Source organism: Hypanus sabinus, chromosome 9, assembly GCF_030144855.1.
Source record: "Hypanus sabinus isolate sHypSab1 chromosome 9, sHypSab1.hap1, whole genome shotgun sequence".
NCBI classification, from domain to species: domain Eukaryota; kingdom Metazoa; phylum Chordata; class Chondrichthyes; order Myliobatiformes; family Dasyatidae; genus Hypanus; species Hypanus sabinus.
The window spans coordinates 165839472-166127829 of NC_082714.1; the positions used below are offsets into that span (position 1 = coordinate 165839472).

Sequence of the window (288358 nt, forward strand, 5' to 3'; positions counted from 1 at the left end):
CCTACATCTGAGATAGCCCCTGTGGTAAGAGCAGAAAGGGTTGGGCGCAGTGTTATTCACCAAGGAAAAGGTCAGTTCCTTCAAGCCACTTTTAGTTCCTTCATCGTGAATCCTTTGGGCAAGGCATAATTTCGGCTGGGATCAGCAGTAACATCACGTCATTGAGGAATTCGTTACTTAGGAAAGTCTCTCCTAATTGATTGTATAAATCACTTGGACTTTTGCATTTATTACTCTAAGAACTGTGTTTGCATTTATCGCTTTAAGAACCGTTCGAGTTGCTGTATAGCAGTTAACGTCCAGTTAAGTTAGTCGCTCGTTTACTTTTCATTTTTATGAGCAGCGTTTAAATAAATGTTTGTTTATAAAAAACCTGTCTCAATTCTAAATTCATTGTTGCCTTATCGTAACACTACAAAACCATCAATACTGTCATTCAGATTGTCAACATATATTAATGTTCATGTCTTCTGCAAAGGCTTCACGTTTGTCCCAGCAAGCGTTGCCAAAATGGACGAGTCCTCCTGCTATGGCTGGAGCAAGGCTTTACAAGGTTGTGTGACCTCCTTGTTCACTTCCACGTTCTGGTAACCTGTGCTTCAGATTACACAGTCCATGATCTTTTGTGCTTCCTCAACCGAACCGAGCAGCAGGCCTTGGCCGACGGTTCTGAAGAAAGCCACGCAGAGCTGCTGACTGGTGGAGGTGTGGCGAGCCCTCCTGGTAAGGTGCGGACGCGTCCCACACTGAACAAGAGTCAGTGAGAGGGCGGGTGTGGTCACAGGCAGAACCCAATCAGATTGCTGGATAGAGGAGTTTTGGAGGGATAAGGGTCAAATGTAGGCTAATTGACATTTGAGTTGGCATGGATGGTTGGACAAACAGCCCGCTTCCATCCCCAATGGCTCCAATCAGTGGCTGGTGTTGTGATGAAATTCTTTCAGAAAAACATCCGTGCTTCAACAAAATTATTCTAGTGTTTCTACTGTGCAGAACGTTGGTGTTAGTGAGAGATCAATGTGAATGTCCAGTGGAAAAGCAGTGACCTTTACACGTCCCTGGAGTATAAAATTACCTCTTTATTTACTTATGGGAGAAAGAAATGCGAGACATGAAGCATTTGAATGTGAGGTCTGACAGTCGGTGTTAAATCAAATGGAGAAATGCCAGCATGATGTCAGAGAGCTCACCAACTCATTAAAAACATGGCTTACAGATGAATTTACTTCCTTAAATAGGCTAGGTAGCATCAATCAAAAAATAAAATTAAATAATTGGGCACTGGCAGGAATTGAATATTAAAAGCTATGGAAGATGGTTAAAAAATACCCTGGTCAACAAAACAAACACATTTGGCATTTTATACACAAACGCACCCTCCTCTCTAAACAGTTACCCAAAATCAGATACAAAAAAAATACTCTCTTCTCTATAAAGTAAATCACAGAATAAGTTTCCAACACATAAAGCTTCTGGAATTTTCAACACTTCTAAAACATTTAGTAAAGCTACAAAAAACAAAATCCTAAATCTCTTCACGGACTGCTTCACATTTAAAAGTTTAATGTCTTTGCCAGTTGAACATCATTATTCAAGTGGTCAGTATGGAAAAAGGCCTCGATCATATCTGTTGGTCACAGTTGCAGTGTAGACCATGTACTCAGCTGTCCGGTGCTGTCCAGCAGGGCAGGGGGAGGGGGACCGTTACATTGTAAGTGCACAGTCTCTGGAATTAACCATAAGACCAGCTCAGCACAGTAGCAGTTGAGATCTAACCGTGGGACAAAGAAAATGTTTCCACTGTCGGACAGAATTAGATTGTCACCCAGTTATTTTAATTTTTATACTTTTGATTTGCAAATGGATGGGATTGGAATCCTTCAGAAAGATGAGAGAACCCCAGGCCTGTGAGGGCTTCTTGACTTCTCAATGCCCTCAGTGTTACCAGAAGTGACGGTTATCCCTCGGTGAAGTCCACGTAACGGTGCTTGCAGTGAGCTCAGGTGAGGTAGAGAGTCTTGTCCCTCGGTAACATGCTAAATGAATAGAAAACAGAGTTCCTTTAGTGATCTGGAGCAGTCTGAGCTCACACCCACTTTGCAATCGTAGTGCAGGTGTTCAACGATCAGCAACTTCCTGGAATACTATTCCAGCTTTAACCAAACTACTAACAAACCTTCTGACTGTGCCACAGTATCAGAGAAGGCAAGAGTTTGCAGACTGCTCCCAATGGGCTTTCATTATTTACACCATAACACCATAAGATTTAGGAACAGAATTAGGCCATTTCACCCATCGAGTCTGCTTCGCTATTTCATTATGGCTGATCCAATTTTCCTCTCAGCCCCAATCTCCTACCTTCTCCCCAAATCCCTTCATGCTCTGACCAATCAAGAATCTATCAACCTCTGCCTTAAGCATACATAAAGGCCTGGTCTCCTCAGCTGCCTGTGGCAAATAATTCTACAGATTCACCACTCACTGGCTAAAGAAATTCCTTCTCATGTCCATTGTAAAAGGACACTCCTCTATTCTGAGGCAGTATCCTCTGGTCTTAGACTCTTCCACCATAGGAAACATTTTCTCCACACCCACTCGATCAAGACCTTTCACCATTCGATGGGTTTCAATGAGGTCACCCCTTGTTCTTCTGAATTCCAGTGAGTACAGGCCCTTCATATGAAACACCATTCAATCCTGGAATCACTTTCACGAACCTCCTTCAAACCCTCTCCAGTTTCAGCACATCCTTTCTGATGTAGAGGCCCAAAACCACTCACAAAACTGCAAGTCAGGCCTCACCAGTGCTTTAGAAAATCTTAACATTATCTCCCTGCTTTTGTATTCCAGTCCTCTGGAAATGCTAACATCGCATCTTCCTTCCTCACCACAGACTCAACCTGCAAATTAACCTTTGGGGAATCCTGCACAAGGACTCCCAAGTCCCTTTGCACCTCAGTTTCTTGTATTTTCTTTCCATTTAGAAATGGTCAACCCTTTCATTTATTCCACCAAACTGCATGATCATACACCTCCTGACGTGTATCCCATCTGCCACTTCTTTTCCTAGTCTCCTAACCAAAGTCCTTCTATAGCCTGTCTGTTTCTCAAATCTACCTGCCCCTCCACCTACCTTCACATCATCTGCAAACTTTGCAACAAAGCCATCAATTCTATCATCCAAATCATTGAGATATAACGTAAAAAGAATTGATCCCAACATTGACCCCTGTGGAACACCACTAGTCACCAGCAGCCAACCAGAAAAGACTCCCTTTATTCCCACACTTTGTCTCCTGCCAATCAGCCACTGCTTTATCCATGCTAGAACCTTTCCTGTAATACCATAGGCTCCTAGCTTATTAAGCAGCTTCACATGTACTACCTTTCCAAGGACTTTCTGAAAATCCAATTATACAATATTACTGAATCCCTTTGTCTATCATGCTTGTTATTTCTTCAGAGAATTCTAACAGATCTGTGGGGCAAGATTTTCCCTTGAGGAAACTGTGCTGACTGTGGCCTATTTTATCATGTGCTTCCAAGTACCCTGAGACCTCATCCTTAACAATTGACTTTAACATCTTCCCAACCACTGAGATCAGACTAACTGGCCAATAGTTTCCTTTCTTCTGCCTCTCTCCCTTCTTAAAGAGTGGGGTGACATTTGCAATTTTCCAGTCTTCTGAAACCATTCCAGAATCTAGTGATTCTTGAAAGATTATTTCTAATGCCTCCACAATCTCTTCAGAACCCTGGTGTGTACACCATCTGGTCCAGGTGACGTATCTACCTGCAGACCTTCAGTTTCCCAAGAACATTTTCCCTAATAATGGTAACTTCACACACTTCATGACCCCCGACACCTGGAACTTCCACCATACTGCTGGTGTCTTCCACAGTGATAATGATGCAAAGTACTTGCCCAGTTCGTCCATCATTTCTATTCTGCATCAGAGTCATAGAACACTACAGCACAGAAACAGGCCCTTTGGCCCATGTAGTCCATGCTAAACTGTTATTCTGTCTAGTCTCATTAACCCACACCCAGACCATAGACCCCATACCCCTCCCATCCATGTACCTATCCAAACTTCTCCCTGGTCCCTTCGACCCACACCCGGCCCATAGACCCAATACCCCTCCCATTCATGTACATCCAAACTTCTCCCTGGTCCCATCGACCCACACCCGGACCATAGACCCAATACCCCTCCCATTCATGTACATCCAAACTTCTCCCTGGTCCCTTCGACCCACACCCGGACCATAGACCCCATACCCCTCCCATTCATGTACATCCAAACTTCTCCCTGGTCCCTTCGACCCACACCCGGACCATAGACTCCATACCCCTCCCATCCATGTACCTATCCAAACTTCTCCCTGGTCCCATCGACCCACACCCGGACCATAGACCCCATACCCCTCCCATCCACGTACCCATCCAGACTTCTCCCTCGTCCCACCGACCCACACCCAGACCATAGACCCCATACCCCTCCCATCCATCTACATCCAAACTTCTCCCTGGTCCCACCGACCCACACCCAGACCATAGACCCCATACCCCTCCCAACCATGTACCTATCCAGACTTCTCCCTGGTCCCATCAACCCACATCCGGCCCATAGACCCCATACCCCTCCCATCCATGTACATCCAAACTTCTCCCTGGTCCCATCGACCCACACCCGGACCATAGACCCCCTACCCCTCCCATCCATGTACCTATCCAAACTTCTCCCTGGTCCCATCGACCCACACCCGGACCATAGACCCCATACCCCTCCCATCCATGTACATCCAAACTTCTCCCTCGTCCCATTGACCCACACCCAGACCATAGACCCCATACCCCTCCCATCCATGTACATCCAAACTTCTCCCTGGTCCCATCGACCCACACCCGGACCATAGACCCCATACCCCCCCCATCCATGTACATCCAAACTTCTCCCTGGTCCCATCGACCCACACCCGGACCATAGACCCAATACCCCTCCCATCCATGTACATCCAAACTTCTCCCTCGTCCCATCGACCCACACCCGGACAATAGACCCCATACCCCTCCCATCCATGTACCCATCCAAACTTCTCCCTGGTCCCATTGACCCACACCCAGACCATAGACCCCATACCCCTCCCATCCATGTACATCCAAACTTCTCCCTGGTCCCATCGACCCACACCCGGACCATAGACCCCATACCCCTCCCATCCATGTATCTATCCAAACTTCTCCCTCGTCCCACCGACCCACACCCGGACCATAGACCCCATACCCCTCCCATCCATGTACCTATCCAAACTTCTCCCTCGTCCCACCGACCCACACCTGGACCATAGACCCCATATCCCTTCCATCCATGTACCTATCCAAACTTCTCCCTGGTCCCATCAACCCACACCCGGACCATAGACCCCATACCCCTCCCATTCATGTACCTATCCAAACTTCTCCCTGGTCCCATTGACCCACACCCAGACCATAGACCCCATACCCCTCCCATCCATGTACATCCAAACTTCTCCCTGGTCCCATCGACCCACACCCGGACCATAGACCCCATACCCCTCCCATCCATGTACCTATCCAAACTTCTCCCTGGTCCCATCGACCCACACCCGGACCATAGACCCCATACCCCTCCCATCCATGTACCTATCCAAACTTCTCCCTGGTCCCATCGACCCACACCCAGTCCATAGACCCCATACCCCTCCCATCCATGTACATCCAAACTTCTCCCTGGTCCCATCGACCCACACCCGGACCATAGACTCCATACCCCTCCCATCCATGTACCTATCCAAACTTCTCCCTGATCCCATCGACCCACACCCAGTCCATAGACCCCATACCCCTCCCATCCATGTACCTATCCAAACATCTCCCTGGTCCCATCGACCCACACCCGGACCATAGACCCCAAACCCCTCCCATCCATGTACCTATCCAAACTTCTCCCTGGTCCCATCGACCCACACCCGGACATAGACCCCATACCCCTCCCATCCATGTTCCTATCCAGACTTCTCCCTGGTCCCATCGACCCACACCCGGACATAGACCCCATACCCCTCCCATCCATGTACATCCAAACTTCTCCCTGGTCCCATCAACCCACACCCGGACCATAGGCCCCATACCCATCCCATCCATGTACATCCAAACTTCTCCCTGGTCCCATGGTTGTAGTCTCACTCGGCCTAAGTGGGAAAGCCTGCTTGCATTTACTCTGTCCATACCCTCGTGCTGTTGTGTACCTGCAGAGCATTCGGACTGGCTGAATCACAGCCTGGTATGGACTCTCCAATGTGCAGGATTGCAAGAGGCTGCAGAGGGTTGTCGACTCATTCAGATTCATCACAGGCACAACCCTCTTCACCATCTTTAAAAAGTGGTGCCTCACGAAGGAGCCTCTCCACCCAGGACCTGCCCTCTTCTCATTTCTACCATCAGGGAGGAGGTACAGGAGCCTGAAGGCCCCTCTTCTCATTTCTACCGTCAGGGAGGAGGTACAGGAGTCTGAAGGCCCCTCTTCTCATTTCTACCGTCAGGGAGGAGGTACAGGAGCCTGAAGGCCCCTCTTCTCATTTCTACCGTCAGGGAGGAGGTACAGGAGCCTGAAGGCCCCTCTTCTCATTTCTACCGTCAGGGAGGAGGTACAGGAGTCTGAAGACACACACTCAGTGATTTAGGAACAAGCTTCAAATTTCTGAATGGATCACGAATCCATGAACACTACCTTATTCCTCCTTTTTTACATTTATTTTGTCATTTATAGTAATTTTCATTTTTGCACTGTAAGCTGCCACAAAGCCACAAATTTCACATCATGTATGTCAGGGGTGATAGTGGTTACCTGCAGTGACTGATGACACACTCACTGTTACAGTACTCGCTGTCCCAGTCACTGCACTGCACCGCAGTGTTCGAGACTCCGGAACCAGGAGATGCCGCACCGACTGTGCTCTGAAATTCCGATGGCAGGTGACCATATCCCTGTGGGAAAAGGCATGCTTTGAGAGATTTTGTAGATCCACAGCATAATCCAGGACCCCAACTGAGTCTTTGGGAGTGTGGGAGGACCAGTTTCATCCCTCACACCTTTGGGGATGAGTACCATATAACAATCATGTGACTGGAGATCTTTGTGGAAAACCCACTGAATGAGTTCAGACATACGCTCATTGGCCACTTCATTAGGCATTCCCATATGTATGTCAGTGGTCTGCTGCGGAGTGTGGTATGTTCTGTGATGTTATACCGAGTGGCTGTTTGAGTCACTGTCGTCTTCCTGTCAGCTTGAACTAGTCTGGCCATTCTCCTCTCTCAATCACATGGTGAGTTCACCCGCAGAGCTGCCACTCACTGGACGTTTTTGTTTGTTTTTCATTCTCTGTAAACTCTAGAGACCGTTGTGTGTGAAAATCCCAGGAGATCAGCAGTTTCTGAGATTCTCAAACCACCCGGTCTGGCACCAACAATCATTCCACAGTCAAAGGCACTTAAGTCACATTTCTTCCCCATTCTGATGTTTGGTCTGAACAACAGATCCTCTTGACCATGTCTGCGTGCTTTTAAGCATTAAGTTGTTGGCACCTGATTGGCTGAGTAGATATTTGCATAAACGAGCAGGTGTACAGGTGTACCTGATAAAGTGGTGTGTGTGTGTGTTTCCCTTCCTTGGTCATTGCCCTTCCCTCTGCTACCCTCTTGCTCCGAATGAAACTATAAAATACCCTGGTATTCTCCTTAATCCTACTTGTAAGGTTATTTTGTAGCCCTTTTCAGCCCTTCTAGTTTCTTAAATTTTCTGCTGCTGCCCTCATATTCTTCAAGTGCCTTGTCTGATTTCATTGTGCTAAACCTTTACATATTTCCTTTCTCTTTTTGACGAGAGTTACAACATCTCTCAATATTCAAGGTTCTTGAACCTTGCCAGCCTCATCTTTGCACCTCACAGAAACATGTTAAACTCTAACCAGCTAAAGGCCTCCCACATGTCAGATGTGGATTACCCCCAATTACAGCCCATTACCTTCTTAGCACTTTTAATGAAGACTAGGGTTATTCATATTTATCTTAAAACTTGTGGTCACTACACTCAAAACAACCCCCCAGCCTCCCCACTGACACTTTGAACATTTGGCCAGGCTCACTCCCCGATGTGCCTCATTCCTTGTTAAATTATCTATCGGTCTCTGTTCTTTACATCTCCGATGGTTTTCAGGAGAGGTCCCCTGGACCCTACCATCCAGAAGATTAGTGTGTCCATCTCCCTCACCCCTCAGCTCTATGTGGATGGTCTTTTAGTCCAATTCATCTGTACAACAGGACACAGATCATCACCACCACCTGGGTGCCAGCTGGGCTCCCTGCTCTGGGAGTCTCATGTACCCAGTGTTCTGTAACTCCGACCCTGTGGATATTCTGTCCAGAAACTCCTTGCCCCATGGACCCTCCATCCCGTTGACCTGCCCTGTTGACCCTCTATCCCATGGATCCTCTGTTCTGTGGACCCTCTGTTCCGTGGACCCTCTGTCCCATAGACCCTCTGTTCCGTGGACCCTCTGTCCCATAGACACTGTTCTGTGGACCCTCTGTTCTGTGGACCCTCTGTCCCATAGACCCTCTGTTCTGTGGACCCTCTGTCCCATAGACCCTCTGTTCCGTGGACCCTCTGTTCCGTGGACCCTCTGTCCCATAGACCCTCTGTTCCATGGACCCCCAGTCCCATTGTTCCGTGGACCCTCTGTCCCATAGACCCTCTGTTCCATGGACCCCCTGTCCCATAGACCCTCTGTTCTGTGGACCCTCTGTTCTGTGGACCCTCTGTTCTGTGGACCCTCTGTCCCATAGACCCTCTGTTCCGTGGACCCTCTGTTCCGTGGACCCTCTGTCCCATAGACCCTGTTCCGTGGACCCTCTGTTCTGTGGACCCTCTGTCCCATAGACCCTCTGTTCCGTGGACCCTCTGTCCCATAGACCCTCTGTTCCGTGGACCCCCTGTCCCATTGTTCCGTGGACCCTCTGACCCATAGACACTCTGTTCCGTGGACCCCCTGTCCCATAGACCATAGACCCTCTGTTCCGTGGACCCTCTGTTCTGTGGACCCTCTGTTCTGTGGACTCTCTGTCCCATAGACCCTCTGTTCTGTGGACCCTCTGTCCCATAGACCCTCTGTTCCGTGGACCCTCTGTCCCATAGACCCTCTGTTCTGTGGACCCTCTTGTCCCATAGACCCTCTGTTCCGTGGACCCTCTGTCCCATAGACCCTGTCCCATAGACCCTCTGTTCCGTGGACCCTCTGTTCCATGGACCCTCTGTCCCATAGACCCTCTGTTCCGTGGACCCTCTGTCCCATAGGCCCTCTGTTCTGTGGACCCTCTGTCCCATAGGCCCTCTGTTCTGTGGACCCTCTGTCCCATAGACCCTCTGTTCCGTGGACCCTCTGTCCCATAGACCCTCTGTTCTGTGGACCCTCTGTCCCATAGGCCCTCTGTTCTGTGGACCCTCTGTCCCATAGACCCTCTGTTCCGAGGACCCTCTGTCCCATAGACCCTCTGTTCCGTGGACCCTCTGTTCCGTGGACCCTCTGTCCCATAGACCCTCTGTTCCGTGGACCCTCTGTCCCATAGACCCTCTGTTCCGTGGACCCTCTGTCCCATAGACCCTCTGTTCCGTGGACCCTCTGTTCCGTGGACCCTCTGTCCCATAGACCCTCTGTCCCATAGACCCTCTGTTCCGTGGACCCTCTGTTCCGTGGACCCTCTGTCCCATAGACCCTCTGTCCCATAGACCCTCTGTTCCGTGGACCCTCTGTTCCGTGGACCCTCTGTCCCATAGACCCTCTGTTCCGTGGACCCTCTGCCCTGTTGACCTCCTGTCCCATGGAATCGCTGTCCTGGAACTCCCTGCCATGTGATTCCCTGCCCCATGGACCCTCTGTTCCGTGGACCCTCTGTCCCATAGACCCTCTGTTCTGTGGACCCTCTGTTCTGTGGACCCTCTGTCCCGTTGACCCTCTGTTCTGTGGACCCTCTGTCCCATAGACCCTCTGTTCTGTGGATCCTCTGTCCCATAGGCCCTCTGTTCTGTGGACCCTCTGTCCCATAGACCCTCTGTTCCGTGGACCCTCTGTTCTGTGGACCCTCTGTCCCATAGGCCCTCTGTTCTGTGGACCCTCTGTCCCATAGACCCTCTGTTCCGTGGACCCTCTGTCCCATAGACCCTCTGTCCCATAGACCCTCTGTCCCATAGACCCTCTGTTCCGTGGACCCTCTGCCCTGTTGACCTCCTGTCCCGTGGAATCGCTGTCCTGGAACTCCCTGCCATGTGATTCACTGCCCCATGGACCCTCTGTTCCGTGGACCCTCTGTCCCATAGACCCTCTGTTCCGTGGACCCTCTGTTCTGTGGACCCTCTGTCCCATAGACCCTCTGTCCCGTTGACCCTCTGTTCTGTGGACCCTCTGTCCCATAGACCCTCTGTTCCGTGGACCCTCTGTCCCATAGACCCTCTGTCCCATAGACCCTCTGTTCCGTGGACCCTCTGTTCCGTGGACCCTCTGTCCCATAGACCCTCTGTCCCGTGGACCCTCTGTTCTGTGGACCCTCTGTTCTGTGGACCCTCTGTCCCATAGACCCTCTGTCCCGTTGACCCTCTGTTCCGTGGACCCTCTGTCCCATAGACCCTCTGTTCCGTGGACCCTCTGTCCCGTGGACCCTCTGTCCCTCTTAGGTCTGGTGGAAGGTGTGGGGGGACCACTCACCTGCTGTCCTGGAGGGGAGTGCAGCTGGGACTGGACCTGCAGTGGCACCTGGTGAGTGATGACGGCTTGGCTGGGCCCCTGGGCCAGGAGGGGCTGACCGAGCTGCTGCTGTTGGTGGAGGGGAAGTTGCTGGTGGAGTGGGGGGCTGATCTGCAGGGAGGGCGGTGGGGACCCACTCAGGGGCATCTGAGGCATCACCGACTTGGAGGTGAGGGTGCGCGAGAGCCGTTGGTGCGCAGGGCCAGAGTACGTCTGCATTTCGGACGCAGAGAGGAAGGAGCCGGGACCCCCATAGCCCGTGGAGGTTTGTGGATTCAGACTGTACAGTGGCTGCTTGGCGGTCAGCAGGTGTGTCTGCTGGGGCGGATGTCCCCCTTTGGGCTCCACCGGGTCGCTGTAGCTCTGTGAAACAGACAGACAAAAGGCCATCAAGCTGCTGCACCCTGCTCCTCATTACCCTCACCTCCTGCCCCCCTCTCTCCACTCACCAAGTCTTCAACCAACATGTCAACTGTAAGACCACGAGACATAGGAGCAGAATTAGGCCATTCAGCCCATCGAGTCTGCTCCGCCATTCCATCATGGCTGATTTACTATTCCTCGTTCTCCTGCCTTTTCCTCATAATCTTTGATGCCCTGGCTAATCAAGAACCTGTCAATGTCTGCTTTAAATATACCCAATGACTTCACCTCCACAGCCGTCTGTGGCAATGAATTCCACAGATCACCACCCAATGCCTAAAGAAATTCCTCCTCATCTCTGTTCTAATTGGACGTCCCTCTATTCTGAAACTGCGTCCTCTGGTCCAAGACTCCCCCACCACCATGGAAAACATTCTCTCCACATCCACTCTATTGAGGCCTTTCAATATTCGACAGACATCAATCAGATCCCCACACTCCCCCCTCCATTTTTCTAAACTCAGGCCCACATTAACCCTTTCATTCCCAGAATCATTCTTGTGAACCTCCTCTGGACCCTCTCTAAGCCAGCACATCCTTTCTTGGACAAGGGGCCCACCCCCTCCCACCAGCAGAGACACTGCCTGACAGGCTGAGTTGCTCCAGCTGGTTATGTGTTGCAGGGTCTGTAGTCCCTGGTGTCTCTGTTGGCCCAGTAAGTCCGTGCTTACCCTTGGCCTCCCATTTCTTGTTGGCTCTCCCCGCCACCCCTCCCTGTGCTTGCAACCTTTCAGCCATCTCTTCTGGTCTGCTTTCCTTTGCGAACATTTTCCCTGCTGCTCTCTCCTCCTCTTCTCTGTATTTCAAACAGGCTCTGTCTACAACTTTTCCCATCGTGATGAAAGGTCATAGCTGAGCAGCTAACTGTTCCCCCTCCACAGATGCTGACTAACCTGATGAATGTTTCCAACATCTTGTTTTATTTCAGGATTCAAGCAGCTGCATTATTTTACTGCCTCTTTCCCACTTGGAAGTTTTCCTTAAATTCACCAAGATCACATGTAGCCACAGCACATGGGAGTAAATCTGGTTGTCAAAGGACAGAACTCTTTGCTAAACCATTCATCAGATTTGGCAGCAAACCTGGTGCTGACCTCCCTGTAAGTAGAGTTAACAATTTAGGCTCTACCCTGTCACAAAGTGACAGTCCCACATGGATTACAGATCACTCTTTACCTTGGACACTAAACTGGCTCTGTAAGCTGCCAGGGCTTTCAAGTATTCCTTCTTGGCTGCCTCAGTCTTCTTCTTGTAGGCCTGTGAAAGCAACGGGAAGTTCTGTCAGCACCACCTTTCACTGGGACCTGCCTTGAGCCAGGTGTGGAGAGATGCAGAGCTTCAAAACTTATTGACCAATTTTATGACCACGTCAGGCAGGTTCTGATCACTGCAGCCCAGTGTCCTCAGCGTCACACGGTGGAGGATTAGGCAGAAAAAGGGAAAGTTGGCGATGTTTGAAAATTATTTCATTTTATTTTAATCTAATACTTAATTAAGCAAAAATATATATTAGTTAATTATACTTATATTTAAAAAGTAATTTCTATATTTATTTTTCTTCATGCAGAGATGGAGACTTCCAGTGGCTGTAATGGAGTAGGTTGCACTAGCTACGTGCTCCGAAATTATTCGCTTACTTTGCTGTTTAAACCTATCTCGGTGAGAGCACCAGGAGTAGAAAGCTGTCAAAAAAAGAGACTACTTTAGAGACTTTGACTGAAATGATTCAACAAATGTCAGAGACTCGAAAAATTGGACAAACTGGATGACTTGGAGTCCAAGTTTGACTTGTTACAGAATTCCTTCGACCTGGTTAAATCCGAACTGAAAACGCTTAATCGGAAACTTGGAAGCATACAGCAGACTGTGAATGACCACGAAATTCGTATTAAGCTACACGAAGAATCTCTGCCGGTGTTGCAGAAGGATATCGAAGGTTTCAAGAGAATTTCTAAGGAACAACTTAAAAAATACGACGCGTTACTGAAGAAACTTACAGATCTGGAGACCGGGAACTGAAGGTGCAATATCAGAATTCTTGGGCTTCCTGAAAAACTGGAGGGTAACCAACCTATCGATTTTTGTGCTCAAATGCCAAAAGATCCCTGATATATTAAAGGAATTACCAAAATTTGAGCGTGTTCACCGAGTTACCCCGCCTAATTGGGATACTGCCAAATCTCGCTCTATTATCATTCGCTTCTATGACTATCAGATTAAAGACCAGATCCTTCGTGAATCAAGGAAGAAACGTATATTACAATTTTGTGATCAACACTTTCAGATCGTTCAAGATTACCCACCGGAAGTTCTAAGAGCTAGACAGGCTTTTAAAGAGGTCATGTCTGATCGTTTTAAGCTTGGCTGTCGCCTTTCTCTCAGAGATCCGTGTAAACTCAAGGTTACTACTTCTGATAATAAGGTCTCTTGGTTTACGAAGCCTGAAGAAGCTAAGAAACTTTTACAAAGTCTCCATTCTTAAATTCAACTTTGAGTTGTTTTGTGTTAAATGTTTTATATTTCAGGTGTTCAATCAAGTAATCGGCATTTTGTTGAGAACAAGGTTTCTTGGTTTTACAAAGTTTTAATCACTTGTTTGACTAAGTAACTGGCGCCTTGTTATCTCTCAAACTATGCAAAATATGCAGACAGACTGCATCCATTTTCTCTTTTGCTGTTTTTCGCAGCTCTATTTAAATAATACGTTATATTCTCTCAGTGTTATGTAGGAAGCTATCTAAACCGCTTCCCTTTTTAATGATCTTCTATTTGTTTCTTTACTCTTTTTTTGCACCCGCGTGTATATGTTGTTTTACTTATTGATTTTCCATATTTGATTTTCCTTATCGGTCTTTCCTTTTTTACAGAGACTAATACTTATATTTTCCCATGGTTTTTTTAATCGTAATTAGCAAACTTATATACTTCGATTTTTTTTGTATATATATATATTTACAATCGTTTATACAGCACAGCTATACATATATATTTTCTGGAGCCATTGGAGTTTTGGGTTGGGAACATTAGAATTAGTCTCCAGCCTCCCTTGGCTGATTTCTCTCTTTGGGGGGAGGGAGGGGGGGGAAATGGGTTCTTCCAGAAAGCTGATTGGATGTTTTTACTGTTTTACTTATTCACTATCTACACGTCTGTGATTACCTTTTATACATTACTAAAGGATACTTGATGGATTCTTTTATTAATATACTCAGTTTTAATGTGAAAGGTCTAAATAACCCTGTTAAACGAAATAAGATTTTCTCTTATATCCGGAAACTTAAAACTCATATAATCTTTCTCCAAGAAACCTATAATCATAAAGATGATATTTCATGTTCTTTCAAAGGTTGGAAGGGTATACTTTTCATTCACCCTCTCAATCTAGATCAAGAGGCATCTCTATCCTGTTTGATCAGAATTTATCCTTTATTCAACATAATGTAATTTCTGATACAAATGGGCACTTTGTTATTGTTTCGGGTAGTCTTGGGAATAAACTAATCGTATTTGCGAATGCATACGGTCCAAGTACAGATGACTCCTTGTTCTTTGAACATCTTTTCTCTTTTCTGCCTGATTTGAATCAGTATTCCTTAGTGATGGGTGGAGACTTTAATTTTTGGCTTGACCCTATATTAGACCGCTCTTCACGTAAAACCCCTGTCACTAATAAATCAGTCTTACTTTTTAAATCTTTTTTATCTCAATGTGGTATTCTTGACCTGTGGTGTTTTTTACACCCCCAAGAAAAGGAATATTCATATTTCTCTCAGGTTCATCATATGTACTCTCGGATTGATTTTTTTTATAGATAGAAACTTGCTTCCACTGGTACGATCCTGTGATTATAAGGAGATTGCTTTGTCTGATCATGCACCTGTGCTTCTGGCTTTAAGATTACCTGTTTACTCTGTACCAAATAGAAGTTGGCATTTTAACTTATCATTGTTATCCGATAAAAATTTTCTAAAGTTTTTGGAGAACCATATTACTTTTTTCTTTAAAGAAAATTTTAAAGGAGATACTGCTGGTAATATAGTCTGGGATACTTTTAAAGCATATATTCGTGGAGAAATTATCTCTTACTCTACCTATATAAAGAAAAAAGCTGACAAAGAAAGGTCTGACCTAGCAGCAATATTAAAAGATCTTGATCGAAAGTATGCCCTATCTCTAGATCCAAGTATATTTAATAAGCGTATTGAAATCCAATCCAAGTATAATCTTCTGCTGACTTACCCAATTCAACAGCTGTTGAGAGATAAAACTCAATTTTACATTCACGGGGTTAGAACTGGTAGTTTATTAGCCTATCGCTTAAAATCTTTTACAGTTAATCGTCAAATCACAGAAATTTTTAAAGATAATGGAACTAAGACATCCGACCATTCTGAAATTAACAATGTATTTGAAGACTTTTACCTTAAGTTGTATCAGTCTGACTCTTCTTCAGATGATACCTATATGAATGCTTTTTTCAGTAATATCAACATTCCTACATTGTCTGCTGATAGCCTAACAGAGTTAGATCAGCCTATTTCCAATGAAGAAGTGGCTGAGGCTATACGTGCTTTACATTCTGTTAAGACCCCAGGACCTGATGGCTTTCCTGGGGAGTTTTATAAAACTTTCACTACGTTACTTACACTTTATTTATCCTCTGTTTTATCAGAGTCCTTTAATTCAGGTAAATTCCCTCAATCTTTTTATGAAGCTTTTATTTCTCTTATTCTTAAAAAAAATAAAAATCCAGCTGAATGTTCTTCATACAGACCGATTCCTTTATTAAATGTTGATGCAAAAATTTTAGCCAAAATCTTAGCTTGAAGACTTGAAAATATTCTACCATCTATTATATCACATGACCAGACAGGATTTATTAAAAATCGTTACTCACATTTTAATATACATTGGTTATTGAATGTGATATATTCACCATCCAAAAAATATCAGAGTGTATATTATCCTTAGATGCAGAAAAAGCCCTTGATAGGATTGAGTGGAATTATCTTTTTAAGACCTTAGAAAAGTTTAATTTTGGGCATAATTTTATTCGTTGGGTTAAATTAATCTACTTGTCTCCTACCGCTCAGGTTATTACTAACTCCCAAATTTCTAAGCCCTTTAAATTACAGCGGGGAACTAGACAAAGATGTCCTCTTAGTCCTTTACTTTTTGCTTTAGCTATAGAACCCTTAGCAATAACACTTTGAGAAGCTAAGGACATTTCTGGTATACTAAGGGAAGGTATGTCTCATAAAATTTCTTTATACGCTGATGATATTTTACTTTTTATCTCTAACACTGAAACTTCTTTACCTTTGGTTCTTCCTTTAATCTCCCAGTTTAGTTCTTTTTCAGGATATAAGCTGAACTTACATAAAAGTGAGCTATTTCCTTTAAATGACCTAACGTCATCAAATGCCAAATTTTCGTTCAAAGTTGTTTCAAGTCAATTTACATATTTAGGTGTAACAATTATTAAAAACTTCAAGAATTTATTCAAAGAAAACTTAAACCCTTATTGAATTATGTGAAAAAGACACTTTCAAAATGGTCCCCTCTTTCTTTATCCCTAATTGGCTGAATTAATTCGATTAAAATGAAGATTCTTCCTAAATTTTTATATCTTTTTCAGGCCTTACCTATTTTTATTCCTAAGATGTACTTTGATTCTTTAGATTCAATTTTAATCTCTTATATTTGGAATAATAAACAAGCTTGTTTAAGTAAAGTTTACTTACAAAAAAATAAAGAGATGGGTGGACTAGCCCTACCCAATTTCAGGTTTTACTATTGGGCTGCCAATATAAGGAATATTACTTTCTGGTCCTATTATATTTATCGTAAAGATTGCCCATCATGGGTCTCCTTAGAAGTTAATTCTGTAAAAAATTCCTCTATTGTCTCTCTTCTTGGATCATACTCTTCTTTTTCAGCAAATAAAACAACAGATAACATAATTGTTAAGCAAACTTTAGGGATCTGGTCTCAATTTAGAAAATTTTTTGGTTTAGCGAATTTTTCATTATCATCTCTCATTCTCCTTAATTTTTTTTAATTCCTTCCATGACTGACAAAGTCTTTAAGGATCGGGATGAATTAGGTATCAAGTGTTTTTGGGACCTGTTTATCTCAGGATCTCTTGCTTCATTTGACCAGTTGGCAAATAAATTTGCACTCCCAAAATCACATTTTTTTCAGATACCTTCAAATTAGAGATTTTCTAGTTTCCAACCAGCTACTTTTCCTATAGGTCCTGATAAAAATTTACTGGACGATCTTTTAAATTTAAAACCTTTTGTTAATGGTTCTATTACCGGTATCTATAACTTGTTGATTGATTCTAGACAAGACTTTTTAGATAAAATAAAAAAAGCTTGGGAGGATGACCTAAATTGTCAGATTTCTGATGATAGATGGAATAAAATTCTTAAACTGGTTAATAAATCATCTTTCTGTGCTTGTCATTCTCTTTTACAATTTAAAGTGGTTCATAGAGCTTACATTTCTAAACAGAAGCTGTCCAGTTTTTATCCGAATGTTTCTCCACTTTGTAATAAATGTAACTCTGCTGATGCCTCTTTAATTCATATGTTTTGGTTTTGCCCTAAAATTGAAAAGTTTTGGCGGGAAGTATTCCATACCTTCTCACAACGTTTTAGGGTCCAATTTGACCCAAATCTCCTTACTGCCTTGTTTGGTATTATTGCAGATGAAGATATAACTTTAAATACTTCTAACCTACAGGTTTTAGTTTTTACCTCTCTTTTAGCAAGAGAGCAATCTTGTTTAAATGGAAGGAGTCTACCTCTCCTACACATCTTCAATGGCTACGTGATATTATGTCTTATTTAAATTTAGAAAAGATCTGCTGCTCAGTCTTAAATTCGAAACAATCTTTTTATGATATTTGGGGACCTTTCCTAAATTACTTTTCCAAGTTATAAAGTTTAACAGTGCACAGACTTTTATGTATATTTTTATCTTCTCTTCTTAAGCGAATATGTTTTCTTTTCTAATTATCCATTGTCATCCGTCAGCTTTTTTCTTTGGTAGTTGGTAGGGGGTTGACCTTTTTTTTATAATTTTTTTTAATGAGGTATGACCTATCTTTAAATTTTTGATTACCTTTATGTGATATGCTATAACATTTTGATCAATTTTATCACAATATATGAATGTACACAAGTTATGTTGAGATGTATCTATGTGTTGCACTCTGTAAATCTCTTTTTTTTCTTCTGAATAAAAATATTGTAAAAGGAAAGAAAAAGAGAGATACAGTACAGTAAGAGGCCCTTCTGGCCTAACAAGCCCATGTCACACAATTACACTCAAGTGTCCAATTAACTGTCTAACCAGTACATCTCCAGACTGTGGGAGGAAACCAGAGCACCCAGAGGAAAGCCATGCATTCACGGGGTGGACATACAAACTCCTTACAGAGGACATGAGAATCGAACTCCCAACCCTACATCCTGAGCTGTAATGGCATCGGGCGACCTGCTACACTTGCTTCCAGTTTGGGATCTCCTCGAGGTGCTGCCACAGCTGGAGTGTGGATCCTTTAGTCAGTAGGTCCTGGGCTCCACATGTGGAGCAGGTTACAGCGGTGGGAGGCGTGGGCTGTGAATGCCGATTCTAACTAATTATTTTTGCCGTGGTATTAACTTAACAATACTAAGGTTTCTCATTGTGCAGATCTCTCTGCTTAATGCTGGGAAACTCCTTGAAGATTTTGCTCCTGTGTTACAGTACTGTACAATATTGTGCTGACCTTTTAACCTAGTCTAAGAACAATCTAACCCTTCCCTCCTACATCACCCTTTATTTTTCTATCATCCATGTGCCTCTCTAAGAGAGTCTTAAGTGTCCCTAATGTATCTGCCTCTACCACCAACCCCAGCAGGACATTCCATGCACCCACCACTGTGTAAAGAACTTAATGCCCCCGTGTATTAGTCATTTCCACCCTGGGAAAGGTCTCTGGCAGTCCATTTGATCCATGCCTCTTAGCATCTTGTACCCCTCTATCAAGTCACCTGTCATCCTGTTAGCCCTTTCTGTGCTGCCTGTCCTTGCTCGGATGCTCCTCGTGCCAGGTGAAGGGTATAACTGAGGCCCCCCATACAATCCTCGTGCCAGGTGAAGGGTATAACTGAGGCCGCCCACCTCCTCCCCGCCCTCCCGTGACCAGTCAGGACTGAGGATGTGCCAACCAATCACAGTGATGAGTTCTCTCCCTGCAAACGGTAGGGCCACTGTTCCCTCTAAGCTGTGGGGCCGAAATGCCCCGTGCACTTAGCCCTGAAATGCCCTGTGCACTTAGCCCTGAAATGCCCTGTGCACTTAGCCCTGAAATGCCCCTTGCACTTAGCCCTGAAATGCCCCGTGCACTTAGCCCTGAAATGCCCCGTGCACTTAGCCCTGAAATGCCCTGTGCACTTAGCCCTGAAATGCCCCGTGCACTTAGCCCTGAAATGCCCTGTGCACTTAGCCCTGAAATGCCCCGTGCACTTAGCCCTGAAATGCCCTGTGCACACAGCCCCGAAATGCCCCGTGCATATAGCCCCGAAATGCCCTGTGCACACAGCCCCGAAATGCCCCGTTCACACAGCCCCGAAATGCCCCGTGCACACAGCCCCGACATGCCCCGTTCACATAGCCCTGAAATGCTCAGTGTACACAGCCCCGAAATGCCCCGTGCATATAGCCCCGAAATGCCCCGTGCACACAGCCCCGAAATGCCCCGTTCACATAGCCCTGAAATGCTCAGTGCACACAGCCCCGAAATGCCCCGTGCACACAGCCCCGAAATGCCCCGTGCACACAGCCCCGAAATGCCCCGTGCATATAGCCCCGAAATGCCCCATTCACATAGCCCCGAAATGCCCCGTTCACATAGCCCTGAAATGCCCCGTGCACTTAGCCCTGAAATGCCCCATGCACTTAGCCCTGAAATGCCCTGTGCACACAGCCCCGAAATGCCCCGTGCATATAGCCCCGAAATGCCCCGTTCACATAGCCCCGAAATGCCCCGTTCACATAGCCCCAAAATGCCCCGTGCACATAGCCATTGTCGCTGCACAGATGGTTTACAGACAGATGAGAAAAAGTTTATGAAATGTAAACGGTTTTCTTTGTTGTACCCTATTTCATTGTACCAGTCAATTAATAAATAAAATCAAAAGTATGTGAGTTTCCACTTTCAATCTAAATATTCATCGTCTGCATATTGCAAAAAAAAATTCAAAGTTCCGTAAAAACACAAAATGCTGGCAGAACTCAGCAGGCCAGACAGCCTCTATGGGAGGAGGTAGTGACAACGTTTCGGGCCGAAACCCTTCATCAGGAGTGGTGTAACGTCGTCACTACCTCCTCCCATAGATGCTGTCTGGCCTGCTGAGTTCTGCCAGCATTTTGTGTTTTTATTTATTTCTAGCATCTGCAGATTCACTCGTGTTGCCTTTGAATTCAAAGTTCCGTGCAGTTTTTGGGCCATGTGAAGCTGTCCTGCTCAGATCACTGGTTAGTCTGCGCGGCTGTAAAATAAATTATAAGGAACATTGGGTGGAGCTGGGAGATCTGGGAACAGGAGTGCAATTGGCTAGAAGAATTCCCACAATGGAAAAACTTATTTCACCCTTCGAAAGACAGACATTGAATGGAAGTGACGGAACAATATGTTACTAGACTGGGAGAATCAAAGGTCACCGTTTGTATGCTAACAGTTGCACAGATTGTAGGAATGCTTTGCTGGGGCGCCATGAGTTCAATGGCTGAAGCTTGGAGGTCAAAGCCCAAAGGAAGAGGCCCAAAGGAGTCTCACAGTTTCAGGTTAGCGGTGTTGGAGGTCCATGTATGCCAAGAAGTGGAGGCCCCGAAGCTCAAACCCACAATTGGCAAGTCCTGGGATGGTCCAAAGTTGGAGGCCAATGTCTGAGAGTCTGGGCCAAGGACTGGAGGCCTGGAGACAGTCTGTCCTGGAGTTGGAAGCTTGTCTGTGTGTGTGGGAGGGGCTTTCCTGCTGCTGTTGCTCATTGTGTTCTGTACTCAGCAGGTCAGGCAGCATCTGTGGAGAGGAATAACCAGTTGATGTTTCAGGTCGAACCCTTCATCAGGACCGTGAAGGAGGGGGGAAGAAGCCAGTATATGGGGGTGGGGGCAGCCCAAGCTAGAAGGTGACATGTGAAACCAGGTGAGGGGGAAGTAGGTGAGTGGGGGAGAAGAGTTGAAATAAGAAGCTGGGAGATGATATGTGGAAGAGTTAAAGGGCTGGAGAGGAAGGAATCTGATAGGAGAGGAGAGTGGACCATGGGAGAAAGGGAAGGAACAGGGCTACCAGACAGAAGTGGTGGACATATGAGGAAAAGAGAAGGGGTAAGAGAGGTACCAGAATGGGGAATGGAAAAGGAGAGAAGGAGGACAGGGAGAAATTGATCAGAAATATATGAATCTGAGTTTGAGTGTATGCAGCTAGACACTAACGGTGAAGAAGGGCCTGGTGCAACAGGCACCATGTCATGTCTGTGGCTAACAGACCCCATGCTTCAGGGTGCATAAACTGGACAAGTTCTAACTACAGAAGCATCCTGAATAACTAATAAGATTTAAAATGACAGAACATTTCAATAAATTATCGTGCTTGACAGTTACTAATTGGAATGAAATTATGTAGATGATCAAAGCTGCCATATCACAAAGATTACTTAAGCATATGCAGGGGTTGAATTATTGATCTGATAAAGTCCCCCCCTTAATTACCTACTAATTAATATTTAATGAAAAGCTTGTGTTCTATGAAACATTAATTAAAGAGACAACTGCTTCCAGCAGTACTGAAAGTTGGACACATGTAGCTTTGCTGAGAGTTGGTGGGATTTACCCAGGGCAGACTCATGATTCTCTGACCAGTCAGATGTGGGTACGGGGTCTGTTCACTCAGCAGTATCGAGACTCTCTGACCAGTCGGATGTGGGTACGGGGTCTGTTCACTGAGCAGTATCGAGACTCTGTGACCAGTCGGATGTGGGTACGGGGTCTGTTCACTGAGCAGTGTCGAGACTCTCTGACCAGTCGGATGTGGGTACGGGGTCTGTTCACTCAGCAGTATCGAGACTCTCTGACCAGTCGGATGTGGGTACGGGGTCTGTTCACTGAGCAGTATCGAGACTCTCTGACCAGTCGGATGTGGGTACGGGGTCTGATCACTGAGCAGTATCGAGACTCTCTGACCAGTCGGATGTGGGTACGGGGTCTGTTCACTGAGCAGTATCGAGACTCTCTGACCAGTCGGATGTGGGTACGGGGTCTGTACACTGAGCAGTATCGAGACTCTCTGACCAGTCGGATGTGGGTACGGGGTCTGTTCACTGAGCAGTATCGAGACTCTCTGACCAGTCGGATGTGGGTACGGGGTCTGTTCACTGAGCAGTATCGAGACATTCTGGCAATTGAGGAAGTGCAGCGTAGATTCACTAGGTTGATTCCTGGGATGGCAGGGCTGTCTTACGCAGAGAGATTGGAGAGATTAGGCTGTACACACTGGAATTGAGGAGACTGAGAGGGGATCTGATTGAAACGTTTAAGATAATTAAAGGATTTGATAGGATTGAGGCAGGAAATATGTTCCAGATGTTGGGAGAGTCCAGTACCAGAGGGCATGGATTGAGAATAAGAGGTCAGTTATTTAAAACAGAGTTGAGGAAAAACTTCTTCTCCCAGAGAGTTGTGGAGGTGTGGAATGCATTGCCTCGGAAGATGGTGGAGGCCAATTCTCTGGATGCTTTCAAGAAGGAGCTAGATAGATATCTGATGGATAGGGGAATCAAGGGATATTGGGACAAGGCAGGGACTGGGTATTAATAGTGAATGATCAGCCATGATCTCAGAATGGCGGTGCAGACTCGAGGGGCCGAATGGTCTACTTCTGCACCTATTGTCTATTGTCTATTGAGACTCTCTGACCAGTCGGAGTGGGTACGGGGTCTGTTCACTGAGCAGTATCGAGACTCTCTGACCAGTCGGATGTTGGTATGGGGTCTGTTCACTGAGCAGTATCGAGACTCTCTGACCAGTCGGATGTGGGTACGGGGTCTGTTCACTGAGCAGTATCGTGATTCTCTGACCAGTCGGATGTGGGTACGGGGTCTGTTCACTGAGCAGTATCAAGACTCTCTGACCAGTCGGATGTGGGTACGGGGTCTGTTCATTGAGCAGTATCGAGACTCTCTGACCAGTCGGATGTGGGTACGGGGTCTGTTCACTGAGCAGTATCAAGACTCTCTGATCAGTCAGATGTGGGTACGGGGTCTGTTCATTGAGCAGTATCGAGACTCTCTGACCAGTTGGATGTGGGTACGGGGTCTGTTCACTGAGCAGTATCGAGACTCTCTGACCAGTCGGATGTGGGTACGGGTCTGTTCATTGAGCAGTATCGAGACTCTGTGACCAGTCGGATGTGGGTACGGGGTCTGTTCACTGAGCAGTATCGAGACTCTCTGACCAGTCGGACGTGGGTACGGGGTCTGTTCACTCAGCAGTATCGAGACTCTCTGACCAGTCGGATGTGGGTACGGGGTCTGTTCACTCAGCAGTATCGAGACTCTCTGACCAGTCGGATGTGGGTACGGGGTCTGTTCACTGAGCAGTATCGAGACTCTCTGACCAGTCGGATGTTGGTATGGGGTCTGTTCACTGAGCAGTACTGTGATTCTCTGACCAGTCGGATGTGGGTACGGGGTCTGTTCACTGAGCAGTATCGAGACTCTCTGACCAGTCGGATGTGGGTACGGGGTCTGTTCACTGAGCAGTATCGAGACTCTCTGACCAGTCGGATGTGGGTACGGGGTCTGTTCACTGAGCAGTATCGTGATTCTCTGACCAGTCGGATGTGGGTACGGGGTCTGTTCACTGAGCAGTATCGAGACTCTCTGACCAGTCGGATGTGGGTACGGGGTCTGTTCACTCAGCAGTATCGAGACTCTCTGACCAGTCGGATGTGGGTACGGGTCTGTTCATTGAGCAGTATCGAGACTCTCTGACCAGTCGGATGTGGGTACGGGGTCTGTTCACTGAGCAGTATCGAGACTCTCTGACCAGTCGGATGTGGGTACGGGGTCTGTTCACTGAGCAGTATCGAGACTCTCTGACCAGTCGGATGTGGGTACGGGGTCTGTTCACTGAGCAGTATCGAGACTCTGTGACCAGTCGGATGTGGGTACGGGGTCTGTTCACTGAGCAGTATCGAGACTCTCTGACCAGTCGGATGTGGGTACGGGGTCTGTTCACTCAGCAGTATCGAGACTCTGTGACCAGTCGGATGTGGGTACGGGGTCTGTTCACTGAGCAGTATCGAGACTCTCTGACCAGTCGGATGTGGGTACGGGGTCTGTTCACTCAGCAGTATCGAGACTCTCTGACCAGTCGGATGTGGGTACGGGTCTGTTCATTGAGCAGTATCGAGACTCTCTGACCAGTCGGATGTGGGTACGGGGTCTGTTCACTGAGCAGTATCGAGACTCTCTGACCAGTCGGATGTGGGTACGGGGTCTGTTCACTGAGCAGTACCTAGACTCTGTGACCTGATAATAAATGTCAGGGCCCATTCCACAGGGGCCGAGCTGCTGGTGGGGTGGTGTTGTGTGTGTGTGGTGTTCAGACCTCCAGCTCATTTTATTCACTGAGCTGCCTCTCCCCACTCTCCCGCCACCACCCACCAGCAGTAGAAAGGAGTCTGGTCCATGTTAAGGTGTCTGACCCCATCCAGGGGTAACAAATGCATGAGGAATAAACCACGTAGAGTTGACAGGTGAGGTGAAAGAAAACCAGACAGCATCTGTGAGGAGGTGTCTCACATCATCAACCTCGAATCAGAACTGGACAGTGAGAGAACAACAGGTTTTCAGTTGCAGAGAAGGGAGGGGTGGGCAAGAGAACAAGAGAATTAACTCCGTTTGTCCAAGCAACACAGTCTCTCAAACCATAGAACCATAGAACACTATAGCACAGTACAGGCCCTTCAGCCCTCCATGTTGTGCTGACCCATATAATCCTTAAAAAAAGTACTAAACTCACACTACCCCATAACTCTCTATTTTCCTTTCATCCATGTGCATGTCCAAGAGGCTCTTAAATACCCCTAATGTTTTAACCTCCACCACCATCCCTGGCAAGTCATTCCAGGCACTCACAACCCTCTGTGTAAAAAGCTTACCCCTGATGTCTCCCCTAAACTTCCCTCCCTTAATTTTGTACATATGGCCTCTGGTGTTTGCTATTGGTGCCCTGGGAAACAGGTACTGACTGTCCACCCTATCTCTGCCTCTCATGATCTTGTAGACCTCTATCAAGACCCCTCTCATTCTTCTACGCTCCAAAGAGAAAAGTCCCAGCTCTACTAACCTTGCTTCATATGACTTGTTCTTCAAACCAGGTAACATCCTGGTCACAGAGAAAATCAGAAAAATACTTCCCAAGGGGACCCTGTTCGGTGGCCTCTGGCAAACCAAGAATTTGTAGATTACAGCGTCTGCTCCGGTTTTCAAGGTCCACCGTTTTGGAAAAAAGTTTACTATTCTTCTCCTCGAGGCTGGAACTGAGGGCCTCGAGGTATTCGACACGGCGTTTTAGATCTTCAGAAGTCGAGTCGATGCGAGATAAATGTTCAGCATGATTGTCCGCTCTAGCGTTGATCCGATCCAATTTGGCTTCCAGCTGGTTGAATGAAGTTCTAAATTCCTTTAAAATATCCTTCTCGATGACGTTCCAGGACAGCGAGGATCTCAGTCGGCAGAGCCATAGCTTCCTTTTTCCAGGATTCAGAACTTTTGGTAGACATTATAAGATAGATGTGTTCACAGGCAAGTAAAAGAGACCTAATAAAATTCCTAACTAAGGCTGAAGAATGGAGACATATGGTGCAAAGATAGGGAGAATGACGGAACAAAGGTTCAGAGCAGCTAAGCAATCGCCATCTTACTGGAAGTCTGGCAACATCCTGGTAAATCTCCTCTGCACCCTCTCCATAGCTTCCACATCCTTCCCATAATGAGGTGACCAGAATTGAACACAATACTCTAAGTGCGGTCTCACCAGAGATTTGTAGAGTTGCAACATGATCTCTACTCTTGAACTCAATCCCCCTGTTAATGAAGCCTTCTTAACTACCCTATCAACCTGTGCAGTGACCTTGAGGGACGTATGGATTTGAACCCCAAGTTCCCTTTGTTCATCCACACTCTTAAGTAACTGACCATTAATCCTGTACTCAGTCCTCTGGTTTGTCCTTCCAAAATGCATCACCTCACACTTGTCCAGATTGAACTCCATCCGCCATTTTTCTGCCCAACTCTGCAGCCTGTCTATATCCTCTTGTAACCTTCGACAACCTGCAGCTCCATCCACCACTCCTCCAATCTTCGTGTCATCCGCAAACTTACTCACCCATCCTTCTGCCTCTACATCCAGGTCATTTATAAAAATCACAAATAGCAGGGGTCCCAGGACAGATCCCTGTGGCACTCTGCTAGTCACCGACCTCCAGGCAGAATACTTTCCTTCCACAAGTACCCTCTGCTTTCTTCCTGTAAGCCAATTTTTTATCCAAGCAGCCAAGATTCCACTTATCCCATGCCTCATGACTTTCTGGATGAGTCTCTCACGAGGGACCTTGTCAAATGCTTTGCTAAAGTCCACGTAGACCACATCCACTGCCCTACCCTCATTAATTTCTTTTGTTACCTCTTCAAAAAACTCAATCAGGCTCGTGAGGCATGATCTTCCCTTCATAAAGCCACGTTGACTATCCATGAGTAGACTGTACTTCTCCAAATGCTCGTAGATCCTATCCTTAAGAATCCTTTCCAGCAGTTTGCATACCACTGACGTAAGACTCACCGGTCTATAGTTCCCAGGTTTCTCCCTATTACCTTTTTTAAACAAGGGAACTACATTTGCCATTCTCCAGTCCTCCGGCACCTCCCCTGCAGCCAAAGTGGATTCAAAGATCATAGCTAATGTTCCAGCGATCTCTTCTCTCAATTCTCTCAACAACTTGGGGTGTATCATATCCGGCCCTGAGGATTTATCAATCTTGATGTTTTTAAGAAGATCCAGCACTTCTTCTTCCCTAATCTCCACATAGTCCAGCACACAGGCCTGCTCTATTTCGACCTTACCCTGATCAAGATCCTTTTCACTTGTGAATACAAAGGAGGATAAATTCCAGCTAATCTCAGTCAGTTTGTCCAGGGAGTGTGAAGAAGGACAGTTAAAGAGAAGACCAAACAGCATGTGGGAAGTGTGAGAGGTGGAGGTGAAGCACAACATGGCATTATGAGAGAGTGCTGTCATACTTAGCAAATCAGTTTGCATCCATGGGGAGAGAAAAGTTGTTATAGGAGGATAATGTTACATCAGAAAAGGGCCAGTTCTCACACACACAGGCTTCAGTATTCAGCCCAGAGTGTTCTGGCGGTAATGAGGTACAGTTCCTCTGACCTCACGTTTGAACAGAGTAAGATAAATAACTTGATTCACTTATGAGTTTGCCAAAACATTAAAGAAATATTTAAAGATCTTGCTTTACATTTTTGCTTAAAGATGAGCTTGTTTGTCACATGTGTCCTTTGTGTCAAATCAAATCAGCGGGGATGTGCTGGGGTTAAAAGTTTCAGTAAATAAAAACACAGCATTTGTGGTCTGGTTATACCACAATTCCTAATCACCTAGTGGATAGAATCAGATTTCAATACCCTTCCATTCCACACCTGCTGGACACTGAGTGAAAATTTCCTCTTGGCTCCCCTTTCAATGTCTGGTGACAAATTGCACTAATACTCCAGAATGGCCACCGAATCAATTGACTCCATTAAGCCTTGTTAAACTTGTTTTCAGTAGGAGTGAATTTATTTTTAGTAGCTGGTGTCACCCGGAGGATGTTTCAGCATTGTCGCGCAGACTGGAAAGTGTTAAATTAGACAAGAGATGCCCTTGAAGCACAGAAAGGGCAGTGAAATTGCTCATCTCGTGTTCCTGAGCATTGGATCACTAGGCAACAAGTGCAAATAAAAACTGGGAAATGAGGAGGTCGATGAATCCTCTGAGCAGCAAGGAACAAATTAAGCAACGTGACAACTGTGACTGTCGTCTCATCGTGGCAACCACTCAGCCCTGACCAGCCGCCCGCCTGGGCAGCTCCTCTGACAGCTGTGAGGGGCAAGCACACTGAATGTCTGACAGAGGCTGTGCTGTAAGGGAGGTCACATCCAAACTGCATTCATTCTCTGAAGCAGGCCCATTCCAAACACAGCCTCCACCAATCAGTGAACTTGTTTACATCGAAGGATTCTAACATCTGAGATTCGACCAACAGACTCACATCAGGTAGAAACCTAAAACAAAATTTCTTCATGGCCAACTCCCTCATGTGAATATTCAGCCATGTTCACTTGCTGGGCTGGGCTGGGTAAGGGTTTCCTTCACCAGGCTAAGGGTCTAATGAATACCCTGTCCCAACCGAAGTCTTGTCACAATGACAGCAAGTTGTTTACTCTGTACCTGTGCTGTGCAGTATATGCATTTTGAATATATCTTATTAACTTATTTGTAGTAATACTTTGTTTTATGTACTGCGTGTGATATATGTATTGTGGGTGCATGGTGATCTGGAGGAATGCTGTTTCATTTGGTCGTTGTTAAGACCATAAGACCATGGAGTGTGTGGGCGTGATTGTGAGTGTGTGTTAGTGTATGTGTGTGTGTCTATGTAAGTGTGTATGAGTGTGTGTGACTGAGTGTGCACCTCTGTGTGCGTGAGTACATGAGTATGAGTGTGTGTGTGAGTATGTGAGTGTGAGTACGTGAGTGTGTGCGTGAGTACGTGAGTGTGAGTACTTGAGTGTGTGCGTTAAAGTGTGTGTGTGTGAGTACTTAAGTGTGAGTGTGTGTGAGTACATAAGTCTGTGTGAGTACGTGAGTGTGTGTGAGTACATAAGTGTGTGTGCGAGTATGTGAGTGTGTGTGAGTACGTGAGTGTGAGTATGTACGTGTGTGTGTGTGAGTACATAAGTGTGTGTGCGAGTATGTGTGTGTGTGAGTGAGTGAGTACATGAGTGTCTGTGTGAGTATGTACGTGTGTGTGTGAGTGTGTGAGTACATGAGTGTGAGTGTGAGTATGTGTGTGTGTGTGTGTGTGAGTGAGTACATGAGTGTCTGTGTGAGTATGTGTGTGTGTGTGTGAGTGAGTGAGTACATGAGTGTCTGTGTGAGTATGTGTGTGTGTGTGTGAGTGAGTGAGTACATGAGTGTCTGTGTGAGTATGTGTGTGTGTGTGAGTGAGTGAGTACATGAGTGTGAGTGTGAGTATGTAAGTGTGTGTGTGTGAGCGTGTGAATGTGGAATCCTGGCAGCTGACACGAGGAAGGAAGCCCTGTTTGCCACCCACCTGCTTCTGCTCTTCCCCGAGCCCGTCCCACATTGAGGCCACGATCTTGGAGACATCGCCGAAGGTGGCGCTGGGGTTCTGTCCTTTGATGGCAGCTTGTGTGTCTCGGAAGAATAGGGCGTAGGCAGAGACTGGCTTTTGGGGCTCGTTCGGATCTTTCTTCTTTTTCTTCTTCTGCGCCTTGATCTTCTTGCCATTATCCACCGATGGCCGCTTCTCTCCACTGAACTGTAAGGTAAGGCGGTAATAACTCGCTCTGCTTCTGATGCTGGTGAGGTTCCTGCAGTACACCACCCTCTTGTGTACCCAATTCTCTGAGCTCTCCTGCTGATATGGGGGGGGCAACGATTTACTTCAGGATGTGTCCCACCTTACTGCTCCAAGTGACCTACACCCACAGCTGGTTGTGATAATATTCCCTCCCCCCTTCAACTACATCTTCCAGCACTAGACTTCCTCATTTCCCTCCACTGATCACACTTAAGACCACTTTTATTTAAGGAAAGATGAGCTGGCATTGGAGAGGGTCACCAAACGATTCTGGGAACGAAGGGTTAATGGGCAAAGAGTGTCTGATGACTCTGGACCTTTACTTGCTGGAGTTTAGAAGAACGTGGGAGGATATGATTGTAACATCAAATATTGAAAGGTATACGCAGAGTGGACATGGAGAGGATGTCTCCTGTAGTGGGGGAGTCTAGGATTAGAAGGCACGGCCTCAGAATAGAGGGATGTCCATTTAGACAGAGATGAGGAGGAATTTCTTTACCCAGTGAGTGGTGGATCTGTGGAATTCATTGCCATAGACAACAGTGGAGGCAGTCATTGGGTATATTTGAAGTGAGGGCTACTAGGTTATGGGAGAAAGCAGGAGGAAGGGTAATAAATCAGCCAAAGTGGAGTGGCAGGAGTAGACTCAATGTGTTAAATGACCCAGATAAGAGCAGAATTAGGTCACTTAGGCTGTCAAGTCTGCTTTGCCATTCCATCATGGAACCTATCAACTTCCACTTTAAAAATACCCCATCACTTGTGGCCATGAGTTCCACAGACCCATTGCCCTCTCTGTACATCTGACCAAACAGAGAACATGCTCTGCAACCACAGTGAGCCTGAATTTTGGGAATGGATAATTCTCATCCCCATCACATTCAGGCCTGTCCCTTTGGCTGGTGAAAATCAGTGCGGCACAGGCTGTGCCAGCACGTTGCCCTTGGGCAGGCTACTGCTTTTAACCCAGAGAACCGCTGAGGGGATCATTGTAGCCTCTCTTCCACCCATCAGGAGCACTGCATACACAGTACCCTTAGCATTGTCAATGATACACCCACCTACCCAGCAATCTCACTGACCCCCTACCATCAGCAGGAGGTACCTCAGCGTTAGGACGAGGACTGTTAGGATGGGAAACAGCTTCTTCCCTCAGGCTGTACGTCTACAAACTACCCAGGTCTCAAAATGCATCCATACACGAACATGCATTAGTTTCAAAGTAAATATGCAGAAAGATAGGTCTGGTCTGCGGGTTGAGATTCCACGCAATTTTGATGGTATCAGTAATGATCTGGCAAATGTGGATTGGGACAGGCTGTTTTCTGGCAAAGGTGTAATTGGTAAGTGGGAGGCCTTCAAAAATGAACTGTTGAGAATAGAAAGCCTGTCAGAATAAAAGGTAAAGATAACAAGTGTAGGGAACCTTGGTTCTCAAGAGATATTGAGGTCTTAGTTAAGAGAAAAAAGGACGTTCATAGCAGGTACAAATAAGGTGCTTATGGAGTATAAGAAATGCACAACAACACTTAGAAAGAAATCAGGGGGGCTAAAAAGAAGCACGAGATTGCCCTAGAATACAAAGTGAAGGAGAATCCCAAGGGATTCTACAGGTATATTAAGAGAAAAGGACTGCAAGGGTCAAAATTGGTCCTCTGGAAAATGAGAATCATAATCCAGATGTGGACCCAAAAGAGATCTTAAATACCTTTTTTTTGCTTCAGGAGACAGAGTCTATAAAAGTGAGGTATAGTAGTGTCAACTTCATGGATCCTACAGATTACAGAGGAGGAGGTGTTTGCTGTCCTGAGGCAAATCAGGGCGGATAAAACACCAGGGTCTGAGAGGGTGTACACTCGGACTATACGAGAGGCAAGTGCAGAAGATGCCAGGGCCCTAGCAGAGATGTTTAAAACATACGTAGGGACAGGAGAGATACCAGAGGATTGGAGGATAGCCAATGTAGTTCCACTGTTTCTGTAAACGCAAACCAGGAAATTATAGGCTGACAAGTTGTGGGGAAGTCGGTGAAAGGTGTGGGAAGTCAGTGGAAGGTGTGGGAAGTCAGTGGAAGGTGTGGGGAAGTCAGTGGAAGGGGTAGGGAAGTCAGTGGAAAGGGTAGGGAAGTCAGTGGAAGGAGTGGGAAGTCAGTGGCAGGTGTGGGGAAGTCAGTGGAAGGTGAGGGGAAATCAGTGGAAGGTGTGGGGAAGTCAGAGGAAGGTGAGGGGAAGTCAGTGGAAGGTGAGGGGAAATCAGTGGAAGGTGTGGGGAAGTCAGTGGAAGGTGAGGGGATGTCAGTGGAAGGTGTGGGGAAGTCAGTGGAAGGTTTGGGGAAGTCAGTGGAAAGTGTGGGAAGTCAGTGGAAGGTGTGGGAAGTCAGTGGAAGGTGTGGGGAAGTCAGTGGAAGGAGTGGGAAGTCAGTGGAAGGTGTGGGGAAGTTAGTGGAAGGTGTGGGGAAGTCAGTGGAAGGTTTGGGGAAGTCAGTGGAAAGTGTGGGGAAGTTAGTGGAAGGTGTGGGGAAGTCAGTGGACGGTGTAGGGAAGTCAGTGGACGGTGTGGGGATGTCAGTGGAAGGTATGGGAAGTCAATGGAAAGTGTAGGGAAGTCAGTGGACGGTGCGGGGAAGACAGTGGAAGGTGTGGGGAAGTCAGTGGAAAGTGTGGGGAAGTCAGTGGAAGGTGTGGGAAGTCAGTGGAAGTTGTGGAGAAGTCAGTGGAAAGTGTGGGGAAGTCAGTGGAAGTTGTGGAGAAGTCAGTGGAAAGTGTGGGGAAGTCAGTGGAAGGTGTGGGAAGGCAGTGGACGGTGTGGGGAAGTCAGTGGATGGTGTGGGGAAATCAGTGGAAGTTGTGGGAAGTCAGTGGACGGTGTGGGGAAGTCAGTTGACGGTGTGGGGAAGTCAGTGGACGGTGTGTGGAAGTCAGTGGAAGGTGTGGGAAGTCAGTGGACGGTGTGGGGAAGTCAGTGGAAGGTGTGGGGAAGTCAGTGGAAGGAGTGGGAAGTCAGTGGAAGGAGTGGGGAAGTCAGTGGAAGGTGTGGGGAAGTCAGTGGAAGGAGTGGGAAGTCAGTGGAAGGTGTGGGGAAGTCAGTGGAAGGTGTGGGGAAGTCAGTGGAAGGTGTGGGGAAGTCAGTGGAAGTTGTGGGAAGTCAGTGGAAGGTGTGGGGAAGTCAGTGGAAGGTGTGGGGAAGTCAGTGGAAGGTGTGGGGAAGTCAGTGGAAGGAGTGGGAAGTCAGTGGAAGGAGTGGGAAGTCAGTGGAAGGTGTGGGGAAGTCAGTGGAAGGTGTGGGGAAGTCAGTGGAAGTTGTGCGAAGTCAGTGGAAGGTGTGGGGAAGTTAGTGGAAGGTGTGGGACGTCAGTGGACGGTGTGGGAAAGTCAGTGGAAGGTGTGGGGAAGTCAGTGGAAGGTGTGGGGAAGTCAGTGGACGGTGTGGGGAAGTCAGTGGAAGGTGTGGGGAAGTCAGTGGAAGTTGTGGGGAAGTCAGTAGACTGTGTGGGGAAGTCAGTGGACGGTGTGGGGATGTCAGTGGAAGGTGTGGGAAGTCAGTGGAAGTTGTGGAAAGTCAGTGGAATGGGTAGGGAAGTCAGTGGAAGTTGAGGGAAGTCAGTGGAAGGAGTGGGAAGTCAGTGGAAGGTGTGGGGAAGTCAGTGGAAGGGGTAGGGAAGTCAGTGGAAGGGGTAGGGAAGTCAGTGGAAGGTGTGGAAAGTCAGTGGACGGTGTGGGAAGTCAGTGGACGGTGTGGGGAAGTCAGTGGACGGTGTGGGGAAGTCAGTGGAAGGTGTGGGAAGTCCGTGGAAGGTGTGGGGAAGTCAGTGGAAGGTGTGGGAAGTCAGTGGAAGGTGTGGGGAAGTCAGTGGAAGGGGTAGGGAAGTCAGTGGAAGGGGTAGGGAAGTCAGTGGAAGGTGTGGGGAAGTCAGTGGAAGGTGTGGGACGTCAGTGGACGGTGTGGGGAAGTCAGTGGAAGGTGTGGGGAAGTCAGTGGAAGGAGTGGGGAAGTCAGTGGAAGGTGTGGGAAGTCAGTGGAAGGTGTGGGAAGTCAGTGGAAGGTGTGGGGAAGTAAGTGGAAGGTGTGGAAAGTCAGTGGAAACTGTGGGGAAGTCAGTGGAAAGTGTGGGGAAGTCAGTGGAAGGTGTGGGGAAGTCATTGGAAGGTGTGGGGAAGTCAGTGTAAGGTGTGGGGAAGTCAGTGGAAGGAGTCGGGAAGTAAGTGGAAGGTATGGGAAGTTAGTGGAAGTTGTGGGGAAGTCAGTGGAAGGTGTGGGGAAGTCAGTGGAAGGTATGGGAAGTCAGTGGAAGTTGTGGGGAAGTCAGTGGAAAGTGTGGGGAAGTCAGTGGAAAGTGTGGGGAAGTCAGTGGAAGGTGTGGGAAGTCAGTGGAAGGTGTGGGGAAGTCAGTGGAAGGTGTGGGGAAGTCAGTGGAAGGTGTGGGGAAGTCAGTGTAAGTTGTGGGGAAGTCAGTGGAAGGTGTGGGGAAGTCAGTGGAAGGTGCGGAAAGTCAGTGGAAGGTGTGGGAAGTCAGTGGAAGTTGTGGGGAAGTCAGTGGAAGGTGTGGGAAGTCAGTGGAAAGTGTGGGAAGTCAGTGGATGTTGTGGGGATGTCAGTGGAAGGTGTGGGGAAGTCAGCGGAAGGTGTGGGGAAGTCAGTGGAAGGTGTGGGAAGTCAGTGGAAGGAGTGGGAAGTCAGTGGAAGGAGTGGGAAGTCAGTGGAAGGTGTGGGGAAGTCAGTGGAAGGTGTGGAGAAGTCAGTGGAAGGTTTGGGGAAGTCAGTGGAAGGTGTGGGAAGTCAGTGGAAGGAGTGGGGAAGTCAGTGGAAGGTGTGGGAAGTCAGTGGAAGGTGTGGGAAGTCAGTGGAAGGTGTGGGGAAGTAAGTGGAAGGTGTGGAAAGTCAGTGGAAAGTGTGGGGAAGTCAGTGGAAGGAGTGGGAAGTCAGTGGAAGGTGTGGGGAAGTCAGTGGAAGTTGTGGGGAAGTCAGTAGACTGTGTGGGGAAGTCAGTGGACGGTGTGGGGATGTCAGTGGAAGGTGTGGGAAGTCAGTGGAAGTTGTGGAAAGTCAGTGGAATGGGTAGGGAAGTCAGTGGAAGTTGAGGGAAGTCAGTGGAAGGAGTGGGAAGTCAGTGGAAGGTGTGGGGAAGTCAGTGGAAGGGGTAGGGAAGTCAGTGGAAGGGGTAGGGAAGTCAGTGGAAGGTGTGGAAAGTCAGTGGACGGTGTGGGAAGTCAGTGGACGGTGTGGGGAAGTCAGTGGACGGTGTGGGGAAGTCAGTGGAAGGTGTGGGAAGTCCGTGGAAGGTGTGGGGAAGTCAGTGGAAGGTGTGGGAAGTCAGTGGAAGGTGTGGGGAAGTCAGTGGAAGGGGTAGGGAAGTCAGTGGAAGGGGTAGGGAAGTCAGTGGAAGGTGTGGGGAAGTCAGTGGAAGGTGTGGGACGTCAGTGGACGGTGTGGGGAAGTCAGTGGAAGGTGTGGGGAAGTCAGTGGAAGGAGTGGGGAAGTCAGTGGAAGGTGTGGGAAGTCAGTGGAAGGTGTGGGAAGTCAGTGGAAGGTGTGGGGAAGTAAGTGGAAGGTGTGGAAAGTCAGTGGAAACTGTGGGGAAGTCAGTGGAAAGTGTGGGGAAGTCAGTGGAAGGTGTGGGGAAGTCATTGGAAGGTGTGGGGAAGTCAGTGTAAGGTGTGGGGAAGTCAGTGGAAGGAGTCGGGAAGTAAGTGGAAGGTATGGGAAGTTAGTGGAAGTTGTGGGGAAGTCAGTGGAAGGTGTGGGGAAGTCAGTGGAAGGTATGGGAAGTCAGTGGAAGTTGTGGGGAAGTCAGTGGAAAGTGTGGGGAAGTCAGTGGAAAGTGTGGGGAAGTCAGTGGAAGGTGTGGGGAAGTCAGTGGAAGGTGTGGGGAAGTCAGTGGAAGGTGTGGGGAAGTCAGTGGAAGGTGTGGGGAAGTCAGTGTAAGTTGTGGGGAAGTCAGTGGAAGGTGTGGGGAAGTCAGTGGAAGGTGCGGAAAGTCAGTGGAAGGTGTGGGAAGTCAGTGGAAGTTGTGGGGAAGTCAGTGGAAGGTGTGGGAAGTCAGTGGAAAGTGTGGGAAGTCAGTGGATGTTGTGGGGATGTCAGTGGAAGGTGCGGGAAGTCAGTGGAAGGTGCGGGAAGTCAGTGGAAGTTGTGGGGAAGTCAGCGGAAGGTGTGGGGAAGTCAGCGGAAGGTGTGGGGAAGTCAGTGGAAGGTGTGGGAAGTCAGTGGAAGGAGTGGGAAGTCAGTGGAAGGAGTGGGAAGTCAGTGGAAGGTGTGGGGAAGTCAGTGGAAGGTGTGGAGAAGTCAGTGGAAGGTTTGGGGAAGTCAGTGGAAGGTGTGGGAAGTCAGTGGAAGGAGTGGGGAAGTCAGTGGAAGGTGTGGGAAGTCAGTGGAAGGTGTGGGAAGTCAGTGGAAGGTGTGGGGAAGTAAGTGGAAGGTGTGGAAAGTCAGTGGAAAGTGTGGGGAAGTCAGTGGAAGGAGTGGGAAGTCAGTGGAAGGTGTGGGGAAGTCAGTGGAAGGTGTGGGGAAGTCAGTGGAAGGTTTGGGGAAGTCAGTGGAAGGTGTGGGAAGTCAGTGGAAGTTGTGGGAAGTCAGTGGAAGGTGTGGGGAAGTCACTGGAAGTTGTGGGATGTCAGTGGAAGGTGTGGGGAAGTCAGTGGAAGGTGTGGGGAAGTCAGTGGAAGGTGTGGGGAAGTCAGTGGAAGGAGTGGGAAGTCAGTGAAAGGAGTGGGAAGTCAGTGGAAGTTCTGGAGAAGTCAGTGGAAAGTGTGGGGAAGTCAGTGGACGGTGTGGGAAGTCAGTGGAAGTTGTGGAGAAGTCAGTGGAAAGTGTGGGGAAGTCAGTGGAAGGTGTGGGAAGTCAGTGGACGGTGTGGGGAAGTCAGTGGAAGGTGTGGGGAAATCAGTGGAAGTTGTGGGAAGTCAGTGGAAGGTGTGGGGAAGTCAGTGGAAGGTGTGGGGAAGTCAGTGGAAGGTGTGGGGAAGTCAGTGGAAGGAGTGGGAAGTCAGTGGAAGGAGTGGGAAGTCAGTGAAAGGTGTGGGGAAGTCAGTGGAAGGTGTGGGGAAGTCAGTGGAAGGTTTCGGGAAGTCAGTGGAAGGTGTGGGAAGTCAGTGGAAGGTGTGGGAAGTCAGAGGAAGGTGTGGGGAAGTAAGTGGAAGGTGTGGGGAAGTCAGTGGAAGGTGTGGGGAAGTTAGTGAGTGTGGGGAAGTCAGTGGAAGGTGTGGGGAAGTCAGTGGAAGGTTTGGGGAAGTCAGTGGAAGGTGTGGGGAAGTCAGTGGAAGGTGTGGGGAAGTAAGTGGAAGGTGTGGGGAAGTCAGTGGAAGGTGTGGGAAGTCAGTGGAAGGAGTGGGGATGTCAATGGAAGGAGTGGGGATGTCAATGGAAGGAGTGGGAAGTCAGTGGATGGTGTGGGGAAATCAGTGGAAGTTGTGGGGAAGTCAGTGGACGGTGTGGGACGTCAGTGGACGGTGTGGGGAAGTCAGTGGAAGGTGTGGGGAAGTCAGTGGAAGGAGTGGGGAAGTCAGTGGAAGGTGTGGGAAGTCAGTGGAAGGTGTGGGAAGTCAGTGGAAGGTGTGGGGAAGTAAGTGGAAGGTGTGGAAAGTCAGTGGAAACTGTGGGGAAGTCAGTGGAAAGTGTGGGGAAGTCAGTGGAAGGTGTGGGGAAGTCATTGGAAGGTGTGGGGAAGTCAGTGTAAGGTGTGGGGAAGTCAGTGGAAAGTGTGGGGAAGTCAGTGGAAGGTGTGGGGAAGTCAGTGGAAGGTGTGGGGAAGTCAGTGGAAGGTGTGGGGAAGTCAGTGTAAGTTGTGGGGAAGTCAGTGGAAGGTGTGGGGAAGTCAGTGGAAGGTGCGGAAAGTCAGTGGAAGGTGTGGGAAGTCAGTGGAAGTTGTGGGGAAGTCAGTGGAAGGTGTGGGAAGTCAGTGGAAAGTGTGGGAAGTCAGTGGATGTTGTGGGGATGTCAGTGGAAGGTGCGGGAAGTCAGTGGAAGGTGCGGGAAGTCAGTGGAAGTTGTGGGGAAGTCAGCGGAAGGTGTGGGGAAGTCAGCGGAAGGTTTGGGGAAGTCAGCGGAAGGTGTGGGGAAGTCAGTGGAAGGTGTGGGAAGTCAGTGGACGGTGTGGGAAGTCAGTGGAAGGAGTGGGAAGTCAGTGGAAGGTGTGGGGAAGTCAGTGGAAGGTGTGGAGAAGTCAGTGGAAGGTTTGGGGAAGTCAGTGGAAGGTGTGGGAAGTCAGTGGAAGGAGTGGGGAAGTCAGTGGAAGGTGTGGGAAGTCAGTGGAAGGTGTGGGAAGTCAGTGGAAGGTGTGGGGAAGTAAGTGGAAGGTGTGGAAAGTCAGTGGAAAGTGTGGGGAAGTCAGTGGAAGGAGTGGGAAGTCAGTGGAAGGTGTGGGGAAGTCAGTGGAAGGTGTGGGGAAGTCAGTGGAAGGTTTGGGGAAGTCAGTGGAAGGTGTGGGAAGTCAGTGGAAGTTGTGGGAAGTCAGTGGAAGGTGTGGGGAAGTCACTGGAAGTTGTGGGATGTCAGTGGAAGGTGTGGGGAAGTCAGTGGAAGGTGTGGGGAAGTCAGTGGAAGGTGTGGGGAAGTCAGTGGAAGGAGTGGGAAGTCAGTGAAAGGAGTGGGAAGTCAGTGGAAGTTCTGGAGAAGTCAGTGGAAAGTGTGGGGAAGTCAGTGGACGGTGTGGGAAGTCAGTGGAAGTTGTGGAGAAGTCAGTGGAAAGTGTGGGGAAGTCAGTGGAAGGTGTGGGAAGTCAGTGGACGGTGTGGGGAAGTCAGTGGAAGGTGTGGGGAAATCAGTGGAAGTTGTGGGAAGTCAGTGGAAGGTGTGGGGAAGTCAGTGGAAGGTGTGGGGAAGTCAGTGGAAGGTGTGGGGAAGTCAGTGGAAGGAGTGGGAAGTCAGTGGAAGGAGTGGGAAGTCAGTGAAAGGTGTGGGGAAGTCAGTGGAAGGTGTGGGGAAGTCAGTGGAAGGTTTCGGGAAGTCAGTGGAAGGTGTGGGAAGTCAGTGGAAGGTGTGGGAAGTCAGAGGAAGGTGTGGGGAAGTAAGTGGAAGGTGTGGGGAAGTCAGTGGAAGGTGTGGGGAAGTTAGTGGGTGTGGGGAAGTCAGTGGAAGGTGTGGGGAAGTCAGTGGAAGGTTTGGGGAAGTCAGTGGAAGGTGTGGGGAAGTCAGTGGAAGGTGTGGGGAAGTAAGTGGAAGGTGTGGGGAAGTCAGTGGAAGGTGTGGGAAGTCAGTGGAAGGAGTGGGGATGTCAATGGAAGGAGTGGGGATGTCAATGGAAGGAGTGGGAAGTCAGTGGATGGTGTGCGGAAATCAGTGGAAGTTGTGGGGAAGTCAGTGGACGGTGTGGGGAAGTCAGTGGACGGTGTGGGGAAGTCAGTGGACGGTGTGGGGAAGTCAGTGGAAGGCTTGGGGAAGTCAGTGGAAGGTGTGGGAAGTCAGTGGAAGTTGTGGGAAGTCAGTGGAAGGTGCGGGGATGTCAGTGGAAGGAGTGGGAAGTCAGTGGAAGGTGTGGGGAAGTTAGTGGAATGTGTGGGGAAGTCAGTGGAAGGTGTGGGGAAGTCAGTGGACGGTGTGGGGAAGTCAGTGGAAGTTGTGGGGAAGTCAGTGGACGGTGTGGGGAAGTCAGTGGACGGTGTGGGGAAGTCAGTGGAAGGAGTGGGAAGTCAGTGGAAGCTGTGGGGAAGTAAGTGGAAGGTGTGGGGAAGTCAGTGGAAGGTGTGGGAAGTCAGTGGAAGGTGTGGGGAAGTAAGTGGAAGGTGTGGGGAAGTAAGTGGAAGGTGTGGGGAAATCAGTGGAAGGAGTGGGGATGTCAATGGAAGGAGTGGGGATGTCAATGGAAGGAGTGGGAAGTCAGTGGATGGTGTGGGGAAATCAGTGGAAGTTGTGGGGAAGTCAGTGGACGGTGTGGGGAAGTCAGTGGACGGTGTGGGGAAGTCAGTGGACGGTGTGGGGAAGTCAGTGGAAGGTTTGGGGAAGTCAGTGGAAGGTGTGGGAAGTCAGTGGAAGTTGTGGGGAAGTCAGTGGAAGGTGTGGGGAAGTCAGTGGAAGGAGTGGGAAGTCAGTGGAAGGTGTGGGGAAGTTAGTGGAAGGTGTGGGGAAGTCAGTGGAAGGTGTGGGGATGTCAGTGGACGGTGTGGGGAAGTCAGTGGAAGTTGTGGGGAAATCAGTGGACGGTGTGGGGAAGTCAGTGGACGGTGTGGGGAAGTAAGTGGAAGGAGTGGGAAGTCAGTGGAAGGTGTGGGGAAGTCAGTGGAAGGTGTGGGAAGTCAGTGGAAGGTGTGGGGAAGTCAGTGGAAGGTGTGGGGAAGTCAGTGGACGGTGTGGGGAAGTCAGTGGAAGTTGTGGGGAAGTCAGTGGACGGTGTGGGGATGTCAGTGGAAGGTGTGGGGAAGTCAGTGGACGATGTGGGGAAGTCAGTGGAAGGAGTGGGAAGTCAGTGGACGGTGTGGGGAAGTCAGTGAACGGTGTGGGGACGTCAGTGGACGGTGTGGGGAAGTCAGTGGACGGTATGGGGAAGTCAGTGGAAGGGGTAGGGAAGTCAGTGGAAGGGGTAGGGAAGTCAGTGGAAGGGGTGGGTGTCAGTGGAAGGTGCGGGAAGTCAGTGGAAAGTATGGGAAGTCAGTGGAAGTTGTGGGGAAGTCAGTGGAAGGTGTGGGGAAGTCAGTGGACGGTGTGGGGAAGTCAGTGGAAGGTGTGGGGAAGTCAGTGGAAGGAGTGGGAAGTCAGTGAACGGTGTGGGGTAGTCAGTGGAAGGTGTGGGGAAGTCAGTGGAAGGTGTGGGGAAGTCAGTGGAACGTGAGGGGAAGTCAGTGGAAGGTGTGGGAAGTCAGTGGAAATTGTGGGGATGTCAGTGGAAGGTGTGGGAAGTCAGTGGAAGGAGTGGGGAAGTCAGTGGAAGGTGCGGGAAGTCAGTGGAAGGTGTGGGGAAGTCAGTGGAAGTTGTGGGGAAGTCAGTGGAAGGTGTGGGGAAATCTGTGGAAATTGTGGGGAAGTCAGCGGAAGGTGTGGGGAAGTCAGTGGCAGGTGTGGGGAAGTTAGTGGAAGTTGTGGGGAAATCTGTGGAAGGTGTGGGAAGTCAGTGGAAGTTGTGGGAAAGTCAGTGGAAGGAGTGGGAAGACAGTGGAAGGTGTGGGGAAGTCAGTGTAAGGTGTGGGGAAGTCAGTGGAAGCTGTGGAATGTCAGTGGAAGGAGTGGGAAGTCAGTGGAAGGAGTGGGACGTCAGTGGAAGGTGTGGGAAGTCAGTGGAAGGTGTGGGGAAGTCAGTGGACGGTGTGGGAAGTCAGTGGACGGTGTGGGGAAGTCATTGGAAGGTTCGGGAAGTCAGTGGAAGGTGAGGGGAAGTCAGTGGAAGGTGTGGGGAAGTCATTGGAAGGTGCGGGAAGTCAGTGGAAGTTGTGGGGAAGTCAGTGGAAGGAGTGGGAAGTCAGTGGATGTTGTGGGGAAGTCAATGGAAGGTGTGGGAAGTCTGTGGTCAGTGTGGGAAGTCTGTGGAAGTTGTGGGAAGTCAGTGGAAGGTGAGGGGAAGTCAGTGGAAGAGGTGGGGAAGTCAGTGGAAGGTGTGGGGAAGTCAGTGGAAGGAGTGGGAAGTCAGTGGAAGGAGTGGGAAGTCAGTGGAAGGTGTGGGGAAGTCAGTGGAAGGTGTGGGGAAGTCAGTGGAAGTTGTGCGAAGTCAGTGGAAGGTGTGGGGAAGTTAGTGGAAGGTGTGGGGAAGTCAGTGGACGGTGTGGGGGAGTCAGTGGAAGGTGTGGGGAAGTTAGTGGAAGGTGTGGGGAAGTCAGTGGAAGGAGTGGGAAGTCAGTGGAAGGAGTGGGAAGTCAGTGGAAGGTGTGGGGAAGTCAGTGGAAGGTGTGGGGAAGTCAGCGGAAGTTGTGGGAAGTCAGTGGAATGTGTGGGGAAGTCAGCGGAAGGTGTGGGGAAGTCAGTGGACGGTGTTGGGAAGTCAGTGGAAGGTGTGGGGAAGTCAGTGGAAGTTGTGGGGAAGTCAGTAGACTGTGTGGGGAAGTCAGTGGATGGTGTGGGGATGTCAGTGGAAGGTGTGGGAAGTCAGTGGAAGTTGTGGAAAGTCAGTGGAATGGGTAGGGAAGTCAGTGGAAGTTGAGGGAAGTCAGTGGAAGGAGTGGGAAGTCAGTGGAAGGTGTGGGGAAGTCAGTGGAAGGGGTAGGGAAGTCAGTGGAAGGGGTAGGGAAGTCAGTGGAAGGTGTGGAAAGTCAGTGGACGGTGTGGGAAGTCAGTGGACGGTGTGGGGAAGTCAGTGGACGGTGTGGGGAAGTCAGTGGAAGGTGTGGGAAGTCCGTGGAAGGTGTGGGGAAGTCAGTGGAAGTTGTGGGAAGTCAGTGGAAGGTGTGGGGAAGTCAGTGGAAGGGGTAGGGAAGTCAGTGGAAGGGGTAGGGAAGTCAGTGGAAGGTGTGGGGAAGTCAGTGGAAGGTGTGGGACGTCAGTGGAAGGTGTGGGAAGTCAGTGGAAGGTGTGGGGAAGTCAGTGGACGGTGTGGGAAGTCAGTGGACGGTGTGGGGAAGTCATTGGAAGGTTCGGGAAGTCAGTGGAAGGTGAGGGGAAGTCAGTGGAAGGTGTGGGGAAGTCATTGGAAGGTGCGGGAAGTCAGTGGAAGTTGTGGGGAAGTCAGTGGAAGGAGTGGGAAGTCAGTGGATGTTGTGGGGAAGTCAATGGAAGGTGTGGGAAGTCTGTGGTCAGTGTGGGAAGTCTGTGGAAGTTGTGGGAAGTCAGTGGAAGGTGAGGGGAAGTCAGTGGAAGAGGTGGGGAAGTCAGTGGAAGGTGTGGGGAAGTCAGTGGAAGGTGTGGGGAAGTCAGTGGAAGGAGTGGGAAGTCAGTGGAAGGAGTGGGAAGTCAGTGAAAGGTGTGGGGAAGTCAGTGGAAGGTGTGGGGAAGTCAGTGGAAGGTTTCGGGAAGTCAGTGGAAGGTGTGGGAAGTCAGTGGAAGGTGTGGGAAGTCAGAGGAAGGTGTGGGGAAGTAAGTGGAAGGTGTGGGGAAGTCAGTGGAAGGTGTGGGGAAGTTAGTGGGTGTGGGGAAGTCAGTGGAAGGTGTGGGGAAGTCAGTGGAAGGTTTGGGGAAGTCAGTGGAAGGTGTGGGGAAGTCAGTGGAAGGTGTGGGGAAGTAAGTGGAAGGTGTGGGGAAGTCAGTGGAAGGTGTGGGAAGTCAGTGGAAGGAGTGGGGATGTCAATGGAAGGAGTGGGGATGTCAATGGAAGGAGTGGGAAGTCAGTGGATGGTGTGGGGAAATCAGTGGAAGTTGTGGGGAAGTCAGTGGACGGTGTGGGGAAGTCAGTGGACGGTGTGGGGAAGTCAGTGGACGGTGTGGGGAAGTCAGTGGAAGGCTTGGGGAAGTCAGTGGAAGGTGTGGGAAGTCAGTGGAAGTTGTGGGAAGTCAGTGGAAGGTGCGGGGATGTCAGTGGAAGGAGTGGGAAGTCAGTGGAAGGTGTGGGGAAGTTAGTGGAATGTGTGGGGAAGTCAGTGGAAGGTATGGGGAAGTCAGTGGACGGTGTGGGGAAGTCAGTGGAAGTTGTGGGGAAGTCAGTGGACGGTGTGGGGAAGTCAGTGGACGGTGTGGGGAAGTCAGTGGAAGGAGTGGGAAGTCAGTGGAAGCTGTGGGGAAGTAAGTGGAAGGTGTGGGGAAGTCAGTGGAAGGTGTGGGAAGTCAGTGGAAGGTGTGGGGAAGTAAGTGGAAGGTGTGGGGAAGTAAGTGGAAGGTGTGGGGAAATCAGTGGAAGGAGTGGGGATGTCAATGGAAGGAGTGGGGATGTCAATGGAAGGAGTGGGAAGTCAGTGGATGGTGTGGGGAAATCAGTGGAAGTTGTGGGGAAGTCAGTGGACGGTGTGGGGAAGTCAGTGGACGGTGTGGGGAAGTCAGTGGACGGTGTGGGGAAGTCAGTGGAAGGTTTGGGGAAGTCAGTGGAAGGTGTGGGAAGTCAGTGGAAGTTGTGGGGAAGTCAGTGGAAGGTGTGGGGAAGTCAGTGGAAGGAGTGGGAAGTCAGTGGAAGGTGTGGGGAAGTTAGTGGAAGGTGTGGGGAAGTCAGTGGAAGGTGTGGGGATGTCAGTGGACGGTGTGGGGAAGTCAGTGGAAGTTGTGGGGAAATCAGTGGACGGTGTGGGGAAGTCAGTGGACGGTGTGGGGAAGTAAGTGGAAGGAGTGGGAAGTCAGTGGAAGGTGTGGGGAAGTCAGTGGAAGGTGTGGGAAGTCAGTGGAAGGTGTGGGGAAGTCAGTGGAAGGTGTGGGGAAGTCAGTGGACGGTGTGGGGAAGTCAGTGGAAGTTGTGGGGAAGTCAGTGGACGGTGTGGGGATGTCAGTGGAAGGTGTGGGGAAGTCAGTGGACGGTGTGGGGAAGTCAGTGGAAGGAGTGGGAAGTCAGTGGACGGTGTGGGGAAGTCAGTGAACGGTGTGGGGACGTCAGTGGACGGTGTGGGGAAGTCAGTGGACGGTATGGGGAAGTCAGTGGAAGGGGTAGGGAAGTCAGTGGAAGGGGTAGGGAAGTCAGTGGAAGGGGTGGGTGTCAGTGGAAGGTGCGGGAAGTCAGTGGAAAGTATGGGAAGTCAGTGGAAGTTGTGGGGAAGTCAGTGGAAGGTGTGGGGAAGTCAGTGGACGGTGTGGGGAAGTCAGTGGAAGGTGTGGGGAAGTCAGTGGAAGGAGTGGGAAGTCAGTGAACGGTGTGGGGTAGTCAGTGGAAGGTGTGGGGAAGTCAGTGGAAGGTGTGGGGAAGTCAGTGGAACGTGAGGGGAAGTCAGTGGAAGGTGTGGGAAGTCAGTGGAAATTGTGGGGATGTCAGTGGAAGGTGTGGGAAGTCAGTGGAAGGAGTGGGGAAGTCAGTGGAAGGTGCGGGAAGTCAGTGGAAGGTGTGGGGAAGTCAGTGGAAGTTGTGGGGAAGTCAGTGGAAGGTGTGGGGAAATCTGTGGAAGTTGTGGGGAAGTCAGCGGAAGGTGTGGGGAAGTCAGTGGCAGGTGTGGGGAAGTTAGTGGAAGTTGTGGGGAAATCTGTGGAAGGTGTGGGAAGTCAGTGGAAGTTGTGGGAAAGTCAGTGGAAGGAGTGGGAAGACAGTGGAAGGTGTGGGGAAGTCAGTGTAAGGTGTGGGGAAGTCAGTGGAAGCTGTGGAATGTCAGTGGAAGGAGTGGGAAGTCAGTGGAAGGAGTGGGACGTCAGTGGAAGGTGTGGGAAGTCAGTGGAAGGTGTGGGGAAGTCAGTGGACGGTGTGGGAAGTCAGTGGACGGTGTGGGGAAGTCATTGGAAGGTTCGGGAAGTCAGTGGAAGGTGAGGGGAAGTCAGTGGAAGGTGTGGGGAAGTCATTGGAAGGTGCGGGAAGTCAGTGGAAGTTGTGGGGAAGTCAGTGGAAGGAGTGGGAAGTCAGTGGATGTTGTGGGGAAGTCAATGGAAGGTGTGGGAAGTCTGTGGTCAGTGTGGGAAGTCTGTGGAAGTTGTGGGAAGTCAGTGGAAGGTGAGGGGAAGTCAGTGGAAGAGGTGGGGAAGTCAGTGGAAGGTGTGGGGAAGTCAGTGGAAGGAGTGGGAAGTCAGTGGAAGGAGTGGGAAGTCAGTGGAAGGTGTGGGGAAGTCAGTGGAAGGTGTGGGGAAGTCAGTGGAAGTTGTGCGAAGTCAGTGGAAGGTGTGGGGAAGTTAGTGGAAGGTGTGGGGAAGTCAGTGGACGGTGTGGGGGAGTCAGTGGAAGGTGTGGGGAAGTTAGTGGAAGGTGTGGGGAAGTCAGTGGAAGGAGTGGGAAGTCAGTGGAAGGAGTGGGAAGTCAGTGGAAGGTGTGGGGAAGTCAGTGGAAGGTGTGGGGAAGTCAGCGGAAGTTGTGGGAAGTCAGTGGAATGTGTGGGGAAGTCAGCGGAAGGTGTGGGGAAGTCAGTGGACGGTGTTGGGAAGTCAGTGGAAGGTGTGGGGAAGTCAGTGGAAGTTGTGGGGAAGTCAGTAGACTGTGTGGGGAAGTCAGTGGACGGTGTGGGGATGTCAGTGGAAGGTGTGGGAAGTCAGTGGAAGTTGTGGAAAGTCAGTGGAATGGGTAGGGAAGTCAGTGGAAGTTGAGGGAAGTCAGTGGAAGGAGTGGGAAGTCAGTGGAAGGTGTGGGGAAGTCAGTGGAAGGGGTAGGGAAGTCAGTGGAAGGGGTAGGGAAGTCAGTGGAAGGTGTGGAAAGTCAGTGGACGGTGTGGGAAGTCAGTGGACGGTGTGGGGAAGTCAGTGGACGGTGTGGGGAAGTCAGTGGAAGGTGTGGGAAGTCCGTGGAAGGTGTGGGGAAGTCAGTGGAAGTTGTGGGAAGTCAGTGGAAGGTGTGGGGAAGTCAGTGGAAGGGGTAGGGAAGTCAGTGGAAGGGGTAGGGAAGTCAGTGGAAGGTGTGGGGAAGTCAGTGGAAGGTGTGGGACGTCAGTGGAAGGTGTGGGAAGTCAGTGGAAGGTGTGGGGAAGTCAGTGGACGGTGTGGGAAGTCAGTGGACGGTGTGGGGAAGTCATTGGAAGGTTCGGGAAGTCAGTGGAAGGTGAGGGGAAGTCAGTGGAAGGTGTGGGGAAGTCATTGGAAGGTGCGGGAAGTCAGTGGAAGTTGTGGGGAAGTCAGTGGAAGGAGTGGGAAGTCAGTGGATGTTGTGGGGAAGTCAATGGAAGGTGTGGGAAGTCTGTGGTCAGTGTGGGAAGTCTGTGGAAGTTGTGGGAAGTCAGTGGAAGGTGAGGGGAAGTCAGTGGAAGAGGTGGGGAAGTCAGTGGAAGGTGTGGGGAAGTCAGTGGAAGGAGTGGGAAGTCAGTGGAAGGAGTGGGAAGTCAGTGGAAGGTGTGGGGAAGTCAGTGGAAGGTGTGGGGAAGTCAGTGGAAGTTGTGCGAAGTCAGTGGAAGGTGTGGGGAAGTTAGTGGAAGGTGTGGGGAAGTCAGTGGACGGTGTGGGGGAGTCAGTGGAAGGTGTGGGGAAGTTAGTGGAAGGTGTGGGGAAGTCAGTGGAAGGAGTGGGAAGTCAGTGGAAGGAGTGGGAAGTCAGTGGAAGGTGTGGGGAAGTCAGTGGAAGGTGTGGGGAAGTCAGCGGAAGTTGTGGGAAGTCAGTGGAAGGTGTGGGGAAGTCAGCGGAAGGTGTGGGGAAGTCAGTGGACGGTGTTGGGAAGTCAGTGGAAGGTGTGGGGAAGTCAGTGGAAGTTGTGGGGAAGTCAGTAGACTGTGTGGGGAAGTCAGTGGACGGTGTGGGGATGTCAGTGGAAGGTGTGGGAAGTCAGTGGAAGTTGTGGAAAGTCAGTGGAATGGGTAGGGAAGTCAGTGGAAGTTGAGGGAAGTCAGTGGAAGGAGTGGGAAGTCAGTGGAAGGTGTGGGGAAGTCAGTGGAAGGGGTAGGGAAGTCAGTGGAAGGGGTAGGGAAGTCAGTGGAAGGTGTGGAAAGTCAGTGGACGGTGTGGGAAGTCAGTGGACGGTGTGGGGAAGTCAGTGGACGGTGTGGGGAAGTCAGTGGAAGGTGTGGGAAGTCCGTGGAAGGTGTGGGGAAGTCAGTGGAAGTTGTGGGAAGTCAGTGGAAGGTGTGGGGAAGTCAGTGGAAGGGGTAGGGAAGTCAGTGGAAGGGGTAGGGAAGTCAGTGGAAGGTGTGGGGAAGTCAGTGGAAGGTGTGGGACGTCAGTAGACGGTGTGGGGAAGTCAGTGGAAGGTGTGGGGAAGTCAGTGGAAGGAGTGGGGAAGTCAGTGGAAGGTGTGGGAAGTCAGTGGAAGGTGTGGGAAGTCAGTGGAAGGTGTGGGGAAGTAAGTGGAAGGTGTGGAAAGTCTGTGGAAAGTTGTGGGGAATTCAGTGGAAGGTGTGGGAAGTCAGTGGACGGTGTGTGGAAGTCAGTGGAAGGTGTGGGACGTCAGTGGAAGGTGTGGGGAAGTCAGTGGAAGGTGTGGGGAAGTCAGTGGAAGTTGTGGGGAAGTCAGTGGAAAGTGTGGGGAAGTCAGTGGAAGGTGTGGGGAAGTCAGTGGAAGGTGTGGGGAAGTCAGTGGAAAGTATGGGAAGTCAGTGGAAGTTGTGGGGAAGTCAGTGGAAGGTGTGGGGAAGTCAGTAGAAGGTGCAGAAAGTCAGTGGAAGGTGTAGGAAGTCAGTGGAAGTTGTGGGGAAGTCAGTGGAAGGTGTGGGAAGTCAGTGGATGTTGTGGGAAGTCAGTGGATGTTGTGGGGAAGTCAGTGGAAGGTGTGGGAAGTCAGTGGAATGAGTGGGGAAGTCAGTGGAAAGTGTGGGAAGTCAGTGGATGTTGTGGGGAAGTCAGTGGATGTTGTGGGGAAGTCAGTGGAAGGTGTGGGAAGTCAGTGGAAGGTGTGGGAAGTCTGTGGATGTTGTGGGGAAATCAGTGGAAGGTGCGGGAAGTCAGTGGAAGGTGCGGGAAGTCAGGGGAAGTTGTGGGGAAGACAGCGGAAGGTGTGGGGAAGTCAGCGGAAGGTTTGGGGAAGTCAGTGGAAGGTGCGGGAAGTCAGTGGAAGTTGTGGGGAAGTCAGTGGACGTTGTGGGGAAGTCAGTGGAAGTTGTGGGGAAGTCAGTGGAAGGTGTGCGAAGTCAGTGGAAGGTGTGGGGAAGTCAGTGGAAGGGGTGGGGAAGTCAGTGGACGGTGTGGGGAAGTCAGTGGAAGGAGTGGGAAGTCAGTGGACGGTGTGGGGAAGTCAGTGGACGGTGTGGGGAAGTCAGTGGAAGGAGTTGCAAGTCAGTGGACGGTGTGGGGAAGTTAGTGGACGGTGTGGGGAAGTCAGTGGAACGTGAGGGGAAGTCAGTGGAAGGTGTGGGGAAGTCAGTGGAAGGTGCGGAAAGTCAGTGGAAGGTGTGGGAAGTCAGTGGAAGGTGTGGGGAAGTCAGTGGAAGGTGTGGGAAGTCAGTGGAAGGTGTGGGGAAGTCAGTGGAAGGTGTGGGGAAGTCAGTGGAACGTGAGGGGCAGTCAGTGGAAGGTGTGGGGAAGTCAGTGGAAGGTGTGGGAAGTCAGTGGAAGTTGTGGGGAAATCAGTGGAAGGTGTGGGAAGTCAGTAGAAGGTGTGGGGAAGTCAGTGGACGGTGCGGGGAAGTCAGTGGAAGTTGTGGGGAAGTCAGTGGAAGGTGCGGGAAGTCAGTGGAAGTTGTGGGGAAGTCTGTGGAAGAAGTGGGGAAGTCAGTGGAAGGAGTGGGAAGTCAGTGGAAGGTGTGGGGAAGTCAGTGGAAGTTGTGGGAAGTCAGTGGAAGTTGTGGGAAGTCAGTGGAAGGTGTGGGGAAGTCAGTGGAACGTGAGGGGAAGTCAGTGGAAGGTGTGGGGAAGTCAGTGGAAGGTGCGGAAAGTCAGTGGAAGGTGTGGGAAGTCAGTGGAAGTTGTGGGGAAGTCAGTGGAACGTGAGGGGAAGTCAGTGGAAGGTGTGGGGAAGTCAGTGGAAGGTGTGGGAAGTCAGTGGAAGGTGTGGGGAAGTCAGTGGAAGTTGTGGGGAAGTCAGTGGAAGGTGCGGGAAGTCAGTGGAAGTTGTGGGGAAGTCAGTGGAAGGTGCGGGGAAGTCAGTGGAAGGTTTGGGGATGTCAGTGGAAGGTTTGGGGATGTCAGTGGAAAGTGTGGGGAAGTCAGTGGAAGTTGTGGGGAAGTCAGTGGAAGGTGTGGGGAAGTCAGTGGAAGGTGTGGGGATGTCAGTGGAAGGTGTGGGAAGTCAGTGGAAGGTGCGGGAAGTCAGTGGAAGGTGCGGGAAGTCAGTGGAAGGTGTGGGGAAGTCAGTGGAAGTTGTGGGGAAGTCAGTGGAAGGTGTGGGGAAATCTGTGGAAGGTGTGGGGAAGTCAGTGGAAGTTGTGGGGAAGTCAGCGGAAGGTGTGGGGAAGTCAGTGGCAGTTGTGGGGAGGTTAGTGGAAGTTGTGGGGGAAATCTGTGGAAGGTGTGGGAAGTCAGTGGAAGTTGTGGGGAAATCTGTGGAAGGTGTGGGAAGTCAGTGGACGGTGTGTGGAAGTCAGTGGAAGGTGTGGGACGTCAGTGGATGGTGTGGGGGAAGTCAGTGGAAGGTGCGGAAAGTCAGTGGAAGGTGTGGGAAGTCAGTGGAAGGTGTGGGGAAGTCAGTGGAAGGTGTGGGAAGTCAGTGGAAGGTGTGGGGAAGTCAGTGGAAGGTGTGGGGAAGTCAGTGGAACGTGAGGGGCAGTCAGTGGAAGGTGTGGGGAAGTCAGTGGAAGGTGTGGGAAGTCAGTGGAAGTTGTGGGGAAATCAGTGGAAGGTGTGGGAAGTCAGTAGAAGGTGTGGGGAAGTCAGTGGACGGTGCGGGGAAGTCAGTGGAAGTTGTGGGGAAGTCAGTGGAAGGTGCGGGAAGTCAGTGGAAGTTGTGGGGAAGTCTGTGGAAGAAGTGGGGAAGTCAGTGGAAGGAGTGGGAAGTCAGTGGAAGGTGTGGGGAAGTCAGTGGAAGTTGTGGGAAGTCAGTGGAAGTTGTGGGAAGTCAGTGGAAGGTGTGGGGAAGTCAGTGGAACGTGAGGGGAAGTCAGTGGAAGATGTGGGGAAGTCAGTGGAAGGTGCGGAAAGTCAGTGGAAGGTGTGGGAAGTCAGTGGAAGTTGTGGGGAAGTCAGTGGATGGTGTGGGAAGTCAGTAGAAGGTGTGGGGAAGTCAGTGGAAGTTGTGGGGAAGTCAGTGGAAGGTGCGGGAAGTCAGTGGAAGTTGTGGGGAAGTCAGTGGAAGTTGTGGGGAAGTCAGTGGAAGGTGCGGGGAAGTCAGTGGAAGGTTTGGGGATGTCAGTGGAAGGTTTGGGGATGTCAGTGGAAAGTGTGGGGAAGTCAGTGGAAGTTGTGGGGAAGTCAGTGGAAGGTGTGGGAAGTCAGTGGAAGGTGTGCGAAGTCAGTGGACGGTGTGGGGAGGTCAGTGGAATGGGTGGGGGAGTCAGTGGAAGGTGCGGAAAGTCAGTGGAAGTTGTGGGGAAGTCAGTGGACGGAGTGGGAAGTCAGTGGACGGTGTGGGGAAGTCAGTGGACGGTGTCGGGAAGTCAGTGGAAGGAGTGGGAAGTCAGTGAACGGTGTGGGGTAGTCAGTGGAAGGTGTGGGGAAGTCAGTGGAAGGTGTGGGGAAGTCAGTGGAACGTGAGGGGAAGTCAGTGGAAGGTGTGGGAAGTCAGTGGAAGGTGCGGGAAGTCAGTGGAAGTTGTGGGGAAGTCAGTGGAAGGAGTGGGAAGTCAGTGGAAGGTGTGGGGAAGTCAGTGGAAGTTGTGGGAAGTCAGTGGAAGGTGTGGGGAAGTCAGTGGAACGTGAGGGGAAGTCAGTGGAAGGTGTGGGGAAGTCAGTGGAACGTGTGGGAAGTCAGTGGAATTTGTGGGGAAATCTGTGGAAGGTGTGGGAAGTCTGTGGAAGGTGTGGGGAAGTCAGTGGAAGGTGCGGGAAGTCAGTGGAAAGTGTGGGGAAGTCAGTGGACGGTGTGGGGGAGTCAGTGGAATGTGCGGGAAGTCGGTGTGGGGAAATCTGTGGAAGGTGCGGGAAGTCAGTGGAAGTTGTGGGGAAGTCAGTGGAATGAGTGGGAAGTCAGTGGAAGGTGCGGGAAATCAGTGGAAGGTGTGGGGAAGTCAGTGGAAGGTGTGGGGATGTCAGTGGAAGGTGTGGGAAGTCAGTGGAAGGTGCGGGAAGTCAGTGGAAGGTGCGGGAAGTCAGTGGAAGGTGTGGGGAAGTCAGTGGAAGTTGTGGGGAAGTCAGTGGAAGGTGTGGGGAAATCTGTGGAAGGTGTGGGGAAGTCAGTGGAAGTTGTGGGGAAGTCAGCGGAAGGTGTGGGGAAGTCAGTGGCAGTTGTGGGGAAGTTAGTGGAAGTTGTGGGGAAATCTGTGGAAGGTGTGGGAAGTCAGTGGAAGTTGTGGGGAAATCTGTGGAAGGTGTGGGAAGTCAGTGGACGGTGTGTGGAAGTCAGTGGAAGGTGTGGGACGTCAGTGGATGGTGTGGGGAAGTCAGTGGAAGTTGTGGGGAAGTCAGTGGAAAGTGTGGGGAAGTCAGTGGAAGGTGTGGGGAAGTCAGTGGAAGGTGTGGGGAAGTCAGTGGAAAGCATGGGAAGTCAGTGGAAGTTGTGGGGAAGTCAGTGGAAGGTGTGGGGAAGTCAGTAGAAGGTGCAGAAAGTCAGTGGAAGGTGTAGGAAGTCAGTGGAAGGTGTGGGAAGTCAGTGGAAGGTGTGGGAAGTCAGTGGATGTTGTGGGAAGTCAGTGGAAGGTGTGGGAAGTCAGTGGAATGTGTGGGGAAGTCAGTGGAAAGTGTGGGAAGTCAGTGGATGTTGTGGGGAAGTCAGTGGATGTTGTGGGGAAGTCAGTGGAAGGTGTGGGAAGTCAGTGGAAGGTGTGGGAAGTCTGTGGATGTTGTGGGGAAATCAGTGGAAGGTGCGGGAAGTCAGTGGAAGGTGCGGGAAGTCAGGGGAAGTTGTGGGGAAGACAGCGGAAGGTGTGGGGAAGTCAGCGGAAGGTTTGGGGAAGTCAGTGGAAGGTGCGGGAAGTCAGTGGAAGTTGTGGGGAAGTCAGTGGACGTTGTGGGGAAGTCAGTGGAAGTTGTGGGGAAGTCAGTGGAAGGTGTGCGAAGTCAGTGGAAGGTGTGGGGAAGTCAGTGGAAGGGGTGGGGAAGTCAGTGGACGGTGTGGGGAAGTCAGTGGAATGTGCGGAAAGTCAGTGGAAGTTGTGGGGAAGTCAGTGGAAGGAGTGGGAAGTCAGTGGACGGTGTGGGGAAGTCAGTGGACGGTGTGGGGAAGTCAGTGGAAGGAGTTGCAAGTCAGTGGACGGTGTGGGGAAGTTAGTGGACGGTGTGGGGAAGTCAGTGGAACGTGAGGGGAAGTCAGTGGAAGGTGTGGGGAAGTCAGTGGAAGGTGCGGAAAGTCAGTGGAAGGTGTGGGAAGTCAGTGGAAGGTGTGGGGAAGTCAGTGGAAGGTGTGGGAAGTCAGTGGAAGGTGTGGGGAAGTCAGTGGAAGGTGTGGGGAAGTCAGTGGAACGTGAGGGGCAGTTAGTGGAAGGTGTGGGGAAGTCAGTGGACGGTGTCGGGAAGTCAGTGGAAGGAGTGGGAAGTCAGTGAACGGTGTGGGGTAGTCAGTGGAAGGTGTGGGGAAGTCAGTGGACGGTGTGGGGAAGTCAGTGGAACGTGAGGGGAAGTCAGTGGAAGGTGTGGGAAGTCAGTGGAAGGTGCGGGAAGTCAGTGGAAGTTGTGGGGAAGTCAGTGGAAGGAGTGGGAAGTCAGTGGAAGGTGTGGGGAAGTCAGTGGAAGTTGTGGGAAGTCAGTGGAAGGTGTGGGGAAGTCAGTGGAACGTGAGGGGAAGTCAGTGGAAGGTGTGGGGAAGTCAGTGGAACGTGTGGGAAGTCAGTGGAATTTGTGGGGAAATCTGTGGAAGGTGTGGGAAGTCAGTGGAAGGTGTGGGGAAGTCAGTGGAAGGTGCGGGAAGTCAGTGGAAAGTGTGGGGAAGTCAGTGGACGGTGTGGGGGAGTCAGTGGAATGTGCGGGAAGTCGGTGTGGGGAAATCTGTGGAAGGTGCGGGAAGTCAGTGGAAGTTGTGGGGAAGTCAGTGGAAGGAGTGGGAAGTCAGTGGAAGGTGCGGGAAATCAGTGGAAGGTGTGGGGAAGTCAGTGGAAGGTGTGGGGATGTCAGTGGAAGGTGTGGGAAGTCAGTGGAAGGTGCGGGAAGTCAGTGGAAGGTGCGGGAAGTCAGTGGAAGGTGTGGGGAAGTAAGTGGAAGTTGTGGGGAAGTCAGTGGAAGGTGTGGGGAAATCTGTGGAAGGTGTGGGGAAGTCAGTGGAAGTTGTGGGGAAGTCAGCGGAAGGTGTGGGGAAGTCAGTGGCAGTTGTGGGGAAGTTAGTGGAAGATGTGGGGAAATCTGTGGAAGGTGTGGGAAGTCAGTGGAAGTTGTGGGGAAATCTGTGGAAGGTGTGGGAAGTCAGTGGACGGTGTGTGGAAGTCAGTGGAAGGTGTGGGACGTCAGTGGATGGTGTGGGGAAGTCAGTGGAAGGTGCGGAAAGTCAGTGGAAGGTGTGGGAAGTCAGTGGAAGGTGTGGGGAAGTCAGTGGAAGGTGTGGGAAGTCAGTGGAAGGTGTGGGGAAGTCAGTGGAAGGTGTGGGAAGTCAGTGGAAGGTGTGGGGAAGTCAGTGGAAGGTGTGGGGAAGTCAGTGGAACGTGAGGGGCAGTCAGTGGAAGGTGTGGGGAAGTCAGTGGAAGGTGTGGGAAGTCAGTGGAAGTTGTGGGGAAATCAGTGGAAGGTGTGGGAAGTCAGTAGAAGCTGTGGGGAAGTCAGTGGACGGTGCGGGGAAGTCAGTGGAAGTTGTGGGGAAGTCAGTGGAAGGTGCGGGAAGTCAGTGGAAGTTGTGGGGAAGTCTGTGGAAGAAGTGGGGAAGTCAGTGGAAGGAGTGGGAAGTCAGTGGAAGGTGTGGGGAAGTCAGTGGAAGTTGTGGGAAGTCAGTGGAAGTTGTGGGAAGTCAGTGGAAGGTGTGGGGAAGTCAGTGGAACGTGAGGGGAAGTCAGTGGAAGATGTGGGGAAGTCAGTGGAAGGTGCGGAAAGTCAGTGGAAGGTGTGGGAAGTCAGTGGAAGTTGTGGGGAAGTCAGTGGAACGTGAGGGGAAGTCAGTGGAAGGTGTGGGGAAGTCAGTGGAAGGTGTGGGAAGTCAGTAGAAGGTGTGGGGAAGTCAGTGGAAGTTGTGGGGAAGTCAGTGGAAGGTGCGGGAAGTCAGTGGAAGTTGTGGGGAAGTCAGTGGAAGGTGCGGGGAAGTCAGTGGAAGGTTTGGGGATGTCAGTGGAAGGTTTGGGGATGTCAGTGGAAAGTGTGGGGAAGTCAGTGGAAGTTGTGGGGAAGTCAGTGGAAGGTGTGGGAAGTCAGTGGAAGGTGTGCGAAGTCAGTGGACGGTGTGGGGAGGTCAGTGGAATGGGTGGGGGAGTCAGTGGAAGGTGCGGAAAGTCAGTGGAAGTTGTGGGGAAGTCAGTGGACGGAGTGGGAAGTCAGTGGACGGTGTGGGGAAGTCAGTGGACGGTGTCGGGAAGTCAGTGGAAGGAGTGGGAAGTCAGTGAACGGTGTGGGGTAGTCAGTGGAAGGTGTGGGGAAGTCAGTGGAAGGTGTGGGGAAGTCAGTGGAACGTGAGGGGAAGTCAGTGGAAGGTGTGGGAAGTCAGTGGAAGGTGCGGGAAGTCAGTGGAAGTTGTGGGGAAGTCAGTGGAAGGAGTGGGAAGTCAGTGGAAGGTGTGGGGAAGTCAGTGGAAGTTGTGGGAAGTCAGTGGAAGGTGTGGGGAAGTCAGTGGAACGTGAGGGGAAGTCAGTGGAAGGTGTGGGGAAGTCAGTGGAACGTGTGGGAAGTCAGTGGAATTTGTGGGGAAATCTGTGGAAGGTGCGGGAAGTCAGTGGAAGTTGTGGGGAAGTCAGTGGAAGGAGTGGGAAGTCAGTGGAAGGTGCGGGAAATCAGTGGAAGGTGTGGGGAAGTCAGTGGAAGGTGCGGGGATGTCAGTGGAAGGTGTGGGAAGTCAGTGGAAGGTGCGGGAAGTCAGTGGAAGGTGCGGGAAGTCAGTGGAAGGTGTGGGGAAGTAAGTGGAAGTTGTGGGGAAGTCAGTGGAAGGTGTGGGGAAATCTGTGGAAGGTGTGGGGAAGTCAGTGGAAGTTGTGGGGAAGTCAGCGGAAGGTGTGGGGAAGTCAGTGGCAGTTGTGGGGAAGTTAGTGGAAGATGTGGGGAAATCTGTGGAAGGTGTGGGAAGTCAGTGGAAGTTGTGGGGAAATCTGTGGAAGGTGTGGGAAGTCAGTGGACGGTGTGTGGAAGTCAGTGGAAGGTGTGGGACGTCAGTGGATGGTGTGGGGAAGTCAGTGGAAGGTGCGGAAAGTCAGTGGAAGGTGTGGGAAGTCAGTGGAAGGTGTGGGGAAGTCAGTGGAAGGTGTGGGAAGTCAGTGGAAGGTGTGGGGAAGTCAGTGGAAGGTGTGGGGAAGTCAGTGGAACGTGAGGGGCAGTCAGTGGAAGGTGTGGGGAAGTCAGTGGAAGGTGTGGGAAGTCAGTGGAAGTTGTGGGGAAATCAGTGGAAGGTGTGGGAAGTCAGTAGAAGCTGTGGGGAAGTCAGTGGACGGTGCGGGGAAGTCAGTGGAAGTTGTGGGGAAGTCAGTGGAAGGTGCGGGAAGTCAGTGGAAGTTGTGGGGAAGTCTGTGGAAGAAGTGGGGAAGTCAGTGGAAGGAGTGGGAAGTCAGTGGAAGGTGTGGGGAAGTCAGTGGAAGTTGTGGGAAGTCAGTGGAAGTTGTGGGAAGTCAGTGGAAGGTGTGGGGAAGTCAGTGGAACGTGAGGGGAAGTCAGTGGAAGATGTGGGGAAGTCAGTGGAAGGTGCGGAAAGTCAGTGGAAGGTGTGGGAAGTCAGTGGAAGTTGTGGGGAAGTCAGTGGAACGTGAGGGGAAGTCAGTGGAAGGTGTGGGGAAGTCAGTGGAAGGTGTGGGAAGTCAGTAGAAGGTGTGGGGAAGTCAGTGGAAGTTGTGGGGAAGTCAGTGGAAGGTGCGGGAAGTCAGTGGAAGTTGTGGGGAAGTCAGTGGAAGGTGCGGGGAAGTCAGTGGAAGGTTTGGGGATGTCAGTGGAAGGTTTGGGGATGTCAGTGGAAAGTGTGGGGAAGTCAGTGGAAGTTGTGGGGAAGTCAGTGGAAGGTGTGGGAAGTCAGTGGAAGGTGTGCGAAGTCAGTGGACGGTGTGGGGAGGTCAGTGGAATGGGTGGGGGAGTCAGTGGAAAGTGCGGAAAGTCAGTGGAAGTTGTGGGGAAGTCAGTGGACGGAGTGGGAAGTCAGTGGACGGTGTGGGGAAGTCAGTGGACGGTGTCGGGAAGTCAGTGGAAGGAGTGGGAAGTCAGTGAACGGTGTGGGGTAGTCAGTGGAAGGTGTGGGGAAGTCAGTGGAAGGTGTGGGGAAGTCAGTGGAACGTGAGGGGAAGTCAGTGGAAGGTGTGGGAAGTCAGTGGAAGGTGCGGGAAGTCAGTGGAAGTTGTGGGGAAGTCAGTGGAAGGTGCGGGAAATCAGTGGAAGGTGTGGGGAAGTCAGTGGAAGGTGCGGGGATGTCAGTGGAAGGTGTGGGAAGTCAGTGGAAGGTGCGGGAAGTCAGTGGAAGGTGCGGGAAGTCAGTGGAAGGTGTGGGGAAGTAAGTGGAAGTTGTGGGGAAGTCAGTGGAAGGTGTGGGGAAATCTGTGGAAGGTGTGGGGAAGTCAGTGGAAGTTGTGGGGAAGTCAGCGGAAGGTGTGGGGAAGTCAGTGGCAGTTGTGGGGAAGTTAGTGGAAGATGTGGGGAAATCTGTGGAAGGTGTGGGAAGTCAGTGGAAGTTGTGGGGAAATCTGTGGAAGGTGTGGGAAGTCAGTGGACGGTGTGTGGAAGTCAGTGGAAGGTGTGGGACGTCAGTGGATGGTGTGGGGAAGTCAGTGGAAGGTGCGGAAAGTCAGTGGAAGGTGTGGGAAGTCAGTGGAAGGTGTGGGGAAGTCAGTGGAAGGTGTGGGAAGTCAGTGGAAGGTGTGGGGAAGTCAGTGGAAGGTGTGGGGAAGTCAGTGGAACGTGAGGGGCAGTCAGTGGAAGGTGTGGGGAAGTCAGTGGAAGGTGTGGGAAGTCAGTGGAAGTTGTGGGGAAATCAGTGGAAGGTGTGGGAAGTCAGTAGAAGCTGTGGGGAAGTCAGTGGACGGTGCGGGGAAGTCAGTGGAAGTTGTGGGGAAGTCAGTGGAAGGTGCGGGAAGTCAGTGGAAGTTGTGGGGAAGTCTGTGGAAGAAGTGGGGAAGTCAGTGGAAGGAGTGGGAAGTCAGTGGAAGGTGTGGGGAAGTCAGTGGAAGTTGTGGGAAGTCAGTGGAAGTTGTGGGAAGTCAGTGGAAGGTGTGGGGAAGTCAGTGGAACGTGAGGGGAAGTCAGTGGAAGATGTGGGGAAGTCAGTGGAAGGTGCGGAAAGTCAGTGGAAGGTGTGGGAAGTCAGTGGAAGTTGTGGGGAAGTCAGTGGAACGTGAGGGGAAGTCAGTGGAAGGTGTGGGGAAGTCAGTGGAAGGTGTGGGAAGTCAGTAGAAGGTGTGGGGAAGTCAGTGGAAGTTGTGGGGAAGTCAGTGGAAGGTGCGGGAAGTCAGTGGAAGTTGTGGGGAAGTCAGTGGAAGGTGCGGGGAAGTCAGTGGAAGGTTTGGGGATGTCAGTGGAAGGTTTGGGGATGTCAGTGGAAAGTGTGGGGAAGTCAGTGGAAGTTGTGGGGAAGTCAGTGGAAGGTGTGGGAAGTCAGTGGAAGGTGTGCGAAGTCAGTGGACGGTGTGGGGAGGTCAGTGGAATGGGTGGGGGAGTCAGTGGAAAGTGCGGAAAGTCAGTGGAAGTTGTGGGGAAGTCAGTGGACGGAGTGGGAAGTCAGTGGACGGTGTGGGGAAGTCAGTGGACGGTGTCGGGAAGTCAGTGGAAGGAGTGGGAAGTCAGTGAACGGTGTGGGGTAGTCAGTGGAAGGTGTGGGGAAGTCAGTGGAAGGTGTGGGGAAGTCAGTGGAACGTGAGGGGAAGTCAGTGGAAGGTGTGGGAAGTCAGTGGAAGGTGCGGGAAGTCAGTGGAAGTTGTGGGGAAGTCAGTGGAAGGAGTGGGAAGTCAGTGGAAGGTGTGGGGAAGTCAGTGGAAGTTGTGGGAAGTCAGTGGAAGGTGTGGGGAAGTCAGTGGAACGTGAGGGGAAGTCAGTGGAAGGTGTGGGGAAGTCAGTGGAACGTGTGGGAAGTCAGTGGAATTTGTGGGGAAATCTGTGGAAGGTGTGGGAAGTCTGTGGAAGGTGTGGGGAAGTCAGTGGAAGGTGCGGGAAGTCAGTGGAAAGTGTGGGGAAGTCAGTGGACGGTGTGGGGGAGTCAGTGGAATGTGCGGGAAGTCGGTGTGGGGAAATCTGTGGAAGGTGCCGGAAGTCAGTGGAAGTTGTGGGGAAGTCAGTGGAAGGTGTGGGGAAGTCAGTGGAAGGTGTGGGGATGTCAGTGGAAGGTGTGGGAAGTCAGTGGAAGGTGCGGGAAGTCAGTGGAAGGTGCGGGAAGTCAGTGGAAGGTGTGGGGAAGTCAGTGGAAGTTGTGGGGAAGTCAGTGGAAGGTGTGGGGAAATCTGTGGAAGGTGTGGGGAAGTCAGTGGAAGTTGTGGGGAAGTCAGCGGAAGGTGTGGGGAAGTCAGTGGCAGTTGTGGGGAAGTTAGTGGAAGTTGTGGGGAAATCTGTGGAAGGTGTGGGAAGTCAGTGGAAGTTGTGGGGAAATCTGTGGAAGGTGTGGGAAGTCAGTGGACGGTGTGTGGAAGTCAGTGGAAGGTGTGGGACGTCAGTGGATGGTGTGGGGAAGTCAGTGGAAGTTGTGGGGAAGTCAGTGGAAAGTGTGGGGAAGTCAGTGGAAGGTGTGGGGAAGTCAGTGGAAGGTGTGGGGAAGTCAGTGGAAAGTATGGGAAGTCAGTGGAAGTTGTGGGGAAGTCAGTGGAAGGTGTGGGGAAGTCAGTAGAAGGTGCAGAAAGTCAGTGGAAGGTGTAGGAAGTCAGTGGAAGTTGTGGGGAAGTCAGTGGAAGGTGTGGGAAGTCAGTGGATGTTGTGGGAAGTCAGTGGAAGGTGTGGGAAGTCAGTGGAATGTGTGGGGAAGTCAGTGGAAAGTGTGGGAAGTCAGTGGATGTTGTGGGGAAGTCAGTGGATGTTGTGGGGAAGTCAGTGGTAGGTGTGGGAAGTCAGTGGAAGGTGTGGGAAGTCTGTGGATGTTGTGGGGAAATCAGTGGAAGGTGCGGGAAGTCAGTGGAAGGTGCGGGAAGTCAGGGGAAGTTGTGGGGAAGACAGCGGAAGGTGTGGGGAAGTCAGCGGAAGGTTTGGGGAAGTCAGTGGAAGGTGCGGGAAGTCAGTGGAAGTTGTGGGGAAGTCAGTGGACGTTGTGGGGAAGTCAGTGGAAGTTGTGGGGAAGTCAGTGGAAGGTGTGCGAAGTCAGTGGAAGGTGTGGGGAAGTCAGTGGAAGGGGTGGGGAAGTCAGTGGACGGTGTGGGGAAGTCAGTGGAATGTGCGGAAAGTCAGTGGAAGTTGTGGGGAAGTCAGTGGAAGGAGTGGGAAGTCAGTGGACGGTGTGGGGAAGTCAGTGGACGGTGTGGGGAAGTCAGTGGAAGGAGTTGCAAGTCAGTGGACAGTGTGGGGAAGTTAGTGGACGGTGTGGGGAAGTCAGTGGAACGTGAGGGGAAGTCAGTGGAAGGTGTGGGGAAGTCAGTGGAAGGTGCGGAAAGTCAGTGGAAGGTGTGGGAAGTCAGTGGAAGGTGTGGGGAAGTCAGTGGAAGGTGTGGGAAGTCAGTGGAAGGTGTGGGGAAGTCAGTGGAAGGTGTGGGGAAGTCAGTGGAACGTGAGGGGCAGTCAGTGGAAGGTGTGGGGAAGTCAGTGGAAGGTGTGGGAAGTCAGTGGAAGTTGTGGGGAAATCAGTGGAAGGTGTGGGAAGTCAGTAGAAGGTGTGGGGAAGTCAGTGGACGGTGCGGGGAAGTCAGTGGAAGTTGTGGGGAAGTCAGTGGAAGGTGCGGGAAGTCAGTGGAAGTTGTGGGGAAATCTGTGGAAGGTGTGGGAAGTCAGTGGAAGTTGTGGGGAAATCTGTGGAAGGTGTGGGAAGTCAGTGGACGGTGTGTGGAAGTCAGTGGAAGGTGTGGGACGTCAGTGGATGGTGTGGGGAAGTCAGTGGAAGTTGTGGGGAAGTCAGTGGAAAGTGTGGGGAAGTCAGTGGAAGGTGTGGGGAAGTCAGTGGAAGGTGTGGGGAAGTCAGTGGAAAGTATGGGAAGTCAGTGGAAGTTGTGGGGAAGTCAGTGGAAGGTGTGGGGAAGTCAGTAGAAGGTGCAGAAAGTCAGTGGAAGGTGTAGGAAGTCAGTGGAAGTTGTGGGGAAGTCAGTGGAAGGTGTGGGAAGTCAGTGGATGTTGTGGGAAGTCAGTGGAAGGTGTGGGAAGTCAGTGGAATGTGTGGGGAAGTCAGTGGAAAGTGTGGGAAGTCAGTGGATGTTGTGGGGAAGTCAGTGGATGTTGTGGGGAAGTCAGTGGAAGGTGTGGGAAGTCAGTGGAAGGTGTGGGAAGTCTGTGGATGTTGTGGGGAAATCAGTGGAAGGTGCGGGAAGTCAGTGGAAGGTGCGGGAAGTCAGGGGAAGTTGTGGGGAAGACAGCGGAAGGTGTGGGGAAGTCAGCGGAAGGTTTGGGGAAGTCAGTGGAAGGTGCGGGAAGTCAGTGGAAGTTGTGGGGAAGTCAGTGGACGTTGTGGGGAAGTCAGTGGAAGTTGTGGGGAAGTCAGTGGAAGGTGTGCGAAGTCAGTGGAAGGTGTGGGGAAGTCAGTGGAAGGGGTGGGGAAGTCAGTGGACGGTGTGGGGAAGTCAGTGGAATGTGCGGAAAGTCAGTGGAAGTTGTGGGGAAGTCAGTGGAAGGAGTGGGAAGTCAGTGGACGGTGTGGGGAAGTCAGTGGACGGTGTGGGGAAGTCAGTGGAAGGAGTTGCAAGTCAGTGGACGGTGTGGGGAAGTTAGTGGACGGTGTGGGGAAGTCAGTGGAACGTGAGGGGAAGTCAGTGGAAGGTGTGGGGAAGTCAGTGGAAGGTGCGGAAAGTCAGTGGAAGGTGTGGGAAGTCAGTGGAAGGTGTGGGGAAGTCAGTGGAAGGTGTGGGAAGTCAGTGGAAGGTGTGGGGAAGTCAGTGGAAGGTGTGGGGAAGTCAGTGGAACGTGAGGGGCAGTCAGTGGAAGGTGTGGGGAAGTCAGTGGAAGTTGTGGGGAAATCAGTGGAAGGTGTGGGAAGTCAGTGGAACGTGAGGGGAAGTCAGTGGAAGGTGTGGGGAAGTCAGTGGAAGGTGCGGAAAGTCAGTGGAAGGTGTGGGAAGTCAGTGGAAGTTGTGGGGAAGTCAGTGGAACGTGAGGGGAAGTCAGTGGAAGGTGTGGGGAAGTCAGTGGAAGGTGTGGGAAGTCAGTAGAAGGTGTGGGGAAGTCAGTGGAAGTTGTGGGGAAGTCAGTGGAAGGTGCGGGAAGTCAGTGGAAGTTGTGGGGAAGTCAGTGGAAGGTGCGGGGAAGTCAGTGGAAGGTTTGGGGATGTCAGTGGAAGGTTTGGGGATGTCAGTGGAAAGTGTGGGGAAGTCAGTGGAAGTTGTGGGGAAGTCAGTGGAAGGTGTGGGAAGTCAGTGGAAGGTGTGCGAAGTCAGTGGACGGTGTGGGGAGGTCAGTGGAATGGGTGGGGGAGTCAGTGGAAGGTGCGGAAAGTCAGTGGAAGTTGTGGGGAAGTCAGTGGACGGAGTGGGAAGTCAGTGGACGGTGTGGGGAAGTCAGTGGACGGTGTCGGGAAGTCAGTGGAAGGAGTGGGAAGTCAGTGAACGGTGTGGGGTAGTCAGTGGAAGGTGTGGGGAAGTCAGTGGAAGGTGTGGGGAAGTCAGTGGAACGTGAGGGGAAGTCAGTGGAAGGTGTGGGAAGTCAGTGGAAGGTGCGGGAAGTCAGTGGAAGTTGTGGGGAAGTCAGTGGAAGGAGTGGGAAGTCAGTGGAAGGTGTGGGGAAGTCAGTGGAAGTTGTGGGAAGTCAGTGGAAGGTGTGGGGAAGTCAGTGGAACGTGAGGGGAAGTCAGTGGAAGGTGTGGGGAAGTCAGTGGAACGTGTGGGAAGTCAGTGGAATTTGTGGGGAAATCTGTGGAAGGTGTGGGAAGTCAGTGGAAGGTGTGGGGAAGTCAGTGGAAGGTGCGGGAAGTCAGTGGAAAGTGTGGGGAAGTCAGTGGACGGTGTGGGGGAGTCAGTGGAATGTGCGGGAAGTCGGTGTGGGGAAATCTGTGGAAGGTGCGGGAAGTCAGTGGAAGTTGTGGGGAAGTCAGTGGAAGGAGTGGGAAGTCAGTGGAAGGTGCGGGAAATCAGTGGAAGGTGTGGGGAAGTCAGTGGAAGGTGTGGGGATGTCAGTGGAAGGTGTGGGAAGTCAGTGGAAGGTGCGGGAAGTCAGTGGAAGGTGCGGGAAGTCAGTGGAAGGTGTGGGGAAGTCAGTGGAAGTTGTGGGGAAGTCAGTGGAAGGTGTGGGGAAATCTGTGGAAGTTGTGGGGAAGTCAGCGGAAGGTGTGGGGAAGTCAGTGGCAGGTGTGGGGAAGTTAGTGGAAGTTGTGGGGAAATCTGTGGAAGGTGTGGGAAGTCAGTGGAAGTTGTGGGGAAATCTGTGGAAGGTGTGGGAAGTCAGTGGACGGTGTGTGGAAGTCAGTGGAAGGTGTGGGACGTCAGTGGATGGTGTGGGGAAGTCAGTGGAAGTTGTGGGGAAGTCAGTGGAAAGTGTGGGGAAGTCAGTGGAAGGTGTGGGGAAGTCAGTGGAAGGTGTGGGGAAGTCAGTGGAAAGTATGGGAAGTCAGTGGAAGTTGTGGGGAAGTCAGTGGAAGGTGTGGGGAAGTCAGTAGAAGGTGCAGAAAGTCAGTGGAAGGTGTAGGAAGTCAGTGGAAGTTGTGGGGAAGTCAGTGGAAGGTGTGGGAAGTCAGTGGATGTTGTGGGAAGTCAGTGGATGTTGTGGGGAAGTCAGTGGAAGGTGTGGGAAGTCAGTGGAATGTGTGGGGAAGTCAGTGGAAAGTGTGGGAAGTCAGTGGATGTTGTGGGGAAGTCAGTGGATGTTGTGGGGAAGTCAGTGGAAGGTGTGGGAAGTCAGTGGAAGGTGTGGGAAGTCTGTGGATGTTGTGGGGAAATCAGTGGAAGGTGCGGGAAGTCAGTGGAATGTGCGGGAAGTCAGGGGAAGTTGTGGGGAAGACAGCGGAAGGTGTGGGGAAGTCAGCGGAAGGTTTGGGGAAGTCAGTGGAAGGTGCGGGAAGTCAGTGGAAGTTGTGGGGAAGTCAGTGGACGTTGTGGGGAAGTCAGTGGAAGTTGTGGGGAAGTCAGTGGAAGGTGTGCGAAGTCAGTGGAAGGTGTGGGGAAGTCAGTGGAAGGGGTGGGGAAGTCAGTGGACGGTGTGGGGAAGTCAGTGGAATGTGCGGAAAGTCAGTGGAAGTTGTGGGGAAGTCAGTGGAAGGAGTGGGAAGTCAGTGGACGGTGTGGGGAAGTCAGTGGACGGTGTGGGGAAGTCAGTGGAACGTGAGGGGAAGTCAGTGGAAGGTGTGGGGAAGTCAGTGGAAGGTGCGGAAAGTCAGTGGAAGGTGTGGGAAGTCAGTGGAAGGTGTGGGGAAGTCAGTGGAAGGTGTGGGAAGTCAGTGGAAGGTGTGGGGAAGTCAGTGGAAGGTGTGGGGAAGTCAGTGGAACGTGAGGGGCAGTCAGTGGAAGGTGTGGGGAAGTCAGTGGAAGGTGTGGGAAGTCAGTGGAAGTTGTGGGGAAATCAGTGGAAGGTGTGGGAAGTCAGTAGAAGGTGTGGGGAAGTCAGTGGACGGTGCGGGGAAGTCAGTGGAAGTTGTGGGGAAGTCAGTGGAAGGTGCTGGAAGTCAGTGGAAGTTGTGGGGAAGTCTGTGGAAGGAGTGGGGAAGTCAGTGGAAGGAGTGGGAAGTCAGTGGAAGGTGTGGGGAAGTCAGTGGAAGTTGTGGGAAGTCAGTGGAAGTTGTGGGAAGTCAGTGGAAGGTGTGGGGAAGTCAGTGGAACGTGAGGGGAAGTCAGTGGAAGGTGTGGGGAAGTCAGTGGATGGTGCGGAAAGTCAGTGGAAGGTGTGGGAAGTCAGTGGAAGTTGTGGGGAAGTCAGTGGAACGTGAGGGGAAGTCAGTGGAAGGTGTGGGGAAGTCAGTGGAAGGTGTGGGAAGTCAGTAGAAGGTGTGGGGAAGTCAGTGGAAGTTGTGGGGAAGTCAGTGGAAGGTGCGGGAAGTCAGTGGAAGTTGTGGGGAAGTCAGTGGAAGGTGCGGGGAAGTCAGTGGAAGGTTTGGGGATGTCAGTGGAAGGTTTGGGGATGTCAGTGGAAAGTGTGGGGAAGTCAGTGGAAGTTGTGGGGAAGTCAGTGGAAGGTGTGGGAAGTCAGTGGAAGGTGTGCGAAGTCAGTGGACGGTGTGGGGAAGTCAGTGGAAGGGGTGGGGGAGTCAGTGGAAGGTGCGGAAAGTCAGTGGAAGTTGTGGGGAAGTCAGTGGATGGAGTGGGAAGTCAGTGGACGGTGTGGGGAAGTCAGTGGACGGTGTCGGGAAGTCAGTGGAAGGAGTGGGAAGTCAGTGAACGGTGTGGGGTAGTCAGTGGAAGGTGTGGGGAAGTCAGTGGAAGGTGTGGGGAAGTCAGTGGAACGTGAGGGGAAGTCAGTGGAAGGTGTGGGAAGTCAGTGGAAGGTGCGGGAAGTCAGTGGAAGTTGTGGGGAAGTCAGTGGAAGGAGTGGGAAGTCAGTGGAAGGTGTGGGGAAGTCAGTGGAAGTTGTGGGAAGTCAGTGGAAGGTGTGGGGAAGTCAGTGGAACGTGAGGGGAAGTCAGTGGAAGGTGTGGGGAAGTCAGTGGAACGTGTGGGAAGTCAGTGGAATTTGTGGGGAAATCTGTGGAAGGTGTGGGAAGTCAGTGGAAGGTGTGGGGAAGTCAGTGGAAGGTGTGGGGGAGTCAGTGGAATGTGCGGGAAGTCGGTGTGGGGAAATCTGTGGAAGGTGCGGGAAGTCAGTGGAAGTTGTGGGGAAGTCAGTGGAAGGAGTGGGAAGTCAGTGGAAGGTGCGGGAAATCAGTGGAAGGTGTGGGGAAGTCAGTGGAAGGTGTGGGGATGTCAGTGGAAGGTGTGGGAAGTCAGTGGAAGGTGCGGGAAGTCAGTGGAAGGTGCGGGAAGTCAGTGGAAGGTGTGGGGAAGTCAGTGGAAGTTGTGGGGACGTCAGTGGAAGGTGTGGGGAAATCTGTGGAAGGTGTGGGGAAGTCAGTGGAAGTTGTGGGGAAGTCAGCGGAAGGTGTGGGGAAGTCAGTGGCAGGTGTGGGGAAGTTAGTGGAAGTTGTGGGGAAATCTGTGGAAGGTGTGGGAAGTCAGTGGAAGTTGTGGGGAAATCTGTGGAAGGTGTGGGAAGTCAGTGGACGGTGTGGGGAAGTCAGTGGAAGGTGTGGGGAAGTCAGTGGAAGTTGTGGGAAGTCAGTGGAAGGTGTGGGGAAGTCAGTGGAACGTGAGGGGAAGTCAGTGGAAGGTGTGGGGAAGTCAGTGGAAGGTGTGGGAAGTCAGTGGAAGTTGTGGGGAAATCTGTGGAAGGTGTGGGAAGTCAGTGGAAGGTGTGGGAAGTCAGTGGAAGTTGTGGGGAAGTCAGTGGAATTTGTGGGGAAGTCAGTGGGTGTTGTGGGGAAGTCAGTGGAAGGAGTGGGAAGTCAGTGGAAGGTGCGGGAAGTCAGTGGAAGGTGTGGGGAAGTCAGTGGAAGGTGCGGGAAGTCAGTGGAAAGTGTGGGGAAGTCAGTGGACGGTGTGGGGGAGTCAGTGGAATGTGCGGTAAGTCGGTGTGGGGAAATCTGTGGAAGGTGCGGGAAGTCAGTGGAAGTTGTGGGGAAGTCAGTGGAAGGAGTGGGAAGTCAGTGGAAGGTGCGGGAAGTCAGTGGAAGGTGTGGGGAAGTCAGTGGAAGGTGTGGGGATGTCAGTGGAAGGTGTGGGAAGTCAGTGGAAGGTGCGGGAAGTCAGTGGAAGGTGTGGGGAAGTCAGTGGAAGTTGTGGGGAAGTCAGTGGAAGGTGTGGGGAAATCTGTGGAAGGTGTGCGGAAGTCAGTGGAAGTTGTGGGGAAGTCAGCGGAAGGTGTGCGGAAGTCAGTGGCAGGTGTGGGGAAGTTAGTGGAAGTTGTGGGGAAATCTGTGGAAGGTGTGGGAAGTCAGTGGAAGTTGTGGGGAAATCTGTGGAAGGTGTGGGAAGTCAGTGGAAGGTGTGGGGAAGTCAGTGGAAGTTGTGGGGAAATCTGTGGAAGGTGTGGGGAAGTCAGTGGAAGTTGTGGGGAAGTCTGGAAGGTGTGGGGAAGTCAGTGGACGGTGTGGGAAGTCAGTGGAAGGTGCGGGAAGTCAGTGGAAGGTGCGGGAAGTCAGTGGAAGGTGCGGGAAGTCAGTGGAAGGTGCGGGAAGTCAGTGGAAGTTGTGGGAAAGTCAGTGGATGGTGTGGGGAAGTCAGTGGACGTTGTGGGAAGTCAGTGGAAGGTGTGGGGAAGTCAGCGGAAGGTGCGGGAAGTCAGTGGAAGGTGTGTGGAAGTCAGTGGATGGTGTGGGGAAGTCAGTGGAAGGTGTAGGGAAGTCAGTGGACGGTGTGGGGGAGTCAGTGGAAGGTGCGGGAAGTCAGTGGAAGTTGTGGGGATGTCAGTGGAATGTGTGGGGAAGTCAGTGGAAGGAGTGGGAAGTCAGTGGAAGGAGTGGGGAAGTCAGTGGAAAGTGTGGGGATGTCAGTGGAAGGTGTGGGGAAGTCAGTGGAAGGTGTGGGGAAGTCAGTGGAAGGTGTGGGAAGTCAGTGTAAGGTGTGGGGAAGTCAGTGGACGGTGTGGGGAAGTCAGTGGAAGCTGTGGAATGTCAGTGGAAGGTGTGGGAAGTCAGTGGATGGTGTGGGGAAGTCAGTGGAAGGTGTGGGGAAGTCAGTGGACGGTGTGGGGAAGTCAGTGGAAGCTGTGGAATGTCAGTGGAAGGTGTGGGAAGTCAGTGGAAGCTGTGGAATGTCAGTGGAAGTTGTGGGAAAGTCAGTGGAAGGAGTGGGAAGACAGTGGAAGGTGTGGGGAAGTCAGTGTAAGGTGTGGGGAAGTCAGTGGACGGTGTGGGGAAGTCAGTGGAAGCTGTGGAATGTCAGTGGAAGGAGTGGGAAGTCAGTGGAAGGAGTGGGAAGTCAGTGGAAGGTGTGGGAAGTCAGTGGAAGGTGTGGGGAAGTCAGTGGACGGTGTGGGAAGTCAGTGGACGGTGTGGGGATGTCATTGGAAGGTGCGGGAAGTCAGTGGAAGGTGAGGGGAAGTCAGTGGAAGGTGTGGGGAAGTCATTGGAAGGTGCGGGAAGTCAGTGGAAGGTGAGGGGATGTCAGTGTAAGGGGTGGGGAAGTCAGTGGAAGTTGAGGGAAGTCAGTGGAAGGTGTGGGGAAGTCATTGGAAGGTGCGGGAAGTCAGTGGAAGTTGTGGGGAAGTCAGTGGAAGGAGTGGGAAGTCAGTGGATGTTGTGGGGAAGTCAATGGAAGGTGTGGGAAGTCTGTGGTCAGTGTGGGAAGTCAGTGGAAGTTGTGGGAAGTCAGTGGAAGGTGAGGGGAAGTCAGTGGAAGAGGTGGGGAAGTCAGTGGTCGGTGTGGGGAAGTCAGTGGAAGTTGTGGGGAAGTCAGTGGAAGGGGTGGGGAAGTCAGTGGACAGTGTGGGGAAGTCAGTGGAAGTTGAGGGAAGTCAGTGGAAGGGGTGGGGAAGTCAGTGGACAGTGTGGGGAAGTCAGTGGAAGTTGAGGGAAGTCAGTGGAAGGTGTGGGGAAGTCAGTGGAAGTTGAGGGAAGTCAGTGGAAGGTGTGGGGAAGTCAGTGGAAGGTGTGGGGAAGTCAGTGGACGGTGTGGGGAAGTCAGTGGAAGGTGTGGGAAGTCAGTGGAAGTTGTGGGGAAGTCAGTGGAAGGAGTGGGAAGTCAGTGGAAGGTGCGGGAAGTCAGTGGAAGTTGAGTGAAGTCAGTGGCAGGTGCGGGAAGTCAGTGGAAGGTGTGGGGAAGTCAGTGGACGGTGTGGGGAAGTCAGTGGAAGGTGTGGGGAAGTCAGTGGACGATGTGGGATGTCAGTGGAAGGTGAAGGAAGTCAGTGGAAGGTGTGGGAAGTCAGTGGAAGTTGTGGGGAAGTCAGTGGAAGGAGTGGGAAGTCAGTGGAAGTTGAGTGAAGTCAGTGGAAGGTGCGGGAAGTCAGTGGAAGTTGAGGGAAGTCAGTGGCAGGTGTGGGGTAGTCAGTGGAAGGTGTTCTAAAGGACCAGGTATATATGAGATGAGATTTGATAGAGAAATACAAAATTATAAAGTTCCACATGGAAGGTTAGTTAAGAAGGTTCAGTTGTTAGGTATTAATGATGGAGTAATAAAATGGATTCAACAGTGGCTGGATGGGAGATGCCAGAGAGTAGTGGTGGGTAACTGTTTATCGGGATGGAGGCCGGTGACTAGCGGGGTGCCTCAGGGATCTGTTTTGGGCCCAATGTTGTTTGTAATATACATAAATGATCTGGATGATGGGGTGGTAAATTGGATTAGTAAGTATGCCGATGATACTAAGGTAGGAAGTGTTGTGGATAATGAGGTGGGTTTTCAAAGCTTCCAGGGAGATTTATGCCGGTTAGAAGAATGGGCTGAACGTTGGCAGATAGAGTTTAATGCTGAGAAGTGTGAGGTTCTACATTTTGGCAGGAATAATCCAAATAGAACATACAGAGTAAATGGTAGGGCATTGAGGAATGCAGAGGAACAGAGAGATCTAGGAATAACAGTGCATAGTTCCCTGAAGGTGGAGTCTCATGTAGGTAGGGTGGTGAAGAAGGCTTTTGGAACGCTGGCCTTTATAAATCAGAGCATTGAGTACAGAAGTTGGGATGTAATGTTAAAATTGTACAAGGCATTGGGAAGGCCAAATTTGGAATATTGTGTACAGTTCTGGTCACTGAATTATAGGAAAGATATCAATAAGTTAGAGAGAGGGCAGTGACGATTTACTAGGATGTTACCTGGGTTTCAGCACTTAAGTTACAGAGAAAGGTTGAACAAGTTAGGTCTCTATTCATTGGAGCGTAGAAGGTTGAGGGGGGATTTGATCGAGGTATTTAAAATTTTGAGAGGGATAGATAGTGTTGACGTGAATAGGCTGTTTCCATTGGGAGCAGGGGAGATTCAAACGAGAGGACATGATTTGAGAGTTAGGGGGCAAAAGTTTAAGGGAAACACGAGGGGGTATTTCTTTACTCAGAGAGTGATAGCTGTGTGGAATGAGCTTCCTGTAGAAGTAGTAGAGACCAGTTCAGTTGTGTCATTTAAGGTAAAATTGGATAGGTATATGGACAGGAAAGGAGTGGAGGGTTATGGGCTGAGTGCCGGTAGGTGGGAATAGGTGAGATTAAGAGTTCGGCACGGACTAGGAGGGCCGAGATGGCCTGTTTCCGTGCTGTGATTGTTATATGGTTATATAAAGGGTATAGATAAGGTAAATGCAAGCAAGCTTTTTCTACCAAGGCTGGGTGGGACTACAACCAGAAGTCATGGGTTAAGGGTGAAAGGTGAGAAGTTTAAGGGGAACATGAGGGAAATCTTCATTCGGAGGGTGGTGAGAGTGTGGAATGAGCTGCCAGCATGTGGTGCATGCAAGCTTGATCTCAACGTTTAAGAGAAGTTTGGATAAGTACATGGTAGTAGTGGTATGAAAGGGAATGGTCCTGGTGGGGATTGACGGGAGTAGGCAGTTTAAATGTTTCAGCATGGACTATAGGGGCCAAAGGTCCTGTTTCTGTGCTGTACTTCTTTATGACTCTAAGTGTCAGTACTGCTATACTGTTTACTTTTCAACTTGTATTTTAACTGCACCTTATTATTTATTAATTTATTTATGGTAGTGTTACCTTACTTTTGTGTGTGTTTTAAGTGCATTTGGCCAGAGGAACATTGTTTCATTTGGTGGCATACACGTGTACGGTTGAATGACAATAAGCTGAGCTTGAGGCTGTCTCACTAAGTTCACTTCACGAGTCCAGTGACAACACTCGTGAAGGAACAGGGAGAACAATGACCATACCCAGAATAAATGAATAACATACCAAGGTCCCCCAGTAAGTGCCAGAACAAGAGTTGGGAGAGACAGCCGCCGACTTTGCTCTAAAGACCCAGCAAGGAACTCTGCAAGGGTTTACTCAGTCAAACAGGAGGGCCGTGACTTGAGGTGGAGAGACCAGGTCTCAGCATAAATTGGAATGGTTAGGGATATAATCCGGAATTATTTAAAAGGTTTTTATTTGATATGTGTCTGCCAGGACCAGGATTGCTCTGCCTGTTTACCATTGACAGGACACGGGAGTGAGACACTATGTGCCAGACGGTTATCGACATCAACGGAAGGCAGGAGTTAGTTGTACCTTGGCAAGGACTTCAGCTTCCTCTTCATGCGCTGAGCTGGAGGGCGAGGGAGTGGCCGACTTACTTCCGGGGGGTGAGGGTGAGCCATGTGTGTGGACACTGCGACCCATGTTCAGGCCAACGTGAGCACTGAATTGTGAATGGCTGATGGCAGGCATGTGACTGGGCGGCAGAATTCCTGACCGACTGACCATGGGGCGTTGGGCTTCAGAATCGTACGGAGGAGCTTCGGGGTGACCCACTCCATGCATCTGCTGAAGAAAGATGGGGTTTAAACACCTTATTAGTAGCCGGAGCCAGGATCTCTGTAACGAGTTGTGCAGTGGTGGCTGTCGCAGTGTTGGATGAGGATATACAATGATTATGTTTCTAGTAGTTTAGCTTTCCTATGCTTGCCTATAATCTTTATATAATCACCTATATATCGCCCATTTTGTTCAGTGAATTTTCTAGGAATTATAGAATAGCTGATTCTGAAAGCTTCTCAGTTTTCTGTCAGTGTCACTCCACTAGGATCTGTCACTGCGATATTGATATCGCTATGAGACGACCACAACTTTTTCTTTGTTTGTTCTTTATTAACACTTTATAAAATGGGTGCAACCACCAGGTTTTCTACCTGTCCCATTCTTGACTTCCAAAGAACTTCAGCATCAATACGAGGCTGAGTGATAAACTGAAGTTTCCTGAATGAGAAACCTTGCCTGACAAATCGTTGGAAATCTTTGAGGACAAACCTGCAGGAGAGACAAAGGAGGGTCACTGGATGCTGTTTACTTGGATTTTCAGAAGGCCTTTGACAAGGTACTGCACATAAACTGCCTAACAAGAGCCCATGGTATTACAGGAAAGATACTAGCATGGATAGAAGATTGGCTGACTGGCAGGAGGCAAAGAGTGGGGATAAAGGGGGACTTTTCTGGTTGGCAGCTGGTGGCTAGTGATGTTCTGCAGGGGTTGGTGTTGGTACCAACATGTTATACATCGATGATTTGGATGATGGTACTGTATTACCTGTGTGGCCTGGTATGCAGATGATACAAATACAGTGATGTTGAGGAGACAGGGAGTCTGTAGAACAACATAGACAGATCGGGAGAATAGACAAAGAAATAGCAGATGGAATATAGTGTAGGGAGGTGTACGGTCATGCACTTTGGTAAAAGGAATAAAGGTGTATTTTCTAAGTGGGGAGACAGCTCATAAATCAGAGCTGCAAAGTTTGGATTTGGGAGCCCTTAGGCAGACTTAAAGGTTAACTTGCAGGTTGAGTCGGTGGTGAGGAAGGCAAATGCAATGTTAGCATTCATTTTGAGAGGACTAGAATATAACAGCAGGGATGTGACGGCACTGGTCACACTGCACTTGGAGTATTGTGAGCAGAGAGAAAAACATGAGCTGGCTCTGGAGAGAGTCCAGAGGAGGTTCAGGAAAATGATTCTGCGAATGAAATGGTTAATATATGAGGAGCATTTAATGGCTCTGGGCCTGCACTTGCTGGAGTTTAGAAGGGGGCCCCCCCCTTCCCCCTCCCGGGAAGGTGATCTCATTGAAACCTCTCGAACATGGAAAACCCTAGATTGAGTGGACATGGTGAGGATGTTTCCTACAGGGGGGAGTCTAGGATCAGAGGGCACAACCTTGGTATAGAAGGACGTCCATTTAGCACGGAGGTGAGAAGGAATTTCCTTAGCCAGAGGGTGAGGAATCTGTGGAATTCATTGTCACAGGCAGCTTTGGAGGTCAAGTCACTGAGCATAGTTAACGTGGAGGTTGGTAGGTTCTTGATTAATAAAGGCTGCAAAGGTTACAGAAAAAAAACAGAAGAATGATAGAATGGCAGAACAGACTTGATGGGCTGAATGGCCTAATTCTATTTCTTAAGGTCTTAATTCCAGTCACCATTTTGGAAATGTTGTGACTGTAAATTGTGCCCTTTCACATTCTCCTTCAGCCTGGGCCCTGGATTCCCCCGAGGTGATCACAGCATCACACAGGAATCTACAAGCCATCTGATCAAAGCTTCGAACAATAAATATTAGTCCACATCAGTCACCAGTCTGATTCCTGTGTCACTCTGAATCCTGCTTTTGGAGCTTATGAGTCTGGTGGGAAATGAAACACAAGAGAGTCTGCAGATACTGGAAATCCAGAGCAATACATCAAAACACAGAAAACCTACAGCACAATACAGGCCCTTCGGCCCACAAGGTTGTGCCGAACACGTCCCTACCTTAGAAATTACTAGGCTTACCTACAGCCCTCTATTTTACCAAGCTCCATGTACCTGTCTAAAAGTCTCTTGAAAGACCCTATCGTATCCACCTCCACCACTGTTGCCGGCAGCCCATTCCACACACTCACCACTCTCTGAGTAGAAAACTTAACCCCACCAGCTTCCAGGTCCAATGTATAATTCTCCGTAACTTCCGCCATCTCCAACGGGATCCCACTACCAAGCACATCTTTCCCTCCCCTCTTTCTGCTTTCCGCAGGGATCGCTCCCTACATGACTCCCTTGTCCACTCGTCCTCCCCATCCCTTCCCACTGATCTCCCTCCTGGCATTTATCCTTGTAAACGGAACAAGTGCTACACCTGCCCTTACACTTCCTCCCTCACCACCATTCAGGGCCCCAGACAGTCCTTCCAGGTGAGGCGACACTTCACCTGTGAGTCGGCTGGTGTGGTATACTGCGTCCGGTGCTCCCGGTGTGGCCTTTTATATATTGGTGAGACCCGACGCAGACTGGTAGATCGTTTCGCTGAACACCTACGCTCTGTCCGCCAGAGAAAGCAGGATCTCCCAGTGGCCACACATTTTAATTCCACGTCCCATTCCCATTCTGATATGTCTATCCATGGCCTCCTCTACTGTCAAGGTGAATCCAAACTCAGGTTGGAGGAACAACACCTTATATACCGTCTGGGTAGCTTCCAACCTGATGGCATGAACATTGCCTTCTCTAACTTCCGTTAATGTCCCTCCTCCCCTTCTTACCTCATCCCTGACATATTTAGTTGTTTGTTTTTTTTTCTCTCTCTCTGCCCATCACTCTGCCTGTTCTCCATCTCCCACTGGTGCTTTCTTCCTCCCGAGGCCTCCCGTCCCATGATCCTTTCCTTTCTCCAGCTCTGTATCACTTTCGCCAATCACCTTTCCAGCTCTTAGCTTCATCCCACCCCCTCCAGTCTTCTCCTATCATTTTGCATTTCCCCCTCCCCCCACTACTTTCAAATCTCTTACTATCTTTCCTTTCAGTTAGTCCTGACGAAGGGTCTCGGCCCAAAACTTCAACAGTGCTTCTCCTTATAGATGCTGCCTGGCCTGCTGTGTTCCACCAGCATTTTGTGTGTGTTGTTGTTTGAATTTCCAGCATCTGCAGCTTTCTTCGTGTTTGCCCTGACATCTGCTCTGTACTTACTCCCCAGCACCTTAAACCTGTGTCCTCTTGTGGCAGCCATTTCAGCCCTGGGGAAAAGCCTCTGACATCCACACGATCAATCCCTCTCATCATCTTCTACACCTCTATCAGGTCACCTCTCATCCTCCGTCGCTCCAAGGAGAAAAGGCTGAGTTCACTCAACCTATTCTCAAAAGACATGCTCCCCAATCCAGACAACATCCTTATAAATCTCCTCTGCACCCTTTCTATGGCTTCTACATCCTTGCTGCAGTGAGGTGACCAGAACTGAGCACAGTACTCCAAGTGGGGTCTGACCAAGGTCCTATATAGCTGCAACATTACCTCTTGGTTCCTAAACTCAATTCTACGATTGATGAAGGCCAATACACCACACACCTTCTTAACCACAGAGTCAACCTGCGCAGCTGCTTTGAGCATCCTATGGACTCGGATCCCAAGATCCCTCTGATCCTCCACACTGCCAAGAGTCTTACCATTAATACTATATTCTGCCATCATATTTGACACACAAAAGGCTGCAGGAACTCTGCAGGTCAGGCAACATCTATGGAGGGAAATAAACAGCTGACCCTTGGCCCCTCCATAGATGCTGCCTGACTTGCTGAGCTCCCCCAGCGTTCTGCGCATGGGACTGGTGTGGCTACAGCTGACAGAAAGCCACTCAGAAGGGCTTAATGGGGATGGTGGCTTTGCAGGTGAGCCCACCTCTAGCTCTCCGCAGCCGCACTGGTACAGCCTTCTTCATCCACTCCTAACTCTGGGGAGTGGGTGGAAGAGACCAGCTCAGAGTTGGCTCTGCTGTGCGGGATCAGGCACAAAGTACCTCAGTAAATCAGTGGGCTTAATATAACCTTGTGGTCACTTTTACTGAAACCTGCCCACACAGGGATATATGACAATGGACACTGTTTTGTACTAATTCTCATTTGCCAGCCAGCTGCATCATTCCTCTCCCCTGTGCCCCCCTCCTCTCCACCAGTCCAGGTCCTACAATTTGTCCACTGTTCAGGTAACTAACTCAATCCCACCTTACCCCTGCAGACCCAGCCTAAGGAACAACTATCAGCACACTCCACTACCCAGCACAATGATGCCTCACATTCCAGTCTGCTGAAACGTTCCGTTATTTGATCTTCTGTTCCATCGAGTAAGAAATGGCAGGATTAGCATACACCAGCCCATGAGAAGGGTGGTCAGGCTGTGGCAGTTAGCTGGTGCACACACTCCACACCTGGTTTTAGAACATTACAGCACAGTACAGGCCTTTTGGCTCATGATGATGTGCCAACATTTTGACCTACTCTAAGATCTATCTGACCCTACCTTCCTACATAGCCCTGTATTTTTCTATCATCCACACATCTCTCTGAAAGACTCTTATATATGTCCTTAATGTATCTACCTCTATCACCAGCCCTGGCAGTGTGTTACAAACACCCACTACTATCTGTGTAAAGAACATCCTCCATACACTTTCCTCCAATCATCTTAAAATTCTGCCCCCTCACATTAGCCATTTTCAGCCTGGGAAGAAGTGTCTGACTGTCCTCATGATCTATGTCTCTTATCATCTTGTACACCTCCATCAACTCATCTCCTCCTCCCTCCTAGTCCTAGTTCGCTCAGACGATCCTCATAAGACATGCTCTCTAACCAGGCACTATTCTGGTAACTCTCCTCATGCACCTGCTTTAAAAGCCTTCACATGCTTGGAACTGGTGGAGGGAGGGAGTGAGGAGGGGGAGGAGAGAGAGGGAGGGAGAGAGGGGGTAGGAGAGAGAGAGGGAGGGAGGGAGGGGGGAGGAGAGAGAGAGAGAGAGAGAGAGAGAGAGAGAGAGAGATGGAATCCCAGAGGACCACAGCAATCCACTGACCCAATGATGTGCTCAAAATCGAGGTATTATTGTTTCAGGCATACATGTGCAGGATCTAAATACACAAACTGAGTGGCTGACTAAAGCTTTTGGATGAAGTCTAGCTACAGAGAGTGGTGGGTGCATGGAACACCCTGCCAGGGATGATAGGAGAGGCAGATATATCAGGGGGGAAACTGAAAAAGACTCTTAGATAGGCACAGTGGAGAGTACACTCTTAGATAGGCTATGTTAGATTGATCTTGGAGTACATTAAAGAGTCAGAACAATATTGTGGGCTGAAGGGTCTGCACTGTTCTATGTTCTACAGAAGATCGGGGTTCCCAGTGGCCGAAGGTGATGGGTTCATCCCCAGAAAGGGCACTGGTTAAGTAAATCGGATACCCTCTCCCCACTGCCACCCCCGATCCTCTCATTCTACCTTACTGCCTGGCAGGGAGTCAGAGATCACTTAGCTGCTGCCTCTGGCTGTGTGTGGCATAACAATGGGACACACACAATATCCTCCTTTCAAAACAGCCTGAGAAGATGCACATCAGCCTAAGCGCAGTACTGGCCAGCAGCCATCAGATGGCAATGTTGGCACACAGACTCGACCGTCACCCATCACCAAAGAGACCAGGGTTGGAATCCATCATCTGGTCAATGTCAGTCTCAGGAGGTAACGTCAAAATAGCAAGAGTTTCCATTTGATTTTTACCTTGTCAGCAATCACCAGGCACAGATCTGTAGACTGTGCGGCACACGTAAGGAATAGAGCAGGTCAGGCTGCATCAACGGTATAAACAGTTGGCATTTTGGGCTTCAGGGTCTGTAGCCTGTGTCATAAACAGGTACAGATGATTGGGGAACATTTAGAAGGTTGAGAGATTATAATCATGAAGGACAAAACTGGCTGGGTCACTTTCTCCATTGAAGGAAGGAATGATCTTTACAATTGAAGTGGTAAACGTAGGGAAGGTGATGCTACGTTTTGGAATCTGTCTTGGACATGTTTCACCCACAGAGCCAAGGAAGGAAACACATATGTACTGTTTGTGCACATTAGTCCAGAGTAATGTTGTTTTGTTTGGCGGCATACATGTGCATGATTAAATGACAACAGACTTGAACGCGAGTTTCTTCTTACAGATAATCTTTTATAAATTCCTGCTGCAGATCCAGGGAGGGACCATAACACACAGTGATCAACTTGCTGATGGACTCCAATGATTAGATTTGCATCACACACTGAGGACAAATATAATTACAAACAGTGTTTGGGAGGCTGGCAGGTATCAGGCCCAGGAGAGGTTCTGCTGAATCTTCACTTTGCCTCCCTCCACGGATGCTGCTTGGCTTGCTGAATGTTTCTGACTTTATTTCAGAATTCCAGCATCCAGAGACCAGTATCCCTGGATTCTGAGTTTCTCCTGGAAAGGCTAGGGTGCTGAAAGTGGAGTTCTCCAACTTTTCACTTTGACATTGTGGCTGAGCCTTCAGCACTGAGTCCTGGAACTTCTAGTCGAACGCTTTCCCTTCTCTGCTCTTCCACAGTGACCCTGACATACCTTTAGTTTTCTAACAGCACCTACATCATTAAATGTGGTGAACTATGTGCCTGTCTGGACACGCCCCCTGCTGACTGCTCCTGTGGCTCCTCCCACAGGCCCCTGTATAAAGGCGATCTGAGGCCTGACACTCGGCCTCAGTCTCCAGGTCATAGTTTGATGGACACTCACTCCTGGTTCCTTCTTCCAGTCAATAAAAGCCGATATCTCGCCTTACGTCTCAGTGTGAGTTATTGATGGTGCATCATTAAAATTCCTCTATTTAAAGATAAAAACTTTTAAGATAAGCTTTAAAGAAAGCACAGCAGGGCCTCTACTTCCTTAGGAGTTTGTGAAAATTTGGCATGGCATCTAAAACTTTTAACAAACTTCTATAGATGTGTAGTGGAGGGGACATTGACTGGCCGTATCACAACCTGGAATGGAAACACCAATGCCCTTGAACAGAAAATCTGACAAAAAGTGGTGTGTATGGCCCAGTCCATCATGGGTAAAGCCCTCCCCACCTTTGAGCACATCTGCATGGAGCGCTGTCTATCAACGATCCCCACCATCAAGGCCATGCTCTCTTCTCACTGCTGCCATCAGGAAGAGGGTAGAGGAGCCTCAGGACACACCACCAGGTTCAGGAACAGTTATTAGCCCTCAACCATCAGGAAGAGGGTAGAGGAGCCTCAGGACTCACACCACCAGGTTCAGGAACAGTTATTAGCCCTCAACCATCAGGAAGAGGGTAGAGGAACCTCAGGACTCACACCACCAGGTTCAGGAATGGTTATTAGCCCTCAGCCATCAGGAAGAGGGTAGAGGAGCCTCAGGACTCACACCACCAGGTTCAGGAACGGTTATTAGCCCTCAACCATCAGGCTCTTGAACCAGAATTCACTCATCTTCATGCCCCATCATTGGACTGTTCCCGAGACCCATGGACTCATTTTACAGACTCTTCATCTCATGTTCTCGATATGTATTGTTTATTCATTCATCCATTTATTTATTTATTCATTTACTCATTATTCCTTTTTCACTTTTGTTATTGCATAGTTAGTTGCCTTTTGAACACTGGCTGTTGGTATGGTTTATCATTGATTCTATTATGGTTATTAGATTTATTCTGCATGCCCAAAATAAACTGAATCTCAGGGTTTTATATGATGACATATATGCAATTTGATAATAAATTTACTTTGAACTTTAATTACATCGAAACATTCAGTGAAATATACCGTTCGTATCATCGACCGGTATAATCTGAGGTGCACTGGGGGCAGCCCACAAGTGATTGGGGTTAACATGTTCACAACTTACTAACCCCTACCCACACATCTCTGGAATGTGGGAGGATTAAGGAGAACCCCAAAGCATTCTACAAGTATGTGAAGAGCAAGAGAATAGGACCAATCAAAGCTATTTAATACTCTTTGGAAAAAAAACCTTCCTTACCTCTGTTCTAAAAGATCACTCCCCAATTTTGAGGCTGCACCCTCCAGTTCTGGATACCCCCATCACAGGAAACATCCTCTCTACATCCACCCTATTTGGTCCTTTCAACATTCGGTAGGTTTCAATGAGATCCCCCCGCATTCTTCTGAATCCCACAGAGTTCAGGCCCAAAGCTGCCCATCATTCCTCATATGTTAAACCCTTCATTTCCGGAATCATCCTCGTGAACCTCCTTTGGACTCTCTCCAATGACAACACATCCTTTCTGAGATGTGGGGCCCAAAACTGTTGACAGTACTCCAAGTGCAGCCTGACTAGTGTCTTATAAAGGCTCAGCATCATCTCCTTGCTTTTATATTCTATTCCCTTTGAAATAAATGCCAACATTGCATTTGCCTTCTTTACCACAGACTCAACCTGTAAATTAACCTTCTGGGAGCCTTGCACAAGGACTCCTAAGTCCCTCTGCACCTCCAATGTTTGAACCTTCTCCCCAATTAGATAATAGTCCGCACTATTGTTCCTTTTACCAAAATGCATTATCATATGTATACTTCCCAACTCTATTCCATCTACCACTTTTTTTGCCCACTCTTCCAATTTGTCTAAGTCCTGCTGCAATCATGTTGCTTCCTCAGCATTACCTTTTCGTCTATCTTTGTACCATCTGTAAAGTATGCCACAAAGCTATAAATTCCATTATCTAAATCACTGACAAACAATGTGAAAAGTAGCCAACCCAATACTGACCCCGAGGAACACCACCAGCCACTGGCATCCAACCAGAAAAAGCCCCTTTTATTCCCACGTCTTTATCCACGCCAGTATCTTTCCTGTAACGCCATAGGAATTTATCTTGTTAAGCAGCCTCATGTGTGGCACCTTATCAAATGCCTTCTGAAAATCCAAGTAAATGACATCCACTGCCTCTCCTTTGTCTAACCTGCTGGTTACTTCCTCGAAGAACTCCAACAGGTTTGTCAGGCAAGATTTCCCTTACAGAAACAATGCTGACTTTGACATAGTTTTCAGATACCTCAAAACCTCATTCTTAATAATAGGCTCCAATTCTTTCTCAGCCTGTGAGGTTAGGCTAACTAACTAACAATTCCCTTTCTTTTACCCTCCTGTGTGGAGTGACACTTGCAATCATCCAGTGCTAACTACATCACTGTCCGAGGGAGACAGAGCGCTTCAAGCCCCACTCTCTCACCACCGGCCGAGGAGGTACACATGGCCTGGAAAGCTGCCGAGGATATTTAGTCCAGGACTAATTCCTTCCTCCCACGGACTGGTATTACGATTACCTGCTCCCTCACCACAACTCACATGGTTTTTTGAAGAAGAGTGGGGGACCAGATGAAATTTCCCTGCCACAAGAAGCCTTTTAATGAAGTTCCAAATGCCAACAGGATGAGGTAATTGACAACAGGGCATGGTGGACAACTATAGGACAAGATAATTGACAACATGGTACTGTGGAGACCAATCGTACGAGGTCATTGACAACAGGGCACTATGGGCACCAACAGGACTAGGGCATTGACAAAAGGGCATTGTGAGAACTAACAGAAGAAAGTAATTGACAGCAGGGAATTGTGAACACCAATAGGACAAGGGCATTGACAACAGGGCACTATGGGCACCAACAGGACTAGGGCATTGACAAAAGGGCATTGTGAGAACTAACAGAAGAAAGTAATTGACAGCAGGGAATTGTGAACACCAATAGGACAAGGGCATTGACAACAGGGCACTATGGGCACCAAAAGAACGAGGTCACTGTCAGCAAGGCACTGCGGAGACCAATAAGATGAGTTAATTGACAACAGGGCACTGTGGAGACCAACAGGACACTTAGGACATCAATAGAATGAACTAATTGACAACAGGGCACTATGGGCATCAGTAGAACAAGGTCATTGTCAGCAGTGGAGACCAATAGGATAGGGTAATTGATAGCAGGTAATTGCTTTGTTTCCTTTACCTCTGTGGTTGTTTAGTAAAACTGTTGAAGTATTTTTGTCAAGTGTCAATTTTTGGGATGTATGGTTTATACATCTCTGGGGCTGTATCATCGTAACAAGTGGCACTGTACAACACTCTACTGCTCTACAAACCTCTAACCCAGGACTGCAGCTCTTATTTGAAAGAGTTGAAGATTATCTTTGTCTTCCACATGTACATTGAAACACCAAAACATACAATGAAATACGTCATTTGCATCAATTACCAACACGATCCGAGGATGTGCTAGGGATGCTGACACACTCCTGGCTCCAGTATAGTAAGCCCACAACTCACAAGCCTAACCCATACCGTAGCTTTCAAAATGTGGGAGGAAACTGGAGCACCTGGAGGAAACCCATGCAGTGACAGGGAGGATGTACAAGCTCCTCACAGTGGTGGCAACTGAACCCCAATCATGTCTGTTGTAAAACAAACACTATGCCACTGTGCAGCTCATGTCTATTTGATCTAGGATCCAAAGGTTTGAATAGAATTGTTCTAACCCTAATCTTTTATCCAAAATTAACAGTCCAACACAAAGACCTTCAAAGGGAAGGTTGACCTGTCAAAGGGTAAACACTGACCATTGGTAGCTGGTTTGAGAGCAGATGACCATCCTGGCTCAGCATGTTGGACACCATGATCGCAGGGAGGTCCATGCCTTGGTAGGGGTATTGAGGAAGGAGACCGTTGGCTGGAGTAGCATGGCACAGTGAGTGGTAGCCTCCATATGGATCCATCAGGTGAAGAAAGGAAGGGTCTCCGAGATTTGGAGGAGTAATTGGAGGAATCTCATAGTCTTCATCACCCAGACCCTGGCTGGAGAAGTTCTAAAAGGAGGAAGTGAAAAGAATATTTACCAAAACAAAGACACCAGGGATCATTTTGTGTGTTGCAATTCCCTCATGGTTACAGAATTTCCATTTCAAAATTCCATCTTACCACCATTTTAAAGTTCAAGTTCAGTGTATTGTCATTCAGTTGTATACATGAGTACCTCCAAATGAAACGATGTTCCTCCACAGCAAGGTGCACAGCACAGTACATATAACTCACACACAAAACACATAAAGTAAAATTACCACTAGGAAATTAACAACTAATAAGGTGCATGTTCAACATAAGTTAAAAAGTAAACAGTTTAATGCTACTGGTGCTTCATGCAGTGAGACCTGGGTGGTGGCAGGGAGTTCAGTAGTCTTACGGCCTTGTGGGGATGAAGCAGTTTCCAATCCCAACAGTCCTTGTCCTAATGCCATGGTACCGCTGTAGGGGGTCAAATATATTGTTGGACAGATGGGAGGGATCATTGACTATGCTAGAGGCCATGCATATGCAAAGTTCTGGATAAATACCATTCGTGGATGGAAGAAAAGATCCCAATGCTCCTCTCAGAATACTTCACACACCTTTGTAGGGACTTGCAGTCATTAAGAAAGCCACACAAAATGCTTCCTTGTGGGAAAGGAGTGATTTCAGTCCAACCTCCCCCAACCGCTCGGGATTGAGAAGTTCGTCAGCAACACAGTCATTGGATGGAGAAGGGCTGCTCATCCTTTCTCCAGCATTCAACAGTCTGATCTGGTTATGAGAGCCATGGAGAGAAACAGGCCCTTTGGCCCACTTACACCATGCTAACCATCAAACACCCAATACACATCCTAGGCTAAGCCCAATGTCTTTATAATCCCCACTTTCTCATTATCTCCCTTCAGACTCTACCACTCTCCTACGCCCTGGGGACAATTTACACAGGCCAATTTGGGACATGGGAGGAAACCAGAGCAGCAGGGGAATTTATCCAGGCAGAGGGAGAGCAGCACCGGAGGTTGGGACTGACCTAGGTCTCTGGCACCATGAGACAGTGACTTTGCTAAGCTGCCTCCCTGAGGATTTGACAAGTCCGAGTGTGGAATTTTCCACAAGTCCTGTGGTGGAATTTTCCTGTCTGATATGGGTCATCAGTAATGTCAGGAGAGTGAAGATTGAGTGGTGAGGCTTGATTGCTGCCTTACATATGAGATTAAATATCAGTTGTTGAATCCTGATGTCTTTGTGATCCAGGGGTTCGTCAGAAGCCAGAAATGAGGCATAAAACTTGCTAGCAATTTTATTCATTGGAACATTAGAAAGTTTTTGAAAAGAACAGGCCATTCGGCCCAGCAAAGCTTGCCAAATTCCTATTCACATAGTGTGTTGAAATAACTATCGAGTTTAGATTTGAAAGTCTCTAAGGTACTGCTGTCAACTACACAACTGGGTTGTTTGTTTCATGTGTACACGACTCGCTGTGTAAAGAAATGCTTCCTGATGTTATTCTGAAATCTCCCCTTAACCAGTCCCCACCTATGGCCCCATGTCCTTGTTGATGGTTTCATTTAGAAATAGTAGCTGGCATCCACTTCACTTACACCCTTAACGATTTTGAAAACTTCTATCATGTCTCCTCTTATTTTATGTCTACTTTGGCTAAAAAGATTTAATTCTTTTAATCGTTCTTCATTGGTCATACCCTGCAGACCTGGAATGAGTTTCATCACCCTTCTCTGAATGCTTTCCCGTGCCTTCACATCCCTCACAAAATATGGAGACCAAAATTGTACTCAGTACTCAAGGAGTGGCCTCACAAGAGCATTGCTGTATACAGCTTGTGGAGAATATCTCCAGACTTGAACTCCACTGAGTGCATTATATAACCCAACATTCTATTAGTCTTCCTAATCACTTCTGTGCATCGTCTAGATGTTGATAGTGATGAGTCTACCTTCTCACACAGTGCACTTTCTAACTCAACAGCCCCCATTGTAAATTTATGTCTAATAATTCACTCCACTCTTTAAGAAAGGAAGAAGGCAACAGAAAGGAAATTACAGATCAGTTAGCCTGAGCTCAGTGGTCGAGAAGATGTTGGAGTCAATTGTTAAGGATGAAGTAATGGAGTACTTGGAGACACAGGACAAGATAGGACAAAGTCTATCTTTGGACAAAGTTTAAGGGAAAATTTTGCCTGATGAACTTGTTGGAATTCTTTCAGGACATTACACATATGATAGATAAAGGAGATGCAGTAGATGTTGTATATCTGGACTTTCAGAAGTCCCTTAACAAGGTGGTACACATGAGGCAACACACTGTATGAGACTCCTTGTCAGTACATGCCTGATTCTCAACTCCCTGATATTTGAGTCCCCTACTATCACTACTTCCTTTTTATGGGGTTTAGCTTTAGAATTAGAGAGGCTCCTCTGTCTTGCCTACCACCTCAGAGGTTTCATGGCCTTCGTCGAGCATCGCTAGATGTTCAAAATGGTTGGACACTTCCAGCTCTGGGTTGATGTCGCCAGACAGTGTGCACCTCTTTGGCTGTGCTTCCTTCCTATGGTCACCCACCCTTCTCTTTCCTTCTGGTCTGGAGTCTCAACCTGTGGCTCTCTTGGGGCGGACACTATCTCATTAAAGGACATCTGGAGCTCATCTGCAAATTCTCCACCATATCACAGGTCAGCTTCCTCCTCCTCAAGCTAAGCCACTTTGTTCTGAGATGTTGGGTTAGCTGACATTCCTTGCATATGAACTCCTCAGGGCAGCAATGCTCCATGAATCTGAACATATATGGCAGTGCCACACGAAGAAAGAACGAACAGAGTAAGACAAGGGAAAAAACTAGTTGTGGTCGTCCCATGTTCAAACTAGAGATAACAGCATTGCAGTGATGACAATTAATCTGTAAAATAGACAGAATCAGATGGTGACACCTGCTACTGAAAACTGAGAAGTTTCTAGGAATATTGAAGTAATTGTAGGTAATTACTAGAACATTAACTGAACAATGACATGTATGTACAGTAGGTGATTATTTAAAATTAAAAGCAAGCATAGGCAAGGGAAACTACATGAAAAATAACCATTTTTACGCCAATCCAACACTGTTGAAGCTGAGAGACAGTGAATGGAGTTGTGTTTATAGACACGGTGAAGAAATTCCACTTCTAGTCACTGAAAATATTCCAATAAACCTCTCCAGTCCACTGAGATTATGTAGACACCTCAACTGTAAGACTCAGCTCATTTCCATTAATCAATCACAGGAAAAAATACACAATGCAATCAATTCTTTATTACTTGTAAAATTAATCATTCATTTTGTGGAAGAGCAAAGTACCTTTGAAATGTTGAGAGAGAGAGGAAGGGATTATCTGCAAAGGTGTTTCCACACACAAGCAATTATGAATGCAAACACCAAGTTTTTTGTCAGAGAAGAGTCTGAGAGCAAGGGTAAAGATAATCCGCAGCATTACAGGGCCTTGGTGGGACCACATCGGATCATGAAAATGTAGGTCTGTTGGGATAGCTCTATAAAGAAAGATTAGACACATTGGGTCTACCTTCTTGAAAGTTAAAACAAATGCAAAAACATTAAAAAAAAACATCATTCTTAGGAGATTTCTTAGGGTAGATGCTGGGGTGATGTTTCCTTCGTATGGGGTGTGCAGAACAGAGGATCACAATCTCAAAATAAGAGGTAGGTCAGTCTTCAGAACACAAGAGAAGGAACAGGCCACTCAGCCCCTCAATCCTGCCTCACCATTAAATGTAACCATGGCTGACCTACGCTGGCCTCAACTCTTTCTTTCTGTGCTAGTTCCTCAGGTCTCTCAATTCCTCCTTCTGTCAAACATTTACCTACTTCCACTTTAAATCCTTCCAATGTTCCAGCATTCCTCTCCCTGCCAGAGCTGAGAATTCCAGAGGTTCATCACTCTCTGTGAGAGGGAGTTTCCACACACAGTCTCTGATCTTGTCACCTTCTCCCCTTCTTCAAGACTTTCCCAACGGTGGAAAATCTCATAATCTACCCTGCCAAACCTGCTTAGGAATGTATATGGTTGAATAAGGTCTCTCCTCATTCTTGAAATCTGCAAGGAATACAGATCCAAACTGTATAGACTCTCTTAATAGGACAGACCCTCTCACCCCAGGAACTAGCCTGGTGAATTTGCTTTGTACATTCTCCAATGTTACTACATCTTTCGTTAGTGAGAGATTCAGAATTGTGCACTGTATTCCAGGCGAGGTCTCACCAATACCCCGCACAACTGCAACAAAACCTCCTTACTTTTAAACCCCAATCCCTTTGCAATAAGGGCTAGTTTGCCTTCTTAATTGTATGTCGGACCTTCCGGCTAACTTGTGATTTATACACTAGAATATCCAGATCTCTTTATACTGCATTCATTTAGATAATAATCAGCTTTGTGATTCCTTATGCCAAAGTGCATGACCTCATATTTCCCCACAGTACATTCCATTGTTCAGTCACTCTTTCCCTCTCTACCTTGTTGTCCAATCTCAGTATCCACCTATTTCCATACCATTGTCAAGCTTGCTAACCTTGTAAACTGTCCATTGACGTGAACGGTGACAAATGTGAGCCAAGAATCGAACCCTGGAGCACACGATTACCAACCACCTTCCAGTATGAAAAGGACGTCTGAGACTGCAGGAAGTTTTCACAGAGTTCTGAAGAATTGTGGCCCATCACAGAAATCAGCCCCTCCACCCCCACCTCCACTGACACCTTCTACACTTCCTGCTGCCTTGGGAAAGCAGCCAATATAGTCAAGGATTCCTCTCACCACCCCCCTCCATCCCATCAGGCAGAGAACACATACCAGCAGACTCAAGGGTAGCTTCCATCCTGCTGTTACCTCACTCTTGAACAGAGCTTTTATGCACTAAAAGATGCACGCTTTCACTCCTGATCTCTCAGTCTTGCACCTGCACCACGCTCTCTCTGTAACTATATTCTGTACTGTTTACTTTCACGGTCTATTACTGTATGTGTGAAATGGCCAGTCTAGAAGGCACACAATACAAAAGCTTCGCACTGTATCTTGGTATGTGTGACAATAATAAACCAATACAAACTCCAACTCTCTTTCCCATGAGACAGCCAGTTCCCAGTCCATGATAACACACTTTGTCTTTAGCTTATGCACCAGCCTCCTATCTGGCATCTTATCAAATGCATTGTAGAAACCTACAGGTCCCACCATCAACTCTCTGTCACATCTTCAAAGAATTTGAGCAAGTACGATGCGGAGGAGATTTACCAGTATACTGCCAGACAAGAGGGCATGTTGAGTGAGCTCTTTGGAGTGAATTGATGGAGGTGTACAAAATTAGAGTAGACAGTTCGAGACTTTTTCCCAGAATGGAAATTGCTAATATGAGGAGGAATAATTTTAAGGTGATTGGAGGTAAGTAGAGGGAGGATGTCAGAGACAAGAGAAAACTGGAATGCTGGAAACCTGAGCAACGCACACAAGATGCTGGAGGAACTCAGCAGGCCAGGCAGCATCGATGGGAAAAAGTGCAGTCAACGTATCAGGCTGAGACCCTTCAGCAGGACTGGGGAGAAAAAGACGAGGAGTAGATTTAAATAATTCACAGGCACTCCTCTGGACTGTCACTAATGCCAACACATCATTTCGTAATTAAGGGGCCAAAGCTGCTCAGTTTACTTCACGTGTGGTCTGACCAATGCCTTACAGAGCCTCAGCATCACATCTTTGCTCTCATATTCCAGTCTACTTGAAATGATTGCATTTGCCTTCCTCACCACTGACTCAACCTGCAAGTTAACCTTTAGGGAATTGAATTAGATGTTGGCTTAATAGGAGAAGTCAGAGAGTGGTAGTAGGTGGTGGCCTCTCTGACTGGAGACATGTGACTGGTGGAGTGTTGCAGAGATTGGTGCTGGCTCTGTTGTTGTTTGTCATCTATATCAATGATCTAGTTGATAACGTAGCTAACTGAAACAGCAAATTTGTGGATGACACCAAGATTGGGGGTGTAGTGGACAGACTAACAAACATATAACCATATAACAATCACAGCACGGAAACAGGCCATCTTGGCCCTCCTAGTCCGTGCCGAACTCTTAATCTCACCTAGTCCCACCTACCCGCACTCAGCCCATAACCCTCCACTCCTTTCCTGCCCATATACCTATCCAATGTTACCTTAAATGACACAACTGAACTGGCCTCTACTACTTCTACAGGAAGCTCATTCCACACAGCTATCACTTTCTGAGTAAAGAAATACCCCCTCATGTTTCCCTTAAACTTCTGCCCCCTAACTCTCAAATCATGTCCTCTTGTTTGAATCTCCCCTACTCTCAATGGAATCAGCCTATTCATGTCAACTCTATCTATCCCTCTCAGAATTTTAAATACCTCAATCAAATCCCCCCTCAACCTTCTACGCTCCAATGAATAGAGACCTAACTTGTTCAACCTTTCTTTGTAACTTAAGTGCTGAGACCCAGGTAACAACCTAGCAAATCGTCTCTGCACTCTCTCTAATTTATTGATATCTTTCCTATAATTCGGTGACCAGAACTGCACACAATATTCTAAATTTGGCCTTACCAATGCCTTGCACAATTTTAACATTACATCCCAACTTCTGTACTCAATGCTTTGATTTATAAAGGCCAGCATTCCAAAAGCCTTCTTCACCACCCTATCTATATAAGACTCCACCTTTAGGGAACTATGCACTGTTATTCCTAGATCTCTCTGTTCCTCTGCATTCCTCAATGCCCTACCATTTACCCTGTATGTTCTATTTGGATTATTCCTGCCAAAATGTAGAACCTCACACTTCTCAGCATTAAACTCCATCTGCCAACGTTCAGCCCATTCTTCTAACCGGCATAAATCTCCCTGCAAGCTTTGAAAACCCACCTCATTATCCACAACACCTCCTACCTTAGTATCATCGGCATACTTACTAATCCAATTTACCACCCCATCATCCAGATCATTTATGTATATTACAAACAACATTGGGCCCAAAACAGATCCCTGTGGCACCCCGCTAGTCACTGGCCTCCATCCCGATAAACAATTATCCACCACTACTCTCTGGCATCTCCCATCTAGCCACTGTTGAATCCATTTTATTACTCCAGCATTAATACCTAACAATGGAACCTTCTTAACTAACCTTCCATGTGGAACTTGGTCAAAGGCTTTGCTGAAGTCCATATAGACTACATCCACTGCCTTACCCTCGTCAACATTCCTCGTAACTTCTTCAAAAAATTCAAAAAATTTTTGAATTTGCAGTGGGATTTGGACCAGCTGGAAAAATGGGCTGAAAAATGGCAGATGGAGTTTAACGCAGACAAGTGTGAGGTGTCGCACTAGGACCAACCACGGTAGATCTCACAGACTGAACAGTGGGGCACCGTGGAATGTGGTGGAACAGATGGATCGAGGAATACAGATCCATAATTCATTGGAAGTGGTGTCACAAGTAGATACAGTTGTAAGGAAAGCTTTTGGCATATTGGTTTTCATAAATCCAAGTACTGAGTATTGGAGATGGGATGTTATGTTGAAATTAAACGGTGAGGCTAATTCTTGTGCCGGTTTGGTCACCTACCCACAGGGAGGATGTAAATAAGACTGAAAAGGTGCAGAGAAAGTTTACAAGGATGTTGCCAGGACTTGAGGAGCTGAGCTAAAGGGGAAGGTTTGAATAGGCTAGGGCTTTATTCCCCGGAGCGTAGGAGACTGAGGGGAGATTTGATAGAGGTGTGCATAATTATGAGGAGTATAGGTAGGGTAAACGCAAGCAGGCTTCTTCCACCAAGGTTGGGTGAGACTACTATCAGAGGCCATGGGTTAAAATAGAAACATAGAAAACCTACAGCACAATACAGGCCCTTCGGCCCACAAAGTTGTGCCGAACATGTCCCTACCTTAGAAATTACTAGGCTTACCAACAGCCCTCTATTTTTCTAAGCTCCATGTACCTATCTAAAAGCCTCTTAAAAGACCCTATTGTATCTGCCCCCACCACCGTTGCCAGCAGCCCATTCCACACACTCACAACTCTCTGAGTAGAAAACTTACCCCTGACATCTCCTCTGTACCTACTCCCCAGCACCTTAAACCTGTGTCCTCTTTTGGCAACCATTTCAGTCCTGGGAGAAAGCCTCTGACTATCCACACGATCAATACCTCTCATCATCTTATACACCTCTGTCAGGTCACCTCTCATCCTCCATCGCTCCAAGGAGAAAAGGCCGAGTTCACTAAACCTATTCTCATAAGGCATGCTCCCCAATCCAGGCAACATCCTTGTAAATCTCCTCTGCACCCTTTAATGGATTTGTGGCTAAATTTACCGATGATACAAAGATAGGTGGAGGAGCGGGTTGAGGAAATAGAGAGGCTGCAGAGAGACTTAGATAGTTTAGGGGAATGGACAAAGAAGTGACAGATGAAATACAATGTTGGAAAGTGTATGGTCATGCACTTTGGTGGAAGAAATTAACAGGCAGATTATTTAGAGGGGGAGAGAATTCAAAATGCAGAGATGCAAAGGGACTCGGTAGGCCTTGTGCAGGATACCCTAAAAGTTAACCTCCAGGTTGAGTCAGTGGTGAAGAAGGCAAATGAAATGTTGGCATTCATTTCTAGAGGTATAGAATATAACAGCAGGGATGTGATGTTGAGGTTCTATAAGGCACTCATGAGACCACACTTGGAGTGTTGTGGGCAGTTTTGGACCCCTTATTTTAGTAAGGATATACTGACATTGGAGAGGGTTCAGAGAAGATTCATAGAAACATAGAAAATAGGTGCAGGAGTAGGCCATTCGGCCCTTTGAGCCTGCACCGCCATTCAGTATGATCATGGCTGATCATCCAACTCAGAACCCTGTACCTGCTTTCTCTCCATACCCCTGATCCCTTTAGCCACAAGGGCCATATCTAACTTCCTCTTAAATATAGCCAATGAACTGGCCTCAACTGTTTCCTGTGGCAGAGAATTCCACAGATTCACCATTCTCTGTGTGAAGAAGTTTTTCCTCATCTCGGTCCTAAAAGGCTTCCCCTTTATCCTTAAAATGTGACCTTAAATGTTCTGGATTTCCCCAACATCAGAAACAATCTTCCTGCATCTAGCCTGTCCAATCCCTTTAGAATTTTATGCGTTTCAATAAGATCCCCCCTCAATCTTCTAAATTCCAGTGAGTATAAGCCTAGTCGATCCAGTCTTTCTTCATATGAAAGTCCTGCCATCCCAGGAATCAATCTGGTGAACCTTCTTTGTACTCTTTCTATGGCAAGAATGTCTTTCCTCAGATTAGGGGACCAAAACTGCACACAATATTCCAAGTGTGGTCTCACCAAGGCCTTGTACAACTGCAGTAGAACCTCCCTGCTCCTGTACTCGAATCCTCTTGCTATGAATGCCAACATACCATTTGCCTTTTTCACCGCCTGCTGTACTTGCATGCCCACCTTCAATGACTGGTGTACAATGACACCCAGGTCTCGTTGCATCTCCCCTTTTCCTAATCGGCCACCATTCAGATAATAATCTGTTTTCCTGTTCTTGCAACCAAAGTGGATAACCTCACATTTATCCACATTAAATTGCATCTGCCATGAATTTGCCCACTCACCTAACCTATCCAAGTCACTCTGCATCCTTTTTGCATCCTCCTCACAGCTAACACTGCCGCCCAGCTTCATGTCATCTGCAAACTTGGAGATGCTGCATTTAATTCCTTCGTCTAAATCATTAATATATATTGTAAACAACTGGGGTCCCAGCACTGAGCCTTGTGGTACCCCACTAGTCACTGCCTGCCATTCTGAAAAGGTCCCGTTTAATCCCACTCTTTGCTTCCAGTCTGCCAACCAATTTTCTATCTACACTAATACCATACCCGCAATACCGTGTGCTTTAAGTTTGCACACTAACCTCCTGTGTGGGACCTTGTCAAAAGCCTTTAGAAAATCTAAATATACCACATCCACTGGCTCTCCCCATCCACTCTACTAGGTACATCTTCAAAAAATTCTATAAGATTCGTCAGACATGATTTTCCTTTCACAAATCCATGCCGACTTTGTCCGATGATTTCACCTCTTTCCAAATGTGCTGTTATCACATCTTTGATAACCGACTCTAGCATTTTTCCCACCACCGATGTCAGACTCACCGGTCTATAATTCCCTGGTTTCTCTCTCCCTCCTTTTTTAAAAAGTGGGGTTACATTAGCCACCCTCCAATCCTCAGGAACTAATGCAGAATCTAAAGAGTTTTGAAAAATTATCACTAATGCATCCACTATTTCTTGGGCTACTTCCTTAAGCACTCTGGGATGCAGACCATCTGGCCCTGGGGATTTATCTGCATTTAATCCCTTCAACTTACCTAACACCACTTCCCTACTAACATGTATTTCCCTCAGTCCCTTACTATTTCCGGAAGATTATTTATGTCCTCCTTAGTGAAGTCAGTAGTTATTCATTTGGTTGGCCATGTCTTTGTTCCCTATGATCAATTCACCTGTTTCTGACTGTAAAGGACCTACATTTGTCTTGACCAATCTTTTTCTTTTCATGTATCTATAAAAGCTTTTACAGTCAGTTTTTATGTTCCCTGCCACTTTTCTCTCATAATCTTTTTTCCCTTTCCTAATTAAGCCCTTTGTCCTCCTCTGCTGGTCTCTGAATTTCTCCCAGTCCTCAGGTGTGCCATTTTTTTTGCTAATTTATGTTTCTTCTTTGGACTTGATACTATCCCTAATTTCCCTTGTCAGCCACGGGTGCACTACTTTCCCTGGTTTATTCTTTTGCCAAACTGGGATGAACAATTGTTGTAGTTCATCCATGCGATCTTTAAATGCTTGCCATTGCAGATCCACCATCAACCCTTTAAGTATCATTTGTCAGTCTATCTTAGCTAATTCACGTCTCATACCTTCAAAGTTACCGTTCTTTAAGTTCAGAACCTTTGTTTCAGAATTAACTATGTCACTCTCCATCTTAATGAAGAATTCCACCATATTATGGTCACTATTACCCAAGGGGCCTCGCACAACAAGATTGCTAACTAACCCTTCCTCATTGCTCAATACCCAATCTAGAATGGCCTGCTCTCTAGTTGGTTCCTCGACATGTTGGTTCAGAAAACCATCCCGCATACATTTCAAGAAATCCTCTTTCTCAGCACTCTTACCAATTTGGTTCACCCAATCTATACATAGATTGAAGTCACCCATTATAACTGCTGTTCCTTTATAGCACACATTTCTAATTTCCTGTTTAATGCCAACCCCAACCTGACTACTACTGGAATTCACGAGAATGATTTCAGGAATGAAACGGTTACCATATGAGGAACGTCTGGCAGCTTGAGCTGTATTCCCTGGAGTTCAAGAGAATGAGGGGGGAATCTCATAGAAACATTCCAAATGTAAGAAGGCCTGAACACATTAGATATGGCAAAGTTATTTCCCACAGTAGGGAAGTCTAGGATAAGAGGGCATGTCTTCAGGATTTACAGATATCCATTTAGAACAGAGATGCAGAGAAATGACTTTAGTCAGAGGGTGGTAAATCTGTGGAATTTGTTGCCACAAATGGCTGTGGAGGCTGTCATTGGGTATATTTAAGGCAGAGATATATAGGTTATTGATTAGCCAGGGCATCAAAGTGTATGGGGAGAAGGCAGGGGAGTGGGGATAACTGGAAGAATTGGATCAGCCCATGATCGAATGGCGGAGCAGACTCAATGGGCCGAATGGCCTACTTCTGCTCCTATATCTTATGGTCTTATCGGCTTATAGTTCTGGTCACTCTGCTATAGGAAGGATGTTGAAATTTTAGATAGGGTGCAGAAGATGTTTACCAGGATGCTGCCTGGCTTTGAGGACATGTGTTAACATAAGAGGCTGGATAAACTTGGGTTGGTTTCTCTGTAGCATTGGAGGCTGTGGGGAGATCTGATAGAGGTTTAGATTATGAGAAGATAGAGTGGGCCCAGGCTTGAAGAGTCTAATACCAGAGGATATGCATTGAAGGTGAGAGGGCGTAGGTTCAAGTAAGATGTGAGGGTTAAGTTTTTTACTCTGAGGGTCGTGGATATCTGGAATACACTGCCTGGTATGGTGATACAGGCAAATACATTAGGGGTTTTTAAGAGACGATTGGATAGGCACATAGATGTAAGAAAGATGGAGGGATATGGATAGGAGGGATTTTAGTAATCGTTTATTTTGATTTGCTTTTTAGCTAGTTTGGCACAACATTGTGGGCTGAATGGCTGTTCCCGTGCTGTACTATCTATCTATGTTCTATGAAAATACAGAAGGTGAAGGTGGGGAGCAACTGCGGCTGCTCGTTTCTTATTTAAATTACAGAAGTTTGGAATTTAAAATAAATGTAAATCGATTTATTTTCTTTCCAATTTCAAGTTAGAAAAAATATTCAATGTTGCACTTGGTCGAAAGGGCTTCTGCCTAAGTTTAACCTGCAGGGAAGATTGCTGAAGATGTCAGGGAATAATGAACTGGGTACACATGACGTCGTTTCATGGCCTCCTCTACTGCCTTGATGAGACCAAGGAGAAGCGACAACTTATTTTCTGTCTAGGTAGCCTCCAACCTAATGACATAAACATCAATTTCTCCAATTTCTGGTAAAATTTCCTTCTCCCCCTTCTCTTTTTTTCAATTCCCCTTTGTTGTTTTATTCTTTCTAATCTCACCTTCCCCTGGTGCCCCTCCTCTCCTTTCTTCCATGGTCCACTCTCCTCTCCTATCAGATTCATTCTTCTCCAGCACTTTTCCATCTTTCAGCTCCCAACTTCTTACTTCTCCCCTCTCCCATCCATCTTCCTCTTCATCTCCAATCTCCACCTTCCATTCTACTTTCATATTCTGGCTTCTTCCCCATTCCTTACCAGTCCTAGTGAAGGGTCTGGCTGGAAAAGTCAAATGCTTATTTCTCCCCTGACGTGTTGAGTTTCTGCAGCATTGTGGCCATTTGTTGCTCTGGATTTCCAGCATCTGCAGAATCTCCTGTGTTATTGGAAGAACTCTTCCCACTGTCTATTGTGATGCCCATATTTATATTAGAAAGCGCTAATGTGAACAAGTCACACTGGAATTGCACTGGTGGCCGGTAACTTCACAGGGCTGCAGGGCAGAACTCCGTGAACTGAAAGGAGGAGGATTGAGCAGGGGCTAGCTACACCTTCCCGTTCAAACCCTGACCTACAGAAATACTATCAGAAAATGCAAAGACTTCATCCCTGGGAGAGGAAGGGTCTTCGAAAATGGGTCGCACCTGGGGACAACTTGAAAAACTGGCCCAGGACAGAGGACTCTGGCAAGATGCTGTCGGCAGACTATGCCCCAGCAGGGTGATGTGCTTAAGGCTGCAGGGTAAAGCCTTTAGCCTGTGACTCCTGCTGGTAGGCTGGCATATGTGTACAAGTATAGTTGGCTGAATGAGGCCAGAACTGAGCTCCCACTATCTCCCTACCTCAGGAGAGAGGGCATAACCTGCCTTGGTGGGACAACCCAATGTTGGTAGAGTTTCCTTTGATATCATTACAGATGAGCTTAATTCATGGTAATGTGAGAGGAACTTTTTATCAGCCCTTGTGGGTTCCCTGCTGCTCATTACCATTGTAGTTTACTGTGGGAACACTGTACAAACTGGATAACCCATTTGTGTGGTTTACTGAAATTAAACCCACATCCTGACTCCGTTACTCTGCAGCAGCCTGAAGTCTGTGGGCACAGGTTACTACGATGGTTTTTCCTCAGAATCCCCAGAACAATTCTTGTTCACACTGTAGATTCCAGGCAGAAGAATACCTCACAACACCTGTCGCTTTTTTTCGGTGTTGTGTCATCCTGTGCTGCTTGTAAAATTAACATTTTTGCACTTAACAGACAGAGGCTGAACACTGGGATAAATCCATTCAGTTAGAAACATAGAAAACCTACAGCTCAATACAGGCCCATCGGCCAACAAAGCTGTGCCGAACATGTCCCGACCTCAGAAATTATTAGGGTTACCCATAGCCCTCTATTCTTCTAAGCTCCATGTACCTATCCAAAAGTCTCTTAAAAGACCCTATCGTATCCGCCTCCACCACTGTTGCCGGCAGCCCATTCCACGCACTCACCACTCTCCGAGTAAAAAGCTTACCCCTGACATCTCCTCTGTACCTACTCCCCAGCACCTTAAACTTGTGCCTTCTTGTGGCAACCATTTCAGCCCTGGGAAAAAGCCCCTGAGTATCCACATGATCAATGCCTCGAATCATCTTGTACACCTCTATCAGGTCACCTCTCATCCTCTGTCACTTCAAGGAGAAAAGGCCAAGTTCACTTAACCTATTCTCAAAATGCATGCTCCCCAATCCAGGCAACATCCTTGTAAATCTCCTCTGCACCCTTTCTATGGTTTCCACATCCTTCCTGTAGTGAGGTGACCAGAACTGAGCACAGTACTCCAAGTGGGTCCACAGTACTCCAGGGTCATATATAGCTGCAATATTACCTCTTGGCTCCTAAATTCAATTCCACGATTGATGAAGGCCAATACACAGTATGCGTTCTAAACTACAGAGTCAACCTACGCAGCAGCTTTGAGTGTCCTATGGACTCGGACCCCAAGATCCCTCTGATCCTCCACACTGCCAAAAGTCTTACCATTAATGCTATATTCTGCCATCATATTTGACCTACCAAAATGAACCACTCATCCTCCAGCGCACCAAGGAGAAAAGGCCGAGTTATCTAGGTTGAACTCCATCTGCCACTTCTCAGCCCAGTTTTGCATCCCATCAATGTCTCGCTGTAACCTCTGACAGCCCTCCACACTATCCACAACACCTCCAACCTTTGTGTCATCAGCAAACTTACTAACCCATCCCTCCACTTCCTCATCCAGGTCATTTATAAAAATCACGAAGAGTAGGGGTTCCAGAACAGATCCCTGAGGCACATCCATGTAGAATACAAACCGTCTACAACCACTCTTTGCCTTCCGTGGGCAAGCCAGTTCTAGATCCAGAAAGCAATGTCCCCTTGGATTCCATGCTTCCTTACTTCCTCAATAAGCCTTGCATGGGGTACCTTGTCAAATGCCTTGCTGAAATCCATATACACTACATCTACTGCTCTTCAGTCACATCTTCAAAAAATTCAATCAGGCTTGTATGGTACGACCTGCCTTGAAAAAGCCATGCTAACTATTCCTAATCATATTATACCTCTCCAAATGTTCATAAATCCTGCTTCTCAGTATCTTCTCCATCGACTTACCAACCACTGAAGCATGACTCACTGATCTATAATTTCCTAGGCTATCTCTACTCTCTTTCTTGAATAAAGGAACAACATCTCCAACCCTCCAATCCTCTGGAACCTCTCCCATCCCCATTGATGATGCAAAGATCATCTCCAGAGGCTCAACAACCTCCTCCCTCACCTTCCACAGTAACCTGGGGTACGTCTCATCCGGTCCCTGTGACTTATCCAACTTGTTGCTTTGCAAAAGCTCCAGCATCCTCTTTTTTAATATCTACATGCTCAAGCTTTTCAGTCTGCTGCAAGTCATCACTACAAGCACCAAGATCCTTTTCCATGGTGAATACTTAAGTAAAGAATTCAAGTGTTTTCGTGTGGCCAAGTGGTTAAGGCGTTGGTCTAGTGATCTGAAGGTTGCTAGTTTGAGCCTCAGCTGAGGCAGCGTGTTGTGTCCTTAAGCAAAGCACTTAACCACACATTCCTCTGTGATGACACCGGTGCCAAGCTGAATCGGCCTAGTGCCCTTCCCTTGGACAACATTGGTGGCATGGAGGGGGGAGACTAGCAGCATGGGCAACTGCCGGTCTTCCATACAACCTTGCTTAGGCCTCGGTCTCTATCAAAATTGATGGACAGCTGAAGAGAATAAGAAAGTATTCATTAAGTACCTCCGCTATTTCCTCCGATTCCATACACACTTACCCACTGTCACACTTGATAGGTCCTATTCATTCATGTCTTTTCATCTTGCTCTTCAGATACTTGTAGAATGCCGTGGGGTTTTCCTTAATCCTGCCCGCCAAGGCCTTCTCATGGCCCCTTCTGGCTCTCCTAATTTCCCTTCTTAAGCTCCTTCCTGTTAGCCTTATAATCTTCTAGATCTCTAGCATTACCTAGCTCTCTGAACCTTTTGTAAGCTTTTCTTTTCTTCTTGACTAGATCTATTATAGCCTTTGTACACTACGGTTCCTGTACCCTACCATAACTTCCCTGTCTCATTGGAACGTACCCATGTGAACTCCACACAAATATCCCCTGAACACTTGCCACATTTCTTCTGTACATCCATTCCCAATTTAAGCTTCCAATTTCCTGCCTGATAGTCTCATAATTCCCCTTACTCCAATTAAACGCTCTTCTAACTTGTTCGTTCCTATCTCTCTCCAATGCTATTGTAAAGGAGATAGAATTACGATCACTATCTCCAAAATGCTCTCCCACAGTGATCTGACACCTCACCAGGTTCATTTCCCAATACCAAATCAAGTACAGTCTCTCCTCTTGTAGGCTTATCTACATATTGTGTCAAGAAACCTTCCTGTACACACCTAACAAACTCCACCCAATCTAAACCCCTCGCTCTAGGGAGATGCCAATTGATATTTGGAAAATTAAAATCTCCCACCACGACAACTCTGTTATTATTACACCTTTCCAGGATCTGTTTCCCTATCTGCTCCTCGATATCCTTGCTACTATTGGGCAGCCTATAAAAAACACCCAGTAGAGTTAATGACCCCTTCCTGTCCCTAACTTCCACCCACAGAGACTCCATAGACAATCCCTCCATGACTTCCAGCCGTGACACCATCTCTGATCAACGGTGCTACTCCCCCACCTCTTTTGCCTCCCTCCCTGTCCTTTCTGAAACATCTAAAATGCAGCACTTGAAGTAACCATTCCTGTCCTTGAGCCATCCAAGTCTCTGTAATGGCCACCACATCATATCTCCAAGTACTGATCCACGCTCTAAGCTCATCTGCTTTGTTCACAATACTCCTTACATTAAAATAGTTGATCAGGGAAACAGTTGCCAGATACACTGGGGGCAAGTTGCAGTTTCCTAACACTATGCGGCTTTCATGTGAATGATTCTTATTGACGCACTTACAAAGACACATCAGCATCTATATTTCATTAGGAGTCTGAGGTATGTCACCAAAGACTGAACAAATTTCTACATGGAGCGGATTCTAGCTGGTTGTATCACCATCTGCTATGGAGAGACGACTGAACAGGATCAGAAAAAGCTGCAGAGGATTGTAAACAGCCAGCTGCAACATGAGCATCAACCTCCCAGCATTGAGGATACCTTTGTAAGGTGATGCCACAAGAAAGTGGCATCCTTCATCAGGACCCCATCACCAAGTACCCATCTTCACCAGGACCCCATCACCCAGTACCCATCTTCACCAGGACCCCATTACCCAGTACCCATCTTCATCAGGACCCCATCACCAAGTACCCATCTTCACCAGGACCCCATCACCAAGTACCCATCTTCACCAGGACCCCATTACCCAGTACCCATCTTCATCAGGACCCCATCACCAAGTACCCATCTTCATCAGGACCCCATCACCCAGTACCCATCTTCATCAGGACCCCATCACCAAGTACCCATCTTCATCAGGACCCCATCACCCAGTACCCATCTTCATCAGGACCCCATTACCCATCTTCACCAGGACCCCATCACTCAGTACCCATCTTCACCAGGACCCCATCACCCAGTACCCATCTTCATCAGGACCCCATTACCCAGTACCCATCTTCACCAGGACTCCATCACCCAGTACCCATCTTCATCAGGACCCCATTACCCAGTACCCATCTTCACCAGGACCCCATCACCCAGTACCCATCTTCACCAGGACCCCATCACCCATCTTCACCAGGACCCCATCACCCAGTACCCATCTTCACCAGGACCCCATTACCCAGTACCCATCTTCACCAGGACTCCATCACCCAGTACCCATCTTCATCAGGACCCCATTACCCAGTACCCATCTTCACCAGGACCCCATCACCCAGTACCCATCTTCACCAGGACCCCATCACCCATCTTCACCAGGACCCCATCACCCAGTACCCATCTTCACCAGGACCCCATTACCCAGTACCCATCTTCACCAGGACCCCATCACCCATCTTCTCATTGCTACCATCAGATAGGAGGTCCAGGAGCTTGAAGACTCACACTCAACATTTTGAGAACAGCTTCTTCTCCTCTGCCATCAGATTTTTGAGCAGTCTATGAACCAGTCTACGAGCAGTACATTTCTATTGCTCTTTTTCGGAATAATTTATTTATTAATATATATCTACTTCTCTTTGTAATCTATAATATTTTGCTGACACAGAGTAACAAATTTCATGACAGATGTTAGTAATATTAAATCATATTCTGATTCTGATTGTGAGCTTCTCTTGCACGGGACCTCTCTTCTCAATGTCAGGTTTCTGAGTGTCAGCCCCAGCAGGGCCAAAGGTGCCCAGTTCCAAACCTCTCAAATGAGAAGGTCAAGGTGTGACTCACGACCAATGCTGAACCAACTCAGATTCCAAACACTCTTTGTGAATCACAGGCTAAAGATCTGGAGCAGAAGAGAGAGTGTGTGTGTGTGTGTGTGTGTGTGTGAGAGAGAGAGAGAGAGAGAGAGAGAGAGAGAGAGAGAGAGAGAGGTATGGTTAGAGTGAGTGTGTGAGGTGTTGATGTATGAGTGAGTGAGAGGTGTGTGTGTGAGTGAGTGTGAGGTGCGTGAGTGAGTGAGATGTGTGTGTGTGAGTGAGTGTGAGGTGTGTGTGTGTGTGTGTGAGAGAGAGAGAGAGGTGTGTGGTTAGAGTGAGTGTGTGATGTCTGTGTGAGGTGTTGATGTATGAGTGAGTGTGAGGTGCGTGAGTGAGTGTGAGGTGCGTGAGTGAGTGAGATGTGTGTGTGTGAGTGAGTGTGAGGTGTGTGTGAGTGAGGAGCGTGTGTGAGAGAGAATGAGAGGTGTATGATGAGAATGTGTGAGGTGTGTGTGAGTGTGAGGTGTGGGAGTGAGTGTGAGGTGTGAAAGTGAGTGTGAGGCATGTATGTGAGTGAGTGTGAGGTGTGTGTGTGGGAGTGAGTGTGAGGTGTGTGAAAGTGAGTGTGAGGTGTATGTGTGGGAGTGAGTGTGAGGTGTATGTGTAGGAATGAATGTGAAGTGCGTGAGAGTGAGTGTGAGGTGTGTGTGAAAGTGAGTGTGAGGTGTATGTGTGGGAGTGAATGTGAGGTGTGTGTGAAAGTGAGTGTGAGGTGTATGTGTGGGAGTGAATGTGAGGTGTGTGTGAAAGTGAGTGTGAGGTGTATGTGTGGGAGTGAATGTGAGGTGTGTGTGAAAGTGAGTGTGAGGTGTATGTGTGGGAGTGAGTGTGAGGTGCGTGAGAGTGAGTGTGAGGTGTGTGTGAAAGTGAGTGTGAGGTGTATGTGTGGGAGTGTGAGGCATTTGTGGGAGTGAGTGTGAGGTGTGTGAAAGTGAGTGTGAGGTGTGTGTGTGAATGTGTAAGGTGTGTGTGTACATGTGTGATGTGTGTGAGAGTGAGTGTGTCTACCTGTGTGAGCGTGTGTGTGCACAATACACACATGACAATCATACTGGAGCCTAGGATCTGGTGAAGTGACTGACACCAGTTTAGTGATGAACAAGCTTGCTTTGTTGTCTCTTGCCATACAATGGCTGCCCTGGATGTGTGTAATGAAATCATCTGGCACTGAGAAAATGAAAGGCAGTGTGAATGAAAGCTACGGAAGTTCAAGGGCACTCTATTTCTGCACAGGGCATCTGCACCAGTTTCAGTAAGGTTCCCCCAGTGCCCCAAGGGCCAAGTTAAACAAATGGTTTGAGTTGTATTCATCAGCTACTGAACTGGCAACAAACATGTCAGGTTACAATAACGGCTGCTCCATTGGCAGTATCTATATGAGTAAGCTACAGAAATTCAGCTTCCTTTCCTGTTGCCAAGTCACGTTGGCACTGTTACACTTTGCCGAGAGGTTACCAGGCATATGCCCCCTGCCGCCCTGGCACAATGGCTAGCACAGGGTGGTAACTGATACTCTGACCTGAACCATTCACTCAACCTCTCTCGCCACACATGCTGCCCAGTCTCATCTCATTTCAGGAAATCTATAACTGCTGGCAAAGCATGTAATCCACCAGCTTTTCCTTTTGTATCAGTCCCTTCTCTCCACATATGTCTACACAGTGCTGGTGACAGATCAGGTCCTGGTGGCAGGTCTCAGCCTGAAACATCGACTGTTTATTCCTCTCCATAGGTGCTGCCTGACCTGCTGAGTTCCTCCAGCATTTTGTGTGTGTTGCTTGAGATTTCCAGCATCTGCAGAATCTCTTGTGTCTTGTGTGACACAACTATGGTTCTTTAGTGTGATGGACTGTAACCATTCAATAGCCCATTCCCATCTGAGGCCAGCAAGTTTTCATTGCCTTGTGACACTTTACTTTGTTGGACCCTAATATTTACAAAAGGAAGATTAAAAACAAGAATGAGTTACAAGAAGGAAACCTTTTAATTAAAAGATAGTGCTGAGCTGCGGTCTCTGTCGTGATCGTGGCGCAGATGTAGCTGTTTTTAGAGTTCAAGAGGTGATTTTGGGACAGAGAGGGGCAATAGAGGTCAGGTTAGGGTTTAAGGACAAGGAGATGGAGGAGTTATGTTTGCAGGACACTGACGTGGAGAGGTGACAAAGGATATCCTCGGTCCAGGCCTCTGCTCCACGCTTGAAAGCCTTGTGCACAGGAGGAACAAGGGCCAGTTAGTCAGTGTGACCAGAGTCTGAGGCTGGACTTCAGTCCAGGGACTGATACCAAAGAACAGAGCTCAAGGTCAATTGGAAGTTCAGAAGTCAAAGATCTTGGAGGCCTCTCCTGGAGTTGGAGGACTGTCCAGGTGACAGGATGGGTTGGGGGGGGGGGGAGAACGGGGCTTGTTTTGCTGTTTTTCTGTTGCTTGTTGTGTTTTGCATTGTTCTGCTGAGCATTGTGGACATACTATGTTGGGACCAGAATGTGTGGTGACAATTGCGGGCTGCCCCCAGCACATCCTTACGTTGTGTTGGTTGTTAACACAGACAATGCATTTCACTGTACATCTGAATGTGAATATAGAAACATAGAAAATAGGTGCAGGAGTAGGCCCTTCGGCCCTTCGAACCTGCACTGCCATTCAGTATGATCATGGCTGATCATCCAACTCGGAACCCTGTACCTGCTTTAGGACTAGAGGGCACAGCCTCAGAATACAAGCACCTTTAGAACAGAGATGAGGAGGAACTTCTTTAGCCAGAGGGTGGCGAATTTGTGGTATTCATTGCTACAGACAGCTGAGGAGTCAAAGTCATTGGATATATTTAAAGCAAAGGTTGATGGGTTCTTGATCAGTAAGTGCATCAAAGTTTGCAGTGAGAAGGCAGGAGAATGGGGTTGAGAAGGATAATAAATCAGGCATGATGAAATGGTGCAGCACTCGATGGGCAAAATGGCCTAATCCTGCTCCTATGACCCATGGTCTTATGATTCTGGCACGTACAGACTTATTAATCATTTAAGGAGTTCTATATGACCACTCAGAAATCAGATCTATGCGAAATCTCCAAAACACTGAAGAAACATTGCAGAATTTGTAGGAGGATGAAAGTTAATTTGATAGTTTAGTTTTTAGACAACAGCCCCTCAGTGAGCAGAACTGTGCCAAGCTGTGAAGTATTTAAAGTATTTATTACTGAACCAAAGCTGCTTCCTTCTAAATTTCCCTGTGCATTAGCCACCTTGTTTTATGGTTCATGTTGCACCCTATCACTGCATTCAAATTTCAAAGATTAAAGTAATTATCAAAGTACATTCATGTCACCAAATAAAACCCTGAGAATCATTTTGTTGCGGGTTTTCACTGTCAGTACAAACAGAAGAAAACAAGCAAAATAGCTATTGAGACGACACGGTAGTGTAGTGGTTATAGCACAGGCGACCCAGGTTCAATTTCCATCGCTGCCTGTAAGGAGTTTGTATGTACATCCTGTGACGGTGTGAGTTTCCTCCGGGTGCTCCAGCTCCCTCCCGCAGTCCAAAGATGCACCAGTTGGTAAGTTAATTGGTTATTGTAAATTGTCCCATGATTGGGCCATCATTAAACTGGGGGTTTGCTGGGCAGCATGGCTCGAAGGACCAATTTTGTGATGTATTTCAATAAATAAATAATAAATATCAAGAACATGAGATGAAAAATCCTTGAAAGTGAGCCCATAAATTGAGAGAACAGTTCGGTGTTGGGTTGAGTGACGTGGGGCGAAGTTATCTAACTGTTCCTGAACTTGGTGGTGTGAGCCCTGAGGCTCCTGTACCTTCTTCCTAATGGCAGCAATGAGAAGAGAGCATGGCCTGAATGGTGGGGATCGTTGATAGACAGCGCTCCATGCAGATGTGCTCAAAGGTGGGGAGGGCTTTACCCATGATGGACTGGGCCATACACACTACTTTTTGTAGGCTTTTCTATTCAACAACATTGCTGTTTCCATTTCAGGCTGTGCTGCAAACACAGTTGAGGCCAATCCCACGCTGTCACCTTAAAGAAGCTGATGAAGCAAAGGATTCCAGCTGCAGATGCAGTATATGGACAAAGGGCAAACTAGAGGGAAAGTGGGTAATGGACAAAAACACCAACAGATTCTGAGAAGCCCATGGTATAGGTTAGAATATTCAGTGCAGGTTAAAGTTACGCAGAGAGCGCAGGAGGATGGGGGTGAGAGGACAATATATCAGCCAAGATGGAATGGTGGAGCAGACTCGATGGGCCAAATGGCCTAATTCTGCTCCTTCTGGTCTATGGGGCTCATCAAGCAAGGCCAGACTTCCGAAACTTTGCTAAGAAAATGTTATCAAAGAATTGTTTCATTCCACTTATGAGATTAATTCTTTGTTGCAATACTCTATGTACTCTGATAGTGAACATGCCTTCGATATCTCAATGCAAATTGCAGGCTTCTTCTGCATATATCAAAGCACACTGAAGATTTCAAGCAATTCCCTGGGTCTTTCAGGAAAGGCAGATGAATACTGAAAATTTATTTTGTCGACAAAAATCTGACTCTTGATATTACACCAGCCTAAACTATCACAGGCAATGAATTCTCTGCTCTGGCATTCAAGTGCTTTTTAATAGAGTTTTTCCAATTCATCCCACATGGACTGGGAATTGCTCTGTGTTGCTGCAGACTGAATGTCATTTCGATTGTGTCATCTTGTCAAGGCCTTTTATTGTTTTTCATTTTCATTCCCAGGATATATTTATTTCTTCCCTGAAGATTTGATGTGCTCACTTGCCATTTAAGAAAATATGAATCGTAAATTCTAAACCGTTCAATTTGAGATTTAACCTTTCCTTCTCAGAAGGTCAGATCTCTGTAGGAAGCTGAAGACATTCCCTCTGCCCAGCTCAGAGTGTACAGAGCTGGTGTGTACCCCTGCGCTCTATTTAAAGACCCATGATTCATTCAGGCACATCTCTGCCATCAGATGTAGGAGTTTTGAATGTCAGCACGCTCAGAAGTTGGTGCTGAAGTAGACTAAAGATTACAAACTCAAATCTAATCAGTTAAACAGCTGATGAAAGCAGACCAGACAGAGCAGGAAGACTGGAGACATTGTAATGAGTTGGACATGATGATAAAGGTTCTGGACACCTACAGATGGAGACAGACAGGAGTACAGGGTAGACAAAGAGAGGGGCATGAAAAGCATGCATCACCTTGAACTGGTGATGGATTAGGGGAGATTTCATCAAGGACACATACCCTCCCACACCCCATTTGTGTAGATGTATAATACCAGTGTGTAAATTGGTACATTCCTGCTCAAACTCTCTTTGAAGAATAAGGTAGATTCAGAAGTCTTGGTAAAACATGTCCAAACATCGTGGATAATGTAACTGACCTGTGACAGACAACACCTCAATTCAAACTCTGCAAGCGATTGGTTGGACTGCACAAAGGAAACACTCCAGTGGTCCCACAAGGAGGCAACATGAGTGGATACTGTAAGGTGGTAGGAATCACAAACACGAGGAAATCTGCAGAGGCTGGAAATCCAGGCCACACACACAAAATGCTGGAGGCACTCAGCAGGCCAGGCAGCATCTATGGAAAAGAGTGCAGTCAATGATCAGGCTGAGACCCTTCACTGGGACTTGATGAGGTGGTTGGACTGGTACGTGAGATACTTTTCTTCATTAACTGTGCTTGCAATATTCTGAAACATTAGTTAGGAATACCACATACATTTCTGGTAACCACATTGCAGGACATGACTGGACTGGGGAGGGTGCAGAGGACACTGCCTGCATGGAGCAGTTCAGGGCTGGAGAGATTGGAGAGTCTGGGTCTCTTCTCCCGGAAGCGGAGGAAGAAGCAGGAAGAATCTGAAATGAAGAGAGAGATAGATGGGGTAGAAAGAGAGGAATCTTTTCCTACAGCAGAGGTGGGGGTACTTGATGATGGATGCTGCTTTCTTGTGCAAGCACTCCTTGTAGAGGTACTCCAAAACTGGGTAACTATCCACACCTTCTGACTCTGCTCATTCCTTTGACATGAGGAAGAGTGAAAGAAATCACCGGGGCTCAGGAACACTGGAGAGTCCACATATGCAAAAGGTTGACACCACTGTGGTCTGGGATAGCATAATGAAGTCCTCACTGGTTTAAATAATTGACATGAATTGAATTCCTGCAGCTCATTCTCCATCGCTACTCTATCAACACTCCCGACTCAAAAAAATCCCCACTGTTGCCTGCCAACATGACTGCCCAACCTGGAGCAGGCTGCACTTTCACAGAGCAGTGCAGACTGTACATGGTCAGTTTGTATAGGGATAGGAGGACCAGGTATGGGACCTCTGATCTGCATCAACCATATTGGTTCACTGGGATCACAAAACCACTCCAGAGAAGAGGTGAGGAGGTGAGTCACTCACCACCAAACAGCTCCCTCCTGTAGGCACTGATTTTTGTGGGTGGTTTGGTTGGGGTCCTGGCTAATGGGCGGGTCTCAGTGATGAGGAGGCAGCCCAACTCTCCTGGTGGAGATGGTCTCTGCCTGACACTTCAGTGTCAACATTATGGCCGTGTGCCCGACTGTTGTCCAGGTCTTGCTACGTGGCGGTCGGGCTGCTTCATGAGCTGAGGAGCTGTTTTGGAGCCAAACTCTGTACCACCATTAGTGACCACCCCAATACTGGCTTGGACAGTGGGCAGTAGATGTGGAAAGTGGAAGTTGATGTGGACAATGGACAGTGGATGGTGAATGTGGACAGTGAACATGGAGGTGGATGTGGCAAGTGGATGGTGAATGTGGACAGTGAACATGGAGGTGAATATGACAAGTGGATGTGGAAGGTGGATGCGGACAGTGGATGTAGAAGGTGAAAGGTGGGTGGTAGATGATGGCTGCTGGATGTTGTCAGTGGGTGGTAAATGATGCGATTGTGGACATTGTCAGTGGATGTGGCCAGTTAATAGTGAACATTTTCGGTGGACAGTGGGTAGTGGACGGTAGCTGCTGGATGTTGTGGGTAGATGGTGGATGTGGGCAGTTGATGGTGGACTGTAAACATTGGTGGTGTGAGGGACATGCTGGACATGGACGGTGGATGGTGTAGCAATGAAAGACACTCTAAGGAATTTCTGCATGTTTCAGAATGTGCTCCATGGTATGCTGAGTACTGACTGTGGGTGTGTCGGTCCTCTGGGCCACAGAGCAGTGAGGGGCAGCTTAGGAGAAGGAGCTGACAGCAAAGTTTGTTCTCAAATGGATCTTTTCACATTACACCCTGTCACATTGTTCTGTTGTTTGAAGTCTCTCAATAAAGCACTCTACACCGCCAACATGCAGAACATTCGAAGGATATTATCAGTGTTTTGTTTAATCCTAGAGAAAACAATACTTCCTGAGAAAGAACTCTAATAATTCTTGGAAGGAAATCAGATACACCTTCTGGGACCATTTCCTCAACTGTGTGGTGCCTGGGTGATGCTTGGCCAGACCCAAGCAGAGGACACCTCGGACACAAACAGTCTGTGACCAGCTCCATGGATCTCAGTCCAGTGGCATCTCCACTGAAAAGCAAATCTTCTGAAAGGGATTCTCAGCTCAGCAAACAACAGCACTGGAACTCAGTGTCCAAAACTCAGTTGCAGACTGGCAGGAACCCTGTTCTCCACTGTATGAACCATAGGTACTGACTACCACAGCAAGATTTCACAATCTGCCCTCAGCATGTGAGTGTTGTCCTGCCCCTGCCTGTCCACAGCTGCTCGGAGAGGGGCACATTCCCTCCTGACCAGCTGAAAAACTGTCTTGCCCCTGCCCGTCCACAGCTGCTCGGCGAGGGGCATATTCCCTCCTGACCAGCTGCTGATTTATATGTTTGATCAGCCCACGGGTTGTTTAAGAGTCCAGACCAGGCAGAGCTGGTAAGGAAGGTGGTTTTATTCCCCTTTGCAAAGTAGTGGGGGACATTCAAACATTCAGCCGTCTCATGCACATTCTCCTGAGCCTGTGCATCTTAGACCATAAAACATAGGAGCAAAGTTAGGTCATTCGGCCCATCGTCTGCTCTGTATTCCATAAGACACAGGAGCAGAATTAGGCCATTTGGCCCATCAAGTCAGTTCTGCGATTCCATCATGGCTGATCCTTTTTTCCCCTCCTCAGTCATTTCCCAGCCTTCTCCCGATAACCTTTGATACCGTGTCCAATCAAGAACCTATTAAGCTCTGCCTTAAATACATCCAACTACCTGGCCTCCACAGCTGCCTGTGATAACAAATTCCATACATTCACAACTGTCTGGCTAAAGAAATGTTACCATATTCTCTGTTTTAAATGGACACCCCTCTATACTGAGTCTGTGCCCTCTTGTCCTACTCTCCCACTATGGAAAACATCCTTTCCACATCTACTCTGTCTAAGTCTTTCAATATTTGAAAGGTTCCAATAAGATCTCCCCTCATCCTTCCAAATTCCAGTGAGTACAGACCCAGAGCCATGAAACGTTCCTTGTATGATAGCCCTTTCATTCCCAGAATCATCCTTGTGAACTTCTTCTGAACCCTCTCCAATGCCAGCACATCTTTTCTTAGATGAAGAGTCAAAAACTGTTCGCAAAACTTAAGGTGAGGTCTCACCAATGCCTTATAAAGCCCCAGAATCACATCCCTAATCTTCTAATCTGAAAAAGCTTTTACCATCCACTTTGATATTGTTTGCTAGCTTGCTTTCATATTTAATCTTATCCCTCCTAATGATTCTTTTAGTTGCTCTCTGTAGGGTTGTAAAATCTTCCCAATCCTCTGCCTTCCAACTAATTTTTGCTTTGTTGTCCTTTCACTCTGGTTCCCATCCCCCTACCAAATTAGTTTAAACTCTCCCCCCAACAGCTCTAACAAACCTGCCTGTGAGAATATTGGTTCAGGTGTAACCCGTCCCTTTTGAACCGGTCATACCTCCCCCAGAAGAGATCCCAATGATCCAAGAACCTGAAGCCCTGCGCCCTGCACCAGCTTCTCAGCCACGCATTTATCTGCTGAATCATCCTGTTTCTACCCTCACTGGCGCGTGGCACAGGCAGCAACCCAGAAATTACTACCCGGGAGATCCTGCATCTCTGCTTTTTACCTAGCTCTCTAAATTCAGAGCCTCTTTGCTTTTTCTTCCTATGCCATTGGTATCAAGATGTACCAAGGCATCTGACTGCTGTTCCTCTCCAAAATGCTGTAGATATGATCCAAGACATTCCTGACTCTGGGAGCCCAGCAGTGACTCTACTTTCTGCGAAGGCTGAGGAAAGTCCATCTCCCACCCCCCCATCCTCATCACATTCTTCAGAGGTTGTATTGAGAGCATCCTGAGCAGCTGCATCACTGCCTGGTTCGGAAATTGTACCATCTTGGATCGCAAGACCCTGCAGTGGATAGTGAGGTCAGCTGAGAAGATCATCGGTGTCTCTCTTCCCTCCACTACAGACATTTACACTACATGCTGCATCCGCAAAGGAAACAGCATTATGAAGGACCCCACACACCCCTCATACAAACTCTTCTCCCTCCTGCTGTCTGGGAAAAGGCACCGAAGCATTCGGGCTCTCGCGACCAGACTCTTTAACAGTTTCTTCCCCCAAGCCAATAGACTCCTCAATACCCAGAGCCTGGACTGACACCAACTTACTGCCCTCTACTGCGCCTATTGTCTTGCTTATTATTTATTGCAGACAACCCTAAAAGGCGGACTGCAGGCCAGGTCCGGACTGCGAGAACCAAATGTCTGGACCACGCCGACCCGCTGGCACTTATGGGAACGCGCCTGTCATAACATGTAAGTAAATGTGTGCTGTTCTATTTATTTTAACCTCATCGCCCGTAGAGCACGCGACCTACCGCTTTCTGGTCAAAGCTGAACCTTCTGGAGAGAGACGTTCACGGGAGAAAGCTTCACTTTCCACCTCTGCGGGAGCATTGCCAGAAGAATGAGAAGCGGGAGGATCCAGTGATGAAGGATTTTGTGATGAGCCTGGCAGAAAACTTCAGGGAACGATTTGAATGCTCCCCTAAACTCTCCGGTGACGTCCCCCTCTTCCTGAGACGGCCGTTCTCCGTTTCGGCTGACGGCCAGTGGACTGCAGAGGCCAAAAGGCTGGTGCCTTCCATAGATGAGGCAACTCTTCAGATGGAGGTCTTGGAACTGGGAACATCTGATTTGCTCAAAGCATAGCACAGGACGTTGGGGTGAGTGACTTTTGCATCAACGTGGTTCCCCAAGCTCCATTCAAAAACCCGAGAGCTATTTCAATGCTCCTACTCACACTGTTCCCCTCCATGTACATGTGTGAGTCATCGTTTTCTTCAATGAACTCTATCAAGAACCAGGACAGAAACGGACTCTCCAATGCACGTCTCGGCCAGTGCCTCAGGATTGCCACAACAGAATACAGGCCTGACATCAGAAGGATTGCCTCATCCCGTCGCTGTCACTTCTCTCTCTGATAGCTGACAGTTGTGATAACTGAAGTCCTAATTAAATGGTTGGTTTTGGACTCATTTTGTTTCAAGAGTGCATTTTTTTTCTTGTGTGACCCACAACACCGGCTTTGAGAATCCTAGGCCTAAATTATTACTACCACTACTACTAATAATAATGATGGTAATAGCAGCAACAACAACATCTGCCCATAGAACAACTCACTGGCGCAATGAAAAACAACCCTGGACATTTTGGCCCTTGGCTTGGCATGCTTGACATAATTTTGCCCTTGTGGAAAACTAATTGGGGAACCTTGATTTATTGTAATGCCTGCACTGTTTTGTGCACTTTATGCAGTCCTGGCTAGGTCTGTAGTCTAGTGTAGTTTTTTTTTCTGTGTTGTTTTCAGTGTAGTTTTTGTACTGTTTCGTGTAGCACCATGGTCCTGAAAACCATTGTCTTGTTTTTACTGTGTACTGTAGCAACAGTTATGGTCAAAATGACAATAAAAAGTGACCTGACTTGACCTGGTGGGCAACATACCATCCGGGTGTCTCGTTCACATCCACAGAATCTCCTGTCTGTTCCCCTCATGACTGAGTTCCTATCACTATCACTCCCTTCTTCTCCCTTTTTTCTTCTGCACCATGGACCTATGGTCAGTAACCCGGTCTCTGTTGCGTTCCTCTGGGAGGCCACCTCCCACAACAGTATCTAAAACAGTATATTTATTATTGAGGGGAGTGGCCACAGGGTCCTCTGCGCTAACTGACTATTCACATTTCCATTTCTCCTGAAGGTCATCCAGCTCCTCGCCTCCTGCAACTTCGGGGTGACTCCTTCCCTGTAACTTTGATCAGTGATCTCCTCTCTCTCCCATACAAGCCGAAAGTCATTCAGCTGCTGTTCCAGATCCCTAACACAGTCTTTAAGGAGCTGCAGCTGGATGTACTTCAAGCAGATGTAGTTCCCTGGGAGACTCCGGGTCTCCCAGGCTCTAGTATCTGGCATGAAGAACACACAACAGCCATTTACTACACTAAGTACAGTAACAGAAAATAAAAAAGGAACCTTACAGAAGCTTACCCAGAGCTAACACCTCTTACCAGCTGAAGCCTCCTTTGAGCTAAAGCCTGACACTCCTACTCTCACCACTGGCCGCCCCACTTGACCCTTCTGTACTTTAAACAAGTGTTGCCGACCTGTGAGAAACCTCGTCTCTGTGGCCTGCTGATTGGGCCACCTGAATGAACCTGAAAGACTGCAAAGCTCTCCTTTTAAACAAGTATTGCCAACCTATGAGAATCCTCATTGCTGACCTGTGAGAAACCTCGTCTCTGTGGCCTGCTCCTGCTGCTGATTGGACCGTCCATCATGGCTGACTTATTATTCCTCTCAAATCCATTCTCCTGTCTTCTCCCTGTTACCTTTAACCCTGACTAATCAAAAAACTATCAACATCCGTTTTAAATATACTCAATGACTTGGCCTCAGCTGTCTGGCAATGAATTCCACGGATTCACCACCCTCCAGATAAAGGAATTCCTCCTCTTCTTTTTTCAAAATAGACTTCCTGCTATTCTGATGCTGTGCTCCCTGGTCCTAGACTCACCCACTATACCCACCTTTCCATATCTACTCTATTAAGGCCTTTCAATATTCAATAAGTTTCAATGAAAGTGCCTCTCATACTTTTAAATTTCAGTGACTACAGGCCCAGAGCCATCAAACACTCCTCACATGTTAACCCTTTGATTCCCAGAATTATTCCCGTGAACCTTCTTTGGATCCTTTCTGATGCCAACACATCTTTTAGATAAAGGGCTCAAAATTGCTCACAACACTCCAATTATGTTCTGACCAATGCCTTATTGATGCCTCTTGAAATGAATGCTAACATTGCATTTGCCTTCCTCACCACCGACTCAACTTGCTACTTAATCTTTACAGAATCCTGCGTTTAGACTCCCAAGTCCCTCTGCACCTCTGATTTGTTTTATTCCTTCAACCGAAGTGCAGGACCATACACCTCCCTTTACTTTATTCCACCTGCCTCTCTGCCCATTTTCCTAATTTGTCTAAGACTCCCTGCCTCCTCAACATTACCTCCACCCCCCTCCAGTTTCTTCACATGGTCCGCAAACCTGGGCACTAAGCCATCAATTCCGTCATCCAAACTATTGACATATAATTTGAAAAGAAATGGTCCCAACACAAACCCCTGTGCAACACCACTGGTCATCGCCAGGCAACCAAACAGACCCCCTTTATTCCCACTCTTTGTCTTCTGCCAGCCAGCCCATCTCCTACATATGCTGGTATCTTTCCTGTAATACCATGGGCTCTTATCTTGTTTAGCAGCCTCATGTGTGGTACCCTGTCAAAGGTCTTCTGAAAACACAAGTAAACAACAGCTACGGACTCTCCTTTGACTATGTGGCTAAGCACAGCTCCAATGTCATATTCCAGTTTGCTAACAACACCACTGTCACCAGCTCAAAGATGGTGGTGAATTAGCACATAGGAGAGAGTTTGAAAATCTAGCTGAGTAATGCCATAACAACAACTGCTCACTCAATGTCAGTAAGATCAAGAGGCTAATTATTGGCTTCAGGAGTAGGTCCATGAGTCAGTCCTCATCGGAGGATCAGAGGTCAAAAAGGTAGCAAGTTTAAATTCCCTGATGTTACTGTCTCAGAGGAACTGTCCTGGGCTCAGCATGTAAGTGCAATTACAAAGAGAAAGCATGGCAGAGCTTCTACTTCAAGGAGTTTGTGAAGATTCAGCATGACATCTAAAGCTTTGACAAACTTCTATAGATGTGTGGTATAGAGTATATTGACTGGCTGCATCATAGCCTGGTACAGAAATACCAATGCCCTTAAATGGAAAATCCTATAAAAAGTAGTGGTTTCTGCCCAGTCCATCAGGAATAAAACCTTCCCCACCAATCAGCACATTCGATGGGTTGAGATGTGTCTATTTTAATGCAAGGAGTATTATGAACAAAGCGGATGATCTTAGAACCTGGACCAATACTTGGAGCAATGATGTTGTAGCCATTACAGAGACTTAGACGGCTCAGGGACAAGAATGGTTACTTCATGTGCCAGGCTTTAGATGTTTCAGAAAGGACAGGGAGGGAGGCAAAACAGGTGGGGGCACATCACTGTTGATCAGAGATAGTGTCATGGCTGCGGAAAAGGTGGACATCATGGAGGGATTGTCTACGGACTCTCTGTGGGTAGAGGTTATGAACAGGAAGAGTCAATAACTCTACTGGGTGTTTATTATAGACCACCAAATAGTAACAGGGACATCAAGGGGCAGATAGGGAGACAGATTCTGGAAAGGTGTAATAATAACAGGGTTGTAGTGATGGGAGACTTTAATTTCCCAAGTATTGATTGGCATCTCCCTACAGCAAGGGGGTTTAGATGGGGTGGAGTTTATTAGGTGTGTTCATAAAGGTTTCTTGACACAATATGTAGATAAGCCTCCAAGAGGAGAGGCTGTACTTGATCTGGTATTGGGAAATGAACCTGGTCAGGTGTCAGGTCTCTCAGTGGGAGAGCATTTTGGTGATAGTGATCACAATTCTATCTCCTTTACCACAGCATTGGAGAGGGATAGGAACAGACAAGTTAGGAAAGTGTTTAATTGGAGTAAGGGGAAATATGAGGTTACCAGGCAGAAACTTGGAAGCATAAATTGGAAACAGATGTTCTAGGGAAATGTACAGAAGAAATATGGCAAATGTTCAGGGGATACTTGCGTGGAGTTCTGCATAGGTACGTTCCAATGAGACAGGGAAAGGATGGTAGGGTACAGGAACTGAGGTGTAAAAAAGCTGTCATAAATCTAGTCAAGGAGAAAAGAAAAGCTTACAAAAGGATCAAAAAACTAGGTAATGACAGAGATCTAGAAGATTGTAAGGTTAGCAGGAAGGAGCTTAAGAATGAAATTAGGAGAGCCAGAAGGGGCCATGAGAAGACCTTGATGGACAGGATTAAGGAAAACTCCAAAGTATTCTCCAAGTATGTGGAAGAACAAGAGGATAAGATGTGAGAGAATAGGACCAATCAAGTGTGACAGTGGAAAAATGTGTATGGAACCGGAGGAGATAGCAGAGGTACTTAATGAATACTTTGCTTCAGTATTCACTACGAAAAAGGATCTTGGTGATTGTAGGGATGACTTACAGCGGACTGAAAAGCTTGAGCATGTAGATATTAAGAAAGAGGATGTGCTGGAGCTTTTGGAAAGCATCAAGTTGGGTAAGTCACCAAGACTGGACGAGGTGTACCCTATACTGCTGTGGAAGGCAAGGGAGGAGATTGCTGAGCCTCTGGTGATGATCTTTGCATCATCAATGGGGACGGGAGAGGTTCCAGAGAATTGTTGGTTTGCAGATGTTGTTCCTTTATTCAAGAAAGGGAGTAGAGATAGCGCAGGAAATTATAGACCAGTGAGTTTTACTTCAGTGGTTGGTAAGTTGATGGAGAAGATCCTGAGAGGAAGGATTTATGAACATTTGGAGAGGTATACCATGATTAGGAATAGTCAGCATGGCTTAGTCAAAGGTAGGTCGTGCCTTACAAGCCAGATTGAATTTTTTGAGGGTGTGACTAAACACATTGATAAAGGAAGAGCAGTAGATGTAGTGTATATGGATTTCAACAAGGCATTTGATAAGGTACCCCATGCAAGGCTTATTGAGAAAGTAAGGAGGCATGAGATCCAAGGAGGCATTGCTTTGTGCATCCAGAACTGGCTTGCCCACAGAAGGCAAAGAGTGGTTGTAGATGGATCATATTCTGCATGGAGGTCTGTGACGAGTGGTGTGCCTCAGGGATCTGTTCTGGGACCCTTACTCTTTGTGATTTTTATAAATGACCTGGATGCGGAAGTGGAGGGATGGGTTAGTAAATCTGCTGATGACACAAAGGTTGGAGGTGTTGTGGATAGTGTGGAGGGCTGTCAGAGGAAACAGTGGGACATTAATAGGATGCAGAACTGGGCTGAGAAGTGGCAGGTGGAGTTCAACCCAGATAAGTGTGAAGTGGATCATTTTGGTAGGTCAAATATGATGACAGAATATAGTATTAATGGTAAGACTCTTGGCAGTGTGGAGGATCAGAGGGATCTTGGGGTCCGAGTCCATAGGACACTCAAAGTTGCTGCACAGGTTGACTCTGTGGTTTAGAACGCATACGGTGTATTCGCCTTCATCAGTCGTGGAATTGAATTTAGGAGCCAAGAGGTAATATTGCAGCTATATAGGACCCTGCCCAGACCCCACTTGGAATACTGTGCTCAGTTCTGGTCGCCTCACTACATGATGGATGTGGAAACCATAGAAAGGGTGCAGAGGAGATTTACAAGGATGTTGCCTGGATTGGGGAGCATGCCTTATGAGAATAGGTTGAGTGAACGGCCTTCTTTCCTTGGAGCGACAGAGGATAAGAGGTAACCTGTTAGAGGTATATAAGATGATGAGAGGCTTTGATCGTGTGGATAGTCAGAGGCCTTTTCCCAGGGCTGAAATTGCTGGCACGAGAGGAAACAGTTTTAAGGTGCTTGGAAGTAGGTACAGAGAAGCTATCAGGGGTAAGTTTTTTACGCAGGGAGTGGTGAGTGCATGGAATGGGCTTCTGGCAACGGTGGTGGAGGTGAATATGATGGGGTCTTTTGAGAGACTCCTGGATAGGTACATGGATCTTAGAAAAATAGAGGGCTATGGTAACCCCAGGTAATTCCTAAGGTAAGGACATGTTTGGCATAACTTTGTGGGCCGAAGGGCCTGTGTTGTGCTGTAGGTTTTCTATCTACATGGAGTATTGACCCAGGAAAGCAGCATGTATCATCAGGGACACTGACCATCCAAGCCATGCTCTCTTCTTGCTGCTGTCATCAGAAAGAAGGTACAGGAGACTCAGGACTTACACTGTCAGGTTCAGGAACATTTATTACCTGTCAACCATCAGGCTCTTGAACTAGAGATGGTAACTTCATCTGCCCCTCATTAAAATGTTCCCGCATCCCATGGGTTCACTTTCAAGGACACGTCATCTCAGGTTCTCAATATTTATTGTTTATTTGCACAGTTTGGTGTCTTTTGCACACTGGTTGAATGCCCAGGTTTGTGCGGTCTTTCATGGATTCCATTATAGTTGTAATTCTATTATGGATTTACTGAGTATGTGCATAAGAAAATGAATCTCAGCTTTGTATATCATGACATGTATATAGTTTGATAATAAACTTACTTTCAATGTTGTCTATTCTGCTTGATATTTCCTCAAAGGATTTCAATAGATTTGTCAGGATTTGTTAAGGATACCATGCTGACTTTGACTTACTTTAGTACCCTGAAACCTCATCCTTAATAATGGACTCTAACATCTTCCCATTTGTTGAAGTCAAGCTAACTAGCCTATAATTTCTTCTCTTCTGCCTCCCTCCCTCTTTAAAGAGAGGAGTGACATTTGAATTTTTCCAGTCCTCTGAAATCATTCCAGAATCAATTGATTCTTGAAAGATCATTACTAATGATCTTGGCAGAGGGGATAAATACAGAGAGATGCCTTCTGGTCATTGAGAACATGATGGGCCAAAAAGCATATTTCCTCACTGCTTAACTCTTGTAACTTCTAAAAATACAAATCTTGAGCATTTTAACTCAGTAGCTCTCTATGGGTTGAGTGCATGATCTAAAACCCTCCATATGAGGCAGGGTCTCCCCAACATTCCTTCAGTATCCTGCCCTTAACCCTGCCTCCTCATCACACTGCCAGCCTATGGGTAATTAATGTCCAGATACTCCCTGGCATGAGCTTAGCCTCTGTAAACCCGCACAACTCTCCAAAAACAGCCTCAGCTCTGTCCATGTGCCCAGTAATTGATTCCGGAAGCTTTCTCTCTGCAGACGTTAAACCAAAGGGGGCAATCATTTCCTGGTTTCGAACAGCGATGGAAACTTGGGCTCGGGAGAAAGGAACATAAATTTGGCAATTACACGGTAATTAAACTCAGCACTGATAAAAGTCACAGATGGAAGCTCATTTTAGTTTGATCAGTTGGGATGGATTTGGGGTAAGATGCATGGGTTGACAATGTCGTCATGGCAACCCTGTTAAATTGTGCACCGACTCAGTGCTCACCTCCTGTACGTTTTCGAGAGGGTTAAAAGTTCAGTCTAATTTGATCAGATGTCACTTCTAATATAGTCATGAGTCCTTTTTATTTCCCAATGTCATATTTCATTACACGACTCAATCACTTCAGAGGTCAAATGGTCGCAAAAACGTGATTGTTGAATAATGATATCAGCCAGATTTAACTCCAAGCTGCTTGAGTTGGTGGAAAGCGAAATTTTGACTTCGTTTCATCACCAAATGTATGGAGACCGACTCTGTTTGCAGACAATGGCCCTCTCGTTGAACTTAGTAATCAGAAAGCAAGATGTTTTAACAGTGGACAATGAGTTTTGATGTGTGAAGGGGCTGGGATGGACATCACCTCCCCGCCCTGCCCCTCCGGGAGAGGCTCAGCAGGATGTTCTTCACTGCAATGGCATTAATGAGCAGAAATTCGATCGTAATGCCAAGGCTGTGGAGGCATATCCACGGGAGAGGGACCAAAGAGGGGGAAAGAGGAGAACCAGTGAGGGAGGAGTGAAGGTGAGGACCATTGGAGGGGGGGAGGGAGAAGAGGAGAAACATTGGAGTGGGGAGGGAACAGAAGGGGAAATACTTGGTGAATCTGAGGGGAATATGAAGAGGTGTAGGTATAGTCCACATGACCTCCACAAATGACAGTGTGGGGACTGAAGTCTGGGAAGTTTGTAAAAGAAGACAAATAAATCATTGAAAGTGACAGTCATTGTCAGAGTGCAGGGGAGTGGAACTAATCCAAGAGTTCTCTCAAAGGGGCCAACATAGTCACAATATGCTGTATTTCACTCACTGACGCAACAGGTTAACAGCAGACATAATCTCACAGGCTCTCCACTTCCACTCTTCTACAAAACACCTAGACATCCACAAGTCATACATCAGGCTACTGCTTACTGATTACAGCTCCGTGTTCAAACCTTCATCACAATTACTAATCAAAACTTCAAAACCTGGGCATCTGCAGCTGGATCCTTGACTTCCTCATTGGGAGACTACAATCCGTGTGGATTGGAAATAACATCTTCTCCTTACTTACTATCAACACAGGTGCACCTCAAGGGTGTGTTCTTGGCTAACTGCTCTACTCTCTCTATGCCCATGACTATGGGGCTAGCCACAGCTCACATACCACTTATAAATTTAACAATAACTTCACTTATTGTTGGCAGAATTTCAGATGGTGACGAGGAGGCATACAGGAACGAGATAGAATAGCTGGTCGAGTAGTGTTGCAACAGCAATCTTGCTTTCAAAATCAGTAAGACCAAGGAATTGATTGTGGACTTCAGGAAGGGGAACTTGGGAGAATATGCTCCAGTCCTCATCGAGGGGGTCAGCGGCGGAAAGGGTGAGCAGTTAAAGTTCCTGGGCTTCAACATCCCAGATGATCTGTCCTGGGCCCTAACACACCGATACAATTATAAAGAGGGCACACCAGCGAGTTAATCTCAGTAGGAGTTTGAGGAGATATGGTAAGTCACCAAGGGCTCTAGCAAAATTATACAGATGTACTATGGAGAGCATTATGATTGGATGCATCACGGTCTGGTATAGAGGCTCCACAGGGTTGTAGTTCCATTACAGACACGCTTCTCCATAAAGGCCATCTTCAAGAAGTGATGTCTCAAGAAGGCATCATCCATCACTAAGGACCTTCACCATCTGGGACATGCCCTCTTCTCATTACTACCTTCAGGGAGGAGATACAGGAACCTGAAGACCCACACTCAATGATTCAAGAACAGCTTCTTCCCCTCCACCATCAGATTTCTTAATGGTCCATGAACCCATGAACACTACTCCATTATTCCATTTGTTGAACAATTTATTTGTTTTTTTGTGATTTATAATATATTTTCATGTCTTGCAGTGTACTGTTGCCACAAAACAGCATAATTCACAATATTGTGGCGACCCATTTCCTGGCACATCCGAACCGGCTCACAATTAGATAGCCTACAGGGGTTTGCGAGCACAGAGCTTTGGAGCCTCTGCGCCACGGGGGGCAGGTTGAGGGAGGCTTAAAAGTGAGGCTGAGTTTTTCGAATAAAGTTTTTTCCTTCGACTGCAGTTACCGACGCCGTGTCATAATTTAAGCGCTGCGTGTAGCACACCGCTACAATTGGTGACCCCGACGGTCCAAACGATTTTTGGACCAGAAATGACCGACGCCGCCTCTGTTCATGCGGTTTCGTTGAAACTGCTGGGTTTCTGGACACAGCGACTGAACCTATGGTTCCAGCAAGCCGAAGCCCAATTCCACGTTTGCCAGATCATCTCAGAAGACACCCGCTACTACTACGTGGTGAGCTCCCTCGACCAGGACACAGCAGCCCAGGTCGCAGAGTTCGTACAGTCGCCCCCGGCAGACTGCAAGTACACGGAATTCAAAGCCCTGCTCCTCAGGACTTTCAGACTCTCACGGCGCGAGCGGGCTGCCCGTTTACTGCACCTGGATGGCTTGGGCGACAGACCTCCATCGGCTTTAATGAATGAGATGTTGTCTCTAGCCGACGGACACACACTCTGCCTCATGTTTGAGCAGGCATTCCTGGAGCAGCTGCCCGAGGACATACGCCTGCTGCTGTCTGACGCGGATTTCAGAGACCCCCGGAAGGTGGCAGCCCGGGCGGACTTGCTGTGGAACGCCAAAAAGGTGAGCGGGGCGTCCATCGCACAGATCTCCCAGCCACGCTCCCGGCAGCAAACCAGTCCAGGCCCGGCCGCAGAGCCCGCCAACCCCCGGCCCAATGAACACTGGTGCTTCTACCACCAGCGGTGGGGCGCAGAAGTCCGCTGTTGTCGCCCGCCCTGCAAGTTCCCGCTGGTGGCTACGGCGGCTGGCCATCGGGATAGCCTCCTGTAGGTGTGGGATAGAAGGTCGGGACGCCGGTTTTTGGTTGATACTGGTGCCGAGATCAGCATTTTACCTCCGACGAGTTACGACACCCGCAGCAGGGCACCGGGTCCCCCCTAAGGGCCGTGATTGGCAGCACAGTAAGGACCTATGGCACCCGTCAGGTGCAGCTACAGTTCGGCTCCAGCCAGTTCACGTGGGACTTCACACTGGCTGCCGTAGCCCAACCGCTTCTGGGTGCGGATTTTTTGCGAGCTCACAGCCTACTGGTCGACCTGCCCAGGGAGAGACTGGTACAAGCCGAGACCTTTCAGACGTTCTCCCTGGGTGCAGCCCAGTTGCCAGCCCCTCACCTCGGCTCCATCACGCTGTCCGACAACGACTTCACCAGGGTCCTGGCGGATTTCCCATCGGTTCTGGCACCGCAGTTCACAGTGGCCATGCCCCGACACGGCGTACAGCACCACATTCCGACCCAGGGACCACCCCTCCACGCCCGCGCTCGGCGGCTTCCCCCGGACAAGCTCCGACTGGCGAAGGAGGAGTTCCAGAGGATGGAAGAATTGGGGATCATCCGGCGGTCCGACAGCCCATGGGCCTCCTCCCTGCACATGGTGCCCAAAGCGACGGGAGGCTGGAGACCGTGCGGCGACTACCGCAGGCTGAACGAGGCTACCACACCGGACTGCTACCCTGTGCCGCACATTCAGGACTTTGCAGCAAACCTGCACGGCGCACGGATCTTCTCCAAGGTAGACCTCGTCCGAGGGTACCATCAAATCCCAATGCATCCTGACGACGTCCCCAAAACGGCTCTCATCACCCCGTTTGGCCTTTTCGAGTACCTCCGCATGCCGTTCGGACTGAAGAATGCCGCACAGCCGTTCCAGCGGTTAATGGACGCGGTGGGACGGGACCTGGACTTCGCGTTCATCTATTTGGATGACATCCTCATAGCCAGCAGCAGTCGTCAGGAGCATCTGTCCCACCTCCGTCAACTCTGCGCCCGACTGAGTGAGTACAGTCTTACAATCAACCCCGCCAAATGCCAGTTCGGACTCGATACCATTGACTTCCTGGGCCACAGGATTACTAAAGACGGGGCAACCCCTCTGCCCGCTAAGGTAGATGCGGTCCGCCACTTCCCCCGACCCACCATGATCAAAGGCCTTCAGGAATTCGTAGGTATGGTCAATTTCTACCACCGCTTCCTCCCTTCAGCTGCCCGGATCATGCGCCCCCTGTTCGCCCTGATGTCGGGTCCGAGCAAGGACATTACCTGGGACGAGGAGTCCGCCGCCACTTTCGTTCAAACGAAGGAAGCTTTGGCGAACGCCGCAATGCTAGTACATCCCAGAATGGACGCCCCTACCACCCTCACAGTGGACGCATCAAACACGGCAGTCGGTGGGGTGCTGGAGCAACTCATCACAGGTCGCTGGCAACCCCTGGCGTTTTTCAGCAAACACCTGCGGCCACCCGAGCTCAAGTAAAGTGCTTTCGACCGGGAACTGTTGGCTCTCTACCTGGCAATCCGGCATTTCAGGTACTTCCTAGAAGGTCGGTCCTAGAAGGTTTCCAGCAGGTTCGTTTGGCATGGACTCCGCAAACAGGTCAGTGAATGGGCCAAAACGTGCATGCACTGCCAGACGGCCAAGGTGCAGCGGCACACCAAAGCCCCACTGCAGCAGTTCCATCCCGCCCACCGGCATTTCGACCACATTCATGTGGATATCGTGGGCCCCCTGCCAGTGTCGCGTGAAGCACGGCACCTCCTGACTTTCGTGGACCGGTTCACAAGATGGCCAGAGGCGGTCCCGCTCACCGACACCACCTCCGAATCTTGCGCCCGAGCCCTGATCGCCACCTGGATATCTCGCTTTGGTGTACCAGCCCACATTACCTCCGACAGAGGCGCCCAGTTCACCTCCAGCCTGTGGTCAGCTATGGCCAGCCTTTTGGGGACTCAGCTGCACCACACAACTGCCTACCACCCATAGTCGAACGGGCTAGTGGAGCATTTCCACCGTCACCTGAAGTCGGCCCTCATGGCCCGCCTGCGAGGAGCCAACTGGGCGGACGAGCTTCCCTGGGTCCTACTCGGCATCTGCACAGCGCCCAAGGACGACCTGCACGCCTCGTCGGCCAAGTTGGTATACGGCGCGCCCCTTGTCGTCCCCGGGGAGTTCCTACCAGCCCCACGGGGGCAAGAGGAAGATCCCGCAGCAGTCCTGGGCAGACTACGTGAGAAGCTCGGTAACCTGGCCCCCATACCCACTTCACAGCACGGGCGGAACCCGACCTGCGTACCCAAAGACCTGCAGAACTGTAAGTTTGTGTTTGTACGAAGGGGCGGGCATCGGCCACCGCTGCAGCGGCCATACGAGGGGCCGTTTATGGTGCTCCGGAACAACGGGACCACGTTCGTGCTGGACGTTGGGGGGAAGAGGAGGTTTTCACGGTGGACCACCTCAAACCGGCCCATGTGCACCTGGCACAACCGGCCGAGTTTCCAGCACCTCGGCGCAGAGGCCGACCTCCCAAGCAGGTTCTGGCCCAGACTGTGGACATTGGGGGGTGTATCACCGGTTCTGGGGGGGGGGGGTTATGTGGCGACCCATTTCCTGGCACATCCGAACCGGCTCACAATTAGATAGCCTACAGGGGTTTGCGAGCACAGAGCTTTGGAGCCTCTGCGCCACGGGGGGCAGGTTGAGGGAGGCTTAAAAGTGAGGCTGAGTTTTTCGAATAAAGTTTTTTCCTTCGACTGCAGTTACCGACGCCGTGTCGTAATTTTAGTGCTGCATGTAGCACACCGCTACAGTATGCCAGCAATATTTCTGATTCTGATTCTGACTGTGGGGGATGCTGTTCTAGGTTTTATGGACTGAGACACTCATGGTGTCCATGGAGTTACAGAAGGACATTCTATAGGAAGCATTCTGCAAGAACTGGTGTCTCTGTTGTCCAATGTGCTCAGCACATGTCACAGTGGGCAGGGTTGCGGAGAAGGATTTGAATAGGGCATGAGGCTTGTTCAGGGAGAGGTGATTACTACCCCAGTTCCTGCACTCTCTGCAAGGCAATGCTTTGTTTTAACTATGGAATCAGGAACAGAACAGACATGCCAACATGACTGTAGCATGCTGGTAGTTTCAGATTTACTTGTACAAGTAGTCTAATGTATGCTTATTGGTTTTGATCTATTATTGTCAATTGTACTGGGATGCCGGAGTCAGTGTGCCTTCCAGACAGATCACTCCATAAAATATATTGAGTAAGGAGAAAACAGAGTGCAGGATATAGTGTTGCAGCTACGGAGAAAGTGCATACACTGGGTCTACAACAGTATGGCACCTCAAACCTAGGGAGGGCCTCTTTATTTATTCCAACACAAAATGCAGGAGGAACTCAGCAGTTCAGGCAGCATCTATAGAGGTGAATGAACAGTTGACCCTTCAGGGAAAGGAAGGGGGAAGAAGCCAGAATAAGAAGGTGGAGGGAGGGGAAGGAGTACAAGCTGGCAAGTGATAGGTAAACCCAGGTGAGGAGGAGGGAGGGTGGGATGAAATAAGAAGCTGGGAGGTGATAAGTGGAAAAGGTAAAGGGCTAAATAAGAAGGAATCTAATTGGAGAGGACAGTGAACCATGAGAGAAAGGGAAGGAGCAGGGGAACCAAGTGATCAGGTGAGAAGAGAGATGAGAGGGAAACCAGAATGGAGAAGGAGTGAGAAGGGGAGAAATTACCAGAAGGTGGAGAAATCGATATTCATGCCATCAGTCTGGAGAATACCTGGTCAGAATATAAGATTGCTGTGCCTTCAATCTGAGTTTAGCTTCATTGCAGCAGTGGATGAGACCACGGGCTGACATGACAGAATGGGAATGGGTAGCCATAGGGAGATCTTGCCTTTTGTAGATAGAGCACCTTTACTTCCTTCAACCATTGCAGCCCTTTTGGTAAGGGTGGGGAGGCTGTTTTACAAATTACACCAGTGAGAGATTTCCAGGCCAGGTGACCAGATGGATATGGTCTCTCCATCTGGACCAGCATCTCTACCTACCAGACACATTGCGGTTTGATTTCTCCCACTCCTCAGGAGTGTTTCCAGGAATGAGCAAGTTCATCACAGACGTAACTCACCTGATTAGCTGGCAGGTATTCCTGGCTGCCGTCTGTCAGGCTCATGTACATATTGTCCCCATCAAACTGAAACAGAAGAGAGAAGAGAATACAGCATCTGAGAATGAAACCGATGCACATAACATTCTGACTGCAAGCCCCTGAGCCTCCCAGCAGCTCTTGTGTGAGCTGGGTCCTTGTTAATCACACAGTAGCTTCATCCCTTGAACACTGTGGGGCTCTGTGTAGACCACCCACCTTCAGGTAAGCACTATCCTGACCCAGGTCTCAGCCACACACCTCTATCAGATCACCTCTCATCCTCCATTGCTCCAAGGAGAAAAGGCCAAGTTCATTCAACCTATATGATAGAGTCTTTGAAGAGACACCTGGATAGGCACATGGAGCTTAGAAAAATAGAGGGCTATGGGTAACCCTGGGTAATTTCTAAGGTAGAGACATGTTCGGCACAACTTTATGGGCCGAGGGGCCAGTATTGTGCTGTAGGTTTTCTATATTTTCTATTCTCATAAGGCGTACTCTCCAAATCAGGCAACATTCTTGTAAATCTCCTCTGCACGCTCTCTATAGTATTCACATTCTTCCTGCAGTGAGGTGAATAGAACAGAACACAGTACTCCAAGTGGGGTCTGACCAAGACTCATGCAGCTGTAACATTACCTCGCGGCTCTTGAACTCAGTCCCACTGTTGATAAAGGCCAACACACCATACACCTTCTTAACAACACTGTCAACCAGCATAGCAGCTTTGAGTGTCCTATGAACATGGATCCCAAGATCCCTCTGATCCTTCACACTGCAAAGAGTCTTACCATTAATTCAATACTCTGTCTTCAAATTTGACCTACTAAAATGAACCACTTCACACTTATCTGGGTTGAAGTCCATACGCCACTTCTCAGTCCAGTTCTGCATCCTATTGATGTCCCACTGCAACCTCTGACACGCCTCCAGACTATAATGTTACGAAGGAGGAGCAACTCTGATGGGCAGAAGGGTGCAAAGTCGCCCCCCTTTAGAAAATTGCAAAATAGCTACTATTTTGGGTCTGATACCAAGGAAATGAGAGAGAGAGACAACACAGAGATACACAAAAGTGGCCATTGTCTCTTGGAGAAAGATTGTGTATTGAGTGCTGTTTTATTCATTGAAACCCCTCAGGGGGCAACCAGAAGGGGCGGGTTGAGGGGTTGCATCATCCCAACCTGATTGACACCTGAGACCCCGTGAGTGGGGATAACAGTAGGGTCTGGGGAACACCCCTCAGACGCACCAGGAGAGACACTACGAGACCGGTGGGGGCTTGTGTGTGTGTCCACCCTTGCCTGGGTGACGAGTCCGCCACGGAAGAACGGTCTAGCTAAAGGACGGAGGTGTCATACATGAATGGCCACAACAACAACGCATCGACGGATCAAGATCGTAAAAGGAAAGTCGGCAAGTCAATAGCTGTTACTCTCTCTCTCTCCAACAATTGCAACAGCGACCAACAACTATCGCAGCCTGCATGAACTGAACTGAACTGAACTTTATATTTCCATCGGACAATTCATTATCCCCTAGACAACGACAGAGCTTATTTCTTACTGATTATTATTATACCCGCACTTTTAGGTTTAGTATTGATGACGTATATTATCTGTATATTTGCATTGATATTATTTTTGTGTATTTTTACTGATAAATACTGTTAAAAATAGTATCATCAGACTCCAACAGATACTCCTATCTTTGCTGGTTAGATACCCAGTTACGGGGTTCGTAACAACTTGGGGCCTCGTCTTGAGATTTGATACCAAATTGGAGGGCCAGTGAATCGGGCTTTTAAGTCCAGACTTGGATCCAGTTGCGTGGGTAACCAGATGGGAAACCAGCTAAAATGGATGTAGACGAATTTACACAAAACCCAATTTTGAAGGCGCTAGAGGAGGCCACAAAGACGGACCTGGTAAATATTGCGAAAGGACTAAATCTTGCAGAGGTGAGGTTGTCAATGAAAAAGTGGAAGATGCGGAGGGCCATAACTCAGTATTATATTGAGAAGAATGTGTTTTCGGCTGAGGTATTGGAACAGATCCCTGAAAAGGTACCAGCTATTGGGACGGCTCAGTTAGAGTTGGAAAAATTAAGGTTGGAACTGAAGAAAAGGGAGTATGAGCTCCAGCTAAAGGAGTTAGAGGCGAAGAGGGAGCATGAAATTAGGTTAAAACAGCTGGAAGCAGCTGAAAAGGAGAAGGAGCATGAAATTAGGTTAAAACAGCTGGAAGCAGCTGAAAAGGAGGAAAGAGCTGAAAACCAGAGGGAGCATGAACGTAGGTTACAACAGCTAGAAGCAGATGAAAAGGAGAAGGAGAAACAGAGGCAGTATGAGCTGGACATGGAGAAGTTAAGGCAAGAGAGAAGGGTCCAAGGGGCAGACCGAGAGGAGAGGTTTAATGTTAGTAGGGAGTTTAGGTTAGTACCTCCGTTCGAGGAGACGGATGTTGATGGTTATTTCTTGCAGTTTGAAAAGGTGGCAGTGAATCAGAAGTGGCCCAGAGATCAGTGGATGCCGTTGTTACAAAGTGTGTTAAAAGGGAAGGCACAACGGGCATATGTGGCTTTGTCTGTGGAGGAGGAGGAGTATGAGAATTACGATGAAGTAAAACAGGCCTTTCTTTGGGCCTACGAATTGGTACCTGATGCATATAGACAAAAGTTCAGAGATTTAAAGAAAGTGTGGAATCAGACGTATGCAGAGTTTGCCTATGAGAAGGGTGTGCTCTTGGATTGTTGGTGTGCGGCAGAAAGGGTGGAAGAGGATTTTAGGCGTTTCAGGGAGTTAATTCTGATTGAGGAATTTAAAGGTTGTGTTTCAGATGATATCCGGATGTATTTGAACGAGAAGCCGAATAAGTCTATATCAGAATTTGCCAGGTTCGCAGATGAATATGCCTTAACCCACAAGTCAAAGTTTTTCTTGAATAAGAGTTACCAGAAAGACTGTGGGAATGGTAGAGAAAGCCCGCTGGCTGAGGTAGAAATTCAGCCGGGAGCTAGTGGTAAAAGTAAGGAGGAAGAAAGGCAGGCTGGCAGGAGGGTTCCTGGCTTGAGCTGTTTTAATTGTGGAAAGGTTGGTCATATTGCATCTAAGTGCTTTGCTCCGAGGAAGGAGACAGGAAAAGGGAACGCAGCAGTCCCTACAGGGTGTATTGTGTCGATCAGCAAATCGACGAGAAAGCCCCAGGTAGATAAAATACGAGAGGGGCGTGAGAAATTTATTTCAGAAGGGACCGTGTCTGTGAAAGAGGGAGAAACACCAGTTCCAGTATGGAGCTGGAGAGATACTGGAGCTGAGCAGTCATTGATTCTCGGTAAGGTACCAGATTTTGGTCCTGAGACTGGAGGGGCAGTTTTGAGAGGCATAGGAAAAGGGACAGAAGCTGTACCTTTGCATGGGATCATTATAAATTGTGATCTGGTAACTGGACCAGTTGAAATAGGGGTACGGTCAGAATTACCGAGAGACGGTGTGGACGTCCTTCTTGGTAACGATTTAGCAGAGGGTGAGATGTGTTCAGCAAGGAAGCTGATGAGCAAGCCTGTGAAGGCTAAGGACCCGCCCCTAGGTTCCAAGATCTATCCCGCATGCACGATCACTCGCAGCATGTCGAGAAAGGCAGCTGAGAAAGAGGACAGTTTAAATGAGTCCAGTGTTGATTTGGCTGAGATGTTTTTACTGACCCTGTACCAAGAGGGGTTAGGGGATGGTAAAACGGAGAATAGGGAGGTGAAAGAGAGTAAAGGAGAGGAGGTAGACCTACCCTTAGCCAGGAGGAAATTTATAGAGGCACGGAGTAAAAATGAGAAACAGATAAGGCAGTTAGAAGGTCCAGGGTTGGACACGGATGATCTGTCTGGCTTGACAGAACTGATTGAAGAAGTTGAAGAATTTAAATGTGTTCCCGATAATGATATAAGGGCAGTCCTAGATGAAAAGGATGCCATTACCTTGAAGGAGTCTGCTGGGTTAGCAGATGAGGTTGTTTTAACCTGCAGGGTTGAGTTTACTCTGGATGGGAGTTGCCCAGAGTAACTGGGAGGATCAGGGGAACTTAGAATTTGAAAAGGGGACAGGTATTGAAAGCCTGGAAGAGGCAGATGTCCCGTCTGAGTGTGTTCAAGATGTGGATACACATGGTACTGAACCTAGTAATGAAACTCAGGAAAAGTCTGAGGTATCTGATTTAGTTGAAAAGGAATGCAGTCCTTTTGGGTCAGATGGACTTGGTTCAGTGAAGAAAGAGTTAACCTTGGTACTAGTGGGACGTGAGAATTCCCAGTTATTTGTGTTCGAAGGTGTGTTAAAAGTTAGTGAGGAGATAAAAGGTGGTGATGTGGATATTATTATTGAAGGAGAAGGCAAAAGTGTAGTTCCTAAGTTGAATGAAGAAAATTTAAAGTCTGGATTGGTGTCAGAAGCAGTAACCAGGCTACAGAGACAATGGCTTGTTAACAAGGTGCCTGTGAATCAATTACAGTTTGATTTGGAATGTAAAGGTACCCCACTCACTAATGTTATTCAAGGGTGTGCTGTGAAGAGGCAGAATTTGAAATGTTGTTTGGACAAAGAGGGATCACCTGCAGATGTTAACCTGAAAACTACTAGGATGAAGGGTCCTGAAGATAAAACTAACAACTTGCTTAAAAATAAAGAATTGTGTGGAAGTTCAGAAGATGGGCTAAGTTTGGAAAACATTGTTGATAAAATAACTCCTATGAAAGGAGCATGCAAAAGCTTATTCCACACTGGTAAGCAAGCTAACCATGTGAGAATTAAGTGGAAAAGGGGCGAAGGTTGAAAAAAATGCCACTTTAAATAACAGGATCTGGTTTAAGGGATTTCGACAAAGCATGTAAATAATAAAGACAACACCATGGAAGATTGACTGTTAAGTTTAAAAGTAAAATAAAGATCAGTATTTGCACAAACTTTTGTAATGTACTACAGAATAATCACACATGTATTGGTTCACATTTTGTATTATATACTTAAGATCACAACCCTTTAGTTTTGTTTTCGCTGAAGAAAAGGAATAAAAATAGGTGGTTATTAAATTGGAGTCTGATGCTACAGGAAGATGCTACATTAAGATATTAAAGGAAGTGACAATGTAATCGTTAACTGCTTAAATGCTAAATTGAATGTATAACTGTATTACTCTGTAGTGAAAACTCTTTTGTATTGTGTTAGATTCTGAAATTCTGTAAGACTGTATTAGTTAATTTTCCCCTTTTGGGTGAAAATTCTTAGAAGGATGGGGGTGTTACGAATGAGGAGCAACTCTGATGGGCAGAAGGGTGCAAAGTCGCCCCCCCCCCCCCGAGAATCGCAAAATCGCTACTATTTCTGGTCTGATACCCAGGAAATGAGAGAGAGACAACGCAGAGATACACAAAAGTGGAATGTCTCCTCCTAACAAAAGTGGAACGGAACCACTGATTACTGCTATTGTCTCTTGGAGAAAGATTGTGTATTGAGTACTGTTCTATTCATTGAAACCCCTCAGGGTGGTCTGGTTGAGGGGTTGCATCATCCCAACCTGATTGGCACCTGAGACCCCGTGAGTGGGGATAACAGTAAGGTCTGGGTCAACACCCCTCTGACGCACCAGGAGAGACACTACGAGACCGGTGGGGGCTTGTGTGTGTGTCCACCCTTGCCTGGGTGACGAGTCCGCCACGGAAGAACGGTCTAGCTAAAGGACGGAGGGGTCATACGTGAATGGCCACAACAACAACGCTTTGACGGATCAAGATCGTAAAAGGAAAGTCGGCAAGTCAATAGCTGTTACTCTCTCTCTCTCCAACAATTGCAACAGCGACCAACAACTATCGCAGCCTGCATGAACTGAACTGAACTTTATATTTCCATCAAACAATTCATTATCCCCTAGACAACGATAGAGCTTATTTCTTATTGATTATTATTATACCCGCACTTTCAGGTTTTGTATTGATGATGTATATTATCTGTATATTTGCATTGATATTATTTTTGTGTATTTTTACTAATAAATACTGTTAAAATAGTATCACCAGACTTCAACGGATACTCCTATCTTTGCTGGTAAGATACCCAGTTACGGGGTTTGTAACAATTACAACACCTCCAACCTTTGTATCATCAGCAAACTTACTAACCCATCCTTCTACTTCTTCATCCAGGTCATTTAAAAATATCACAAACAGGAGGGGTCCCAGAACAGACCCCTGTGGCACACCACTGGTCACCGACCTCCATGCAGAATATGAACCATCTACAACCACCCTTTGCCTTCTGTGGGCAAGCCAGTTCTGGATCCACAAAGCAAGGTCTCCTTGGATCCCATGCCTCATTACACATGGACACATACCTACAAACACAGACACACACCCACAGTTACACACATACCCACCAAATGTAGAAACACACCCACAATCTCACACATACATATACCTGCAAATACACAGACACAAAGCCCCAACTATCTCATATTATAGTGGTACTGTCCAATGACTTTCTGCAGGTTGTCCCTATCTGGGCAGGAGAAGGAGAGTGTTCATTGAGGGTCTTCCTGGTTTGGAGCTCAGTGTAGGAGGGATGGTTTATACTCAAAGCCTCTGCAAAGGAGACCAGCATAACATCTGTGTTTACTACTGCTGCACACTTGTATTTGCTTTCTGTGACTGGTGGGCAACATGACTCCTGTATATCAGTACTCACTATCCCATCACCTGCTGTTCCCAAAGGGGATCTGAATCAGAATCAGGTTTACTATCACTGGCGTACATCATGAAATCTGTTGTTTAGCGGCAGCAGTACATTGCAATACACAATAAAGTAAATATAAATTGCAATAAGAAATATATATATATATATATATATAAATGAATTAATGAAGTAGTGTAAAATAGAAAAAAACATCCTGAAGTCGTATACTTGGATTCACTTTTCATTCAGGAATCTGATGATGGAGTGGTAGAGGCTGTTCCTGAAACATTGATTGTGTCTTCCGGCTCCTGTACCTCCCCCTTGATGGTATCAATGAGAAGAGGGCATGTCCTGGGTGGTGGGGTCCTTAATGATGGATGCTGCTGTTTTGCGGCATTGCAGTTTGAAGATGTTCTCGAAGCTGGGGAGGCCAGTGCCCACGATGAAGTTGTCTGCGTTTGCAACTTTCTGCAGCTTTTTCTGATCCTGTGGTCTCACACTGCCCTACATTACACTGTATCTGTCAATTATTTGCCTACACTTTCAATGCAAATTGTACTTAGCCTCAGCGTTATGTTAACAGTTCAAAATCTCTCCCAGTTTTGTGTTATGCACAACCTTGAAAATAATAACTTCTGCTTCCTCACAAACTACTGTCCATTGTGAACAGCAGGGCAGAATTACAGAACCCACCCCCCCCCCCACCCAACCTGTCACTGTTGTATATTGTGATCATCAGGGCATAGTCACTGAATCCTGACCCTCCCTCGTTTTCAATCCATGCTCCATGAGTTTCTTGGGCCATGCATGGCTGGATGCTGCAAGAGTGCCTCGAACCATGCATGGCTGGATGAAAAGCTCAGAAGCAGCCTGCAACCCAAGCCCTATGTCAGCACCAGAGACCACTCCTTACTCAATCAGGGCCTTGTCTGTGATGGCATATTAATGTCTGGTTTTGCAGTTTTTCCCTCACAGTCTGGTAGAGTGTGCACTCTACATGTTGTCTTTACCTCTGTGCCTGTGATGTTGCTGAAGGTTTTTCATTGTCCGTACCTGCTCACAGGACAATAAATTGGGCCCAGATTGCACTGGATGTCCATCCAGACTCCCCTCTGCATTACTGTATCTGAGGTACAAAGGACAGGCATTTTTTGTTCCTGATTCTGGCTTCCCTCTCTCCTCTTTTCTTCACCTCACCTGCCCATCCCCTACATCTGGTTCCCCTCTTTCTTCCCTTTCTCCCATGACTGTGTACTGTACCAGCAGTTATGGTTGAAATGACAATAAAAGTGACTTGACTTGACTTAATTTGAACCTGATGACATGAACATTGATTTCTTGAAGTTCTGTTAATTGCCAACTCCCCACTTCACCATTCCCCATTTCTGTTTCTCTCTCTTACCTGGCATTTTGTGCGTCTTGCTTGGACTTTCAGCACCAGCAGATTTTCTCATTTGTTATCTCCTTACCTGGCCATCGCCATCCACTGGTGCTCCTTCCCCTTCACTTTGTTCCATGGTCTTCTGTCCTCTCTATCAGATTCCCCATCCTCCAGCCCTTTCTCTCGTTCACTAATCAGCTTCCCGGCTCTTTACTTCACCTCTCCCCCTCTCCTGGTTTCACCTATCAACTGCCACCTTGTACATCTTCCTCCCTGACCCACCTTCTGAATCTGAATGTCCCCTACCTTTCCAGTCTTGAAGAAGGGTCTCAGCCTGAAATGTCAACTGTTTATTCTTTTCTATAGATGCTACCTGGCCTGCTGAGTTCTTTCAGCATTTTGTGTGTGTTGCTTATTGTTGGGGTAGGTAAGCCAGTCTCACGTGAGAAGAAAATGTATCAATGCCAATTACTAAATACGTCATCACGGTAATCTGTAACTACACTCAGAATGTTAAAATTCAGTAAAAATTTACTCTTCTATCAAAATCTGATTTTCACTGAGATCATTCAACATTTGGAAGGAGAATTCAGCAATGGCCACATTGTACAGGCTGTTCAGTGCCACCTCCGAGTTTAGCTGTTTCTCAGGAACAGCTGGCTGGGATGTGCCAGATGTGGTTTGTGTCTTGCTGCTATAGCTCTTGATCTGAACTGAAGTGTTCCATGTTCCTGAGCATGCACCAATACTGAGTCGGCAGCTCTCCAAGGACTCACTGTTCATGGTCACGGCTGTGGGCAGGAAGCAGAGAACTGCTGAGCTTCAGGAAAGGAACACTGCCAGCTTCGAGAACAAGGTTAATGCGATTCTCCCTCAACAAGCAGCACAATGTCCCCATGCGACCCGCTAACTTCATGAGAGAAGAGGCACAGTGAAGAATAAACAAATTCAAAACAAAGATCTCTCTCTCTCCCTCTCTCGCTTTCTCTCACTGAGGACTGTATCACTCTGGAAACCAATATGAATGAGAAGCCTTGTATCTCTGTGCGTACCTGGAAAAAGCAGTTGAGATTAACCACACATCTTTCTGCACCCTCTCCTCACAAAGAAATACAAAACCTCAAAATATGTATGGAAAATAAACTTCACAGAAAGCATTGTAGATACATCAGTGCCATAAAACTACGAGCTGGTGCGGTAAATTCTATACTTGGTTGGTTGGAAGACAATGGAAAGGTGATTGGTTACAGGTCTTCCACTTGCCTTGACATAAATCCCCTGGCTGTCTCCTACACATGGGAACCACGTCCAGTCCATCCACTAACATGAGAGCTGCTGTGTGGCCAGGCACACTGCCCCATAGATCCTTCGTGTTCCATCCTGACCAGGTCATGTAGCCACCATTCTCTCATCAACAAAGAATTAAAATTTCAGATCACAGTAGCTGAAGGGCCCCAGGGTCACCCCAATCATTTGACAAACATAACAGAGACACCTTGATCATCAAACTAACACCATGGGGGCACCTCGATCCTTTAACACCACAAGAAAACCTTGACCAGCTAATTAACACCACGTGAAAACCTCGAGTCACTAACTAACACCACGGGGACACCTCGATCCTCAAACACCACGGGGACACCTCGATCCTCAAACACCATGGGGACACCTTGATCCTCAAACACCACGGGGACACCTCGATCATCAAACACCACGGGGACACCTCGATCCTCAAACACCACGGGGACACCTCGATCCTCAAACACCACGGGGACACCTCGATCATCAAACACCACGGGGACACCTCGATCCTCAAACACCACGGGGACACCTCGATCCTCAAACACCACGGGGACACCTCGATCATCAAACACCACGGGGACACCTCGATCCTCAAACACCACGGGGACACCTCGATCCTCAAACACCACGGGGACACCTCGATCCTCTAACACCACGGGGACACCTCGATCCTCAAACACCACGGGGACACCTCGATCCTCAAACACCACGGGGACACCTCGAACCTCAAACACCATGGGGACACCTCGATCCTCAAACACCACGGGGACACCTCGATCCTCTAACACCACGGGGACACCTCGATCATCAAACACCACGGGGACACCTCGATCCTCTAACACCACGGGGACACCTCGATCCTCTAACACCACGGGGACACCTCGATCATCAAACACCACGGGGACACCTCAATCCTCAAACACCACGGGGACACCTCGATCCTCAAACACCACGGGGACACCTCGATCATCTAACACCACGGGGACACCTCGATCCTCAAACACCATGGGGACACCTCGATCATCAAACACCACGGGGACACCTCGATCCTCTAACACCACGGGGACACCTCGATCCTCTAACACCATGGGGACACCTCGATCCTCTAACACCATGGGGACACCTCGATCATCAAACACCACGGGGACACCTCGATCCTCTAACACCACGGGGACACCTCGATCCTCTAACACCACGGGGACACCTCGATCCTCTAACACCATGGGGACACCTCGATCATCAAACACCACGGGGACACCTCGATCCTCAAACACCATGGGGACACCTCGATCATCTAACACCATGGGCCACTTTGATTATCTAACACCATGGGGACACCTCAATCAGCTAACTAACACCACGGAGTATGTTGATCATTTAATTGGATCCAAAGGATAGTATAGTAATAAACTTTCCCATTTGCTCCTGTCCTTCATCCTGCGCTCTCTGCCTGAAGGTACAGACTTCAAGATATTTTGTTCCCATTAGCAGAGAGGTCATGAACCAGGGAACTTGCGCAACAGTGACTGGTGAAAGAACAGAAAGTGGGATGACGACTTCCGCTCACAGTCTGAGTGATAAGAGATTCACTGCTGTGGCAGCACCAGATCATGTAGTGTAGGGTAGAGCCTTGGCATGAAACTTTCACTGTTATTCCTCTCCACAGATTCTACCTGATGTGCTGAGTTCCTCCAGCATTTTGTGTGTCTTACTCTGGGTAAGTAGCTGAATGGGAGGGATTTGCAGGGCTTTCAGAAGATGCCTGGGCAGTGGGAAAGCTCAGAGCTCAATGGGCTGAATGGCCCACCATCCATACTGCAACCATTCTACTGTACTGGGATAAGCTCCTAAATAAAACAGAATGATGTATATTATGAATTATTGTGTGGCAACTGAAGAAAAATATGGCTGTAAACACTGTGAATGACTTCCTTAGCTGACACAGCTCAGATCCAGTAAATCCAGTGAAACACTGTATAATTGAATATTGGATTAACTATCAACGCATCAAGAAAAGTGATAATATTTTACTTTCATTATGAAAGGAGCTCCATATCTGTGGGAAAATGATTGATATTTTATTTTTCTTCTTTCTTCTCCCAAAGGGAGCGCAGTTGTTGGGGGATGGAGTTTTACAGCATTATTCCTGTGCACGTGTCCATTTGCTGTGTGTTTGATTAGATACCCAACCAGCACTAGGCTCCCGGAGCTTGGGCAGCTGCACCAAGCAGGGGCTGTGGTTGTACTTCCGTGTGCTCATTTCATAATAAGTGATCAGAACCCAGTGTAATCTGTGTACCTCTACAACAATGGCTTCTGAGTGTAAACTGGAACACTTCAGAATCAGAATAAACTACGAAGAATTAGTTTAAATCAGGAATTAGTAGGTACTGTCAGAAGTGGACAGTAATGTAGTGGTGAGTGTAATGCTATTATGCTAGCAATCAGCAATTGGAATTCAATTGCCTCCACTGACTGGAAAGAGTTTCTACATTCTCCCTGTGATCCAAATTCCAAAGATGCAAGTGTTGGGGTGTGAGGGGAGAGGTGAAAGTGGCAAGAGGTGTCTGTTAGGACATACTCTGTACAGGCCCTTCAGCCCACAAAGCTGGGCTTCCAACTGAATAAACGTAATGCAAGAGAGTACTTCCATCAATCTCTTGGCTAATAAGGATTTGAATTGACTTTGTGTTGTCACACCAGATAAAATTTGTTTTTAATATTTGTTGTCAGTTTGTCAGACACTTGCTTATAGATTCTCGGAGGTGAGTTGACCCAAGCTGCCATGTGACTCTGCGTGATTAGGTAACTCAAGCTGTTAGCGCTATAATGTCTTTGAAACCTGAAGTGGGTCTTATGTCTTTCCTGAGCATCATTTTTTTCTGTCCCAGAGCAGCATAAAACAGTATGCTAAATAGGAACAGTCTTTAACTTGAAAGTAAGCAAACTGCAAAAGCAATAACTACAACTACATTGGTTTAGCTCAGCTAGTAGAAATCGCCTTAGAACAACAATACAAAATAGCATACATAGAAGAGTCTAGTATAGTAAAGGCCCTTCAGCCCACACTGTCATGCTGATCTTACAACCTACTCTAAGATCGATCTAACCATCCCTCCTACATAGCCCTCCATTTTCCTATCATCCATGTGCTTATACGAGGGGTGTTTGATATGTTCATGGCCTAAGTTAGAAGGAGTCAATTTAAAAAAATCTAACATTTATTTTTCAACGTAGTCTCCTCCTACACGTACACACTTAGTCCTCGGTTGTGAGCAAACGGATCCCTTCTTTGTAGAACTGGTGCACAGCAGGGGTTATTGATAAGTTCATGGCCTAAGGTAGAAGGAGATGAATTATTAACTTCAAACTTTCTACGTTATCACTCAAAGAGTTGAACTGCACTTGCATGTAGCGAGAGCGTCTTAGACCTTGAGGCGGTCCACAGCATGGGTGATTGATAAGCTTGTGGCCTAAGGCAGAAGGAGATGAGTTAATACAGCTCTTGTTAAATGCACGTGCAGTTCAACAGTTTGAATGAAAATGCAGAAAGTTTGGAGTTAATAACTCATCTTCTACCTTAGGCCACAAACTTATCAATCAACCCATGCTGTGGATGGCTTCTGGAGGTCCAGGACACCGACCTCTATAAAGAAGGGATCCATATGCTAGACTAAATGTGGAAATGTAGGAAAAATGAATGTGCTAGGTTTTCTAAAATCGACTCCTACCTTAGGCCACGAACTTATCAATCACCCCTCGTACATTACAGAAATTTTTCAGATCTGTCTCTAACACCTCCCCTGGCAGTGAGTTCCATGCACCTACCACTCTCTGTGTAAAGAACCTACCTCTGATATACCCTCTATACTTTCCTCCAATCACCTTAAAATTATGATCCCTTGTATTAGCCAGTTCTGCTGTGAGAAAAAGTCTCTGGCTTTCTACTTGATCTATGTCTCTTAATGTCTTGTACATCTCTAACAAGCCACCTTTCATCTTCCTTCATCCTGAACTCACTCAACCTATCCTCATAAGACATGTGCTCTAATCCAGGCAAATCTCCTTTGCAGCCTCTCTAAAGCTTCCACATCCTTCCTATAATGAGGTGACCAGAACTATGTTGAAACAAATTGATCACATATTATTGGGGATGTTGTGACTTTCTGAGATTTTATAACTTCATTTTTCAGAGGTGTAAGTGGAACATAGCAATGAGTTTCACAAAGTGCTTTCAGAGTAAAATGTGTTTCTGGATGATGATCAGTGATACAGAAGTCAGGGTTATCACTCTTTTGAAATGTACAGTAGCAGGGTGAAATGAAAATGTGTTTCACACTGTGCTGGTTAATTAACTGAAACTGTATCATTTGTATGCATAGGATGATCTTGATGTGATTGGAGTAAATCATATCCTGGACAACACAGTTAATGATGCAGCAATTTACTAAAGGATAATCTGAAGTTTACATTTTATATCAAGGTAAATAAAACTATTTTCCTGGGCAATGCCTGTCCCAGCATGTGAAGACTGCTCTGACAGACAGGATGGATCCAATGGCAGTACTACAACGCTTCAGGGAGAGCGAAGGATATGCCAGGACACATGAGGTCCATAAGGTCATAAGAGATAGGAGCAGAATTAGGCCATTCAGCCCACTGAATCTTTCCACCATTCTATCATGGCTCATCCCAGATCCCACTCAACCCCATACACCTGCCTTCTCACCACATCCTATGATGCCCTGACTGATCAGAAAATGATCAACTTCCGACTTAAATATACAAGTGAACTTGGCCTCTATCGCCGTCTGTGGCAGAGCATTCCACAGATTCACTACCTCTTGCCTAAAAAATTCCTCCTTACCTCTGTTCTAAAGGGTCACCCCTCAATTTTGAAGCTGTGCTCTCTAGTTCTAGATACCCCCACCATTGGAAACATCCTCTCCATATGCACCCTATCTAGTCCTTTCAACATTCAGTAGGTTTCAGTGAGATCCCCCCACATTTTTCTAAGTTCTAGTGAGTACAGGCCTAAAACTGCTAAACGCTACTCATATGTTAACCCCTTCATTCCTGGAATCATGAACCTCCTCTGGACTTTCTCCAATGACAACACATCCTTTCTGAGATATGGAGCCGAAAACAATACTCCAAGTGCAGTCTGACTAGTGACTTATAAAGGCTCAGTGCCTAGGAGGACACTGGTTTGTCATGCTTGTTCATACCGCTGGACCAGGACTTCTGAGGTTGAGAAATAGAACTGCCCCGGTGCAATGCCTTTCCATTTAAAAAACTCTCCTGCACAGGTTTCTTTCCTGTCATTGTCGGACATCCTGGACGAGCACTACTGGCACATTCACTTGCTGAACATTTTTTATTATGCATTCCCAATGATAATGGAAACACTCAAAGGAACATCACAGTCCTTTATCTAAATTACAGATAATGTAATTCCAATACAAGAACATAGCTTCCTGAGTTGTGGTGTGGAAGGGTGACATTCTGACAGAGTAGACTCGTCAGTCCCTTCCCAGCTATGTCCCACCCTCAGCTCTCTATCCCTCAAGTTCCACCAGTTTGCTTTTGGAAGTGTCAAATGTATGAGCTTCTGCTGTCATTGGCCCTAGATCCTGTGCCAATCACATTAAATCACATCTGGGTCTCAACTCCCTTCCATGCAAATTATTTTTATATGTCACTCAATGATCCTTTCTCCTCTTAACCTCCTCTGCTCAAAGGAGAATGAACCCACCTTCTTCTGACTGACCTCTTACCTCTAACTCTGTCTGCCTAAACTGTGCCACTCACTCCAACCCTTCCAATATTTAGGTGACCAGAAGAGGTTCCATGTTCTGTTTGCCATTGAACTGGGCTTTTTAAAGATTAAAAATGATCTTTTTTGTCATTGGGCCATCAAACATACATTGAAATGTGTGTGCTGAGAGCAGCTCACAATTGTTGCCAATGCTTCTGGCATCAACATTGCATATCCGCAATTTAACCCAACCCTAACCAGGACATCTTCGGAATAAATGAAGAAACCGGAACACCCGGATGAATCTCACACAGTCTCCGGGAGAACATGCACCACTTTGCTCTTATGCAACAAACTATCTGCTGGAAGAACTCAGTAGGTCAAGTTGCATTTGTGAAAGGAAGGAATTGTTGACCGTTCCACAGAAATCTGCATCACCTCCCACAAGTGTTGCTTGACTTGCTGAGTTCCTCTAGCAGATTGTGTGTGTTGCTCCAGATTCCAGCATCTGTAGTCTCGGATCTCTTCATCCAGTTTCATTTATAATTACAAAGTACTTAGGTCTAGATTCTCTAGGAATAAAAAGTACTGTCATATCCCCTACACCCAATCTGGCTTCAGCTGAAGAGAACACTTTGTTGAGCAGCACCATATGGTCTTGATAGTGTTTTATGCAGGTAAGAACTGTTGAAGGAAGTCTTACACCATAGCTCCAAAGTAGCTCCTATTGATGTCATAGAGACAAACCAGTTGTGTTGTAGAGTATTGTGAAATTGGAATTGGCTTATTGTTGCCACATGTAATGAGATCCAATAAAAAACGTAGGTTTGCAAGCCATCCAGACAGATCACATCAAACATGCGTGCATCAAGGAAGTACAAGGGAAAGGCAATAACAGAATGCAGGGTATAGTGACAGAGAAAGTGCAGCGCAGCAACACAGTAAGGTACAAGATGTGCGTGTGGGGATTGGACTGGTCTGGAAAGGTGTGTGAGGATTGGCCAGTCTGGGGAAGGTGTGTGTGGGGGGATTGGACCAGTTTGGGGAAGGTGAGTGTAAGGATTGGCCAGTCTGGGGAAGGTGTGGGTGGGGATTGGCCAGTCTGGGGAAGGCTTGTGTAAGGATTGGACCAGTCTGGGGAAGGTGTGTGTGAGGATTGGCCAGTCTGGAGAAGGCATGTGTGTGGATTGGCCAGTCTGGGGAAGGTGAGGAATGGACCAGCCTAGGGAAGATGTGTGTGAATTGGACCAGCCTCAGGTAAGAATGTTATAGCCAGCCTCATTTGACAGATCCCAGTCAATGACAGTGTTAACTGTCACCTGTTCACAATAACTGATTGACTTCTAGTCTGTGCCCAGCTAAGTTTCTCTGGGACCAATCACAACCTCTATTTCCTGGTTCTGCATTTTTATGTTAAAATAAAATTCTGCAGTTACTGTTCATATGGGGGCAAATATCTGGCATCATGATGCAGCTGCAGCCTTGTCCATCATTCTGGGTGCAGTAGCATGCAGCACTGATGTGCTGCTCTAGTTATGTGGTGAATGATATCAGCTGAGGAAGGTGATGAAGCAGCGTCATGCCCAGCCCCTAGCTGCTTTCCAGGGATGGTAGGGGAATAACTGGACTAGGAGAGACCTGACATTACTGCAATGCATACTGAGGCAGGAGTGAAGCCCTTTCACCTATCTCTGGGCTCTGTGTCCAAAGTCATTCATCATGACAAGGGACAAGGAAAAGGTGGATGAACTAAATAGATATTTTACTGTGTAAGACACTAGCTGTATGCCGAAAGTTCAACTGTGTCAGGGGACAGAAGTGATTGCAGTTGGTATTACAATGAGAATGAGCTTTCAAGAACTGCTAGATTCTGGCACAGTTCCGGAAGACTGGAAAATGTCTCTCCACTCTTCAAGAAGGGAAAGAGACAGAAGAAAGGTCATTATAGGCCAGTTAGTCTAAAATGTTGGAGTCAATTTTTAAGGATGAGGTTTCAGGGTACTCTGAGGCACATGATGAAATAGGCTGTAGTCAGCAAGGTTTCCTCAAGCAAAAATCTTGTCAGATAAATCTTTTGGAATTCTTTGAGGAATAAACAAGCCGGATAGACAAAGGACAATTGGTGTTGTCAACACGTACAAACCACAGCATCTGCAGTGTACTTTATGTTTACAATTGGTGTTGTGTACTTGGATTTTCAGAAGACCTTTGACAAGGTGCTGCATGTGAGGAATTGATGGCTTTGCAGCCAAGTTTGCAGATGATAGATGAAGAGGCAGGTAGTTTTGAGGAAGCAGGGAGGCTGCATAAAGACTGAGAGAAATTGGGAGAATGGGCAAAAGAAGTGTCAGATGGAACATAGAGAAGGTAAGCATATGGTCATTCACTTTGGTAGAAGGACATTGAACAAGGTCCTGCAAGGAAGGCTGGTCAAGGAGGCCCAGCAGCTCGACATTCGGGATGAGATGGTAAATTGGATTGGACATTGGCTTTGCTGGAGAAACCAAGAGTGAGGGTGTAGTGGACAGTGAGGAACGCTATAATGGCTTACAGAGGGGATCTGCATTAGCTAGAAAAATGGGCTGAAAATGGCAGAAGGAATTTAATGCAGACAAGTGCACGGTTTTGCTCTTTGATAGGACCAGCCAGGGTAGGTCTCTCATAGTGAACAGTAGGGGACTGAGAAGTGTGGTAGAACAAAGGGACCTGGGAATACAGGTCCATAATTCATTGAAAGTGGCTTCACATTTAGTTAATGAAAGTTCTGGCACATAAATCAACGTATTGAGTACAAGAGATGGGATGTTATGTTGAAGTTGTATAAGACATCGGTGAGGCCAAATTTGGAGTATTGTGTGCAGTTTTGGTCACATACCTACAAGAAAAATGTAAGTAAGTTCGAAAGAGTGCAGAGAAAATTTACAAGGATGTTGCTGGGTCTGGAGGACCTGAGTTATAAGGAAAGATTGAATAGGCTTGTACTGTATTCTTTAGAATGTAGAAAACTGATAGGAGATTTGATAGAGTTAGAGACAATTGTGAGGAGTATAGATAGGGTAATACAAGCCGTCTTTTTCCACTGAGGGGTGGAACTACAACCAGAGGTCACGGCTTAAGGATTAAAGATGGGAAGTTAAAGGGGTCTATGAGGGGAAACTTCTTCACTCAGAGGGCTGTGACAGTGTGCAGTGAGCTACAGAGCATTAAAGCTGAATTTCAATATTTAAGGGAAGTTTGGACAGGTACAGGGATAGTAGGGATATGGTCCCGGTGCACGTTGATAAGAGTAGAAACTTTAAATGGTTCAGCATGGACTAGGTGGGCCAAAGGGCCTGTTTCTGTGTGGTACTTCTCTATGACTCAAAGAAACAAAAAGGTAGACTATTTTCTAAACAGGCATAAAATTCAAAGATTTGACCTGCTGAGTGACTTGGGAATCCTCGTGCATGATTCCTTAAAGGTTAATTTCCAAGTTGAGTTGGTGGTGAAGAAGACAAATGCAATGTTAGCATGCATTTTAAGCGGACTATAATATAAAGTAAAGATGTAATAATGCTGAAGCTTTATAAAGCACTGCTGTAGCCTTACTTGGAGAACTGTGAGCAGTTTTGGGTCCCTTATCGAAGAAAGGATGTGCTGACATTGGAGAGTGTTCAGAGGAGTTTCATGGAAATGATCTTGGATTTAAATGGTTATTGTATGAAGAGCGTTTGATGGCTCTGAACCTGTACGTATGAGAGGGAATCTCATTGAAACCTATGGAATGTTGAAAAGCCGAGATAAAGTGGATGTGGAGAGGGTGATTCCTATAGCGGGAGAGTCTAGGACCAGAGGCACCACCTCAGAAAAGAGGGATGTCCATTTAGAATAGAGATGAGGAGGAGTTTCTTTAGCCAAAAGGTGGTGAATCTGTGGAATTTATTGCCACAGGTTGTTCCCAGCTGTTGAAGCCAGGACGTTAAGTATATTTAAGGCACAAATTGAGATTCTTGATTAGTCAGGGCATGAAGGGTTACGGGGAGAGGGCCGAAGAATGGGGCTGAGAGGGGAAATGGATCAGCATGATGTAATGGTGCAGCAGATTTGATGGGCTGAATGGCCTGATTCTGCTCCTATCTCTTATGGTCTTATTAATGTGACTTCTTGTATATAGGTCATCCAATCCAAATAGACAGGCGACCTCATGTGAAGAGAGTTCATTAAAAGCTATAAACCTATGAGGTTGATTGTGAACCAGACCCCGAATGGGGAGCTCTAATTCTGCAAGCACGATTAACAGACTATCAGAGAAAGTGATCGTTAAGTTAGAAAGCGGAAAAATCCCACCACAACACTTCAAAACCTTGCATTAATTTTCAGAGAAATGTTGAATTTTTAAAAAAATATTTGCAAACAGAAACACTCAGGTTTGGACATAACTGAAAGCAACCCTCTCTCAGTTATGGTGTGACTGTGTTTGCCAAGTGAAGACTCTGGCCTGAGAAGGAATCACAGATCTCAGAGGTAAAATACAAACTACATGCAGCAAGGCAGCAACCAGCTCCAACTTATGCTCCCACAATCATCTTATTCAACCCTTGGTCCTTTCATACTGATAACAAGTAATTACTTGCCCCAAAAACCATATCTCTGAATTGCGCAACATCCAATTGCATCACTTCAAGATGTATATTTTTGATTTCACAACACTTTGTTTCTGTTTCACAATATCTCCTCACAAAGAGTGACTTTCATTTATTAAGCAGTTCTATGGAGTAAGCTGAAGCCCAAGAGAGCTGATCGACTCTCTAGAGTGAGTGTCTTGTCCATATGGAGCCGGGACAGAGCTGACCCCTCAGTGAGGTGGGTCAGTTCAGCTTCGGCACCTGAATTGCCTCAGTAAAGCTGCGCCAGAAGGGCACTTCTTGCTCAGCTTCGTTCAGAAGTTACTGCGCAATGTGGAAGAGGAAAGGGGTTTGTGAGGGGAAAGTCCCTTGTCTGAGGTCAATGCACTGATATGGAGTGGTGAGCACCAGAGAGCTCGTGGCAGAGTATGAGGCAATTCATCTCAACAGCCGTCCCCACGTTCAGCTTTCAGCAACACCATCCTAACTCCTGGTTCTTTCCCAAATTCATTCATATTCCTCCTCTTCCAACACTGGCTCCATTTCCCTGCTAGAAAATCACCTCGGAGTGTAATGCCAGCTCCACAAAGAGTTTCATTCTGCTCTGGTCATCCTCAATAATCGGCTGATTTGCATAGTTTGGTCTTGTTTCTGTCTCTGATGGTCACCTTGACTACACAATTCATTAATTTTAATAATTGGTTAAAAGCACCTTACCAGGCAATTGATCAGTTAGTGCTATTAACTAATTGTAGCTGTATTCATAAAGTTCATGGCTAGAGTGTGCTGCCTCCAAACTAGGAGGAGACTGGCAGGCAGCAGGTACCTTTTCCAGCACTCCTATAAGTCAGATCTGACTCTGAATATCAGCAAACAATAGCATTTAGAAACAGACTCTTCAGCCCATCTGGTCTGTGCCAAACTGCTATTCAATCTAGTCTTATCAACCCAAACCTGGACAATAGCTCTCCATACCCCTCCCAACCATGTACCTTCTCCCTAGTCCTATCGATCCACACCCAGACAATAGGCCCCATACCCCTCCCATCCATGTACCTATCCAAACTTCTCCCTGGTCCCATCGACCCACACCCGGACCATAGACCCCATACCCCTCCCATCCATGTACCTGTCCAAACTTCTCCCTGGTCCCATCAACCCACACCTGGACCATAGACCCCATATCCCTCCCATCCATGAACCTATCCAAACTTCTCCCTGGTCCCATCGACCCACACCCGGACCATAGACCCCATACCCCTCCCATCCGTGTACATCCAAACTACTCTTGAGCATTGCACATCGACCACTCTGCTGGCAGCTCACTGGCACCCCCGAAAAGCCCAGTCCTATTGTTCCTACACTTCAGATTCCCAGACACCATTTTGGAAAGAGTAACATTGCTAGGCTTTTCCTAAATCTAAAATAGCATCCCCAAAGCCTGTGTTTGTCCTCCCTGGAGAGGATGCAGGGTCAGTGTTTCTGATCATTAGCCAATGAATACTGGGCAAGAAAGGGATCACACCCAGCAGCAGTGACTGGGCGATATAATGAAACAGTGAGAGTGCACTTCTCCAGTGATCCGTGCCTTTCCACTATCATCTTGTAACTCTGGGTGCTCCGGTTTCTTTCCACCATGCCAAAAATGTGAGGACCGATGGATTAGTTGGCCATTATAAGCTGCTCATAGGGTTTCAGTGAGGGTCAGAATCTGGGGTAATAAGTGTAGGATTGGTGTGGATGATTGGCTCGGATTTTGCTGGCCGAATGGCCTGTTTGTGTGCTATGTGACGTTTTGAATTGAATCGGCTTCACATGCAGAGACATTACTGAAGTGTCATAGCTCGAGTCATGCACGGGCTGAAACTGGCTGCATCTCCACCAAACAAGATTAGTAAGAAAGTGCTTCATTCTGGGGAACTGACCACAACATCATCATCAGAGAAAGTGATGACAAATATTTTAAATGTTTCACATTTATGTTCAAGTTATCAGAGCTTCAGACCCAGTCATTGTAGGTGAGGGAAAGGCAAAGTGGATGCTAGCAAATCAACAGCCTAATGTGTTGCGTGCGCATACAAGGGATTACAAAGACAAGAGATTTTGCAAATTTCTGTGTTGAGAACAACTCACACAAAATGTTGGAAAATCTCTGCAGTCAGGCAGCATGTATTAAGGGGAATTAATGTTTTGGGCTAAGAACCTTTGCCAGGACTGGAACAGAAGGGTGAGAGATGCAGTCTGACCTACTGAATTCCTCCAGCATTTTGAGGGTTGCTTCATACAAGTGATTTCTGAGTCGATCGATAACTTAGCAGCAGCATCAGAGTTCATTCTTTGCAGAAGAGTTAGTTAAGGGCCAATATTCCAACCACTATCTTAACAAATGTTGTGACCATGACCTGATCAGATTGGAGGACCAGAATATAACGGTAACTGCACATTTAAGGAACACCCTCCTGCAAAGCCAGTAAATTCAGAAAGATATGATCTGCATCCAAGAGTCCGGTGTGTTGTGGGGGGAATACAGGCGTAAACCTTGACTACTGACTCATCCCTGCTTTTCGTTTCATCCTTGACCTCTGATGAACTTTCAACATTTGATACAATGCACCTAATTCTAATAGAATTTAAGGGAAGGATGAGATTCCATCATTCAGTGATGACCACCACCCAGGACATGCTCTCTTCTCACTGCTGCCATCAGAAAGAAGCTACAGGAGCCTCAGGACTCTCACCACCAGGTTCAGGAACAGCTAATACTCCTCAACCATCAGGCTCTGGAACCAAAGGGTATAACTACACTCAACTTTGCTTGCCCCATCACTGAAATGTTTCTACAATCTATGGACTCATTTTCAAAGACTCTTCATCTCATGTTCCCAATATTTATTACTATTTATTATCATATCTTTCTTTTTGTATTTCCATAGATTTTCTTTTGCACACTGGTTGAACACCTGTTGGTGCTGTCTTTGATTGATTCTATTATGGTTATTATTCTATTATGGATTTATTGAGTATGCCCGCAAGAAAGTGAATATGTGACATATATGTGGTTTGATAATAAATGTACTATGAACATTGAGGCTCGATATTTGACACTTGGCACTCAGTGACTGGAAACCAAGCTGCTCAGTAGAAACTGCACACAAAACAATTGTGTTTACTGCAAACAGTTAATTGGGTAGAAGAGAGGATGTAGAATACAAGCCACTTTAACTGAATATGGTAAACAGAGATGGTACGATAAACTCAGAGGTGACTGCAATGGGACTCAGAGTTACTATGTATTGGGTTGTTAGACCACAAGATCTGATAAAGCAAATGGAAAAAAATGTTGGTTTCCTCTAACATATAATTGGTTATCTTAATGCGATCTCAACCTTTACAAAAAAAAAGCTGAAAGATTAGTTGCACAGTTACACTGTCACGTGTCCCACACCGTGGATTGCTGCTCTCTGATAGAGGCTGAAGTGTGAACACTGTGGGGTGCAGTTGGAGTTCTGTTCTGGGGCTGCACTGGAATGGAAATGGTAAATGCACTGGAAAGGTGCATTTTGATAGCACCTTTCAGGATATCCAGAAGGGTCAATGAGAGACCATTAAATGGTGGCTACTGCTGAAATATTGGAACCACACAGCTGGTCTGTGATCATCTTCTGTCATATGAGGGATTGACAAAGGTAGGGAAGCAACATCTCTGTCCTATAGTGAAGGGATATGGAAGCTTTACGGACACCCAGCGGGACCTCTCCAGTACTGAATACTGACTCTGCAGTTCCATTTCCTGCAGCTTCTTCAATCCATCCAATCCTTACAACCTTTGACTCACCCAGTGCACACGTCTATCAGACTCAGCCTTTATGCCAAGTGAGTGGACCTCGGAGGCAGAGGAGTGTCCACCTAACCACAGTCCTAAACACAAACACCTGATATTGCACCTCTGAAATCAAAAGAGAAAATATACAGAATACTCAGCAGGAGTGGAGAGAACTAAAAGCAAATCTTCCACAAAATCTTTCAAAACAGAGGTTGAAACACTAACTCTGCTTCACTCCACATTTCCCGTTGCAGCCTGTACTGGACGTCGAATGGTTCCAGAACAACAGCTGGATACACTGTATTGGGCATGGAACAATTCCCAAGGAACAGTTGGAAATACTCTGTACTGGGCATGGAATTGTTCCAGAGGAACAGCTGGATACACTCTGTACTGGACCTAAATCAGTACTGGCCACTGAATGATGCCAGAGTCATGACTGCTCCAAAAATTACACTCCACCCCCCACTCCCAAACAAAAAGGGCTGCCCCTGTTTTAGTGAAGGTCTTGTCTCAGCTGGCAACTCTAGCATTTTTGGGGCTGAAAGGTAGGGAGAGAAAAGCCTCATGGTTGACATGACAATATAGAGTAGGAAGGGAGCGAGTGTGTTTCCATCTTTTTTCAAAGCATGAAATTCATAGTTCTATGCTGCCAGGGCAGTCTGACCAGACTTATCCCTCTACCAAAACACTGACTGCTCTTTGTAGAATTTCACTCGATGCAACCATGTATAATGAATGACTGGACACCTCACAGAACTGTGAATCTTATAGATTTTATTGATTCCATGGATCATGCTTAAATCTGATTGGTCCTATTTGTCAAATTTGAATCTGATTGGCCACATTGGTCAAGCTAAATCCAATTGGTCAAGCTTGGGTCTGATTGGTCCCATTGGATAAGCTGTGTACTTACTCCATTACTGCATTTTGTAAAATTATCATCACCTGTTTCACCAGTTCATTTCCAATCTTCTCTTCCACAATGCCAATGTTTATCTACCGCCATAGCAATAGAAGAGCATGCCTGAAAAGCCAGGTCTTTTTTTATATATTCTTACTTGATGTAAATTCATTTTACATGTACCAGTGTTTAGCAACACACACCAACGTGGAAATCCAACTCCACAGCCCCTCATATCATTAACTTTGCTCACCCATGTGATCCTTTTTTTGTCTACTTGTTTTACCCTCATTTTGGGATGCACAGCAATGAACAAAATGTCCAGAATATTGATCCACGTCCATCTCCACAATGCACATGATATCACTTGCTTTCCTCATGCCAGAATGTTTAATCCTATTCATCAGAAACACTGCAAAGACCTCTTTGTTACTGAGATTATTGGAAGATTAAAACCTCTTGAAAAATGGTAGAAATCTGCAAACCATTGACAAGTGTAAAAACATTATGGGAATCATATATAGGCCTCCAAACAGTAGCCAATCCCTTTGAGATTGGAAAGGGCATGAAATACTGGTAATGTCACAATTGTAATGGGGGACTTCAATATGCAAGGAGATTGGGAAAATCAGATTGGTGTTGGATCGCAAGAGAGGGAATTTGTTGAATGCCTATGAGATATTTTTAAGAGCAGCTTGTGCTTGAGCCTATTTGGGGAAAGACTATCTTAGATTGGGTGTTGTGGAATAATCCAGATATTAGAAGGGAGCTTAATGTAAAGGAACCCTTAGGGGGCAGTGATTATAATATGGTTGAATTCATACTGCAATTTGAGAGGAAGAAACATAAGTCAGATGCATCAGTATCGCAATGGAATAAACAGAATTAAAGAAGCATGAGAGAGCCGCGTGCCCAAGTAGATTGAAGGGGCATACTGGTAGGTTTGATAGCAGAGCAGAGATGGCTGAAGTTTTTGGGAATAATTCACAAGGCGCAGGATAGATTTGTCCCATAGAAGAAGAAGTTCTCAAATGGCAGGAGTAGGCAATCGTGGTTGACAGGGGAAGTTAAGGACTGCATAAAAGCCAAGGAAAGAGAATATAAGGTAGCAAAAGTGAGTGGGAAGTTGGATGATTGGGAAGTTTTCAAAATCCAAGAAAAGGCAACTTAAAAAGCTGTAAGAAGGGAAAAGATGAAATATGGTGGTAGACTAGCCAAAGATATAAAGCTTTTCGAGTTATATAAAGAATAAACGAGAGGTGAAAGTTGATATGGCACCACTGGAAAATGATGGTGCTGAGGTAGTAATGGGGGATAAAGAAATGGCGGATGAACTTAATATGTACTTTGCATCAGTCTTTACTGTGGAAGACAATAGCAGTGTGCCAGAGGTCCGTGAGTGTCAGGGAGCAGAAGTGTGCCATTGCGATTACAAAGGAAAAAGTACTAGGCAAGCTCAAAGGTTTTAAGGTGGATAAATCACCTGGATCAAATGGACTACATCCCAGAGTTCTGAAAGATGTTGCTGAAGAGATAGCAGATGCATTGGTTATGATCTTTCAAGAATAATTTGATTCTGGAATGGTTCCAGAGGACTGGAAGATTGCAAATGTCACTCCAATCTTTAAGAAGGGAGGAAGGCAAAAGAAAGAAAATAATATGCCAGTTAGCCTAACCTCAGTGGTTGGGGAAGTGTTGGAGTCCATTACTAGGATGAGGTTTCAGGGTACTTGGGGACTAATGATAAAATAAGTCAAAACCAGCATGGTTTCTGTAAAAGGAAATCTTGCCTGACAAATCTGTTAGAGTTCTTTGAGGAAGTAACAAGCAGGGTGGACAAAGGAGAGGCAGTGAGTGTTATTTGTTTAGATTGTTAGAAGGCATTTGATAAGGAGCCACATGTGAGGCTGCTTAACAAGATAAAATCCTATGGCGTTGTAGGAAAGGTACTAGCATTTTGGTAAAAGGACCAAAAGTGTAGATGATTATCTAAATGGAAAAAATTCCAAACATCAGAGGTGCAGAGGGACTTAGGACTCCCAGAAGGTTAATTCACAAGTTGTATACAACATTGGCATTTATTTCAAGGGGAATAGAATACAAAAGCAAAGAGATAATGCTGACATTTATAAGACACTAGTCAGGCTGCACTGGGAGTACTGTCATCAGTTTTGGAGGTCTTATCTCAGAAATAGAGTCCAGAGGAGGTTCACGAGGACGATTCTGGGAATGAAAGGGTTAATGTATGAGGAGCATTTGGCAGCTTTGGGCCTGTACTCACTGGAATTTGGAAGTATGCAGGGGCATCTCTTTGAAAACTACTGAATGTTGAAAGGACTAGATAAGGTGGATATGAAGGGGATGTTTCCTCTGGTTCAGAACTAAAGGGCAGTCTCAACATTGAGGGACAACCCTTTAGAACAGAGGTAATGAGGAATATTTTTAGCCAGAGAGTAGTAAATCTCTGGAATGCTCTGCCGCAGACAACTATGGGTGCCAAGACTGTGGGTATGTTTAAAGTGAAAATTGATGGTTTTCTGATTGGTCAGGGAATCAAGAAGGCAGATGTATGGGGTTGAGTGGGATCCGGGATCAGCCATGATGACGGAGGTGACCTGATGGGCTGAATGGCCTAATTCTGCTTCTAAGTCTTATGGTCTAGGAGGATTAAAAAATAAAGGAAGTCGGCAGAGCCCACATGGGAGATGAGCGTGGTGTGCACTATAAATCTGACCCTGCATCAGAAGGCCATATATCTGAGATAAGTGTGTGTATTCACCTCCAGCACTCACAACAGTACTCCATCAAAGGCAGATGATGTCAAAAGGTCGAGGTGAAGCATCTCTGATCCAGGTGCTTTATTTATTGGGTTATTTCTTATTTTTCACGGTTCATGGCTGGTTAAAACTTGCGGACAAAGTAGCAGTGTGTAACCAGGCAACCAGAGGCAGAGAAAACGGCCACAATCAAAACCCTTCAGAAATATACTCCTTCTGAATACTTCACTGTGGAACGGAGAAAAGTTATAAAAAATAGAAATTGGATTTGTGCCTGATATAATTCTGAGGTAATTATTTTTCGAGGCCCCAGCATCCAATTTCAAATAAAAGGCATATTCATTTCAGAATTCTGATTTAATATCAGGTAATCAGAATCAGAATCAGGTTTAATATCACTGACATATGTTGTGAAATTTCATGTTTTGCAGTAACAGTGTATTATAGTCTCCTGTCTTTGACTGGCTAATCCAACACAACATTCGTGATTCTTTCCCAGCACAGATTTAGATTTCTTCACTCTACTCATGGACTTTGTCTTTGTGCTGGGCAGCAGGGATTCACCCTGCACACTCTTCACATTTTCAATTACCTACTCTCTTCCATTCCATCTCAGTCAGCACTCAGACGTGAGACATACACCTCACTCAGTCTTTCCACTCCATACAATCCAGTATTTTAACTTCAGCTTCTCTGACGTCATATTGCCTTGCATTACAGAAATAATCAATCTCTTGCACAGTGTTGACTTGGACACTCAGTCTGGGATAGTTGGGTTGAGGAATGCAGAAGGTGCAAAACAGCTTTACCAAGATACTGCCTGGATTGGAGAGCATGTCTTATGAGGATAGGTTGAGCAAGCTCTTTGGAGTGAAGGAGGATGAGAGGTGACTTGATATAGTTGTTTAAGATGATAAGAGGTATAGATAGAAAGGATAAGACCATAAGACATAGGAGCAGACCTAGGCAATTCAGCCCATCGAATCTGCTCCCCCATTTCATCATGGTTGTCCATTTTCCCTCTCGACCTCCATTTTCCTGCCTTCTCCCTGTAACCTTCCACGCCCAGACTTACCAATAAATCTCCACCTTAAATACACCCAATGAATTGACCTCCAAAGCCACCTGTGGCAACAAATTCCACAGATTCACCGCCTTCTGGCTAAAGACAGTTCTCCTCCTCCTCTCTATTCTATTCTGAGGCAGTGCCTTCTGGTCTTTGTCTCTCCCACTGAAGGAAACATCCTCTTCACATCAATTCTGAAGAGGCTTTTCAACATTCAATAGGTTTCAATGAGATTTATCTTCCCCATTTTTCTAAACTCCTGTGAGTACAGGCCAGAGCCATCAAACATTTGTCACATGTTAACCCTTTCATTCTGGAATCATTCTTGCCAATCTCCTCTGGAACTTTTCCAATAACAGCACATCTTTTCTTAGAAGAGGAGCCCAAAACTGTTCATAATACTCAAGATGGGGCCTCACCAGTTCTTTATAAAGCCTTAGCAATATGTCCTTGCTTTTACGTTCTAGTTCTCTCAAAATGAATTCTAATATTGCATTGTCTTCCACACCACCAACTTAACGTGCAAGGTAACTTTTAGGGGATCCTGCATGATGATTTCCAAGTCTCCTTGCACTTCAGATTTTTGAATTTTCTCCCCATTTTGAAAGTAGTCTATGCTTTTACTCCTACAAAAGTGTATGAGCATATATTTTCTGACACTGTTCCATCTGCCACTTCTTTACCCATTCTCCTAATCTATCTAAGTCCTTCTGCATCCTCTCTGCTTTCTCAACACTACCTTCCCCTCCAACTATTTTTATATCATCCCCAAACTTGGCTACAAAGCCATCAATTCCATCATCCAAATCATTGACATATAATGTAAAAAGCAGTAGTTGCAACATTGACCCCTGTGGAACACCACTAGTCACCTGTAGCCAACCAGAAAAGGCTCCCTTCATCCCCACTCTTTGCCCCCTGCCAATCAGTCACTGCTTTATCCATGCTAGAACCTTTCCTGTAATACCATAGGCTCATAGTTTGTTAAGCAGACTCATGTGTGGCACCTTGGCCTTCTGAAAATCCAAGTACACAACATCAACTGATTCTCCTTTGTCTATCCTGCTTGTTATTTCTTCAAAGAATTCCAACAGATTTGTTAGGCAAGATTTTCCCTTAAGGAAACCAAGCTGAATGTGGCCTATTTTATCATGTGCCTCCAGGTACCCTGAAACCTCATCCTTATTCACGACTCCAACGTCTTCCCAACCATTGAGGCTACACTAACTGGCCTATATATTTTTTCTTCTGCCTCCCTTCCTTCTTGAAGATAGGAATGACATTTGTAATTTTACAATCCTCAGGAGCCCTTCCAGAATCTAGTGATTCTTGAAAGATCATTACTAATGCCTCCACAATCTCTTTAGCCATCTCTTTTAGAACCTGGGCTGTAGTCCATCTGGTCCAGGTCACTTATCTACCTTCAGACCTTTCAGCTTCCCAAGCACCTTCCTAGTAATTACAACTGTACTAACTTATGTCCCCAATACTCTTGAATGTTCGGCATACTGCTGGCATCTTCCACAGTGAAAATTGATGCAAAATAATTATTCAGTTTATCCGCCATTTCCTTGTTCCCTCATTACTATCTTTTCAGTGTCATTTCCAGGCATCCAATATCTATTCTAGCCTCTATGTTTTACTCTTTATATACTGAAAAAACTTCTGATATTATTGGCAAGCCTATTTTTTCATCATTTCCCTCCTTATGGCTTTTATAGTTCCCTTTTGTTGAAATTTAACGTTTCCCATTTCTCTAACTTGCCTCTATTTTGTGCTATAGTATACGTCCTCTTTCTGGATAGCAAGAGACTTCTTTGCAGGTCAGAAATGGAGAATAAGAGGGGCATAATTTTAAGGTGATTGGAGGAAAGTACAGGAGGATGTAAAAGTAGATTTTCTACACAGAGAGTGGTGGATATGTTGAATACCCTGCCAGGGGTGGTGACATTAGGGACATTTAAGAGACTCTTAGATAGGTACCTGGATGACAAGAAATGGAGGGCTTTGTGCAACGGAAGGGTTAAATTGATAAAGATCAGCACAATATCGTGGGCCTAAGGTCCTGTACAGTTCTATGTTCTATGAGGAATGAGTATACCTCACTCTACTTCGTTGCACAACCCTCTCATCCCCAGCCTCCATCCTTGCTAAAGCAACCTCTCAGCAATCGATCTGCATGCAGCCACAGAGCCTTGGTCGTTTTCCACCAGCTTCATGCACTGCACCCCAAACTTCCCGACTGCCTTGCCTTGGCTCCTGTTTGTCCCTAAGCTGTTATTTCATCACAAGAACAGAGACATTTCAGAAGTAATTCAGTAATTTGCAGCTTGGTTTCCAGTGCATTAAGATGCCCTCAAATTACACCACTCAAGCATTAACAACATTTTATCGGTTCAGTGGCTTGTTGGCCAAGCTCTTCCTCACCTACAGACTTTCTCAAAATACAAACTTCCTCTTTATGTGGGTTCAGCTCATTTCCATATCAGATGGGCGCACCTAATGGTAAAGATAAGGCCGAGGTATTTCCCATTAGTGCCTCTGCCACTCCCGTGCGGTGTACAGAATATCGCCAATAACAATGGCAATACAGGTTGAACTCTGCTGGAGAAATTCCAGGACGTGGCCAATTTCACTCAAACAATGCAGGCAGAGGTCTGATAAAACTGCTATGCTCTGATATACCATTATTGCAATTACAAGCCTGATATCTCAATGGCAACAGTATCACAACTTACAATAATCCCAGGAATGCTCAAGTACCTCCATAACATCCCCATCATAGACCTGGTATCTCTACAGCAATGTTAGTACATGTTCACTACCTTGAGTGCCATACTTGTGCAGATCTGGATTCCCTAAAGTAAGTCCAGCGAAAATCCAACATCTCCAAAGCAATGCTGGAGAGGGTGAATATATCTAGAGTACACACAACAAGGACCCAGCAACTCTAGGGCAATGCAAACAGTCCATTACCCCTAAAGTGAATGGTGGTACTTTGGTACAGCAGTTCATGGTGTTGTGTCACAGCTCCAGTAATTCGGGCTTCATCCTGATCATGGCTGCACTCCATGCATCATTTGCATTTCCTCTCTGTGACTGTGTGGGTTTCCCCGGTTGCCTCCCACATCCTAAAGACAATTGCTGGTTAATTAGCCATGGTAAACTGTCCCTGGCAGAGTTAAGTGAACTAAAGGTGCATTGACAGGCAAGTGGGAAGCAATCAATTGTAGGGCCACACTACAAGGAAAATCAGAAGAGGGGAATGGGACTGATGGGATTGATCTGCTGAGAGCCGGCAAAAATCAGATGGGCTGAATGGACTCCTTTGTGTTAAATAACTGAAATAAAAGTATTAAGGTATTGAATCAGTAGCCCTACATGATTGGTAACACAGTCTGACATCTCTCTTGCAATGATAATGCAGTAAAACAGCACTACAGCAGTGTTAACACGGGTCAGTACGTCTATAGGTCCTGCAGCTACTGCCCGACATCATTCCAGCTCTGCTTGATATCTCTACAGCAATACTGGGACATCACTGTAGTGATGCTAACAAGTATTCACAGTCTCAAAGGAACGCTACAATGTCTGATACCTGTGTACCAATGGTGAAACAACTCAGATATCTCCAAAGTAGCTTCTTATTTCTTGTATACCATCAGTGACTCTGGCTCCATCACTGGTGAAAAAGTTGCCCTCAGGTCCACTCTAAATATCCATCTCCTTGCCCTCAATCCACCCCTGATATTGAGACAAAGTTCTGCTGTTTACAGTATCAATATCCCTGGAGTTTTATGTGATACACTCACCTGCTCTGAGCAGAGCTAGTCTCTATACTGAACTGCCCCAACCCAGGTAACATCCTGGTAACTCTCCATCACTCAAACATGCTCCCCACAACTGCACTGTACTCCAGCTGAAGTTTTTAGTATCAAGGCTGCAGCTGCACTCTACTTCTTCCATTTAGCTAATTTATCCTGTAAGCTAAGCCTCTGGGAATATTTAATTCCTAATCTTGGTCAGTTCACAACCATAATAATAGCTGTTGGAAAAAGACAATTACTTCTATTTATCCTTTGAATCCTCTGTTTTATTGGACAGAACCTACCTCAAAACACTGAGAAGTAACAAACAGGTGCATTATGCTTGCACCTGCTTTCAGCAAGACATCTATCTCATCTACAGCTCCAAATGCTATGAATGGGACAATACCCAAAAGATGCAAACATCAACCTTCGACATTCTCTGCCCCCTCAGGAAGAGAAGTGCCAAAGATCAACACAGAACATTACAGAATAATACTGGCCAAGAAGATGAATCTCAAGGTTGCATATGGTATACCTACTTTGATAACAAATATGCTCTTTGAACGTTAATGTATGAGTTCTGTTGCTGAATTTCTCATGATCACGAGCAATGGATGATTATCTCCCTGCACTTCTCAGCAGTTCCACAGGGAAACTGCCCACTGGACCCAATGCCAGTAGAGTAATCCAGTGACTTCTCAGCAGTTTCACGGGAAAACTGCCCACTGGACCTGGTGCCAGTAGAGTAATCCAGTGAACTCTCAGCAGTTCCAGAAATAGCTGTAAACCTGAGATAGAGAGCAACTTAGATAAAGAAAAGACAAGATCCAAGACGAGAGGATGCTGGTGAAAAACACACCAGTTTCTACAGATAAAGATGAGTGAGGACAAACCTAGGGCCATACACAAGAGACAAGAGAATTGATATTGGAAATAAAGAATAGTCAGAGATATTAAACAAATTATTTGCGTCTGTCTTCATGAAAGAAAACACAAAAGATCTGGCAGAAAAGTTAGATTGAGGTATTTACGATAATTATACAAGGCCCTTGTGAGAGCAGACCTGGAGTTTTGAGCACAGTTTAGATCTGCTTCCCGAAGCACACTTGCCACAGGAGTCCGGCACAGATTCATCTAGCTGGTTCTGGGACTGCTGAACTTCGGCCTATATAGTCTAGAGACCTGGCGCAGAAGCCACTCGCCTGGATTAGACAGCATTGACTATGAGAGGTTGGGAAAACTTGGATTGTTTCCCAGGATAGAAATGTCAAACACTGGAGAAGAAGCTTTAAGGTGAGAAGGGGGAAGTTTAAAAAGACTTATGTGACAAGTTTTTAACACGGAGAGTGGTAGGTGCCTGGAACGTGCTGCCAGGGTAGGTGATGAAAGTAGATACAATAGAGACATTTAAGAGACATTAGATTGACACGCACGAACAGATGCCAGAGAAGGACATGTTCAGGAAGAACTGCAGTTTAAATTGACATGATGACTGGCACAGATATGGTGGGCCGAAGGGCCTGTTCCGAAACTTAACTGTCTTATGTTCAATCTCATTGAAACATACAGAATTCTTAGATGATCCAACAGGCTGGACATAGAAAGACGTTTTCCCCAAGTGGCAAGTTTAGAGTCTGAGAGTAGAGACGCAGAATAAGGAGGCGACTGTTTATGACATAGGTAAGGAGGAACTGTTTCATCCAGACAGTGGTGACTGTTGGAGGCACAGAGACAGAGTCCATGGGTATTCACAATACTGAGGGAAATGACAGGTACCGGGTGAGCGCAGGATATTGGCACTGAGGGTATGATCAGTCATGATAAATGGCAGACCCAATAGAGGCTTACAAGATCCTGAGAGAGTAGACAGCCAGTATTTTTTCCCAGGGTCAGAATGTTTAATTTGAAGTGAAATTGAAAGGAGGTGTGCAGTGCGGGGCAACTTACAGGGTAGGTTGGCACCTGGAATGCACTGCCAGGGATGGTGGTAGAGACAGACACGATGGAGATGTTTAAGAGGCTCTTAAATAGAGGGAATTGAGGGAGATAGACCATGTGCAGGCAGAAGTGATCAATTTGGTTTGCACACTGGTTGAATGCCCCATTTGGTGTGGTCTTTCAGTGATTCTTTGGCTATTATTCTACTTTGGAATAATTGAGTATGCCTGCAAGAAAACGAATCTGAGGGTTGTATATGGTGACATGTATGGAGTTTGATAATAAATTTACCTTGAACTTTTGAACTTTAATGAAGATTTCATCTTCCCTGACTTGTGTCCATTTAAAAAGTTATCATCATCTCATTTTTTCCCTTTCTCATTAACCCTAACCCGAACTAATTAGTTTAATTAGTTTGGCTCACCACTGTGGACTGAAGGACGACCCCTGTGCTGCACTGTTCTATGTTCACCTTGATGGAGCTAAGATTCAGATTCAGATTTAGTTCTGGTGTGTATGTGGAAACATCCAGTGAAACGTGTCGTTTCCATGAGCAGCCAACACACCTAAGGATGTGCTGGGGACAGCCACAAGAATTGCGATACATTCTGGCACTGATATCGCACGTCCACCATGCTCAGCAGAACACAACAGAACAACAGCAGCAGCAAGACATGGAAAAGTTCCTGACATTCCTGCACCTATTGTCTATTCACAGGCCTTCAGTGTTACTGACAGCCGGATGGTTAGTTATGGGCACAGCAGTCTGCTGTGTGAGAGTTGAGTGTATTCGGAGACCGTTAAACCAGACATTGCCATTTAGTGGAGAGTTAAAGATATTCTACTTCTGTTGTTTGCCTTGACAGTGAAGATGCTCCAATGTACTCTGACTGCCTGCCTTCACTGCTCTCTGCTTTCTCTCTGAGTCACTGCTCCTCTCCCTTCTCTCTACTGTGCTCGTCTCGCTGTACAGCCATATCTCTTTTTGTCACTGCCGCCCCGGGCTGTGAGTGGCAATCTCTTCCACATGCCACATTTAATTATTTTTATGGCTTTCCATTAGCCTCTCACTGGACTTCTCACACAGAAGCCAGGCTGTTAATCTGAGGTGACTTTTTTCCCCTCTGCCGATCATTTGTTATTTGTAATTTTCTCTGAGTACCTGTTTGCACTAAGCAATCACATTCCCTTTTATTCCACTTAATTCCTTTGACCTGTCTGTTTTCATAAGGACTGCGTCTAAATGCCTGTTAAAAGGGACGACACAGTAGTTAGAACAATTGCTTTACGGCCACAGCGATCATGGATCAGGGTTTAATTCCTGCCGCTGTCCCTAAATTTGCCCTGTGACTGGATAGGTGCTCCGGTTTCATCCCATGATCCCAGGTTAGGATTAGTGAGTTGTGGGCATGCTCTGTTGGCACCAGAAGCCGCGTAACACTTGCGGGCTGCCCCCCAGCACAATCCTTGATCTGACACAAATTACACATTTCACTGTATGTTTTGATGTACATGTGGCAAATAAAGGTAATCTTTTATCTTTTGTCCAGATTTTGTCTCCAGCTCCAGTCACTCGAGGATCTTCACCTGAGCTACACAAAGCTTCAATTCTATTCAAACTGAAGATGGATATGATCTCATCTCCTTAAGGTGGCAAAAAACTGTAACTCTTAACTTTACAACAATCTGCCAGACATAGGAGCAGAATTAGGCCATATGGCCTATCGAGTCTACTCTGCCATTCAATCATGGCTGGTCCTTTTTTCCCCTCTTCAGCTCCACTCCCTGTAACCTTTGATGCCATGTCCAATCAAGAATCTATCAAGTGCCTTAAGTACACCCAAAGACCTGACCTCCACAGCTGCCTGTGTAACAAATTTCTAAAATTCACCACCCTCCATCTAAAGAAATTCCTCCGCATCTCTGTCTTAAATGGATGCCCCTCTATCCTGAGGTTATGCCTCTTCTCCTAGACTCCTCCACCATGGGAGACATCCTTTCCATACCTACTCTGTCTAGGCCATTCAACATTCAAAAGGGTTCAATGAGATCCCCCTCATCCTCCTAAATTCCAGCATGTACAGACCCAGAGCTATCAAATGTTCCTCATATGATAACCCTTTCATTCGGAGCATCATTCTTGTGAACCTCCTCTGGACCCTCTCCAATGCCAGCACTTCTTTTCTTAGATGGGGAGTCCAGAACTGTTCACACGACTCGAGGTGAAGCCTCACCAGCGCCGAGGCCTCAGCATCACATCCCTGCTCTTGTATTCTGGACCTCTTGAAATGAATACTAACATGCCATTTGCCTTCCTCACCACTGACTCAGCCTGCAAGTTAATCTTCAGGGTGTTCTGCACAAGGACTCCCAAGTCCTTATGCATCTCAGATTTTTGGATTTTCTCCCCTTTTAGAAAATAGTCTGCACATTTATTTCTACTACCAAAGTGCAAGACCATGCATTTTCCAACATCGTATTTTATTTGCCATTTTCTTGCCCATTCTCCTAATCTGTTTAAATCCTTCTGCATCCTACCTGTTTCCTCAACACCACCTGCTCCTCCACCAATCTTTATATCATCTGCAAACTTGGCAACAAAGCCATCTATTCCATCTCAGTCATTGATATACAGCATAAAAAAGCAGTCCCATCACCTACTCCTGCGGAACACCACTAGTCACTGGCAGGCAACCAGAAAAGGATCCTTTTATTCCCACTCGCTGCCTCCTACCAATCAGCCAATGTTTTTACTATGCTAGTAACTTTCCTGTGATACCATGGGCTCTTAACTTGGTAAGCAGCCTCATGCATGGCACCTATTCAAAGGCCTTCTGAAAATCCAAATATACAATATTCACTACATCTGTTATCTATCCTACTTGTAATCTCCTTGAAGGATTCCAACAGGTTTGTCAGGCAAGATTTTCCCTTAAGGAAATGATGCTGACTCTGTCCTACCTTGTCCTATGTCACCAAGTACTCAATAATCTCATCCTTAACAATTGACTCCAACATCTTCCCAACTACTGAGGTCAGGACAACTGGTCTATAATTTCCTTTCTGCTGCCTTCCTCTTTTCTTAAAGAGTGGAGTGACATTTGCAATTCTCTAGTCATCTGACACCGTGCCAGAGTCCAATGATTTTTGAAAGATCATTAGTAATGTCTTCACAATCTCTACTGCTATCTTGTTCAGAACCCTGTATCACTTCGGTCCTGTATAACTTACCATATTTAAAAAAAAACCATTCCAAGCATGTCATAGAAACATAGAAAACCCATAGCATAATACAGGCCCTTCGGCCCACAAAATTGTGCCGAACATGTCCCTACCGTAGAAATTACTAGGGTTACCCATAGCCCTCTATTTTTCTAAGCTCCGTGCCAACTTTCTTTAAAAACATTTTTAAGATTTAAACAAAATCACTGGAAGCCTGGATTGATTGCCTGTCTCACAATCCTGTGATGGCAGGGCTGTCCCCTCCTTGTTCCAGTTCACATACAATTGTGCAGGTGATGGGCTGATTCACATTGGAGAGAGCTGGAGACACACTAGGCCAGTGCATCACCGTCGTGCCCCGAATATAGAAAAAGGAGCCTTCAGTCCACAATGTTGTGTCAACATTTTAACCTACTCCACGACCAATCTAACCCTTCTCTCCCACATAGCCCTCCATTTTTCCTCCATCTAAAAGTCTCTTAAATGTCCGTAATGTCTCTGCCTCGATCACCACCCTGGCAACGTGTTCTATACACCAACTATCTGTATGAAAAACTTACCTCTGACATCCCAACTATACTTTCCTCCAATCACCTTAAAATTGTATCCTCGTATTAGTCATTTCTATCTCTGGATATCCACTCAATCTGTGCCTTGTATCATCTTATATTTTAAGTCATCTCTCATCCCTCTTTGCTCCAAAGTGAAAAGTCCTAGCTCGCTCCATCTTTCATCACAAGACATGCTCTCTAGTCCAGGCAACATCCTGGTAAATCTCCTCTGCACCCTCTCTTAATCTTCCACATCCTTCCTATAATGAGGCGACCAGAACTGAATACAATATTCCAAGTATATCTTCTCTAACACTCTAATTTCCCAAACCTATGAAATACACGGGTTGGAGACAGTTTGGACAGAAGCTGCTCAAGAAGGTGATTTCCATCCATCTTCCCAGGATATTTTGGGAGGGGTGGGATATAGACACAGTCTGCACCCCAACAAATTCAAACATCTATATGGAGGAAGATAAGGAGGCTTTGCAGAATGAGATTTTTATCAGTAAATGCTTATGTGTCAATTTTGCCCCATGATCTCAGATCAATGGCAGAATATTTCCATATTTTAAAGAAGAATTCATCAGTGTGAGAAAATGTGTTCTTTTATTTTTCATAATCTCTGATGTCACCAGCAAATAAATGGGATAAAAAGAATTGATTCAAGGACCTTTCTTTTTGTGTTCTCATGTGATGTTATGGATCTTTTAATGATATCATGGAGTTGCAGAAAGGTCACAGCCCAGGAGGCCATTCTGCCTATTGAGTGTGAGCTAGCAAAATGCACGAACAATCCTTTGCCTGCAGTTCTTAATCTTTGATCATACTTTACTGTCAATGGTAAACTCGCTCCTCCACAACCACAGCGTCATGCAAACATCAGCCTAACCCAATTAAAATGAAAAGAAATACCCAGTTTATCTGTTGAAATTATTTAAATACACATGTTGAGTTCTACCAGGCTTCAATATAACTCGATCCTTCTTTGTTTGAACGTTTCATTGTTCCAGAAGGACAGTGTGATTAGAACCATTGAGAGTGCTGTGGGAAGCTGTGTGATTGGAGATGTTCTGAGATGCGGTCAAACCAACAAACCGGTTACTGCAGGAGACCAAAGGGGACAGCTAATCTCGAGGTGGAAGGTTGCGGTACTGAGCAGCAGCTGGTGGGGTGTGTGAGGAGATGGGAACTGACCAACAGTGAGCTGCACCTTGAGTCCAGACCAGTGAGGTAATGGAAAGAATAGCAAAAGGCTTCGGATATTACAGAATTAATGCTGTGCTTTCCCAAGAGGCTGAAGTCACATTTTAAGGCAATGTCACTGAGCGGATGAATATAAAGTACTGGCTTGAAGTCCTTGGTAGGAAGAGAGACTATCAGTATCAGTGCTTCACTTCACCAGAACAGAAGAAACAATCCAAGGCAGCAGAGATAAGGAGTCAACAAGCTACAAGGACGAGAATGAGGGCAGACCTTATACAAATATTTAAGATCCTAAGGAGTTTGACAGGGTAGATGTTCAGATACTTTCACGTTGGAGAGTCACAAACAAGGAAAGATAATTTTGAAATACGGGGCAAGACATTTAAAACCGAGGTGCACAGAATCTGGAATTCTTTGTCCCCAAGGTGGTGCCGTATCGCACCAGCTGTTTGGGAATCTGGCTCTGGATAGTCACGTCCTCTCTTGGTCTGGTGGAGGGAGCTTGCTGCAGTGTAGTAGATCTTTATCCATCTAACTGTGTAACTTTGGATGCAGACTTACATCTTGGGTAGAGACGCTGATCTCACACTAATAGAGCACTCTCCTCTCTTCACTGCTTCAGTTCCAACATACAAAATCAACCTATTTCTCCCAGTTACAGGACAATTACAGAGTGATTTTGAAAAGATTATACTGAAAAACAAATCCTTCAAAGGAGGAAGATATCAACAGAGGAATTCATAAGATATAGGAGCGTAATTAGTCCATTTGGCCCATCAAATCTGTTCCACCATTTTATCATGGCTGATCCAACTTTCCTCTCGGTATGAATCTCCTGCCTTCTCCCCATATTCCTTCATGTCCTGACCAATCAAGAATCATTAAAACCTCTGTTTTAAACATAGATAAAGACTTGGCCTCCATAGTTGCCTTTGGCAAAGAATTCTACAGATTCACCATTCTCTGGATAAAGATGTTCCTCCTTGTCTCCATTCAAAAAGGACACCCCTCTATTCTGAGGATGTGTCCTCTGGTCTTAGATCCTCCCAACGTAGGAGACATCCTCTCCACATCCACTCTATGAAGGCCTTTTAGCATTTAACAGGTGTCAGTGAGGTCACCCCTCATTCTTCTGAATTTGAATGAATACAGGCCCAGAGCCATCAAACAGTCTTCATATCTTGGAATCATTTTTGTGAACTTCCTTTGAAGCCTCTCCAGTTTCAGCACATCCTTTCTAAGATCAGGGGCCTAACACTGCTCACAATACTCCAAATGAGTGCTTTATAACATTTCAACATTACATTCTTGCTTTTATATCCTAGTCCTCTTGAAATGAATGCTAACATTGGATTTGACATCCACACCACATATTCAACTTGCAACTTAACCTTTAGGGAATCCTGCACAAGTACTCGCAAGTCCCTTTGCACCTCAGTTTTTTTGTATTTTCTCTCATTTTAGACAATAGCCAAATATATGGCCATGGACTTCCCAACACAATGCCATCTGCCTTTTCTTTGCCCATTCTCCTAATCAGTCTAAGTCCTCTGTAGCCTCTCTACTTCCTCAAAATTACCTGCCCCTCCATCCACCTTTAAATTATCTGCAAACTTTAAAACAAAGCCATCATTTCCATCATCCAAATCATTGGCATGTAACATAAAAAGAATCGGGCCCAACACAGACCCCTGTGGAACACCACTAGTCACCGGCAGCCAGTCAGAAAAGCTCCCTTTATTCCCACTCTTTGCCTCCTGCCAATCAGCCACTGCTTCATCCATGCAATAATCTTTTCCTTAATACGATAGATTTGTAACTTGTTAAGTAGCCTCATGAGTGGCACCTTGTCAAAGATTTTCTGAAAATCCAAATACATAATATCAACCGATTCTCCTTTGTCTATCCTGCTTGTTACTTCTTTAAAGAATTCCAACAGATTTGTCAGGCAAGATTTCCCCTTGAGGAAAGGCTGCCTCTCTCCCTTCCTGAAGAGTGGAGTGACATTTGCACTTTTCCAGTCTTCCAGAACTATTCCAGAATCTAGTGATTCTTGAAAGATCATTCTTCAGTCACCTCTTTCAGAACTCTGGGGTGAACAACATCTAGTCCAGGTGATTAATCTACCTTCAGACCTCAAACAAGAGAAAACCTGCAAATGCTGGAAATCCAAGCAACACACACAAAATGCTGGTAATACTTGCCACTCCCCTACCCCCTTCACCATTCCCCAACCCCTTTTCCCTTTCTCTTTATCTGTTTGCCTGCCCACTGCCTCCCTCTGGTGCTTTTCTTCCTTCCATGGCCTTATAACCATATAACAATTACAGCACGGAAACAGGCCATCTCGGCCCTTCTAGTCCGTGCCGAACGCTTCTCTCACCTCGTCCCACTGACCTGCACTCAGCCCATAACCCTTCATTCCATTCCTGTCCATATACCTATCCAATTTTTTTTAAATGACCTTCTGTCTCTTTCACCAATCATCTTCCTAGCTCTTTATTTCATATCCTCCCCCTCCAGGTTTCACCTATCACCTGGTGTTTCTCTCTCCCCTCCGCCCACCTTTTAAATCTACTCATCAGCGTTTTTCTCCAGCCCTGCTGAAAGGTTTCTGCCTGAAATGTTGACTATACTCTTTTCTTAGATTCTGCCTGGCCTGCTGAGTTCCTCCAGCATTTTGTGTGTGTTGCTACCTTCAGACCTTTCAGTTTCCCAAGAAACTTCTCCCTAGCAATGGTAACTTCACACACTTCATGACCCCGACACTTGGAACTTTCATCATACTGCTAGTGTCTTCCACAGTGAAGACTGATGCAAAATACTCATTCAGTTTGTCTGTCATTTCCTTATCCCCCATAATTACCTCGCTAGCATCATTTTCCAGTGGTCCGATATCCACTCTTGCCTCTCTTTTACACTTTATGTATTTGAAGAAACTTTTGGTATCGTCTTTAATATGATTGGCTAGCTTACTTTCGTATTCCATCTTTACCTTCTTAATGACTGTTTTTAGTTTCTTTCTGTTGGTTTTTAAAAGCTTCCTAATCCTCTAACTTTCTGCTAATTTTTGCTCTATTATATGCCCTCTATTTGGATTTTATGTTGGTTTTGAATACTCTATCATCATTATTTGAAGAGAATCCATCCAAAATAATCCGTCAGTTAAAGTGATAAATGATTTGAGAAGTTCAGCTTACAAAGACTGGTCCCTCCCTGAACAGCCACAACATTATCTGACCATAAACAACTGTAAGGATTTTGTCACAACGCATTTGCCATGGTGCACAAAACTGCTGCACACCGTCGGATGTTGTAAATCTTAACCAGCAATGAAAGAGGACTGGAACAGCTGACCAACTTGTAAATGAATGGACATGAATCTTTTATATCTGATCAAAGGAGCTTTTAACAGGTCCATAGACAGTTGACCCAATTTCTTCTGGCCTCAATTCCATCACTGTGATTAGCTTACTCCACTCAGAATAACACTGTGTAGAATATTACCCTTTAAACCAGATGCGCTTCCTGAGGTCAAAAGGCTGAGACAAGGAGTGGCTGTTCTCTCTGCTGGACAGAGAAAACCATGTGTTGAGGCAGAGGAAGGGAAACAAAGTCATATGTAGTTGATAGTGACTTGACCATTGACTGCTGGGGGTATCATGGTAAAATAGCCATGATCCACTGGGAGGCTGCAGTGGATATCAATTATTGAGATAATACAGACTTAGGCAATGCACAGACTAAATTCTAAAATATTCAATTATTTATGATAAATGTCCATTCCTATTCTCAATAGTTTATAACTAGGCTGAAAACCAAAGCATGTCAGTGAGTTAGTGCTGGCTGTAGTGGTCAGCTAGGTTACTCACCCACTGGATCGCTTACCAACAGGATCACTCACTTCTGTTCAACCATCTGTGTCATTCCAGGCAGCTTTCCTCTGCCTAAGTCCTCATTCCCAGAGCTTTTCCCTCTATGTGAGCATCTTTCCCACATCACACACCATTCATCAATGTGAATCACTGCCCATTCTTCTCACCACTATTTGTTTTGCAATCATTTTCCATTTCTCAGAGCATTTCCTGAAATATTTATGATCAGCTTCTCAGCTTCATAGGGGCTGATTAACCACATTCTAAACCTTGGTCTTCTTCCATTATTTGTAACCCTGGTGATTAGGTGTGGACAGGGAATTCAGCACAGATTTCGAAAGGAACCTATTGGCTATAAGGCACTTGAATATCCTGATGTTGTGAAATGAGTCAGAGTAATCTGCCCAGGTTCTAGCACATTATTGCACAAGTACAATTCTGTGTAGTCAGCCCTGTAGTGTTGTAGATCTCCAGCACCGTGTTCTATCTACATCAGTCAGCCCTGTAGTGTTGTAGATCTCCAGCACAGTGTTCCATTGACATCAGTCAGCCCTGTGGTGTTGTAGATCTCCAGCACAGTGTTCTATCTACATCAGTCAGCCCTGTAGTGTTGTAGATCTCCAGCACCGTGTTCTATTGACATCAGTCAGCCCTGTGGTGTTGTAGATCTCCAGCACAGTGTTCTATTGACATCAGTCAGCCCTGTAGTGTTGTAGATCTCCAGCACAGTGTTCTATTGACATCAGTCAGCCCTGTGGTGTTGTAGATCTCCAGCACAGTGTTCTATCTACATCAATCAGCCCTGTGGTGTTGTAGATCTCCAGCACAGTGTTCTATCTACATCAGTCAGCCCTGTAGTGTTGTAGATCTCCAGCACAGTGTTCTATCTACATCAGTCAGCCCTGTGTGTTGTAGATCTCCAGCACAGTGTTCTATCTACATCAGTCAGCCCTGTAGTGTTGCAGCATGTAGTTTGCATTGACATCGAGTATATTAAATGGTGGCCTTTCGTAAGCCCATAACCAAGTAGACCCGAATGTTCTGGAAATATCGCAGTTTTTCAGCTAATATTCACTGTGATATTCCTAGAAGTGTGTGACCTAATCTAGTACCACTGACTTTTGCATGTGCCCTGTATATGTGTTCATTTTTGGGGATGCATTGATATTTGTTCAAGTACATGATTGAAAATGATGTGGAACTTTACTTATTTTGGAAACAAACTTTTTACGGTATTTTGTTATCACTGGGTCAGAATCCTGATTCTACCCCTCACCCAGCAGCAGCCCGGAGGAGATAAGGAAAAACTTGCAACTTTGGAACACCCTGGTGACTGTTTTGTGGAGTTCCATGATGTTTTACGACTTGAGTCATTGCTGATATAATCCTCTCTACTGACACTTCCCCACACTTCCCCACAGCCCTCTCCCTCCAGATGATAACATTCCGCTGTGCAGAAATATTGTCCTTCTTCTCCATTTCCTGGATTTTCCCCGATTATCACAAATCTGTGGTTAGTCTCTGGTAAAAGAATTTTTGCCCATTTACTTTGTTAAGAGCTGCTAGAACTTTGGACATGTGTCAGAACCGTCGTCATTCTATCGACAAAACAAAGTCCCCTCATGTGTGGAATCATTTCATTCAATCTCTTCTCCAAAACCCTTATACCTGTATGATAGTCAGACCAGCACTCGATACACGGTAGTCAAACCAGCATTTTATACAGTGGGTGTGTTTTTAAGATTCACCGAGACCTTGTTCCTCAGACATCTCTCCTCAAGAGGAAGGAGACCAGTATATTCACCCTGCTCAATATTTCTGCATCTATCCATTTTAATCTTTTCCACCAGCTACGTATCCTTTCAAAAATATGAGGTTTGGAATGATTCACATGTTTAAGAGAATCTCTCTGTTTCCCTTTTATCTCTGGAAAAGAATCACTAGTTGCTTTGTTTCTCATTGCCTGTGTTCACCTGTGCTCCAAGATCATGTTATCCCTCAACTACATTTGGAGTTTTGTTATAAATAGAATACATAACTGACTAATTTTTCTTGCCAAAATAGAACAATTATCTGCCTTGGAATCTGTTTTAAAATGATCTGTCTATTTATCTTGTACCAGTCTGTAACCACACACCACCCCACCCCCTGTGAACAGAGTGCAGCACCCCCACCTCCCTCTCACACTAGCTGTCCGCTCAGTCTCACCTGCCAATGCACAACAGCAGCCCAGAAAGTGAACCCAGCTGTCATTCACATGTAATCTGCCTCTCAAAGCAACTACATCTTTGTGCCCGAGTCTCCAGCACTGTGTGCTTGCCACATCACTGCTAGGTGCCCCGGCGGTTATTCTAAATAGCAGCAATCCCACATCACCTCTGCTCTGCAGTGAGGGTGCCACTCGTACCACTCAAGGTGAAAACAACTCCAATCAGTTTTTGAAAGTAAATTCCCCACTTCTAATTATTATTAGGAGGCCCTTGATTGGGCTCTAGTGCTAAACACAGCAGCTGTTCAGTGTGCTATATTCAACTTGTGGCCAGATGATTTCGATTCCTGGGTCTAAACTGAATTCAGTGCTCTCAGCATAGATCAGAACTTGTTGCCAGTCCGAAGGATTCCTTGTCTCCTGCCCTTTACAATTTCCGCCTATCACCTCACAGCTTCTTACTTCATTTACCTTCCACCTTCTAACTTGTACTCCTTCCCCTCCCCCATCTTCATTCCAGCTCGAAACATCGACTTTTTATTCCCCTCATAGATGCTGCCCGACCTGCTGATTTGCTCCAGCATTTTGTGTGTAATTTCTAAAGTCCAAAATTCAAAGTAAATGTTTTTATCAGATTACCTATATGTTTCCACATAGAACCCAGAGATTCATTTTCCTGTGGGCATTCTCAACAAATCTATAGAATAGTAACTATAACAGGATCAATGAAAGATCAACAGAGTGCAGAAGACAACAAACTGTGCAAATGCAAATATAAACAATGAGAGATGAAATAACAAGATAAAGAGTCCTTAAAGTGAGATCATTGGTTGTGGGAACATCTCAGTGGATGGGCAAGTGAGCACAGTTTTGTTCAAGAGCCTGATGGTTGAGGGGTAGTAACTGTACCTGAACCTGGTGGTGTGAGTCCTGAGGCTCCTGAACCTTCTACTTGATGGCAGCAGTGAGAAAAGAGCATGGCCTGGATGGTGAGGATCTTTGATGAAGGACGTTGCAACGTTTCTTGTAGATGTGCTCAATGGTTGGGAGGGCTTTACCTGTGATCTACTGGGCTGAATCCACTACTGAAAGCCTCCTACACTGCTACTCTTGGCCTTCTGCCTGGCTGCAGCCAGCTCTCCTTTCCTAAATCAGCACATTCTGACCTTTTTCGCTAATGTACCACATGACATCACAGAGAAAACCTCCTTATTGTACTCCAGGTTGCCAGATGTTCTCCTGTTGTTTCCTATGGTGAAGATTACATTCTTTTTTCTGATCTATCCCCGTACTCATTCAAAGAACACTACAGTACAGAAGCAGGCCCTTTGGCCCATTTAGTCCATGCCAAACATCTTCCTGAACGAGGTTTAATGTGAGCTGGTCCACCAGCACTCTGATGCAGTTTGAGCTGACCTGTTGTAACATGCGGTTGGCTGCAATGACCTAGTCAGGCCATAATTGCTCATGCTTGCTAATCAGACCTCACACTCTAAAACCACACTTCATTTTATCACTTTGCCTCTCCTGTAATAGTGACAGCTCATTCAAGGACACAGTTCCACCGACACCCTCTGAAGTATTGCTCAAGCAATAAATCTACAGAGGAGCAAACTGCCAAAATGTTTTGATGGGTTTGTTGACCAAAGAGCTGTTAAAGCCTTTTGAATATCACTCTGAGTACAGATACAGACATGCAATGGTCAGGGGGCAGTTCATCCATCCTTGGAGAAGGAGAATCACAACTAGCCTGGTGAACCCTTGTCAATCCTGAGACTTAAGTGATCACAATGAACAGCCTATCATTTAACTCCAATTTTCTCTCCACAGCTGCCGCCTGACCAGCTGAATATCCCAGCATTCCCTGTAGTTCTTGTGGAAATCTCCTGTTGAAGACCCAGGTGGATACTACAGGAGCACAAACAAATATGGTGGATTACCCGAACAACCTTCAGAGATGCCAGGGAGGACGTGCCTCTTGGTTCTTTAAGTTTCTCACCGAAAAGCATAGCAATCTGATGAGGCTTTGTTGTTGATTTGATGTGTGAATACTTCACCAGTGTAACAGCCACCACTAACTATATACACTTTGTATAAATAACACAACATCCTCTTGCAAAACAGAAAGAAGACTTATGAAACAACTCTCACCCTATACCTGGTCAGGGGGAAATCACATCTTTAGAATTTCCGTAATTGAAAATTCTAAGTATAAATATTCAACATGGAGCTTTGGAGTGATATCAATATAGTACCTTTAAGGTATGGAAGTTGTTGGAAAGATTATCAAATAGAATTTGATTCTGACTAGATGAAAATCTACTGAGAAAATGTAGAGTCCTTGTGGGTAGAGTTAAGAAACAGCAAGGGTAAAAAAATACCCTGACAGGAGCTATACACAGACCTCTGAACAGTATCCAGGATGTGGGCCACAAACTACACGGGAGATAGAAAGGCATATCGAAAGGGCCAAGTTACAATAGTATTGGGGAATTTCAATATAGATTGGGAACATCAGATTTGTGCTGGATACCAAGAGAAGGAATTTGTAAAATGCCTACGAGATGGCTTTTTACAGAAGCTTTGGGTTGAGTCCACTATGAAAAAGACAATTCTAGATTAGGTGTTATGTAATGACTCAGCTTAAGAAGCAGTGATTATAATATGATAGAATTTGAGAAGGAGAAGATAAAATCAGATGTATCAGTATTACAGTGGAGAAAAGGGAATTACAAAGGTGTGAGAGAGAAGCTGGCCAAAGCTGATTGGAGGGGAAACTAGCAGGGATGATGGCAAAGCAGCAATGGTAGGAGTTTCTGAGGGAAATGCAGAAGGCGCAGGAAAGAGACATCCCAATGATGAAGAAGAATTCTAAAGACAGAATGAGGAAACCACGGCAGACAGGAAAAGTCAAAGACAGCACAAAAGCAAAAGTGAGGGTATGTAATAGAGCAAAATTTAGTAGAAATGAAGAGGATTGGGAAGCTGATTGTCAAGAGGCAGAGAGTGGGAATAAAGGAAGCTTTGCAACGAGTGATGTTTCACAGGGGTCCATTTCTTTTCACATTACATATCAATTATTCTGATGAATAATTAAAAGCATTGAGGCCACGTTTGCAGATGATACAAAGGTAGGTGGAGGAGCAGGCAGTATTGAGGAAGCAGGCTGTCTGCAGAGGGACTGAGACAGATTGGGAGAACAGACAAAGAGTGACAGAGGGAATACAGTGTGGGGAAGTGTACGGTCACACACTTTGGTAGAAGGAATAAAGGTGTGGCCTATTTTCTACATGTGGAAAAATTCAAAAATCTGAGGCGCAAAGGGACTTGAAGTCCTCATGCAGGATTCCCCAACGGTTAATTAGTGGGTTGAGTCAGTGGTAAGAAAGGCAAATGCAATGTTCGCATTCATTTCGAGAGGACTAGAACACAAGAACGAGGTTGTGATGCTGAGGCTTTATAAGGCAATGGTCAGACTGCACTTGGAGTATTGTGAACAGCTTTGGGCCCCTTATCTAAGAAAAGATGTGCTGGCACTGGGGAGGGTCCTGAGGAGGTTCAAGAGAATGATTTCAGGAATGAAGAGTTAGCTTATGAGGAGTGCTAGATGGATTTGTACTCACTAGAGTTTAGAAGAATGGAGGAGGATCTCTTTGAAATCTATTGAGTATTGAATGGCCTAGATAGAATGGACATAGGGAGTATATTTTCTATAGTGGGGACTCTAGGACTAGAAGGTACAGCCTCAGAGGCAGGGTTTCCTAACCTGGGGTCCATGGACCCTCGGTTAATGGTAGGGGTTCATGGTGTAACAAAGGTTGGGAACCCCTGGAACAGAGGGATGTCCTTTTAGGACAAAGATGAGGAATAAATTTCTTCAGCCAGAGTGTGGTGAATCTGTGGAATTTATTGCCACAGCCTGCTGTGTGGGTCAAGTCAATGGGCACATTTAAGTCAGTGTTTGATAAGTTCTTGATTAATCAGGGTGTCAAAGGTTATGGGGAGAAGGCAGGGGAATGGGGTTGAGAGAGATAATAAATCAGCCATGTTGGCATGCCACAGCAGACTCGATGGGCTGAATGGCCAAATTCTGCTCCTATGTCTTATGGTCTAAAATATTCAGGCCAATGCAGTAGGTTTTAAGGGAAGGAAAGGTAGAGAGGTAGTGGTTTATGAGGGAATTTCACAAGTCACTATGGAATGTAGGGATAATGTGAAGGGCTGAACTGACAGACGGCAGGTATCCGTGATGTTACCGAGTAAGGGGGCCCAAGTGAAGGTGCCCCTTCAAATTAGAATGAGAATTCTAAGGTGGAAGCAATGTTTAAACGGGTGCTATTGCCTGAATAAATCACAGTGTACAAGGGTGTCAAGTCGATGGGATTTGTGTAACCTACGATACAAAGCAGAGGTCAGATCTTCAATGATATTGGGGGAAGACATGATGGACTACTGACTAGGAGAATGTTGGAGACAACAGATTGAGAATTTGGCAACAAATAGTCTGAAGCAGGTGGGGATTGAGGGACTTGTAGTGACGTCTGTCACGGTGCAACACTAAAGCCACTAAAGTCAAGGAACGCACCCTTCCTGATATAAACCACAAACATTTTAGTTGATGGTATATGCTTTGCCCACACAGGAGTACTATGTCCTCTGTACATTGTGTATATTTCACAAAGACAGTTGGCCAGATTGACTGCAGTGACATATGCCCAATAGGCTCCACTTTCACCAATGTTTAATAGAATAAGAGAGGTTCATTGAAAAGCGGAGATCTGTGCAAGCGCTGAACAGGCTGAGAGTAGGCAGGGTGTCCAGTGGTTTAACACTGAGCTGGGGAGAAGTTTCTGCCCTTGGAATGTGGCGGCCAGCTCTCTGAATGTATTTAAGGAGGAGGCAGATAAATTTCTAGGTTCGCATGAAGGTGTATGAGGGGAGTACCGAATATAGTGTGGCGTCAGAGATTAACCACAATCATACTGAGTGGAAAAGCAGAGAGAGAAAAGGAGTCAACAGCCTTCTCCTACTGTCTTTGTGTCAACTGAGCGGGAGCTCAGTGGATGTTACGATGGGTGCAACAGGTCACGGACTCACTTCTGTGATCCTCCAAAGTGAGAGGATGAGCTTGAGGTGGGTTACTCTGGCAAACGGTGGGACAAAGGAGATATCTGAAACCCCAGGGTAAAGGAGACCAGTGGCTGGCTTTGGCATCCTCTATATAAAGTTCTGCATCTGCTACCCAGTGCTGAGGAGAAGATCACAAAGTAAGATCAGGAGACTAGAAGTGATGTGTAGTTCATATTTTAACAAGTTTAAGCATCTCCTACACCACCTTATTCAGAGAATCAACTTCACAATAAAGAATCACCTTTTTTAAACCTTGCAGCTGCATCATTAATGTGAGTGTGCAGCTTCCTCATCCCAGAGCTGGGAAGCTCAGGGTTCCAGCTCCAACCCATGGGACTGAGTGCAGTGCAGAGGGAATACTGCTCTCGTGGAGGTGGTGATGATTCCACCATCACAAATGGACAAATCGGTGGTAGCAATCGAGGAACAGTGTAGAATTTTTTCTGTTTATCTCGAATCAAACACGAGAGTAATGATCATTGTCACATCGGTGTTTACAAAGTGAAGTGTGCTGTATAATAACCTGTTACTGCATTTCGGCTGTTATAACAACCACTGGCTCCACAAAGCTTCCTCAAGTCTTGGGGTGTAAACATTTCTGTAAAAATGCTTTTCTCTCTCTCTTTACCATTCTTCTCCAGATAAGGTTTAGCTAATTGACCTCTTCCCCAACATTTCACACAATGAACGATCAGGGTGCTCAGATTAGTGCAATGACCAGAATTTGTTGTAACATTTTCACCTTCAGTTTTGAGTGAGATAAAGAGCAAGGCAGCTCAGACTAGAGTGGTGTGTAGTATCAGATTTGTGTTGTTCCATTTGCACTGGGTTTGGATGATTGGAGCTGATGGTTCTACAAGCTGTAAGCAAAGAGCAGCCCAGCCAACTCTGCCAAAACACAAGTAACTATACTGTGGGTTCACTTTCTACGTGATGATATAATGTGGTCAACTGCAACTTAAATTAGCAAAGAGAGTTTAATGAAAACACTCCATGGCTGCTGATCCTGTAGCTGACTCCTGGCAAACCGTTCAGAGGCACCTTTCCCAGTATGCAGAAGGAAACCAGGGATTCGCTGACACTGAACACATAATATTGACAAGCTGCTTGTTATACTCAGTTCCAAAGCTTGGTTTCCTTGAAATCAATGGAACAGAATTTACAGGTTGAATCTGTGGTGTGTGAGGCAAATGCAATGTTAGGGTTCACTTCGAGAAGACTATAAAAGCAAGGATGTAATGTTGAGACTTTATAAAGCACTGGTGAGGACTCACTTGGGGAAGTGTGAATATTTTGGGCCTGTTATCTTGGAAAGGATGTGCTGAGACTGGAGAGGGTTCAAAGGAGGTTCAAGAAAATGATTCCAGGATTGAGCGGCTTGTCATATGAAGTGTATTTGATGGCTCTGGGCCTGTATTCTAGAACTTAGAAGAATGAGGGGTGACCTCATTGAAACCTATCAAATGGCAGACGCAGATACATCGAGGACATTTAAGAGATTCTTAGATAAGCACATGGATGATAGATAAATGGAGGCTATTTTGGGGGGGAGGGAGGATTAGATTGATCTTAGAGTAGGTTTCAAGGTCGGTATAACATCGTGGGCTGAAGGGCCTCTACTGGGCAGGACTGTTCTATGCTTTACCTTCAGAGGGAGATGATTCCAGACTTCCACTGCCCATTGTGTGGAGAAGATCACCCTGACATTATCCCTGTCAACCTGGCTCTGCTAATGTTAACATCTGCACTGGTGCACACAAGGTAGCTACTTCTCTCTTAACCCTATTGAATCCTATAAGGCCGCGCCAATCTCAGCCAATTCAACAAATCTCACAACTAATCTTAGCCCCAATATTCTTTTAGCCCCTATGACCATGAGCTACAGGAGCAGAATTGGGCCATTTGGCACTTTGAGTCAGCTCCGCCATTCAAACATGGCTGACTTATTGTCTCACTCCACCCCGTTCTTCTGACTTCACCCTGTTACATTTGACATTCCAACTAATCAAGAGTCTATTGACCTCCGCTTTAAACATACCCAATTACTTGGCCTCCACTGCCATCTGTGGCAATGAATTCCAGAGATTTACCACACTTTAGCTGAAGAAATTCCTCCTCATCTTTGTTCTAAATAGATGTCCCTGTATTCTGAGGTTGTACCCTCTAGTCTTAGACTATAAAAACAACTTCTCCACATCTGCTCTATCTAGGCCTTTCAACATTCAAATGTTTTAAACTATCTACACTTATTAAGACAGTAGAATTGAAGAGTTAAGAGTGGAAAGATGGGAATGAAGCAGAGAGCTGCAGTTTCTGGATTAATTTCTCCCAATTTTTGGCCAAAATAGAGCCTGAGGCATTCCAAGCTGGGTGAAGCTTCCTTTATCTGGAGGATTTGATCTACCCTGCTGAGGGAATCTACTGAGAATCAAACTAGGATCCAAAACTCTTCTTGTCAGCAACTCAGTAACATGTTGGTTAGTTCTGACCATAACTACAACATAGAAACATTCCATTTGGCCTAATGCCTCCACTGGGCATCCATCCATAGTAACCCCATCGCCCAGCATGCCCGGTACTCAAAGGGAATCTTTGCCCATCAGAATCAAACCAAACACGGACAAGACTCAAGCCTTCATCAGAGGCAGAGATGGCAGGCTTCCTGAAAGCTGTGCATCACTGTCAGGAGTGAAAGGGTTAACTCCCTTATCTTCAGTAGGCAGATTACATTCCAGTAAAGGACAGAGTGAAGGTTTCCTGCATTCATACCATATATCCTATTTTTACTCAGTGCAGTGACAGCATTTTCCTCGCCATTGCAGGGCTTCCTGGCACTTTATCTCCAATGCTTATAATTCAGTCTCTTTCACCACAGCCGAGGATGGGAGCTTTGCGATAGGACTCATCATAATTGAAGGGTCTCTGCTTTGTGAGAGGTTGGTAGTGATGGTCAGTCCCATTCACACTGAGTCACTGAATGGCACAGTATAGAATCACATTGGCTACCGGCAGATTCTCACTACAGCCCTTGCTCACACCTTTTCAACCACCCTATCATCTTGCCATTAAATAGAAAGCATATTTAATTCAGCAGCAGAGTTAGAGGGCCAGATTGAAATAGGATGGGTGCACTCAAGCTCAAACTCCATTGACCATCTCCCCCACCCATCCCCAGTTTCAATTCATGGTGCTATATAAATGTAACTTCTTTCTGCTCTCTATAGAAGTGCTCCAGCCAATTCAGGCAGCTTAGTGGGTTTAAGCCATAAATTATAAAGAGAGTTGTGAGTACAAGACTTGGGACAGGCTGAACACTAACACCATGTCAATAGGCAACCGGATATTTGCTTATCACTTAATAAACTATTTAACCATTTGTTCTCAAAGTAAGTTTCAGTTGTCTTTCTGGGTTAAAGCTTTCAACATCAAAATCAATGTAAATTTATTATGAAAGTACATTATATAACCATACCTTCAGATTCACTTTCTTGCAGATATTCACAGGAAAATAAAGAGATAGAATAGAAAGTATGAACAGATGCCCAACAAAGACTGAGAAACTATGATGTACAAAAGACAAATTGTGCAAATAAAATAATACTGAGAACATGAGCTTCCAACCATCAGCCACCAGGGATAACTTCACCCACCCCAACACTGAACTGTTCCCACACCCTATGCACTCACTTCCAAATACTCGTCATCTCATGTTCTCCATATTTATTGCTCACTTATTATTTTGTTTTTGTATTTGCACAGCTTGTAGTCTTTTGTACCCTGGTTGTTTGTCCATCTTGTGTGTGATTCTCTGGTGCTTCTTGGTATTTACTGAAAAAGCCCGCAAAAAAATGAATCTCAGGATAGGATAAGGAGACAAATACAATATGTACTTTGATAATAAATTTACTTTGAACTTTGAGTTGTAACAAGTCTGTGAAAGTGAGTGCCAATTGCGATGAACAGAATGAGGTGGCCTGCATCGTCTGTGAACAGATGGGAGTTGCTTTTCCGATGCCAGGAACATCCCTTCCATGTCCCACTGGACCAGCGAGTCCGGGACACCACGACACACCAATCATTAGGATTTAATCCCTGGGAACATCACTTCCATGTCCCACTGGACCAACGAGTCCGGAATACCATGACACACCAATCATTAGGATTTAATCCCTGGGAGCATCCCTTCCATGTCCCACTGGACCAGCGAGTCCGGAATACCACGACACACCAATCATTAGGATTTAATCCCTGGGAACATCACTTCCATGTCCCACTGGACCAGCGAGTCCGGAATACCATGACACACCAATCATTAGGATTTAATCCCTGGGAACATCCCTTCCATGTCCCACTGGACCAGCGAGTCCGGGACACCACGACACACCAATCATTAGGATTTAATCCCTGGGAACAGCCCTGTTCTTGTCCCACTGGACCAGCGAGTCCGGGATACCACGACACACCAATCATTAGGATTTAATCCCTGGGAACAGCCCTGTTCTTGTCCCACTGGACCAGCGAGTCCGGGACACCATGACACACCAATCATTAGGATTTAATCCCTGGGAACAGCCCTGTTCTTGTCCCACTGGACCAGCGAGTCCGGGACACCACGACACTCTGATCAGTTCATTTAATCACTTCTTTAATTTGTTCAATCACTGGCAATAATATAAAGCTTGAGAAGACGAGTGGAGGTCCCTGAATAGCCCTGAAAAAAACTAATAAAAACCTGCCGATTTATAATTTTCAATCTGTTTACTGTCCAATTAAATCCATTAATAATGTGAGCTTGCAAAGATGTAAATGATTTTAATAAGACTAAGTGGCTGTGAAAATCTGGAATGGATCATAACTTGTGCAGTTTCTCCCTTTCTGCACTACTTATTGAATGTCCTCGATATATTTCTGGTACTGAACCACTGCCACAAAACAACACATTTCGCAGCTTCCATCAGTGATAATAAACCTGATTCATTTACAGAGTAGTTTTAATGGTCATGGCATTAAAACTAAAACAATGTTGGAAAAAAAAAACATGGAATATATATTGTAGAATTCACAACAGTCCAATACTCGCATTTCCTAACAATTACTGAATGGTTTTGGTTACTTTCCCCAAAATTTAGGTTCATGAATTCTGCGACTGGCTGGGCCAGCTTACATCTATGTGTTTCAATATCCTCACTGCCAAATCCCGCCCCACCTCTCAGGTCACGCACCATCCCAACCCGTAAACGGTAACTTTATCATCACTATTTCCAAAGGCTGGAACTCCTGGGGCAACAGCATTGTTGGGAGTATCTTTGCCAGTACAGGGGTACAGCTCACCCCCACCTTCTCTAGGGCAGTCAGGGATGTGCGGTAAATTCTGGCTTTGCCAGTAACGCCCACATCCTGTGAATAACTTAAAAAAGAATGTCCAATCTGACATCTTTCAGCATCGACATTCTTCAGAATCTAAATTTAGGCTTGAACAAAGTGCTTCTTGAATAACATGAGCCCAAACGTACATTCTGACAGCAAATTTCCTGCTTTTGTTTGCTGAGGGCCATTGGTCTTTTGTCCCTGTACACAGGAAAAGCTACACGTTCTTTCTGAACCCGTAGTTACAGAAACTCACATTCACCACAATCGGATACATGAGCGCTGTAAAATTCAACAGCTTTGCATTAAATTCAGAAGATTATCTGCATTAAGTTATCCAGTAGAATTCAGATTAAGTGAATCTCTGCTTTCCTGCACCCTCCAGACAGTCTCATTTTCGGTAGCCACACTCAGTCCCCTCCTCACCCAGAACCCAACTTTCCAACTTCGATCTCTGTGTACAGGCTCATGCCAATTAAATTCAACCCGGCATCAGTCTCAGTGACTTTCTGCTCGTGGGCCATTGCTGAGCTATACCTTGGCAGGTTTGGCAGCCAAAACCTCTGCAATGTTCAATTCATCTTTTAAAGTGATTTGAATAATGATCCAATATTTGAAAGTATGCATATCATAGTTTCCAATTGATTGGAGCCTAATTTGATCACCCCTCTACCCAGCATGTCCCACAGCAGTCAGATAAGCATTTGCCATGCTTTTTTAGATCAGTTATCTGATTGAATTTATTAAAGAGTTCAAAGTATATTTATTATCAAAGTATGTATAAATTATACAACCTTGAGATTCTTCAGCTTAACAGGCAGCCACAAAACAAGAAATCCGAAAGTACCCAATTTAAAAAAAAAGACCAACACCCAATGTTCAGAGAAAAAAAAGACAAGAAAACAAATCAAATCGAATCATGCAAACAATAAAGCAAGTGTCAGCATTCAGATGAAACTGAGTCCTGAACCCAAAGAGGAGAGCAGCCAGAGAGGTCCCCTCATTTCAGTCCATCACAGATGCAAATCACCGTGAAGTTTAATCACCAAGCCCGCAGCAGCCAGGGCAAGACAAGGTCTCAACGCTGAGAAGAGTGGAGTAAAACACTGCCGAGCAGATCCGGCTTGACCCTCTACTCCAGTCCCAACACCTTTACTTTTCAGTCCATCTGGCCCAGCGTTTAAATTGTCCAAGCACCACTTCATCAACATGCTCTGGGCCGCTTCCAGCCTGTACTTGAGACTTCCAAGTTGGTGATGGATCAAACCTTACTCCAGGTTTAGGTGGATGGGCTCAGCTTCTGCTCTTCTCCACTCTGCTCTGACTCCATCCTCTCCTGGAGCACACCTCGACCTCACCCTGACCCTCAGATCAGCTTCGCCTTCGCTCGCCTCTTTATTGTTTGTGGTTATTGTTTAACATAATTTTCCATATAGAAAGTGTTATTAATAGAGTAGTTAGTCAAATTTCTTGCTTTCAGATCCACCAGTAGGCTGTTGCTCACATTCAGTAGTGCCATCGAAAACTGGAAGAGATGATACCTTCACTAAAATATAATTGTAATCATTCCTTTTAATTGAAAGAAGGGAGAAATGCCATGGAGGGGGTTTGTTATGGTGACCATTTGCAAGCAATGTGAGGACAAAACACTATACACACTGCATTTGTGTGTTGAGGAGCAAAGAAAAACTGAGGACAGAGCACCTCTGAGTGAATTTACATTACAGACCCCCATCACTCACGACCTGCCCTCTTCTCATTGCCACCATCAGGGAGAAGCTACAAGAGCCTGAAGATACACACTTAATGTTTTAGGAACAGCTTCTTCTTCTCAAATATCAGATTTCTGAATGTATTCACTATTTAAAAAAAAGTTTTTGCTCTTTTTGCACTACTTATTTAATTTTAATACATACTTTGTATTGTAATTTTTAGTTTTTTTATTATTATACATTCCACGACATATGCCAGTGATATGAAACCTGATTCGTGTGACACTACTTCCCAGCTCTTTAGTTCACCCCACCTTTCACCCACCACCTTGTACTACTTCCTTCCTTGCCCCCACCTTCTTATTTTGATTTCTTCCCCCTTCTTTTCCAGTCCTAGCAAAGGGTCTTGGCCCGAAGCGTCGACTGTTTACTGTTTTCCACAGATGCTGCCTGGCCAGTTGAGTTCCTCCAGCATCTTGTGTGTGTCACTATATATTTCTTACTATCATTTATATTTTTTAAAATTACCTATTGCATTGTTCTGCAGGTGCAAAACAATATGTTGCATAACATATGCTGGTGTGAGAGACTGAAGATTGAAGATATGGGAAAATTAGGAGATAATAAAGGAGCTACAGGGAGTTAGTTACTCCTATGTTGCAGGATGCAGGCACCTGGGTGACAGTCAGGAGAAGGAAAGAAAATGGCCAGCCAGAGCTGAGTAACCCTGTGGCTGTTCCCCACAATAATAAGTATACTACTTTGGATCTTTTTGAGGGGGATGGCCTACAAGGGGGAAGTTACAATGAACAGGTTTCTGGCACTGGCTGTGGTGCCGTGGCTCAGAAGGGAAGGGGGAGAAAAGGACTGCAGTGCTGATAGTGGATTCCATAGTTAGTGGAATAAACACGAGATTCTGTGGATGTGATAGAGACACCTGGGGATGGTATGTTGCTTCCTAGGTTCCAGGGTCAGTGACGTCTTGCATCAGGTCCATGGTATTCTAAAGAGGAATGGAGAGTAGCCAGAAATCTTGGTAAATATTGGCACCAATGACATAGGCAGAAAAAGGGAGGTGGTCCTGAAAAGAGAATTTAGGGAGTTAGGCAGAAAGCTGAAAAGCAGGACCTCCAAGGATAGTGATCTCTGGATTGCTGCCCGTGCCACACACCAGTGAGGATTAGAATAGGATGATTTAGCAGAAGAACGTGTGGCTGAAGAATTAATGCTGGGGGAAGGGTTTCAGGTTGCTGGATCACTGGGATCTCTTCTCAATGATCCCAATGGATCTCTTCAATGATACCCGGGAAGGTATGACCTGTACACAAAGGACAGGTTACAACTGAATGCGATGGCGACCAATACTCTTGCGAACAAGTTTGCTTGAACGGTGGAGGAGGATTTAAACTAACTTGGTAGGTGAATTAAAAACTGATTGATGTGACTGGGAATGGGGCAGTTAGTTTACAAGCAGAGACAGTGAGTAGTGAGACTGTCAGGTGGGGAGGTAGATGATAGGGCAGTCAGTGGAATGAGTGGGGTGTAACATGGGGACAAAATTGAAAAGAGTGACAGATACAGGACTGAAGGTATTATATTTGAATGTGGAATGCACAGTATACGGAATAAGAGAGATGATCGAATCTTGTCAATGACTTTGATGACAGACATATTGGCCTCAAGCTGAGGGGTAGAGCTAACAAACAAAAATCTCTCAGAGTGAGCAGGAGTAAGAAACTCAGAGGTCGAGTACAAAATCACAGTTAAGTTTATTATCATATATTCACAAGTACGTGTATGGATGGGTAGAGCGAAAACCCACCTGCAGCACAGGTGCATGGTCTTCAGTTTAGTAGATAGCTGGTACTCAGGAAGATCAAGTGGGTGCAAACAGAATATATACGTATGGTTAAACAGTGCAGAAGGGGGACATTCGGCCCTCAGTGCCTGTGCCCGCTATTTGCTTTATCACCCTACAAATGTCTGCTCTTCAACTATTCATCTAATTCTTACAGTTCCTATTGAATCGGCTTCCTGTGACCAATTGGGAAATGTTAACCAAATACAATGCTCAGATTACAACTAATTGACAGATAGAAATTTTATTTTCTCTTGCTTTTGCTGATAATCTGAAACCTGCACCTACAGGTTACCAAATTCCTACTACTGGGAGCAGTGTTTCCTTCCTGTCTCGCAACCTCCTTGCAATTCTGAAAGCATCACAGGATGTAGAAGGAGTATTGAGGCATGATTTCCTTTGTTAATGGCAATGGGTTCTGGCTACAAAACACAATGTGAGTAATGATGGCACGATGGGGCGGAATCCGAGGTAAATATCACTGCTGCAGGACGGTGAACTATGTCTCTAAAGAACATGGGGCCCATTATTCAGGAATAGAGCAGAGCCCTGAGCACAACTGCCTGATAACCAAGTGGTGAGTGAAGGAGGCCAGAACTGAGCAATAAAGATTGGGACAAAGTGAAATAGACTGAGTGTGGCCTGGACTAAGGGATCTGGAAGAGGTGGTTCATGGAATCATGACAGAAAGTGTCTTGTAACATGGCTCACTTTTCAACAGAAGTGTCCACTTAGCCACATTCTTAAAGCTGGGTTTAAACTACAAGGAGAGCTCGTATGGATCCAGCTTGGGTCCCATGAATGAGTCCATCAAAAGGAGGTTTTATCAGGGTTTCACCAACCTTTTTTATGCCATGGACCAACAGCATTAAACAAGGGATACATGGACCCCAGATTGGGAACACCTACTTTAGACATTTAAGGGATTTGATGGGGTTGGTTGTGGGATAATTTCCTCTGGTTTGAAGAATCCTAAACTAGGGATACGCTCTTAAAAAGTAGGGCTAGGCCATTTAATCTGGTTGCCTAACACAATCCTTCGTTAATGTTTTTTCCATCCTCTTTTCCAGATCTCTTTGTTCTGGCCTTGCTCAGCCATGGTCTATTACATGGATGGGAGGGGTATGGAGGGCTATAGTCTCAGCGCAGGTTTATGGGACTAGGCAGAATAATGGTTCAGCATGGACTAGATGGGCTGAAGGGCCTGTTTCTGTGCTGTAGCATTCTATGACTTTATGTACATTACAATCTATATCACTCAGTATTGTCTATTTCACTTATGCCTGGGCCTTTTCACAGCCCACACTTGGTTGTCAGGCAATGGTGCGTTTATTTTTAACCAGATTCAGTCCTTTCTCGGGTTGTGGCAGAGTTGTCAATGACAGCCGTACCACAAACTCTCTTTAGGTAATGCATTATTGAACAAGATATTATTGATAATGTTCACCACACAATAGTTAATTATGTGTAACATTTATTTTTTAAAAATTAATGAAAATATAATTAAAATTAAATTATCCTGTGTTTATTATGTGGAGCAGCTGTTTCTTAGTAATTGAAGTCGGTCTAAATGTTTTTCAATCCTTTGTCTCTACGTATATTTGTTTTCTAAAGATTAACACACTATCCTTCAATAATTAACAATGAGATCCCTACTTTATTACTTTTACCCATTTAACAAGTCTCCAGCAACATTTATTGCTGTTTACAAACCCAGTAGCTTGTTCATTTGAAATTAACACTCATTTGGAAATCCACTTAACCACTTCTAGTGAGGCAGATTTTGACAAAAAAAGCCTTGCTGATGAGATACACACATAATACATGCAGGTACACAGCAGCTCCATCGAGGCTGAAGAACAGGGACTGGCTTAGTGACTCTTGTTAATAAAATGTTTAACAGTGAATAACCACAAACTGCCCTTCAGAGTGAACAGATGGAAGCCAAGCAGGGAGACAGAAACTGCTCCTACCAACCTTTCTTTGAACCCATAGTCAAACAACCCCCAGGCTTCAAACACTTTAACCTAATGCAAAATGCAGCACTGCGAGGGCACTGCACTTGGAGGAGGAATGATGGAGCATGGTGGGTCAGAATGGCTAGGTGCTGTGGAGGGCAACAGCACAGTTGGACGCATTGTCCTTCAGTGACAGGTTGCTGTTCCAGACTGATGATGAACCAAGTTCTTCATCATTACTCCTTTCAACCAAAACAGATCATCTCACTGCTGCGTACAGATTTTCCCACAGAATCACTTCATTTCAAAACCACTCAAGAAACATTTTGCCACGCTGCTGAGAACTCTTGGAGAATAATACAGTGAACCTGCCTTTTCCATGTGACAGGACGCTGCAGGGTTAATCAAACACAACTCAGTTTTCTGAGTTGCCTTCAGTCTGAAGAAAAGGGATGAGAAAAGAGCCTTCAGGCCATCAAATCCATTCCATCCGTCAACTTTGTATCACTGATCCTGTCACCATCACTGTCTGCCATTACACCTGAGCTTGGCTTTACAAAACATCTCCTACCCCGATGTGGTAAAGACTGACTTTGTGATTAACAATTTATGAAGAACTGGAGGGCCATCTGGTTGGGAAAAAGACAACAGAGATTCTTTCTATTTATTCACTTGCAGGAGGTGATGGTTTTTAACTGCCTCCTAATGGAGTGCAGGATAAAGCTAGGTGTGGATAAAGATGTAAACACAAGGAAATATGCAGATGCTGGAAATTCAAACAACGCACGCAAAATGCTGGTGGAACTCAGCAGGCCAGGCAGCATCTATAGGGAGAAGCGCTGTAGATGTTTCGGGCCGAGACCCTTCGTCAGGAATCCTGAAACGTCGACTGTACTTCTTCCTATAGATGCTGCCTGGCCTGTTGAGTTCCACCAGCATTTTGTGTGTTGCGTGGATAAAGATGGCAGGTTTCCTTCTCTGAAGGGAATTAAACCAGATGGATTTTCACAGCCTCCAACAATCAAATTTCAGATTTAATTGAATTCTGAGTTGCCATAGTGGGAGTCAAACTCTGCTCTGTAGATCCCTGTCCAGGCCAGTAACTTATCACCCGTGTGGCTACAGCACTGTTCAATAAATAGCTGAACATCAGATCATACTTAAAGCATCTTGTGTGGGACCTGGAAAGCTCAAGATAGCAACCAGTCAAATGAATTAAGGTCAGGTCTTCCTCTGCAATCTCTGATAAAATGTGGGAATTGAAGAAGTGAGGTGGATACCATAACACTGCCCAGAGAGTTTCTCTGTGCTGAGGATCATACTAAACAATGACTAGAGGTTAGTAAAAACAATTAGGAGGACCATGATGAGACTGATTGGAAGATCACACAGGAGGTCCATTCAAGAGCCGTGTAACTGCTCTGGTTTCCTCCCACATTCTACAGGTACAGATTAGTAGTTTATTTGCTGCATTGGGTGTAATTGGATGGTGTGGCCTCACTGGGCTGGAGGAATCTGGAACCGTATTTTATCTCTAAGTAAAAATCAATAAAATAAATGCCAGGGTTCTATCTCCTACTGACTTTATTGAAAGTAGTGAATTGGTGCCACCACACAGGAGGCAAGCTTACACACCACAATCCAATCCAATCTCTGATTGTGAGTTGTCTAACACACCTCAGCCCTCTTATCTCAAATGGACAGTGCTTTACAAGCAACCTTTCAGATTTATCATACTGCAGCCCAAGATTACTCTGACTTCACAGTGATTTCTGCAGGGTATTTTGCTCTCTGAGGGGATCACCCTGTGGTTCTCTCTATGAGCCGCAGTTCATTGGACCACAGCTGGCAAGTGGGTTCATCCTAACTAGATCCAAGGAATGCTCAAACTATCAGGTCAGGCAGCGTCTGTAGTGACAGAAACCATGTTAACGCTTCAGGACAACGTCCTTTTAATAGAACAATCCAAATGGAAGGTCATCAGCCTGAAATGTTAGCCTTTTTGAACAGAGTGGTTAGTACCTGTAGTACACTGCCAGGGGTGCTGATAGAGGCTGACACAATAGGGACATATAGCTAGGTACTTGGTTATAAGAAAGATGGAGGGTTATAGGCTCTGAAGGAGGGAAGGGTTAGATTGATGGTGGAGGTTGCTAAAGGGTCGCCACAACATCGTGGGCCAATGAAGCTGTACGCTGTTGAACTGTTCTATGTTCTAAACAGCCCTTTATTAGCCTGCATGATTACAACAGGACAGATGGGCTCCTTCTATGACTCTATGAACATGCCACTGGAAAAGAGGAATGAGCCCCAACCATTACAATGAAATGCAGAACAACACACACAAAATGCTACTGTAACGCAGCAGGCCAGGCAGCATCTATAGGAAGAAGTACAGTCAACATTTCGAGCCGAGAACCTTTGTCAGGACTAACTGAAAGAAAAGATAGTAAGAGATTTGAAAGTAGAAGGGGGAGGGGGAAATCCAAAATGATAGGAGAAGACCGGAGGGGGTGGGGTGAAGCTGAGAGCTGGAAAGGTGATAAGCAAAAGGGATACAGAGCTGGAGAAGGGAGAGGATCATGGGACGCGAGGTCTAGGGAGAAAGAAAGGGGGACGGGAGCACCAGAGAGAGATGGAGAATAGGGAGAAAGAAGGAGTGATTGTGAGAGGGACAGAGAGAAAAAAAGGGGGGAATAAATAAATAAGGGATGGGGTAAGAAGGGGGGAGGGGCATTAACGGAAGTTAGAGAAATCAATGTTCATGTCATCAGGTTGGAGGATACCCAGACGGAATATAAGGTGTTGTTCCTCCAACCTGAGTATAGCTTCATCTTGACAGTAGAGGCGGCCATGGTTAGACATATCAGAATGGGAATGGGACGTGGAATTAAAATGTGTGGCCACTAGGAGATCCTGCTTTCTCTGGCAGACAGAGTGTAGGTGTTCAGCGAAACGGTCTCCTAGTCTGCATCGGGTCTCACCAATATATAAAAGGTCACACTGGGAGCACCGGACACAGTATACCACACCAGTCGACTCACAGGTGAAGTGTCGCCTCACCTGGAAGGACTGTCTGGGGCCTTGAATGGTGGTGAGGGAGGAAGTGTAAGGGCAGGTGTAGCACTTGTTCCGCTTGCAAGGATAAGAGTCAGGAGGGAGATTGATGGAAAGGAATCGGGGAGACAAATGGACAAGGGAGTCGTGTAGGGAGCGATCCCTGCAGAAAGCAGGAAGGGTGCGGGAGGGAAAGATGTGCTTGGAGGCAGCACTTCATCTGACTTATTTATTTATTTATCCCCCTCTTTTTTCTCTCTCTCCCTTTTTTTTCTCTTTCTGCCCCTCTCATAATCACTCTTTGTTCTCCATCTCCCTCTGGTGCTCCCCTCTCCCTTTATTTCTCCCTCTGTATCCCTTTTGATAATCAACTTTCCAGCCCTTAGCTTCACCCCTCCCCCTCCGGTCTTCTCCTATCATTTCAGATTTCCCCCTCCCCCTCCTACTTTCAAATCTCTTACGATCTTTTCTTTCAGTTAGTCCTGACGAAGGGTCTTTGCCCAAAACGCTGACTGTACTTCTTCCTATAGATGCTGCCTGGCCTGCTGCGTTCCACTAGCATTTTGTGTGTTTTGTTTGAATTTCCAGCATCTGCAGATTTTCTCATGTTTGCAACAATGAAATGCAGTCCAGCTTCAACGTCAGGAGCACTGGTAACCCAGTAGCCAGCAGGGGTCATGGCTGCATTACCCAATCACCACTGAGAATGGAGAACACTTTCTCTCCCAGCTCTCAAAGGCCAGGACTCAATGGGCAGCAGTCTCAGGTCAGAGGCTGATGGCCACAGAGACGAGCTGATACACCAGGCAGCTGGGGTCAGAATGGACGGGAAGGAAATGAAAACAGAATTGCTAGAAGAACTCAGCTAGTGAAGCAACATACATGGACAGAGAAATCACATGGTGTTTCATTCTTCTTCAGAACCAGAATCAGGTTTAATATCACTGACAAATATCATGCAACTTGTTGTTTTGCAGCAGCAATAACATTGCTATATATATATATGTATCTGCACAAATTAAATTAGTAGTGCATAAAGAAAGCAATAAAGAGAAGATTGTGATAGTAGGTGACTTTAAATTTCCCCATAGTGATTGGGATTCCCATACTGTAAATAGGCTGGGTGGGGAAGAGTTAGTGAAATGCGATTACAAAAGTTTCCTTAATCAGTATGTAGAGGTCCCAACAAGAGAAAGTGTGATACTCATTCTATTAGGGAATGGGACAGGGCAGGTGACAGATATTTGCATAGGACAGCACTTTGCATCTAGTGATCATAATGCCATTAGTCAAAGGTAATTAAGGAAAGAGGCAGGTCTGGTTCTCAGGTTGAGATTCGAAATTGGAGAAAGGCAAATGCTGATGTCATCAGAAAGGATGTGGTCAGCGTGGATTGGGACAGTTTGCATTCTGACAAAGTTGTACTCGGTAAGTGGGAGGCCTGCAAAAATGAATTTGTGCCTGTCAGGGAAACTTAGTTTTTGAGAGATATTGAGGCCCTGGTTAAGAAAAAGGAGGAGGTGCTTACCAGATATAGGCAGAAGGGAAAAAAATGAGTTACTTGAAGTATAAGAAATGCAAGATAACAGTTAAAATGGCAATCAGGAGGGCTAAAAGAGGTTGCACCAGCAGACAAGGTGAAGGAGAATCCCAAGGGCTTTTACAGATTTATTAAGAGCAAAAGGATAGCGAGGGGCAAAATTGGTCCTCTGAATGATCAGAGTGGTAATCTATGCATAGACCTGAAAGAGATGATGGAGATCTTAAATGGAATTTTTGTATCTGTATTTATCCAGGAGATGGACACAGTCTCGATGGGAGGCAATACGTAGTGAGGTTGTGGATCCTGTACAGATTACAGAGGAGGGAGTGTTTGCTCTCCTGGGGCAAAGTAGGTAAATCCCCAGGGCCTGACATGGTGTTCCTTTGGACCCTGTGGGAGGTGTGTAGAAATTGCAGGGATCTGAGCAGAGATATTTAAAACATCCTTAACCACAGGTGAGGTTCTGGAGTATTGCAGGATAGCTAATTTTGTTCCATTGTTCAAGAAAGTCTCTAAGTATACTCCAAGAAATTATATGCCGTGAGCCTGACATCAGTAATGGGAAACTCATTGGAAATAGTCTAAAGGACTGAATATATAAGTACTTGGGTAGACAGGGACTGATTAGGGATAATCAACATAGCTTTGTCAGTGGTAAGTCATATCTAACCAATTTATGGAGTTTTTTGAGGAAGTTACCAGGAAAGTTGATGAAGGCAAGACAGTGGATGCTGTCTACATGGACTTTATTAAGGCCTTTGACAAGGTCCTGCATGGGAGGTTGGTCAAGAAGTTTCAGTGGTTTGGCATTCACGATGAGGTAGTAAACTAGATAAGACATTGGATTTGCAGAAGAAGACAGAGATTAGCAGTAGATGGTTGCCTCTCTGACTGGAGGCCTATGACTACTGGTGAGCTGCAGGGATTAGTGCTGGATCTGCAGTTGTTTGTCATCTGTTGATATTGATTTCAGTATCAATTGAAATTTGTGGATGATACCAAGACTAAAGGTATAGTAGACAGAGAGGAAGGCTATCAAAACTTGCAGTGGGATCTGGACCAGCTAGAAAAATGGCAGATGGAATTTAATGCAGACAGCTGTGAGGTGTTGCTCTTTGGTAGGACTGACCAGGGTAGGTTTTACACAGTGAGTGTTAGGGTACTGAGGAGTGTGGTAGAACAAAGGATTGGAGAATACAGGTCCATAATTCCTTGAAAGTGGCATCACAGGTAGATAGGGCTGTGAAGAAAGCTTTAGGCACCTTGGCCTTCATAAATCAATATATTGAGTACAGGAGATAGGATGTTATGTTGAAGTTGTATAAGGCATTGATGAGACCTATTTTCAGTAATGTGTGCAGTTTTGGTCACCTACCTATAGAAAAGAAGTAAATAAGATTGAAAGAGTGCAGGAAAAATTTACAAAGATGTTACTGGGACTTGAAGACCTGAGTTATAGGGAAAGGCTAAATAGGTTAGGACTTTATTCCCTGGAACATAGAAGATTGAGGGGAGATTTGATAGAAGTATGCAAAATCAAGAGGGATATAGATAGGGTAAATGCAAGCAGGGTTTTTCCACTGAGGTTGGGTAAGACTAGAATTACAGGTCATGGGTTAAGGATGAAAGGTGAAATGTTTAAGGGAAACATGAGGAGCAACTTCTTCACTCAGAGGGTGGTGAGAGCATAGAACATGCTGCCCAGGGAAGTGGTGGATGCGGGTATGAAATCAACATTTAAACAAATTTTGTATACGTACAAGAATGGCTAAGGTATGATAGATCTCGGCAATGGTTTGGCACAGACTAGATGGGCTGAAGGGTCAATTTCAGTGCTATAGTGTTCTATGACTCTAAGAAAAATGAGGGGCTCAGATAGGGTAGAAAAATGAAATATTTAAAGGGGATCAGAGAGGAAATTTCTGGGTGATGTGAGTGTGGAATAAGCTGCAGCATAAGTGGTAGATGCAGGTTCAACAGTAACACTTAGGAGAAGTTTAGTGAAGTTCATGGATGAGAGAGGTATGGAGGGCTATGGTCCAGGTGCAGGTCAATGGGACTATGCAGAAGAGCAGAATGACACTGATTAGATGGGCTGATTGACCTGTTCCTGAGCTGTAGTGCTCTGAACTCTAAATCCTTCCAAAAGTATGGAGGCAGTATACCCAATGAGGCTGAATTGGCAGCTCATTTCAAATAAGTTACTCCTTTAATAAAGATGCACTTTTCAAAGACTAGAATTGTGATTCATATTTTAGGACCACAGTAATATAATAGTGAAACTTTTTAATACCTTTCACTGAGGGACCACTAACCAAAAGATTCTCTCAGCCTCCACAGATATTGAGATATTGAGAGTTTTCAGCATGTTCTCTTTGAACTGAAAGTGGTAACTGGTCTCTGCCCCTATTCGATGATGAACAGAATCACGGCCACACACAGATATACTCGTGGGTCTGGGGAGCGAAAGGAGGTTACAGTTTTGGTGAAAGGAAGGATAACACAATCTCTGCCAAGGTGAGAACTTTGCACTCATCAAGAGGGACTCATGCAAGATGGCAGAAGCTTCCATCTTGTCTGGGAAGGAACGTCCCACACCTGCTGCATGTTTGTATGAGATAAGGAAGGTACAGTACATTTTGTAGAACATTTTAGAACCAAGCTGGTGTGATGAAGACATTGGGTTTCCACCTGACTTCCATCACCAAGCAGCAGCTCAGGACACAAGTTCAGGGGCTTGACCAAAGCCAGAACCATCTTGAGCAACTGCATGACATCAGCCAAAGACTGCAGGATCACCAGCATCAAATTCAGTCTGAAATCCCCATCATCCTGGGCCCCTGCCAAGGAAAATCAATGCTGAAGAAATCAGACATTTGGCAAGGAAAAACAGATTGATTTTCTCAACCACAGGAATTCAAACCAATGTGCCAGGGCTGCCCTGACCAACTACACTTAGCAGCAATGACAAGACTTATGGCTTCTTGCAGAAAACACCAGAACTAGTTTAACAAGGGCAACCAGGAGCTTGGGGACTGTAATAGCAGGTTTCATAAACTGGAGCACAAACATGTGGAGAGCTACTGAAGGGCTAAGAGAAAACTCACGGCCTAAAGAATGAACAGTGGGTGGAAAGAGTGAAGGAGGTGCAGAAACTGGGTGGCCACAATAAAGAAGAAGATTCTTTATCAACACTGGATCACTCAAGCATCCAGCCAGATGAGAACCAATACAAGAAATGCTCATCAACAGAGCAGCCAGCTGTACCTTCTGTTCATAAACATAACAGATTCTGTAGATGCTAGAAATCCAGAACAACACACACAAAATGCTGGAGGAACTCAGCAGGCCAAGCAGCATCTATAGAGGGGAATACAGAGTCACCATTTTGGGCCAAGACCCTTCATCAGCTCTGGAAAGGAAGGGGATAGAAAGGAAAGGAACATGCCAAACAGAGGCTTGGTGTCTCGGCTAAACCAAAGGTGAAAGTCCATTTTGGCCTGAACCTTCCTTGTTGCAGTGCTGGAATTTACTTCCTTAACAGCAGCCACGTTACAGCAACAGATGGTGTGGGTGCCCTGCTCCCATCCTCCACTCCTCGGCTCACTGACTACTGTTCTGTACTCTCTGAGAAGTTTTTTTTATCAATTCACTCTGACATGCCAGCTGTTCCAATAACCCAACCATGCCATAAAGCCAGCTGCTATTTGTTTAAAACTTTTTATAGTTACTTTACAAATAAACCACCCAGTACCTCCTGTTAATGTGTCGGTTGAATTAATATCCCCTGGTAAGTCACTCAGACTTGCCTGATTCCTACCAGGTAGGACTGCAGCAATGGGGAAACCAGCTGTGGTCTCACAGGAAAAGCTTTGTACTCTGGCCTTCAGCACCAATGCTGGGGTAGAGCACATGCCCTTCAGTCAGAGCATGGTGGGTTGAGGTCTCACACCAGAGAATGGAGCAGAATTGGGAAGGTTCCATTAGATTGGAAAATAACAGATAAAACTCCTTTATTCAAAAAATGGAGGCAGAAAGCAAGAGGCACATGAGTGAAAGGAAAATGGAGGGCTGAGTGGGGAGAGGAATGTTAGATTGATCTTACAGTAGGTTAAATTGTTGGCACAACATCATGGGCTGTAGGGCCTGTAATGTGCTGTAATGCTCAATGTTCTATTTCTTACTCTTAGAACAGCGGCGGGAGTCAGTACTGAGATGCTTCTGCCTTCAGCTCTCAATTAGTATTCAGCACTGAGAACAGGTGGGACCTAAGCTCCATCATTTTACCCAGTCATTTCACTTTCCTCCACTCACTCATATCTCTCTTTTCATTTGCTTCCCACCCCCTCTCTTGTTCTTTTCTCTCACCCCTTTCTCGACATTTTTCCCATTGGTTAGCTCGCTGAATGCTGTTTTAATCACTGTTTACTGGCCACCCGTTTCCTCCTGGTAAAATAGTAAGTATTACTCTGAGCTCTCTGGGTGTTTGTGAAATGAAAGTGATCGACAATCAGCAATGTCTGCCAACACGAAATCACTCACCACAAACAGCCCCAAATCACATGGTCAGTATTGTGATTTTTACACTTTTCCCATTATCACTCCCAGCAAGAAGCTGAGAAAACTTATTCTGAATGTCAGCAAGAACAGTAGGTCTGTAGCTGAACACCATGAAGTCAAAGGTTATGTCAGCAGAATCTACCAGGCAGGTGATGAGCAGGGAGGAGGGAAGCAATTTCCTGGGGTCAGAGTGAAGCGAGACATGGAACAGGCTAGATCAAGCAGAATAAGGTTAAGACTATGGCAGAAGTTGCTGATCACCAGTTCACCTTATTTTTCAAACACCCAGAGAGCTCAAAGAAATGTAATAATGAAATACAATATTGGAAAATGCATGGTCATGTACTTTGGTAGTAGAAATAAATGTACAGACTATTTTCTACATGGGGAGAAAATCCAAAATCTGAGATGCAAACAGACTTGGGAGCCCTTGTGCAGGACACCCTGAAAGTTAACCTCCAGGTTGAGTCAGTGGTGAGGAAGGCAAATGCAATGTTAGCATTCATTTCAAGAGGTCTAGAATACAAGAGCAGGGATGTGATGCTGCTTTAGCCAGAGTATGGTGAATCTGTAGAATTCATTGCCACAGATGGCTTTGGAAGCCATGTTTATGTTTAAAGCAGAGATTGACAGGTTCTTGATTGGTGAGGTTGTCAAAAGTTACAGAAAGAATGCGGGAGAATCGAGTTGAGAGAGATAATACATCAGCCATAATGGAGCAGACAATTGCCCAATGATATCCTATGTCCTAAGGTATTACTAGGAGAAGCATCACAGAATATCAGGCTTGGAGAAGGGAAGAGTCGCTAAAGATGTTCCTGGAGGAAGAGGAAGAACTGAGCACTGCACAGGCTGAACACTGGGCGAATAGCAATAGCTCATTGGGCTGGAGAAGGACAAACTATGGAGAGTGAAAGAAAGCAACCTTTAGACCCTACCTATTCCCTATTTCCACCACAATACACCTTATAATGAGGGCAAACTAAGAGATTTGGTTTCTCTTTGCTCCCTGAGCACAAAGGTTACTGTAATCTCGCAGCCACTGCCCTGCCTCCATGCACTGCCAGGGCAGTTGAGGGAAGGCACACCCTGAGATTTCCCTGCTCTGTATCAATAATCACCCTCAGAAGTGTCCACACTGCCACACTGCAAGAAGACCCTGCTGTCAATGAGGCGTGCGAAGGAGAGCTGAAGTCCCTCCTATATCGTCTGAGGTGACCTCACTGCGAGATAGCTGCAAGTCTTAGGTCATCGTGGTGTTGGAAACTGCAACAACAAGGAGAGGATGCTCGGAGCTCTGCACAGGGTTAGACCTGGTTATAACAAATAGCTGTTTCATTAAAAAGCCAGATTCAAGACAACCTGGAGACACCCCTGATACAAACACAGGCACCTTCTGGACTACATCCTGGTGCGCCAAAAGGATGTGTCGGATGTTCTGCACTCCAGGGTCATGCTGAGCAAAGACTGTTATACAGATTGTTGACTGGTCAAGGCGAAAGTCAGACTGGCTACCAAGCCAGGAATAAGGAAAAAGGGACCACAGTTGAAGAGGCTCTAGGTGGATAAGCTCTTTAGCCTCCAAGATGTATTCCAGATCAAGCTGAGGGAGAAAATGGAAAGCAAAGGGACCCCAAGCACAGACTCCAATGCAGGAAAAAATTGGGAGCACCTGAAGACCGCCATCCCAGATAGGGCTGTGGAGGTAGTTGGTACTCCTCAAGAAAAAACAAGGACTGATTTGATGAAAACGTTGAAATCTAGAAACTGCTCCAGAAGAAACACTCCTCCCATCAAGTGGTGCTGTCTATACTGGACGTCAAAGTGGCCAAGGCAGGGTACAGAGGTGCATGCAGCACCCGCCAAGCCAAACTGAGACAGATGCAAAATGATTGGTGTACTGCCCTAGCAGATCGAACGCAGCATTATGCAGACACTGGCAAAACTTGAGCATTCTATGAATCGCTGCATGTAGTGTATAGTCCGACTCATTAGATTTAAGCCTCTCTAAGCTCATCCGATGGCTCCAGCCTGCTGACAGATAAGGAAGCTATCATGAGGCGATGGACAGAACACCACGAAAGCCTTTTTAGGGATAATTGTCAAATACAAGAAACATCCATTGAAATGATCCCCATTATGAGGTCAAACATAAGCTCGATGGCCTGCCAACTCTGGACAATATCAAAGCCACTGTGTCCAAGCTGAAATGCCATAAAGCCCCAGGCATTGATAGGATCCCAGCGGAAGCGTACAAAATGGGTGGAGACATTCTCCTGAGCGAACTCATAAACCTGCTCACAGCACTGTAACTGTCTCCCTGTACAAGAACAAAGGAGGGAAACTGGATTGATCATACTATAGAGGTGTTAGCCTGCTGTCCACCACCAGGACCATCCTCACCAGGATTCTCTTGGACAGACAGAATTGTCCAATTGTCGATGGCAATCTCACAGAGAGTTGGAGCAAACGGAGGCTCATCCGACATGATCTTTGTCCTGCGCCAGATACAGAAGTGATATTAATGGAACATGGAACTGTCTGTGGTGTTCATTGATCTGACCAAGGCCACAACACATGATGCCCTCTGGAAGGCTCTGTCGAAGCTCCTCACCATTCTGCAGCAGCTCCATGAAGACCAAAGCTGTCAAGTTAAACACAACAGTGACCTGTCTGACCCATTCCCCTTAAGTACCGGCGTGAAACAAGGCTGTGTTTCAGCACCAAAGCTCTCTGACATCTTCTTCAGCATGATGCTACAGGAAGCGAAGTAGATCACTTCAGAGAACACCTATATTCAGTTCCACACTGATGGAAATATCTTCGACCTCTGCTAGCTTCTTGCCCACCCTCGAGCTACTATATACGGACGACTGTGCTCTTCCCATGCATACAGAGGACGCACTACAGGCCGCAGTCACTCAGTTTGCCAAGGCTGCAAGGGCTTTTGGGTTAACAGTCAGTCTGAAAAAAACAATGGTCCTCCGTCAGAAGCCACCTTGTGCCATTTACCACCCACCTTGGTTGACCATTGATGACCACGGTTGAGCAGTTCATCCACCTGGGTAGTGTCAACTCCAACAACACTAAGGTATTAAGGGGCATTGGCAACGGACTCACTGGAGCCACCAGTGCCTTTGGGCGCCTCCAGAAATATGTGTGGGAGAAACATCAGCTGTGTCTGGCCACAAAAATCCAGATGTACAGGGCTGCAATCGTCATAACACTGCTATATGGCTCGAAGCCTGGGTCTTGTACCACAAGCAAATCCAGTTGCTTAAGTGCTCCATCAGTACTACCCCTGCTCCATCATGGGCATCAGCTGGCAGGATCGTGTCTCCAACAACAAGGTGCTGGACAAGGCTCAACCTCCAAGCACTGAAGCCACTTTGCTGCTCAGGGAGCTCCGCTGGTTAGGCCATGTGTCTCGCACAGACAACTCTAGGTTGCCAAAAGCAGTACTCTACTGAGAACTTTCACAGGACAAGAGAGATTGTGGTATCCCATGCAAGAGGTACAAAGACCAACTCAAGCAGCAGCTCTCTCAGGCAAATATTGAGGTCAACGAGTGGCAGCAGCCGGCTGGAGATCGCTGACCCATGGAGCAGCCCAGAAGAGCGACTGCTGAAGAGAGGAGGAGACAAGCAAGGATCCTACTACCCAAGTGCCCACATCCCAGATGTTCCTGAGTCTGCAGATCCAGAATTGGCCTCTACAGACCCCAATGATCACGCCATCATTCTTCTTCCCTCATGATCTTTGCAAGCAAAGAACCAGCCACCATCATCATCATCCACAATCAGGAAAGCTCCCCAACACCTCTACTTGAGGAGGAGATTGAAGAGACCTGGACCATGCACATCAATACTTATGTCCTTCTACAGGTATGCAGTAGAGCATCCTAACCTGCTGCATCCCTGCATGGTATAGAAACTGCACTGTGGCCGACAGGAAGCCTCTACAATGGGTAGTCAAAACTGCCCAATGTATCATTGGCACCAGCCTACCTGCCTTCAAGGACATATATACAGAAAGCTGCTGGAAAAGGGCCAGAGGTAGTATGAAGGATCCCACCCATCCTGTTCATGGACTGTCTGTCCCACTTCCATCAGGGAGGAGGCTATGTAGTATCCACGCCAGGACCGCCAGACTCAAAAACAGTGACTTTAACCAAGCAGTAAGGCTGATCAACACCTCCACCCAATAACCCACCATCCACACCCCCAACCACTACTACTTTATCATTTCCTGCCAATCACCCTAGGCACAGACACTCCTGCACCTAGCATCACTTTATGGTCGTACAATCAATCTATGTTTATAAGCTATCTAATGTATTTATATTTATGTTGTTTTATATATTATTGTGTTCTTTATTTTTTCTGCTGCATTGGATTGGGAGTAACAATGACATGGAAGAATTAGAATTTTTAGAAGAATTAGAATTTTAACAGACTGATGTGTGTGTGCACTATGGGCTTGGAATGGAGCAGAGTGCACCAACTATTAACAACCTACCAATGAATTCAATTTTATTGCTCACCTCCTACTTGGCAAACAAACATTTAACTGCTGGACATGGTTATACAGAAATGGGGAAATTGTGAAAATATCCACTCTTTATAGTGCTTGACGATTACAGGGTAATATTCCCCAATGGAGAGGAGCAGAGAGTGGAACTATGCCTGGGTGTGATACAGAACATGTGGTGCTGTTCCGGGTGTTACAGGGTAGAGATATTCCAATCAGTATCCATCGCCTATCTTCCTGTCCTTTATAAAGTTATCCAGTGTGCAATTAGGTTCTTTGGACTGACTGATCCACATCAAGCAAGTTGTCAACTTGAGCTAGTCCCATATCCCTCTCCTATCCTAAATGTTTTATTAATGTCATAACAGTAAGGAACTCTTCTGGAAGTTTGTTCTTTGTGCCCACTACCCTATGTGTGAATTTTTTTGTGTTGGGAGAGAGAGAAGAGAGGGAGAGGGAGAGCGCTTTACTCTGTTACTGCTGAGTCACATGAAGAACCTCATTCATAATAGTGATCCCACCTCTCGAAACAAACACTCCAGCACCCTGGACTTACTGTGCGTCTGTCTGATACCACAGGAACCTCCAACCTGACTCTCATCGGCAGGTACATCATCCTGAGTACTCCTACAGAGCTTCTCTCTCACTTGCAAAGACAATACCAAATATCCTACAACACCAGCACAGACTCATGCCAGAGTTATGGAAACAGGAACAGCATTGGTGAAAGAGGTATCTCTGGAAAATGAAGCACCAGTGAATGAAGGTCTTACAAGTGCTGAGAGTACAGATTGACAGCAAGGAATTGGCAGAAATATACTCCTCCAGAACAACTGAACAAACTAAAAGCACTCACCCCTCACTCAAAAGGAGCCCTCTGTGTAGATGTAGAAGGGCACTGCCCCATAGCTCATCCGATCAGGTTCTTAACTAGCCAAGGCATCAAAGGGTGAAGGCAGGGGAGTGGGGATGACGGGAAGAATTGGATCAGCCAGTGATTGAATGGCGGAGCAGACTTGATGGGCTGAATGGCCTACTTCTGCTCCTATATCTTATGGTCTTACCTCATACACCTCCTGAATCTCTAATAGAAACCAATATTTTTCAACTGATATGGAGCAGGAAAAAAACTGATCTTTATCATAGGGTTTCCCTTCAGGCAGAAACTACGTAAAGTACTTTAAAGTTGCCAAATGGCTGAAAAACCTCTCTTTGGGATCCTTGCCCAGAAGGCTGACCTCTGCCTAGTTTAAAAATTGACAGATTTGGGCTCCTGCATTAGACTAGGCTGAGTATTTTACATCTTCCACTGTACATCCAAGATTACCTCACTCACAGAATGATGAAGCCCTGCTTCAGTCGCCTTCAGATTCTCAGCTGCGAGTGAGTGGAGCAGTCCCAGCTTTCCCATTACATCAGCATACTTTGATGGAGGGGAACCAGAACTTCAGTGAAATTCCTGATGGCTAAGGCACGATCTTCAACAATTTACACCTCTGTGATCTTCTCGATCCATGGATGGAAGGGACCTCACTCAGCCCCCCTTCCATTTCCAAGCTCTTGGGGTATTTGACCAGATTGACCATAAGACAAAGGAGCAGAAGTCCACCATTCGGCCCATCGAGTCTGCTCCGCCATTTTATCATGAGGTGATCTATTCTCCCATTTAGTCCCACTCCCCCGCCTTCTCACCATAACCTTTGATGCCCTGGCTACTCAGATACCTATCAATCTTTGCCCTAAATACACCCAATGACTTGACTCTCACTGCCGCCTGTGGCAACAAATTCCACAGATTCACCAGCCACTGGCTAAAAAAATTTCTTCACATCTCTGTTCTGAATGGGTGCCCTTCAATCCTTAAGTCATGCCCTCTCATACTAGACTCCCCCCACGATGGGAAACAACTTTGCCACATCCATTCTGTCCATGCCTTTCAACAGTCAAAATGTTTCTATGAGGTCTCCCTTCGTTCTTCTAAACTCCAAGGAGTACAGTCCAAGAGCGGTCAAACGTTCCTCATCTGTTAATCCTCTCATTCCCGGAATCATTCTAGTGAATCTTCTCTCAACCCTCTCCAATGTCAGCACATCCTTTCTTAAATAAGGAGCCCAAAACTGCACACAGTACTCCAAGTGAGGTCTTACCAGTGCCTTAAAGAGCCTCAACATCACATCCCTGCTCCTATACTCTATTCCTCTAGAAATGAATGCCAACATTGCATTCACCTTCTTCACCACCAACTCAACCTGGAGTTTAACCTTAAGGGTGTCTTGCACGAGGACCCCCAAGTCCCATTGCATCTCAGAACGTTGAATTCTCTCCCCATTTAAATAATAGTTTGCCTGTTTATTTCTTCTACCAAAGTGCATGACCATACACTTTCCAACATTGTAATTCATTTGCCACTTTGCCTATTCTCCCAATCTATCCAAGTCTCTCTGCAGACTTCCTGTTTCTTCAGCACTACCGGCCCCTCCACCTATCTTTGTATCATCAGCAAACTTAGCCACAAAGCCATTTATTCCATAATCCAAATCGTTGATATACAACGTAAAAAGAAACCACCCCAACACGGACCCCTGTGGAACACCACTGGTAATCGGCAGCCAACCAGAATGGGATCTCTTTATTCCCACTCTCTGTTTCCTGCCAATCAGCCAATGCTCTATCCACATATGTAACTTTCCCGTAATTCCATGGGCTCTTATCTTGTTTATCAGCCTCATGTGTGACACCTTGTCAAAGGCCTTCTGAAAATCCAAATACACAACATCCACTGCATCTCCCTTGTCTAGCCTACTGGTAATATCCTCAAAAAATTGCAATAGACTTGTCAGCCAGGATTTTCCTTTAAGGAAACCATGCTAAGTTCTGCCTATCTTGTCATATGCCTCCAGATACTCTATAAACTCATCCTTGACAATCCACTCCAACAACTTCCCAACCACCGATGTCAAGATAACAGGTCTATAATTTTCTTCTTGCTTCCTTGCCCTCTTCTTAAATAGCGGAGTGACATTTGCAATCTTCCAGTCCTCCGGAACCATGCCAGAATCTATTGAATTTTGAAAGATCATTGCTAATGCCTCCGCAATCTCCACAGCTACTTCCTTCAGAACACAAGGGTGCATTCCATCTGGTCTGGGAGATTTATCTACCCTTAGACTATTCAGATTCCTGAGTACTTTCTCAGTCGTAATTGTGACTGCTTACCCTTCTCTTCCCTGACACCCTTGAGTGTCCGGTATACTGCTGATGTCTTCCTCAGTGAAGACTGATGCAAAATATTCATTCAGTTCCTCCGTCTTCTCCTTGTCTCCCATTACAATTTCTCCAGCATCATTTTCTATTGGTCCTATTGTAGCGGTGTGCTACATGCAGCGCTAAAATTACGACACGGAGTCGGTAACTGCAGTCGAAGGAAAAACTTTATTCAAAATCCTCAGCCTCACTGTTAAGCCTCCCTCAACCTGTCCCCCGTGGTGCAGAGGCTCCAAAGCTCTGTGCTCGCAAACCCCCGTAGGCTATCTCCCTTAGCCGGAAAGCTGGCTAATTGTGAGCCGGTTCGGATGTGCCAGGAATTGGGTCGCCACATAACCCCGCCCCCAGAACTGGCGATACACCCCCCAATGTCCACAGTCTGGGCCAGAACCTGCTTGGGAGGTCGGCCTCTGCGCCGAGGTGCCGGAAACTCGACTGGTTGCGCCAGGTCCACATGTGCCGGTTTGAGGCGGTCCACCGTGAAAACCTCCTCTTTCCCCCCAACGTCCAGCACGAACGTGGACCCGTTGTTCCGGAGCACCATAAACGGCCCCTCATAGGGCCGCTGCAGCGGTGACCGATGCCCGCCCCGTCGTACAAACACAAACTTACAGTTCTGCAGGTCTTTGGGTAAGCAGGTCGGGTTCCGCCCGTGCTGTGAAGTGGGTATGGGGGCCAGGTTACCGAGCTTCTCTCGTAGTCTGCCCAGGACTGCTGCGGGATCTTCCTCTTGCCCCCGTGGGGCTGGTAGGAACTCCCCGGGGACGACAAGGGGCGCGCCGTATACCAACTCGGCCGACGAGGCGTGCAGGTCGTCCTTGGGCGCTGTGCGGATGCCGAGTAGGACCCAGGGAAGCTCGTCCACCCAGTTGGCTCCTCGCAGGCGGGCCATGAGGGCCGACTTCAGGTGACGGTGGAAACGCTCCACTAGCCCGTTCGACTGTGGGTGGTAGGCAGTTGTGTGGTGCAGCTGAGTCCCCAAAAGGCTGGCCATAGCTGACCACAGGCTGGAGGTGAACTGGGCGCCTCTGTCGGAGGTAATGTGGGCCGGTACACCAAAGCGAGATATCCAGGTGGTGATCAGGGCTCGGGCGCAAGATTCAGAGGTGGTGTTGGTGAGCGGGACCGCCTCTGGCCATCTTGTGAACTGGTCCACGATAGTCAGGAGGTGCCGTGCTCCGTGCGACACTGGCAGGGGGCCCACGATATCCACAGGAATGTGGTCGAAACGCCGGTGGGCGGGATGGAACTGCTGCGGTGGGGCTTTGGTGTGCCGCTGCACCTTGGCCGTCTGGCAGTGCATGCACGTTTTGGCCCATTCACTGACCTGTTTGCGGAGTCCGTGCCAAACGAACCTGCTGGAAACCATCCAGACAGTTGTCCGGATGGAGGGATGTGCCAAGTTATGAATGGAGTCGAAAACACGGCGCCGCCAGGCTGTCGGGACGACGGGACGGGGCTGGCCGGTGGCGACGTGACAGTGTAGGGTCCTCTCACCTGGGCCTATGGGGAGGTCCTGGAGCTGCAAACCGGAGACTGCGGTTCTGTAACTCGGAATCTCCTCATCTGCCTGCTGTGCCTCTGCCAGTGCCTCAAAGTCTACCCCTTGGGAAAGGGCATGAACGGTAGGGCGAGAGAGCGCATCCACCATGACATTGTCCTTACCCGAGACGTGCTGGACAACCGTCGTGTATTCAGAGATGTAGCACAGGTGGCGTTGCTGGCGGGACGACCAGGGGTCGGACGTTTTCGTAAACGCAAAGGTAAGCGGTTTGTGGTCCGTGAACGCGGTGAAGGGCCGGCCTTCTAGGAAGTACCTGAAATGCCGGATTGCCAGGTAGAGCACCAACAGTTCCCGGTCGAAAGCACTGTACTTGAGCTCGGGTGGCCGCAGGTGTTTGCTGAAAAACGCCAGGGGTTGCCAGCGACCTGCGATGAGTTGCTCCAGCACCCCACCGACTGCCGTGTTAGATGCGTCCACTGTGAGGGCGGTAGGGGCGTCCATTCTGGGATGTACTAGCATTGCGGCGTTCGCCAAAGCTTCCTTCGTTTGAACGAAAGCAGCGGCGGACTCCTCGTCCCAGATAATGTCCTTGCTCGGACCCGACATCAGGGCGAACAGGGGGCGCATGATCCGGGCAGCTGAAGGGAGGAAGCGGTGGTAGAAATTGACCATACCTACGAATTCCTGAAGGCCTTTGATCGTGGTGGGTCAGGGGAAGTGGCGGATCGCATCTACCTTGGCAGGCAGAGGGGTTGCCCCATCTTTAGTAATCCTGTGGCCCAGGAAGTCAATGGTATCGAGTCCGAACTGGCATTTGGTGGAGTTGATTGTAAGACCGTACTCACTCAGTCGGGCGCAGAGTTGACGGAGGTGGGACAGATGCTCCTGACGACTGCTGCTGGCTATGAGGATGTCGTCCAAATAGATGAATGCGAAGTCCAGGTCGCGTCCCACCGCGTCCATTAACCGCTGGAACATCTGTGCGGCATTCTTCAGGCCGAACGGCATGCGGAGGAACTCGAAAAGGCCAAACGGGGTGATGAGAGCCGTTTTGGGGACATCGTCAGGATGCATCGGGATTTGATGGTACCCTCGGACGAGGTCTACCTTGGAGAAGATCCGTGCGCCGTGCAGGTTTGCTGCAAAGTCCTGAATGTGCGGCACAGGGTAGCGGTCCGGTGTGGTAGCCTCGTTCAGCCTGCGGTAGTCGCCGCACGGTCTCCAGCCCCCCCGTCGCTTTGAGCACCATGTGCAGGGGGGAGGTCCATGGGCTGTCGGACCGCCGGATGATCCCCAATTCCTCCATCCTCTGGAACTCCTCCTTCACCAGTCGGAGCTTGTCCGGGGGAAGCCGCCGAGCGCAGGCGTGGAGGGGTGGTCCCCGGGTCGGGATGTGGTGCTGTACGCCGTGCCTGGGCATGGCCGCTGTGAACTGCGGTGCCAGAACCGATGGGAAATCCGCCAGGACCCTGGTGAAGTCGTTGTCGGACAGCGTGATGGAGCTGAGGTGAGGGGCTGGCAACTGCCGTTTTCGGCGTGTACCAGTCTCTTCCTGGGCAGGTCGACCAGCAGGCTGTGAGCCCGCAAAAAATCCGCACCCAGAAGCGGTTGGGCTACGGCGGCCAGTGTAAAGTCCCACGTGAACTGGCTAGAGCCGAACTGTAGCTGCACCTGACGGGTGACATAGGTCCTTACTGTGCTGCCATTCACCGCCCTCTGGGGGGGACCCAGTGCCCTGCTGCGGGTGTCCTAACTCGTCGGAGGTAAAACGCTGATCTCGGCACCAGTGTCGACCAAAAACCGGCGTCCTGACCTTCTGTCCCACACCTACAGGAGGCTATCCCGATGGCCAGCCGCCGTAGCCATCAGCGGCGGCTGGCCCTGGCGTTTCCCGGGAACTTGCAGGGCGGGCGACAACGGCGGGCTTCTGCGCCCCACCGCTGGTGGTAGAAGCACCAGTGTTCATTGGGCCAGGGGTTGGCGGGCTCTGCGGCCGGGCCTGGACTGGTTTGCTGCCGGGAGCGTGGCTGGGAGATCTGTGCGATGGACGCCCCGCTCACCTTTTTGGCGTTCCACAGCAAGTCCGCCCGGGCTGCCACCTTCCGGGGGTCACTGAAATCCGTGTCGGACAGCAGCAGGCGTATGTCCTCGGGCAGCTGCTCCAGGAATGCCTGCTCAAACATGAGGCAGAGTGTGTGTCCGTCGGCCAGAGACAACATCTCATTCATTAAAGCCGATGGAGGTCTGTCGCCCAAGCCATCCAGGTGCAGTAAATGGGCAGCCCGCTCGTGCCGTGAGAGTCCGAAAGTCCTGAGGAGCAGGGCTTTGAATTCTGTGTACTTGCTGTCTGCCGGGGGCGACTGACTGTACGAACTCCGCGACCTGGGCCGCTGTGTCCTGGTCGAGGGAGCTCACCACGTAGTAGTAGCGGGTGTCTTCTGAGGTGATCTGGCGAACATGGAATTGGGCTTCGGCTTGCTGGAACCATAGGTTCGGTCGCTGTGTCCAGAAACCCGGCAGTTTCAACAAAACCGCATGAACAGAGGCGGCGTCGGTCATTTCTGGTCCAAAAATCATTTGGACCGTAGGGGTCACCAATTGTAGCGGTGTGCTACATGCAGCGCTAAAATTACGACACGGAGTCGGTAACTGCAGTCGAAGGAAAAACTTTATTCGAAATCCTCAGCCTCACTTTTAAGCCTCCCTCAACCTGTCCCCCGTAGCGCAGAGGCTCCAAAGCTCTGTCCTCGCAAACCCCTGTAGGCTATCTAATTGTGAGCCGGTTCGGAAGTGCCAGGAAATGGGTCGCCACACTATATCTACTCTCACCAGTCTTTTACTCTTTATGTACTTGAAAAAGCTTTTAGTATCCTCTTTGGTATTATTTGCTAGCTTCCTTTAATAGTTCATCTTTCCCCTCTTAATGACCTTCTTAGTTTCCTTTAGTAAGCTTTTAAAAACTTCCCAATCCTCTGTCTTCCTACTAATTTTTGCTTCTTATATGCCCTCTCCTTTGCTTTGACTTCTCTTGTCAGCCAAGGTTGCATCCTTTTTCCATTTGAAAATTTCTTCTTTTTTGGAATATATCTGTCTTGCACCTTCCTCACTTCTCACATAAACTCCAGCCACTGCTGTTTTGCTGTCCTTCCCGCTAGTGTCCCATTCCAGTCAACTTTAGCCAGTTCCTCTCTCATGCCACTGTAATTTCCTTTACTTCACTGAAATACCGACACATCAGATTTCGGCTTCTCTTTCTCAAATTTCACAGTGAACTGAATCATGTTATGATCTCTGACTCCTAAGGGTTCCTTCACCTCAATCTCTCTAATCACCTCTGTTTCATTACACAATACCCAATCCAGTACAGCCAATCCTCTAGTGGGCTCAACAACAAGCTGTTCTAAAAAACCATCTTGTAGACATTCTACAAATTCTCTCTCTTGAGATCCAGTGCTGACCTGATTCTCCCAATCCACTCGCATGTTAAAATCCCCACAATTATCATAACACTGCCCTTCTGGCAAGCCTTTTCTATTTCCTGTTGTAATTTGTAGTCCACATCACTGCAGTCTTTAAGACTGAACCCTGTTCCTGGGCTGACTTAGTCAACAATGGCCCTGCAGAAGATTTCCTCACATCTCGGAACGGCATAGCATTACTATAGGGTAAACACGCCGCAGCTTTTGAGCAATGTGGAGTACAGATCCCCACAAAGTCCTCCTGGGAAAGCCATGTCCTGTTTTGTCTCACTCAATGCGGATGAAACCCATAGCACTAAAAGCTTGTTCACACACAACCTCCCACATGCTACATCAAAACAATCAATATTTCTGTTCATGTTCAGTTGAACTGAGATGAGAATTGATTAATCTAGTTATACAATTTACCAGCTATCTAATGGAATAGACTGTCGCACTAAGGTAGAAATGCTGGCTTGATTGCAACTTTCAGGTGAGATTCTGAACAGGGGCCACCTGCCCCTCCCAGTTGTCGTAAGACATTTCATTGGATTATATGAAGAAAATGTCTTCTCAGTACCTAGGCCAAAGGTTACTAACTCATTGTTCGCTCTAAGTATTTTTGAAAACACTCTCTCATTATTCCTCTTTTTGCTCAATTTGTTTTGTAATTTTATGTGCTTGTGCTGTCCAACTGCCACAAAAAACAAATTTCACAATACGTATCAGTGATAGTAAATCTGATTCTGACTCCACTGACCTGACAGCAACAAATCAAAGAATGGCACAGTAGTGTAGTGGTTAGTGTTGTGCTTTAGCACCAGCAACCCAGGTTCAATTCTCGCCACTGTCTGTAAAGAGCTTGCACATGACCTCCTGTGTTTCCTCTCACATTCCAAAGACATACAGGTCAGGGATGGTGAGTTGTGGGCATGCTATGTTGGAGCCGGAAGCGTGGTGACCGTTGCAAGCTGCTCCCAGCACATCCCTGGACTGTGTTGGCTGTTGATTTCACTGTACATGTCACAAATAAATACTGTAGAGTGTGATGCTAACACTACGCTACTGTGCCAGTGAACTGGTACTGGGTGAAATTGAATTTATGAGTTCCTGGACTACCCAGCAGTTCCAATATGGCAAGCGATGATATTCTCATAATGATATCCACACTGTTTGCTTCAACTGTAACCCTTTACTCTTTGAAACAAAACGGCATTATTGTAGACCCATTACACCCTGGACATCACCTGTTCCAACTCCTTCCTTCTGGTAGGCGCTTTGGATCACTGTCTGCCAGGACAAATAGGTACAAGAACAGTTTCTTTCCGTATGCCGTCAATCTTATGAACACTTGAATTTTAGTCTATTATAAATCAAGTCCACCTGTACATTCAATGAGGGGGACCTCATTGTATATAGTTTATGATTATTTGCACTATTGTTTTATTTGCTTTTAATTCTGTACAGAGAGAACTCAGGGAAACCGGCATCAAATTCCCGGTATGTGTTCTCATACTTGGCGGTAATAAAGGATTCTGGTTCGGATTCTCTTTCCTCTGTGACTGAATCCTGACATCATCTAACCAAAAGCTGGAAGGGGAGGGGGATATCTGAAATTTTGCTAATTAAGCTTGCCAGCATCAGAAGAATGTTAGAGTATGTCACTTTCTTGAAGTTGTTGACTTACTTCAGGAGAATTGGGGGCTGAAATCAGAAAGCCCTTCTCTAAACAAGGTGGAATTCTGTAGCTCCCTCCCCTCCCCCCACAACACTCTGGCCTGAGGGAGAATTGAAAACTTCAGAAATGAGAATGATAGATATTTAATGATGAAGAGTATCAGGGGATGGGGATGGAGTAAACAGACCTGTGTGGCTGAACAGGTTGGAGGGGTGAACACTGCTCCTCACCTCAACTCTGATTAAACAGCCAAACTGAAACTTCGTTGTCATACAGCTTTAACCATGGCATGACTTTTGATGTTACAAAGCATTACTGGCACATGAACACATAATGTCAGTGATTATATGAAGGATGTAAGGGGCTAAGGAGATTATCAGTTAGTGTGCTGAGCCTGGGGGTTTTCTTGGAGCAGATATGTAAGAACAGAATTAATTAAAGTGCCCAAGCTCAGAAATTATAAAGAGAAGTAGAGAAGAACATTGGTGCAGAGGTTAGCATATTGCCTTACACCACCCGTGAACAGCAATTGGGGTTTAACTCCTGCCGAGATCTGTAAGAAGTCTGTACAGTCTTCTTGTGACTGTGTGGGTTTCCTCCGGGTGCTCGGGTTTCCTCCCACATTCCTGAGATGTAGGGGTTTAGGGTTAGTAAATCGTGGGCATGCTATGTTGGCGCTGGAAGCATAGTGACACTTGCGGGCTGTCTCCAGCACATCCTCCGACTGTGTTGGTCACTGTTGCAAACAACACATTTCACTGTATGTTTCAACTTACATGGAAGAAATAAAGCTAATCTTTGTCTCTAGAGATCCAAGCAAGAGGGAAGAAGGTGTGCTGACAGCTGAGGCGAGGCTGGCATGGTGTTCTTCACCAACACAGCATTTACTACCAACACAGGCCTCTACCCTCAAGAGGAAAAGGAATTAACAGGTTTACACCCCTCCCCCCAGGTTGAACCAGGACAGGATGCTTTCTTCCTGATAATGACCCTGCATCACCTAATGCCTTGGGGTACATCCGATGCTGGGATTAGAACAACCACAGTGGCCACCACTGTGATGATGCCGTGTGTAACCCAGAGGCAGAGGAAGAGGATACCGTGTGTAGGGGACGGCAGTCTCTCAGCAGCCAATAAAAGCAGTAATTTTATTTCCCTTTCTTCTCTTGCCAAAGTGACACTTCACTAAATGCATGTTATCTGATTTCACTAACAGCAACTGCAATGTAAAAACCTAATATTTTGTTGACTATCTGCCATTTTATTGCCCAGTGAGCAGTTAATTCATAATTAATATAATTACATACACAGCAAGCAGAAAACATAGAATTTTATTCAACACATTAACTTTGTCGAGTGAGAGAAGATACTCTGGTGAACGAGAGGCTTGAAATAATTCATTCTGTTACATGCAGGGAAAGGCCAGCCCAGACACACCAGGATTGGTTGGATTGGAGAAAAGTACAGCAGGAAGAGCAAAGCTGGGAGCCTGAGGAAAAACAGGTGCTGCAACTTTCTGCACAGATCTGTGGTGGTGTCAGAGATCACAGCCCTGCTCGACAGAGTGTGACATTGAGGTAACATTGACTAAATGTGGCATTAAGGAGCCCTGAATAAAAGGAAAGCAATGAACCTCTGGAGGAGACATTCCTGGCACAAAGAAAGTTGATTGAGGCTTTTACAGGTTAATCATCTGAGCTGCAGGAGATTGGTGTGGGAGTACCTCAGGGCAGTGTCCTCGGCCCAACCTCCTTCCATCGTAAGGTCTGAACTGCTGTTCAATCCATTTACATATCCTCAGTAAATGACGTTGTCCATGTTTGGGCTACACAGCTGGACAGCATGACCTGGACAATGTTCGGGGATGGGTCTGTTACATCCACACCAGATAATGACAGTCTCCGACAGCAGTGACGGTGATCACATTTATTATCCACCTACTATCCTGGGACATCACTGAGCAGAAACTGAACTAGACCAACTGCTACATCCAGGCCAAATCCTGATACCCCAAGTCTCTCCACAAGGCATGGCAGATGTCTACAGGCCTACCGTAGCTTCAATCTATAACATCGATAAGATCCATTACTTATTCATCTACCTCGCTACAACTTTGTACCTTATTGTCAACTTGTACTGCACTATCTCTGTATCACTTTATTCTGCATCATTATTGCTTTTCCCTTCTAGTGCCTCAATGTACTGTTGCAATGAACTGATCTGTACGGACAGTATTTCATGTACATGTGACATTAATAAACCAATTTACTCCAGTAGCACTACCCAACTCCAGCTATAAGGATAAGGGAAGCCCATTTATAAGTTCCCCTCCACTACTCTGTCCTGGCAGATTTTAATCATCACTACGTAAAGGGAACTCCCTGTGGAATCCCCTTCGGCTCAGACCCTAGGGCAGTTATGGATGGTCCGCTCCAGTGAAATCCAGATTCTGAAAACAAATAAATAGGAAGATTACCTTTAACCTCACTTGCATTGCCCTCCTTGTGCACATTCCCCTCTGGAACCTGAAAATCTGTCAGTCTACAGCTCGAATATCTACAACAACTGGACACTGACAACCCTTGGGGAGAGACGCACTTGCTGCTCGTGCATGTTCTGGATCTAATGTCTCTGCGAATAACACAAAGCTCGTATAGACTCTGTAAAATAATGCCACCTTCTCAGACACACTTTGTAGACAGCATCACCCTCTGACTGTCAGACCCTCAATAAACGACTCCACATTCTCAGCATCACCCTCTGACTGTCAGACCCTCAATAAACGACTCCACATTCTCAGCATCACCCTCTGACTGTCAGACCCAAAGGGTAATTGAAATGTTAATGCATTTTCTTAAAAAATGGTATTTCAAAAATTCCAAAGAGACTGGTGGATGCAGCCCAGTCCACCAAGGCAAAGCTCTCCCCACCACTGAGCACATTTACATAGCGCAATGCGAAAAGAAAGCACCATCCATCATCAAAAACCCTCACTACCCAGACTATGCTCTCATCTCACCATTACCAACAGGCATTAGTCTCACACCCAACAGAAAATCTGCAGATGCTGGAAATCCGAGCAACACACACAAAATGCTGCAGGAACTCAGAAGGCCAGGCAGCATCAATGGTAAAGAGCACAGTCAACATCTCGGGTTAAAACCCACACCACCAGGTTCTGTAACAGTTACAGGTGTCCCCCTTTTACAAAGGTAGAGTGTTCCTATGAAACCTTTCTTAAGCCATAATGGCGTAAAGCGAAGAACCATTAACTTATATGGGAAAAATTCTCGTAAAAGCGAGAAACCTCTTTGTAATGCGAAACAGGTTACTAATGTAGGTGTTTTGTAAAAGCAAAGTGGCGTAAAGTGGGAGGACACATATATTACCCTTCAACCATCAGACTCCTGAATGAGCATGGGTAACTTGAATCTCCACTGCTCCGAAATAATTCTACATCTACAGACTCAATTTCAACAACTCTTTCCAACTCACTTCCTCATTATTATTTATTATTTGCACAAGTTTTCTTCTTTTCCAGATTGTTTTTGTCATTCTTTGTGTATGTATAGCTTTTCATAAATTCTACTGTATTTCTTTATTTTTCTGTAAATGCCCACATGGAAATAAATTTCAAGGTCGAATATGGTAACATATACATACTTAGACAATAACTTTTACTTTTAAATTTATAATAGTGAACAGACATTAATGAACTGATCACTAAGACTGTTAGTTCATTCTCAGTCGACTGCTTTGATCACTGGACACATCATCACTCAGGGCAGTACATGTCCATCTACATTTTGAACATGAGTGACCTAGTAAATGTGAATGAGATGTAGCCATTTGAAGTAAAAGTATTGAATATTCACAATGAAAAATAGATCTGGGGATGTGCTGAGGTGTTTGCCCATGGGACATCGCTTCCCAGCACCATTCCCAATTTCACCTGGCCGTTTCCCATCACGAGGCTCTACGTAGTCACTGATGAGAAACATCACTGACAGTTCCCGAGAGTTCTCGCCTTCCTGGATGAGCTGATTAATTATAAAAATGCAATTACTTTGTGTAATTTCTCTGAAATAACTCACCACATCCTTTCTCTGCTGATAGGTCAGTCAAATTTACACTAAAAGCAATTTTATGATAGGGTGCAGGGTGAAAGGTTAAAATTACTTGTTAACCCTCAAGGTTCCTGCCACAAATTTCCTCTTAAACCAGTGTGAATCAAATTACATTAAAAGGTGAATTATTGGGACTGGAGTGTAATACTGATGTTTTCTGTCCAGAGCCCACAGAGTGAGATTTTGTATCACTGCTATCTGACGGGTAAGACAGAGTTATGGCATCACTGAGCGTGTTGTGGGTATTCACAAACTCCTTCTGTATCTGTTACCTCAACAGGGGTAAACTGAGGAAGGTCAACTGGTAGAACTCTCACCACAGTCTCTCAGATGTTTATCAGCCCATGAGACTTCAGTGGTTTCTTTGTTCACTGAATGTGGATGTGTCTGGCAAGAAGAGAACCAATGATCCATTCCTGAGTAACACACACACAAAACGCTGGAGGAACTCCGCAAGTCAGGCAGCATCTATGGAAAGGAATAAAGAGTCGATACGTCAGGACTCTTTATTCCTCTCCATAGAAGCTGCCTGACCTGCTGAGTTCTTCCAACATTTTGTGCATGTTGCTCTGGATTTCCTACATCAGCAGAATCTCCTGTGTTTATGATCCATTCCTGGTTGCCTCTGGACTGTGAAGATATTTCAGGATATCAGGGAAATCCTGAATTAACTCTAGAAAGAATAAGGGATATGTCTACGGAGCCAGTATTCTGCTCTGGGTGTCAGATGTGGGATTTCTTGGAATCTCCCAGATGCCCCGATGGCCATATCTGCATCAAGATGCAGCTCCTTAGAACCATGTTAGGGAACTGTAGCTGCAGCTTGATGACCTTCTTTGTCTTATTAGGGAAAGTGAGGCAGCGATGGACAGAAGTTAGAGGGAGGTAGTCACCCCAAGGCTACAGGAGACAGATAAATGGGTGACTGCGAAGAGAGGGAAGGGAGAACATCAGATCACATTGATGAAGAAAGAGCAGTAGATGCAGTATATATGGATTTCAGCAAGGCATTTGATAAGGTACCCCATGCAAGGCTTATTGAGAAAATAAGGAGGCATGCTTTGTGGATCCAGAATTGGGTAAGATCTAAAGTAAGTACATTTCACACAGCATTGTAAGCCGAAGGTTTTCTATGTTTCTATAATGGAGAGCACCCCTGTGGCCATCGACAATAGGTACTCCAGTTTTGAGTAGTGTTACGGTGGGACAACCAACTGGGGGAAGCAACAGTGGCCATGCCTCTGACACTGAGTCTGTCCCTGTGGCTCAGAAGGGTAGGGAATGGAAGAGGAGGGCAGTAGTAATAAGGGACTCTATAGTCAGGGGACAGATAGGCGATTCTGTGGATGCAAAAAGGAAACACCAATAGTAGTTTGCCTCCCACGTGCCAGGGTCTGTGATATTTCTGAAAGTGCCCACAGTATCCTGAAAAGGGAGAGTGAACAGCCAGAGGTCATGGTACATATTGGTACCAACGACATAGGTAGGAAAAGGGTGGAGGTCCTGAATTAAAATATAGGGAGTTAGGATGGAAACTGAGAAGCAGGACCTCAAGGGTAAAAATTTGGGTAATTTTGACTGTGCCACATGACAGTGAGGATAGGAATAGAATGAGGTGGCAGATAAATGTGTGATTGAAGAATTGGAGCAGTGGATAGAGGGTTCCAATTTCTGGATAATTAGGACCTCTTCTGGGGCAGATCTGACCTGTTATAAAGGGATGGGTTGCCCTTGAATCCAAGGGGGGCAATATTCTTGTGGGCAGGTTTCCTAGAGTTGTTGGGAGTGGGGTGAGCTGTGGGCAGGGATGGGAACAAGTATGGTAGACTGAGGATGAGCCAGCAGGTTTACAAGTAGACGATGGGTGTAACATGAACGTAAGGAAGGACAAGCCAATGACTGGGTAAAAATGCAGAGAGAGCAAAGAGTTAAATTGTACCACAGAGGCAAAATTCAAAAGGGTGAAGAATGCAGGACTGAAGATGCATGAAGCATTTGGAATAAGGTGGACAAACTCGTGGTGCATTGAGAGATTGGTGTGTATGACATTGTGGGCTTCACTGAGTCGAGGCTGAAAGAAGGCCATAGTTGGGTGCTTAACACTAAGGATATACTTTGTATTGAAAGGACAGGCAGGAAGGCATAGGAGGTGGTGTGGCTCTGTTAGTAAGAGATGAAACTACATCTTTAGAAAAAGGTGACAGAGGGTCAGAGAATGTTGAATCTTTGAGTGTGGCGTTAAGAGACTACAAGGGTAAAAAAAAACCATTATAGTAATTATATGTAGACCTCCAAAAATAGCCAAGACATGGGGTTGATATTGCAAAAGGTGCTGGAAAAGGCATGTAGTAAGAGTAATGACACATTTGTAATGGGGGACTTCAAAATGCAAGGGGATTAGGAAAATCAGGTAGGTGTCAGATCGCCCGAGAGAATTTGTTAAATGCTGATGAGGTGGCTTTTTAGAGCAGCTTGTACTTGAGTCTACTCAGAGAAAGGCTATCATAGATTGGGTGTTGTGTAATAACCCAGATCATATTAGGGAGCTTAATGTAAAGGAACCCTTAGGAGGCAGTGAACATTATATAATTGAATTTATACTGCAATTTGAAAGAGAGAAGCATAAGACACATGAATCATATCGCAATAGAATAAAGCAAATTACAGAGGGATGAGAGAGGAGCTTGTGCAGGCAGATTGGAGGGGGATACTGGCAGGGATGGCAGCAGAGCAGAGGTGGCTGAAGTTTCTGGGAATAGTTTCACAAAGCGCAGGATAGATATGCCCCACAGAAGAAGAAGTTCTCAAATGGTGGGGTAGGCAACCGTGGCTAACAAAGGAAGTTAAGCACTGCATAAAAGCCAAAGAAAGGGCATATAGGTAGCAAAAGTAAGAAGGGAAAAGACGAAATATGAGGGCAGACTAGCCAATAATATAAAGCACAATACTAAGTTTTTTACAGTTATATAAAGAGTAAACAGGAGGTGAGAGTTGATACTGGACCGCTGAAAAATGATGCTGGTGATGTAGTAATGGGAGACAAAGAAATGGTGGATGAACTTAATGGGTACTTTGCATCTGTCTTCACTGTAGAAGACACTAGCAGTGTGCCAGAGGTCCGTGAGTGTCAGGGAGCAGGAGTGAGTGCCACTGCTATTACAAATGAAAAAGTGCTAGGCAAACTCAAAGGTCTTAAGGTGGATAAGTCACCTGGCACAGATGGACTACATCCCAGAGTCCTGAGAGAGGTTGCTGATGAGATAATAGATGCATTGGTCATGATCTTTCAAGAATCACTTGATTCTGGCATGGTCCCAGAGGACTGGAAGATTGCAAATGTCACTCCATTCTTCAAGAATGCGGAAGGCAAAAGAAAGGAAATCATTGGCCAGTTAGCCTAACCTCAGTGGTTGGGAAAGTGTTGGAGTTTATTATTAAGGATGAGGTTTCAGGGTACTTAGAAACTAATGATAAAATAAGTCAAAGTCAGTATGGTTTCTCTAAAGGGAAATCTTGCCTGACAAATCTTTTAAGAATTCTTCAATGAAGTAATAAGCAGGGTGGACAAAGGAGAGGCAGTGGATGTCATTTACTTGGATTTACAGAAAGTATTTCATAAGCTGCCACACATGAGGCTGCTTAATAAGATAAAATCCTATGGTGTTACAGGAAAGATACTGGCATGGATAGAGGAATAACTGACAGGCAGGAGACAGTGAGTGGGAATAAAGGGGGCCTTTTCTGGTTGGTGTTCCTCAGGGGTCAGTATTGGGACGACTACTTTTCACATTGTTTGTCAATGATTTGGACAACGGAATTAATGGCTTTATGGCAAAGTTTGCGGATGATACAAAGATAGGTAGAGGGGTAGGTAGTACCGAGGAGGCAATGTGATTGCAGCTGGACTTAGACAAATTGGAAGAATGGGAAAAAATGGCAGATGGAATACAGTGTTGGGAAATGTATGATAATGCATTTTGGTAAAAGGAACAATAGTGCAGACTGTTATCTAAATGAGGAGCAGGTTCAAACATCAGAGGTGCAGGGGGACTTAGGAGTCCTTGTGCAAGACTCCCAGAAGGTTAATTTACAGATTGAGTCTGTGGTAAAGAAGGCAAACGCAATGTTGTCATTTATTTCAAGGAGAATAGAATATAAAAGTGAGGAGATAATGCTGAGCCTTTATCAGACACTAGTCAGGCTGCACTTGGAGTACTGTCAACAGTTTGGGCCCTGTATCTCAGAAAGGATGTGATGGTTATTGGAGAGAGTACCGAGGAGGTTCACAAGGATGATTCTGGGAATGAAGGAGTTAACATAAGGGGAGTGTTTGGCAGCTTTGGGCCTGTACTCACTGGAATTTAGAAGAATGGTGGGGGGGGGGGGAATCTCATTGGAACCTACTGAATGTTTTAAGGATGAGATAGGGTGGATGTGGAGAGGATGTTTCCTATGGTGGGGGTATCCAGAACTAGAGGGCACAACCTCAAAATTGAGGGGCAACCTTTTAGAACAGAGGTAAGGAGGAATTTCTTTAGCCAGACAGTAGTAAATCTGTGGAATACCCTGTCACAGACTGTGGTGGAGGCCAAGTCTGTGGGTATATTTAAGACAGAAGTTGATCATTTCCTGATGGTCAGGACATCAAAGGATCTGGTGAGAAGGCAAGTGTTTGGGGTTGAGTGGGATCTGGGATTAGCCATGATGGAATAGCGGAGCAGACTCGATGGACTGAATGGCTCGATTCTGTTCATACGTCTTATGTCTTATTAACGGTCAAGCAACCTTAAGGAGAAATTTGAGACAGCTGGGTTTTTGTGATAGCCTTCAGTTTCACAGCTGCCATTACAGAAAGTAGTTCCTTATACTAAATTTAAATTTCTCAGCTGCCTTGTCCCTGTACTTAGCTCCTGGAAGGCTGGCTACTCATTTAAGCAGCAGGCAATGCCAGGCTGGCAGACCACAGTTAACTAGCCCACAGAAATCACCTGTTCTTTCACACTGCCTGCAAATGAAGGCTGAAGCAATACAAAAGCCACATGGGATAAGGTGCCAGTGAGGTTTGCTCTTCATGATCTTCTTTTAACCAAACTTGCTCATCGTCAAAAACAACTCAATCATTCTGATGGTCAAAGATGAAACATAGACATGGAAGAGTTGGGACCTGTTCATCCCCCCTCTTGCTGTGGAAGGAGTGAAATCTCTCTCTCCCTTGTTTGTGAGAGTGAGAGGGTGCCTGTGGCATGTTGAACTGTTGGGATGGACAGTGGTTTCTGACAGACTGTACACCACCATCTCTCTCTGGGGGCTTTGCTGTTGTTTGTATGGTAGGTGGTGGGTGGTGCTGATGCTTTCTGCTGAAATAAGATAGAGAATGGCTGATGGGAGGGAATGGGGTACTTATGTTTTTTTCTGTCATTCATTCTTTGGGTTTTTCTTCTGCTTCTTGGATGTCTGCTGAGTGTAAGAATTTTGGGCTGTACGTTGTATGCATTCTCTGATATTACACGGAACAAATGAACTTTACAAAATACCGAAATAAAAACAGATAATGCAGGGAGTGCTCAGCAGGCCAGGCAGACTGTGAGGGAAGTGAACAGGGGGTACCTGCATTAATTATATGAGCTGTGTGTGACTGTTGGTACTGTGTTTTGCACCTTGACCCTGGAGGAACACTTTTGTATTTGGCTGTACTCGTGTATAGTTGAATGACAATTACAGTTGAACTCAAACTTGCAAAGGGTCTAGCAGAGGTGGACAGCATGGTCAGCGTTGTCCAGTTGGACTATTTGATCAGAGACTCTGCTAGGGAGAAGATAAGGTGGTCAGACTATAGGGGGTATGGGAAAGGGATGTCTTTGATGGAGTGACCATGGGGAAAACACTGCTACCTCGTCAATAAGTGAATGGAGCAGCAGGTTTACAAAGCACTGGTTGGTTCTGGTCAATGCACCATAAAATGACATGACGGTGCTATAGAGAGCACAGAGGAGATTTACCAGCTTGTTGCCTGGATGAAAAGACTTTAATCATGGGGAAAGATTGGATGGGTTGGGATTGTTTACCTTGGAGTGAAGGATCCCCTAACAGAGGAACAGGTAGGGTAAGGGGGCTGAGAGATCCCTGATAGAGACACAGGTAGGGTAAGGGGGCTGAGAGATCCCTGATAGAGACATAGGTAGGGTAAGGGGGCTGAGTGATCCCCTGATAGAGACACAGGTAGGGTAAGGGGGCTGAGTGATCCCCTGATAGAGACACAGGTAGGGTAAGGGGGCTGAGAGATCCCTGATAGAGACACAGGTAGGGTAAGGGGGCTGAGTGATCCCCTGATAGAGACACAGGTAGGGTAAGGGGGCTGAGAGATCCCTGATAGAGACACAGGTAGGGTAAGGGGGCTGAGAGATCCCCTGATAGAGACACAGGTAGGGTAAGAGGGCTGAGTGATCCCCTGATAGAGACACAGGTAGGGTAAAGGGGCTGAGTGATCCCTGATAGAGACACAGGTAGGGTAAGGGGGCTGAGTGATCCCCTGATAGAGGCACAGGTAGGGTAAGAGGGCTGAGTGATCCCCTGATAGAGACACAGGTAGGGTAAGGGGGCTGAGTGATCCCCTGATAGAGGCACAGGTAGGGTAAGAGGGCTGAGTGATCCCCTGATAGAGACACAGGTAGAGTAAAGGGGCTGAGTGATCCCTGATAGAGACACAGGTAGGGTAAAGGGGCTGAGTGATCCCTGATAGAGACACAGGTAGGGTAAGGGGGCTGAGAGATCCCCTGATAGAGACACAGGTAGGGTAAGGGGACTGAGAGATCCCCTGATAGAGACACAGGTAGGGTAAGGGGGCTGAGAGATCCCCTGATAGAGACACAGGTAGGGTAAGGGGGCTGAGTGATCCCTGATAGAGACACAGGTAGGGTAAAGGGGCTGAGTGATCCCCTGATAGAGACACAGGTAGGGTAAGAGGGCTGAGTGATCCCTGATAGAGACACAGGTAGGGTAAAGGGGCTGAGTGATCCCCTGATAGAGACACAGGTAGGGTAAGAGGGCTGAGTGATCCCTGATAGAGGCACAGGTAGAGTAAAGGGGCTGAGTGATCCCTGATAGAGACACAGGTAGGGTAAGAGGGCTGAGTGATCCCCTGATAGAGACACAGGTAGGGTAAAGGGGCTGAGAGATCCCTGATAGAGACACAGGTAGGGTAAAGGGGCTGAGTGATCCCTGATAGAGACACAGGTAGGGTAAAGGGGCTGAGTGATCCCCTGATAGAGGCACAGGTAGGGTAAAGGGGCTGAGAGATCCCTGATAGAGACACAGGTAGGGTAAGGGGGCTGAGAGATCCCCTGATAGAGGCACAGGTAGGGTAAGAGGGCTGAGTGATCCCTGATAGAGACACAGGTAGGGTAAGGGGGCTGAGAGATCCCCTGATAGAGACACAGGTAGGGTAAGAGGGCTGAGTGATCCCTGATAGAGACACAGGTAGGGTAAAGGGGCTGAGTGATCCCTGATAGAGACACAGGTAGGGTAAAGGGGCTGAGTGATCCCCTGATAGAGGCACAGGTAGGGTAAAGGGGCTGAGTGATCCCTGATAGAGACACAGGTAGGGTAAAGGGGCTGAGTGATCCCCTGATAGAGGCACAGGTAGGGTAAAGGGGCTGAGTGATCCCTGATAGAGACACAGGTAGGGTAAAGGGGCTGAGTGATCCCCTGATAGAGACACAGGTAGGGTAAAGGGGCTGAGTGATCCCCTGATAGAGGCACAGGTAGGGTAAGGGGGCTGAGAGATCCCCTGATAGAGGCACAGGTAGGGTAGACTGCTGTACAGTAAGGATACCAAAACAAGAGGGCAGATGATTTAAGGTGGGAGGAAAGAATTTTTAAAGGATTTGAAGGCAAAGTTTTTTCACAGAGTGGAATGTACTACCGTGGTAGAATAAATTTCTACAATTTCTCTCATGAATTTCTACAATATTCTGTGGAGAGCATTCTAACTGGTTGCAACACCATCTGGTACGGAGGAGCCACTGTACAGGATTGGAAAAAGCTGCAGAAAGTTGTAAACTTGACCAGCTCCATCATGGGCACTGGCCTCCCAGCTTCCAGGACAACACCATTAAGGACTCCCATCACCTAGGACATGCCCTCTTCTCATTGCTACCATCAAGGAGGAGATACAGAAGCCTAAAGACATACACTCATTGTCTTAGGAACAGTTTCTTCCCCTCTGTTATCAGATTTCTGAAAAGAAAATGAACCCATGTATAGTACTTCACTATATTTGTCTTTCCTTACTCTGGTTAAAGTAATTTACAGTTTTTAAATTATGTACTGCTGCTGGAAAACAAACTGATTCTGGTCAGAGACAATCACAAAAACAATTTCTGCTGTAATCTAGTCATCTCCATCTTGGGTTCTAGCCTACAAAGTACCCAGGACATCTTCAGGGAGGCAGCATCCATTATTAAGGACCTCCAGCACCCAGGGCATGCCCTTTTCTCACTGGTACCATCAGGTAGGAAGTACAGGAGCCTGGAGGCACACACTCAGCGATTGAGGAACTGCTTCTTCCCCTCTGCCATCTGATTCCTAAATGGACATTGAACACTTGGACGCTACCTCACCTTTTTTAATATACAGTATTTCTGTTTTCGCACATTTTAAAAAATCTATTCAATATACATAATTGATTTGTTTTTATTTTATTTATTAGGTATTATTTTTTCTCTGCTAGATTATATATTGCATTGAACTACTGCTGCTAGGTTAACAAATTTCACGTCACACCCCGGTGATAATAAACCTGATTCTGATTCTAAGAAATGTCTGGCCTCCAAACCAAGCCAGTGCCATAGGAGTCATGGGGTTTGCACTTGTTGGGAGGCTGTCTATGATCAATTCTTCTGGGCTGTGTGCAGTTGCAAGTGTGGGTTCGCTCGTAGTCACAGGAGAGCCTGTGGCATCAGACAGACTGAAGACCTACTGCAATAGAAAGGTCAAGAGCAAAAGCAGCAACTGTAGCCCATTACAGTCCAGCTAAATTTCCATGCTAATGAAAGGAGTTTCCACAGTTGCCCTTAAAACACAAACACCACTTCTTTTTGCACTATTGATTTTTAATATTTATATATTATTATAATTTATAGTATATTTTATGTATTGCACTGCACTGTTGTTTCAAAATAACAAATTTCACAACACGTGCCACTGATAATAAACTTGATTTGGATTCTGATTCTAACATTAAAGCAAAATTGGATTGATTCCACAGGTTGCTTTTGAATTATTGAAGGGACAGAGTAGTTTTTGAGGAGTACAGAGTTAGAAAAGTTCAAGCATTGTTTTGGAAGTGATATGATAAAGCATTTTTAAGTGGCGCTTGTTGTCATATACACCTGCAGCTAGAGTAGTTACCAAGTAAGAGCCTTCCAAATGACAGCAGGAGATGCGACAACAGCAAGCATCAGAATCAGAATCAGAATCAGCTTTAATATCAACAGCATATGGTGTGAAATTTGTTAACTCAGCAGCAGTACAATGCAATACATCATCATATAGAAAGAAAGTCAATTGCAGTAAGTATATGTATGTATCTTAAACAGCTAAATTAAAAATACTACAAACACAGAAATAATAAAATAGTGAGGTAGTGTTCATGGGTGCAATGCCCATTTAGGAATCAGATGGCAGTGGGGAAAAAACTGTTCCTGAATCGCTGAGAGTGTGTCTTCAAGCCTCTGCATCTCCCTCCTGATGGTAACAATGAGAAAAGGGCATATCCTGGGTGATAGGGGTTCTTAATAATGGACACCCATCACAGTTGAGGCTATCCTTCGCCATTCACAGTCTCCGGGCAATGACGGAGAACAGGACACCTGGCTACTTTATTCCTGTGACATTTTTCTAGGTACGTGGATAAAAAAGGTTTAGATATGGGCCAAATACAGGCAAATGATTTTGCCCAGGAAGGCACCTTGGTCAGCATGCATGAGTTAGGAGTTCCACCAAAGGGTCTGTTTCCATGCTGAGTATCTCCATGACCCTCTCTGACTTGAGGCACTGGGCCAAACCTCCCTGAAAACACTGTCCCGGGACAGATCAGCTAAACTGGTGTCCATAATCGGTTCAGTTATACATCACACAACTGAGAGATATGTGTGTGTGTTGTATGGGCATATGTACACACATGAATGAACATGAGTCTGTGCATGGATGTACGTGTGTGATTGTGCATGTGCACATGGGTTTAGAAATGCGTGTGTGATTGTGCATGTGCACATGGGTTTAGAAATGCGTGTGTGAGATTGTGCATGTGTAAAAGTGTGTGCAAGGGTGTAGAAGTGTGTGTGTGATTGTGCACCTGTACAAATGTGTATGTGAGAGTGTTGTAGTGTCTACGTGCATGTCATTTTAATTGCTTCTAGCCTCATCAGGCGACTCTGACTGACACCACTGTTTTAGGAAACAATTACAGTGATAGTCAATTGCCTTTGCTTTCAGTCCCACTCACTTTCTGCTTTTCTGCTGTCTCCCTCCCTCTCATTCGGACCTTCCCACTCAGGGGTCTGCATGTGGCTAAACGCAGGGTCACATCACCCCACCTCCTCCATGTCGCCCACTGACCCACCTAACCAGTAACCTCCCTCTACCTTCGCCTCCATCCTATTTACCCACTCAACTAGTAACCTCCCCTACCCCTCCCTCCATACTACCAACCCACCCAACTAGTAACCTCCCCTACCCCTCCCTCCATACTACCAACCCACCCAACTAGTAACCTCCCCTACCCCTCCCTCCATACTACTAACCCACCCAACTAGTAACTTCCCCTACCCCTCCCTCCATACTACTAACCCACCCAACTAGTAACCTCCCCTACCCCTCCCTCCATACTACTAACCCACCCAACTAGTAACTTCCCCTACCCCTCCCTCCATACTACTAACCCACCCAACTAGTAACCTCCCCTACCCCTCCCTCCATACTACTAACCCACCCAACTAGTAACCTCCCCTACCCCTCCCTCCATACTACTAACCCACCCTACTAGTAACTTCCCCTACCCCTCCCTCCATACTACCACACAATTGCTTCACAGTACCAGAGATCAGCCATCACTGTCTGTCCAATCTCCCTGTGACGGTGTGGCTTTCGGGTGCCCTCCCACATTCCAGTGCATAGAGTAACTTTGACCATGCTACATTGGTATTGGAAACATGGCAGCACTTGCGAACTGCCTGGCACAATTCTCGGATGGACTATGTTGATTGTTGTTACAGAATCACACATTTCACTGTATGGTCGACATTTCCAAACACGTGACAGATAAAGCTAATCTTTTCTTCTCTTTTTAAACCAAACTCTCCTAGGATTTCTCCAGGTTTGTCTGCTCATCAGCCCATGTTCAGGCCCTTGAAAGAACTGGATCTCGATCCACAACATAAAGAGAAGAGGATAGCTGGTGCCAGTGACAATGGCCACAGATCTCTGCTAGAAGATCTGAATGCAGAACTGATCAGGTCCAGGGTGGATGTGGATGAGAACCAACTTCATCCAGCGAAAGGAACAACACCATCCCAAAGAAAAGAAAGGAGGTACACAAGCAGCACATAAATTAGGTGGAAACTTGTGAATGAAATTCTACACCAAACACACACAAGTTAGTGAACACAGAGTCACACCCTCACTCACATACAGGTCCTCAGACACACCCTAATTACAGACCCTCAGACACACCATTACACAACCTCACTAACATACAGACCCTCAGACACACCCTAACTACAGACCCTCAGACACACCCTCACTAACTACAGACCCTCAGACACACCCTAACTACAGACCCTCAGACACACCCTCACTAACTACAGACCCTCAGACACACCATTACACAACCTCACTCACATACAGACCCTCAGACACACCCTCACTAACTACAGACCCTCAGACACACCATTACACAACCTCACTCACATACAGACCCTCAGACACACCCTCACTAACTACAGACCCTCAGACACACCATTACACAACCTCACTCACATACAGACCCTCAGACACACCCTCACTAACTACAGACCCTCAGACACACCATTACACAACCTCACTCACATACAGATCCTCTGACAGAATCTCACTCACAGGCACACCGACACACTCACAGACATTGCAAACCACACTCACTCACATGCACAGATATGCTGCGAAAAACATTGACAGATGTACACTGCCACACACAGGAAACCACAAGGTGATCAGGAATTGCGCTGTGTCGTTGAAGGGTTTCAACAGAAAAAGAGCAGAGAAATGCAGGTGCTCTGGCTTGTGTCAGATGTCCTGTAGCCTGGTCACTTCAGTCAGTCAATGGGCAGGGCTGCCCTCTCTTTTGGCCTGCAGTCTCACTCTCCAATGAGGTTACTGGTCAGTGAAACACCCCTTCACCACCACCCTCCACATTCTACGGACAGGTCAATCGGGTATCCAACCTACCCACTTTTCGAGGATCCTACATCATGTCATCTTGTGTACCTTACTACAAGGGTGCCTGTCCAGTGCTTTACTAAAGTCCACGTAGACACCACACCATCCAATGCCCTGCCCTCATCAATTACTTTTATCACCTGCTCCCAAATTTGTTAAACAGGACCTCCACTGCATAAAACCATGCTGATTTTCCCTAACGTCCATCCTTTCCCAAATGCGAGTAATTCCCATCCCTAAGAATCTTCTCCAATAATCATCCCCCCTCCCCCACTGACAGGAGATTATCAACATGGTCGGTCCCTCTTCTCCCGTCTCCCTAGGAACACTGCGATAGATTCCACCATGTTTTACAAGATACCCAGCACCTCCTCCTTTTTAATATCTCCTTAACTCAACTAAGATATTATTGAAACTTGGAAAATGATGTAAAGGAAATGGTGGCAGTACTTCATCTGTCAGCAGTGGAGCTGTTCCAATACCATATCAATGCTTCCTTCTGAATAAAGAAGCTGGTGGTCTGGCTAGTTTGTAAGGTACTACATTGTCCAGTGGCTTTGAATGATGCTGAGACTGTGACTGTGAGCTCACTCCATCTTCTCAGTGCTCAGTCTGAACATTATACACAAGCCTCACTACCCTTCAAGAAGGACACCAAGATATCTCAGCTGGAGTCAAACAAGTGAAGGCCCAAAGGCCAATCAACTGTCAGGCTTACATGTTGCCAGGTGCTCAGGCAAGGCATCAGGAGACCTCGACAATCCTCTTCACTGCAGACTAGACAGAGGGTGCTGGGAGGTGCCATGAGTATCAGAGGGAGATGGAGAGGCTGAGGATCAGAGGGTCACTGAGGTATTGGTGAGGATCTGGTCGAGGGGTTGGGGTGAGGATAAGAGGGTCACGATGTGAAGTGAATGGAGGTACTTATTGGGCAGAGCGATACACATCTTGGAGAGAGTCAGACACAAGCATAGGGTTGGGACAAATGATGGGGAGTGTGCTGAAGAGGTGACTGTGGGTGGGAAGGGGTGGTGGTTTTGCCAGAGGACAGGTTGTGTAGAAGCTGGAGGTAGCCAATCGCTCAGGGAACTGCCTAGGTGAGGTAGGACTCTGTAACTAATAGTGACACAGACACTAACCCTTTGGATAAGAGCTATCTTAGTGTTTGAGGACTGCACTTGTTACAGGCCACACAAATTAATGCACTCCAGGAGTACTCTCACACACACCGGACTGTCCCCACCTCCTCAGGATTCAACTTGCAAATGACTTCCACACACAGACCTATAAGAACCCAGCTTTACGGAGTTACTGGGAGGCTGCCACTTTGAAGAAAACATGCAGAAAGAATTGACAAACCAGATTAGTATAGACATCTTAGCAAAATTATGAATGGATGGACAGAACAAAATAGAGATAGTATGTGAAAAATTGTTAATAGAGGCCACAGGGAAAGACTTCATACACAGAGCTGTCAAAGTGAGTGATCAGGGCAGGAACAATAGTCAATCCAAAATCAGTCTGGACAGGTGAATGAAAGGAGGAAGATGTGATATGGTTTTTAAATGTGATGACAATTACTTATTTGTGTGAAAGGTAAGTATGGATTTCAGCTCTTTGAGCAAAGTTGTGTGTCTGTTGAAAAGTCTACTTGTTAATATTAGGTTAATGTTAGTTACAGGTCGATCAGATATTTCAGTGAGTTTGCAGAGCATCAAATGGTCTATCTCTTCTGTAAACTTTACACGTAGTCAGTTACTCGTGAAGGTTCTTGCTCTTAGGAAGCTGACAGGCAGCTGCTGGTTTCTGGGTTTTGTGTAACTGCCATCACCGTGCAAACGATCCTATAATGCCAGGACCTTCTGCCCTAACATTCACACAATGGAAAGAACTCCCGAAACATACCCTCCATGGTTTTGAATCTACTTATAAGTGCTGTAGTCTATTTTATCTGGAACCAGAAGTACTAAACTGGGATTGGAGATTTACAAATTTTTTACTGCTCCATCTTTCTGTTCTTTATTTAGTAACAGAGTACACTTTGAAAAGCATTTTTGTTGCATGTTTTCAGAAGTTTAGTTGGCAAGAGATTGCATGCGGAACCTTATTAATGTCAGAATGTTCTTTTCTTTCAGGATCTATTGTAGAGTTTAACAGATTTTGATATTTCCTCAACTCCCGTGCTTGCTGACATCACCCTCCAAGTCATCGGTGGCTTCGCGTTCCCTCTCAATGTTGCTGCATACTGTCCTAAGATCCATCAGCTCCTCAAGTCCTAACCCCTGCTAGACCTGACTTCTCTTGATCTAACGTTGTTGGATGTACCTTCGGCAACCCTGGTTCACATTCCTTCACCCATGCCCATAAGCCTATTCTCCTAACTGTCTTCTTGCCACTTTGCTGAAGGGCAGACAGGACGGAACGAGGCAGTGCTGTGCTAGAGCCTTGCTCAGGATACCTGTTCCACTCGGGCTATGTACCCAACCTCCTCTGTGTTGTACAGCTTTCACAGAGGGATGAGTAAAACCGCCCATCACCGTACTCTGACTGTGAACAACCCACCAACTATGGGTGAAGTGGAACTCCTGGCACATGCCTGAAAGGTCCCTGAAACCTTCTCATGACATGCTTGCCCATTTACAACGTAAATAATTCTTCATAACAGTGATGCAGACACCAACCCTTCAGATGCACTAACCAGACAAAGGAGCCATCAGCATTATTGCTGTGGGTAGAATGTTGGCCAAGGCACATTATAAAGTTAAAAGATTATTAATTTCTTCTGACAAATGAAACTCGCTATTGAAGTATAGAGAGAAATATAAATAGACAGACAGGTGCGTCAGCAGCAGATACTGCCTCTGACATTCACTGCACACTCAGTAAGCTCGCTAAACTGAGTTATAAATGAGGTGGGGGAAGGGGAGGAAACTGCTTCACTGACAAAGAATTAAATTGTTTGGTTTCCTGCAAATATTTTCTCTTCAGTTTTACAAGTGCATCGAGGCAGTGTTGGGTTGTCATTTGCTAATTTAAGTTCCTTGCTTCAGGGCAGTCAGTAGTAGATGAGTTTGCTAAATTAGTTCAGCTCTTTGGAATCGCATGCCCCCCACCACCCCCCCCCCCCACTCTTGGCCAGGCACAAAGCCCATGACTGGCACGTGCACACTTCCTTTCTTTGAATACTTATTTGCCGGGCTAAGGCCATTGGCTGGTTCTGAGGGCTCTGTTCATCAAAAATGGACCTTGTCCACATATGGCTACTCCAGAGTCTCCGCAATCCTGCTCAGTTTGTCAGATCCAACACTGGCCACAGCAGCTCAGTGCGTTATCCGGCCAGAAAGACAATTCCTTGAATCATATAGGTATTCTAACATTAAAAAGACATCCGCACATAAATGCGCATATACTCACTAGTGCACTTTATATGTACAACAGCATATGAAAAATGTTGTATATACATACTATACATGCAAACGTAAACACACACAACACACACATGCTGAACCACAAGTTTGGATCATTGTTGATCCTTCAACAGACATAAGAAATAATACAGGTTCCATTTGCTATTTGTAACTCCAGTCCTGGTCAGTAAATAAGTCACTGTGGTCTTGTCTCTTCCTTAGCACACTGTTAGATGTGATGTTTCCCCGTTCTCCTCCACTTCCTGTCTCTTTCCTCACCATAATTCCTTCAAATCTACTTCTGGTGTTGCAGTTTTTTCTTCCATTGACAGTGTCAAACCTGACCGCGAGAGGGTTATAGAGTAATAAAGCACAGAAATAGGCCATTCAGCCCATCCTGTCCATGCTGACTGTTTTTATTTGACAACAAGGCTCCTTGAGGTGTTTTCCCTCACTAAAGGTTCTTTACAGATGCATCTGTCGGCAATTCATAAATTGAAATAACGTACATCTATTTAAATGATTAATTTCAACAGCAAAACAATTTTGAGATGAGTCTGAAGTTGGAAACACAGACATAAACATGAAATGTTGTACATGAAAGATATGAACTGGAATTTAATCATCTCAAGGTGATACAAAGTCACCCCAAAAGCAAACAGGCACCTAGCCCTCACTAGCAAGCTAGGCCACTTGGCGGATATAGGGGAAGATGTTTAGTAATGAGAGATCCACCTCCTCGACGGCATGGTCATCAGTGGGATGAAAGTTAAAGAAACACCTTCAAAAATAAATTCCTAATCATTTAATTTAGTCACTGCCACTTCTTGGACATGGAGGGGAAATTTCTCAAGTCATGTTCGATCCTCAGTTGGTGGGAAGGTAACCCTTTTCAGTTTGTGTAAATAATTGCAAAATACTTCGCCATCTGATGTATTTTCAAATAAAGACAATAGGAAGTTTTCCTCACTGAGCATGTCCTCAGCTGTCTGACCACAACCATCACAGAAAAAGGAATAATACAATGAAACAGCTGAAGTGAGCCACCCATATCTGCCATGGGAGCAGGAGCAGTGTACACTAGAAACCTGACTCATCTTTGCCAGAGGTTATGTGGGTTAACTAGCACCCAATAATTTTTAAAAAAGCTCACAACAAGAAGACAATGGTCTTTAAATCAGTCAATTTTCCCTTGGTGGCCTGTAAATTGGGTTGCCTGGCCTTTCCCCTGTATGCACTAGTGAAACAGTATGCAGCACAAGTACTTACAGATATCAAAGTGTCAAAGATTTCAATACCTCAGGGTACAAGCTAGAACTGCATCTCATGCATGCTTTCACTGTGACACCATTGTCACATGGCTATCTACTGACTTTATAGAAATGCATTTTCCACTTGCATTTACTTCTGCACACTGTCCTTAAGGAAATTTCTATCTCCACACACCCACAAAGCAAATATCCACAAGCAACAATCTATGTCAAACAATAATGAGGTGGCCTACAGGGAAGAAGTTATCTCTGACACAGTGGTGTCAAGAAAACAACCTCTCCCTCTCCCTCAAAGGAGCTGGTTATGGATTATAGGAGGAATGGCGACAGGCTAACCTAATAGATCTGGGGTTGAGAGGGTGAACAGCTTTAAATTCCTTGGCATAAACATCACTGAGGATCTCACATGGTCTGTACATACCAGATGTGCGGTGAAAAAGGCACAACAGCGCGTCTCTCACCTCAGGAAGTTTGGTATGGGCTCCCAGATCCAAAGAACTTTCTACAGGGGCATAATTGAGAGCATCCTGACTGGCTGCATCACTGTTTGGTATGGGAACTGTATTTCCCTCAATTGCAAGACTCTGCAGAGAGTGTTGCGGACAGCCCAGCGCATCTGTAGTTGTGAACTTCCCATGATTCAGGACATTTACATAGACAGGTGTGAGAAAAGGGCCCGAAGATCATTGGGGACCCAAGTCACCCCAACCACAAACTGTTCCATCTGGGAAACGGTACCTCAGCATAAAAGCCAGGACCAACAGGCTCCGGGACAGCTTCTTCCACCAGGCCATCAGACTGATTAACTCATGCTGATTTGAGCGTTTTTCTATGATACATCGACTGTTCTATTTATTATAATTTACTATCATTGCATATTGCACATTTAGACGATGTAACATAAAGGTTTTTAATCCTCATGTGTGTGAAGGATGTAAGAAATAAAGTCAATTCAATTCAATTCAATGTGCAGGTTCATATATGCACACCTGGTACCTGTACTCATGTATCTACCTGTAAATATCCAATGATAATCACATGCAAACACTAACACATGGACATTCATGCAATAATAACCACATACAGATAGCCAAAGCAAGTGCTAAAGAGAAATCGATACATGGAAATCCTCATCTACACTCTGATGTCCAAGTTTGATTTTCATAGATTCTGTTGAATTTCTTTATTTGCCCATAAATGCCTCCAATTTCAGGGTAGTATATGGTGACATATACTGTACATAGTTTGATAATAAATTTACATTGACTTTGATACAGATCCCAAGCATTTATATTACATTGCAGTAACTCTCTATAATTAACACACACTATTTTCATGTGAATTCTCATATAATGTCTGTGAGCCCGACACTTGTAGTTATACTTGTGCTGTAAAGTAACCTCAATGCATACATTCCTAATTTGCATATATGAACACATAGACAACACTTGCTCTGCTACTGTTGGTCTAAAAAGTTCACCTGACAATGTCCACACTAGTCCATCAAAGCAAATTTGATAAATGAAGCTCTGCTTTTCCCCCAGAGGAACATGAAACATTATAAAGCTTCTGCTTTGCTGCTTTCCTGCTGTGGCTTGGCCAGTGATCAGTTTGGTGGAGCACAGGACAGGCAGTTCGGCCCAAGATGTTGTGCCGATGTTTTAACCTACTCTAAGGTCAGTCTAACCCTTCTCTCCCTCATAGCCTTCCAGTTTTCAACCATCAATGTGCCTATCTAAGAGTTTTTTTAAATGTCCTTAATAGAAACAAGAGAAAACCTGCAGATGCTGGAAATCCAAACAACACACACACACAATGCTGGAGGAACTCAGCAGGTCTGGCAGCATCTATGAAAAAGAGTACATTCAACATTTTGGCCGGAAGCCATTCTGCAAACCTCTGCCTGAAACATCGACTGTACCCTTTTCCATAGATTTTCCTAATATATCTGCCTCTATCAGCAACCTGCAAAGGTGTTCCATGCACCCACAACTCTGTACAGAAACTAATTCTGACACTCCCCTATACTTTCCTCCAATCACCTTAAAATCATGCCCCCTCGTATTAGCCATTTCTATCTGGGAAAATGTCTCTGGCTGTCCAGTTGATCTATGTCTCTTACTATCTTGAATGCCCCTATCAAATCATCTCTCATCTTCCTTCACTCCAAAGAGAAAAACCCTAACTCACTCAATCTATTCTCATAAGACAAGCTCTCTACCACAGGCAGCATCCTGGTGAATCTCCTCCACAGCCTCCCTAAAGCTTCCACATCCTTTCTAAAATGAGGTGACCAGAAGTGAACACAATATTCCAAGTCTGGTCTAACTAGGCTTTTATAGAGCTGCAACATTACCTCGTGGCTCTTGGGAGAATGATATTGTCAAAATTTATCGCATCAAACTGTTCCCTTTAGGCACTATAGGGGTCAACAGGACCCAGAAGAGAATGATTTGTAATCATGGCAATGGGGGCCAAGATGCTGGCTGGCTTCCTTTCCCTGTGACGGGGCTCTCACTGCTGAAGGTGCCACGTTCCGGAGGACAACAGCCAGCACTGTACACGTGGAGCAATGTAATAGACAGTAACACTGCAGAGCTGAGCACTGGCTACTGCAGCGCAGCAGGTTCGTGAATGAGGGCAGGGGCTCCAATTACACCTCGGCTTTGCAGTCGTCACCACCTCCTGGTATGGCACAGGTGCGATTATCAGAGAATATCTGACACAGAGTCACTGAGAGATAAGAACTGGGTCTACAGTTTCAACTACCCGCACACAGAGGCTGGTCCCTGACGGCCAAGTTCCTACATGAGAAGTTGTCTCTATTAGTGGTACAGGAAAGTAGCTGCCAGTTACAGAGAGAGGAGGGGATGAAGAGGCACAGAGGTGGAGGGAGAGGAAGGGCAGGGTGAGGCATGGATGGGTTGAACATTTTTAATTGAGCACTTGCTTAGCCAAGAGGCGATGTGGGTGATGGCAATCAGGAGAGATAGGGCTTAGCCAGCAGTTTTGCAGCAACTCCACTTTACGGCGGGACGTATGAGGAATGCAGGGCTGGAGCACGATGAAACAGCCATTACTGAAGGCTGGAGGGAGGTGAGAGAAGGGTTTGGTGGCAGGAAGGGTGCTACAGAGCTGGAAACAAACAGACCATGTGTGGGCCGGGGTATCTGGGTCAAATATAACGTCAACAGAAATTCACACTCTTGCAGATAGTGTGCATCTCACACTCACGTGCGCATACACACACACACAAACATACATATACATAAGTACACAGGTACACATTTAAACAAGTGCACAGACTCACACACACAGACAGAAGCACACACTCACACACATAAAGGACAACCCTACCTCATCACACCCACATCGTCTCCCTCTCAGGGAGTATTTTTCATACTTTGAAATCAAAAACAAATAAACCATCTCCTGCCGCAGTTTCCGATTACTTTTGCACACAGCCAGATGCGAACACTTGGCATACTTGTATTGATTAATATTGCAAATATCCTCACTTTGCAAGTTACTCTGAAATCCTGGAGCACTGGGAGTGCCCGCTCACTGTCTCCATCAACAACATCGGCAAAAATTCTTGTTAAGACATTTTTTAACCGTTCCTCCTAATGTGCTGCTAGTTGACCCAGTCAATTCATGCTCACAAAACAGGTTGGGTTACAAACCCATTTCTTGATAACCTATGTATGTTTATGGGAGAGGTTTCAAAAGCTCAGTCAGGAGAGGGAACACTAGGGTTCAGATAGACAGAGCAAAGCACAGGACTGAACTTCGAGAGCAGTACTGATACTTGGTGTAGTGCTGTGCACATCAGCTGCTGAGAGCTTCTTCACTAGCGAGTTACACAGGCCACTTGCTAAACTGGAGTGGCGGCAGGAGCAGACTGAGAGCTGGTATATGTGCCACACAGACAGACTGGAATGGACTCCTTAAACACCCCCCCCCCCCCGAGATGTTACTGGTCCTATTAAGTTTGTAAACAGAAAGTCACACACATACCAAACACATTTTCACATACACATACAAACACACCCAAGAGTTAACAGTGAAACAGACACATAAATACCAAACATGCAAAATACACTCACGCGAGAGATATATAAACATTCACACACCACTCACTCAGGCAAAACTTCACATGGGACACACACTCACACAAACACATAAATGCATTTGCAAATGCACACTCAATAAATACAAGCCCACACAAATACTTTCCGATCATGTCTAACACAAGTACAGTATAGTTACAGAGTCACATGCACACACAAACACAAGTATACACTCAAACCTCACAAATCCTTTATTCCGGAACCAAGTTCTCCAGCCCAGAGATGCTCCTACTTAAGACAGGGCTTCAGAATAAAACCTTTCACTGCATACCAGGAGGAAACAAGGTGGGAGAAGTTGGAATCATAAAGCCTTTTACCTTGTTAGAGTAATACTGTTCCAGGCAAGATGCCGTCCCCAGGCATGTCGGATCAGCAGCTAAGGCACCCACTGTTGCTGGGGCTGAAGGATAAAATCTCACATCCATCGTTTAGTGGCCACAACACTAAGTGCATGGGAACAGATTTTAGATTATTCTTCTCTCTCTTCCTTCCTCGTTCAGGCGTTCTCTCTCTCTACCTCTCTCTCTTTCTATTGTTGAATGGAACAAAAAGAGAGAATGGGGTGAGATTCAATGCATCCTTGTCTCATATCCGTTTGTGGTCTGCAGTAGTTCAGCCTTCTTGCTAGACACAGATGCACACTTTGAACAGTCTTGCCATTATGACACACAATAAAGTCTCCCAGCACACAAGATCAACAAGAAACTGTTGCAACAAAATGCTGAGGAGATTTTCTTTCTAGATTCTTGAGTCTGTTTTCTTTGTCTCTCAGTCTCTATCTCACACACACTCGCTCTCAGTTTCTTTCTCTGCTGTCTGTTCTCAGCATGCCTGAGAGTGTTTACCCATGCGTTTAAGCTGAAGGTATCATTTGCTGGCTTTCTCCACACTGAAAGCCAAGCGACCTCTGTTGATAATGGAAGGGATATGGATGAGCTGGGGGAGGGGAATATCAGGCAGTACGGCACTTCAGGCAAAGCAGCCTGATAACATTACAGTGCCTGACTGTCCACCACACAGCAACAAGAGAGTTTCACATCTCCCTCTGTTGATTCCATGAGCAACACACATAAACTTTAATATCTGGACTAGTTCTAAACAGACAGATCAGGAAAAAAAGATAATTGAATATTTGGCAGTGGCTAGTGTGAGGACAGTGTTGAGCGACTCCACTCTGCCCAGTAAAGGGGCAGAATCTCCACATAGAGATTGCAACATTCAGTTTCTCTGAGAAGGGATGTGAAGTAGAGACGCTGCCTGGAGGAACAGAATAAGGGAAACAGTGCAGTGGCAGGAGAAACATGACCATCACTTTCAAAGTTTTAATTTAACAGGCAACAACTATTTAACCATATAACCATATAACAATTACAGCACGGAAACAGGCCATCTCGGCCCTTCTAGTCCGTACCGAACGCTTACACTCACCTAGTCCCACTGACCCGCACTCAGCCCATAACCCTCCATTCCTGTCCTGTTCACATGCCTATCCAATTTTACTTTAAATGACAATTTAATGAAGAAATGCAGTTTAGCCTGCTGCGGAGAAACCAAGCAAGACTCTTGATAGATAGATCACAGTGCAGTCCTGTAGGAAGGTTAACAGACAAGGATATCCCTCCACTCACGAGGCAGGAAGTCTATGTGAAATACATGCCAAGGACTTAGGCTTGATTGTTCTGCGATATAACATGGGCGCCGCAGTAGTGCAGTGGCTTGTCCAACATTATTACAGTGTTTGTTGTTCAGATCCAGTCTCTGTACATCCTCCACATGGAGTGAGTGGGTTTCCCGCAGGTGCTCCAGTTTCCTCACACAGTCCAAAGGCGTACCGGATCACAGGTCATGGGGAGAAGGCAGGAAAATGGGGTTGAGAGGGATAATAAATCAGCCATGATAGAATGGTGCAGCAGACCTGATGGGCCGAATGGCTAAATCTGCTCCTGTGTTTTAGCTGCTCATTGTAAGTTGTCCTATGATTAGGCTCAGGTTAATTGGGTCCGTCAGGGGTTGCTGAGGCAACCCAGCTCAAAGAGCCGGAAGGACCTATTCATGCCGTATTGCTAAATTTAAAAAATTATACTTGGGCTAAGCGTGTGGGGCTGGGGGGGGGGGCAGGGCAGGATTGGGCAGTAAAAACCAGTGACTTGATAACAGAGGCACGGTGTATGGTGGGAACAGTAAAATGTGGCAGGATGCCTTGTATCATAAAGTGACTGTGGGGCTGAGATAAGATAATAAACCTACACTGTCTCTTTAATAATATCTGTACTTTGGATATTCAGGTTAGATTTACAACTTAGTCTAAATACACCACTTGCAACTGTGTGTTTGACTTCCTAACCAACAAACCTCAGATAGTCAGGATGCACAACTGCTCTTCCCCCCTCATCATATTCAATCTGGATGCCCCCAGGGCTGTGTGCTGGCTTATTGCTGTACTCTCTGCCTAACAACATTGCCACACTTGCCAGTGATAAGACAGTGGTGAGGCTCATCACTGACAATGACGAGACAGCCTACAGAGAGGAGGTGCCAGGCAAATACAGTCAGAAAGACAAAGGGGATGGTTATTGACTTCAGGAGAACTCTCACCCTCTTTACATCGGCAGCACAGCAGTGGGAACAATGAGCACTTTCCATCTCCTGGGAGTGCATATCTCACCCAATAGCTCATGGTTCCAGAACACATCCTATACAATCAGGGAAACTCACCAATGCCTCTGCTTTCTGAGGAGGCTGAAAACAGCTGGACTTTGCACATCCATACTCACATCATTCTACAGATGGGCAGTAGAGAGCATTCTGACAAACTGCATCCATATGTGATAAGAAAATTGAATTGCAGCAGACAGGAAGTCTCCACAATGGGTAGTTAAAACTACCCAGTGTATCATTGGCACCAGCTTACCTGCCAACAAGGACATGCTGTATATACAGAAAGATGCCGGAAAAGTGCCAGTAACATCATGAAGGATCCCACCCATCCTGCTCATGAATTGTCTGTCCCTCTCGCATCAGGGAGGAGGCTATGTAGCATCCACACCAGGACCACCAGACTCAAAAACAGTTACTTTCCCCAAGCAGTAAGGCTGATCAACACCTCCACCCAATAACCCACCCCTCCACCCCCCACCCCCCTACCACCACAAGTTTTTCATTTCCTGTCAGTCACAGACACTCCTGTGCCTAGCTTAGCATCACTTTATGGCCACATAATCAATCTATGTATATAATCTAATCTTATTATTTCTATTTATTGTGTTGTTTATGCTTATTGTGCATCAGATCCAGGTAACAATCATTTTGTTCTCCTTCACAGTTATGTACTGATGAACGACAATGAATAATCTTGAATCATATTGTAAAACATATGATGGGAAATTATCTGGCCCATTTTTTTTAAAGTCCAATTAACCCAAGAGCACAGTTTACACCAGCAGAACCACCTCAGCCCACACTTAGTCCAGTATGTCTGAGTTCAGTCTGGTCTGGCTGATCTGTGACAGAACTAATTAGACATTTATATTCCTTACACAACGTCAGCAAGACCAACAAACTGATTGTGGACATACACCAGTCCTCACTGAGGCATCAGAAGTGGAAAGGGCGAGCAGTTTCACGTTCCTGGGCATCAGTATCTCAGAGGATCTACCTTGGACCTAACAAATTGATGCAGTTATGAAAAAGACACACCAGCGGCTATACTTCATTAGAAGACTGACAAGATTTGTTATATCATCAAAGAGTTCTATGCTCACTTTAACCGTCAGAGCATAGAGGAATCTCCACGTCTCCTGATATTTGATTTCAGTAACTGAAGCTGACTTCAGGAGCGTGGATCTAAATAAAGCATCTGGACTGTATGGGGAATCTCGCCATGTACTAAAGACCTGTGCTGACCAACTGGCTGGCGTGCTCAATGAGAACTTTAACCTCTCAGTTTGGCAGTGTGTGGTATCCACCTGTTTCAACAGGCCTCAACCCCACCAGTGCCCAAGAAGAGCATGGTTATCACCCAGTTGCACTTACATCCACAATTATGAAGTGTTTTGAGAGGCTGGGTGTTGAAATATATTAATTCCTGTCTAAATGGTGACTTGAATTCACTCCACTTTGCCTACTGAAGCAACAGGTCCACAGCAGATGCATCTCATTGGCTCTTCACTCATCCCTGGAACATCTGGACAGCAAAGGTGCATACATCAGGATTCTCTTTATCGATTACAGCTCAGCACTCAATATCACCAACACCTCAAAACTAATCAATAAGCTCCAAGGCCTTGGACTCAATGCCTCCTTGTGCAATTGGGTCCTTCATTTCCACACTTGCAGACCCCAGGCAATTTAGATTGGCAAAAACATCTCCTCTGGAATATCCATCAGCACAGGAGCACCACAAGGCAGTGTGCTTAGCCCCCGCTCAACTCACTTTATACCTATTACTACGTGGCTAAGTACAGCTCCAACACCATATTCAAGATGACACCACTGCTTTGCACCGAATCGAAGCTGCTGATATATCAGCATCCAGGAGGGAGACTGAAAACTTGGCTGAGTTGTGTCATAACAACAACCTCTCACTCAATGTCAGCAAGACCATTAGGACTGTGTGTGTCCTTTGTTTCAAAGAAGCCTGATTAACACCTTTCGTACTGGATGCAGTGATCCAGATCAACAGGTTTACTATACACCATCAGGATAGATCTATAGAGTCTTTCAAAAGCAGAGGTGGAGGAGTATGCCTCATGATCAACTCCTCTTGGTGCACAAATATATCAGTGCTGGCCCAATTCTGCTCACCAGACCTGGAACATCTAGCAGTAAAGTGCTGACTTTTGTATCTACCACAGGAGTTCTCTGAGGTCATTTTGGTAGCAGTTTACATTCCATCTCAGACCAATGTTAAGCAGGCTTTAGATGATCTGAGCAATGGGATGAAGGTGCACAAAACAGCACATCCTAATGCCTTCACCATCGTTTTGGGAGATTTTAACCATGTCAGTCTGAAAGAATCACTTTCAGTACCAGAGGAAACAACACACTGGACCATTGCTACACCATCAAGAATGCTTACTGTGCGATTCCACACCCTCACTTCGGAAAGTCTGATCACCTGGCTGTACTTCTACTCCCTGAGTACAGGCAGAGACTGAAGGCTGCAGCACCAGCAGTGAAGACCAGGAGGGTATAGACAAGGCAAACACAGGAACACCTACAGGATGGCTTTGAATCGGTGGACTGGACTGCATTCAGGGATTCATCTTCGAACCTGGACAAGTATGCTGCAGTTGTTACCGACTTAAAACCTGTGTGGATGAACGTGTGCCCACAAAGACTTCCAAAAGCCATAGATAAACCAGGATGTATGTTGTCTGCTGAAGGCTAGATCTGTGGCATTCAAATCTGGCGACCCAGGCCTGTACCAGAAAACCAGCTATGATTTGTGGAGGGCTATTTCAAAGGCGAAGAGACAATTTTGAACAAGGTTGGAGGTGACATCAGATGTGCGGCAACTCTGGCAGGGTCTGCAAGACATGACTTCCTACAAAGCAAAACCCATTAGCAAGAATGGCAGCGATGCTTCACTACCAGATGAACTCAACACCTTTTATGTACACTTTGAAAGGGAGAACACAACTACAGCTGTGAAGATCCCTGCTGCACCCGGTGACCCTGTGATCTCTGTCTCAGAGGCCGATATTAAGCTGTCTTTAAAGAGAATGAACCCTCGAAAGGCAGAAGGTCCCGATGGAGTACCAGGTAAATCTCTGAAAACCGGTGCCAACCAACTAGGAGGAGTATTCAAGAACATTTTCAACCTCTCATTCTAGGAAGTTCCCACTTGCTTCAAAAAGGCAACAATTATGCTAGTGCCTAAGTAGAATAATGTGGGCTTCCTTAATGACTGTTGCCCGGCAATACTCACATTGACAGTGACAAAATGCTTTGAGAGGTTGGTTAGACTGAACTCCTGCCTCAGCAAGGACCTGGACCCATTGCAATTTGCCAATCGCCACAATAGGCCAACGGCAGACGCAATCTCAATGGCTCTCCACACGGTTTTAGACCACCTGGACAATACAAATACCCACTTCAGAATGCTGTTCATCGACTATAGCTCAGAATTTAATTTAATACCATCATTCCCAAAATCCTGATTGAGAAGTTGCAAAATCTGTACCTCCCTCTGCAATTGGATCCTCAGCTTTCTAACTGGAAGACCGCAATCAGTACGTATTGGTGATTGTACTGACGATCAACACTGGTGCACCTCAGGGGTGGGTGATTAGCCCACTGCTCTTCCCTCTCTATACTCATGACTGTGTGGATAGGCATAGCTCAAATACCATCTATAAATTTGCTGACAAAACAACCATTGTTGGTAGAATCTCAGGTGGTGATGAGAGAGCGTACAGGAGTGAGATATGCCAACTAGAGGAGTGGTGCCGCAGCAACAACCTGGCACTCAACGTCAGTAAGACGCAAGAGCTGATTGTGGACTTCAGGAAGGGTAAGACGAAGGAACACTTACCAATCCTCATAGAGGGATCAGAAGTGGAGAGAGCGAGCAGTTTCAAGTTCCTGGGTGTCAAGATCTCTGAAGATCTAACCTGGTCCCAACATATCAATGTAATTATAAAGAAGACAAGACAGCGGCTATACTTTATTAGGAGTTTGAAGAGATTTGGCATGTCAACAAATACACTCAAAAACTTCTATAGTTGTACTGTGGAGAGCATTCTGACAGGCTGCATCACTGTCTGCTATGGAGAGGCTACTGCACAGGACCGAAAGAAGCTACAGAAGGTTGTATCATCAGCTCCACCTTGGGTTCTAACCTACAAAGTACCCAGGACATCTTCAGGGAGCAGTGTCTCAGAAAGGCAGCATCCATTATTAAGGACCTCCAGCACCCAGGGCATGTCCTTTTCTCACTGTTACCGTCAGGTGGGAGGTACAGAAGCCTGGAGGCACACACTCAGTGATTCAGGAACAGCTTCTTCCTCTTTGCCACCCGATTCCTACATGGACATTGAATCTTTGGACACAATCTCACCTTTATTAATATATTGTATTTCTGATTTTGCATGTTTTTAAAATCTATTCAGTATATGTAATTGATTTATTTGTTTATTTATTATTATATTTTTCTCTCTGCTAGATTATGAATTCGGAGCAAGAAGGCTGCGAGTGTACTGTTGATTTTTCAGAGCAAAAGGAGTTTTTTACTACTCGGGTTAAAGAGAGGCGAGACTGCGCAGGCGTGACGTCAGCCAGTAGAGCACGAAAGGTTTATAAAGGCAAGGAATCTTCAACAGTTTATAATTCAGAGAAAGAAGGCTGCGAGTTAACTGCTGATTTCTCGGAGCAAAGGGAGTTTTTTACTATTCAGGTTAAAGAGAGGCAAGGCCACGCAGGCATGCGATGTCAGCCAGTAGAGTGCAAAAGGTTTAAAAAGTGGACAGCAGAGTTAGAGGCAGCAGAGTGATAGTGTCAGATGTGGGGGATCTTGGAGTTTCCCAGCCTCCTGGACGGCCATATCTGCACCATGTGTGTTGAGTTACAGCTCCTGAGGGACTGAGTTAGGGAACTGGAGATGCAGTTCGATGACCTCCACCTGGTCAGGGAGAGCGAGGAGGTGATAGAGAGGAGTTACAGGCAGGTAGTCACACCGGGGCCATGGGAGACAGACAAGTAGGTCACAGTCAGGAGGAGGAAGGGGAAGAATCAGCTACTAGAGAATACCCCTGTGGCTGTACGCCTTGACAATAAGTACTCCTGTTTGAGTACTGTTGTGGGGGGTGGGGGGAAAACAGCCTACCTGGGAGAAGTGACAGAGGCCATGCCTCTGGCACAGAGTCTGATCCTGTGGCTCAGAAGGGTAGGGAAGAGAAGAGGAAGGCAGTAGTGATAGGGGACTCTACAGTTAGGGGGTCAGACAGGCGATTCTGTGGATACAGGAAAGAAACTTGGATGGTAGTTTGCCTCCCAGGTGCCAGGGTCCAGGATGTTACTGATCACATCCAAGATATCCTGCAGTGGGAGGGAGAACAGCCAGAGGTCATGGTACATATTGGTACCAATGACATAGTTAGGAAAAGGGAAGAGGTCCTGAAAGAAGACTACAGGGAGTTAGGAAGGAAGTTGAAAAGCAGGACCTCAAAGGTAGTAATCTCAGGATTACTGCCTGTGCCATGAGACAGTGAGAATAGGAAAAGAATGAGGTGGAGGATAAATGCATGGCTGAGGGATTGGAGCGGCGGGCAGGGATTCAGATTTCTGGATCATTGGGACCTCTACAAAAAGGACGGGTTGCACTTGAATCCCAGGGAGACCAATATCCTGGCGGGGAGGTTTGCTAAGGTTATTGATAAGAGTTTAAACTAGAATTGTTGTGGGGGTGGGAACTGAACTGAAGAGACTGGGGAAGAGGAGGTTGGCTCACAAATGGAAAAAGCTAGTAGACAGTGCGAGAGGGAGGATAGGCAGGTGATAGAGAAGGGATGTGCTCAGATGGAAGGTTTGAGATGAGTCCATTTTAACGCAAGCAGATGAGCTTAGAGCATGGATCAGTACTTGGAGGTATGATGTGGTGACCATTACAGAGAATTGGATGGCTCAGGAACAGGATTGGTTACTTCAAGTGCCAGGTTTTAGATGTTTCAAAAAGGGAGGGAGGGAGACAGAAGAGGTGGGGGCATGGAACTGTTGATCAGAGATAGTGTCAGGACTGAAGAAAAGCTGGACGCCATGGAGTGATTGTCTATGGAGTCTGAGTGGGTGGAGGTTTAGAACAGGAAGGGGTCAATAACTTTACTGAGTGTTTTTCATAGGCCGCCCAATAGTAACAGGGATATCGAGGAGCAGGTAGGGACACAGATTCTGGAAAGGTGTAATAACAACAAAATTGTCGTGATGGGAGATTTTAATTTCCCAAATATTGATTGGCATGTCCTAGAGCGAGGGGTTTAGATGGGGTGGAGTTTGTTAGGTGTGTTCAGGAAGGTTACTTAACACAATATGTAGATAAGCCTACAAATTGAGCAGCTGTAAACACAAAGTTCACTGCAGATGTTGTGGTCAAATCAAGACGTACAAAAAAGCTGGCAACCGGGAGATCCTGTCTGTTGTGGCGGACTGAGCGTAGGTGCACGACAAAACGGTCCCCCAATCTGCGTCGGGTCTTGCTGATGTAGAGGAGGCCGCACCGGGAGCACCGGATGCAATAGATTACCCCAACAGACTCACAAGTGAAGTGTTGCCTCACCTGGAAGGACTGTTTGGGGCCCTGAATGGTGGTAAGAGAGGAAGTGTAGCATTTACTCTTGCAGGGTTATCTTCTGGTTGCCACTCACTTCAACTCTCCTTCACATTCCCATTCGGATATGTCCATACATGGCCTCCTCTACTGCCATGATGAGGCCAAACTCCGGTTGGAGGAGCAACACCTCATATACCGTCTGGGTAGTCTCCAGCCCCTTGGTATGAACATCGAATTCTCCAACTTCCGGTAATTCCCTCCCTCACCCTTCCCCCATCCCAGTTTCACTCTGTCTCCTCTTCTAGCTGCCTAGCACCTCTCTCATGATTCTGCCTTCCTCTACTACCCATAGTGCTTTCCCCTTAGATTTCTTCTTCACCTCTCCGGCCTATCCCCTCCCTGCTTCCCCTCCCCCACCCCCTAATCTTTCTTCTGATTGGTTTTTCACCTGGCACATTCCACCCTCCCCCCCACCTTCTTTATAGGGCCCCTGCCCCCTCCTTCTTCAGTCCTGACAAAGGGTCTCGGCCCAAAACGTTGACTGCTCCTTTCAACGGATGCTGCCCGACCTGCTGAGTTCATCCAGCTTTTTTGTAAGAGGAGAAGTTGTACTTGATTTAGTATTGGGAAATGAACCTGGTCAGGTGTCAAATCTGTCAGTGGGAGAGCATTTTGGAGACAGTGATCACAATTCTATCTCCTTTACAATACAATTGGAGAGAGATAGGAACAAACAAGTTAGAAAAGTGTTTAATTGGAGTAAGGGGAATTATGAGGCTATCAGGCAGGAAATTGGAGGCTTAAATTGGAAACAGATGTTCTCAGGGAAAAGTACAGAAGAAATGTGGCAAATATTCAGGAGATATTTGTGTAGAGCTCTGCATAGGTACGTTCCAATGAGACAGGGAAGTTATGGTAGGGTACAGGAACCGTGGTGTACAAAGGCTGTAATAAATCTAGTCAAGAAGAAATGGAAAGCTTACAAAAGTTTCAGAGAGCTAGGTAATGTTCGAGATCTAGAAGATTATAAGGCTACTAGGAAGAAGCTTAAGAAGGAAATTAGGAGAGCCAGAAGGGGCCATGAGAAGGCCTTGGCACGCAGAATTAAGGAAAACCCCAAGGCATTCTACAAGTATGTTAACAGCAATAGGACCTATCAAGTGTGACAGTGGGAAAGTGTATATGGAACTGGAAGAAACAGCAGAAGTACTTAATGAATACTTTACTTCAGTACTCACTACGGAAAAGGATCTTAGTGATTGTAGTGATGACTTGCAGCAGACTGAAAAGCTTGAGCATGTAGATATTAAGAAAGAGGATGTGCTGGAGTTTTTGGAAAGCATCAAGTTGGATAAGTCACCGGGACTGGACAAAATGTACCCCAAGCTGTTGTGGGAGGTAAAGGAGGAGATTGCTGAGCCTCTGGCAATGATCTTTGCATCATCAATGGGGACAGGAGAGGTTCTGGAGGATTGGAGGGTTGCGGATGTTGTTCCTTTATTCAAATAAGGGAGTAGAGATAGCCCAGGAAATTATAGACCAGTGAGTCTTACCTCAGTGGTTGGTAAGTTGATGAAGAAGTTCCTGAGAGGCAGGATTTATGAACATTTGGAGAGGTATAATGTGATTAGGAATAGTCAGCATGGCTTTGTCAAGGGCAGGTTGTGCCTTACGAGCCTGATTGAATTTTTTGAGGTTGTGACTAAACACATTGATGAAGGAAGAGCAGTAGATGTAGTGTATATGGATTTCAGCAAGACATTTGATAAGGTACCCCATGCAAGGCTTATTGAGAAAGTAATGAAGCATGGGATCCAAGGGGACATTGCTTTGTGGATCCAGAACTGGCTTGCCCACAGAAGGCAAAGAGTGATTGTAGACAGGTCATATTCTGCATGGAGGTCAATCACCAGTGGAGTGCCTCGGGGATCTGTTCTGGCACCCTTACTCTTTGTGATTTTTATAAATGTCCTGGATGAGGAAGTGGAAGGATGGGTTAGTAAGTTTGCTGATGACACAAAGGTTGGAGGTGTTGTGGAGAGTGTGGAGGGCTGTCAGAGGTAACAGCGGGATATTGATGGGATGCAAAACTGGGCTGAGAAGTGGCAGATGGAGTTCAACACAGATAAGTGTGAAGTGGTTCATTTTGGTAGGTCAAATATGATGGCAGAATATCGTATTAAAGGTTAGACTCTTGGCAGTGTGGAGGATCAGAGGGATCTTGGGGTCCGAGACTATAGGACATTCAAAGCAGCTGCGCAGGTTGACTCTGTGGCTAAGAAGGCGTATGGTGTATTGGCCTTCATCAATCGTGGAATTGAATTTAGGAGTCCAGAGGTAATGTGGCAGCTATATAGGACCCTGGCCAGACCCCACTTGGAATTCTGTGCTCAGTTCTGGTTGCCTCACTTCAGGAAGGATGTGGAAACCATAGAAAGGGTGCACAGGAAATTTACATGGATGTTGCCTCAATTGGAGAAAGTGCCTTAAGAGAATAGGTGAAGAGAACTCAGCCTTTTCTCTTTGGAGCAAAGGAGGATGAGAGGTGGCCTGATAGAGGTGTACAAGATGATGAGAGGCATTGATCATGTGGATAGTCAGAGGCTTTTTCCCAGGGCTGAAATGGTTGCCACAAGAGGACACAGGTTAAGGTGCTGGGGAGTAGGTACAGAGGAGATGTCAGGGGTAAGTTTTTTACTCCGAGAGTGGTGAGTGCGTGGAATGGGCTGCCGGCAACGGTGGTGGAGGCGGATATGATAGGGTCTTTTAAGAGGCTTTTAGATGGGTACATGGAGCTAGTAAAATAGAGGGCTATAGATAAGCCTCGTAATTTCTAAGGTGGGGACATGTTTGGCCCAACTTTGTGGGCCGAAGGGCCTGTATTGTGCTGCAGGTTTTCTATGTTTTGATGTATTGCATTGAACTGCTGCTGCCAAGTTAACAAATTTCACGTCACATGCTTGTGATAATAAACTTGATTCAGATTGTAGACTTCAGTTGAGGGAAACCAGAGGTCCATGTGCCAGTCCTCATTGGAGGATCAGAGGTGGAGAGGGTAGCAACTTTAAATTCCTGGGTGTTACTATTTCAGGGTACTTTATACCATCTATAAGTTTTGCTGATGATACAACCTTTGTTGGTAGAATCCCAGGTGGTGACGAGAGGGTGTACAGGAGCGAGATATGTCAACTAGTGGAATGGTGCCGCAGCAACAACCTGGCACTCAACATCAGTAAGTCAAAAGAGCTGATTGTGAACTTCTGTAACGGTAAGACAAAGGAACACATACCAATCGTCATAGAGGGATCAGAAGTGGAGGGAGTGAGCAGTTTCAAGTTCCTGGGTGTCAAATCTCTGAGGACCTAACCTGGTCCCAATGTATCAATGCAGTTATAAAGAAGGCAAGATGGCGACTATACAGTACTTTATTAGGAGTTTGAAGAGATTTGGTATGTCAACAAATACACTCAAACACTTCTATAGATGTACCGTGGAGAACATTCTGACAGGCTGCATCACTGTCTGGTATTGGCGGGGTGGGGGGCTACTGCACAGGACTGAAAGAAGCAGCAGAGGGTTGTAAATTTAGTTGACTCCATCTTGGGTACTAGCCTACAAAGTACCAGGACATCTTCAAGGAGCAGTGTCTCAGAAAGGCAGTGTCCATTATTAAGGACCTCCAGCACCCAGGGCATGCCCTTTTCTCACTGTTACCATCGGGTAGGAGGTACAGAAGCTTGAAGGTACACACTCAGCGATTCAGGAACAGCTTCTTCCCCTCTGCCATCCGATTCCTAAATGGATATTGAACCCATGAACACTACCTCACTTTTTAAATATATATAATTTCTGTTTTTTGTACGATTTTTAATCTATTCAATATATGTATATAATTGATTTAATTATTTTTTCTTCTAGGTTATGTATTGCACTGAACTGCCGCTGCTAAGTTAACAAATTACACGACACATGCCAGTGGTAATAAACCTGATTCTAATTCTGAGAGGATTTTGACTGTTTGTATCATCGTCTGGCATGGAAACGCCAATGCACAGGATCAGAAAAAGCTGCAGAAGTTGTCGACAGGGCCAGCTCCATCTTTGGTACTGGCCTCCCTACTATCAAGGATGTCTTTAAAAGGCTATGTCTCAAGAAGACAGCACCACTACCATCAATCCAGAACATGCCCTCTTCTCATTGCTATCATCAAGGAGAAAACACAGGAGGCCAAAGACACACACTCAATGTATCAGGAAGAACTTCCCTTCCGCCATCAGATTTGTGAATGGGCAATGAACCCATGAATGGGCAATGAACCCATGAATGGGCAATGAACTTCTCTTTGCACTACTAATGTAAGTTAATTTTCTTTTATATATATACATACATACATAGTTCTTAATGTAATTTTGTAGTTTTTATTATTATGTATAGCATTGTACAGCTTACGCAAAGCAGCAAATTTCATGACATATGCCAGTGCTATTAAAGCAATTCAGATTCAGATGCCTTCGCAAAGAACCATCACATTTGGGACATGCCTTGTCATTGCTACCATCAGGGAGGAGGTACAAGAGCCTGAAGACCCACATTCAATGTTTTAAGAACAGCAAATTCTGTCTGTCATCAGACTTTTCAATGGTCCATTATCTGCTTTCACAGTACAGATGTGTTTGTATTTATTTATTTAAACATATATTTTAATTTTTTTTATATATTCCACTGTACTGCTACCACAAATTTGACTGCATATTCAAAGCCTGGAATAGGCCCTTCTGACTCAACAAGCTGTACCACCCAACAACCCACCTGTTTAAAGCCTAATCAGAGTTCAATTTGAAACCACCAAATAACCTACTACGAAACACACCTTTGGACTGTGGGTGGAAACTGGAGCACGCAGAGGAAATTCATGTGCTCATGGGAAGGACATACAAACTCCTTACAGAGGAGGATGCCAGAATTGAACTCAGTTCAAACTGAGTTTGTTAATAAAATACAGCTAAGGATGAACCACAGTCACTTCAGTGATTAAAATGTTCCTTTACTTCAGAATTAGAGTTTTTAATGCTCTATTACTTGGGGGTCCAGAGTAAGCAATATGTGTTTGCCAGCTAACTGCCCAGAGTACTCCTCAAACAAACGGCTTCACTGTAGTACTAGTAAAGTGAAACATCACACAGCAGCACAGGAGCCTCTTCCAGTATACCTGGCACCAAACACTAGGACGGAGTGGGGTGGGGGAGGGTATGAGAACAGGTGACCAAAAGCTCTGTAAACAAAAAGTATTACGGGACTTCACGCAACACACACAAAATGCTGGTGGAACACATCAGGCCAGGCAGCATCTGTAGGAATAAGCACTGTCGACATTTCGGGCCGAGACCCTTCGTCAGGACTGGCCTGGCCTGCTGTGTTCCACCACCATTTTGTGTGTGTTGCTTGAATTTCCAGCATCTGCAGATTTCCTCGTGTTTGTATAATGGGACTTTCTCAAGGGAGGTGGGAGAGCAAACAGTGGACAGAGAAAATACGATCCTAATGCTTTGGGTTTGGGAGTTGGAGACAGATAAGAGTAGATTTATTTGTCACGCCTACATCAAAACACAGAGTGAAATGTATTGTTTGTATCAAGTAACATCAATAAAGTTCAAAGTTCAAAATAAATCTGTTTTCATTTTCTTGCAGGCATAGCAATAAATCCAATAACATTGACAGAGTCAATTAAAGACCACACCTAAAGGACAGACAACCAGCGTGCAAAAGACAACAAACTTGCAAATACAAAAAGAAAGAAGAAATAATAATAATAACAAATAAATAAACTTTAAATATCGAGAAGCTGAGATGAAGGGTCCTTGAAAGTGAGTCCATAGGATGTGGGGACATTTCAGTGATGGGCACTTGCAATCAAAGAATTTGTACAAATACTTTACAGGCAATGTCAGGAATTGAACCCGAACTTACAGCTCACGCGAGCAAGTACTGTGTTAACCTTCACTGCCCACCGGCCACCCAGGGTGATGGGTGAAGTGATTAAAACCCGTGGGAAATCAAGAAGAAAGAGGAGAGGGAGAATGGGGGCAGGTGGAGGGGAAATAATGCAAAGTATCTGTGGTGGGAGAAACCAGAGAGGAATTTAAAAAGTTTAAGTGGTGCAGCAAGCGCAGAGGTGAAGGGTGAACAGCGTCTGCAGTAGATCTAGACCCAGGCACCAATGTTTCCAATTACTAGAGATTTCCAGTGCAAGGCAACCAGGAAAGAAACATCTTGAGTCAGCACTAGATACAACCCTGAGAGTGTAACTCACTAACAACTCTGCACTAGGACAGGCTGAGTGTGTAGCACACTGTTGAACAGCTCTGCACTAGGAGAGACCTGAGAATGGAAGACACTACTGAACAGAACTGACACTAGGACAGGCTGAGTGTGTAGCACACTGTTGAACAGCTCTGCACTAGGAGAGACCTGAGAATGGAAGACACTACTGAACAGAACTGACACTAGGACAGGCTGAGTGTGTAGCACACTGTTGAACAGCTCTGCACTAGGACATGTATGAGAGCGTAACACACTACCCAACAACTCTGCACCAGAAAGAGGCCTGGTTGTGTAAAACTCTGCTGAGCAACCCTGTACTCGGACAGGTCTGAGTGTGTAACAAACTACAGAACATCTCTGCACTATTACAGGCTTGAGTTTGTAACACACTACTGAACTGCTCTGCACTAGGAGGGGCCTGAGTGGGTAATACACGACTGAACTGCTCTGCACTAGGAGGGGTCTGAGTGGGTAATACACGACTGCACTGCTCTGCACTAGGAGGGGCCTGAGTGGGTAATACACGACTGCACTGCTCTGCACTAGGAGGGGCCTGAGTGGGTAATACACGACTGAACTGTTCAGCACTAGGAGGGGCCAGAGTGGGTAATACACGACTGCACTGCTCTGCACTAGGAGGGGCCAGAGTGGGTAATACACGACTGAACTGCTCTGCACTAGGAGGGGCCTGAGTGGGTAATACACGACTGAACTGCTCTGCACTAGGAGGGGCCTGAGTGGGTAATACACGACTGAACTGCTCTGCACTAGGAGGGGCCAGAGTGGGTAATACACGACTGAACTGCTCTGCACTAGGAGGGGCCAGAGTGGGTAATACACGACTGAACAGCTCTGCACTAGGAGGGGCCTGAGTGGGTAATACACGACTGAACTGCTCTGCACTAGGAGGGGCCTGAGTGGGTAATACAGGACTGAACTGCTCTGCACTAGGAGGGGCCTGAGTGGGTAATACACGACTGAACTGCTCTGCACTAGGAGGGGCCTGAGTGGGTAATACACGACTGAACTGTTCAGCACTAGGAGGGGCCAGAGTGGGTAATACACGACTGAACTGCTCTGTACTTGCACAGGGCTGTGTGTAACCCACGACTGGACAGCTCTGCACTAAGAAAGACCCCAGGGTGCACACACTAAAGGACAGCTCTCCACTAGAAACAGGCTTGGGGGTGTAACACACAACTGAACATCACTGCACTCGGACTGACTTGAGTGTGTAACACACTAGTGCACAGCTTTACACTAGGATAGGCCTGAGGGTGTAACACACTACTTAACAGCTGTGTACTAGGACAGGCATGAGAGAGTAAAACACTGCTGAACAACTCTGCACAAGGACACACCTGAGTGTGGAACTCACTACTGAACAGTTCCATACTTGCACAGGGCTGTATGTGTAACACACTACTGAATAGCTCTGCACGAGGATAGGCCTGAGTGTGCAAGACACCACTGAAGTGCTCTGTATTTGCACAGAGATGTGTGTCTAACACACTACTGAACAGCTCTGCACTAGAAACTGGTCTCATAGTGTAACACACTACTGAACAGCTGTGTACTTAAGCAGGGCTGTGTGTAACTCACTGCTGAACAACTGTGCTCTAAGACAGGCTTGAGAGTGTAACACACTACTGAAAAACTGCACTAGAAACAGATCTGACGGTGTAACACACATCTGAACTGCTCTGCACTAGAAACACCCCTTGAGTTAAACACACTACTGAACAGCTCTGCATGAGAACAGGCCTGAGTGTGTAACACATGACTGAACTACACATCACAAGGACGGATGTGAGAGTGTAATCCACTACTGATCAACTCTACAAGGTCAGGTCAGGCCTGAGTGTAACACACGACTGGATAGCTCTGCACTAGCATAGGCCTGAGTGTGTAATACACTACTGGATAGCTCTGCACTAGCACAGGCCTGTGTGTAATATACTACTGGATAGCTCTGCACTAGCACAGGCCTGAGTGTGTAATATACTACTGGATAGCTCTGCACTAGCAAAGGCCTGAGAGTGTAATATACTACTGGATAGCTCTGCACTAGCATAGGCCTGAGAGTGTAATATACTACTGGATAGCTCTGCACTAGCATAGGCCTGAGAGTGTAATGCACTACTGAACAGCTCTGCACTAGCACAGGCCTGAGTGTGTAATGCACTACTGAACAGCTCTGAACTAGAAGCAGGCCGGACGGTGTAACACATATCTGAAGTGTTCTGCACTATAAACACCCATTGAGAGAAACACACTATTGAACAGCTCTGCACAAGGACAGGCCTGAGTGTGTAGCACACGACTGAACTGCTCGTCACAAGGATGGGCATGAGTGTGTAATACACTATTGAACAACTCTGCATGAGAACAGACCTGAGCGTGTGGCACTCCAATGAACAGCTCTGCACGAGAAACAGGCTTTAGAGTATAACACATGACTGAACAACTCTGCACTAGCACAGGCCTGAGTGTGTAATATACTACTGGATAGCTCTGCACTAGCACAGGCCTGAGTGTATAATATACTACTGGATAGCTCTGCACTAGCACAGGCCTGAGTGTGTAATATACTACTGGATAGCTCTGCACTAGCACAGGCCTGAGTGTGTAATGCAACACTCAACAGCTTTGTACTAGGACAGCCCTGTGTGCATCACACTACTGAACCTCTGCACTAGGACAGGCTTGAGTGTGAAACACACTATTCAACAGCCCTGCATTAGGGTGAGCCTGAGCATGTAACACACTAATGAACTACTCTGCACGAGGATAGTACTAGTATGTAATACAGTACTCAGGAGCTCTGCATGAGGACAGGCTGAATGCATAGCACACTATTGAACAAATCCGGAGTAGAAACAGGCCTGAGTGTATAATAATCTCTAAGTAGCCAGTCACTAGGACAGGGATGAGAGAGTAACACACTACTGAACTACTCTGCACGAGGGCAGACCTGAGTGTGTAACATGCTACTGAACTGTTCTGTACTTGCAGTGTGCTGTATGTGTAACACACTATTGAACACCTCTGCACTAGAAACAGGCCTCCAGAGTGTAACACATAGCTGAGTAGCTCTACACTGGGACAGGCCTAAGTGTGAAATATACAAGTGAACAGCTTAGCACTAGGGCAGGCCTGAGAGTGTAACGCACATCTGAAGTGCTCTGCACTAAAAAACACCCCTTGAGTGAAACAAGTTACTCAACAGCTCTGCACTAGAGCAGGCCGAGTGTGTTACACACTATTTAGTAATACACTCCTGAATAATCTTGGCAAAAGGGCAGGCCTTTTTGTCTGCATGCAAAGGAAATCACGTCAATTTGGAGTGGGCTTTGACAGGAGGTGCTGGGAATTAGTGGGTGGGTTCTAGTGGTCAGGGGTGGCAGATATGGACAACTTTTAGGGTAGAGAGGTATAAGAAGCACTGCTAGATCAGGAGATGAGTGCCTGGGAGCAGAGCAAGGGAAGGAGGGGCAGCTGTGGAAAGGACCTAAGGACAGCTGAAGAGGTCTGTTCTCTAAGCTACACAAGGCACAGTCATAATAGGGTTGTTTGGACCAGTTTCTCACATAGCCCTTGGGCTGGGCAGGTGTGGGTGAGCGAAGAGGGAGTGTATCTATTGGGTGACTCCTCCTGTACACTAAAGGGCCCACAGAAAGCATGGGATGCTTTCACTCTGCAACAGGCAGTGATGTTAACTAATGGAATCACGTGGCATATAAAAACCTGGCATTACAGAGGCCAGTTTCTGGGTATCAATGCTGCCTTACCAGTAATGTCCACATCCTGCCAATTCTTTTAAACAAGCACAAGTGCATGGAACCTGAAAACATGTTCATTCAACATACACAAGAGGCTGGAGATGCTGGAATCTGGAGCAAAAAAAAGATGCCGGAGGAACACAGCAAGTAAGGCAGCAACTACAGAGGGAAATAAACGTCAATGTTTGGACCAAAATCCTTCATTAGTCCTGTCTGTTTCCTATCGAGTGAGGCGATTAATTAATCTCAGTGAGGAGGCAATCGATGGGCAGATAGAGTCAGGCGGGGAAGAGGTGGAGATAGTGAGGAGCTGGGAGGGGTGAGGTGGAGGTATCAGAAGACTGCGGATGGTGGAATGGTGAGTGGAGTAAGGAAGATAGAGTGTTAATGGAAAAGTGTTGGGGAAACAGATGGAGAACAGGGTGATGGAATTCTATGGATTCAACTGATTTAACCTGCAGGTGTCCTTAGGATAAGCCAATAATAGAAAAGAATTGGCCAATCAGCCAGAGTTGACCATGGTTATGCAAACACTTTCCCAGCAGCAGGGAGCAGAAACCTTGGTTTGAGAACTTGTGGCTCTGCACTGACAATCCCGGTAAGCATCACAGAGCCATCATTTCCCTGGCTGTGAGACTTTCCTCTTCCTCCTGCTCTAGCTGGAGTCCACAATGCATACCAAACATTTCCGGACAACATGGCTCTGGTTGAGGGATTCCTCATACACCCTCAAAATGCTGGCCCAAGAATTGTGCCTCAGGCAGATGTGGGGATGTGGGGCTGGCTGTAGTCACGCGTGACAGTGCTGTGCCTTACACAACTGCCTCTGATGAAATGATAACTAAGCAAGGAGGGGGTGGGGGTTAGAGACTGCACACTCTGGGACGTCTTACCAAGCTGGAGGACAGGACAGTGATCACTACACATGAAAGACAAAGCACAAACTTCTTGCAAACAGTAACTGCAAAATTTGTGGCCCTTCTCCTAGTTACTTAGAAGGTGAATTCTACTACTGAGATGCTGCCTGGATTAGAAGACATATTTTGTGAGGATAGGTTGAGCAAGCTAGGGCTTTAATCTTTGGAACGAAAGAGGGTGAGAGGTGACCTGATAGAGATGTACAAGATAATAACAGGCATAGATTGAGTGGCAGCACGAGACCTCATCCCAGGGCAGAAATGGTTAATACAAGGGGGCATAATTTTAAGGTGATTGGAAGAAAGTATAGGGGCGATGTTAGAGGTAAGTTTTTTACAGAGAGGTGTGTTTATGGAATTACCTGCCAGGGGTGGTGGTAAAGGCAGATACATTAGGGACATTTAAGAACCTCTTAGATAGACACATGAATGACTTAAAAAAATGAAGAGCTATGTGGGAGAGAAGGGTTAGATTTAACTTAGACTAAAGTTAAAAGTTTGGCAAATCACTGTAGCCGAAGGACCTGTATTGTACTGTAATGTTCTACATTCTAAAATGCATCCTCGCTGGATGTGCTGCTCCTGATTATCATCAGGTAAGACACAGTTTTGGGCCTGTAGGGAAGACTGTATGCTTCAGACTCTACCTCTCCCCTGATGGTGTATGTCTAGTTTTATTCACATTGACTAAACAAAACTATAACTTTATGCAAGGTTAGGGGTCAACTGCAGGGATAAATCTTCTTTCCTGCATAGTAAATCCTAAACATGCAAATGCATGTCATTGTTGTTGTAAGGATAACAAAATCTCTATTCACAATGCTGAACAAAGAGAAAGGAATTTGGATAGGTGTATCTCAGCAGTATTAGTTGTTTTGTACAAAAAGTCATGAAAAGATTGCATTGTGAGAAACGTTCTTTTTCCTTATTGGATGTCTATTTTGGGTGGTTTGAAGTGGCTCCTTCATGGGATTGGAATGTCAAGTGTCCGTAAGTGGGCTTACTTCCATCAGCCTTTACCGGAGAAACAAAGTACAACATGACTGACGCGAGGAGAGAATGTTAAAGAATATTGTTATCATTCAGGGCTGGAATAATCAGAGAGAATAAAAGCAATGTTTATGTGTTGAGAGTGGGATGAAGGGGCAGTTGAGGCTGGGGACAGAGTACGCTGTCGTTATTCTTCCACCTGCATCTGTTTGGAACCAAGGCAGGATGTATGAAGATTTCTTTACAACAGCTTTTATATGTTGCAGGTGAAAGCTTAATCCAGTGAGCAGATGTCCACTGAATAAACCTGTCCTACGTCCGTCAGCCTGATTTTGTTCAGTAAATCTATCAACGTGAGATTTCCAATCAGGAATAAAGGCACTCAGACCTGATGAGACCCTGATCAGTCCTGATGAATGATCTCAACCTGAAATGTTGACTGCTTATTCCTCTCAATTGCTATTCTGGCCTGCTGAGTTCCTCCAGCATTTTGTGTGTTACTATGGATTTCCAGCATCTGCAGAATCTTGTGTTTCTGAGATTTCAGATCTTTCTGCTGGTGTGGGTTCAAAGTTCAAAGTAAATTCATTATTAAAGTATGTATAGGTCACCATTTACCACCGAGATACATTTTCTTACAAGCATTCACAGTAGAACAGAGAAACACAGAAGAGTCAATCAACACTACATACAAAGACTTACAATCAACCAATGTGCAAACGAAAAAAAATACAAAAAAACAAATAATAGTAATAAAAATAACAACTGGGGAGGCCAGCAGCAGCACCTGAACCGGGATCCACAAGCAGCACCTGAACCAGGATCCACAAGCAGCACCTGAACCAGGATCCACAAGCAGCACCTGAACCGGGATCCACAAGCAGCACCTGAACCGGGATCCACAAGCAGCACCTGAACCGGGATCCACGCAGCAGCACCTGAACCGGGATCCAGGCAGCAGCACCTGAACCGGGATCCACAAGCAGCACCTGAACCGGGATCCACAAGCAGCACCTGAACCAAGATCCACAAGCAGCACCTGAACCGGGATCCAGGCAGCAGCACCAGAACCGGGATCCAGGCAGCACCTGAACCGGGATCCACAAGCAGCACCTGAACCAGGATCCACAAGCAGCACCTGAACCGGGATCCAGGCAGCACCTGAACCGGGATCCACAAGCAGCACCTGAACCGGGATCCAGGCAGCAGCACCTGAACCGGGATCCACAAGCAGCACCTGAACCGGGATCCAGGCAGCAGCACCTGAACCGGGATCCACAAGCAGCACCTGAACCGGGATCCAGGCAGCAGCACCTGAACCGGGATCCACAAGCAGCACCTGAACCGGGATCCAGGCAGCAGCACCTGAACCGGGATCCACAAGCAGCACCTGAACCGGGATCCACAAGCAGCACCTGAACCGGGATCCAGGCAGCAGCACCTGAACCGGGATCCAGGCAGCAGCACCTGAACCGGGATCCACAAGCAGCACCTGAACCGGGATCCAGGCAGCAGCACCTGAACCGGGATCCACAAGCAGCACCTGAACCGGGATCCACAAGCAGCACCTGAACCGGGATCCACAAGCAGCACCTGAACCGGGATCCACAAGCAGCACCTGAACCGGGATCCACAAGCAGCACCTGAACCGGGATCCACAAGCAGCACCTGAACCGGGATCCACAAGCAGCACCTGAACTGGGATCCACAAGCAGCACCAGAACCGGGATCCACAAGCAGCAACTGAAGCGGGATCCAAAAGCAGCACCTGAACCGGGATCCACAAGCAGCACCTGAACCGGGATCCACAAGCAGCACCTGAACCGGGATCCAGGCAGCAGCACCAGAACCGGGATCCAGGCAGCACCTGAACCGGGATCCACAAGCAGCACCTGAACCGGGATCCACAAGCAGCACCTGAACCGGGATCCAGGCAGCAGCACCTGAACCGGGATCCACAAGCAGCACCTGAACCAGGATCCACAAGCAGCACCTGAACCGGGATCCAGGCAGCAGCACCTGAACCGGGATCCAGGCTGCAGCACCTGAACCGGGATCCACAAGCAGCACCTGAACCAGGATCCACAAGCAGCACCTGAACCGGGATCCACAAGCAGCACCTGAACCGGGATCCACAAGCAGCACCTGAACCGGGATCCACAAGCAGCACCTGAACCGGGATCCAGGCAGCAGCACCTGAACCAGGATCCACAAGCAGCACCTGAACCGGGATCCACAAGCAGCACCTGAACCGGGATCCACAAGCAGCACCTGAACCGGGATCCAGGCAGCAGCACCTGAACCGGGATCCACAAGCAGCACCTGAACCGGGATCCACAAGCAGCACCTGAACCGGGATCCACAAGCAGCACCTGAACCGGGATCCACAAGCAGCACCTGAACCGGGATCCACAAGCAGCACCTGAACCGGGATCCACAAGCAGCACCTGAACCGGGATCCAGGCAGCAGCACCTGAACCGGGATCCACAAGCAGCACCTGAACCGGGATCCACAAGCAGCACCTGAACCGGGATCCACAAGCAGCACCTGAACCAGGATCCAGGCAGCAGCACCTGAACCGGGATCCACAAGCAGCACCTGAACCGGGATCCACAAGCAGCACCTGAACCGGGATCCACAAGCAGCACCTGAACCGGGATCCACAAGCAGCACCTGAACCGGGATCCAGGCAGCAGCACCTGAACCGGGATCCACAAGCAGCACCTGAACCGGGATCCAGGCAGCAGCACCTGAACCGGGATCCAGGCAGCAGCACCTGAACCGGGATCCACAAGCAGCACCTGAACCGGGATCCACAAGCAGCACCTGAACCGGGATCCACAAGCAGCACCTGAACCGGGATCCAGGCAGCAGCACCTGAACCGGGATCCACAAGCAGCACCTGAACCGGGATCCACAAGCAGCACCAGAACCGGGATCCACAAGCAGCACCTGAACCGGGATCCACAAGCAGCACCTGAACCGGGATCCAGGCAGCAGCACCTGAACCGGGATCCACAAGCAGCACCTGAACCGGGATCCACAAGCAGCACCTGAACCGGGATGCACAAGTAGCACCTGAACCGGGATCCAGGCAGCAGCACCTGAACCGGGATCCACAAGCAGCACCTGAACCGGGATCCAGGCAGCAGCACCTGAACCGGGATCCACAAGCAGCACCTGAACCGGGATCCACAAGCAGCACCTGAACCGGGATCCACAAGCAGCACCTGAACCGGGATCCAGGCAGCACCTGAACCGGGATCCAGGCAGCAGCACCTGAACCGGGATCCACAAGCAGCACCTGAACCGGGATCCAGGCTGCAGCTCCTGAACCGGGATCCACAAGCAGCACCTGAACCGGGATCCACAAGTAGCACCTGAACCGGGATCCACAAGCAGCACCTGAACTGGGATCCACAAGCAGCACCTGAACCGGGATCCACAAGCAGCACCTGAACCGGGATCCACAAGCAGCACCTGAACCGGGATCCACAAGCAGCACCTGAACCGGGATCCACAAGCAGCACCTGAACCGGGATCCAGGCAGCAGCACCTGAACCAGGATCCACAAGCAGCACCTGAACCGGGATCCACAAGCAGCACCTGAACCGGGATCCACAAGCAGCACCTGAACCGGGATCCAGGCAGCAGCACCTGAACCGGGATCCACAAGCAGCACCTGAACCGGGATCCACAAGCAGCACCTGAACCGGGATCCACAAGCAGCACCTGAACCGGGATCCACAAGCAGCACCTGAACCGGGATCCACAAGCAGCACCTGAACCGGGATCCACAAGCAGCACCTGAACCGGGATCCAGGCAGCAGCACCTGAACCGGGATCCACAAGCAGCACCTGAACCGGGATCCACAAGCAGCACCTGAACCGGGATCCACAAGCAACACCTGAACCGGGATCCACAAGCAGCACCTGAACCGGGATCCAGGCAGCAGCACCTGAACCGGGATCCACAAGCAGCACCTGAACCGGGATCCACAAGCAGCACCTGAACCGGGATCCACAAGCAGCACCTGAACCGGGATCCACAAGCAGCACCTGAACCGGGATCCACAAGCAGCACCTGAACCAGGATCCAGGCAGCAGCACCTGAACCGGGATCCACAAGCAGCACCTGAACCGGGATCCACAAGCAGCACCTGAACCGGGATCCACAAGCAGCACCTGAACCGGGATCCAGGCAGCAGCACCTGAACCGGGATCCACAAGCAGCACCTGAACCGGGATCCACAAGCAGCACCTGAACCGGGATCCACAAGCAGCACCTGAACCGGGATCCACAAGCAGCACCTGAACCGGGATCCACAAGCAGCACCAGAACCGGGATCCACAAGCAGCACCTGAACCGGGATCCACAAGCAGCACCTGAACCGGGATCCAGGCAGCAGCACCTGAACCGGGATCCACAAGCAGCACCTGAACCGGGATCCACAAGCAGCACCTGAACCGGGATGCACAAGTAGCACCTGAACCGGGATCCAGGCAGCAGCACCTGAACCGGGATCCACAAGCAGCACCTGAACCGGGATCCAGGCAGCAGCACCTGAACCGGGATCCACAAGCAGCACCTGAACCGGGATCCACAAGCAGCACCTGAACCGGGATCCAGGCTGCAGCACCTGAACCGGGATCCAGGCAGCAGCACCTGAACCGGGATCCACAAGCAGCACCTGAACCGGGATCCATAAGCAGCACCTGAACCGGGATCCAGGCAGCAGCACCTGAACCGGGATCCACAAGCAGCACCTGAACCGGGATCCACAAGCAGCACCTGAACCGGGATCCACAAGCAGCACCTGAACCGGGATCCAGGCTGCAGCACCTGAACCGGGATCCACAAGCAGCACCTGAACCGGGATCCACAAGCAGCACCTGAACCGGGATCCACAAGCAGCACCTGAACCGGGATCCACAAGCAGCACCTGAACCGGGATCCAGGCAGCAGCACCTGAACCGGGATCCACAAGCAGCACCTGAACCGGGATCCACAAGCAGCACCTGAACCGGGATCCAGGCAGCAGCACCTGAACCGGGATCCACAAGCAGCACCTGAACCGGGATCCACAAGTAGCACCTGAACCGGGATCCACAAGCAGCACCTGAACTGGGATCCACAAGCAGCACCTGAACCGGGATCCACAAGCAGCACCTGAACCGGGATCCACAAGCAGCACCTGAACCGGGATCCACAAGCAGCACCTGAACCGGGATCCACAAGTAGCACCTGAACCGGGATCCAGGCAGCAGCACCTGAACCGGGATCCACAAGCAGCACCTGAACCGGGATCCAGGCAGCAGCACCTGAACCGGGATCCACAAGCAGCACCTGAACCGGGATCCAGGCAGCAGCACCTGAACCGGGATCCACAAGCAGCACCTGAACCGGGATCCAGGCAGCACCTGAACCGGGATCCAGGCAGCAGCACCTGAACCGGGATCCACAAGCAGCACCTGAACCGGGATCCAGGCTGCAGCTCCTGAACCGGGATCCACAAGCAGCACCTGAACCGGGATCGAGGCAGCAGCACCTGAACCGGGATCCACAAGCAGCACCTGAACCGGGATCCAGGCAGCAGCAGCTGAACCGGGATCCACAAGCAGCACCTGAACCGGGATCCACAAGCAGCACCTGAACCAGGATCCACAAGCAGCACCTGAACCGGGATCCACAAGCAGCACCTGAACCGGGATCCACAAGCAGCACCTGAACCGGGATCCACAAGCAGCACCTGAACCGGGATCCACAAGCAGCGCCAGAACCGGGATCCACAAGCAGCACCTGAACCGGGATCCAGGCAGCAGCACCTGAACCGGGATCCAGGCAGCAGCACCAGAACCGGGATCCAGGCTGCAGCACCTGAACCGGGATCCACAAGCAGCACCTGAACCGGGATCCACAAGCAGCACCTGAACCGGGATCCACAAGCAGCACCTGAACCGGGATCCACAAGCAGCACCTGAACCGGGATCCACAAGCAGCACCTGAACCGGGATCCAGGCAGCAGCACCTGAACCGGGATCCACAAGCAGCACCTGAACCGGGATCCACAAGCAGCACCTGAACCGGGATCCAGGCAGCACCTGAACCGGGATCCACAAGCAGCACCTGAACCGGGATCCAGGCTGAGCAGTGGAACCAGGGACCAGGCTGAGCAGCGGAACCGAGGGCCAGGCAGAGCAGTGGAACTGAGGGCCAGGCAGAGCAGCGGAACCGAGGGGCCAGGCAGAGCAGCGGAACCGGAGGCCAGGCAGAGCAGCGGAACCGGAGGCCAGGCAGAGCAGCGGAACCGAGGGGCCAGGCATAGCAGCGGAACCGGAGGCCAGGCGGAGCAGCAGAACCGGGGGCCAGGCAGAGCAGCGGAACCGAGGGCCAGGCAGAGCAGCGGAACCGAGGGCCAGGCAGAGCAGCGGAACTGGAGGCCAGGCAGAGCAGCTGAACCGAGGGGCCAGGCAGAGCAGCAGAACCGAGGGGCCAGGCAGAGCAGCGGAACCGGAGGCCAGGCGGAGCAGCGGAACCGGAGGCCAGGCGGAGCAGCGGAACCGAGGGCCAGGCAGAGCAGCGGAACCGGAGGCCAGGCAGAGCAGCGGAACCGGAGGCCAGGCAGAGCAGCGGAATCAGAGGCCAGGCGGAGCAGCGGAACCGGGGGCCAGGCAGAGCAGCGGAATCAGAGGCCAGGCAGAGCAGCGGAATCAGAGGCCAGGCAGAGCAGCGGAACTGGAGGCCAGGCAGAGCAGCGGAACCGGAGGCCTGGCGGAGCAGCGGAACCGGAGGCCAGGCAGAGCAGCGGAACCGGAGGCCAGGCGGAGCAGCGGAACCGAGGGCCAGGCAGAGCAGCGGAACCGGAGGCCAGGCAGAGCAGCGGAACCGAGGGCCAGGCAGAGCAGCGGAACCGAGGGGCCAGGCAGAGCAGCGGAACCGAGGGCCAGGCAGAGCAGCGGAACCGAGGGGCCAGGCAGAGCAGCGGAACCGAGGGGCCAGGCAGAGCAGCGGAACCGGAGGTCAGGCGGAGCAGCGGAACTGAGGGGCCCAGGCTGAGCAGCGGAACCGGAGGCCAGGCAGAGCAGCGGAACTGAGGGGCCCAGGCTGAGCAGCGGAACCGGAGGCCAGGCGGAGCAGCAGAACCGGGGGCCCAGGCTGAGCAGCGGAACTGAGGGCCAGGCAGAGCAGCAGAACCGAGGGGCCAGGCAGAGCAGCGGAACCGAGGGCCAGGCTGAGCAGCGGAACCGGGTGCCAGGCGGAACTGAGGGCCAGGCTGAGCAGCAGAACCGGGGGCCAGGCTGAGCAGCGGAACCGGGGGCCAGGCTGAGCAGCGGAACCGGGGGCCAGGCTGAGCAGCGGAACCGGGGGCTAGGCTGAGCAGCGGAATCAGAGGCCAGGCAGAGCAGCGGAACCGGGGGCTAGGCTGAGCAGCGGAACCGGGGGCCAGGCTGAGCAGCGGAACCGGGGGCCAGGCTGAGCAGCGGAACCGGGGGCCAGGCAGAGCAGCGGAACCGGAGGCCAGGCAGAGCAGCGGAACCGAGGGCCAGGCAGAGCAGCGGAACCGAGGGGCCAGGCAGAGCAGCAGAACCGAGGGGCCAGGCAGAGCAGCGGAACTGAGGGGCCAGGCAGAGCAGCGGAACCGAGGGCCAGGCAGAGCAGCGGAACCGAGGGGCCAGGCAGAGCAGCGGAACCGAGGGCCAGGCAGAGCAGCGGAATCGGAGGCCAGGCAGAGCAGCGGAACCGAGGGGCCAGGCAGAGCAGCGGAACCGAGGGCCAGGCAGAGCAGCGGAATCGGAGGCCAGGCAGAGCAGCGGAACCGGAGGCCAGGCGGAGCAGCGGAACCGGAGGCCAGGCAGAGCAGCGGAACCGGAGGCCAGGCGGAGCAGCGGAACCTGAGGCCAGGCAGAGCAGCGGAACCAGGGGCCAGGCTGAGCAGTGGAACCGAGGGCCAGGCTGAGCAGCGGAACCGGGGGCCAGGCTGAGCAGCGGAACTGGAGGTCAGGCTGAGCAGCGGAACCAGGGGCCAGGCTGAGCAGTAGAACCAGGGGCCAGGCTGAGCAGCGGAACCGAGGGCCAGGCTGAGCAGCGGAACTGGAGGTCAGGCTGAGCAGCGGAACCAGGGGCCCAGGCTGAGCAGCGGAACCAGGGGCCAGGCTGAGCAGCGGAACCGGAGGCCAGGCAGAGCAGCGGAACCGGAGGCCAGGCAGAGCAGCGGAATCGGGGATCAGGCTGAGCAGCGGAACCGGAGGCCAGGCAGAGCAGCGGAACCGGGAGCCAGGCTGAGCAGCGGAACCGGGGGCCAGGCTGAGCAGCGGAACCAGAGGCCAGGCAGAGCAGCGGAATCGGGGATCAGGCTGAGCAGCGGAACCGGAGGTCAGGCGGAGCAGCGGAATCGGGGATCAGGCTGAACAGCGGAACCGGAGGCCAGGCAGAGCAGCGGAACTGAGCGGCCCAGGCTGAGCAGCGGAACCGGAGGCCAGGCAGAGCAGCGGAACTGAGGGGCCCAGGCTGAGCAGCAGAACCGGGGGCCCAGGCTGAGCAGCGGAACCGAGGGCCAGGCTGAGCAGCAGAACCGAGGGGCCAGGCAGAGCAGCGGAACCGAGGGCCAGGCTGAGCAGCGGAACCGGGGGCCAGGCGGAACTGAGGGCCAGGCTGAGCAGCAGAACCGGGGGCCAGGCTGAGCAGCGGAACCGGGGGCCAGGCTGAGCAGCGGAACCGGGGGCCAGGCTGAGCAGCGGAACCGGGGGCTAGGCTGAGCAGCGGAATCAGAGGCCAGGCTGAGCAGCGGAACCGGGGGCTAGGCTGAGCAGCGGAACCGGGGGCTAGGCTGAGCAGCGGAACCGGGGGCCAGGCTGAGCAGCGGAACCGGGGGCCAGGCTGAGCAGCGGAACCGAGGGGCCAGGCAGAGCAGCGGAACCGGAGGCCAGGCGGAGCAGCGGAACCGGAGGCCAGGCGGAGCAGCGGAACCGAGGGCCAGGCAGAGCAGCGGAACCGGAGGCCAGGCAGAGCAGCGGAACCGGAGGCCAGGCAGAGCAGCGGAATCAGAGGCCAGGCGGAGCAGCGGAACCGGGGGCCAGGCAGAGCAGCGGAATCAGAGGCCAGGCAGAGCAGCGGAATCAGAGGCCAGGCAGAGCAGCGGAACTGGAGGCCAGGCAGAGCAGCGGAACCGGAGGCCTGGCGGAGCAGCGGAACCGGAGGCCAGGCAGAGCAGCGGAACCGGAGGCCAGGCGGAGCAGCGGAACCGAGGGCCAGGCAGAGCAGCGGAACCGGAGGCCAGGCAGAGCAGCGGAACCGAGGGCCAGGCAGAGCAGCGGAACCGAGGGGCCAGGCAGAGCAGCGGAACCGAGGGCCAGGCAGAGCAGCGGAACCGAGGGGCCAGGCAGAGCAGCGGAACCGAGGGGCCAGGCAGAGCAGCGGAACCGGAGGTCAGGCGGAGCAGCGGAACTGAGGGGCCCAGGCTGAGCAGCGGAACCGGAGGCCAGGCAGAGCAGCGGAACTGAGGGGCCCAGGCTGAGCAGCGGAACCGGAGGCCAGGCGGAGCAGCAGAACCGAGGGGCCAGGCAGAGCAGCGGAACCGAGGGCCAGGCTGAGCAGCGGAACCGGGTGCCAGGCGGAACTGAGGGCCAGGCTGAGCAGCAGAACCGGGGGCCAGGCTGAGCAGCGGAACCGGGGGCCAGGCTGAGCAGCGGAACCGGGGGCCAGGCTGAGCAGCGGAACCGGGGGCTAGGCTGAGCAGCGGAATCAGAGGCCAGGCAGAGCAGCGGAACCGGGGGCTAGGCTGAGCAGCGGAACCGGGGGCCAGGCTGAGCAGCGGAACCGGGGGCCAGGCTGAGCAGCGGAACCGGGGGCCAGGCAGAGCAGCGGAACCGGAGGCCAGGCAGAGCAGCGGAACCGAGGGCCAGGCAGAGCAGCGGAACCGAGGGGCCAGGCAGAGCAGCAGAACCGAGGGGCCAGGCAGAGCAGCGGAACCGAGGGGCCAGGCAGAGCAGCGGAACCGAGGGCCAGGCAGAGCAGCGGAACCGAGGGGCCAGGCAGAGCAGCGGAACCGAGGGCCAGGCAGAGCAGCGGAATCGGAGGCCAGGCAGAGCAGCGGAACCGAGGGGCCAGGCAGAGCAGCGGAACCGAGGGCCAGGCAGAGCAGCGGAATCGGAGGCCAGGCAGAGCAGCGGAACCGGAGGCCAGGCGGAGCAGCGGAACCGGAGGCCAGGCAGAGCAGCGGAACCGGAGGCCAGGCGGAGCAGCGGAACCTGAGGCCAGGCAGAGCAGCGGAACCAGGGGCCAGGCTGAGCAGTGGAACCGAGGGCCAGGCTGAGCAGCGGAACCGGGGGCCAGGCTGAGCAGCGGAACTGGAGGTCAGGCTGAGCAGCGGAACCAGGGGCCAGGCTGAGCAGTAGAACCAGGGGCCAGGCTGAGCAGCGGAACCGAGGGCCAGGCTGAGCAGCGGAACTGGAGGTCAGGCTGAGCAGCGGAACCAGGGGCCCAGGCTGAGCAGCGGAACCAGGGGCCAGGCTGAGCAGCGGAACCGGAGGCCAGGCAGAGCAGCGGAACCGGAGGCCAGGCAGAGCAGCGGAATCGGGGATCAGGCTGAGCAGCGGAACCGGAGGCCAGGCAGAGCAGCGGAACCGGGAGCCAGGCTGAGCAGCGGAACCGGGGGCCAGGCTGAGCAGCGGAACCAGAGGCCAGGCAGAGCAGCGGAATCGGGGATCAGGCTGAGCAGCGGAACCGGAGGTCAGGCGGAGCAGCGGAATCGGGGATCAGGCTGAACAGCGGAACCGGAGGCCAGGCAGAGCAGCGGAACTGAGCGGCCCAGGCTGAGCAGCGGAACCGGAGGCCAGGCAGAGCAGCGGAACTGAGGGGCCCAGGCTGAGCAGCAGAACCGGGGGCCCAGGCTGAGCAGCGGAACCGAGGGCCAGGCTGAGCAGCAGAACCGAGGGGCCAGGCAGAGCAGCGGAACCGAGGGCCAGGCTGAGCAGCGGAACCGGGGGCCAGGCGGAACTGAGGGCCAGGCTGAGCAGCAGAACCGGGGGCCAGGCTGAGCAGCGGAACCGGGGGCCAGGCTGAGCAGCGGAACCGGGGGCCAGGCTGAGCAGCGGAACCGGGGGCTAGGCTGAGCAGCGGAATCAGAGGCCAGGCTGAGCAGCGGAACCGGGGGCTAGGCTGAGCAGCGGAACCGGGGGCTAGGCTGAGCAGCGGAACCGGGGGCCAGGCTGAGCAGCGGAACCGGGGGCCAGGCTGAGCAGCGGAACCGGGGGCCAGGCAGAGCAGCGGAATCAGAGGCCAGGCAGAGCAGCGGAACCGGGGGCCAGGCAGAGCAGCGGAACCGGGGGCCAGGCAGAGCAGCGGAACCGGGGGCCAGGCAGAGCAGTGGAACCGGGGGCCAGGCAGAGCAGTGGAACCGGGGGCCAGGCTGAGCAGTGGAACCGGGGGCCAGGCTGAGCAGCGGAACCGGGGGCCAGGCAGAGCAGCGGAATCAGAGGCCAGGCAGAGCAGCGGAACCGGGGGCCAGGCAGAGCAGCGGAATCAGAGGCCAGGCAGAGCAGCGGAACCGGGGGCCAGGCAGAGCAGCAGAACCGGGGGCCAGGCAGAGCAGTGGAACCGGGGGCCAGGCAGAGCAGCGGAACCGGAGGCCAGGCAGAGCAGCAGAACCGGGGGCCAGGCAGAGCAGCGGAACCGGAGGCCAGGCTGAGCAGCGGAACCGGGGGCCAGGCAGAGCAGCGGAACCGGAGGCCAGGCAGAGCAGTGGAACCGAGGGCCAGGCAGAGCAGCGGAACCGAGGGGCCAGGCAGAGCAGCGGAACCGAGGGGCCAGGCAGAGCAGCGGAACCGAGGGCCAGGCAGAGCAGCGGAATCGGAGGCCAGGCAGAGCAGCGGAACCGAGGGGCCAGGCAGAGCAGCGGAACCGGAGGCCAGGCGGAGCAGCGGAACCGGAGGCCAGGCAGAGCAGCGGAACCGGGGGCCAGGCACCGCAGCGGAACGGGAGGCCAGGCAGAGCAGCGGAACCAGGGGCCAGGCTGAGCAGTGGAACCGAGGGCCAGGCTGAGCAGCGGAACCGGGGGCCAGGCTGAGCAGCGGAACTGGAGGTCAGGCTGAGCAGCGGAACCAGGGGCCAGGCTGAGCAGTAGAACCAGGGGCCAGGCTGAGCAGCGGAACCGAGGGCCAGGCTGAGCAGCGGAACCGGAGGCCAGGCTGAGCAGCGGAACTGGAGGTCAGGCTGAGCAGCGGAACCAGGGGCCCAGGCTGAGCAGCGGAACCAGGGGCCAGGCTGAGCAGCGGAACCGAGGGCCAGGCTGAGCAGCGGAACCGGGGGCCAGGCGGAACTGAGGGCCAGGCTGAGCAGCAGAACCGGGGGCCAGGCTGAGCAGCGGAACCGGGGGCCAGGCTGAGCAGCGGAACCGGGGGCCAGGCTGAGCAGCGGAACCGGGGGCCAGGCTGAGCAGCGGAACCGGGGGCTAGGCTGAGCAGCGGAATCAGAGGCCAGGCTGAGCAGCGGAACCGGGGGCTAGGCTGAGCAGCGGAACCGGGGGCTAGGCTGAGCAGCGGAACCGGGGGCCAGGCTGAGCAGCGGAACCGGGGGCCAGGCTGAGCAGCGGAACCGGGGGCCAGGCAGAGCAGCGGAATCAGAGGCCAGGCAGAGCAGCGGAACCGGGGGCCAGGCAGAGCAGCGGAATCAGAGGCCAGGCAGAGCAGCGGAACCGGGGGCCAGGCAGAGCAGCAGAACCGGGGGCCAGGCAGAGCAGTGGAACCGGGGGCCAGGCTGAGCAGCGGAACCGGGGGCCAGGCTGAGCAGCGGAACCGGGGGCCAGGCAGAGCAGCGGAATCAGAGGCCAGGCAGAGCAGCGGAACCGGGGGCCAGGCAGAGCAGCGGAATCAGAGGCCAGGCAGAGCAGCGGAACCGGGGGCCAGGCAGAGCAGCAGAACCGGGGGCCAGGCAGAGCAGTGGAACTGGGGGCCAGGCAGAGCAGCGGAACCGGAGGCCAGGCAGAGCAGCAGAACCGGGGGCCAGGCAGAGCAGCGGAACCGGAGGCCAGGCTGAGCAGCGGAACCGGGGGCCAGGCAGAGCAGCGGAACCGGAGGCCAGGCAGAGCAGTGGAACCGAGGGCCAGGCAGAGCAGCGGAACCGAGGGGCCAGGCAGAGCAGCGGAACCGAGGGGCCAGGCAGAGCAGCGGAACCGGAGGCCAGGCAGAGCAGCGGAACCGGGGGCCAGGCAGAGCAGTGGAACCGAGGGCCAGGCAGAGCAGCGGAATCGGAGGCCAGGCAGAGCAGCGGAACCGAGGGGCCAGGCGGAGCAGCGGAACCGGAGGCCAGGCAGAGCAGCGGAACCGGGGGCCAGGCACCGCAGCGGAACCGGAGGCCAGGCAGAGCAGCGGAACCAGGGGCCAGGCTGAGCAGTGGAACCGAGGGCCAGGCTGAGCAGCGGAACCGGGGGCCAGGCTGAGCAGCGGAACTGGAGGTCAGGCTGAGCAGCGGAACCAGGGGCCAGGCTGAGCAGTAGAACCAGGGGCCAGGCTGAGCAGCGGAACCGAGGGCCAGGCTGAGCAGCGGAACTGGAGGTCAGGCTGAGCAGCGGAACCAGGGGCCCAGGCTGAGCAGCGGAACCAGGGGCCAGGCTGAGCAGCGGAACCGGAGGCCAGGCAGAGCAGCGGAACCGGAGGCCAGGCAGAGCAGCGGAATCGGGGATCAGGCTGAGCAGCGGAACCGGAGGTCAGGCGGAGCAGCGGAACTGAGGGGCCCAGGCTGAACAGCGGAACCGGAGGCCAGGCAGAGCAGCGGAACTGAGCGGCCCAGGCTGAGCAGCGGAACCGGAGGCCAGGCAGAGCAGCGGAACTGAGGGGCCCAGGCTGAGCAGCAGAACCGGGGGCCCAGGCTGAGCAGCGGAACTGAGGGCCAGGCAGAGCAGCAGAACCGAGGGGCCAGGCAGAGCAGCGGAACCGAGGGCCAGGCTGAGCAGCGGAACCGGGGGCCAGGCGGAACTGAGGGCCAGGCTGAGCAGCAGAACCGGGGGCCAGGCTGAGCAGCGGAACCGGGGGCCAGGCTGAGCAGCGGAACCGGGGGCCAGGCTGAGCAGCGGAACCGGGGGCCAGGCTGAGCAGCGGAACCGGGGGCTAGGCTGAGCAGCGGAATCAGAGGCCAGGCTGAGCAGCGGAACCGGGGGCTAGGCTGAGCAGCGGAACCGGGGGCCAGGCTGAGCAGCGGAACCGGGGGCCAGGCTGAGCAGCGGAACCGGGGGCCAGGCAGAGCAGCGGAATCAGAGGCCAGGCAGAGCAGCGGAACCGGGGGCCAGGCAGAGCAGCGGAACCGGGGGCCAGGCAGAGCAGCGGAATCAGAGGCCAGGCAGAGCAGCGGAACCGGGGGCCAGGCAGAGCAGCAGAACTGGGGGCCAGGCAGAGCAGCGGAATCAGAGGCCAGGCAGAGCAGCGGAACCGGGGGCCAGGCAGAGCAGCAGAACTGGGGGCCAGGCAGAGCAGTGGAACTGGGGGCCAGGCAGAGCAGCGGAACCGGAGGCCAGGCAGAGCAGCAGAACCGGGGGCCAGGCTGAGCAGCGGAACCGGAGGCCAGGCAGAGCAGCGGAACCGGAGGCCAGGCAGAGCAGCGGAACTGGGGGCCAGGCAGCAACACCAACATGGAGGGACAAGATGACAGAATAGGCAGGAAGCAGAGTTCGGGGAACTCACTGGATGGTGAGCTGCTAGCCATATGGACTTGGAGGATATGTGAGGAGCCCAGAGCCCGGTTATGGGCTCTGTAGGACAGTCTGGGATCTGGGGATAAGGTACAGAGAGAAGCCACACCACCCGCCCTGCCCCAGTCCATATAGGTCGATACCCAGATTGGGTAGTGCTCTAGTCAGTGTCTATTCTCCATGTTAGGATTGGTTGAACTCCTGAAACTAATACCTGGCTGTAGGTACAAAAAGCAATACACTTCACTTTAGAAATAGAGAAATGTCTACGGAACAGGGTGATACGGCCACTGCCTCGGAATTGCCAGGGCTTGCCTGGAGCTAAGGCTGGGCATAGCAGTAAACACATTCATAATGTGTGTGTACTACCAAGTAACAGAATTTGAGACTGATAAGACAGGATACAGGGCCAAACTTCATTAACAGTTTATAGTACAATATCCGTCCATCCAAGTAAATAATGGAATAGATGGCTTTATTGCTAAGTTTGCAGATGATATGAAGATTGGTGGAGGGGCAGGTAGTGCTAAGGGAATGGGTAGGATGCATAAGGACTTAGAGAGATTAGGAGAATGGGCAAGAAAGTGACAAATGAAATACAATGTTGGAAAATGGTCATGCACTTTGGTAGGAGAAATAAATGTGCAGACTATTTTCTAAATGAGGAGAAGAATCAAAAATCTGAGATGCAAAGGGACTTGGGAGTCCTTGTGCTGACACTCTAAAGGTTAACTTGCAGGTTGAGTCAGTGGTGAGGAAGGCAAATTGGAGTTGTTAAAATACATTAGGATGGTTAAGTCCCCGGGGCCTGATGGAATATTCCCCAGGCTGCTCCACGAGGCAAGGGAAGAGATTGCTGAACCTCTGGCTAGGACCTTTATGACCTTGTTGTCCACGGGAATGGTACCGGAGGACTGGAGGGAGGCAAATGTTGTCCCCTTGTTCAAAAAAGGTAGCAGGGATAGTCCAGGTAATTACAGACCAGTGAGCCTTACGTCTATGGTGGGAAAGCTGTTGGAAAAGATTCTTAGAGATAGGATCTATGGGCATTTAGAGAATCATGGTCTGATCAGGGACAGTCAACATGGCTTTGTGAAGGGCAGAATGTACCTAACAAGCCTGATAGAGTTCTTTGAGGAGGTGACCAGGCATATAAATGAGGGTAGTGCAGTGGATGTGATCCACATGGATTTTAGTAAGGCATTTGATAAGGTTCCACACGGTAGGCTTATTCAGAAAGTCAGAAGGCATGGGATCCAGGGAAGTTTGGCCAGGTGGATTCAGAATAGGCTTGCCTGCAGAAGGCAGAGGGTCGTGGTGGAGGGAGTACATTCAGATTGGAGGGTTGTGACTAGTGGTGTCCCACAAGGATCTGTTCTGGGATCTCTACTTTTTGTGATTTTTATTAACGACCTGGATGTGGGGGTAGAAGGGTGGGTTGGCAAGCTTGCAGACAGCACAAAGGTTGGTGGTGTTGTAGATAGTGTAGAGGATTGTCGAAGATTGCAGAGAGACATTGATAGGATGCAGAAGTGGGCTGAGAAGTGGCAGATAGAGTTCAACCTGGAGAAGTGTGAGGTGGTACACTTTGGAAGGACAAACTCCAAGGCAGAGTACAAAGTAAATGGCAGGATACTTGGTGGTGTGGTGGAGCAGAGGGATCTGGGGGTACATGTCCACAGATCCCTGAAAGTTGCCTCACAGGTAGATAGGGTAGCTAAGAAAGCTTATGGGGTGTTAGCTTTCATAAGTCGAGGGACAGAGTTTAAGAGACGGAACATAATGATGCAGCTCTATAAAACTCTAGTTAGGCCACACTTGGAGTACTGTGTCCAGTTCTGGTCGCCTCACTATAGGAAGGATGTAGAAGCATTGGAAAGGGTACAGAGGAGATTTACCAGGATGCTGCCTGGTTTAGAGAGTATGGATTATGATCAGAGATTAGGGGAGCTAGGGCTTTACTCTTTGGAGAGAGGGAGGATGAGAGGAGACATGATAGAGATGTACAAGATATTAAGAGGAATAGACAGAGTGGACAGCCAGTGCCTCTTCCCCAGGGCACCACTGCTCAGTACAAGATGACACAGCTTTACGGTAAGGGGAGGGAAGCTCAAGGGTAATATTAGAGGAAGGTTTTTCAGTCAGAGAGTGGTTGGTGTGTGGAATGCCTGGGTCAGTGGTGGAGGCAGATACACTAGTGAAGTTTAAGAGACTACTAGACAGGTATATGGAGGAATTTAAGGTGGGGGGTTATATGGGAGGCAGGGTTTGAAGGTCGGCACAACATTGTGGGCATTATTCTATGTTCTATCATCTAAGAAAAGATGTGCAGGTATTGGAGAGGGTTCAGAGCAGGCTCACAAGGGTGATTCCAGGATGAAAGGGTTATCATATGAGGAATGTTTGATGCTCTGGGTCTGTTCTCGCTGGAATTTAGAAGGATGAAAGCGGATTTCATTGAAACCTTTCGAATGGCAATATAATGAAAGAAGGAACACTGTTCAGTTTTGAAATGCTTAAAGAGAAGCACTTATTAGAAAAACAAGACTTTTATCGGTATTTACAGATGTGACAATATGTTAATAGGACAGTTAAAAATATAACCAAGGCAGGAACATATTTGATAGGGCTATTTAGAAAAGCATATAATTCAGATAACGGTAGTAGAATCATTTCAAGCGTGTATAAGGGTTTGTCAAATCTTAAAACACATTCGACTTCATACATTAAAACAAAATGGGAGAAGGAAGGAGGGATAATTATAACTGAGGAAGAATGGACAATAATATGGAGGTATCAATGGAAATATACCAGTTCACAGAAATGGAGGGAGTTCGGATGGAAAAACTTGATTTTATTACACCCTTTCGGAAATGCTATTATAATAGTAACCCCCCTGTTTGCTGGAGAAATTGTGGAAATAAAGATGCAAACAATTATCATATTTTCTGGGAGTGCCCCGTTATCAAAGGCATTGTGGGATACACAACGCTCTGCAAGACATTCTTAAATGTGAAATACCCTTAGAAAGTATTTTGGGTATATACCTCAAGAGTGGTTGAAAAGAGATAAATATTTAAAGAATATACTGCTGGTGGCTGGTAAAAAGACTCTTACTAGGAAATGGTTATCACAGGATAGCCCAACTTTAAATGCATGGATGGAAATTCCAATGGACATTTACAAAATGGAGTAGATAACAGCATCTGTTAATCATAAACTGGAACAATTTTATTCATACTGGGAAAATGGTTTAACTAAATAACACCTCATAGGCCTGATTTTATCCTCACAAATCAATGAATATGTTTTTAAAAAATGGATCACTCCGTAGTTGTACATAGTTTTCTCCTTTCACTTGTTCTTTGTTTCGTCTTTTTTCTATAAGTGTATACCTCAGATAAATATTACGTGGAGATTTGTGGCATATATGACTATGATATATATGTATAATATCTGAAATACATCTTATGGAAATGTTTGATGATGAATTTCAATAAAAAATAAATTGAACGCCTGTAAATAAAAACAATCCAACACATTACAGGATCCTGTAGCAGGTTAACTCAATCTGATTACTGACACAGGCATAAACAAGTGGCAAGCATCATTCATCAAAATCTTGCTTTAAAATACAAACTCATGGGGGTTCCGGTGACATCATCGTCGAGAATGGCAGCTTAAGTCACTAGCTCCTCCAGAAAAACGCGTATTAAGCCCCATTAACTTGTCAAATATAATATTTTTCAAAAAATATTTGAACTGAAAAGAGGGGCAAGAATGGGGAGAAGAAACGGAAATAAAAAAAGCGACACTGCGGAGCCTGCGTCCGAGAGGAGTGCAGCGACCCGACCGTGTGCGAGCGAGGCGGCTGCTGGACCTCGTTCAGGCGAAGTGGCGAATATCTTCGAAATCCTGAAAGAAATAATGGAGGTCCAGAAAGATATAAAGCAGCAGCTCCGTGATATTAAGGCAGAGCTCACCAGCGTTAATCAAAAAATAGCGGAGGCAGAGACTCGCATTGAGAAGGTGGAAGATCGCGTTCAAAACGTGGAACGGATACTGAGCAAGACAATAAAAATAATACATTACCAAGAAGGTAAACTGCTTGACCTGGAGGGAAGATCACAGCAGAAAAATATCAGAATCTACAACGTTCCTGAAGGAGCGGAGGGCTCGTCTATGACGGAGTTTGTTGAAAAGTTACTGCGGGATGCGCTGGATCTTCCCTTGGTTATGGAGCTGGAAGTTGAGAGAGCCCACTGCGAGTTCATTCCGAAACCTACTCAGGATAGAAAGCCACTCTCAATAATAATTAAATTCCTGCGGTACAGCACCAAAGGCGGAGATTCTACAAAGGGCCTGGGGTAAGAAGAGAGTGTTTTACGATGATAAATTAATATACTTCAACCAAGGTTCCCCCCCCCCCCCCGTGGTCCTGCAGAAACGCAAAGAATACTCTGAAGTAAAACGAGTACTAAAGCAAAACAAGATTAGATTTCAAACTCCGTACCCTGCTAAACTTCGAGTGTTTTATGACAACAGGACGCGGTTGTACCAGACGGTGGAAGAGGCGACTACAGACACGAAGGCCAGAGGATTGCCCGTTAGCGTCACCAAAACGAGGGAAAGCCTGACTGAGGAATTATCCCGCTCTGCTTGGGAAATAATGCAAGAATCGAGAAGGCAGGAGACGGGAGGAGGCCGAGAGAAATATATCAGGAAGAGACCGGGAGTTTCCCAAAGACAGTCCTCACCCCCTCTGGAAGAGCCATAAGGTTTGGCTAACTTTAAAAATGTTGAGAAGCTAAATGGAAGCAAAAGTACACGGTGATATACCTATCTCGAGAAATACTTATTATAATGTGGATTTTATATTATTTAGTTGTTATTCTTTATTCGCTCACTTACTCCTTTTTCCCCACCAAAATGGGAATATATGTGTATGTAATGTGTATGCATGTGTGTATGTATGTATGTATATATATATATATATAAATAGGAGGAGTACACAGGGAAATCTTTTCTGTGTAATGGATTTGTTCACTGACTTTTATGAATACTGCATTGGGGGCCCTCAACTCACAAGTAGGAGGGGTTATCCCAACGCAGGATAATCTACTAGAGACCTCAGCCTTGGAATCACACGTTCCTTGCCATTTTTGTTGTTATTTGCGTTCCTTAGTTCTTATTTGTTCAGGGAGTAGATCGATTAAGTTTTATTCTAATTTCAATGGTGCATTGACAGATAAATACAGATGGCTTAGGACAAGGTAAAATTCATTTCTTTTAATGTCAATGAGCTATTAAATCCAATCAAACGTAAGAGAATTTTATCCAATTTGGAACAATTTGATTCATAGTGGGAAAAAATAGTTTAACTACATAATGCCTCATAGGCCTGATTTTATTCTCACAAATCAATGAATCTGTTGTAAAAAAAAGATCACTCCCTACTTGTACATAGTTCTTTCCTTTTGCTTGTTTTTTCTTTCCACTCTTTTCTATAAGTGTATACCTCAGATAAATACTTTGTGGAGATTTGTGATATATATATATGTACAGTTTGTTTGATGATGAACTTCAATAAAAAAATAAATCACAAAAAAAATACAAACGCATAAATGAAATCACACCTTACTTACAAGCCTGATCCAGTTTAAGAGTCAGAATACCACAAATTATATTATGATCAATCAGTTCTTACAGTTAGGACAATGCATTATAACCATCCGGATATAATAACACAGGATAAACAAGCAAGAACAACTTAATAGATACAGCTATTCCAAACACATGCAACTCACAGAAATCAAATAGTGAGAAAGACAAGAAATATGCTGTATTAAAAGAGGAAATAGAAGGACTCTGGAACATGAGCAGGGTATGCATTGTTCCAATAGTAATATCTACAACTGGTGTCATCCCAAATGCACTACACAATAGCATTAAACAGTTAGGGCTACACAGTAACACATGATAATCAGGTCTATTATTACTCACATAAGACGTGAAATTTGTTAATTTAGCAGCAGCAGTTCGATGCAATACATAATCTAGCAGGGAGAGAGAGAGAGAAAAAATAAAATAAAAATAATAATAAATAAACAAGTAAATCAATTACATATGCCTGCATTGAATAGATTTTTAAAAACGTGCAATATCAGGAATACTGTATATTTAAAAACAAGTGAGGTAGTGTCCAAAGCTTCAATGTCCATTTAGGAATCGGATGGCAGAGGGGAAGAAGCTGTTCCTGAATCGCAGAGTGTGTGCCTTCAGGCTTCTGTACCTCCTACTTGATGGTAACAGTGAGCAAAGGGCATGCCCTGGGTGCTGGAGATCCTTATTAATGGATGCTGCCTTTCTGAGACACCGCTTCCCGAAAATGCTCATGGGACTTTGTAAGCTAGTACCCAAGGTGGAACTGACTAGATTTACAACCTTCTGCAGCTTCTTTCGGTCCTGTGTCGTAGCCCCTCCTCTCCATACCAGACAGTGATGCAGCCTGTCAGAATGCTCTCCACAGTACAACTATAGAAGTTTTTGAGTGTATTTGTTGACATGCCAAATCTCTTCAAGCTCCTAATAAAGTATAGCTGCTGTCTTGCCTTCTTTGTAATTACATCGATATGTTGTGACTAGGTTAGATCCTCAAAGATCTTGACACCCAGGAATTTGAAGCTGCTCACTCTCTCCACTTATGATCCTTCTATGAGGATTGGTATGTGTTTGTTCGTCTTACCCTTCCTGAAGTCCACACTCAGCTCTTTCGTCTTACTGATGTTGAGTGCCAGGTTGTTACTGCGGCACCATTCCACGAGTTGGCATATCTCACTCCTGTATGCCCTCTCATCACCACCTGAAATTCTACCAACAATGGCAGTATCATCAGCAAATTTATAGATGGTATTTGAGCTGTACCTAGCCTCACAGTAATGGGTATATAGAGTGTAGAGCAGTGGGCTAAGCACACACTTCTGAGATGCGCCAGTGTTGATCGTCCGCGAGGAGGATGTGTTAGCATCAATCCGCACAGATTGTGGTCTTTCGGTTAGGAAGCCGAGGATCCCGTTGACCTATTGTGGTGACAGGCAAATGGCAATGGGTCCAGGTCCTTGCTGAGGCAGGAATTCAGTCTAGTCATGCCCAACCTCTCAAAGCATTTCATCACTGTCGATGTGAGATCTATATAAATCTTCAAAAAGCTACAGTATTAAACACCATTGGAATAGTCTGAAAGTTCCTAGCAATTTTCAAATGAGCATGCTCAGCTATGCCCATACCTCAGGTTTTATCAGCCCAAGCTGAGAAAAGATAAAGAAAAACAGCAACAATAATAAATAAATAATACTTAATGCTGAGAACATGAGTTGAAGAGTCCATTGTTTATGTTCAATGATCAATTCAATGCTGAGTTGAATGAAGATGTCCACTCTGGTTCAGGATCCTGATGGTTGTAGGGTAACAACTGTTCCTGAACCTGGTTTAATGTGGAGCAATGCTACATTAGGTCTCTATTCATTGGAGCGTAGAAGGTTGAGGGGGGATTTGATCAAGGTATTTAAAATTTTGAGAGGGATAGATAGAGTTGACGTGAACAGGCTGTTTCCATTGAGAGTAGGGGAGATTCAAACTGGAGGACATGATTTGAGAGTTAGGGGGCAGAAGTTTAAGGGAAACACGAGGGGGTATTTCTTTACTCAGAGAGTGATAGCTGTGTGGAATGAGCTTCCTGTAGAAGAAGTAGAGGCCAGTTCAGTTGTGTCATTTAAGGTAAAATTGGATAGGTATATGGACAGGAAAGGAGTGGAGGGTTTTGGCCTGAGTGCGAGTAGGTGGGACTAGGTGAGATTAAGAGTTCGGCATGGACTAGGAGGGCCAAGATGGCCTGTTTCCATGCTGTGATTATTATATGGTTATGGTTACATTGTACACTATAATTGACATTATCATCCACAAGAGCAGGTATGCAAAATAAAGGAAGGTAATAACCTCGAACTCAGTCTGAGATGTCGTAAGTGAGCAGCATGTTGTTCCTCCAGAGAACAGGAGACTCCAGGGTTCTGCGACATAGATTTCCTCCCAGAGAGAATTCCTCACCGTGTCTGAAACACCAAGGGTTTCAGACAGGAGGTAAATGATTAGCAGGAAGGCAAAGAGAAAATGTGAAACTAAATTATCAAGGAATACAAAACAAAATGGTAATATACTGTAATTTATAGTGTTTATTAAACAACAATTGGCAGGGCAACCATACATGCAATGATAGGGAGAATGCAGCAATAGTTAACTTACTGTGGGCATTTCCCAGGGAGTGGCATAGGTGGGCAAGACAAAGGGATGGGCAATGGGATAGAATAAACTTACCAAGGTCAAAGCGGAGACCATCCTAGCTCAAATGTACTGCATCTGTACATTTTCAAAGAATCTAGAGAAGAGAAGCAGAGAAATTACTGAATATATTGCAGAACATAAAACAAACTAATTGCATTAGCAATCAAATGCCCAGCTACTCTAATCCATTCTGCCTACACAATGTCTATACCCTTCCATTTCCTGTACATTCATGTGCCTCTTTAAGAGCCTTTTGAAATGCCCTTTAGTATCTGCCTCCAGTACCACCTCAAGCAGTGTATTCCAGGCACCCACAATCCTGTTTGTAAAAAACCTGACCCTTTGAACTTACCCTTTCTCACCTTAAATACATACCCATTAGTGTCAGATATTTCAACATGGGAACAAGGTCGTGGCTGTCCACTTATAATGGGATAAACCTCTATCAGGTCTCCCCTCAATCTCTGCCATTCCAGAGAAAACAATCCAAGCTCTTGCAGCCTCTGCTCATGCCCTGTCATACAGGAGCATCCTGCTGAACCCCTCCAAAGCCTCCGTATCCTCCTTTCATGGGAGGACTGAAAGGGAATGCAATTTATGGCCTAAATCAGAAAGAGCTATAGCGGCAGACATTGACAGATAACTCACATCACAGTTTGACCTGAGGATAGAACACGACCAGAGAGTTGAGGACCAGGTACATTAACAGTGATGGGAAAAGTCATGGAATCCCAACTAAAGGGGAAAGTGGAGACACAAATGGAAGTGTAAACTGTAATAATGATTTCAACAGTTCTTCCCAGTTATAGGGTTGTGGGTATATGCAACACACTATCAGAAGAGATGGGAGAGGTGGGTACAATTGGACAGGTATGTGAACAAGAAAGGTTTAGAAAAATATGGATCTAATGCAGGAAAATTGTACTAGTTGAAGTAGACAACTAGGTTTGCATTGACGCATTGGGTTGAAGGGCTTGTTTCTGTGCTGTACAACTCAATGCCTTTACAGCTGTAATGTTTACAAGTTTGAGACCGGAAATGCAATGGTCTATAAACCAAAGAAGAGTGAAAAGACTGGGTTTCTTTAAACTTGTGAAGAGGAGAGTGTGGATCATAAAATAATGATGAATGCAGGAGAGAGAGAGAGAGAGAGAGAGAGAGAGAGAGAGAGAGAGAGAGAGAGAGAGAGAGAGAGAGAGAGAGAGAGAGAGAGAGAGAGAGAGAGAGAGAGAGAGAGACTGGAGAGAGAGAGAGAGAAGAAAGGGAGAGAGAGGGGGGAGGGAGAGAGAGAGAGAGAGAGAGAGAGAGAGAGAGAGAGAGGGAGAGGGAGAGGGAGAGAGAGAGAGAGAGAAGAAAGGGAGAGAGAGGGGGGAGGGAGAGAGTGAGGGGGAGGGGGAGAGTGAGGGGGATGGGGAGAGGGAGAGGGAGAGGGAGAGAGAGAGAGAGAGAGAGAGAGAGGGAGAGGGAGAGAATGTTGAATGTTTCTACTGCAGGAAACAGCAAAAAGACAGCCTGGAAAAAAAAAGAAATCCTAACAGGAGTTTGGCAGGAAAATCTTTAGCTAAAGAAGCCAGAGAACATGGTACTCTCTCCCAGAAGAGAGGTGGGTATTGCTGAGGTGAATAGTACAGAAGCATTTAACAAGACGCTGGACAAATATAGGGTAGAGAAGGGAAGAGATACTGATTTAGATGAGAGAAGATGGGAATAGCTTGAGAGAAGTATGTGCTGGTACAGACTGGATGGACCAAATGGCCTGTTCTGTTGTTGTGTATTTCTTGCTAAGTCGTTGATGAAGTTTGTTACTGCGATTACTCACATACCTCCTCGGTAATCCAAACATCAAAAGGAGAGTTAGATGGTCCATGATCTATTTAATCAAACAGTCCCTTTGATTAAACAAGAGCACAGGGAATTTGGCCTCTCCCTGGGTTTAGTTTTCTACCAGTCCACAGCATTTCCAGGATCACAGAGCATTATTAGTTGCAGGAATGAATCCCTGATTTTTTTTCTGCATGGTATATAATTCTCAGGAACCCAAAATTTCTACTGACAAGGCTTAAAACCTGTCAAAAGAGACTCAAACCTATGCCTCAGTTACAACCATCCATGGAAATAATAATTTCAAAGTTTTAGAAAAAAAATACGGCACTGAGGGAGGATCACACTTTGGGAGGGGTGGTATTGAGAAAGGGTCATACTCTTGGAGGGCTGGTACCAAGGGAGGGTCATACTGTGGGAGAGGCAGTGCTGAGGGAGAGCACATAGTTCATGGTGCAAGATCTATCTGTAATCACTGTAATCACAATGGAGTGGGTTAAGACCTCTTGCCCAGCTCCGAAGCCCACAGTGGTAGGATGGCTGACACACTGTGCTGCAGCCCCTCATTCTGAAAAGGGCAGTTGAGCATCACACTGACCAGCCAGGCCATGAGGGCAAATGGAGTGGAGAGAGCCTTGATTCTGGAGGGCTCAATGGTGTTGTCTCAACCTAGCTGATGGTGATTACCTACTAGCAAACGGAAACTAGTTAAGGATAGTTTGACTTTTAAGAGAATTAATGGTTGCCTTTGGGAATTTTGTGTAAAGAAACCTTCATTTTGTTTTAAGACCATAAGATATGGAAGCAGAAGTAGGCCATTTGGCTCATTGAGTCTGCTCCGCCAATGCTTCTATTCATTCCCACTCCCTTGCCTTCACCCCATACCCTTTGATACCCTGGCTAATCAAGAACCTATCTATCTCTGCCTTAAATGCACCCAATGACTTGGCTTCCACAGCCACTTGTGGCAACAAATTCCACAGATTTACCACCCTCTGACTAAAGTAACTTTTCTACATTTCAGTTCTAAATGGACGTCCTTCAATCCTGAAGTCGTGCCCTCTTGTCCTAGGCTCCCCTACCATGGGAAATAACTTTGCCATATCTAATCTGTTCAGGCCTTTTAATATTTGGCATGTTTCTATGCGATCCCCCCTCATTCTCCTGAACTCCAGGAAATACAGCCCAAGCTGCCAGACCTTCCTCATAAGGCACTGGTATGAGGTCTTATGGTCTTAAATGCCTTCTTCACCAGTGTACGGCTACATTTAGCAACTGTGCCCTTGGACTCCAAGGTTCCTCTGTTTCACAGCACTTGTCAGCACCCTGTATTCACAGTACAAGTCTTACATTGGTTTGACTATCCAAAATGCATCACCTCAAACTTATCTAAACTGAAATCAATTGACATTCTTCAGCCTATCTCCCTAATGTCAAGGGGCACCACAGTAGCGTTGCATTTAGCATAACACTGTTACAGCTTGGGATATCAGAATTCAAAGTCCTCTGTAAGCAAGTTTGTACGTTACTTCCTGTGAATGTGTGCAATTCCTCTGGCTGCCCTGGTTTCCTCCCACAGTTCAAAGACGTACTGGTTAGTTGGTTAGTTATTCATTGTCAAATGTCCTGTAATTAGGCAAGGGTTAAATCACTGGACGGTGCCAAAAGAGGCTCTTCCAAACTGTATCTCTAAAAAAACCCCAATTAAAATGAAAATATTTGGTAGCAATCACATTTTCAGGATTGGTCATCTTTACTGGAAAACCAGAAGAAATGCTGGCAACACCAAACTGCTGGTCTCCCAGTCATGGTGCAGGGACGAGGTCCAGCATCACATCACTCAGCTCTCAGTAACGCTCGGGGATATGTTTTCCGGAGTAACACAGAAGGTGGTGACACTTATCTTCTTTTGCCTTGTGCTAAACAGACAATTCACAATGGAACGCTACAACTTGTTGCAGTAAAAACGATTTAGCACAACAGAGTGGATCTGCTGTCAATCACCTCATATGCCGTACTGACACACCTGGCCCAGACACTTTTCTATATTTTTAGTTTAAAAATTATGGTGTAAAAACAATATTTAGCAATATTATCACAGGACACAAAGGAATTTATTATATTGGTCAAAATATAAGGCAAAATTCATACCAGAGTAAAAGGGTACCATAGCCAGAAGTTAAAGCAATATGTGGAGTATTACAGCAAGATAGTACTGCACCTTGGGAGGGTACTACAGCCAGACGTTAATGCACTACAAGTACTACAGTCAGATATCATTGCATTGTGGGGACGGTACTACAGCCAGATGTTACTGCACTGTGAGTGGGTAATACAGCCAGATGTTACTGCACTGAGGGGAGGCACTACAGTCAATGTTACTGCACTGAGGGAGGAAACTACAGCCAGATGTTACTGCACTGTGAGTGGGTAATACAGCCAGATGTTACTGCACTGAGGGGAGGCACTACAGTCAATGTTACTAAACTGAGGGAGGAAACTACAGCCAGATGTTACTACACTGAGGGAGGAAACTACAGTCAGATGTCACTGCACTGTGAGTGGGTAATACTATCAATGTTACTACACTGAGGGAGGAAACTACAGCCAGAAGTTACTGCACTGTGAGTGGGTAATAGAGCCAGATGTTACTGCACTGAGGGGAGGTACTACAGTCAATGTTACTACACTGAGTGAGGAAACTACAGTCAGATGTCACTGCACTGTGAGTGGGTAATACTATCAATGTTACTACACTGAGGGAGGAAACTACAGCCAGAAGTTATTGCACTGTGAGTGGGTAATACAGCCAGATGTTACTGCACTGAGGGGAGGTACTACAGTCAATGTTACTACACTGAGTGAGGAAACTACAGTCAGATGTTACTGCACTGTGAGTGGGTAATACAGCCAGATGTTACTGCACTGAGGGGAGGTACTACAGTCAATGTTACTACACTGAGGGAGGAAACTACAGTCAGATGTTACTGCACAGTGAGTGGGTAATACAGCCAGATGTTACTGCACTGAGGGAGGGTACTACAGTCAGATGTTACTACACTGAGGGAGGAAACTTCAGTCAGACGACACTGCACTGTGAGTGGGTACTACAGTCAATGTTAATACACTGAGGGAGGAAACTACATTCAGATGTTACTGCACTGTGAGTGGGTAATACAGCCAGATGTTACTGTACTGAGGGAGGTAACTACTGTCAGATGTTACTACACTGAGGGAGGAAAATACAGTTAGATGTCACTGCACTGTGAGTGGGTAATACAGTCAATGTTACTAGACTGACGGAAGAAACTACAGTCAGATGTTACTGCACTGTGAGTGGGTAATACAGCCAGATGTTACTGCACTGAGGGGAGGTACTACAGTCAATGTTACTACACTGACGGAGGAAACTACAGTCAGATGTTACTGCACTGTGAGTGGGTAATAGAGCCAGATGTTACTGCACTGTGAGTGGGTACTACAGTCAGATGTCACTGCACTGTGAGTGGGTACTTCAGTCAATGTTAATACACTGAGGGAGGAAACTACATTCAGATGTTACTGCATGGTGAGTGGGTAATACCACCAGATGTTACTGTACTGAGGGAGGTCACTACTGTCAGATATTACTACACTGAGTGAGGAAAATACAGTCAGATGTCACTGCACTGTGAGTGGGTAATACAGTCAATGTTACTACACTGAGGGAGGAAACTACAGTCAGATGTCATTGCACTGTGAGTGGGTACTACAGACAGATGTTACTATACTGAGGGAGGAAACTACAGTCAGATGTTACTGCACTGTGAGTGGGTAATACAGCCAGATGTTACTGTACTGAGGGAGGTAACTACTGTCAGATGTTACTACACTAAGGGAGGGAAATACAGTCAGATGCCACTGCACTGTGAGTGGGTAATACAGTCAATGTTACTACACTGAGGGAGGAAACAACAGTCAGATGACACTGCACTGTGAGTGGGTACTACAGTCAGATGTTACTACACTGAGGGAGGAAACTACAGTCAGATGTTACTGCACTGTGAGTGGGTACTACAGTCAGATGTCACTGCACTGTGAGTGGGTACTACAGTCAGATGTTACTGCACTGTGAGTGGGTACTATAGCCAGATGTTACTACACTGAGGGAGGGAACTACAGTCAGATGTTACTGCAATGTGGGGAGGCACTACAGTCAGATGTTACTTCACTGAGGGAGGGTACTACACTCAGATGTCACTGCACTGTGAGTGGGTACTACAGTCAGATGTTACTACACTGAGGAAGGAAACTACAGTCAGATGTCACTGCAGTGTGAGTGGGTAATAGAGTCAATGTTACTACACTGAGGGAGGAAACTACAGTCAGATGTTACTGCATTGTGAGTGGGTACTACAGTCAGATGTCACTGCACTGTGAGTGGGTACTACAGTCAGATGTTACTGCACTGTGAGTGGGTACTATAGCCAGATGTTACTACACTGAGGGAGGGAACTACAGTCAGATGTTACTTCACTGAGGGAGGGTACTACAGTCAGATGTTACTGCACTGAGGGAGGAAAATACAGTCAGATGTCACTGCACTGTGAGTGGGTACTACAGTCAGATGTTACTGCACTGTGAGTGGGTACTATAGCCAGATGTTACTACACTGAGGGAGGGAACTACAGTCAGATGTTACTTCACTGAGGGAGGGTACTACAGTCAGATGTTACTGTACTGAGGGAGGAAAATACAGTCAGATGTCACTGCACTGTGAGTGGGTAATAGAGTCAATGTTACTACACTGAAGGAGGAAACTACAGTCAGATGTCACTGCACTATGAGTGGGTAATACAGTCAGATGTCACTGCACTGCGAGTGGGTACTACATTCAGATGTCACTGCACTGTGAGTGGGTACTACAGTCAGATGTTACTACACTGTGAGTGGGTACTACAGTCAGATGTTACTACACTGTGAGTGGGTACGACAGTCAGATGTTACTACACTGAGGGAGGAAACTATAGTCAGATGTCACTGTACTGTGAGTGGGTAATATAGTCAGATGTTTCTGCACTGTGAGTGGGTACTACAGTCAGATGTTACTACACTGTGAGTGGGTACGACAGTCAGATGTTACTACACTGAGGGAGGAAACTATAGTCAGATGTCACTGTACTGTGAGTGGGTAATATAGTCAGATGTTTCTGCACTGAGGGAGGTACTACAGTCAGATGTCACTACACTGTGAGTGGGTACTACAGTCAGATGTCTCTGCACTGTGAGTGGGTACTACAGTCAGATGTTACTACACTGTGAGTGGGTACTACAGTCAGATGTCACTGCACTGTGAGTGGGTACTACAGTCAGTTGTTTCTGCACTGAGGGAGGTACTACAGTCAGATGTCACTGCACAGTGAGTGGGTAATACAGCCAGATGTTACTGCACTGAGAGTGGGTACTACAGTCAATGTTACTACACTGAGTGAGGAAACTACAGTCAGATGTTACTGCACAGTGAGTGGGTACTACAGTCAGATGTCACTGCACTGTGAGTGGGTACTACAGTCAGATGTCACTGCACTGTGAGTGGGTACTACAGTCAGATGTCACTGCACTGTGAGTGGGTACTACAGTCAGATGTCACTGCACTGTGAGTGGGTACTACAGTCAGATGTTACTGCACTGAGGGGAGGAAACTCCAGTCAGATGTCACTGCACAGTGAGTGGGTACTACAGTCAGATGTCACTGCACAGTGAGTGGGTACTACAGTCAGATGTCACTGCACTGTGAGTGGGTACTATAGCCAGATGTTACTACACTGAGGGAGGGAACTACAGTCAGATGTTACTGCACAGTGAGTGGGTACTACAGTCAGATGTTACTGCACAGTGAGTGGGTACTACAGTCAGATGTCACTGCACAGTGAGTGGGTACTACAGTCAGATGTCACTGCACTGTGAGTGGGTACTATAGCCAGATGTTACTACACTGAGGGAGGGAACTACAGTCAGATGTTACTGCACTGTGAGTGGGTACTACATTCAGATGTCACTGCACTGTGAGTGGGTACTACAGTCAGATGTCACTGCACTGTGAGTGGGTACTACAGTCAGATGTTACTGCACAGTGAGTGGGTACTACAGTCAGATGTTAATACACTGAGGGGAGGAAACTCCAGTCAGATGTCACTGCACTGTGAGTGGGTACTACTAATGACTGGCTGCCAGCAGAATACTATTTTCCCAATCTATCTGAATGTTAAAATCTCCCATGACTACCATAACATTGCCCTTTTGACAGGGCTTTTCTATTTCCCATTGTAATCTGTAGTCGACATACCATCTACTGTTTGGAGGCCTGCATATAACTGCCATCAGGGTCCTTTTACCCTTGCAGTTTAACTTAACCCAAATGATTCTACGCCTTCCAATCCTACGTCACATCTTTCTACTGATTTGATGTCATTCTTTACCGGTAGAGCCATGCCACCCTCTTTGCCTACCTTCCTATCCCTCCGATATAACGTGTAAGCTTGGATGTTCAGCCATGATCTCCAGGCACATAGCTGTAGATATTCCGTCTCCCCCAACGACACACGTGTCTCCTGCCATGACACTGACCCTCGATCCACCTGTCTCCAGGGCCTTGAGATCCTAGGCTTCCAAATCCGAGCCAGACTCTTAGGCTGAGCCCTTGGCATGCCGAACAACAATGGTCGGTTATGAAGCTCCGAGTGCAGATCCCATTCCCACAAAGAACCATAGTCAGCGAGTAACTCCAGGTCAGGCTCTTCAAAAGAACCCTGTAAGGGAAAAATAGATATATTAAAGATGGAAATAGATGATAAGATTATCTATCTGATTTATTATTCTCCGTGTATTGAAATATAACACTTTGAGAGCTGTATTTGCTATCCTTTCTGATTTTGCATCTCTAATGCACTGATACTTACCCTGCTGGCTGCAATTTTGTCCTGTCACCTGCCTACC

General features: G+C 47.4%; 1 protein-coding gene across 3 annotated transcripts; it reads right to left on the bottom strand.

Annotated features, from left to right (window-relative positions):
* Positions 1–1059: 1059 nt before the first annotated feature.
* Positions 1060–235925, bottom strand: tox2 (TOX high mobility group box family member 2). 3 transcript variants are annotated; one of them, XM_059981067.1, is made up of 9 exons: positions 235586–235924; positions 125083–125148; positions 81508–81753; positions 70619–70870; positions 29696–29923; positions 12424–12504; positions 10786–11187; positions 6873–7012; positions 1060–2036 (listed from the first exon to the last, which is right to left on the bottom strand). In XM_059981067.1, exons 1-9 carry the CDS (start codon positions 235691–235693, stop codon positions 2000–2002), a joined length of 1560 nt encoding a protein of 519 aa, XP_059837050.1. In that variant the 5' UTR covers positions 235694–235924; the 3' UTR covers positions 1060–1999. The 3 variants fall into 3 exon arrangements, with proteins under 3 accessions (XP_059837050.1, XP_059837049.1, XP_059837052.1); XM_059981066.1 differs by having other exon boundaries at positions 70619–70873; positions 235586–235923; XM_059981069.1 differs by lacking the exon at positions 70619–70870 and having other exon boundaries at positions 235586–235925.
* Positions 235926–288358: the final 52433 nt, after the last annotated feature.

Coding starts and splice junctions, on each gene's coding strand:
- tox2 (XM_059981066.1), bottom strand. CDS start 235,693: ATGGATGTGAGATTTTATCCTTCAGCCCCAGCAACAGTGGGTGCCTTA. Junction 29,924..70,618: donor AAGCTGAAGTCCTTGCCAAG/GTACAACTAACT, acceptor CTTACCTTACAG/TTCAGTGGAGAGAAGCGGCC. Junction 11,188..12,423: donor GAGCCAGTTTAGTGTCCAAG/GTAAAGAGTGAT, acceptor TCTGTTTCACAG/AGCTACAGCGACCCGGTGGA.